The sequence below is a fragment of the Grampus griseus genome, assembly GCF_964374135.1.
Source record: "Grampus griseus genome assembly, chromosome: 12".
NCBI classification, from domain to species: domain Eukaryota; kingdom Metazoa; phylum Chordata; class Mammalia; order Artiodactyla; family Delphinidae; genus Grampus; species Grampus griseus.
This window is the reverse complement of record NC_139006.1, coordinates 87,886,696-88,123,504: the sequence shown is the minus strand read 5'-3', so window position 1 is coordinate 88,123,504 and position 236,809 is coordinate 87,886,696. Positions and strand designations below refer to the sequence as shown.

Below are 236,809 nucleotides of genomic sequence, written 5' to 3'. Positions count from 1 at the left end.
GATTTGCTTCATATATTTTGGAGCTCGGCTGTTAGATGCACATGTTTCTAACTGTTATGTCTTCCTGATGGATTGGCTCTGTTATCATTACGAAACATCCCTCTTTATTTGTAACAACACTTGTTGTGTTAAAGCCTATCTGGTCTGACATCGGTGCAGCCATTCCAGCCCTCCCGCACTTGTTCTTTGCATAGTATACTTTTCCACCCCTTTAGTCCATTCGTGCCTTGAATCTAAAGTGTGCCTCTTACAGCCAGCTGCAAGTTGGATCACCTTGTTTTTCGTCCAGTTTGACAATCTCTGCCTTTTTATTAGCTTGTTAAATTCATCCACACTTAACGTGATCGTTGATATCGTTGGGTTTATGTCTGCCATTTCATTTTTCCTGTTTCTCATGTTTCTCAGGTCTGTTTTGTTCCTCTGTTCTCCCTTTATCGCTTTCTTTATGTTAAGTGAATGTTGTCTCATGCAGCATTATGAATTCTTTAATGATTTTTACCGTTTCTAAAGTTATTTCCTTAGTGGTTGTTCTAGGGTTTACCACTTACATTTTAACATCACAATCAGGTTAATTCCAGTGATATCCATAAACATTAATCTCATGTGGGTTTATTCCTTTTTCCCCTGTTTATGGCATTATGTTACTTACACGACCAATAGCAATGCTGCAAACTCAGCGGACTCTGCAAGCGCGCTTCCTTTACCACCTGTAGTCAATTCCTCCAGCCCAGCTCTGCTCCAGCCACTTCCTTGGTACTGTTATTGATGAAAATATTACACATGTATTACATTTCCACTGGTAATAGGCCTGCCATTACATTATATCTATGTAATTTTATACAATTGCTTTTTAAATCAGTTATTAGAACACAGGAGGAAACTATACATTTGTGCTGCCTTATGCAGTGACCTGCTTACCTTAACAGCACTCTGTTTTTCCTCGTGTGGATTCAGTTTCCGTCCGGGGTCGTGTGCTTTCAACCTGAAGAACGTCCTTTACTTCTCGTAAAAGGTGGATCTGCCAGCAGCCACGTCTCAGTTTTTGTGTACCTGGGAACACTTCATTTCACCCTCGTTTTTGAAAGACAGCTTTGCTGAGTATGGGATCCTTGGTTGACAGTTTCTTTGTTTCCTTTGAGCACTTGGGATGTGTCAGCCTCTGCCTTCCGGCCTGCGGTGTCTCTGCGGAAGGCCAGTCTCATTTGGAGGCAGTCCTACCGGGGGCCCCTTGAAGGGACCGCACTCTCCTCTTGCTGCTCTCAGGATGTTCTCCTCGCTGTGGTTCTCAGCGCCTTCACTGTGATGCAGGTCTCTCCTGGCGTGGAACCACCCTCACAAGCGGGGGCGAGGGCTCTGGGGCTCCCGGCATTCTCAAGGTACAGCCTCCGTTCCACTGCAGGGGTGGGGGCTGCGTGGGAGCAGGTGTCCCTCTTCCCAGCCGCACTCCCCGGGGACTCAGCCCACGGGACCAGGGAGCCCCGCGTTGGTGGCTGCAGCCTCTGGACTGGAGCCCCCTCCTCGCTGAGCTGGGACGCTGGGGGAGTCTCGGTTCAAATACCAAAGACTCTCCTTTTTAAAGCAGTTCCCGTAGACTTTCTTGAATAGATGTTTCTTTTGCCATTTTGTCCTTAGGAGCATTTGCAGAGGCTTTGAATGGTTGTTTTCTTTTAGATGATTTTCTGCGTTTTCACTATGAAGCAGGTCAGCTGAGCTCATGCTTGCAGTGCAGAAGTTGACGTGGCGTCTGCATTGCAGCCCCGCGCGGCACCCAGGGGAGCCGTCATCGAGGCCTTCAGCTCGTGGGCTGTGGTGAGGGTTAAAGGAGGCCCTGCCCGCTTTCCTCGGTGACCGGCCCCCAGCCGCTCAACGAACGTGATGAACATCTCAGAGCCAGAGTGTCCTGGGCCGGATTGCATCTTCCAAGGAGGCGCTGGAGCCCTGACCCCTGGTACCCATGAGTGGACCGAACGTGGAAACAGGGTCCTTGCAGATGGGATTAGTGAAGAGGAGGTCATTACGTGGCCTGACCCAACGTGGCCGTCATCCTCATGAGAGAGAAGGTGACGGGGCAGCGACACGGGAGTGCCCCTGAGGACGCCAGCACTACCGGCCCCTGGGAGAGGCAGGAGGACCCTGCCCTGGAGCCTAGGAGGGAGCGCGGCCCTGCCGGTGCCCTGACCCTGCACTTCCGGGGCTGTGAGAGAATATTGTTCTGTCAGTTTGAGGCCCCAGTTCGTGGTACTTTGCTCGGCGGCTCCAGGGAACAAACTCAAAGGCTGGGTGGTGTGTGTTTCCTTCCGGGAGCCCGGCTGACGGCCCGCTGGGGGCCCTCCTGACCCACTGCCGGGCTGGTGGCCGTGGTGCCACCCCAGGCCCCTCTTCTCCCCACGGTACCCCCGTCAGGCAACTTTGCCCGGGGACCCCTCCGTGTGGGCCGTGGGCTGCCCTGCTCCCCTTGGGACTCAGCTCCTGGGGGCCGTGGGGCCGTGGGGGGGTGGGGGGGTGGGCCCCCGGCTCTGAGGCCCCCCCGGTAGCCGTGCCCACTGGGCCCGCGAGGAAGGCACGGCCGCAGGCGGATTCCTGGGCGGTTTGATCACCTGGACCCAGAGGCACCTGAAAGCCCAACTCCGGGTTCCTCACGAGGGGAGGAGACCCCTCCCCTCTCTCGCTGCCTCCGTCTATTCTGCTGTGGGGTTCGGCCTCAGCTAGAACCCCAGGCCACACAGGAGCCGCCGCTGGCACCCGGGCTCTGCCCCTGCCCTGCAAGGCCCGAGAGGGACCGGCAGCTTCGGAGGCGGATGCAGACGGATAGGTGAGGGCGGGGGCTGCGAGCGCCCCGCTGAGCAGAGTCCTCGAGCTTCACGTCGGTTCTCTTGGGAAACCTGCCGGAGCTCCCCCTGCCCTGAGCCCCGGGCGGCTGCCTCGCGCCCTCCCTGCCAGCCTCAGGCCAGCTGCGGGCTTGGTGAGCCCTGTCCTTTATTTCTGAGAAGTCGGAGGACGTGCGGAAGAGAAGGGCACTCAGCTCCCCTAGTTTGGCCGTCGCGGCGTCTGCTCTGGCCACCGACCTGGCCGGAGGGGACTAGGTTCCACCTCTTGTTTCTGGCGAGTGTCGGGGTCTGCATCTGGGAGCTCACAATGCTTTCCTTTTGTGAAAGAGTAGGAGGAATAATAGTAACAGTTTTCTGGCGGCAAATTTGCTAAATTAGGCAGCAACCCAGGGCGCGCCGCTTTCACCGCAGCCTTAGACGGGGAGGCTGCCGAGTCCCTGTCTCTGCTCTGATTGGCTTTCGTTTTACATGCGGCGCAGTTTTCAGGGGTGGGTGCACAGGCCAGCCGCCCCTCCCGGGCCCAGGGCTCCGACCCCGCGGCGAGGTGGAATCTGCCCATGGCTTGGGGCTGCCGGGCTTCCCAAACTATTTTTAAAGTGTCTTTGGTTCAATAAAGCTCTAAACGAGTTCTGCCAGCCACTTTTTCCATTAATTTCTAAACCGGAGTGAATTTCAAGGGACATTTAATCCACGTGCTTCTGATTCATTTACACTCAGCTCGCTGCGGTGCCGTGTTGAGCTGTTTGATTCTGAAGCACAGGCGGCTTTCTACAAGCCTGCTTGGCCTTTTTTCCTTCTTGGAAACAGGAAGTGGCATCTTGCCAGCGTGTAAATGGACGCGATCCCTCAGTGACGATGCTGTTTCAAACCCACACCCAAGAGCCTGGGGCTGTCGCAGGGCCCTGGGCTGCTGGGTCCCCAGGCGGGTGGGGGAATGGGGCTGACACCCCCGCACAGCCCTCTGGCTGTCCCCCATTTGGGCCTCAGGTACCCAGACAGCAAGAGAGCCTGTACTGTGCTTGTCTCTTTAAAACTTGTGTCAATACTCATAACAGAAATTTACCATCTTAACCATTTTTAGTGTACAGTTCACTGGCGTTAAGTACCTTCACACTGTCACCAGCATCCGTCTCCAGAGCCTTCTCATCTTCCCAAACTGACACTCGGTCTCCGAGCGCCTCCGCTCCCGCCCTTCCCCACCGTCGCTCTGTCTGACTTCGCCTGCTTAGCCCAGGCCCCTCGTGTAAGTGGAATCACACAGGATTCGTCCTTTCGGGACGGCTTATTTCACTCAGCATCATGTCCTCAAGGTCCAGGCGGGCTGTACCAGGGTGAGAGTTTCCTCCCCTTCGAGGCTGAATCAGATTCTGTCGTGCGCAGGGGCCACGTTGTCCTCCGCGCTCGTCCGTGGACGGGTGTTTGGGTCGTGTCCACCTTTCAGCAGTGGGAGCGGTGCTGGCCTGACCGTGGGTGCGGACTCCCCGAGACCCTGCCTTCGGTCTCTGGGCGACACGCCCAGACGTGGGGTTTCTGGACCCTACGGTGCTCCTGAGTTGGGCTCTTCGAGGGACCAGTGGCCTGTGCTTGGTTTGTACGTGGCATCGCGGTGGCCGCTCTGGACAGGTTCTCAACAACTTCTCTCCGGGGGTCTGCGCTCCGGTGAGACCTCCAGGCTGGTGGCCAGACCTCGGCAGCGCCTGGGGCAGCAGGGAGGGCGGCGGGGGGCCTCCAGGCCAGGCACCTGGGGTGCAGTCAGCTCCAGGCTGGAGGTGCTCCAAAGAAGACACAGCGCCCGTCCCAGTGCAGGTGGAGAACCAAGGCCTCTGGGGCCCAAGGACAAAGGGCGTGGCCACAGCCTCGCGGGCTCTGGGCCTGGGGGAGCAAAGAAATAACCCGGGGGTTCTCTCGTCCCCATCAGGAGTGGCTCTATGGCTGGGCCCCCCTCTGTCTCCCTGTCTCTGTCCCTCCCTCGTCATCGTTGTTGGGTTTTTTTTCAATCTATTTTTTATTTATATTATTTTTATTTTTGGCTGCGTTGGGTCTCTGTTGCTGCGCGTGGGCTTTTCTCTAGTTGTGGCGAGCGGGGGCTACTTTTTGTTGTGGTGCGTGGGCTTCTCATTGCGGTGGCTTCTCTTGTTGCGGAGCACGGGCTCTAGGTGCGCAGGCTCAGCAGTTGTGGCTCACGGGCTTAGTTGCTCCGCGGCATGTGGGATCCTCCCAGACCAGGGCTCGAACCCGTGTCCCCTGTGTTGGCAGGCGGATTCCTAACCACTGCGCCGCCAGGGAAGCCCCCGTCACTGCTCTTTAATGATGAACGTAGCCGTGCTCTCGGCTGTGGTCCTCACAGGGTGTCCTCCTGATCTGGTCACGCTGGGCACCAGGCTGCCGGGTGGGCTGGGCCTTGGTTGCCCTACTGGGCAGTGTGACGGGGCCCTTGATGGCCCCTGTGTCCCGGGCGAGGGCTCTGCAGCCGAGTGGCTCACCCACCAGCCTGGGGGATACGGTTGCTGAAATGGCTACAGGTTCCCACCAGGCTCACCAGCTGGGTGTCCACCCGCCGTCCACCTTCCCCAGTTTCCTCCTGAGGACCCACGTGGGTGCCCCGAGCTGGAGGCTCCGGAAGCAGGGTCCCTGGGCCGAGGGCAGCACGTCCTGCAGACCGCTAGGGCCACGTGCTGGGGTGGGAGGGTGGGGAGCCCCCAGGGAGGGTTAGCAACGCTGGCCACGCCTGGCATCCCTCACATCCTGGTGGCCTGTCACCCTGCGAGCACTGCGTCTGGATCCAACCAGCCTGAGCCTGGCCCCGGGTCCCGGCACCGGGCAGCCGCTGCGCCCGTCACCTTCCGCGCCCCCCGTGGGCTCCACCCCCGGGCCCACCCCTCCAGCCTGCACCGGGAGACCCGGCTCGGCCGCCAGCTGCCCGAACCCCGACCCGCACGGCACACGGAGCTCGGCTTGCCCGGGTCACCTGCCTCCTTCTTGCTGCCATTTCAGCTTCTTCTCATTTTGTCACAAATTGGGGGGATGGTCGGGGGCAGAGAGAACTCCTGAGGGGCGGGGTGGCATCAGTCCGAATGTTGCAGCGATTTCAGGGGGGCGGGATCCACAGCCCTGCATGTGTGCCCACGTGGGGTGGCAGGCGGTGGGCAGGAGGGTCCCCGGCACCCCCAGGACGCCCTGCTGCTAGGAGGTGGCCCCCCTCAGGTCGCGGGGGGAGCTCCTCACCCCTGCCGAGGGGCTCCCGCCACAGGCTTCACGCCCAGAGGCGGCGGGGGGTGGGACGGCCAGCTGGGGACCTCACAGCCCCGCCGTCGGCACGGGCTCCAGGCGGCCGGGCAGTGGGACCTCAGGGCTGGGCCGAGGACACAGGGTGGCCGGGGAGTGGGAGGTTCGCCCCGGAGCCCCCCAGGCTCCCAGGGTCCTCGGCACCGGGGCGGTGGCGCCTGAACCAAGGGGCCCATCCAGTCTGCTGGGCACGCGCGCCTCACATCCCGCCAAGTGGGGCCTGGAAGTGGGAGCGCTGAGCTCGAGCTGGTGGCCGCGTGGGACGCACCCACCACCTGTGGGCCATCACCTCCGTCAGGAAGCTGGCGGCTCTTCCCGAGTGGCCTCGGCACCGTGACAGTGACGCAGCCTCACGACCTTCGGGGACTGAAAACCACAGATCCTTAGAGAGAAACAGGAGCTGCTCCGAGGACATCAGTGAGACGTGTGGCTGGAGGGTGACGACGGTGTCCCTCCTCCAGGACCTCCTCGGGACCTGCCGCAGGGCAGGTGCTCAGGCCGGGCCCGGGGCGGGCAGGTAAACGCGACATTTGCTGGTTCCTCTGTTCTGTGGTTTCGGATGAGCGTGGAACTTACCAGCTGGAGCGGGGGCCTCACCCAGGCTCATGGGCCAGGAGGCTGCACGCCGAGCTGGGAGACGTCGCCCCATTCGGGCTGTGGGTCTGGGGGCGCAGCGGCCTTCCTCTCCTGTTTGAGGAAAACAGTAAGAAGGATAGCACCCCTTGTCCTGGGGCGAGACCCAAAGTCGTCGTCACGGCAACAGCCTCCAGACGCCCAGAGGACCCCCGCTCCCCTCGGAGCGACAGTCAGGGCCACTCAGGACGGGAGGACGTCGGGACTGAGGGGACGTCCCACAGTGCAGCTCACCTGTGTGTGGACGGTACCCCCTGCAGTTGTGCCCAGAAGCCCCCAGCTTTACAGAAACCCCCGGCGGCTCCCGGGAGCCAACAGGTTAAAGGCCGAGGCTCCACTCAGCCACGCAGGCGTCTGACTTTTCTCAAGATCCAGCTCCTCGGGGTCGGGTGGCAGGGCTGGGTGCCCGGCACAGTGTGGCCGCGAGGGCGCAGCCCGCACCTTGGCACCTGATTCCATCACAGACTAAAACCGTCTCTGTGCCTGGCTGGCGATTTCTCTGCACCTTCGGGTCAGGAAGAGACTGGACCCCTTGAATGATATCAAGTCACTCCGAGTCAACACTGCTGAGGTGTCCCGCACCCGCTGCAGGTCACCCGGGATCGCAGGACTTGGGAGGAGTCTTTGCAGATGGGCTCGGTCACGATGAGGCTGTCCCGGAGCGAGGCCCCACCCACTGGGCGGCGTCGTCAGAGAACCCGGGGCTTTGGACACAGACACGCGGGGGGTGGCGGGGCTGAGGGCGCGGTCACAGGTCGGCGGAGCGCCGCGGCCACAGCCAGGAGCGCAGCAGGCCAGGCGGGGAGAGGCAGGCGGGGCCCCTGAGCCTGGGAGGGAGGGCGGCCCTGGACACCGTCTCACGCCGACTCCCGGCCTCCAGAACCGAGGGGGTGAACCTCCGTCCTTCCACCTGCCTGGCGGTGCTTTGTCTGGGGGCCCCTTCCCAGGACGTTGGGGGTCGCGGCTGGGACGACGGCCCCTCGGGCTCTGCTGAGGGCATCGTGTCGAGTGAACACGGAAGGGGCTCTGCTGGGCTGCGGGGGGCGAGGGGGCCCGTCCGCGCCCGGGAACCGGGAGCCCCTCCCGCAGGGCCCAGTGTAGTGGTAGCCTGGCGTCCCCCGCGCCGCTCCCCTGCCGGTTCTGGCCTTTTCTTCATCCTTTGCACAGGTCGTGTCTGATCGTCGGCCCAGAGGGTCCAAAGTTCTGCCCAGGCCTCAGCCCGGCGCCTGCTGGCCGCGAATCCGGCTCTGCCTCCGGAACTGACTGGCCACCCCGCCAGGTGGACAGACATGGAGCTCCAGGCGGCCCGAGGAGGGGCCCAGATGGATGACCGATGCGGGCGCCGGCTGCCACGTGTCCCGGGGCGGCCCGCGGTGGGCGGAACCTCCTGCGACCCTGGGGGCCCGGTAGCAGCCACGTCACGCCCGTCCCCCGGGGCTCAGAGCCGTCCACGGTGTCCCTCCCGCCCCCCCGCGGCCGGCAGAGGGGACGGGAGAGGCAGGCGGGGGCCGTCCACGTCCACAAGTGCCCTCAAGGCGCCCCTGCCGCGCGCTAGGCCTGGCGTCTGCGGCCTCCCGGCCTCCCTGAGCCGTGAGGGCCCCGGGACCCCGAAAGCGGCGCGGGGACGGGCTGCGGCTGCAGCTGCGGAGCCCAGGCGGCCAGTTCCGGGAAGAGCCTTGGAAAAGGGCACCGGGGCTGGAGTGGGGCTGTTCTCTGGTTTTAAAAATTGGGAAAATCCTGCAGCTCAGGGAGGACTGTCTTCAGACCTCGGTCCTCCTGGGCCCCGCGGTTCCGCTCAGCCGTCGTCTCCGAGGCCCAAGGCCCCAGAGCCTTCCGGGCCCACCGGGGGCCCCCCTCCACTGGGACGGGGGCAGGAGCCGCGGGGCCGCTGGCGGGGTCTTCCCGGGAGGACGGAGGGAGGTGCCGCCTGGGCTTTACTATGAGGAGGTACCCCGGGCCCCACGCAGGCAGAGTGGACGCCGCGCGGACACAAACGCCCGGGTGAAGGCAGGTTCTTCAAGGCGACGAACCCCGGCCCCTCAGGGAATCACACTTTCTGGGCTCGGCTGTTCCAGCCCGAGGAGACGCCCGGAGCCTAAGAGCCCAGGCATCAGCCTGGACCCTGCGGGCCGTGGGCGGCATTTCTTAGCTTCCAGCGCCGCCTGCTGGAATCTCCCGGAATTACAGCTGCTCCCCAGGGCGCGGTGGCCGAGGCGTTTCCTGTTTATCGGAGCCCAGCCAGGCGGCCGGAGCTCGGCTGAGCAGGGCCCGCTGGGCCCCAAAGTGCCCGGCGACTGCGGGATCGCAGGGGAGCAGCCACCGCACCCCCTTCCTGAGGACACAAACCGATACGACCTGCCCGCCGTGCCCCGGGCCCGTCCCAGCCCTGCCCAGAAGCTCGGGGCGCGGGCTCCCCGCCCAGCTCCCCACGGCTGGGAGAGAGGGCCACGAGGAACCTTCCCGACCGGAGGGCTCAGACCAGGATTTACTGGGAAGTCGGGGAGCCCAGCACGGTCCTCCTCGCATGGACAGCCAGCTTCCCGAGTCTAAATCATTCCAAGATAAAGAGCTTTCAGGAGAGAACATGCAGGAAGGTCCCGTCCAGGTGTGGACCCGCCCAGCAGCGCCCCAGGGTCCCGCCTGTTTGGGGGACACAGGATTGTTTCCTGAGCGAGGGGCTGGGCTGTGTTGAGGGGCTTGGGGCTGCTGGCCTGACTGTGGGGACCTGGCCGGGGGACCAAGTGGCAGTGAAGGACCCTCCCCCTTCCCGAGGCCGAGGCGTGTCTGGGATCGAGGACACGCCAGGCCCGTCCTCTGGCCACGGTGTCCCCAGGCGGCCCGCGTGCAGGAAGCGGGGGTGTGGTCGCGGTGGCTGCAGGGGAACACAGCCTGACCCTGTGCCCGAGAGCCCCGGAGTCCCCGCCCAGCCCTTACCTGCACGGGGTGGGGATGCTGCCATGGGCCAGGTGGGGAATCCCTTAAACCTCCCCAAGCCTCAGTCTCCGCATCCCTCATTGTCTGTCCGGCGCTGTCCTGGGATGGGTCAAGGCCGGGGGCGCCAGGGCACTGAGTCACCGGGGCAGTGACCTCCCCCACCAAGGCGTGGCCTGGCAGGCCGAGTGGACAGACCGAGGCCGCGTCCAGGGGGATGATGCTGGGTTCGAGCGGGTGACCCCTTCCCAGGGCCCGGGCTGGGCCTCTCGCGCGTTCTGGGGTACTCAGAGCCTGAGGGGGTGGAGGGGCCCCAGCTCTGTTCGAGGTCCTGCCCTTGGGCCATCTGGGGTTCTGGTGGGACGGGGTGACAAGACAGCAAGCCCTGACCCAGTCCCTGGTCCACAGAGCACAGGGGCCTTTCCAGGGCCTCTTGGTGGAGCGAGGGAGGGGGCCCAGCAGGAGGGCTCCCAGGGACCCCCGGACAGGACGTGGGGACACGCCTGCACCCACGTGGCTCAGGGGACGGGCTTGAGGTGCAGGGAGCTCCGGCCACCCTCCCACGGGGCGGGGGGTGCACTCCTTGGTGGGGGGGTCCCTGAGCCCTCCCACAGCAGGAGGCCCAGCAGGGCCCGGGCAGGCGACGCAGGCCGTCCCAGCTGGAAGGAGCAGAGGCCACTTCCGCAGCCCACACCCCCGTCCCCCGGGGCGCCACCGGGCGAGTTCACAGGCTCGGCGGACACAGTGCAGCCCTGACTCAGAGACACTGATGACGGTCACGAGTCTGGAATAGGACGGGGCCACCTCCAGGGGCTGCGGAAGAGCCGTTCACCCCCCACCCACCCCCTCATCCCTCCACTCGCCCCTCCACTCGTCATCCACCTGCCCACCCTTCCTCCACTTGTCCATCTGACCCCCCCCATCCGTCTACGTCACACAGTAATGGGGGCCAGTGGCGTCTAGGCTCTTGGGGACACGGTGGTGGAGACTGGGCCCTCCTCACACCCACCGTGCCCTCCCTCCGTCACCAGCGGTCCCCACACGCAGGTACAAACTACAGACCGGACCTGGGCTCTCAGGGAGAACGCCCGCCCGCCCGCCGCTGTGTCGGCTTCACATCCTCTGAAGGGCGCACCTACCGGCCTGCAAACAGCCCCTGCCTCCTGGTCGCCTGCGTCCTGTCACCCCTTCCCTCACGGCCGGCCGCGGCCGTGCTCACTCTGCACGAGGGCCTTCCAGCCCCTTCCACCCCCAGGCGCCCCCTCCTGGCCCCTCCAAGGCAGGGAGCCCATCCACCTGCCCCCGTCAGGCCTCGTAGGTGAGCGCCCAACCCCTGGTGAGACGTCCAGGATTTCTCAGGGCACGTGGCTGGCACAGCCCATGAGCCCGCCTCGCCTGTCCCCTTTCAGCCCCTCCGGCCTCCCCCAGGTCCCCCTTGGGTCCTGAGCACAAGCTCCTCCCTTGGCCCCAGATCCCTGCAAACCCGCAGCTCTGCGAGGAGCTGAAACAGCGACGCCCGGTGGGCAGGGGAGGACCGGCCACCTGGGAGGTGCTGGTGGGACAGTCTGAGCAGCTCTGGGCATCACCCCTCCTCCTCTGGGATCCAGCCCTGGGGGCCTCGGGCACACCGAGGGTCCCGGCACACCGCTCAGACCCTGGGCAGCTCCCAGCGGTGGAGCCGCTGCCCGCCCAGAAGTGCCCCTTGAACAAAAGAACTCGGTTGTTCAGGGAAGCGTTTTTCCAGCCCAGCATCAGTGAGGCGCTGCGCCCACAGCCGGGGGGGCCCAGGCGGCCGGAGCCAGGCGCTAACGAGGTGTGCAGTTGTGTGATTTCACAAATGTCGAAAGGATGGGAACTCAGAAACGGGCTTGACTAACAGCAGAGCCTCGGGACGTACCTGAGTTGCTGCCGTGGACTTACGGGCAAATGCCCCGCCCTGCGCCACGTGGCTGCCGTGGGCGCCGCCGGGACCAGCGTGGCCCGCGGGAGGGGCAGGCGGGGAGGGAGCGGCACAGACACGGGCCTTTACAGCATCGAGACTTTATTCTGGTTAAGCGGGGAGGCTTTCCGTATTGTAACATCAAAGAAAGAATTTGAATGTTAGGAAACTGCAGAACGTTAAGCGGCCTTTCATTTCAGTTCTCAGAACAGCAGACAAAGATGGACGCTTTACAGGAGCAGTGAAATCGTTAGGCCGCATTTTCAACATAAAGTCAAGCTGGTTCGACATGGAAATTAAACTTGGAGAAACAATAAAAAGGGAAGGAAAGGAAATCCGGCCGCGGCACGACTGTCTGCGGAGCCCCACCCTGGCCCCCTCCCGGGCCCTTCCTGCCTCACGCCCTCTCTCGGCAGCCGCCACCGCGCACCCTGCATCACGGAAACGGGCCCGAAGGTGCCGGAACCTTCCGTGGCAGGTGCGTGGCCCTAGGAGGAGAGCTTGGAGTAGCTGGGAGGGGACAGCTTCCGCTTCAAGTACTTCAGGACGTAGAGAGGAAGACAGCTGACCACCGTGATCGCGGACACTTTCCACACGAAGGTCACGGTCATGATGAAAGGAACATCTGTGGGAGAGAAATCCGGGAACGGGTGTCAGAGGCGCCCAGGGGCGGGGCTCGTGGAGCCTCGGGGTCTGGGTTACAGCGCTGCTTTCCCTGCACACCACGGGCAGGGGCTCCTCCAACAGGAGGCGCAAAGCCCCAGCTGCGCAGGGCCGGTGCTGCACGGCCCGCGGGCTCGGTCCAGAGGCAGCCTGGGGCCGGCTCAGACCGTCCGGGCTCATCTTCGTCGTCCTGAGGACAGGCGACCCTGGGCGTCGGGGCCTTGAGGCCGCTGGCAGAGCTGTCCCCGTGAGCCCACCTCCCGTGCCCCTCGGTCCTGCCACCACAGGGTGGTGTCCCCAGGGTTAACGGCTGTTCTAATCCTTGCGGGTGAAGAGCCGTGTGAGAACCCGACGGGCGGCCGATCCTAGGACAGCCATCCCTGGAGGCTGTCGTCGGAAGTGGGACGAAGCAGCCTGGTAGGCTCATGGCCGCTGAGGCCCAGAAAAGGGCAGGGAAACCCCGGGTCTGCATGCAGGGCACACGGGGTCCCAGGCTGTGTTTAAGCACATTGTAGAAAACCCGGGAAGCGTTCTCCAGGGGTCCAATCACTAAAAATTCACGGCAAAATGTTGCGGGGACGACGCACGGTCGCCCGACGGACACGGGTGCTCATCGGCAGACGCAGGACACCCAGCACCGTCCCCTCTTATGAGCCGCAGAACCCCGACGGGGCCCAGGGCCTCCCGCGCTGTCGCCAGGTGGGAGGAGCCCACAGCAAACGCCACGAAGAGGGGAGGCGGGGCTCTTTATCAGTCGAGGCTCTGGAGTGACGGCGTTCTGCTAAGTTTCTGCAGTCTTGAAGGATGCGGTAGCGTCAACGACCGGAGAAGGCTGCACGGAGACACCCTGCCTGTGTCTGCTTCACACGGGGCCCCGGGCGGCCCTGCTGCTGGTGTCCCAGCTGTAGCTTCTGTTTTGTGCTCTGTGCACACAGGCTGGGAGAAGGAGCTGCGGGCCCAGGAAACGCCCGAGAAGAAGCCAACACCGCTCCGTCCAAGAGTGTCAACTCGCGTTCACACAGGAAAGCAAACGTCCATTCTCAAAACAAAGTAACCAAGATATTGTAATTTGAAAATAACCACTTCTTATGTGCCATGGCTATTTTTTTGGTGAATGTTTCTTTTAATGCAAAAACACGAATCTGTAATAGTTTTCCTATGTACGTACTCACCACTGAGTAGATACTTGGATGTGAATTCACCCAACTTCTGCTTTTATGATGGAATTCTTTTTACTTCTCTACCATCTATAATACGTTAAAGTTATGGAAGGGGCACACAATTCATAAACTCCCGCTGTTGAAACTTGCCTAAACATTCATTTTGTAATTTATAGCTCTGCTGTGAAGGATGGAGATATTTTCACAATACGTGAAAAGTGATGTTACCATCACTTTTCACCAAAAATAACTTTGTGGTCCGTTGCTCTCCTCCACTTCACAGAAATATGAGGCTCTCATCTTTCATCCCAGTGAAGTCTGCTCGTCCCAAGTCGCTGGTGTTAGGAACAGGAAGTAGATGCCGACTTGTGACTTCAAGGGTCAGGGCTCTGCCTTAGATGAGTTTTCCGACGGTGGCGAGTGAAGAGCTGGGTTTGATGAGGCGCGTCGGGTGAGGCGAGATCAGAGCACCGGCCGTGGACGGGAAGCGGGAGTCTTGGAGAGGGACTGGGGACGGCCGTGCGAACGCACCCAGAGCGGCTCAACCCTCCCCCAGGGTCACGTTGGGTGACCCCCCTCCCCCCCCAGACCCGCCCTCCCTCCCACTCCAGCCAGCGCTCACACCCAGCAAGCAGCCCCCCTCCTCAGGGCCCTGCTGGTAACGGGGGCGGGCGAGAAGGGGGCAGGGGCGCAGCGACCCGGGCCACGTGCCGCCTGCAGGTTCTGACGCCGCTCGGGACCGAGGCAGCTGGGCCCCGTGGCTCCGGGGAAGGAGGGCGGGCGGCGCCAGGCCCCATCCTGGAAGCCCTCTTCCCTGCGGCCTCAGCGGCCTCCGTCAGGAAAAGGGACAAACAATACAGCTCTTGTGGGGAGAACTCGGCACGACTTCACGTATTGTTGCAAGGGGTTTAATCTTTCCACAGAAATAAGCTCTGTGTTGTGAAGCTGTCTGATGTGGGTTTTATTACGATCTGCAATCTAAGATAACGTATTAGAAGCAACAAAGAAAACGTTTAAAAACCAGTAAGAGACAGCTATTCAGAAAAGAAGTCTAAAGCAACTTACCAAAATATTGATTTAGAAAAGCGAGCGAGGCCACGTAGCAGCCAAGGCTGAGCAGCTCGGCGACCGCCATCAGCCAGTGCCACGTCCGGACGGTCAGGGCCACCATCAGAAGCTCCGTGAGGACGAGGGCCGTGAAGGAGATGGCCACCACGTGCACAAACTCGGACTCGAAAAGCACCAGGGCCCCAAACATGAGGATGCCGCCTGCAAAACAGCCGGGGTGCGCGGTGTGGCTTTGGACACGACGACCCTCCTACTCGGGTCGGCCGCTCCGTTACTGTATGAGGGGCGAGAGCCGCTGACACTGACAGACACGGGCTGTGCACACCCGCACCCAGTGATCCGTGTAAACTCTGGACCGGGGACAAAGTGAGACGTGGATTCTGGCAGTGTGGGGGGGAGCCGTGCCTGCGCGCCGGTTAGCAGCTGCGCGCTGGCTGCCGCCTTCCGGGGCCGCCTGCTAGCCACTCCCACAGGCTCCCGTTTGTCTGGGACACCAAGCGGGGGCAGCTGGTGACTGCGGACTTCCTAATTCATATTTCTCGAAGTCCGGCTATCATGCCAAGAAAGAAAGCCATTGCGGGGCGTAGGCAGCGTGGTAAGTGCTGATTAAATTTTTCTGGATTGTCTTTTATTTAAAAACAGGTCAGTTTTTAGGTGACCTGCACCAGTAAAAACGCCAACCCCCGCTGCGTTGTGAAGAGGCCTGCGGGACCAGCTGCTGGGGTATCGATTCACAAGATAAACTGAAAGCAATATTCAACTGCTGATGAAATGTTAAGCTTTTGGAACTTAACTGGGAGGTGAAAACAATATTGCCCATAGAAAACAAAAAAGCTTCAGTGCAGAAGGCGGGTCCGTCTTACCTTGGTAAATACTGATTAAAACCCAGACGAGGAAGGTCTTACAGGATAAGGATCTTCCCTAGGGTAGACAGTGGGGCAGTTTAGTTAACAGAGCAGAACACACGTTTTTAAGTAGCTGTGTGCGGGTGACTTGTCAAGACCCCAGGCCCCCAGCCCAACCCACGTACCGATCCAGCCACCGTCCTCCTCCCGCGCACCCGGGCCGCCCGCCCCGCTCCGCTTATGGTAACGGGGTGAGCGGTCTCCTGTTTGACCTCTGGTGACCTTAGGCCACGGCTCTCCATTCCCGGGCTTCCTAGTGACCCAGGAGTCGACGTGTATAAAACAAACATTGAGACGCACTATTCTGCATAGTAAAAACAATTTCCCTTTATTTCTTCTTTACTTCTTGGGAACAAATCTTCCTATATCTACTTCTTAGTTTCCTTAGGTGACAAAGGACGGTCTATCACACCTGAAGTCAGAATTTAGGCCCTGAGGTCCTTTCTGGAAAAGATGCCATATCAACAAGCCCAGCACAAACAAGGGTTTCTGGCACAGCAACCTTCACCTTGAACACTCAGCCTGCGTCTGTCCGACCACACTCCCGAAGACGCTTCTATCCGAGAAGGAGGGGGGGCCACAAGTCGCCGCCCAGCCCATTCCCGCCAAGGGCTGGCCGAGGCAGCGCCGTCCCCGAGGCCTGTGATGAGGGTGTCGGGACGAAGCCCGGCGAGGCCGTGGCGCGGGACTCCAGACCCTCACGCTCGTCCCCCGCGTCTCCCGCCCGCCGGCACAGCCCACAGACGTCGTTTCCGTTTATGGATGGAGAAGCACCGCAGCTGGAGACTTCCCGAAGGCCGCGCTGCAGCCAGGCCTGACGGAGGAGACCAAGGCTCTGCTGGGGTGCGGGGCATCCCCGCCAGGAGGAGGCGGCACGTGATGCTAAACGGCACGAGGGAAGAACAAACCGTACATAGGACGGGGGCAGGCGCCAGCACAAGGACACCCAGAGGCTGAATCCCGTCCACCCGGCGTCCACGGACACCTCTGAAAGAGACGGTTGCAGCAGCTTGGTCCCGAGGGGCCACCTGAGAACGTCCTGGCTGAGCCCGAGGCCTCACTGCGTTTGAGTGGAGAGCAACCTTCCAATATGTCATCATTTGTTAAAAGGCAATTTTTTTTTTTTTTTTTTTTGTGGTACGCGGGCCTCTCACCATTGTGGCCTCTTCCGCTGCGGAGCACAGGCTCCGGACGCGCAGGCTCAGCGGCCACGGCTCATGGGCCCAGCTGCTCCGCGGCATGTGGGATCGTGCTGGACTGGGGCACGAACCCGCGTCCCCTGCATCGGCAGGCGGACTCCCAACCACTGCGCCACCAGGGAAGCCCCAAGCAATATTGCTTTTTAAAGGAAGAAAACAGCCACGCTCAGGGACAGACCCTGGCATGCGTGCACACAGGTCCTCCTTCCTGCCTCTGTCTGTACCTGCACCAGCCCCCTTCCTGCCTCTGTACCTGCAGCAGACAGGCCGCCGCCGACCCGCCGAGTGCAGGGGCCCTGCGACGCCGCGTCCCGTGGCGGGAGCCCTGTCTCCGGCGGCGGCATGTCCGTCTCCAGCCCCCTCCGCAGGCACTCATGGACGCCCTCCCCGAGGCTTCTTAGGGCAGCAACCCCCGCTGTGGTTCTGTGGCTCATGTGTCCTGCGGTTGGAGCCCTTTGTCCCAGTCTACGCGCCAGCTCCTGGGTGGACGGTTCTGTGCTGGCAGAGGTCCAGTCTGCACCCACCACAGTGCGACAGAAGAGCCCCTAACCCCAACGCTGCCGCGCTGCCCCCTCCCAGTCATGCCCGCCCTCCCCAGACCGGCCGCCACCCGCCTGTGTCCCTAGAGCTGCATTTCCCGGAGCGGCAATCACTGGGGCCACACTCACCTTGGAGCCTGGCTGCTTCTGTGCAGCCAAATGCATCTGAGAGTCGTCTGCGTTGCTGAGCGGACGGGTTTTCTCCCGTCACGGACACGATCCCACTGTGCGGCTGCACCCTCACGGGGGAAAGGGCAGCCGGTCGTTTCAGTTTTTGGTAATCACGACAAAGCCACCATCAACTTTTCTGCACGTGATTTTGTGTGAACGTACCTCTTCATTTCTCTTGAGTAAACACCTAGGAGTAGGATTGCTGAGTCACGTGATGAGTGTATGTTTACCTTTACGGGAAACCGCCAAGCTGTCTTCCAGGGCAGCTGCACCAGCCTGCATTCCCACCAGCACGGCTGAGCACCCCTGCCAGCATTTGCTGGTGTCGGTTTTGCATTTTTGCCATTCTAACAGACTGCGGTGGCATCTGATTTTAATTTGCAATTCCCCAATGAAAAATGACGTTGAGCGTTTTTTCATGAAAGTGATTAGTTGCCGTCTGTACATCATCATCTTTGGTGTGGTGTCAATTCAGGTCTTTTGCCCATTTAAAAACTTGGGTTGTTTTCTTTTTGAGTTTTGAGAGCTCTTTATATCTTCTGGATACAAGTCCTTTATCAAAAGTGTAATTTGCAAATATTTTCTACCAGTCTGTGGTTTGTTTTCCATTTTCTAAACAGTGTCATTCACAGAAAAAAAGTCTGTAATTATGATAAAGTCCAATTTATCCATTTTTTCCTTTATGACCTCATATCTAAAAGCTCTTTGCCTAACGCAAGGTCACGCACATTTCCTTCTGTACTTTCTCCTAGAAGGTCTATAGTTTTACATTTTACATTTAGGTCTATGACCCACTGTGAGTGAATTTCTGTGTAAGACCTGAGGTGTGGACCGAGGGTGACCAGCTCTCCTGACACCGTCTGTTGAGAAGACGACCGTCCTCCACTGGATTTCCCTTCACATTGGTCAAAGACCGGCTGACATGTGTGGCTGTAGTTCTGGGCTCTCTGTTCTACCCCACTAACCTGTGTGTCTATCCTTTGCCAGTGATAAAAACCAGGTACTGGGAGTCTTCCAACTTTGTTCTTCTTTTTCAAATTTGTTTTGGTAATTCTAGCTCCTCTGCTGTTCCATATAAACTTTAGAATCAGTTGTCAATATTCAACAACACTGATACTTCCAATCCACGAACATTCATTTATTCCTTTCTAGGATTTCTTTCAGCCAGTTTTACAATTTTCAGCATGGAGATCCTGCACATATTTTGTTAGTTATACCAAAGTATTTCACTTTTTTATGCTGTTATAAACAGTGTTTAAAATTGTTTTCAGATCTCAATTGTTCATTGCTACTATACAGAATTAGAAATAATTAAAAATATTTTTTCCTTGTATCCTGCAACCTTACTAAACTTACTAGTCTAGGAGGGTTTTTTTGTGGATTATTTGGGATTTTCTACATAGACAATTCTGGCAACTGCAAACAGATATTTTTATTTCTTCCTTTTTAATTTCTATACCCTGAATTTCCTTTCCTTATCACTATTATTTTTAAAATTATACAAGGATACAAATACACATTTCAAAAGCTAAAACCATTTTCAGACTATTCAACAGAAAATGAAAATAGTGACGTAGTCCTAATAGTTCAACGTCTAATGGTTTCAAGGGCTTTTAGGAATGACTGTACATCACCTACTTGTATCTTGACAGTCAGTACAACTATAACTCAGGTGTCTCTGTAGCGAGTAGTTTAATTTATCACGAATATGACACTGTGACTTGGTAACTGAACTCACAGCTACAAGACCGAACTATTTCAGGAACACACAGGCTGGCTCAGCTGACCACGCGTCACCTAAGTCCTGACCCCAGGGCTCAGGCTCAGGTGGTTTTTCGTAAGAGGCCACAGAGCATTCAGGACAAATAGTCATCTGTAGGGTTAGGAGAGGGATGAGTACATGTTTCCCCGCTAACTGGCAGCACCAGAAAACCAGAAGTGACTGCACTCACCGTGAGTAAAGCTTAATAGCTCAAAGCAGAACGTGACCCAAACATCGTTACAAATACATCCTTTTCTGTAAGGAATGAGAACTATGTGGTTTTAGGAAGAGGAAGGAAATGTTGCCTCTTTGTTTAACTGATTCATTCCCTCCCTCGTTCATTCACCAATTACGGAACAGACACTGTATCCAGGTTTAGGCCCTGGAGACACAGCAGAGAACAAATGTTTACATCCAGGATCTTGTTAGAAGGTTAATTTTATTTAGGCTCGTTAGAGCCTAATCTCGTTAGAACCCTAAGTCAGATTGGTGATGCTTGGAGCATTTATACTCTTAGCATAGAAAGACTGGCTACGGGGCTTCCCTGGTGGCACAGTGGTTGAGAGTCCGCCTGCCGATGCAGGGGACACGGGTTCGTGCCCCGGTCCGGGAAGATCCCACATGCCGCGGAGCGGCTGGGCCCGTGAGCCATGGCCGCTGAGCCTGCGCATCCGAAGCCTGTGCTCCGCAACGTGAGAGGCCACAACAGTGAGAGGCCCGCGTACCACAAAAAAACAAACAAACAAACAAAAAAAAGACTGGCTGTGAAATAAGTATAAAACCAGGATATTTTATTTCGAAGTAGAGTTCTTTCCTTTCTGTTTTACAAGGGATGTGCACGCTGCTTCCCTTGATTACCTCTGTGGTATTTAATGAATTTACTGTGACCTGAGATTTCTGCTCAGAACTTACAAGATAAATCATCTGTTGGACAGTAACTTACATTCCAGCCCGTGGCTTGTTTTCTGCTACTGTCCAACCATCATTTAATTTACCCCGAATTCACGTTTTCTTTTCCCGACTGAAGGCTTGTGGAGACCAGGAGCAGAGCCTTCTAGGTCTTTACAAGTGCCCGGCACGGGACCCTCAACCGTGCCACCCACAGGGATGGACTCGGACAGACTGCCTGTCCCCAGCGGGTGCAAAGTGCTGGGCTCAGAATGTTTCTCTAGCTTCAATAGGAAAAATACTCGCTTCTTAGCAAGTTAACTGGCTGAGTGCCTCAGGGCTACTTTATTTTCAAAGCATTTCGAGCGTATGCAATTTTTAAAGAAATATATACTTTAAAGGCAAAAAGTACAGATTCCGGATCTTGAAGAAAAGGAGTCTAGAGAAAATAAGTGACTGAACTCTTGTCAAAAAGATTAGGAATGCGGTCCTGACTCTAGGATATTGAAATATTCTAACTGTTGGTCACCCTAACAAGCATGGAAAGCCAGCACCCTTAACAAGACCCAACTTACTTGGAATTGGACGTGGTTTCCTAACATCCCCTCAAGTTCAAATGTATCAGCTAATGGTGTGGATTCACCACCTCGCGGCTACAGTCAGAGGGGAGCTGGGACTCAGCGCCGGACACCTGTGACCCCGGGAGCCTGCTTTTATCACTAGAGTAACGTGGCAACCCACAAAGAAGGTTCTGGTGGGCAACAGTGAAAGCGGCGGGTCCCCTCGCTGGTGGGGACACTGAAGTCCTGCGAGGAAGTCCTCCCACCTTGACGGACTGGCAGCATCACCTGGCCTCACCTGCAGTGACCTTAACCCTGAGCATCCACCGAGCCCCTCCACTGATGTTCATAAGAAGCCGGTTCCCCCTCGTATCTGTGAGGCGGCGTTTAGGGAAACATTTCTGGAGCCACTGGAAATAAGGAAACACACAATCTACTAAAATTGTAATTATTCGCAACAGCCTCCTGTAGTTTGTGGATCTTTGAGCCTCTTCTGATTCACTGAATGATGATGGTTTCACCATCTTAGGATATGAAACCAGAAAGTTTTTCTTCTACTTGTAATATTCACAATGATATTTTTATCATGATAATAATGCTTTATATATGTCTCACATCTATATCTTATTATCAAATAAAATATATTATAAAATATAATGTTTGCTATTTTATTTTATACTATACTGTTGAGCTAGCTTTATTTTTGCCCTGATTATAGAAGTAATACGGGCATTTTCTATTTTTTTCAATGGATTGAAAAAGTCTTAATCTCAGATTTCCCTGATGGCGCAGTGGTCAAGCATCCACCTGCCAAGGCAGGGGATACGGGTTCAATCCTGGTCTGGGAAGATCCCACATGCCGCAGAGCAACTAAGCCCGTGCACCACAACTACTGAGCCTGCGCTCCAGAGCCCAAAAGCCACAACTACTGAGCCCACGTGCCACAACTGCTGAGCCCACGTGCCACAACTACTGAAGCCCACGCGCCTAGAGCCCGCGCTCCACAACAAGAGAAGCCACCGCAATGAGAAGCCCACGTGCAGCAATGAAGAGGAGCTCCCACTCGCTGCAACTAGAGAAAGCCCGTGCGCAGCAACGAAGACCCAACGCAGCCAAAATAAATAAAATAAAATAAAATTTAAAAAACTCTTAATCTCATCAAATTCTGACAATAACAGCATCAAATCCAAAGATTTACGTGACTCGCCCACCACCACTGGGCCTGGTTAGAGGCTAGCTGGCGAGCCTGCCTGTCAATGCCTGATCTGACTCGTCCCCGTTACAACAGACGGCTACAGCTTTAAAAGTCAGTCGGTAACTGCAGGTTATCCACTGTAAACCTAAATTTAATTGGGGGTCCGTGGACTTTGTTCTCAGTGTCGGAAGGTTCTTTTTTTTAAAATTAAATTAAATTATTTTTTATACAGCAGGTTCTTACTAGTTATCTATTTTATACATATTAGTGTATATATGTCAGCGTTGGAAGGTTCTGAGGTCACCAGGGTTTGTGTGTGGGGAGCTGGGCATGTCTTCCACCCAGTGGAGCATGTTTTCTATGCTACAGAGATATGTTTTCATAAAAAAACACGATAAATTTAAAACTTCTTTCAGGAATGTTTAACTGTCCCAGAGCAGTTCTGGGCTGCGTGAATGAAGCCTGTGCAGCTCGGGGAAGTGGACTTCTACCTCAGTAGCGTCACCGTGACAACAGCACGCGGGTCTCAGGGACGGAAACATGCTGCAGATCCCTTTCAGACAAAATTCTGAAGCCCATGGCCGGAGATGTGGGCGTTCAGAGGGGCTCCGGCCAGGCTCCAGGTCCCTACCGGCTCGAACGCCGGGCCGCTCCAGGTGGGCCGGGAGCCGGCCCCACCCACTGCGCAGTGCTGACCGGGAGCCCCCGCTCAAAGCACCCTTCACCCAGAAAGAGGGAGCCCTCAGCCACGGTTCTAAGTCCACAGAAGCCCCACGAACGGTTATGAGCACGCTTCGCAATTACAACTCGACGCGTGACATCAGAGCCGCACTGCCAACATTCGCGCAAACGCCGTTTTCCCCTTTGATGCCTAACTGAGGCCGCACCTTGGTGAGGTCTTTGTACAGCTCTGGGTACAGCATTGCCATCTCGGGCTTCACGTCTTGGTCCAGCACCAGGGAGAAGACAGGGAACATGGTGTAGACCGTCGCATACCTGGAGGAGAGCAGGGAGGTTACACGGGGGACTCGGCACCACCAGGAGCACACCTCTGAACCAGAGGCCAAAGGTCAAACCCTAAGCAGAAAAAAACAAGTTGGCAACCAAGCACGACTTGTTCTAAAACTGAATACTTACCCACAGTACAGGAGCAAGGTCTACAAGCCACAAATGCGGACAGGCAGCAGGATCCTTTTTTAATTAAAGCTTTTATTTTGAGATCACGGCAGAGGTGAGCACAGTTACCAGAAGTAACACAGAGACCACGGGGACCTTCAACCAGCTTTCCCCAGAGGCAGCATCTCCAAAACTGCAGCCAATCTCCAGCAGGACGCCGACACTGACATGGTCCAGACGCAGCATCCAAGCCCACCAGGGACCCCTGAAGCCTGCTTCTCTCCCAGCCCCTCTGGGAGGCAACTGTCCTCCATCTTATAACTTTTGTCACTTCAAGGTGACACACACGCACCACACAGCAGGTGAGCCTGGGGCTCGGCTTCTCGTTCAGCCCCAGTCCCTGGAGGGTCACCCAGGTGTGGCCACACGACAGGCCGTCCTCTGGTGGCTGAGGAGCGTTCGTGGTTGTGGACAGAGCAGCTCTGCACCCCGGGCATTCTCTGAAGTGCATCTGGGTCGTTCCCAGGGTCCGGTTATTACAAATAAAGCTGCTATAAACATCCACTGCCCAGGTTTTTTGTAAAAGTAAGTTGCACTTATTTGAGACACGGGTGCCACCTGGGATCCTATGTCCACAAGTTCAGGCACTGGGCCATAGGGCGGCTGCATGTTTAGTTTTATAAGAGGCTGCCAAGCCGCCTTCCAGGGCGGCTGCACCAGTTCACATCCCTGCCAGCACGTATGAGGGGTCCGGATGCTGAATCCTCGCCATAATTTGCTGCTGTCACAGGTGTTTCAGCCATTCTGACAGGCGTGGAGGGGCAGCTCACTGTGGTTAAAATACGCATTTCCTGGTGGTTGATGACACTGACCGCCTCGTCACGGGCCCGTCTGCCGTCCCCAGTCCCCTGCTCAAGTCTCCCGTCCGCTGTCCAGTGTCAGCCTGCACTTTGATGGCTCGATTCTCTACCTACAGGTTCAACCTCTAACTTCTGCATCAGGTCAACAAGCACATGCTCCTTACTTTCCTCTAAATCTCTAATTGCTGTTGTTAGTCCCCTTAGGACTCAGGGGGCTGAAAGGGCCAAGGAACCCAGGCAGAACCTGGCCCACATCCCCCGGAGCCAACCGACGCACGAGGACCAAGCTGCATGTGCGCCAGGCCCAGTGACCCTCCTGCACCGGGATTCACGAGTGTCACAGCGCAGGCCCGAGGAGCCTCTATTTTCGTAAAGAGCGTCGATGAGAACCTTGTTATTGTGCCAGAAACTCCTCCGGCTTTACAACCAAATCACAAACATCATCACCACCCCTTTTATCAGCTGATTCTGCTGAGGGCAGTTTCCAGCATGCGACAGGGTGGCTTCCTCCAGGGTCCCAGCGCAGACCCCCATCCCCCCATCAGCCCCCAGGCTGGGCCGCGGGCCGCAGGGACCTGGCGTCTGCTGCTTCTCTGGCTCCCCCCACCCCGCCCGACCCCCCGGGGGCGGTAGAGACGTGGCGCGGTGGATCTCACCGCAAATAAAGGGGGAGCAGGCTTCGGAGGGGAGGGTTGCTGGGCCATATGCTTAATCGTATGAAAAACCGACCAACTTGTCTTCCAGGCTCATTTCACCATTGTGCGCTCCGGCCAGGAGCTGTAAGTCCCGGGAGCCCCAGCTTCCTGCTGACACTTAGCGCAGTCTGTCTTAACTTGGCCTCTAGGTGGGGTTAAAATTTCCATTTCCTGTGACTAATGATGTTAATATATTTTCGTGTGCTTATTGGCTATTCTTACATCTTCTTTTGTGATGTACATTCAAATCTTTAGCCTTTTCTTAAAAAATTGAGTTGTTTGGAGATCATGAAACATTCTGGGTACAGAGCTCTTATGAGATATAGGTACTGAAAAGACTGTTTCCCAGCCTGCCTTTTCATTTGATTAATACTGTCTTTAGAAGAGCGAAGACTTAATTTTGATGAAGTCCACCTTGCCAATTTCTCCTGTGACAGTTCACGCATTTTGTGCCTAAGGAGTCTTTACCCCCCAAGGTTCCAGGGATTTCCAGCTGTGAATTCTGCCAGCTTCCCTTGTCTCCGGCATCAGTGCCTGCTGCCTGGTGTCCACGGTCCGAAAACAGCTTTTCCCTGTACCTCACCCTGTCTTCCAGTCGCGTGGGCTGGGAGGACAGGGCATTTCCTGTCGCTCCGTGGTGCCCCTCGGTGACGGGCTGCGAGCCCACCTCCTCATCACTCGCCCATGCTCCTGCCTGCAGCTCAGGACTCTTCCTCAGATGTCACGTGCCCTCCTGGCACCCCGTGAAGGCGGCATCTGGTAGTTTTCCCACGTGCATCCTCAGGCTCCCCACTGAAATCCCCTGCGAGGATGCATACCTGTGATGGCCCGGGAGTGCCTTCTGGGAGCTATGGCCATCACGAGAGGGACACCTCAGCTAGAGCAGACCTGCGTGTCTCCAAGGATGCTGCCTGAACACGGGACGTCGGCAGCTGGCGGGCAAAGGAGGGGTTTGGCTCGACCATGTGGAGCGGGTCTCGCAGAACCCTGGATGTGCTGACGCCTGTGAACGCTAAGTGGGGCCAGGATGCACGGTGCTTCCCCAGAGGACCTGCCGAGGGAGGCGTGTGGAGGTAGGGCACAGCCCCTCCCAGGACCTCAGGTATGTGGGCAGACGCAACCGAAGGCTAAGTGAGGGGAGTGGGCCAGGTGCCGCCTGGTGGGCTCCAGGGGGAACCGGGGCGGCCTCGGCACGCGCTTCCTTCCGTGAAGTAACCAGCAGTGCGGGTGGGCCTCACCTGGGTCACCAGTCCCTAGAAAGCTAATGAAATGAACTCGGATAAAAACCGTACATAGGTGGAACGGAATGCTATCAACTGTCCTGTAGTTTCTAGAGTCAGTTACTCCATCATGGAAGGTCAGTAGTTTGGTCTGGTTAGACTTTATTTGATAAAAACACCACATTGCTTCCCGCCCGGTTCTTTATGTTTGTTTTCTAGGTGAGGGCAAAACTACTTTATTATTTATTTTTGAAGAAGCTTAACTTAGAAGCATCTCCCTCCATTCCTGCCAAATCCAAGGAACTAATGCTTCAGAGAATTACAGGCGCCTCGTTTAAGTGATGGACATGCAGAGAAACTTCAAATAAAACTTTCAGTGAAGTCTGATGATAAACAGGAGCTTTAAAAATAATGTGAGCTATGCTGACGGGCTCAGGCTGCAGACGGGAAATCAGGCCTAGGGCTGTAATTCCACGAACTCAGGCAGTTCTTACCTAAGGAGTAACACCTCTGCCCCTTGACACTTCCTTTGAAACTTCCAAATCCACACTTTGGAAAATGGAAAGTGAGAATGGTTATGCTTTTTCTTTGGCCTCCGAGAAAGAAATGCACTGGACAAGCTCAAGACATAACCAGCACTACTGTGCAAATTCTGTGCTGTTTAGAGTAATTAACGTGATAATTATTGCAAAGACTTAAGCAAGCAACGGAAAAATGTAAAAAAAATTGTAGCTTTCTGTACCTTTAGGCTTTTCCCTCTCTTTGAAGGACTCCAGGAACTCCTGCTGCGATTAAGGGCAGGCTGCCTGAACTGGCGCAAGGCCCAGCCCCACAGCCAGTCGCAGTGAAGCCTTTATCCTGACCTGGGCCTGGGGGTGGGGGAGGGGCAGTGCTTCCCCTCCGCCTCCAGGGACCTGGGCAGGGTCCGCATGAGATCCGTGGGGAAGGATAGGCTCTAATTTCCACAAGAACCTAACCTGTTCAACAGCTCAAGCCACACAGGAGCCAGGGGCGGAGGGGAGAAACGATGGAGCCCCGGGGCGAGGGGGACCGGGATCCAGCCCCTGCGGCTCCCGGGCGGCAAGCCGGGCGTTCAGGGATGCGTCCACGTGGCAGGAGAGCGGCACCTTCACCTCACACCCCCGCCACTGCCCCGGCCCCCCGCTGCCGAGCTCAGCGCCCTGTCCTCTTCGGGGCCCAAGCACCCGCCCCAGGGCTCCCTCTTCCTGGAAAGCTCTCCTGCGCCCACACCCCGGGCTCGGCCCACCCCTCGCCAGCCTCCCGCCGCCCCTCCCGCCTGCCCTGCGCCCCCAGACACCCCCAGAGCTGGTCCCACCAGGTCCCCAGTTCGCTCTGACGTCCACTCTGGAGACACGGGCGTGCGGAGGCAGCGGACGCCCTTGGCCCGGGGGCAGGAGGCCAGGACACAGGACGGGAGGCCGAGGGAGCCCCGTCACTCGCGACGGGACCTCGCCCGCCCAGCTTCGCCCTGAAATCAGCCCACGTTGCGCCCCTGATGCCCCCGATGCCTCTCGCTGAAATCCCCGGGATTCTCGGGGTTCAGGGAGCCGCCAGGCGACACGCATGTAACCGTGCCCTTGAACCGGGCTCCACGGGGTGCGATAACCCGCTGGCTTGTCCTCCGCCGACCCGGGAAGACGCTGAGGCCGGGAGACCCGTGTCCTAGGGATGCGGGGGGACAGGACGGCGCTCAGGACGGCGCTGGGACACGTGTGCTAACCGCCGTCGCCCTCACCACGCAGTGGAGGGGCTTCGCGGAGGAGAGAAGCCGCGCGGGTTGTTCAGTGCACAGCGGCCGCCACGCTGACTTTACCTGCTGGCGCGGTCACGAAGGGTGAGGGGAGGAAACTCCGGTCTACTCTTGTCTGACACAGGCCTCCCGCTTTGTAGCTCTGGCAGCGCAACGAGCACAGCCTTCGCCATGGGCCCCGGGCCGCCGCTCTGCGGACGGGCTTCCCAGCTGCCGGGCGGGCGCCCTGAGGATGAGCTTTGTAACCGCGGGAGGCCTTACGGAGTCTGTCCCGGAATGTGAGGTCCCGTGCCAGCACCACCCGTTCTCGAGGTCTCTGCTGCCAACTTCACGCCGCCATCAGGATTAACCGTGTCCAGCCAGGAGGGCGCAGGCTTCAGGAAGGGGCTCCCCAGCCTGGGAGCGACCCAGTCACCCCCCACCCCCCATGCCGCCGCCGAGGGCTGGAGAAGGTCCCGGCTCCGACACAGTTCCCGACCCAGGTGCGCTGCCCCATGTAAACAGAAATTCCACGAGAACCATAACAGCAGGGTCGTAGGAAGGATAAGCAGACACGTGCCGCCTCTGGGTGCCCCCCTTCGTGGCTCCGCACACCAGTCGATTCGTCCTCAGGCTGAGTGTGTGGGAGCCACGCAAGCAAACCCCTGCACGTGCTCCCGGGCTACAAGCCCTCCCGACGTGCCGCTGCCACGTCTGCGCATGATGGGCCCACTTACCCCACCATGAGGAATCCCTGGTACAGGGGGACGGACGCGAAGTAGAAGACGGAGGAAAACACGGCCTGGAGGGAGGAGAGCAGCGCCCGTTACTCACGGTCGGCCGATATGCGCGCAGGCCGCAAGGCACCAGGCGCCCCCGCAAGGCCCCTCCGGACGCCGCACCTGCATCGTAGAGATGATGAGGCCGCGGTGCATGACAAATTGGCTGAGTGCCGCCGACCGCTTGTAGCTGCTGCGCCCGTGCACCACGAGCAGGCGGCCGATGTGCTTGAACTGCGAGACGGAGAAGTCGGCCGCCAGCGAGGCCTGCCGGCCCTCCTGCGACCAAGGCAGAGGGGCCGGGCTAAGGGCCGGACAGAGGCAGAGCGCGGGCCCCGCCCCGGGAGCCGCCCGCCAGCACCCTGGGAGGACCCGGCCTGGTACCGACGGTGTCACGGAAACTAAGCAGGGACCGGGGCATCTTCAAGACAGTTCTCTGAACCTGCCACCCCGCCAAGCGGCTGCGGGTTCAGCACTGTGGCCTGATTCACAAAGCAGAGGGGCCCGGGATCCAGCCTGTGTCCAGGTCTCTCTGGGTGTTTTCACGTGAGCACAGGAGGCAGACCACAGCTCCCGACCGGCCGGGAGACCCGGACATCCGAGCGCGGGCCGTGTGTGTGAGGCTGAGAGAGGGTTGCGGGGATTCGGGGAGCGGCCCAGGTGCAGCCCCGCACAGCTCGGGGACCAGGAAGGTGCCCGAGTCCCGGCAGGACGTGCCTGTCCTCTACGTGCCCTCGTGGAGCTGCTCCCTCAGTGCGTGGGTCCGCCTCCCCCCAGCCCCCGGCCACGCGTGTGAGCGGGCTGACCAGGGGCCTGGCGGGGACAAGGGACAGACGCACCTTCCCCTCGATCCCGATCCCGCAGTCCGCTGCCTGGATCATGCTCACGTCGTTCCCTCCGTCACCTGGAAGCACGGAACGCGGATGTGAAGTGGGAACCTGCGAGGGGCCGGCTTTCCTCGCCAACCGGCAGACGGGGTTTCAACACCCAGGAAAACGGGGGGAATCCACCGGGCGGGCAGGAGGGAGCCGGGCGCACGTCCCCGCGCGTTTCATTTCAGGACCCCGGCTCCCCAGACGCCCCCGCTCACCGATGGCACACGCGCGTCTGCCCGGACGCCCCCGCTCACCGATGGCGCACGTGCGTCTGCCCGTGTGCTGCTGCAGCAGCCTGACGATGTGGGCCTTCTGCGTGGGCGTGCAGCGGCAGCAGACCACGGCCGGGCACTGGCAGGCCAGCTCCACGAACTCGTGCTCGTAGTACTTCAGGCAGACCTGGGGGCGGCAGGAGCGAGGCCGGGCTTCAGGGCACGGACAGATGGACGGAGGACGGGTGGACGGAGCCCGCACGCAGGCTGGGGGAGGGCTCCAGGGAAGCCCTGGACAAGCCCATCTGCCTTCAGGGGATGCCAGCACCACCTTCCGGGGTTGGCTGAAAAGGTCTTTGGTCTTTAGCACACAATACCCTCAGCGATGATCCTTAGTTCCCCATCTTGGTGGGGAAAATAAAAATTCCCCAAAGCTGCCTGAAGTCTGTGGGGTCCCGTTGCTGAGCTGGACACCCCGAGAGTCACCCCACACGAAGGACAGGAGTCAGAGATGAGGGTCCTGAGCCCCCAGGGCACCGACTACCACCAACAGCACATCCGCCTGCAGGAGAGCCGTGTGGGCGCCCGTGCCCCGCGTGAAGAGGTCAAGACGCAGTCCCAGGCCCTCTGCCACCTAAAACCTGGGTGGTGAGCGAAAACCCGCGTTCACGGCAGGTACTCAGCAGCACAGACGGACACAGTATCCCCGCTGAGGGGAGGAACCACCGCAGGACCCAGAAGCAGAAACAGTGACGCTGCCTTTGGGGAGCGGGACTGGGGTGCTGGCGGGAGGGGGGATGTGCGCTCCAGCCTGCGGTTTCCCTGGGGCCGGCTGGCTGCCAGGAACAACATGTGGATTTGGGGGACAGAAACAGCAAAAGGATTTCAATAAAAACACACTCACAGAAGCGTGCTTAACACAAGTAGCTACTTTTGCTCCCTCCCCAAGTCCCAACTACAGAGAGGTTTTAAAAAAGACATCGACCTACAAGGAGGGGCTAGAACGGAGGGGAAATTCGCAAAACGCTTTGGGCTGGAAAGCAGACAGCCACGTGCACGCGGCTCGGCTGCTGTGAGCAACCTGAAGCCGGCGGTGGGACCAGCCGAGAACACGCGAGGCCCAGGCCCCTCACCCCTCCTCACGCGCAGCCAGGGGGCGGGGGGCCGGGGGGGGAACGGAGCCCTTCTGCCCTGGAGAGGCCGGCCTCACCCTCTGGATGAGGGGCGGGAGGCGGAGCGAAGAGACAGAAGGCGGGAAAGGAAAGGGGGCTCGAAGGCCGGCTCAGGCCCCAATCAGTGCCGCCAGAGTTGGAAAGGAGGGGACAGTCATCCTTCGTCCCCCAGAACCAAGGAAGTGTGATCCGTGGACAGGGACTGGACCGCACTCCTTGGCACCATCAAGAGGGCGCTGCGCTGGGCAGGAGCTGGGGCTCAGGGAGCCCGGGACCGGCAGGTGCTGGACCGACTCAGCGGCTGGATGGAGGGCCCAGCCCGGGGGGGACCAGACACCGCAGGCTCCGGGGAGACTGGCGGGCAGGTCGCGCAGCACCGGGCACCACGGAAACAGGCGACCCAAGCGTGAGTTCACAGCGCTGCGGGGATGGGGGTGTGCCGAGCCGGCGAGGGGTCCCGGGTCCCGCACACGCAGCGAGAGGGACAGGAGCAGAACTCAGGAGCCCGCGGCAGCTGCGCAGACGCCGCGCTGCAGACAGAGAAATGCAAACGTGAGGCCAGGGCTCAGCCAGCGAGCTGGACAGTCAGCCAGGGGCCCGCGGCTCCCATAAAACAACACACACGCAGTGAGCACCCGCGAGGCTGGGGGCGTCCCCGGGGTCAGCTTGTGGGGACGGCACGGCGGGGAGCACGGGGCGCCCTCCAAGTCCTCCATCCTGGGCACGGGCGGTGAGAGCGCTGCCGTTGGCCCCCATCGTCCAGGCCCCGCGGTCCCGGTGGCTCCGCGGAAGCAGCCACGCAGAGTTGGGATGCGCGGCCCCGGCAATGCAGCAGGCGGGAGAGCCAGCCGGACACGGCGCCATCTGCACGCACGTGGCCACAGAGGTCGCACCGTCTCCGCTGCTCCTGACGTCCCGTCCAACCCCCAGCCCCCCCGCCCCCGCCAGGCTGGCCTCAGTGGCCACATTGACTGGGTCACCAGAGGCTGCGCTGCTCCGCCCAGACTTCTGGAAACATCTGAGAGAGCCGCGGGCAAAAGCTGCAGGGGGAGGGGCCCCCCGCACACCCCCCACCCGACGGCTCCGGCCATTGCGACCCTGGCGCCGAGTGAGGAGAGGGGGCTGGACCCGAGCGGGCCGCCCAGCCCCACGCGGGGCCTCCAGGAGCAGAGGGTCCTGGGTACCAGGGCCGCTGCTGGAAACACGCGTTTGGATAAACTGAGATCATGGCTACCAGAGCCAGGCTCCAAGGCGGCCACGCCAGGAACGAAGAGCAGGCCTCCAAGCGCCCGAGGAGGTTTGAACGAGCCCAAGACAGACCAGCGCCAAAGCCGTAAGGACCAAGTTCTCACTGCGACATGGCCCTGGCCTCTTCTCAGGCTCCACCCGCACACATCACTGCTGTGAGCAGAGACGTCAAAACCAGTGGAGAGGGCAACGCAGGCTGATGACACGTCTGACTGAGGAAGCCCACAGTCCACCGGACAGACAGGGCCCAGCCTCACCTCCAGGGAGAAGGACAGACACACAGACACCTGCTCGGTCAGGGCCCAGTCTCACCTCCAAGGAGTCCCCGGATATGACCAGTGCACAGTCATGCTTCCTTCGAAAGGCATTCAGTTCCAAATGGGCTTCTCCCCGACTGGTTACCTCCATGAAAGGGGAAGAAGTGCCCAGTTACAACACTGTTTAAGCCACACAGACAAACAAGCCCTTAAGACACTCCTAAAACCGGAAAGTGCTTTACACAGGAAATTCCATAGCCAACCGCTCTTTCACATTTCTTCTACAGTGATGGGAATAAATACCTACTAATTTAATACGAATTGCTTTCCAACGTGTGGCAACTCAAGGCAGGAAACGTACACTGTGAAGTGCAGGGCAAGTACCACAATTACAGTAAGACGAAGTGAACAGAAGAACTGGCTTGTCAAGAAAGAGGGACAAACGGCCCCCCACCACTGCCCCCATGAGCTAACAGGCGCCTTTGCGCAGCTGGGGAAGACAACTGGCTTTTCTCAATATACGCGGGTAAGAGAGCATGATGACCGTTAACTGAAAGTCTCCCTACTTTCATAGGGCAGTGGGGGTGTGTGTGAGTGTTAACGCCAGGGATGCCGTTCTGCATAGTCACAGGTCAACACACCTCAGCATCACAGCCCGAGGAAGCTGAGTTCCTCGTGGCCACACAGCAGGGAGGGACGGAATGACCTAAAATCGAGGCTTCATTTAAAGACGCCTCTTTTCATAACATGCCAAGTGATACAAAATGCTTTTATAAAACTGTTTCTGTTGTCTCTACCATGGGTTTCAACTTATTCTATCAGTTCAAGCAAACTGAGTTATCTGGAAGATTGAATGATGGAAAAGAGTAAAATCAAGTCATAATCTTGAAGTATCGTTAATTTTTGAATGAAAATATTTCAGAAACCAACATACTAGTTTTTGACATTCTTTCTGTGGAGATTTTATGGGGCATAAAAGAAATGATATATTACAGGACTGAAATAAAAAGCTTCATGGGTCCAGGTTAATCAATCCAGACTCATCTTTAAATAGGTAGGCTTTATTGTGGAAATTTTATTTGTGGGGCTATAACACTGCAAAGTCAACAAAACTTGATCTGAAGCTTTATCAGAATCATTAATAATTTAATTGCAAATAGTCGTCTGCAGGGCCTAATTTGTGATTCTGATGCTTCGAAATAAACTACATTTATATGTAAATTATATTCAAATCACTATTTCTGTAGGTGCAAGGGCTTCCTTCGGAACAGAGACACACAATGTCTGTTCAGCTGCCATCAATCAAGACCCAAGAAACTTTTATTTTTTGTTTGAATCAAATTTCATCATAACTCGTAGATACAGTAAACACACAAATTTCGATCATTTCTATTAATTTTCTTTGATCTAATTGAGGAAGATCATTTAATTTGAAGATGGCAGTAGATTAAAAACACATTTCTACTTTGTATTTAAAGCTTGTTTCACAAAAGCAGCTTCTGGACCACATGTATTGTGTCTAACTAATAGACAAACATCATTTTTTTCTCAATATATACTTTTATAAATTGAACAGAAAATGACTGCAGTATGTCTATTTTAAAATAGATATTTAGTTGTTAATAATTCTAATAGTACAACAGAAAAATACTCTTGAATTTAGACCTTGTTTCACTCTACCAAAAGCAGCTTTTTTTTTTTTTTTTTGCAGTACGCGGGCCTCTCACTGTTGTGGCCTCTCCCATTGCAGAGCACAGACTCCGGACGCACAGGCTCAGTGGCCATGGCTCACGGGCCCAGCTGCTCCGCGGCATGTGGGATCTTCCCGGACCGGGGCACGAACCCATGTCCCCTGCCTCGGCAGGCGGACTCTCAACCACTGCGCCACCAGGGAAGCCCAAAAGCAGCTTTTTGGTCACATTTAATATATGTAACTAATAGAAATCTATTTCTAACATGTTTTTATAAACTGAGTAAGAAACTTACTTCTCTTTTAAAATAGTATCTATTAATTAATAAATAACTGCGTATACATTCTCACAAAACCAATAAGTTTCAATTCAAAACATTTAAAATTCAAAGTGATGTGGACGTGCACTTACCGGCCTGAAAACGTGTGTGTCCTGCGTTCGAGACACCAGGTGAGAACTCTTGGCGATGCACGTGGCCGTCTCCAGTTTATCGCCCGTCAGCATCCATATCTAAGAAACAGTTTCAGCTGGTGAACCCCAATGCTATCACGTGTTCATCTGAAAAGTGTCTGCCCTTGAAAAGATATCTGCACATCCGTGTTTTCAGCATCACTATTGACAACAGCCAAACCTGAAGCAACGTGTGAGTCCACGGATGGACGATGGAGAAGCCAAATGTGGTCCATCCATACAATGAATATTAAAAAGGCAGGGGATCTGACACCTGCAACACTATGCTGAGAGAAACAAACCAGTCACAACAGGACAAACACCGCATGATTCCACCTGAATGAGGTCCCCAGAGGAGTCAGACTCTAGAGACAGGAAGGAGATGGAGGGTGCCCGGGCTGGGGGAGGGGGAGCTAGCGTTTCACGGGGACAGAGTCTCAGTCTTACAGCATAAAGAGTTAAGGCAGGCGGAGGGTGCTGCTTGTTACACAACAGTGTGAATGTACTTAGTGCCACTGCACCGTGCACTTAAAAATGGTGAAGATGGCAAACTTTACATCATGCACATTCTACCACAATAAAAGTCTCTGCCAACTTGCTTAACTGAAACAGGTAAGAGCAAAGTGACGTTTAGACACAGCAGCAGAGCTGAGGCAGGTGAACGACAGGCGATTAGGAGCCTCGCGGCTGGGACTGAGGAGGACGCCTGAGTGTCAGAAGGCCATGTCTACACGGCCTCGCAGGCCAAGCAACCAGGCCCAAGGACCACAGGCCGAGGGCTTGCAGAGTTAGGGGGACCCTGACATCCTCGTTGTCACTTGTGTGAGTTTTTCGGTTGAAAACTGAGGTTCAAAATAGGTAAACGGGCAATAGTTAACCCGCAAGTTGTTTCGTATCAAATAAGTCATGTCAAATAACACCACTAAAAAAGTATATTTTTTAAAAATCTATCCCTTTTGTTTTACTTTTTATTTATTATTATTATTTTTTGGCCAGGCCGCATGGCTTGTGGGATCTCAGTTCCCAAACCAGGGATTGAACTAAGGCCATGGCAGTGAAAGCCCAGAATCCTAACCACTAGGCCACCAGGGAACTCCCGAACACCACAAACATATCAAACACATGCACATATTGTATGTGTAAACGTCCCTAGACTGAAAAGAGAGCAAAACCAGGACACTTCATGCAGAACAGGATGGTTTACGTATCTTTTCTATAACAGCAGCAATTTCTTGCTACCATCTGACTTTTCAGATGTGTCACGTGTATCATACATACATACGCATTTTTGGGAACTTACACGGTATACTGGTTCTCTGCTTAGGCACAATCTACCTGGGGCTCTTTTCAGCGTCTGAGGCTTTGTGTTTTTTACTTATGTTACACATTAATATTCACTTTACTGAGCCTGGATCTAAGACAATGACACGTCACCGTGACCAAGTTGGGGACAATTAACCCCACAGAACAAGAAGTCCCGCTGCTGATAACTCAGGGACAAGTGTGGCCTGGCCGAGCGCCACGTCTCGGGCTCAGAGGACGGGCTGAAACCACATCCTTGAACTATAACGGGACAAAAGAGTCTGCTTCTCCTGACGGAGCAAGAAAAGGGAAAAGGGTAGAAGCCCAGCAAGTCTTACTGACTTCAGAGCTTAGCAAGCAGCTAATACAAAGCACCCGAATCTTTACACAAGAAACACGCAGGCCTCGGCTGTGCTGACAAGCCAGCAGCGACACCCAAGAGCGAGACTGACGGGGAGCTCGTGAAAACCCACAATGGAACGAGCAGGCTGTCTGCCTCTAGTCAATCATGTTCCTCCACGCAAGCTTCTGTCGCCCAGGCTTAGATCGGGTCACCGTTCTGAGGCTGAACTGCTCTCTTCCACTCTGACTAGCACCTGCACAGCACACGCAGATGCCAGCGGCTGCCCCTGCCACGGCCCTGAACGGGTGGGGAGGCTCCGACATCTCCCCCGCCCAGAGGCCTGGACGGCAGGGGCCCCCTTGCCGTGCCCGTCACAGGGCCCTCATCAAAACGTGCTGAGCGTATTGTTATTTGAAGCCGGCCACGGCTTTGCCTTCTGACATTTTCCTCCAGTGCTCGCTCTCTGCTCCAGTTAGACACAAGTATTTCTTTAAGAGCAAGCTGCACTGTTTTCACTCTCAGTCCTCGAGGCAGCACTGCAATGCACTTTCTCAGCCGGGTGTAACTGAACTTCAGCTTTCGTGAGAGCGCAGGTAAGTAAGGCAAGAAAGCAGTTTCCTGAAAACTGAAACTTACACCACAACGTGCTAATCTCCCCTGCACCCGAAGAGGACGAACCGTTAGAAAAAGCCAGCAGGTCAGTAGGTCAGGCAGGGAGCATCATGCGGTCTTCGGGGATATCCCCACGCGGATAAAAGGCTGCCGTGGGGAGCAGCTCGGGCCGGGACAGGCCTCAGGCTGCCGTGAGGACGCCCGCGGCCGGGAAGGCAGCCAGGAGGAGACGGCCGCCGGGAAGGGGGCAGCAGAACCGCTGCGTCTGGGTGATGGGCGGGCGGGCGCAGCCCCCGGGGCGGGGCGGGCCGGGGCTCCGCGGGACGCGCAGAGACCTCTGCTCACCAAGGCCCTCACCCCCTCCACCTCGGCGGGTTTCCCGGGACCACCTCCAGGGGGCGCCCGCTCCCTCGCGGTACCTTGAGGCCCGCGTTGCGCAGCATCTCCAGGGTGGGCCGCACGTCCGTCTGCAGCTGGTCCTCCACCCCCGTCAGGCACAGCAGCTCCATCTCCCGCTCCAGGCTCTCCACCACGGCGGCCACCTTGAGCGTCCTGTCGTGGATGCTCAGCTTGGCCTGGTTGTAGCGGTTCTGAGGACAGGCGGGTGGTGCTGTGACTCGCGCGGGGCTGGCCGAGGCGGGGACACCCGCGGCGCCGCCCCCGTGCGCACCGTCTCCCCGAGGCCACGGCCGCTCACCTCGAAGTCCTGGTACTGCTCGTCCGTCAGCGCCCTCTTGGCCACCACGAGGGTGCGCAGGCCTTCGCGGGCCATGTTGCCGCACTGGAAGAGAGAGACAGGTCACACGCGGCCCGGCCGGCCCGCAGCCTCGGCCACCGCTCCTTGCAGCCACGGCCACGTCCTCCGCTAGCTCATCCCGCCCTGCTCCCCAGTCCTAGCTCCGTCTCGTTTCTAACAAACACACATCTGGGGGCAAAGAGGGGAGCCTGCGCGGAGAGGAAGGGGCTGCCCCCCAGGCACCGCCGCCTCGGCTCGCGGGCATCACGTCCACACAGAGGATGGGCTCGCACTGCAGGCTTTACAAAATCGCCCTTTCCGCTGCATGACGGACAGCGTAGGTGTGTTTTGTTTTCTTAGTATTTGGGGAACACACGTTGATAACCAAGAATCCAGCTTGGGAGCTTCTGTGACACAGAACAGCCCCCTGTAAACTCAGGCTCTGAGTACCTGCTGGCTTTGGATAAAGTGAAAGGCTTTCCCCACGACAAGAGTATTAACAACAAAGACTGCGGTGGGAGGGTGTGGAAAGATTTATCGATGGGAGAAACTACAATGTTGGAAATAAATGCACAAAGGATTTTTAATAAAGTTATCTGAAAAACAGTCTGACATTATCTGTCTGTTGCAAGACATTTATCGATTTGACCTCATAAAGCTAAATAAATTAAACAAGGATTTTATAATTAATTGCACATCATTATGACCCAAAGTAATTTTTATGGCATTTTACCAGGTCTTCAGGGAGTTTAATTTATTCATGTCCCTGATTAAATCCAGTGCCTGAAGGAGCTATTGATTCATATTGCCAATACCGTCGTGGACGTGGGCTGTGGCCCCTGGACTGACAGACTCCTGGCCTGAAGGGGGGTGGACACGCTTGAGCCCCACCGACAACATGCGCACAGAAGGGGGTCACACTCTTGAATTCAGCGGTTTAGTTTTACTCTGAAATCTAAGTTTTTACAAATACATAAATGCAAACAAATCATCTCATGAAGCTAAATACAAATCGTATTTGTTCAGGGAGAATTTGATGAAAATATAGGATTGGTTATATTTGGATCTTAGCTCCACATTTAAAGTGAATCCTATGTACGTATTAGAATTAAATTCTAACTAAAATATCCTGGTAAATAATTTAGGTTACAAAATAACTATCATGTTAAAGTATAACTCTAGTTACATGCACAATGCTATTCAGAATATTCTAGTGAATGATTAGGGATGCTTTCTGTTTTTCCACCAAAATAAAATATTCTCCATAAGGACCCACTTGCACACATCTACACGTATTCACACAGAAACCAAAAACAGTAGTTGTTCACCCAGAAAGTACAGTATTTATAATTGACAGTACTCCTATCCTCTCTGCTTTATGAACCGACAGTGTCTGGTGTGAAACCTGGCATCCTGATTCACTCCAGTGACACCAGCAAGTACCTACAAGTCGGAGAAAGGATGCCGTGCTTCTGTCACTGCCCTGAGTTTCATAAAAACATCTGCACAATGTGAGACAGCTCATACCTCCTCCTCCAGCCAGTCATTATACTGGACGACGGTGGACATGGCAACGTCGGCACCTTTCATATAGAACGTGATCTCTGCTGTGGACTCGTCCTGTAACGAGACGGGAGTGAACACAGACATGTTGAGGCCACGCTGCGGCTACTGGGGGGCTGCTCTAACGGGAACGCACCAGGAGGGCAATTCTCTGTGAACCCACTCCCCTGGGTGAGTTACTCAGACACCTTGTAGGCAGGGCTGTGTCCTCCCTAGATGCTCAGGCCACCAGGAACCGAGAGCGTAATTGTGGCTCTCAAGATGCTGTGCTGAGGGTTTTGAAATAAAATCTGTAAATGAATATACGCCTTGGACTGCAAGGTAAATTCTCTCAAATTTCCAGAGCTTGAGTGAATAAGCTTCTTAGTTTAGCCAACTTCCAAGATGTATTTGTGGTATTCGCTACAAAAAATGTAATAGGGGTATATTTTAGCAACGTTATGGTCATAAATCATCTTCAGGTAAACTCTGGCTGCGACTGCTGCGGGAAACAAAGCAGCTCGAGCCGATTTCAAACATTCATGAGCATCTACTTATCCTGCCTCAGCCGTCGTAGGAAAGTTGTTTTAAATCATGACTATTAGAGCCACACCAGCTTCTCAGCATAAATTATCAGTTTGGATTTTATTATTACAAAACACTGTGACGAGCATAAAGCCCTGGAGTGAGCCTTAAGAGACCGCTGCAGTGTCCTCACAGTGACCAGAGCAGGCACCCAGCTCGGGGACAGAGGCCAGCGTACCCTGACGATGACCCCCATCCGCTTGCTCTCCGACGTGAAGGGGAAGGTCTGCAGGATGCAGTAGGTCAGGATCTGGCCGCTGGGGGTCCTCAGCTGCATGGATGTGAGGTCTCTGTTGACCAGAGTGAGGCCGACGCTCTCCGTCCACTGCACCAGGGCCACCTGCGGGAGACCAGCGAGACGTGAGGGCACTCGCTCCCCGGGAAGGGGACATCAGGCCAGCGGTCAGTGAGCTCGCCGAGATGCCACCAAGAGACGAAACTGACCACATCCAGGCCCTGCTGTTTCTGAGGCCGCGTCTAGTATTCGTTACAGGGAAGCGATACGCAGCGAGACTGAGGGCCTTGGTCTTACCGTCTAAGATAAAGGCCGTTGGTAAGCACACTTGTGCTGCGATTTGTGTTACCAGCTGCCTACAGCTAGGGTTTAAAATCTATGCGGAGCGCCCGCCGGGCTGGACGGCTCGGAGAGCAGGTGGGGCTGGGCTCGAGGACGCCCGCGACAGTGATGCCCTGAATCCCTCATGTGTCTCCATCACGGACCAACTGGCGACTGGGGGCTCCACAGCCAGCACGCCTGCCGGGAGGGCAGGCCCGGGCGCCAGGCCCAACTCCGACAGTTGGAAGCCCCGTGACCTGGTCCTCTGCGTACTGAGGCTCACCGCCTGTTCTGTGGAAGATGTGTTTGCAAACTGTTCTAAAGGGGGAACGATCAGAGGAGGCCCCCTGGCATGTGGCAAGGACTCGAAAATAGAAAGTATTCTTACTTACAATCCTTTATGATTTAAACGTAAAAATCTTAAGTGGAAAAATAATTTTTAAAGTTCACCACTTATGCATAGTAATTTTTATGACAATAAGCGTGTTCAGAAAAAAATTGTCTTTAAAAGCAACTTCACTGCAAGACATTCATGACGTGCTGCCCCCGCCGTGCAGGTGAGGGCCCCGCGGCCGCAGGCAGTGGCTCCTTCCCCCTGGGGGCTCTGGGCCTCTCCTAACCCTGGCGCCTGGCCCTCACCTGCAGTTCCTTTCACCACCTGTGCTTTTAGCGTTTGCCCTGGGGTTCTGAGAAATCCTATCACTCAAGAGCATTTTAAATTCTGTCAAGTGTGCAGATGTTATGTTCTCTCCTAGTCATTCCTGAAAACTCCCGTCTGACGAGATCCTCAGCAGCTCTGGTGCCGAGGTGAGACCGCTCAGTTCGGAATCCTCGAGCTGCCGTGTACCAGCTCCGTGAATCTGGGTGACAGGCTGCACCCCTAAGCCCCGGTCTCCTCGTCGATAAGATGGTGACGACCTCCCAGGGTTACGCTGAGGTCTGACCCACCCGTGGGGCGTTTGGCACATTGATCATCAATGTCAGGGTTTCACCCTCTGCCCTTTCTCACGTAAGCCATTTAGGCGGAGCGGGAATCACTTTACGAATGAGGTTTTCCAAGTAATTTTCCACAAATATAACTGGAGAAAAGTCCCGACAAGCTTGTCAAGTGTCTGACATTGTGGGGTGGGCCGCATGCTACGGGTGGACAGGGCGTCCAAAGACAGCGAGGCAGAAAAAGCCGGCGCGAGACACTTTCTGGGGCTGCAGGGGCGCCCCGTGGGGCGGGGATGCCCTGGGGCACAGCCGAGGGCGACACTTTAAGTCGCCTGTGCCGGTGCCTTGGTGCCTGGTTCCCCACACACTCCCACATGGCTTCCCTGAAAGGGGTCCAGGACAGATGGTACCCAGCCTCTCCCGGAAAGGGTGACTTCAGTTCCCAAACATTTTCTAGGATTTTGCAAAGGACCTAAACAGACAAGCAGGACGACTGTTTCAGAATAGTAAAGACATACTTTTTTATACGGTTTTAAATTACAATTTCGTCTTATTTTATACGTAGTCAATGCATCAGAATTCATCTTATAAAACCTTCTGGTATTTTAAAAAGTGTACATGGTAGAGTCGGTCTGTGATAAACAGGTTACAGCAGCTTCGGAGAAGCAGGAGTGGGAGTGAGGGTCATGCTGAGGGGAGTCCCGGGGCCCCGGACTTGCAGCTGGCGTCTCGAGGGAGCCCTGCGCCGACCAGGCCCAGGATGCGCGTCCAGCAACCGCCAGCGAGCCCAGCCCCCAAGCCCAGGTGGGCCGGGCCAGCTCGGGAGTGAGAGCCCACCCTGGACAGAGAAGGCGGAGCCGAAGGAAGGACATCCTCCCTGCAGCTGGGCAGCCCGAGGGGCGGCACTCACGCACGGGAGCTTCCAGCAGAGGAGAGGACAGACCGACACAGCACCAGACGGCCCGACAGCCCAGCGGCCGAGGCCGCAGCAAGGCCGCCCGCGGTGGACGCTCCCGCCCCGCTGCCCAAGGGGACACTGGCTGTGGCCACCATACCGCCCGGCAGCGGGGCGTCACAGCCAGTCCATGAGGCTGCAACCAGGGTCTCCACGAGACACGTGAGCGCAGCGGGCTCTGAAGGCCGGGCCCCACTGGACTCCTGACCCCCATGCCAGTGTCCACTGAAACGGCTTCTTCCCAGCCCCAGTCCTGGTTTGCTGGCAGCAGTGGAGACGCCTGTCAATACTCCTGACACCGGAGTCCAGCTGCTGGCTTACAGGGCGGATGACATCAGCTTTCTAGGGGCCCTGTCAGCTCTGGGGTCCCACGAACGCATTAAATGTGACATAGTGAGTCACCGTGGAGCTCGAATTAGAAGCCGCATGCCCTGGCTTTCCAGCGCATTACTAGGATACTGAAGCAGGCCGGAATCCTAACATGATGCCACGAGGATACAGTACTATAATTTAGAGCATCAGTGATATACTCCAAATTATAGCTCTAAAAGAAGACACCTGGACGTCAGCACGTCGAGTGGGGGCAAGTCAACAGCTCTGCAACCCCAGTGCAAATGTAAAACGAACGTGAAACTCCATAGACTATTTCTATACGACTTCTCTGTGTCTGCAGATGACCCAAGACCCCAAGTTTCGTTTTCGGTTTACACAGTGAAAGGTTACTGTTACATTCTGACCTGTAAATTGTATCTCCCTGCGAACACCCTCTCATCTCACTGGGTCCCGCTGCAGTCAGGACCTGAGTTTCTCTATTTGGTGACTCACACCTGGTTACTGTTTAGTTTATGCTTGGTTTCATAACCCACTGGGGGTAGCGACGTATCAGAGGAGTCCGCTGGGCTTCTGCTGCCTGGCCCAGCATCTGTACAGCTGTTCCTAGTCAGTAAGCACGTCGAGGTCTCGCTATATAATGCCGACCAGGAGAAGAGCGTTCACACACTCAACGCGACGGGCGCTTCCGTTAGTCTTCTAATGTCAGTGCTTAGCGCTGGGCAGGATTCTCTCTGGTGATGTAAAATGTAACATTTCTGAACAGACTTACAAGCCAGCAGCCACGAAGGGGGGACACGAACGTGCAGAACTGGCCGCCACGCGCTCGGCACCTCAGTGGAGGCCGCCACGACGCCCACGGCGACCGGAGGGCCCCCTGCGGCTTCGAGCTTTGCCACCTGGCCCTGGAGTGCAGCGGGGCTGGGGGAAAGCGGGTCAGCATTCGGACCGTTCCCTCTGTATGTCTGAAATAAACTAGAGGTGTTCTTCCCAGAAGGCTCTGAGGGCTCACTCACGTCCAGTGATACTGACGTCGAAATCAGAGGAAGGAAAATTTCTAAGGAATGGGCAGTTTGACTCTATTTTCTTCCTGAGGACGTTTAAGCGATTAGACCAAACACACGTCTTGAAAGCATGATGCCTCCCCTACAGCAAAATGAACAGCACGGCTGCCGAGGGTGGAGACTCGCCAGGCGGTCGGAGCACAGTGGGGAGTGGAGGCTGTGCCGGCCAAGGCCTCCCCTGGAGCCCCGTGCAGACCCGCTGGGCACAGTCCACTCGGTGTCCCCCGTGACGGAGCTGAACGTCCAGTGACGGAGCTGGACAACAGCGTGGCGAGCCTGCGAATGGCCTCGGGTCGCCCCCGCCGGCCGCCTGGGCCTCTGCGGCCACACGCCACCAGCCGTCCTCCAGCCTCGCCGGGGCTGCCTGCCGGCTCCCCGTCACCTTCCCCCAAACCCCCCGCTCTCTCCGCTGTGGCTCCCCCTCCCGCCACGCTGCCATGTCCCCCACCCGGGCCTCCAGCAGCCCCGAGACCCCCGATGCCTGCTGTGCTCACTGCTCTACCCTCAGGAACCAGCGCAAGACATTCCTTCAATCAGCGAGAACTAACAATCGCTGATTTAAGGTGATTTAACAGTGGCAAGTTCAACGGGACACTGAACACAGGTGTGAAAACACAGCCGGAGCAGTTTTTGGGTGCTGGCTTGTGTGAGGCAGTCTCCTAGGACCCGGGAAGAGATGGGGATGAAGCGCTAGTCCAGTGTGATCTGGGCTTCGAGCGTAAGAAACCTGATTCTCGCCCTGGGATTACTAGTTCACCTCTAACCATTTCTTAGCGTGCAAAGTGCCCGTCACCCGAACGAAGCTCCAAGGCTTGCTGTTCCGTGGCTTTACACGGTCACATCCACGGCTGTTTTGGGTGATGCAGTTGTTCAAATCTTTGGCTTCTGTTTAAACAGAGTGCTCGTTTTCTCACGATTGAGTTTTGGGAGTTCTTCATCTATGTTGGTCACTCGTCATTTATCAGATATGTATTTTGCAAACATATCCTACAAGCCTGTGCCTTGCCTTCATTTTCTTAACAATGTCTGTCAAAGAACGTAGGATTTTTACCTTTAAGTCTAGTTTATCAATTCTTTTCTTATACAATTTGTACTGTTTGTGACCTACAAAATCGTTGCCTAACTAACTCAAGCCTACAAAGGTTTTCTTCTAGAAATTTTATACTTTTGGTTTTTCATTTAGGTCTATGACCAATTTGAGTTCATTTTTATAAGAGTGAGAGAGATTAGTTTAGGCTCTTTCTGCATATGGCTGTTCAAATGTTCTGGGTCCCCTAGAGAAATGGAAATAAAAACAAAAATAAACAAATGGGACCTAATGAAACTTAAAAGCTTTTGCACAGCAAAGGAAACCATAAACAAGACGAAAAGACAACCATCAGAATGAGAGAAAATATTTGCAAATGAAGCAACTGACAAAGGACTAATCTCCAAAATTTACAAGCAGCTCATGAAGCTCAACATCAAGAAAACAAACAACCCAATCCAAAAATGGGCCGAAGACCTAAACAGACATTTCTCCAAAGAAGACAGACAGACTCTGCCAACAAACACAGGAAAGGATTCTCAACATCACTAATCATTAGAGAAATGCAAATCAAAACTACAATGAGGTATCATCTCACACCGGTCAGAATGGCCATCACCAAAAAATCTACAAACAGTAAATGCTGGAGAGGATGTGGAGAAAAGGGAACCCTCTTGCACTCCTGGTGGGAATGTAAATTGATACAGCCACTGTGGAGAACAGTATGGGGGTTCCTTAAAAAACTAAAAAGAGAACTACCATACGACCCAGCAATCCCACTACTGGGCATATACCCTGAGAAAACCATAATTCAAAAAGAGTCACAATGCTCATTGCAGCTCTACTTACAATAGCCAGGACATGGAAGCAACCTAAGTGTCCATGGACAGACGAATGGGAAAAGATGTGGCACATATATACAATGGAATATTACTCAGCCATACAAAGAAACAAAACTGAGTTATTTGTAGTGAGGTGGATGGACCTAGAGTCTGTCATACAGAGCGAAGTAAGTCAGAAAGAGAAAAACAAATACCATATGCTAACACATATATATGGCATCTAAAAAGAAAAAAAATGGTCATGAAAAACCTAGGGGCAAGACGGGAATAAAGACACAGACCTACTAGGGAATGGACTTGAGGGTACGGGGAGGGGGAAGGGTGAGCTGTGACAAAGTGAGAGAGTGGCATGGACATATGTACACTACCAAACGTAAGGTAGATAGCTAGTGGGAAGCAGCCGCATAGCACAGGGAGATCAGCTCGGTGCTTTGTGACCGCCTGGAGGGGTGGGATAGGGAGGGTGGGAGGGAGGGAGATGCAAGAGGGAGGGGATATGGGAACATATGTCTATGTATAACTGATTCACTTTGTTATAAAGCAGAAACTAACACACCATTGTAAAGCAACTATACTCCAATAAAGATGTTTAAAAAATATGTTCTGGGTCCCATTTATTTAAATAATCATCCTTTCTGCATTGGATTTCCTTGGCATCTGTATAAAAAATCAACTGACATCTTGGTAACAAACTGACATCTTGGTAACAAAGTCTTCCAATCCACGTGCACAATATGGTTCTCATATATGGACTGTCCTTGAGTTTTCTTCGTTGTCTTACACTTCCCAGCACACAAATCCTACACCTACTTCGTTAGATATAGCCTTAAGCATCTCATGGGTTTTTTTTTTGGTGCTTTATAAATGGTACATTTTTAAATGTCGGTTTCTAACTGCTCATTGCTAGTGCACACAAGCATGAGTGATTTGTGTATGTGGCTATCATAATGTGCAACTTTGGTAAACTCACTTATTAAATCTTAGTAGAGAGTTAAAGTTTTGGTAGAGCCTTTGGGATTTTATATGGAGACAATCATATCACCTATTAAAACAAGAGACAGTTTTGTTTCTTCCTCTTTTCTGGTCTACCGAGGTTTTATGCTGTTCTTTAGATGCCATTGTGCTAATATATATTTTTCCTGAACATGGTTATTTAATGAGGTTTTCAAAAATAATAGCATTTGGGCTGTGTTTTAATATACTCTCATAAAAATTTAAGCTCATCTATTATACACTCTTCATATGTGTAATTTTATGTGTGTATTCTTAGTCTGCATTCACTGTTTTGTATTATTTACTATTTTTGCCCACAGTTTTTCCATTTTATTTACTTTTCAAAGGATCAGCTTTTGAATTTACTGCTTATTCAATCAGTATAAGTATCATCTGCTCATGTGGACATTTGTGTGCAAGAATCAGCTAAAGTTTATGACAAACCATGAGTGGATGACTTAAAAACAGAAGCGCGTCCCACCCTTCACAGCACTGCTTTTGATTTGCTCTAATGTATGCAGTGTGCTGTGGATTTAAATTCACTTTATCGTGTCTGCTTATTGAAGCAGGACTAAATCAGTATATTCAATCAGTATATATCCAACTTTTACGTTTTCCTTTATCTTTTCTTTCTCTTACTTTCCTTTGGTCTTGCCTTTTTCTTCTAAACGTTTTAGTTGGACGCCAACCTCATTTGTTTCGTTTCTTTTTACCAGTGCACAGCCCTGGTTTGATTTGCAAGGCACTGCCTAACACATAAGCCGGTGGAGGTGGAGTTTCCATCTGCTGACGGCTCCCGGGAGGTGGTGTCTTAGCGGGAGACTCTCGGTGTTCGCATGGAGGCTGCTTCTGACCACTGGCTTCCCCTGACCACGGCCCCTCTTGGGATGTTATCCCCGTATTGGGTCAGATTGCCGCTACATGGGGTCCTTCTAACAGAACAAGAAAGCTGCTGGGGGCAGGTGGAATTTTTAGGTCTCTGACTCAGAATTCATCTCAGGAGCAGTTAACACACTGCTGCTTGCTTTCCCCATTGGTGTGGCCCTCCCAGTGGAAGGGGCAGAGGAGGTGCCACCTCTTCCTGTTTCCTTTGGATGCCTTCAGTGGTGGTACAGGCCATGTAAGAATGACTATTTCTCTAACTTAGCTTTAAGACATTTCTAACAATGTGATTATTGACAATAATACAAAGGTCAAAATAATTAAAATGTGAGTGTAAAAATTACATATCTAAGTGGGAGCCTAAGCTAAATCTCGTCCAGAGGCCACGTCAGCAACACACTTGGGTAATTGCTGTCACAGGCAATTGGTTTATGCTTTCACACTTCTCCATGCTAAGTAACTCGTGCAGGGCAAGATTTTATTATTAATTTTCTCTACAATTCCATTATTCAGAAATTTCTGTTCTATCATTCTTTTTTTAATCAAAGTTTCCTTTTTTCTCCCTTTTTACATTTATTTTATTTTTTTATTCAGTTTTTGCTGCGTTGGTCTCCGCTGCTGCGCGTGAGCCCTCTCTAGTTGTGGCGAGCAGGGGTTGCTCTTCGTTGCGGTGCACGGGCCTCCCATTGCGGTGGCCTCTCTCCTTGCAGAGCACAGGCTCTAGGCACACAGGCCTTAGCAGCTGTGGCTTGTGGGCTCTAGAGCGCAGGCTCCATAGTTGTGGTGCCCGGGCTTAGTTGTTCCGCGGCATGTGGGATCTTCCCGGATGAGGGCTCAAACCTGTGTCCCCTGCATTGGCAGGCGGATTCTTAAGCACTGCGCCACCATGGAAGCCCTGTGCTATCATTCTTGAAAAGCTTGGGAGAAGTTTCCTTTACCATATTAGCAATTACACCCGCATAGCTGCCAGCTTTACTCCAGGGACACATTTATTATTATTATTATTTTTTGCGGTACGCAGGCCTCTCACTGTTGTGGCCTCTCCCATTGCGGAGCACAGGCTCTGGACGCGCAGGCTCAGCGGCTATGGCTCACGGGCCCAGCCGCTCCGCGGCATGTGGGATCTTCCCGGACCGGGGCACGAACCCGTGTCCCCTGCATCGGCAGGCGGACTCTCAACCACTGCGCCACCAGGGAAGCCCCCAAGGACATATTTTTTACCGTGTACTTTATAAATCATAATTCGATCACTGACATGTCTTCATTTTCAATTGTGGTACTACCATCACTGTTATAATTTAATAGAATTATGAACATAACGTGAACCTGATCGCCTGGAAAAGCTGCCAGTCAATACTCATGGCAGGCCGTGTGGTTCGCGTGCTGTCCCGCTCCTGAAGGTCACGGACGGGGGCTCACGTCGCAGACAGGGACCTGCTCCCCACAGACATGCTGACGCCACACCACAGCGAGTTCTGCTTCAATAAGCAGACATGATAAAGTGAACTTAAATCCACAGCACACTGCATACATTAGAGCAAATCAAAAGCAGTGCTGTTAAGGGTGGGACGCGCTTCTGTTTTTAAGTCATCCACTCATGGTTTGTCATAAACTTTAGCTGATTCTTGCACACAAATGTCCACATGAGCAGATGATACCTACACCTTGAAATAATACTTAATATAGAAATTACATATGTGAGGGACATGGCCACAGAGGAGAAAGGATGTTACCAACAGACAGCAAGTTTACAGGCTTAAGAGTCACTGAAAATCACGGCCCATCAATCTTTCGGAACCAACGTGGGCAGGGGTCTTGGGGTTGCGTCGCACTGGCCTAGCTCGCCCGAGGTGCTGCCCCTGAGCTGACTCGGTGGTGCCTGCTGGTGACGCTGGCTCCGTCTCAGCTTCCTGAAGCTGCACTGGACACACAGCTCACGAGGGCTGGATTTTAACTTTGTCCAGGAATTTCCAGGAACATTTAAAGTTTGCTAAGCTGGAGTCTGCTATGCTGAGGCTGCAAAGTGACAGGCAAGTGAAACTTTCTACGCTCTTGGAGAAAATGAAATATTGATCACTTATCAAAAGAAACAGCGACCGGGGCCTAAGTAGGCTGCAGGTTCTGAATCCGAAATCACCCCTCCCGCTCTGACGCTCCAGCACCCACTGCAGGTGACAGCTCCGAACACACACGTCACTGCGAAGTGCCCAGTGACCACGCCTCAGAAAGCCTTTACCAGCTTCAATTCCCCAGAATTCCAGTATCTGTATAATAAAATGCATTTGTGCACACGCAGGGTAAGGTAGGAGAGCCTCTCTGTTTTCAGGAAAGTGAAAATGAAGAATTGCTGCAAGATCAGAGACTCAAAAACCAGCACGTTCTACTCAATAAGTCACATTCTTTCTGAAAACTAAGATGAGATGACACAAGAGCCATAAGCAAACAGGGAAAATAAGAGAATAGTGTTGCTGCAGAGTGTGCAAAGCCAGTTAAGTCTCCTAAACGGAATAGGCTGCTTATTAACCGTACACGTTGGGATAGGTCAAGGCTGAGGGCAAACAGAGAACATCAACCGAGCCATTTCCCTGAAAAAAGCTCCAGGGTGCAATATTCTAAGCACTTTATTCAATAAAAAATGCTTTTAAAACAGTACTTTGGTGATTGGGAAACACCGCCATCATCCGTCAACCTAACGCAGCGAAGTTCAATAAGCGAAATAATGAACCGTTCAGATGATCTTCCTCGGGCTCTGGGGACCTGCAAACACTGCATCGACAGAGTGCTTTAAAAATTATGATGAAGTTGAGTCTTTTCATTTTTAGATGTAAAGCAGGTGTTAGGGATTTCTTAAAGGCTATTTAATGCTTTGCACTTTTAATCATGGTCCAATTTCCAAAGTGGGAAGAAAGTTTGAAGTAAAAATTTAAACATAAGATTAGCAGTTTCTATCTAGTTCTGGGAATCTTGGAATCAGTGAAACCCTCTCTACTGTGAAGTCCTGCTTTAAGATTTCAAAAGTGTTGTAACATAAAAACCTAAAGATAAAAAAATCCCAGGTATTTTCAACAAAAATTTTATTTACTTTTGGGAGGTAATAAGGTAAATACGTAATACAGGATTTTTGAAACTTCCAATAAAATTTTCCTTGGGAAACATCTGTGGTCTAAGTTTCCCATGCTCAGGACGGGAAAAGCACACGTTTTCAGTATGTAATCACGTGGAACTTGAGAGAATCTCTAGAATGCTAGACTATGAAAAACAATGTGCTTCACCTTCCTTTGTAAGAAAAAGCGGTGGTGCATGTCCTCTCGAAGAGCGTCACCGGGACCCGGTACCTGTCTCAAGGCCGACAGGGCGCGGCAGGATGACAGGTGCAGCTCCTGTGCATCCTAACCACCCACCCCATCAGCCGAGGCCGCCACATCTGCTGGGACCACTGAGCTGTGCACGTCCTCCTAGGTTCCCCGTCACCCAGTAAAAACATCTGGTACACACACACGATTCCAAAAGTCATACTGAGCTGTGGCTGCAGAGAGATTCTCACACACCTATTGGTTAACATAATCTATAAAACAGAGCAGTGGTGATGATGAAGGGGACCTTGAGCTCCCGCCCACCGCGTAACTGACCTGGGACGTGGCGCCTGGAATATGCGCCCTGAAGACAGCGGGGTGCTTCCACACCCCCTGCTTTCCCCTCTGTACAGTGACTAAGCTACCCTGTGGAGCGACTCAGCAACTGACCACACCGCAGGCAGCCCCAGTTTCCACGGGCTCTCCTAACGCTTCCTGGGAAGAGAGGCATGGTGTCTCACAAAAAGGAAAAGCATCTAACTCCGAGACACCACCCGGCTAAATCACAGGGACAGCTCCTCCCGGACCAGCTGGGGATGCAGTGACGGGGATGCGGTACCGAGGCCCCGTGTCGATGAGGTTTATCTCAGGTCACCACCACACCTTCCGGCCCCGCTCCAATCGGATCAGCAGTGCCGTCCCACCACCTCCCAGGCCTGGGGTTCCGTCTGCCACGATGCACAGAGCCCAGGTCCCAGAAGACGGAATGAAAGCACAGACTCTGCACATGACAGAAGCACCGCGTGGCTGGGACACGTCACACAGCGTGGACGAAAAGTCAGAGGGCATTGGGAGGGCAAAGCTGGCGAGGGCCATAGTCACTTGAGATCAGGTGCAGAGCTGCTGCTTTTCCTTCAGCTTTTTCATTCTTTCTGGTTGAATACCAAAATTCTGACTCATTATAAAAGCAGTTAAGTTTACTGTAACCGCTTCAAATAATAAACAGTGCTTGGAAAACAGAACGTCCCCGTCACCCCCGTCACAGGGGTGCACCCAGCCCACTAGCTGCTCGAGACCAAGACGAGTGTTGGCATCGGGCAGAACTGGACACAGGCCAGGGCAGAGGTCAGGCTTGTGGGCACCACGCGAGCGGCCAGACTTGAGGGCCTCATATCTGGAAATCACCATGAGGCCCAGGCCCACTTCGTAGAGCGGGAAGGTGTCAGGCACGGGGCAGGCGCAACGGGCTCTGGAGCAGACGGCTGCCAGCAAGAGAGTGCCAGGGACAGTGGCACAGCTGCGCGCAGGAGCCCTGGAGAGTGAACTGGGGGAGGGAGGCCGGTCCTGCGGTGTGGCGCCAGGGGGCTGGGCCTGGAGAGATGTCCTCAAGGCAGGTGCCCTTGCCTCCTAACTCTGGGCACCAAGACTGCAGGCGTGACCCCGAGGTCACAGCAGTGGTGACAACCACAGAGAAAAGAGGAAACGCTGAGTTTCAGTGGAGATGAAGGACCAAGTGGGAATGTTCTCAGCTTTCCATGTTGAAAAAAACCCAAACTTTCATCTTTTTGGCTGTTTTTTCACCACCTATAAGCTCTGACATGACTAACAACATGTTATAATTTCTAAATTGACAAAACAAAGGTGGTGCTGGGAAAACTGGACAGCTGCATGCAAAACAATGAAATTAGAACATTCTCTAACACCACATACAAAAAAGAAACTCAAACTGATTAAAGACCTAAATGTAAGACCAAAAACCATAAAACTCCTAGAAGAAAGCATAGGCAGAACTCTCTCTGACATAAATCGTAGCAGTATTTTTTTAGATGTCTCCTAAAGCAAAGGAATTGAGAGGAAAAATAAACAAATGGGACCTAATTAAGCTTAAAAGTTTTTGCACAGCAAAGGAAACCATCAGCAAAACGAAACAAGCTATTGAATGGGAGAAAATATTTGCAAGTGATACGACCGATAAGGAGTTAACATCCAAAACATATAAACAGCTCATACAACTCCACATCAAAAGACAAACAACCTGATTAAAAAATGGGCAGAAGACCTGAACAGACATTTCTCCAAAGGAGACATACAGATGGCCAACAGGCACATGAAAAGATGCTCAACATCGCTAATTATTAGAGAAATGCCAATCAAAACCACGATCAGACAACACCTCACAGCGGTCGGAATGGCTATCATCAAAAAGACAAGAAATAACAAACGTTGGCAAGGATGTGGAGAAAGGGGAACTCTTGTGCACTGTTGGCGGGAGTGTAAATTGGTGCAGCCACTGTGGAAAACAGTATGGAGGTTCCTCAGAAAACTAAGAATAGAACTACCATATGACCCAGCAATTTCACTCCTGGCTATATATCTGAAAAAAACGAAGACACCAATTCAAAAAGATACATACACCCCAATGTTTGTAGCAGCATTATTTACAATTGCCAAGATATGGAAGCAACCTAAGTGTCCATCAGCAGGATAAAGAATGGATAAAGAAGATGTGGTATATATATACAATGGGATACTATGCAGCCATAAAAAAAGAATAAAATTTTGCCATTTGCAGCAACGTGGATGGACTTGGAGGGTGTTATGCTAAGTGAAATAAGTCAGACTGAGAAAGACAAATACTGTTATGATACCACTTACACGTGGGAAATCTAAAGAATACAACAAACTAGGAAATATAACAAAAAACAGACTCACAGATATAGAGAACAAACTAGTGGTTACCAGTGTGGGGAGGGATAGGGGATGACAAGATGGGGGAGGGGAGTAAGAGGTACAAAATATCATGTATAAAATAAGCTACAAGGATATATTGTACAACACGGGGAATACAGCCAATCTTTTTTAAAAAATTATCTTTTATTTATTTATCTATTTTTGGCTGCACTGGGTCTTCCTTGCTGCACACGGGCTTTCTCTAGTTGCGGCGAGCAGGGGCTACTCTTCGTTGCGGTGCATGGGCTTCTCGTTGTGGTGGCTTCTCTTGTTGCAGAGCATGGGCTGTAGGCACGCGGGCTTCAGTAGTTGTGGTGCGTGGGCTCAGTAGTTGTGGCTCATGGGCTCTAGAGCACAGGCTCAGTAGTTGTGGCGCACGGGCTTAGAGGCTCTGAGGCATGTGGGATCTTCCCAGAGCAGGGCTCGAACCCGTGTCCCCTGCATTGGCAGGTGGATTCTTAACCACTGCGCCACTAGGGAAGAAACCCAGCCAATCTCTTACAATAACTATAAAAGGAGTATAACCTTTAAAAATTGTGAATCACTAACTATCCTGTACACCTGTAACTTACATGACATTGTACATCAGCTCTACTTCAATTAAAAAAGAAAAGGAAATACCTATGTGACTAAAGCTTCAAAAGTAAATTTGCTCTCGAACAATAAAGCTGTGTTAGGAGCTGGTAAATGCCCTGAGCCTGCTGGTGCACTCAGGGTTTATCATTAGGGAGCGAGAATGCCGTAGCTGGGCCCCTGCGCTCTGCACCCTGAGACTGTCAGGGGCGCTGCTGACAGCACTGGGCCTCACCTCATATCCTGAAAGCACGTCAAAAGGAAAGATTTACAAGACTCAGTGGTTCTCAGTTGTGGGTGCAACTTACTGGATTTTCAGAATGGAGAAACGTCAGTCCCACCAGGCCTGCTGGAAAATCAGCACTTCTAGAACTGAGGATGTGTATGGAGAACGGCAAGTATGAAAAAAACAAAACAAAGCTAGTAGTCCACGGGATGTGTAGACAGGGTTAAGAACCCGTGCCGGTGGTCCACCTGTAGCCCCCAGGGGTCTGCAGACGAGGCCGTGCGGGCACTTTTGGGAACGAGAGTACTGTCATGGAAACCAGAGGAGGGACACCGCCGGCTGTTGCCGAGCAGGAAGGCTGCACAGCACAGAGGAGCCTGCCCGTGGGCAGCAGAGGGGCCCCTCCTGGACGCAGAGCCAGGGGTTGCGGGAGTGCTGTCAGGGAGGAAGGACTCTTCTCTTTGGAAATAAATTTGTTAATGGGATCGGCAGGGTCCTCTCTTGAAGACATTAGGTCAGAGTTCTTAAAACCTTTGATTGAAGGCATTTTTTGAGAGGTTACTTACTTATATGATCCAGTTTTACAAGCTATTTGAAGAAGTCTGATGACTTTACAGAATTATCAGAACCCTGAGTACAAAGGGTAGATGAGAAAACTATACATAAAGTACACTAAGGGGGCTTCCCTGGTGGCGCAGTGGTTGAGAGTCCGCCTGCCGATGCAGGGGACACGGGTTCGTGCCCCGGTCCGGGAGGATCCCACATGCCGCAGAGCGGTTGGGCCCGTGAGCCATGGCTGCTGAGCCTGCGCGTCCGGAGCCTGTGCTCCGCAACGGGAGAGGCCACAACAGTGAGAGGCCCGCGTATTGAAAAAAAAAAAAAAAAAAAAAAAGTACACTAAGATTGTACAGGAAGTGGACAAATTAATTTAATAATAATTTTTATCAACCTAAAAATCAAAGAATGACTGATGTAAAGTCAGAAATGACTCATTTATCACACTTAAGATTTTACCATTTCTGTCTTCTGTAGATTTTTGAAATTATTTACATCCTAATTCTGTTTTGAAACACATACATCGTACCTAAATTCTGGCAAAAATAACTGGAAATTTAACGTGCAAATCTGAAGATTCACTTGGAGAGAAGAGGACACGGGAGGGTGCAGCCTGCAGACCTTACGGAGTCAGTAAGCTCCCTGAGTCCGCTCACGGCTTTCCTGGAACTGACTCGAGGCTGTTCTGGGACGTGTGGGCACAACAACGCAAGGCCTGGGTCAGGGCAGGGGTCCCACCAGGAGGGAGCTGGCCAGATTTCTGGCCTGTGGCGAACGCCCGCACTGAAAACCACCGTCAAGCCCCCTCCTCACCCCCCAAGAAACTCCTCAGGCCCGGAGCCTGATGAGCCCTCGGAGAGGCGCCGTCTGCACCCCGAGGACCCGTCGGGAATGGGCCGCTCGGCCCGACTGACCTCATCGGGGCTGGAGGCCTGGTAGGTGCGGTTGTCGTCGCTGAAATCCTGGTCGGCCTCGGCGAACTCGGTCTCCCCGGCTGCGCCGCGGGCCTCGTACACGGGGGTCACATTGTGACACAGGGCGACAGCCTTCACGGCCTCGTGGACCCGGCTGCTCACGCTTTTCCTGACCTTGGGCGCTGAGGACTGGGCTTTTCTTGGGGGTGTTGAACTGGCGTTGTTTCCACTGGTCTGAGACTGCGTCTGTCAAACACAGCACGCCAAAGAATTAGAGACAGCAGAGCCGATGCTGGGATGAGTAACACGCATGACTTTGATGGGCTGCTTAGCCTTAGCCAGGAGTAAGTAGACCAGCTCGAGACGATTACCTCTGCCATGCGCCCCACTGGGGTGACAAGTTACCCTTTTATCCTTGTACTACAAAGTGCTTTGACATTTCCCAGTCGTCGAGTAACCAAAATATTTGCTATAATACTCAAAATCTCACCATCTCCTTTGAGTAGATTCACTGTAACCATGGCATGAATTTGCTAAGTCCTTTCTAAAAGCAAAGTTAAAACCAGAATGGAATAGGATACTCACAAAATTTCTCTTTAAAAACTGCTGGGCATAAAATGGTATACAGCTGGGCTTCCCTGGTGGTACAGTGGTTAAGAACCTGCTTGCCAATGCAGGGGCACGGGTTCGAGCCCTGGTCTGGGAAGATCCCACATGCCACGGAGCAACTAAGCCCATGCGCCACAACCACTGAGCCTACGCTCTAGAGCCTGCGAGCCACAACTACTGAAGCCCGCGTGCCACAACTGCTAAGCCCACATGCCACAACTACTGAGCCCGCAAGCCACAACTACTGAACCTGTGCGCCTAGAGCCCGTGCTCTGCAATAAGAGAAGCCACCACAATGAGAAGCCTGCGCACCGCAATGACGAGCAGCCCCCACTCGCTGCAACTAGAGAAAGCCCGCGCACAGCAACGAAGACCCAACGCAGCCAAAAATAAATAAATAAAAACCAAAAAAACAAGCATTTATCAAAAAAAAAAGTATAAAGCTAAAAGCAGGAAAACATGATTATGAACGTTCCCTTAATACTATGAACTCATCCAGCTTTGCAACAGTCTCTGAAGTTAGAGTGTCTGGTTTGTAGATAATAATCATCAGATACAACAATCACCGCTGTGGGAGGAAAAGCAACCCTCCCGTCATATTTCAAAACTGTTCCCTTGAAGCCACGACCCACTCCTCCGGATGTGCCTGACAGCTCTGGACAGACGTCTCCGCTGGCGTTCACCTGGTGGGGGAGGGCCTGGGAGGACCCCAACCCCAAGGCCCATCAGACACTTCAGACCTCAGGGGAGCTCCCGACAACCCTTAGAAAGCTAGGCCCCTGCTTCTGGGCAGCTGTGCAGAGCCCATCAAATCACAGTGCCGGCTAATGAGGGGCAGCTCCTCTGCTCAGCTGGTGCCCCTTCCAGCCCGCGCCTCCGACCCACGCCTGCGTCCTGCCTGCCCCGCCGCTAGCGCAGCCGAGCAATGCAGCGGCCTCTTCCTGCTGAATGTGCCGTGTTTACTGACGGCTGTATTGTTTCACTCCACACAAATTCCACTCACGACCATGTCCTCATCACCAAATGCTTCCAGTGGGTAAACATGATCGGGTTACACAAGATCTGTGTTACGTTACTGTGGACCTAGCAGACAATTATCATCTTAAACATGAACCGTAAGGAATAAAATCAGTTTCGCGTGAAAGGACTGTCTGCCTAGCTAACCAACACACAGCTTTTGGTAAAAAGATTTTTAAATTCTTAGAGGGAGTTATATTCGCTGTATTTATATGACTCATCTTTTCTGCTTTTAATGTTTTTTTCTAGTAAAATAACTTATTTGGAATTACTAAAATCATATTCATGGGTAATATAAATTCATATTTTTTAAAACAGATGTTACCTGGTACTATTTAATCTAGACATAGATTACAAGAAGGGAAGTCGTATTCCTTCCCCTTTAAAGTATTCTATTAATAAATATTCTAGGTTACAAAACACTCTGTATTAAAACGAATGACATCCAAATTAATAAAATGCTTGGTTTTAAGTGTTCATGCACGTATGTGTGCTTCTGGGCACGTATGACCACACATATAATAAATACATACTCATATAAGATTGTTTTCATTTGACAGCATCTCAAAGGTAAAGTACATGCCAGACTGGTGCACATTACAGAAAAAAGAGACGGTTTTCACAAAACTGAATATAAAGCTGACAGCATACAAGGAAGAAGTGCAGAGGGCAAGGGTAATTCAGTCCAGTCTTCGTGAAATCAAGTGGGAAACAAAGGCCTGCAAACAAGAACCTGCCGGCCTCGGCAGGTGAGGGCGCTGGTGCAGCCCAGGGAGCCTGGTGGCAGCAGGGAGACATCACAGCCCGTGAGTGCTCTGTGCGTGCCAACCCCACACACCTCGCTCAGCTTCTCAGGAGAGAAAAGGCCTCAGGAAGTGGTCCTGAATCGATGCCCTGGGATGGCTGGGTTTGATGACACCGAATCAGTGACTGCAAGTTATACAATGGGTAAGAAGAAACCCAGTGACTGAAACACAAGCCCTACTTGGGAAAGGGCCGTGGAAACCACACAGCCGAAAATAAACTGGAAGGGTGGCTTATGTCCTCACCGCTCCATGGACTTCGCCTGACCTGGGCACCCAGCGGACCTGACACACCTAACGTCGGGAGCCTGAAAAGTTGGGAGGATCCCAGCCCAGACGCCCTGGCAGAGAACGGATGCTGTAACCACCAGGCTGCGCCCTCACGTGAAAGAAACAATTCCTCTTCCTGTCGAAGCTCCGGTGAAAAAGACAAGATTGAGCTTTTGTCTTAAAAAAACAAAAAAAAACAACAACAAAAAACCCCTGTCCTTATCGATGAGAGAGACGGACTACATGTTTACAGATGAACTAATGTGATATTATACTCAAGTTTCACCTCAAAATAACAATCTGAAGGACAATGGCTACGATGAAACAGGACCGGCTGCGCGCTGATCATCCTGGAAGTTGAAGGGCAGAAAAATTACGGTTCCTACTTTTGTTTACTGGAAAGGTTAAAAATATGTACCTTTAAAAAATATGAGAAAGCCTTATTAATTATGAGGAAAAACAGAGGGATTGTTAAGAAACATATCTGACGCAGGATTCCACTCGATACTCTTAAAAATACTATGCTTACTGAGTGATTTATACAAATAATCCACTAAGAAAATTTAATAAGAATAAACGATTTAAGGTCGTTAAGCCTACGGTTACACCATATAGAAATTTTAATTTAAAATTAGTCCAAAATCTGTTTCTTGATTTATAAACGAATGATGAGTAATGCCTCAGCATCATCAGAGAAGGTGCCACGCTGCAGGTCAAGCAGGTAACAGGCTCCGTGTCACTCAGCAGCACCGGGTACTTTTGCCAGAAGATCCCCTGCAGGACTGAACCGGCTCACCTGTGAGTAGGAATTCATGAGCTGGTTCTGGATCTCATCCATCGTGTCCGTCCCGTAAGACACGGTGCCCAGATGCAGCCGCTTAAATACCATCTCGTTCCGGGTGAGGGTTCCTAGGACAGAAGCAGCAAGGACACCGTCAACTCGGGTGGCCCATCAGGCAGATCGAGGCCGCACCCCACACGCCCCACGCCCAGGGCTGGATGCGCTCTGCACCTGTGAACACGCTGCTCGGCCACACAAAGTGTCCTCCAGCGTCACCTGCACTATGCTTTCATTTCACTAGTGAGGACCAGAGCTTTCTTCCTGGAACGTCAGGTTCCCCTTTCAGTAACTTTTAGTAACGGCAAGCGTTCTGGTTCTGTGGAGAAGGTCTGGACTCTGTCTTCCAGTTCTGAGTCACTCTCTTTGTAACTACACCCTAGAACGCTGCCTGAGAGACCAGTGCGTCGGTCCGTTTCAAATTAAGTCTATTTCGAAAAATTAAGTATTTTTCGTTGAACAGAAACAATGCATTTAGGCCTTGGCATCCACGTGTGTCGTACGGAGAGGAGGTGAGGAAGGAGAGGCGTTTTCTCTCCAGCTGGTCTCTAGCCTGTGAGCCCCGGTGCGGGCCCTCTGCATCTGCCCTGGCACTGCCCACCAACCCGGGCAGGTCAGTTTTAGGTTTCAGCTTCCATTCAAAAGATACACAACCAAATGCAGTGAAGTAACAGCAATGAACAGAGGGGCAGCAGAGGTAATGCCGTGTATTTCAAAAACTTGGTGAACTTCCATTAAAAGTGGCACATAAGGGCTTCCCTGGTGGCACAGTGGCTGAGAGTCTGCCTGCCGATGCAGGGGACGCGGGTTCGTGCCCCGGTCCAGGAAGATCCCACATGCCGCGGAGCGGCTGGGCCCGTGAGCCATGGCCGCTGAGCCTGCGCGTCCAGAGCCTGTGCTCCGCAGCGGGAGAGGCCACAACCGTGAGGGGCCCGCGTACCGCCAAAAAAAAAAAAAAAAAGTGGCGCATAAGTTCCCAGTGTTATTGATCTTGTGACCCTGACAGGAGACCCTAAACACCGTGCATCCAGCACTTAATATGAAAGCATACGCGCACACAGCCTCGGCTGCTCTGGTTTTACAGAAGGAGAGCCACACGCTGTGGTGCAGGGAGAACTCCCTGTAAACCCCGGCACCGCGTGCTACGAGCTGTCCCCCCCAACCCTGTCCCCGGGATTTCTGCACTTGTTTCAAAGCACAGAGAAGGGTCACCCACGGGCACTGACGTAGTTAAGGGTGTGAATATGAACAGAGAGCCACGCGGTCACAGTAAAAGTCGGACCTTTTACGTGTCTATGAGACACCACAGTAACTAATTTTTGTTTTCTTTGGCCCACACAATGTTGAAAATATAATACAAACTGATTTCATATCTACCTGTGACTCCGCGCCCATTACTTAGGACTAGTGTTCAAAGCAAAACAGCTCATTTGACAGGACACCCCCCAGCACTCAGAGGTTATTTTAAAATAAAGGGAAAATCTATAATTTACAATGACTATTTAGAGATTGTTTTAGCAAACACTCCCTAAAGAGTGTATATAACATATTATCCAGGGTTTCATAAATTCCAAAGAGCAGCTACTGTCAGGGATGCTTGTCAGTTTCATAAATTCTGCCTTTTACAAAATTCTATGTAGCCCCTTTAATAAATGGCTCCTACGGTTCTTTGATTAACAGAATCAAAATTACATGAGAAGTGCAGTTTAAAGGGTTTTTGCTGGTTATGCCATCCTAATTAAATAAAGAATAACTAACTTAAATACTAGGGTATATTAAATAATATAGTTAGCAACAATTCAGCCTCCAAATGAAATAAGGAAGTTCTATAAATGCTTTATTTCAAAGATTTGATATGAAAACAACAGTTCTATCATTTTGACCTATGGTCAAAAGATAATGAAATTTTACACTGATTCCTATTAGAGTAAGTATGAAGTTTACCTCTATTACATGCGCCCAAATGGACAGTTCTCTGAGAAATGATCAAATACATTATTTAAATTAAAAATAGTTTACGTATCAGATTAACTGACATAACTGAAGAATTTCATATAGACTTTTTTTCTCTGATATACCTTGAACGTGAGGCAGTAGCTTACGGTGGGGATGGTAAGTAGGCGCACACGCTAAACAGTTTATAAACAGGACTGTGGTTAACGACACTTCTTTTAACCTGACTTTTTATTACTAATAACTTAATCTGTGCAGCAAAGTTAAAGAACATTACAACAAACACCTGTACAGCTCCCACCAAGAATGAACTGTTATTTCTCTAGGTTTTTAAAACCACCTCGTACAGGTAAGAAAGACCCTAGATAAACAGGCCACAGTTCACCCGGCCTTGGAACATGGCCGCCATTCTCCAGACACACCAGCAGCTCTCACATCCCCACACGTCTCTAGTGAACTTGGAATTCAGTCATTCGTTGGGCTAAAGAACCCTCATGAGGCCTCACTCCATGCTGGGTTTTGGTGGGCCTCACGGAGATGCTTTAAGCTCTCAGGCCTCAGTGCCTGTCTGCAAACCAGAGAAATTACCATCGGTCCCGCATGGATATGGCGAAGAATAAATAAGCATATAAAGTGCCTGAGACACAAAGGCTGAGGGGAACCTGACGGCCAGGAAGAGGGGCTGCAGGAAGGCACCCATGCAGCCGCCCACGAGGACGGCGAGGACGCAGGCGAGGGGCTGGCGGGGGAGCTGAGGGAAAGCGGAGCACGGATGTGCCCGATCCCCAAGATCACGACGCATGTCGTGCCTCTGGGTTCTGGTTTCGTGCTGGACACCTGGCCGCGTGAGAGGGACTGGTCCCCGTGCTGGTGACGAGGTGCAGGGCGGCTGGCGTGTGCCGAGGTCTGGGTGGGAGTGAAAACTGTCAAGAAAAATAATCACAACATTAAAGCGAAACACACTTACATAACGTGAACGATCTCGTATTCATCATACCACAACTACAACTTTTGGAAGAAAATTCACGACAGAGGTGCACAGAACGAACCTTCTATCTCACACCGTGAAACCCACTTGAGGAAGCGAGAGGTGTTTGGGAGGAATAACGCTGTGCGTGTCAGCGATCGTGTGAGCGGACTCGGCGACGCACGCTACTGCTCGTGTGACGCCCGCGAGGCCCCCTCCTGGGACACGCCGCCCGGCCTGCCGAGTGGCTGGGCCCTCCAGCTGGAGCGTGCCACACGCTCACCTTGGACATCTACCCCTGACCCAGCACGCACACAGTAAACGGCAGCAGCTACTTTCACAGTGATCTTCCCTGACTCTCACAGCAGCGCTGGAAGGAACGGCCGGGCTGTGGGACCGCATGTGTGCGGCCAGGACCTGGCGGCCGAGCGCAGGGACCGCTCCTGAGCTGCGTACTTCCTGCAGCGGAAGCCGCCAGGGGACATGCCTGGGCTCTGGCTACAAGAAACGCTAGAGGATCGCTATGTAATTATCGTTCCCCAGTTTAAAAAATAACAGCTAGTAGGGATATCACTGAAATGATGGCAAAAAGTAAGGTAAATGTGCTTTTCCATAAGACACATTCTAGTTGAAAGAACGAACACACGTTACACTTCTTCTCCGCAGTCTGCGCTCTTACCAGAGACCTTCCTCCCACTTGCCGACCCGAGAGCGAGCCGTTTCTTTCTGTTTCTCTCTTCCGTCTGAACGATTACAGGTACACACGGGGGCCAAGGAGGAACAGGAAAAACTTCACAAAGTTTCTGAGATGAAGCTTTTAATCTGATGTTAATATTCACACAGCTCTCCTGGAGGAATTGAAAACAAAAGGTTCTCCCGCCGAAGTGAATGACCTGACAGTTACAAATGTGATTATGGGCCAGTTCTACTCCAGCAGCCAAGGCGTGCCTGCTGCTCTACTGAGTAGGGGAGCTGATTCGCAGTGAAAAACGTGGATGTGGAGGCCTCCCTGTCGACCACCCCTCCTTCCTGGAAACACGTGGAAACGCACCCTGGACACTCCCTTTCTTCTGTGTGTGTGCAAGTGCACACCGACAGCCGGAGTAAAGCAAAACGCGCAGGAAATTTCAACTACAAGTTTGAGGAACATGGAATGCCAGGGACTGGAGGTCAGGAATGTTATCTTCCTTCCCACCTTCTGCACTTGTTGACGGGAGCACCGCACACACACAAGTGGACAGAGCAGCGTCACGACAGGCCCGGCACCATCATCCCTTCCACAAGGGTCCCCGAGGGCCCCAGCCACTGCCCCGTCACAGCTGGAGCCAATCAGAAACATACCACCTCATCCACGAGCACGTCCGTGTTACGAATAAAAGCAGAGCTCTTAAAATAAACACAACCCCAACGCCATCACACCAGAAATGACCCTAACCTCTCAACATCACACGGCAGGCCGGTCCTGACTCCCAGCTGTCTTGTCTCCTGTGTGTCGGGCTTTTATACTGTGGTTTGAATATGGACCTGGTGAGGTCTCCCAAGCCTGACCCCCAGCTCTGTCCTCAGAAACTCCCCGAGGGCCTCAGTTCCCCACAGTCTGCACTTAGTGGCTTGTTGGCCCTGGGGCTGATTCACGCGTTTCCTCTAGGCCCGGGATTTGCTGTGACGGCGCTGGACAGAGGCTGCAGAGATGGCTCTGGAGCCCACTACGCACGCGGGGTGGACGGAGGGGGGCGGTTCTCTATCAGGGGCACGACACCTCCCCGCCGCCCCCCGCAGGTGGTCAGTCCCCAGGCCCGTAAATCCGTCCTGGGTTTAAAGTGGCATGCACCTGAATCAGATCCCCAGAGGTCACTGAAGACAAAAATCTGACACTCCCGAATGCTGCAGCCACGCGAGTGACAGGTATTTTCCACAGCCAAAGGCATGTGGTTCCAGTCGCTCCATTCACAGACGACTTCTAGGCGGGGAATCTGGGGCTGTAGAGTGGCTGCTGCTTTAACACCTTGATTAGCTGTACTGCAAGCGCTAAGGCTCCAGCGTCGACTGTGCTGCGTCACCTGGCTTGTTACTTCCTACCAGTCAGAGAAATCGCGAGAGTAATTCCACGTACGGACGAAGATCCCCTGGAAACAGGGCAGGCGGAGAGCCACCACAGACACATGCGAGCAGACGCTAACATGCTGAATATATTGTTGCACTTACACGTATAGTTTAAAATAATTTAAAAGGTAACTGAAGCCCAGGTTTGAACTATTGCTTTCTCCTTCTGGGTTATGTTTAAAAGCTTTCTGTTTGAGTAGGTACCTGACAGTCCTTTATTCAGTTGCTTAATGGAGTTGGGGAGAATGAAATAGAAAACAAATTCAGAATGGCTTCTGAAAACTGAGCAAGTTAAAAAGATGACATTTTAGTGCTTACATTTATGTCTCTGATCCATGTGGAGCTAACTTTTGTACACGGTGTGTGGATATGCAGTTTTCCCAGCACCGTTTGTTAAAAGGACTACTCTTCCCCATTAAGTACCTTGGCACTCTGCTGAAAACAACTGACTGTAAGTGTTAGATTTTCTCCCAGACTCTCACTTCTGTCCCCTCGGCCCTGATGCCTACCCTCCCAGCAGCACCATGGCGTCTGGATCACTGTAGCTCTGTAGTACATTTTGAAATGAGGAACTGGTGAGTCCTCCAACTCTGTTCCTTTTCCAACACTGTTTCAGCTACACTGGGTCCCTTATATTTCCGTATGAATTTTAAGATCACCTTGTCAATTTCTGCGAAGAAGGCAGCTGGGATTTTAATAGGGATTGTGTAGAGTCTGCAGATCAAGTTGGGAAACACTGTTTCCATTTTAATACTATGAAGTACTGATTTTATCTTTTGGTGCTATTGTCAATGGAATTGTTTTTTTACTTCTCTTTTTGGATAGTTTATTGCTAGTGTATAGAAATAAAATTCTTTTCTGTTTGTTGACCTTGTTCTAGTAGATTCTTAGGGGATTCCTTAGGATTGTCTACACGAAGACCGTGTCCCACACAAATAGATAGTTCTGCTCTCCTGCACAACATGGATGTCTTTTTCTTCTTCTTGCCTAACTGCCTTGGCTGGGACCTTGAATGTTCACAGCAGTGTCACTCATCATAGACAAGAAAACAGAAACAACTCTCTAATGTCCATCAACTGATAAATCGATAAATAAAATGTGGTGTATCTGTGCAACAGAATGTTACTCTGGAATGAAAAGGAAGCAATTACTGACACAGGCTACAACACGGATGAACCTTGAAAATGTTATGCTGAGTGAAAGAAGCTGGTCAGAAAAGGCCACGTATTGTATGGTTCCATTTCTGTGAAATGTCCAGAGCAGGCAGATCTATTGAGGTAGAAAGGAAATTAGGGGTTACCAGGGCTGGGAGGCGGGGAAGGCGAGGATGGGGAAGTTGGCCGATGTGGGCTGGGCGGGGGTGTGCGGAGACCAGACACTGGAAACTCAGAAGCTACACCAAACACTAAGGGCGACACAGCCTCACTCCTGTCACTTGAATCCAACGCTGTGTAGTGATGACTGTGGCATCTTCCAAAGTATCTAAGTTGCTAATAAATCATGTTTTCGATGACTTAGAACTGACACATTTGAACAAATGACTAGCACTCCTCATCAAATGAATAATAAAATGTTAGTTATTTTGCCACTTGAGTAGATGTACTCACATCCTGTTGGGTTGAAGAAACTGTAATATTTATGCAGACAGTCCTTCATGTGACACATGTAATTACTTAACATATTAAGATGAATCATCAAAATATTTTTAAAATTTCAGTGGTGTTTTTACTCTGCAGCTGACTCTGCAAAGTGCTGAGCGGGAAGGTCAGTGCTAGTCTCGGGCTTTCTGTGCCCTCCTGACAGCAGGTAAGTATAAGATTCTACCGGTTACTAAAGAGTCAGCAATGCAGAATGATTTTTCAAGTCTTATCTTAAATATTTTCATGATTCCCTGTGGACAGAAAATGTGACAAAAGGTTTGTTTGTGATTCCTGGGGAAAAAAAAAAAGCTGTGGCTCTTTAACAAAGCAGTTTTTGGGGCTACAATGAGCTAAGCAGGCAAAAAGAAAATCCGTTTCCAAAGAAAAAGTCCTGCGGGCACCATTCTCCGGGTGGCGACAGATGTGACTCACAGCCATGCAGAGGAGGCGTCGGAGAAGCAGACACAAAGCTTTCTGGTCAAACCTTCCTGGGCTGTGATCTGGCCTGAGACCAATATTCTGCAGGCCGCAGAGGAGCGGCTGCGGGACAGTGGCCCACCTGCACCGGGCAGGTCTTTCTGCAAAGATTCTGGTCAAGCAAAGTGACAAGCACACACGGTCAATGGCTGTATTGACACACGGTTGCTTAGACCTTATGGTGCAGGAATGGAAACAAAAGTTCTAAAAAGTGGTGACTAATTTATCAGACTGCAGAATACGCATCCGTTTAAAAATTATTCGACATTCTTTGATGCGGAGTCACATATTCTCTTTGCTGTATGTGAGGCTTTCTCAAAAGACCACGAGCCCTGAACGGCTGGCATCTGTATGTGTGTGCTACCTCGACTGGCCCACCACCCCAAACGTCAGACTCCCTCACATCCCGGCACCTGCATCAGCAAACAGCTGCATCAGTGAGACTGTGCACGCCCGTCGTAAGTGAGGTCCCAGTCGTGGCCACTAGGCAGGAGAGGCCGCAGTGGTCCTCCGGTCGAAGGACATCAGCACACGCTCCGCTGCGTGTGTGCGCACTGATTGGCACACACGTGCTCTGGTGCCCTTGGAAACCATGGAAACAGCGCTTCCCCAACACGATGATGCCGTCCTATGAAACTCACACGTGATTCCAGTCTAAACAACGTGGCGTGTTGGGTAATGGATGCTATAATTAAAATGCGTCCGGAAACCTGTTGTTTCCGTGGGTGTTTCAGGAATGGCTTTGTTCTACACGAAGATAAAAACTAACAAAGGAATTAATATATGGCTTTAATAGGCTGCACCTGAGTCAAGTTTTAAAATTTATGAATCCTCGGCAGCATTGTTCTCAAACAATGGCATTGTCGTGGTAGCCAGGGAGGAGGTGGAGGTCCTCCCGGCAGGTTCAGCGCAAACGATCTGTCCTCCGGGTTCAGCATCGTTTGCGCATTGAGCACATAACGCCTAGTATTTCTGGTCAGTGTCAATACGCTCTGCATCCTGGCAGTTGACAGATGTCTACTCCTGTCGAATGAATTACTTTATGTTTCACGCACTGGTGGCCGCAGATGTGTCACTATAGCAACATCATTAATTTCAGATCTTACCGGAAACGTGCACTCCAATCAAATCTAATTATAGCACATCGCTTTCTTGTCCACGAGAAGGAAACTAGAATGCAATTACTGGGATACTTCATTTTCTATTCTGCTGTGGCAAATAAGAGACACTGTGATGAACGCTTCTCGTCAGAAAGCTTATCGATGAAGCACAAACCCAATTTACAGCCACACGAAGGACCACCTCACAGTTTCGGGAGCCACGGAAGGCTCCTGCCAACAGCTCATTCCTAACCTTCTTGGCTGACGCTTGGGCCACTGAGATGTTTGCAGACTGCCTTCCTCCCCTGCCTCTGACACCGACAGGAGGTGCTCCACAGATGGCGTTCACCTTGGGATTACTGAAAAGGGCCTGAAAAAAATTCTAGACCAAAAAATTTAAAAACACCTCTGCATGGCTTCAACATCAGAACAGATGACTTCTAGCATAAAAAGGCCTTTTAGAAAATGAAATGCAAAATATTTTCTCTAATAAATTTTATATAATTTTTCTGTGATTTTTAAAAAAAATCTCAGGAACCACGATTATTTATTAAGCTAAAACCTTAAGAAGCGATGTTCTTGCCTTTTAAAAGCAGCAGAGTGAAATGTGGGAAAAATGAGACTTTGTCTTTATGACTCTGGGCAAAAACCACTTATCCTTACCCTGAAAGTAACTCCAATTCAACAAAGAAAAATGGAGGAGCTACAGAACAATAAACCAATTATAGTTTAAAATGCAAAATAAAAGTTAGCCTTTTAAGGACAAATAATGTCACAAAACCTTTACTTACTGATATCAAACAGCCAGAGACACAGAGCCTTGCGTTTACTGTGTGTTCTCAGGCATGTGCTTTCTGTTTGTAAATTAAGATGAAATAATAGGTCAATATCACTCTAGGACCATTACAGGCAGATTTAAAATGTCCACAAGAGGACTTCTGGTCCAGACCAGACCTGCTTCCCCCGGATAAGCACGACCACAAGCTCAGGAATGGTGCAGGAGGTGCCCGCAGGAGGCCTCTGGAAGGTGGTAGGAAAGGCAGCTGGTGGGGCCCAGGCCCGAGGATGAGCCCAGGGCTGCATCCGGCATCCCTGCCCCCAACCTTTCCCCTGCTCAGCGTTTCCCCGCGGCGCCCGTCCATGCGGAGGTAAACGCCTGCACTCCGTGTCACTGCTGTGTGTTTTGTAAGGACATGCCACAGTGTGCCGTTGTCCTGGTGGTGACTTTCTCTGTGTCACATCCGACCGTTTGTTCTTGTGGCCAGAACATCGCTGTGAACATCCTGGTACATCTCCTGGTGCAGATGCTTCTTTAGGGAACAGACACTGGGCCGAAATGCCCAAGACCCGCTTTACAAGGCAGTGTGCCACGTCCCGCTCCCACCAACAGTGAGTAGGACCTCCCCATTCGTCCTGTACCTGCAGACACGTCAGATTTTTAATGCAGGAGGAATGACACGTTCATTGCATTAAGGTGTCCTACTCATGAGAACAGGGTGTCCACCCATTGAATTAGGTCTCTGTAAAAGGTCTTTTAAAATTTAAAAACATACATCCGCATGGTTCTTATCCATTTCTTGTTAAAATTTATTTCTAATTACTTTATACTTTTTTGTTGCTATTCTAATTGGCATCTCTAGAATTAAGTGTCCCAATTGTTGCTGGTACAGAGAAATGCAGTTTAACTTTGAATACCGAGTTGATATATGTAATTGAACTCTTACAATTCTAGACATTTTCCTGATGGCTCTTCTTGGTGTCTGTGTGAAAAAGCCATTGAATTTGTTTTCTTTGGGAACAGTTCTCCTGGTTGAATTGGACTCTGATCTCATCTTGGTGGCTCCTGGTTTCTGACTGTATGTATCAACAGAGGCCAGGCTGCCTGGTGCTGTAGCCAGGGGCTCGGGGCGGTCCTCTCCTGTTGATGGGCAGCCTCATGACTCCCTGTATCTCGCTGCAGATCCAAGTCGGCTATGAATTCAGTATCTCCCCAGGACTCTGTTCTGGAGACGTTTTCGTACATTTCTGTAGGTCTCTTCACGAGCCATTTTGAGTTTGGGTTTGCTGTGTCCCTGCTTCTCCATCAAATGAACTCCAATTTCTGGGTCATCTAATGGCACTTTTGCTTGGTTTCTAGTGTCGTTAGAGATTTATCCTTTAAAGTTTTTCCCATCCGTGCAGTGAGTTGGGAAGGCATTTTCTCTGTCTACCTTGTTTTTTTTTTTTTTTTTTTTTTGCGGTACACGGGCCTCTCACTGTTGTGGAGCACAGGCTCCGGACGCGCAGGCTCAGTGGCCATGGCTCACGGGCCCAGCTGCTCCGCGGCATGTGGGATCTTCCCGGACCGGGGCACGAACCCGCGTCCCCTGCATCGGCAGGCGGACTCTCAACCACTGCGCCACCAGGGAGGCCCTCTGTCTACCTTCTTGACCCTGAGGCCCTCAAGTTGTTATTTCTGAGTTATTTTGATTTATGGAGCATTACCTTACGGGTCAATTCCTCAATGTCCCACCAAGACAAGTCCTAATGAAAACCAAATACGATCCAACAACTGGATTTTGACTGAACTGCAGTAAACTTACAAATTCCTTATGAAGGCTGGCTGCTATAGAATACTGAATTTTCACATTCGGGACACAGTACACCTCTCCACTAATGCCAGTCTTTTACGCTTCTCTGTCAGGTCTGGTCACTTTCTTCATCCCCAAGTTTACGCCCACATGTTTTACATGCACTTGAGCTATCGTGAATGGGACCGTTCTTCTTCAGTCTACTCTACACATAAGGGAGCTATTTTTACTGCCATTGTTATTTTAATTTGTAAGCTGCCACTTTACTGATTGCTTATTTTTAGCAGTTCATTTCCTTGGTTGATCATTATATCTGTAAAAATGTTTCTTCTTTTGGTTGTGGACCTTCTATCTCCTGTCTCACAGCAGTGGCTGGAGTAACAAATGTTAAATCAAAGCATGGCACAGATTAGTCTTTCTTCTTCCTGACTATAGTGAGGACTCATCTAATATTTTATTAAAAATAAAGTTTTTAATTTTATTCAAGACATATTTTCTTTACCGTTTATATAAATATTCTTTTATTTCTGGTTCGCTAAGAATTACTAGGATTTTACACCATGAATCAACAAATCAAAAAGGGATTTTAACCCTTAGATATGGCTCTTGTTATAGTTCTGGATTCAATTTGTCTTTTACTTAGTATGTTATGGATTGACAAGAATTCTCTGATGAAAGAAAGAAAAAAATGAAATAAGGACAAAGAGAATTTGGAGCATGCAAACTTAGGGTGCGATAAATCATTTGTGGTGCAGCTCTTTAGGAGAATGTCACTGTTAAAATACCAAATTCACATATCTTATTGTTATTTTCTTCTAATAGCTCATAACTATCATTCTATAATAAACAAGCCCTTTTTGCTCTTAAGAAGCCAATAGAGAGGTGTTAATACAGGTAGTTAAATAAAACAAAAACACAACTGTAAGGCTGTAGAAAGTTCAAAATACAGAAATATATCTTTTAAATCTCTAAGAATGTCACATTTTGCTAATTCTGATGATATTCTTATGTTAGAAGATGAAGATTAGCTGGAGGCCAGTTTCAAGGGCTGAGTCTGGGGAGTTTCTTTTATTTAATTTAATTAATTTTTGGGTCTTTGTTGCTGCGCACAGGCTTTCTCTAGTTGCGGCAAGCAGGGGCTACTCTTCGTTGCGGTGTGCGGGCTTCTCATTGTGGTGGCTTCTCTTGTTGCGGAGCACGGGCTCTAGGCGTGCAAGCTTCAGCAGTTGTGGCACGCAGGCTCAGTAGTTGTGGCTCGTGGGCTATAGGCCCGCGGACTTCAGTAGTTGTGGCACGCGGGCTCAGTAGTTGTGGCTCGCGGGCTCTAGAGTGCAGGCTCAGTAATTGTGGTGCATGGGCTTAGTTGCTCCGCGGCATGTGGGATCTTCCCGGACCAGGGCTCGAACCCGTGTGCCCTGCATTGGCAGGCAGATTCCTATCCACTGTGCCACCAGAGAAGTCCCGAGTCTGGGGAATTCTAACCATGAATTCAATACTCTGTTTCTCAAACACGTGCAGGCGCACGCGCGCGCGCACACACACACACACACACACACACACACACACCATAAACGTGTGTGGGCACAGACACACCAGGATCCCCCCGCCACTAGATGCCTCCAGAGGTGAACGCGCGCACAGCGGTACCTGTCTTGTCGGTCAGCAGGTACACCAGGCGCCCCAGCTCCTCCGGGATGGTGCTGGTCCGGACCACTGTGCCGGGAATATTCTCATCTTTCATAATCATCCACCCGTAGGCGGCTTTGCCCATGTCCAGGTTCACACGCAAACTGCCAAAGGAAACCCATCGCAGTCATTAGTGTGATCCAACACCTCACGTCCAGGTTTTCCATATAAATTTATTTACTTAAATGCACTGTCTTTAATTTACATGGAATAAATAGATCATATTGGATTTCAGACTTTAAGATAAATGAACATGTTGACATTTGAGTCAACAGGCGTCTTTTCCCACGCCCAGAGCGTGTCAGCAGATGCCAGTGAAGCAGGTGCCCCTACTCGGCCCTCCAGCCCGGTTTGCGACGGCGGCCGGACCTGGGAAAGGTGGACGCAGTGCAGCTCCCCATCCAGGCTCAAAGGGGAGAGCGCCATGTGGAAGGAAGGCGCCGGCCTTCCTGGGAATCAACATATGAAACGGGTCTGGATATCTGGCCCGTCATTTTACAAAAGCAAAGTAGCGGCCCCAGTGTGATGAGCGCCCTGTGGGAGGGGAACAGGCTCCGCGGGGAGGACCGGGCAGGTGGAAGGCCCTCTGAGCGTGCGAGCCCCTGGGCCAGGCCCTGAGACCAGAGGACCAGAAAGGCTGAGAGTGGGGCGCGGGGCCAGCCCGCCTCACGGAGCCTGGACTTCAGGGTCAGAGCCACGACTCCCGAGCAGGCTGAGCCACGGCCCGAATTACGCCTACGGTGGACCGTCCCGCACCCGCCCGGCATGCATCGTTCTGCTGGGGTGACTGATGTCCACGGCACCAGTACCTGTAAGCTGCCCTCCGACACAACACTGACCATCTCCTTCCACCAACCAAGAGCCGCTGTGGCCCACCCATGCCAGGTGTACACACTGATGTTATATAATTTGATGAAATGGGATTATTAACAGAAATCAAGAGATGTTTTTCCACTTCAGTGAAATGGAATGGTTTTGAAAGATTGGATAGTGATGAATTGTTTTAAAAAAATATTTTTAATAAGGTGTGAGTGAGACAAAAAACATGGAACTTAAATCTTCAGGAAAATTCTCACCAGACAGACCTGTAAAATCATTTTCCCTCCGCCATAAGGAAATCCAAAGTGGAAATTATAAACCATGCACTACAAATACCTCTTTGTAGGAGGAAAATGCAGATTTTCAAAACATACTTAAAAAAAGGGCCAGAGCTCTACATGAACAGACCGGGGAATGAACACACATTCCTATGAATTCATGTAAAACGTAACGTAAACACATATGTGTCTGATTTGTCGAAATTCGTTTTTCTCGTTGACCCATTTTTAAGCAGCCCCGTTGTGCAGGACGTGGGCCGGTGGTCCAGGAGGAGGGCCTGCAGGACACCGGCTGAGGCGCTCCGCCCGGGGACTGCTCTGCCCTGTGCAGGGTCCGCTGCCCTCTGGCCTCAGCACCCCTGGGACAAGCCTTCTGCGGAGCCCATGGAGCCAGCCAGACCGCGACCGGCATTCCCCGGCAGCCCGCATCCAGAGTCGTGCTGCACACGCCTGTCCCCCTCGCGTCTCCCCACACACTCCCGTCACCTTAGACGTCTACGTGTTACTCTCTGACCCAACTTTTCCCCGTGATCCTTTCTCCAAAACCCAAATTCCACATACACAAACTCCCCACGTCTGAAACCTGTTCCCTGGACACCCTCGCGATACCGCCATCTCCCACGGGGGCAGACGTTCTGTGGACAGTCCATTGGGGTCCCATGTGGGGCTCCAGACTGCTCACCCCTTTTCTGCTTCCAACCAGCAAGGGTGTGAATAAAAGCCCTCTTTCCTTTGATGCCTCTACCACACACCATCATCTTCGTGGATAACCACAAAGTTATTCTAAACACGAGTTCAGAATATTTAGGATATTAGAGAACTGTGAAACAAAACAGAAGAGCTTGACAACCGCAAACATTAGTGAGGATGTGGGGAAACAAGTATTTTAATGAACTGCAAGTAGAAGTGTAACAGTGGAGCCACTTAGAGAGGACCTGGCAGCACGCAGTGAAATGAAGACCGGCCGGAGTGTTCCCGGCCTCACCTCTTCCAGCCATCGGCCCACCGGGAGAAGCCCCGACGTGCGCCCAGCAGCACGTACCAGGATGCTGTCCGTGCGGCACTGATCATGAAAGCATCCAAGCCGCCCAGCAACAGTATAGTTAAAATTGGGGCAACAGCAAACCGAGGTACAAATACACTTAATACAATCATATTTATGAATGTTTCAAAAATACACAAAACTTTATAATGTTCACGGGTCCCACCATATGCACCAAGGCATGTTCATAAAAACATGAACAGAAAGGACCCACCCCAATTTCGGGAGAAAAATCACCTCTGGGGAAGGCAGGAGCAGAGAGAGGGAAGGTCCATGACTTTATGACATCTACCTTCTTAAAAAGAAAAAGGATCTGAACAAAGACTGAACATGTTAAATCTATGGCAAACACAAGGGCATTTGTCACTAGACTCTGGACCTTTTACTTACCTTAGAAATTTCATAAGTTACAATTGTATAGTAAGATTGCAACTTGAAACAAATGCTGGTCCATCCTACCTTGGACAGTTTTGTTGCAATCCTGCCTGAAAGCACAGGACTAGAATAGAGACCTTCCAAGCCTGGAATTCTAAAGAGCTCCCTGTAAGGACACGCGCTAAGAACGTACCACTGCGGGGAGGGCTGCTTGCTAGCTGTTCCCAGAGCAGCTCTCTCTATATACCAGGTGTGTCAAAAATGTTCAGCTGTGTCTAATTTTTTTTACACAGAATATTTTTATTCACAAGATTTTTATTTCATTTGATTAAAAGAATGCACAGGCATGAAATGCAAACTATAAGTGTGGCAAAAAGAGTGAAATCTGGCGACGAAACCCAGGAAATCCAAGACATCCAGGGGGTGCTCGTAGGCAGGCAGACACCCAGGGACGTGGAACAATACTGCACTGAAACGACAGGGGCTGGCAAGGGGAAATGTGCCACGGCCCAAGCTAACGCTGAGATACCCTCAGGAAGAAGCCAGCACAGAAGCAGCCCATGAACCAGGAAGGGCTCCCAGGGTTTCGGCGAAAAGTAAGAACCACCAACAATGAGAGGCCCCTTAGCAACGGTGAAAACAGGGCCTAGATTTAGAGGTAAGAAAATTTCATTTGTTCAAGAGGCTAGAATTTGGAGAGCCAGTAAAGAAAATATCCAATCACAGTAAAGGAACCAAACACCTGGCGCAGGGGTGCGGGTGCCACTGTCCCTCAAGGCAGGACGCTGGGCGTGGGTGGCGGCCACTTTTACGGCAGGTAGGACACGAAAACGTGGGTGGGTGAGCGGCAGCCCTTCTGCACGCCTCCGAGGCAGGCTGGTGAAGCCCTTTAGTCAGCAAGGAGTCACTCAGCCCCAGACTATCACCAGGTAGAACAAGGACAGAGGAATTATACCTTTGTACATCACCAGCCGGGCCTCGTTCGTCCTCATTAACAATCAGACCTAAGACCACTCAGATAGGCTTCAAGTTCTACCGGGAAGTCTGCACCTGACTTAATTCTACCAGGAAAGCAGCAGACAAGACGGACCAACTCCATGTGGTGAAGCTGCTTGTGTCCAACCCTGCGACCTGCCTATTAATAAACACACACTTGGAAGGCGATCTCCAGGAGTCAGTCAGCGAAGAAAGCCTGCAGGCGAGTCAGAGAAATTCAAATAAAAGAATCACAGTTCATTTGTCCATAACCTTCACATCTTACAGATTATAAGACCTGTACTCGTCAGAAAGAAAATCTCTAACTGACAGCGACACACACCTTGTAAAGCAGCCCCTCGCTAGCTCTCGGCTCTTCCGAACCCTGCTAGGAGGGTGAGGACACGGCCTGCGCAAGGTGACCTGCGGGGAGAGCACCGCAGTCCCTGGGCCTCCCCTGCCCCAGGGGCGCTGGTCCAGGACGTGCCATCGCCTGCACACAGCACCTGGCTTGTGTGAGCCCCAGGGGTCTCCCATCAGCTGTAGGGAGGCGCCCGGAGGGGTGGCCAGCCAGGAGGAAAGGCTGGCAAAGTACTGGGGAGCGTCCTGCCAACAGGCACTAAGTAGCGGCCGCCCAGGAAGAGTTCAGGGTGCTAGGAAGGTTCGAAGAAGAAAAAGAAGGATTTTACAGGATTTCTCTGGTGGCGCAGTGGTTAAGAATCCGCCTGCCAATGCAGGGGACATGAGTTTGAACCCTGGTCTGGGAAGATCCCACGTGTCGCAAAACAACTAAGCCCATGCGCCACAACTACTGAGCCTGTGCTCTAGAGCCCGCGAGCCACAACTACTGAGCCCATGAGCCACAACTACTGAAGCCCACAGGCCTAGAGCCTGTGCTCTGCAACAAGAGAAGCCACGGCAATGAGAAGCCTGTGCACCGCAACGAAGAGTAGCCCCCGCTCGCTACAACTAGAGAAAGCCCATGTGCAGCAACAAAGACCTAATGCAGCCAAAAATTAAATAAATAAATAAAAAATAAAATAAATAAATTTAAGGAAAAAACAGAAGGATTTTACAGGGACTTATCTGTGATTTGGGTGTGGTCATAAGACAGAGTCTCCAGGAGTCAGGGAATAAAGTGAGAGTCAGAGTCACTTGGTAACACGCAGGCCAGATGGCCAACGAACGAGCAGGAGCCTGGTGGGCACAGAGCAGGGGCAAGGTCTGGGTGGGGCATGTGACCCCTGTGAAGACGGCCCAGCTGGCTCCTTGGAGTCAGGAAGACAGGGCTCTTCTCTGTGTGCTGTGGTCTCCTTGCAGCTTTTGGTCGAATTACTTTTGAAGACATCAGCCTGCCTCAGGGATCTCAAGGCAAGTGGGTTCCTATCTGCAGCCGGACGGGCCTTTCTCAAGAGCCTGCAGTCTGCACTGGGCATGGGGCTGAGCGGGAGCCAAAGGAGCATCTCTCAGGTTCCTCCAGGTCGTGCTCCTGAGATCCGGGCCAGAGAGGGTTTACTAATACAACCACTGCTGTACAGAACTGTAAGAATATAATACTTCATGAAATACTACATCACAAATCAATGCCACTGGAATAGTTTAGGTCGACTACAAACCTAAATCCCCTCAAGGAATGTACAAAGCAGTAGTTACTAGTGAAAAAGGGAATGGAGATAACCTTCACGTTCAGAAAAATAAAGCAGAACTACTGCAGAACGCAAGTTCATGGTTTACAAGTGAAAAACTATTAAAAGGAAAAATACCTTCAACTAGGACAATAATACCATACAGGTAGGAAGTAGAGCTTAAGTTTACTCTGATTCACACGGTACATCTTGATCAAATGTTAGTACAGGGATTCCCTGGTGGCGCAATGGTCGAGAGTCCGCCTGCCGATGCAGGGGACATGGGTTCGTGCCCCGGTCCGGGAAGATCCCACATGCCGCGGAGCGGCTGGGCCCGTGAGCCATGGCCGCTGAGCTTGCGCGTCCGGAGCCTGTGCTCCGCCACGGGAGAGGCCACAACAGTGAGAGGCCCGCGTACCGCCAAAAAAAAAAAAAAAAAAGTTAGTACAATAATTTGCTTTTTAATGCAAAAAATTTCTAGCTCAAACTTCAAACACCAAGTTGACAGAGTAATTATCATCACCATATTTAACTTACTTTTTAGTAATGTTCTAATTTAATGGAATTTAAAAACCCAGACCTCTATTCGACTAGTACTTTATAGTTACATGATTTGTGAACAAAAAAATATATGTTAAGCCTACTATTTTGAGTATTACAGTAACAGATTATAAGGTAATAGATACCATATATATATTTAAGCTAAATTATGTTGCTAATTTACAACTGTGAAATTATCTAGAGACCTACTCCAAATAAGTGGAAAAGTCATTGCCATTTTAGATGGTCAGCTGAACCAGAGGCAGTTGTGACCTCTACTGTTATAAAGTAAGAAAAATGAAATAAAGCATCTTCATGGGCCAGGGTGCTCAGGGGAGCCACCGAGAGGAACGTGTGTGAACCCGCGTTACACTACAGAGAAAGCACGAGGTTAACTTTAGACATAAGATCATCCTAATGGTGGCATTGCCTTTTCCAAACAGTCTCATCTTACAGCCGCAAAAGCGTCTGAGGAGGCAACCTGGACCCTGAATACGTGAGGTGTACTTTGCTAAAACAGGCAGTGCGACCCCACTGGCGCCCCATGAGGCCTGCTACATTTCAACTTAATTTGTTACAATTAAACCTGCAGCATTTATCAGAACCAGGTGAAACAGCCCCAGCTCACACCAGGCTCCGCAGGGAGTGAATCTACCTGAAATAATTCACACGCATTCCTCTGAAGTGAGACGTATGTTTGGATCCTAATCTGAGCAAAACAAAAGTCATTTAAATGACAAGTTTTATCTAAAGTAATCAAAACCTTTTCCTGTAAATTGTCATTTAAAGGAAAAAGCACAGATGCTATTTTATCTGAATTTCCCCCCCAAATTTTTCATTCTGTGATTCTTTAAAATTTTCTTGACACCACCGATGGCAAGGGATGGTTCCAAAATGTTTTCACTAGGTGAATTCACCCATGGCCATGCACTGGGATGGTAATATTCTGTTACTGGTTTGAACCTTTCTCCCAGGCTTCAGACTGCATATTCTATTGCCTACAGGGTATCTGACCTTAGATTTACCACAAATACCTTTAAATGAATATATGCACGATGGAGCTAGTTTTCCCACTTCCTCCCCATCCTGTGCCAAACAAAATAAGAGCAAATTTATTCTTGCTCAAGGAGGAGACGCTTCTCCTACCAGTGAATGGTGTGATCTACCCGTCACCCAAGCCAGAAACTGGAAGTGACTCTAGGTTCCTTTTTCCAGATAGCCCACTCCTGTCACATCAACCCCCTAAAGTCCCCTGAAGCTGCCGCACTGGGGGGAAGCACGGCTTAATGGAATTTTACAGGAATGATGTTACATATGACTTGTATGGATTCCTAATTCCCAAATGTACTAGTTCCATGATCTGGGCTGATGACAGACTTGACCCTTCGGAGCCTTGGTAACAGCACCTGGAAAATGCCACGTGTCAGCAATAGCGCATCAAAGCGGGTGGCTGAGAGTCATGCTGGTGGAGCAGATGATCACTGGCCCTGAACAGCCAGAGAAGGTTTCACAGAAAAGGCAGAGCTGAAATGGAAAGCATGGGGGTGGGCAGCACGTGGGTGCCACCTAGGAAGGCAGGGGGTCAGCCAGGCTCCGGGGCTCAGAAGACATGGACGTTTCGCCACTGGCGGATCGGATATTCCCCCCAATAGGCTAACTGCCCCTGTGATTTGTATCCACTGCAACACACAAGAGGATAAACAAAATGTAGTCTTGGGTCCCAAGGAACAGAAAATCTAGTTAAGTATGGAAGGTAGTTGAAATCGGTAGAAGCAAAATTCTAAACCACATCATCAAGTTCTGGAGTGGGCGTGGGTGGACTGGGGATTCAAAATAAAGTAGTGTTTCAAAAAATAAATTGAGCCTCAGTGTTCAAGGTGGACGGAACCAAAGAAAGCCTGGAGGCCAGAGGCAAGTAAGGAGGTGGCACAGGCCGTGGGCTTGGTAAGCACGGGTCCTGCAGTTCTGAGACCACGTCTCCCACGTCAGGAGGACGGGCACAAACCCAGAAGGTTCTTCAGGGAGAATCAGTCCATCTTCTCAGGTCCCACAACAACCAAATACTGATCAGAGGGTCAAATCTTGGGGTGAATGGAGACAGAGGAATTCAGGATTCTCCCAGCATTCACAGTGGTTTCAGGCCGCATGCGGGGCGCGGGGGCGGGGGTGGCTTGCAGGGCTGTATGTGCACGTGTGCATGTAAAACATCTGTGTAGCAACAGTACAAATACACACAGCAGAAGTGAGGCCAAATAGTCTGTGTCAATTACGTGAAAGGGTAAATATTCCTATTAAAAATAGCACGTCTCTCAGTTTCTAAACAAATAAATCAATATACTAATTACAAGCAATTTAACAGATACACCTTAAAATGTCTCCAAAAGTCAAAGGATGAAGGAATAGCAAAAGGAAACAGGGCAAACATGCCAGATCCAGCAGAATCTTAATAACGAAGCTGATGGAGGGAAAGCCGGGGGCAGAAAGTCAGGAGCCTCCCCGGCTGCAGAAGTTCAGCTCAGCTCGGCTCTCGTCCCAAAGGGAACACTGCCCACGGCGAACCCACGCAGCGGGGCCCCGGGGCTGGCAGGAGGTGGCCCCGCGCTCTCAGAGCCTGCCATGCCCGGCCAGTGCGTACGGCCACCCCCGTGCTGGGCCTGGACAGTCCACACTGCATGCAGGCAAGCAGTGGCACCAGGAGGCTGGTGCCCCTCTCGGGAGTTTTCCTCAACGGGTTGGAGAGAAGTACTCGCTTTTCACAAGTGTAATTAAGAAGGCAGAACATGAGCCCGAGGCCTCCAACGCCATCTGTGTAGCCAGGTGAGGAGGGTGCTGGCCAGAGGGAAGCAGAGTCCACAGGCGCGGCAAGAGCCCGAGGGCACGTCGGGCTCCCTGTTCCAGCCACACCCAGACAGCAGCGGCTGTCCTTCCCCAGGGGCTGTTCGGCACGTCGGTTATCCCCCTTTGCCTTACACTCACATCATCTAAAAACTGCATCAGTAGCTCTTTCATGAAGAAACACCATAGTCTAGTTAAAAGGCAAATGAGGTAGTAAATGTATTTGATAAGATGAAAGAGGTACTCAGCATTCTATTAAAAGCCAACACCAATTGATACAAGAAGCTGAAATGTAAGAAGAGCCAGGACAAAGGCACCAAGAGCAGAGTCACGCGCCTGGCGCGCTGCTTTATACACAGCTTCGCCCCATGGAGAAACAGGTGAGAACGCTTGAGGTGCAGAGGCTGGGAGACCTGCCCGCGGCCAGAGCTGTCATGGCATCAACGCAAGAAAGCAGACTCACACCCCCTGATTCAAGAGCCTGCAGTCTGCCTCTAAGACAGATACTCACTCTCCTAGATCAAGGGTGCTTTTTAATGACTTCTAACTTTGAAATAGTTTAGATTCACAAGAAGTGGCAAACAGGACAGAGTCCCGTGTGCTCTTCACTTGCTTCCCCTGAAGGTAACATGTTGCACGACCACTGCATGTTACCCAAACACAGACCTGATGCGACAATACGGTTAACTCAAATGCAGACTTGATCCAAGCTCTGCCAGCTTTACACGCACTCTCTGCTCTGTGTCCCACGGAGAGATTCCCATCACCACCCTGTCCACCCATCTCCCCCAGGACACAGACGTTTCCATCATAGCAAGGATCCTCCTACCCCTACCCCTCGAGTCACACCTGTCCCAGCCCTACCCATGGCAACCAGTGATGTATTCTCCACCATTACACTTTGTAACTTCAAGAATGTTATGTCCAAGTTATCATATGGATCAACAGTTTATTCCTTTTTATTGATGGATAGCATTCATTGTATAGAATACTATACAAGCCTTCATTTCCCAGGTTTTCTATGATATAGTTGTATTTTGTTGTTAAAAGAAAGCTTGGTGCATTCTCAAGAATAAGGTTTATCATATTTGAGACCTCAAAATTTTAGGTTGGGAAGTACTGCCATGGAAGTTAATCAAATTTGTATAACTTCCTTTACACAAATATTGCAGGGAATTCCCTAGTGGTCCAGTGGTTAGGACTTGGCGCTTTCACTGCCGTGGCCTGGGTTCAATCCCTGGGTGGGGAACTAAGATCCCACAAGCTGCACAGCACAGTCAAAAAAAAAGAAAAATTGCAAAACAGTTCTGTGACCTAGGGTAACGGGAGGTATTTTATTTGAACCAATGTTCCCACTGAAAACAATAAGAAATACTGTATAATTTTTTTTTTAATTCTTAAAAGAAATAAAGAACTGAGTAGATAGTGAGAAATTTCTGGACTAAATCCAAATCAGCTACCAGAGAGGTCAGGGACGACCATACAATCTCCTTTGCCCTGAGAGCACACGCCCTCCCCAGGAGTTTGGACTTGCTCTTCCATAGTCCACCTGTGCAAGGAGCAAAAGTAAAGACCAGGAACATCAAAAGGTGGAGGTCCAACAAGAGGGCCTCCTTCCCATGACGTGGGGGGCCATGAAGGGCTAACCCTCAAACTTAAGAGAGAACCTGGACCAAGGCACCTACACGTGGAGATGGAGCCAGGCTCACGTTTCCTGAATAATTCAGTAACTGTGAACCTTGAACTTGGATGAAGATGTTCCAAGACAGGCAGTACCTCCAAGTACACAGTTCAGAAGCAGGGTATTTGTGTTGGAAAAACATATTTTCATCTTTTATTTCAAATGATTCCTATAGTTAGCTTTTTAAATATAATTGCAAACAAACAAAACCCAAATAAACCACAGCACAACACAACAGCAAACACCACACAGTACCCAAACAACATACCATGAACAAGAGCCACGAGGAAAAAATACAAGAGAACAAAACTGCGAAAGGCATCAGATATTACACGTGACAGACACAAACTATAAAACACCTGGATACACAAGAACAATTAGAAGAATACTTGCATGGAATAGGCAAATAGAAAAATGAAATAGTCAATGTGATATAGAAACTGAATAAAATTTTTAGAACTAAAAAAATACCAATAACTGAAATTAAGAAACTGATTGGTTTAATAGCTGATTAGACACAGCCAAAGATGAAATTAGTGACTTGAAAGACAGGGTACTAGGAATACTGTTTATTAATAGAATAAAGTACAGAGACAAAAAGGTGGGAAATACAAAAGTAAAAACAGGAGAAACAAAGGGTACAGTGTGGATATCTAACCAACCTTGAAAGAGAGGTGACAAAATAGGCAAAGGCAGTATTTAAAAAGACAAACTAAGAATTTTCTTGGATGAATGAAAGAAACCTATCTACAGATTCTAGAATAAACATTCATCTAGATATTATATCAGAGAGCAGGACACCAACAACAGAGAGAAAATCTGAAAGAGGCTGGAAGGGTCACAGGGGAGTAAGACTTAAATGACAGCTAGTAGACAGCAGCCATGGAAGCCAAAAGAGAGTAAAATAATCATGACAACTTAGAAATCTATACACAGGTGAAACTATTTTTCAAGAAGAAAAGCCAAGCAAAAATCTAGAGAGTTCCCAACAAAGACCAGCACTAAACAAAAACTAAAAAAATAAATTTCTGACAGAAGAAAAATTATTCTACGTGGAAGGTGTGAAATGCAACAAGAAAAACAAAACATGGATAAACCAAAATTAAGAGGGAATCTGTAGGAACTTCCCAGGCGGTCCAGTGGTTAAGACTCTGCGCTCCCCATGCAGGGGTTCCAGGTTCGGTCCCTGGTTGGGGAACCGGATCCCACATGCATGCTGCAAACTGGGTGTCTGCATGCTGCAACTAAGAAGTCTGCATGTCGCAACTAAAGATCTCTCATGCCGCAACGAAGATCCTGAGTGCCACAACTAAGACCCAGAACAACCAAAATAAATAAATAAATATTTTTTTTTTAAAAGAGGGAATGTGTAAAACAGTAACATTGGGCTTCCCTGGTGGCACAGTGGTTGAGAGTCTGCCTGCCAATGCAGGGGACACAGGTTCGAGCCCTGGTCTGGGAGGATCCCACATGCCGCTGAGCAACTGGGCCCGTGAGCCACAACTACTGAGCCTGCGCATCTGGAGCCTGTGTTCTGCAATGAGAGGTCGTGACAGTGAGAGGCCCGTGCACCGCGATGAAGAGTGGCCCCCACTCGCCACAACTGGAGAAAGCCCTTGCACAGAAACGAAGACCCAAACACAGCCATAAATAATAAATAATTAAAAAAACAAAAAAACCCAGTAATATCTTGGAGTTTAAGAATAAGTACAATTAGAATAAATGACAAAAATGGATTAAGTCAGAAGGGGTAAATGGAGTTAAACACTTCTAAGGTGACATGCAAAGGAAATGATTACCTTTAGACTTTGAGAAATTAAGAATGTTTTTAATTTCTAGAATACTAAAAGAACAGAAACTGCTTAGAAAACTTACAAACTACTAGAAAAAAAGTGGAATTATAAAAAATAATAAATAAAATGGTAAGAAAGTAGAAAAATATAGAATAGTTAAGTCACATTAAAAGCACAATATAAAATGATAGATTTAAACTAAAAATACAACAGTATTACAATAATTGTGCATGCACTAAATAGTCAAAAATTATGGGAGTAGATAAAAATTAAACTTTACGCTACTTACAAGAGACACACATAAATATAATTACACAGAAAAGTTGAAAGTACAAAGATGGAAAAAGACATGCCAAGCAAATTAAAGCCAGCTGGCATTCCTATATTAACATAAAACAAAGTAGAATTTAATGCAAAAAGCTTTAGCGGAGATAAAGAAAGTCCCTTTGTAATGAGAAAATGCCTAATTCAGAAGAAATATATAGCAATTTAAATTTGTATACAAGAGGGAGGGGATATGGGGATATATGTATACATATAGCTAATCCACTCTGTTATACAGCAGAAACTAACACAACACTGTAAAGCAACTATGCTCTAATAAAGATGTTAAAAAAAATTTGTATATAGTCAATGCCAAAGCCACAAAATATATGATACCAAAAACAGAATTCCAAGGAAAAATAGATGAATTCACAATACTGATCAGAGATTTAAACACAATCCTCAGTAGCTGTTAGAAAAGAAAGAACAAAATCAAGCAGGGGTACACAGAAACTGAAAAACAAGATGAACAATCTTGACCTAACGGACATATAAAACACTGCAGCCAACAATTCAGATTCCACGTTCTTTTCAAGCACACAGAGAATGTTTACAAAAACCAACTAAATATCAGGCCTTATAACTAGTCTCAACATATTTCATAGGTCTGAAATAATGAATGCTATGTTTTCTGACAACTATGCAATTAAGTCAAATATGAACAAAGACATACTTAGAAAAGTCAAATATGGTTGTAAACTAAGAAATAACTTTGTAATAACTATGGGTCAAAGAAGAAATCACAGTGGAGATTTAAAAATATTCTGTAGTTGACAGTAACGAAAACACTATACATATGAAAACTTTTAGTATGCAGCCAAAGTAGTACTTACAGAGAAATTTATAGCCTCAACTGCATATATTCAAAAAGGGGAAAAACCGTGAAAACTAGTGAATTAAGCATCTATCTGAAGAAGTAAGAATAATAGAAACCAAAGAAGGTAGGAGGAAAGAAATAAGGTAAGGTAACATTAATAAAATAGAAAAATATTATATAGCATAGAAAATCAATAAACTCAACCTTAAGACTGCTAAAGTTGACAAACCACTGGAAGACTAATCAAGAAAAAAAAGAGAAAGGGCAGAAATAAGTATCAAGAATGAAGAAGATCAATATCACAGATCCTACATATAAGAAGAGATAACAAGAAAACACTATTAACAAAATTTAATTTAAAAACTTTGAGGGCTTCCCTGGTGGCGCAGTGGTTAAGAATATGCCTGCCAATGCAGGGGTCACAGGTTCGAGCCCTGGTCCCAGAAGATTCCACATACCGTGGAGCAACTAAGCCCATGCCTGCAACTACTGAGCCTGCACTCTACAGCCCACATGCCACAACTACTGAGCCACGTGCCACAACTACTGAAGCCCATGCACCTAGAGATCATGCTCCACAACAAGAGAAGCCACCACAATGAGAAGCCCTTGCACCACAAGGAAGAGTAGCCCCTACTCACCACAACTAGAGAAAGCCCGCAGCAACAAAGACCCAACGCAGCCAAAAAAATAATAAATTAAATTTTTTTAAAAATTTGAGTATTTAGGTACAGTTGACATACTTCCTTAAAACCGTAACTTTTCCAAAACTGACTCAAGAGGAAATTAAAAGCCTGAAAGCAGCTTTTCTAACTCTTTAAAGTTAACTGTTTAAACTATAACTAGTTCAGAAATATAGTTAAACTAGTAAAGAAATCAACTCTGTCAAACATCTTTCCACAACAAGAAGTTCAGGCTGACATGGCCTCCTTGATGTAAATATGTCCAAGGGATAAATAATTACAATTTTAAACAAAAATATTTTAGAGAAGACTCATCAATATAGTTTATGAGAATAGCATAATCTTGATACTAAACACCAAAAGAATGATGTAAGAAGGAAAGTTATGTCAATCTCACTCATGTAAACCAATGCAAAAATTTCACAAAAATTACAAGCAAATGGAACCTAGTAATACATGAAGGTGTATTATACCATGACCAAGTTGTGTTTTTCCCCCAAAAGAATACAAGGTAGGTATAGCATTAGAGCTCCACAGCCCTCTGCCTGACCCATGCCAGCTCTGGTCTCTGAGTTATTCTTCCTTTTTCAAAACGCAGCACATGTTTACAGCTAGGAAGCTCTATCAGCCCATTTTCAGCCTGCAGAATTTGGGATTCTGACAGGCTTCTGATCTTGTCTTGTCTCTGTTCCTTCCAGTCCAAGCTGGCAGTGTTACTGCTGGTGTAATATTCTCAAAATCTCTGTGGGGCTCTCGTGTGTGTCATGGGGGTCCACACGTCCACACAAAAGGCTCCTCCACAGGTCTTTGCTGGACAACCCCATCTATTCCTCACTTCTGCTGAGATGGCTAAGTGGGTCCATGAGTACCACACCTAATCTCTTCAGCAAAAGGCTGTCCAGTCACATCCTTGGACTTCTCTCCTGTGCATGCTTTCCAAACGCTGAATCTTCTAATATTAGCATCTTCTGCAACCTGGATAGGCTAAAAATTTCCCAAGCCATCAATACCTAAATATCATTCCTACGTCTAAGTAAGGTTGAAAGAACTCTTTTCCCCAAGCATGCTTCCTGGAAAATGAGGCCTTACTGAAAATATCTGGTAGGTTAGCTCAAACTTGTAAAATGTTGCAGAAAGGGCACCTGATTTGTAAATAACTTGACAAAAACCTCCTAAGAATCTTCCTTCAACAAAACTTCAGGAAAGTTAATTCCAACTTTGGAAGCGAATTTTGTACCTGTGTAGATAACGTTTTCGACACTCCCTTCTTGGTGTACTGACCGAGCAGGGCTCTGAGCAGGGCACCAGGCGCTGCCCCGGGCACGTGGTGGAATGTGCGTGTGGGCATTTCCCTGGCAAGCCTCCTGCACACCCGCTGATCCGACCGCCCAACCTACAGAACATGAGAGGAAAACTGCCTCCCAAGCCACACAAGCTCTCATCGACATCAGCGTTTACAGAAACACACCCTATTGGCAAGAGGTTCTCAAGTGTTGCTCGGAAGGAACGCGCTGTCGCCTCGTGGAACACCATCGTGCTTGTACTGCCCACATCCGCCTCACGTGGGTAAACCCTTCCTGACCCAGCACTGGCAAGACAGTTGTTTCTGATCCGCCAGACTTATGCAGCATTTTAACGCGTATGCGCAAAGAACACAATCATTAGAGACATGTAACTGCAAGTTGCTGGCCTGAGGGAATCTGACGTGCCCCGTAAAGTGTTCTGATCGTTTGCTTTGTGCTGTCAGTGACACAACGAACTACGGAACACACATTCATTTTAGAGTTACAGGGGTTACGTCTTGTACTATTTTCCTTGACAGACAAAGTAAACTGGATCAGGTGACTCAAACATCTTTAATTCTGTAGAGAATTTCTATGAAACAGCTTTTCTTCCTTAAGCTGGAAAAGCCTTTTAAGAGTGTTAGGTCAGACAGATGTAGAGAACGAACCTATGGACACCAAGGGGGGAAGTGACGGGGGTGGTGGTGGTGGTGTGATGAACTGGGCGATTGGGATTGACATGTAGACACTGATGTGTATAAAGTTGCTGACTAATAAGAACCTGCTGTACAAAAACATAAATAAAATAAAATTCAAAAAAAAAGTGTTAGGTCAGTAGAAGAAAAAGCACTTTACTTTTCAGAATTGTGTATTTTGCAAAACAAAAAAATTTAATCTATTCTTCCTTAAATGCAGAGGCGTACTTAGTAAATACTAAAAGTCGCTACTCATAGTTTAATGGAAACTTTGCAGTGGGGGAACAAACTTGGCTGGGTCAAATGTAAGCCTTAGGCCCCTAAGTCAGTGCCCTCTGTACTTTTTACGTTTTATGGTTTTCATCTCTCTGCTAAATCTGTATAATTGCATCCTCAGACTGTGAAAAACAAGGAAAAGTATCGTGCTGAAGTAGGCATGAGATATTATGAAGCTAAACAGAGGTACAGTCATAATTCTGTCTAGTAAGTCTCTCCAAGCTTGACCGAACATGTTACCCTAAATAGAAAATTGTTGATGGAAAAACTAGAACAAGCCAGATTTGCAGAAAGCCTTGTACCTTTCTCATTTTGTAATCAGACTTTTTTTTTTTTGGCCACACCATGCAGCACGTGGGATCTGAGTTCCCTGACCAGGGATTGAACCTGTGCCCCCTGCAGTGGAAGCGCAGAGTATTAACCACTGGACTGCCAGGGAAGTCCCATATAATCAGACTTTTTAAAAGGATATACAAAGCATGCACTCCGATGTTCACTACAGCACTATTTACAATAGCCAGGACATGGAAGCAATCTAAACGTCCATCGACAGATGAATGGATAAAGAAGATGTGGTACATATATACAATGGAATACTACTCAGGCATAAAAAGGAACGGAATAGTGCCATTTGCAGAGATGTGGATGGACCTAGAGATTGGCATACAGAGTGAAGTAAGTCAGAAAGAGAAAAACAAATATTGTATAATATCACTTATATGTGGAATCTAGAAAAATGGTACAGACAAACTTACTTGCAAAGCAGAAGTAGAGACACAGATGTAAAGAACAAACTTAAGGTTACCAAGGGGGAAGTGGAGGTGGGATGAACTGGGAGATTGGGATTGACATATATACACTATTGATACTATGTATAAAACAGATAACTAATGAGAACCTGCTGTATAGCACAGGAAACTCTTAAAAAAAAAAGGATATACATACTGACATTGTCAGTTTACTGAAGAAAGAAGTTAAAGAGAATTAAAAAAAATAAAGAGAATAAATAAAGAGAATTAAATAAAATACTAAAAAAATAAAAGTTGAATATTGTTCAATGGTTTCTATCAATTAAGGACAGAAGTGCCCCAGAAACAAGAAGGAAGAGAGTTCTCACCTGGCCTTTCGCATCACACAACACAAACAGTAGTGAAGTGACAGCACATAACATTTCAGAACTGATACAAGCAACAGAAACGAAGAAAAACAAGATTAATGAAAGCAAAGGAGAAAACCCTGGGAATTCCCAAGAAAAGAAGATGTGCTGAAGAGATATGGGAATAGGAGCTGTCTGTTGGCAGCTGCAGAAGGACATGCGGGAAGGACTGGGTTAACAGCTAAGATGGGCAGTGCTGACCCTGAGACTCAGTCCCAGGAGGCCGGCTGAGCTGGCACTGGGTGGGGCTCGCAGTGGGGTTCACATGGGGCTGCGGGGTTCACACCAGGGTAAGTGGAGTTCACACCACGGGGCAATGAGATTCACACCAGGGTCAGTGGGGTTCACACCAGCGGGCAGTGGGCTTCACACCAGCGGGCAGTGGGGTTCACACCAGGGTAAGTGGGGTTCACACCAGCGGGCAGTGGGGTTCACACCAGCGGGCAGTGGGGTTCACACCAGTGGGCAGTGGGGTTCACACCAGGGTCAGTGGGGTTCACACCAGCAGGCAGTGGGGTTCACACCAGGGTCAGTGGGGTTCACACCAGGGTCAGTGGACTTCACACCAGCGGGCAGTGGGATTCACACCAGGGTCAGTGGAGTTCACACCAGGGTCAGTGGGCTTCATACCAGGGTCAGTGGGCTTCACACCAGGCAGTGGGGTTCACATCAGGGTCAGTGGAGTTCACACCAGAGTCAGTGGGGTTCACACCAGCGGGCAGTGGGATTCACACCAGGGTCAGTGGAGTTCACACCAGGGTCAGTGGGCTTCATACCAGGGTCAGTGGGCTTCACACCAGGCAGTGGGGTTCACATCAGGGTCAGTGGAGTTCACACCAGGGTCAGTGGGGTTCACACCAGGCAGTGGGGTTCACATCAGGGTCAGTGGAGTTCACACCAGGCAGTGGGGTTCACAGCAGGGTCAATGGGGTTCACACCAGCGGGCAGTGGGGTTCACACCAGGGTCAGTGGGGTTCACACCAGGGTCAGTAGGGTTCACACCAGGGTCAGTGGGGTTCACACCAGCGGGCAGTGGGATTCACACCAGGGTCAGTGGAGTTCACACCAGGGTCAGTGGGCTTCATACCAGGGTCAGTGGGCTTCACACCAGGCAGTGGGGTTCACACCAGGGTCAGTGGAGTTCACACCAGGGTCAGTGGGGTTCACACCAGGCATTGGGGTTCACAGCAGGGTCAATGGGGTTCACACCAGGGTCAGTGGGGTTCACACCAGGCAGTGGGGTTCACACCACGGTCAGTGGGGTTCACACCAGGGTCAGTGGGGTTCACAGCAGGGTCAGTGGGGTTCACACCAGGCAGTGGGGTTCACAGCAGGGTCAATGGGGTTCACAGCAAGGTCAATGGGGTTCCCTCTTTCGTTCTAGGTGGATCATTTCTTTCACACTGAGAACAATACATTCAATAACATCATATTCAGTGAAACCAGACATCTGTTTTTCTTCATTCTTAAACCCACCTTATGGGAATGATGTAGGAGAAGAGCAGGAGAAAGCGGAAGAGACTGCGGTACCAGGGACCTGAGAATCCCTGCAAGGTCACCATGACAACCGAGAGGGCAACCAACGCCAAAAACAGCGCTTTGGTCAGCTGATTGAGCTCAAGGTCCAGCAAACCAACCTGAAAGAAAATGAAGAGTTAGGACAGAACCACATTCTTAAACCTTCTTTTGTACTAGCTTTCATTATACTGAAATACAAAAATGTACTAACTTTACATTTTCTTCTGAAAACTTCTCCTGACATTCACACTTCTTTCTGAAAAGCCTTTTAGAGATTTAGGGAGAATTTCTGAAAGTGACCCATGGTCCCCAGAGCATTTCCAGAAAGAGTCTACTGAGAAAACACGAGTCTTGAGTATCCAACCACAAAAAACTCAGATCCTTTCTCTAGATAATGAGGTTACGACCAGCAAGTGGACAAAAGGGGATGCGGGATGAGAGCCGCACGGACGGCCCGGCAGCCCGGCCAGCTCTCCGGGAGCACACGCGCCTTTTCCTCTGCACGTGCCACGTCAGGGGATCACTTAGGATTTTCTTCAGAGCAGGACAGTATGTCTGTCATCTCTCTCTGCCAAGAGCCTCCCTGAAAAGAACTTCTCTTAATTAAGAAGGAAAGCAACAGGGGGAGTGGTTAGCCTGCAATGACAGCTTGTTAATTCGCGGAGGTCCTGTACTTTAGGTCCTCCCGGTAAGGCACACACACTCCAGTTCATCCTGTGGGTCATTTGCCAGCTGAGCAAAACGTGAGGGAGAATTATGTCAATAAGAATTAGTTCCTTTTTTGTGTGCGTCCTGTGTGGGATCTTGGGGACAGTAAGAACGAGACACGCAGACACCATCCATGCTACAAGTGAAGAGAACACAGCTCTTCTGAAGCATGCAGCCTCAATTTCAAGCCCAGCACCTCCACCAAGTCCTGCTCCGTGCTTAGCGTCATTGCTGAAAGACTACCGGGCAATGCAGCGTGGGGGGCAGAGAGAGGAGCGGGGAGGGCGGCGCCACGCTTTGTAGAAGGGCTTTAGAGCCACAAAGAGGACAAGTGACGCCGTACGGCAGTTAAGATCCCTCAAGACTCTGTGTTTAGGCTAGTCTGGCTCTGCCACCTGGCTGCACAACCTTGGGCAAGCTGAGCATCAGCTTTCCCATCTGTAAAATGGGCTGTAACATGTCTTCCTGACAGGACCCGGGGGGAAAGAGAGGACGCACAGCACAGGGAGCACAGCTTCTGGTAGAGAGCAAGCCTGCATGCATGCTACTACTATTGTCATTACTATTATCATTGTTATTATTATTATTAAAAACCTGGATTTGAGTCTCTGCTTACTAACTGTGTGACTTTGGGGAATGTTCTTACACTCTTTAAGCCTCACTCTCCTCCTCTGTAAACTGCTGTTACCCATCTCCTAACAGAGGTGCCTGGAGAAGCCCAAACAATGTGGCAAAGCTCACTGTCACTACTGGTCACCCTCAGGCCAGGGCACAGCAGGTGCTTAACAGAACTGCTTATATGTAATTTATATGACACTAGCAGAAGACTGAATCCTATCAGGTTATCCATCTGCCATCTGAGTTTCTTCTGAATCTGGTACAAATTTTGAAAAAGAGAAATTAAAAAAGAAAACATGATTACCAAAACTATACTATTATTCTCAAATTTAAAACTTTTAGAATTACTAACCTACTTAATACCAGTTTATTTTGGAATGCCTTTTGAATACCATGTCTTTGGCCAATAAAAAGCTAGCCTTTTCCACACTTCACTGTTTAGTTTATATCTGCTTTTGATTAGGGTTTGCCACAAAGGCTCATGAGAACGTTAGCACCTGTAGTTACAAAGAAAGCACAAAACTTTGTCAGAAAACCCAGTTAAGTGCAGCAGTGAACAAAATTCACTCATTATACAAGCAAGTTTAAATACCTACTACATTTTTTGCTGAACTCTATGGTTATGAAAAATGAGTCAACTATGAGATTTTACCCTTCAAGAAACAGCCAATCTAGTAGGAAGTATAAGGCGAACACCAGTAATATACCCTATAGAAGAGAAATCTCTAACCAAGCTTATGGGGGAAGTCACTTCTTAGAGCTGCCCGTCATCACTGCTGTTGGCTGACACCTAACGGCCTTTAGAGGCTCCAGAAACCACGGGAATGACAACAGGGACCCAGAAGCTACACCGCTGAAAGTCTGTCTAGCACACTCGCCCTACCTCCACACCAATCCCAACACTACAGGGTCTGCGCAGTGGTCTGGGAGCCACGGGTCCCCACCTGCAAGGGCCCTGGATGGGAGCGGGGCCAGGGGCGAGGCGGCTCTGCAGCGTCTGCGCCTCCAAGCCACCACCCACAGAGGTCCCGCCCCTCCAGGCCCCACCCCACCACAAGGTCCCACCCCCACTAAGTCCCTCCCCTCACCAGACCCCTCCTCTCCACAGCCACCACCCCAGCAGGCCCCGCCCCCTCGCCTGGGACCCGCGGCCTCCTCTGGTCGCGCGCACTCTTCAGACTCGGAACCCCAGAGACTTTCGGCAAGTCCTAGAGATGCGCTGTCTCCTGTGCGCAGCTTGTGCGCAGATGAGACCCTTCCCGGCCAGGCCGGCCGTGTCTGCAGGGCTCTGCGGGCAGGGCTCTGCGGGAAGCGCCCTGCCGCCCTAGCGGTCACTTCCAGCGCAGTGACCGGGCGAGTGGGCAATGGGGCCAGCCGGTCCGGGCTCGCCACCTCTGGGCCGGGACGAGCAGCAGGAAGGACCGCGCCGACGGTTCTGGAAGCTTCCCCGGTGGAGCGGGACTGGGCTCCGTGAGAGCTGCGGCCAGGGCCATGGCGCCTGATTTATCAACTCCATTTAAAAACCGGCAGAACCAGGACAAATACGTTGCAATTTCCGCTACTTCAACTACTATATAGTTTATGCTTGAATTATTGAGAAAAATAGGGTTTTGGATTAAAATGAAGAAAAATTAAGCCAGGGAAGTAGAGCATGTTTCAAAGCCCGGGCCCTCTGCGGTGACAAAGACGGCCTAAGTTCCAAGCCTTGCGGAGGGTCAGATGAAGTCATTACTCATTCAGTCAGGGAAAAAAGCCTCAATTACCTCAACGTAAAGACGCTATCAGTGAATGCAAAGTGCATATTTTACTCTATTCATCCAAATCCCATTAAAAAGTGAAAGGAATGATTTAATCTGGCCTTCCAGAGTTGGCCTTTTTTGTAATAAAATAAAGAATCACTGTCTTGCAAAATGCATAACCACTGCCTCACACTTTCCCCTGCATCATGGCAGTGAAGGACTGTAAGAGCTGGGACAAAACAGTCAGGAATGAGGACAAAGTTTCCTTTGGAAAAATGACCCATATAGGATGGAAACATTACAAGCAGCCCACTGCACATTGATATTCAGCTAATTCAAAGTATTAATACCTTTCTAATTGACGAGGACACATGTGGTCAACTGCCTGACCAGTGACTATAACTGAATGTCGTCTTCACCAACCCCTTCTGATTTAAAGGACGAATGAAAGGTTTAGCAGAGAAAACACAGCTTCTCAGTAATGGGCTGTTCCCTGCTTTCTTTCAGGAGCCTTTCCTGAACTATGATTATTCTTCCTCGAACATAATTGCAACTGAGCTATAGTATATAGTATGATCTTTTTTTGGGTGGGGGTGGGGGTGGGGGGTGGTCAATTCTAACAAAGCACAGTGAGAAGAAAAGAGATACTTCAACTATTTTTTTAAAGGTCACTTTCAATTTTATACTCATTTCACTAGAACACCCTTAAAAGTTTCTTCAACTTGTCTAAAATGCAATCTGGACTCAAAAACTATTCAATATGAAAGCTAGTTAACTTTAAAGCTACAAATTCTATAAAGAAGGTGGTAGCCTGAGTTTTGATGTGAAACTCTTCTTTCTTTCAAAAATTTCCTAGAACATCTGAACAGGCCAGAGAGCTTTTACTATGATTTCAAGACCTTTTTACCCCTAAGGTATATTATTAATCAGTTGAAGTAATTATGACTGTATAAGAAAAGGTAAGTACACTAGGAAGTAATTTTCAACATTTTTGTAATTTCCTATATTAGTAAAGCAAATTTTCTTCCACTTGTCATAATATTTGTTTGATTTGAAACAACTGTGATAACAAAATTAAATATGCTACTGGAAATTTTAATCTCCAAGGGAAAATCTGTGCATAATGTCTAAGATGCCACAATGGCTCTGGGAAGGGGCTGCTCTGGGATAATGAACACAATAATTGCCTATATAATCTAAAACGCTACTAATGGCAACGATCACAGATCCACTTAGCTCCTCTTTAATTTATGTACCAAGTTTTAAACAGCTAATGCTTCTCAGTAAAATAATGGTTTATACCAACAATGAAGGGTAAATACAGTATCCTCCTGCTTAATCAAGAAAAGATCAGTCAGGTTTTTTAAGGCACCCATGGACGAAGGAGACCCCACCTTATCTCAGTAACACAATGCGTTTCCAGCCCATCTCAAAGTCCCCCTAAGTCCCCAAGAAATCAATGTAGGAGCCTCGTGTTATAAAAACTTAGTAGCAGAGAAAACAAAAGGCATAAAAGGAAGCACTGCCAACTGCTCCTCACGTGATGTTACCCCTGGATCAATGTTATGTGAACATCCAAGTACTGTAACCTTGCTTCTAAAACTCACATTTCCTTACTTGCTACGTGAAAGTATTTTAGTATAGCAAAACCATAAGATGCAAAATGTGAAAAAGCCAATTTAAACTCTTGCAGAAAGCTAAATATCATTTTAATTTGTCCTATATTTTCCCTGTAAATATATCTCAATTTGAAAAACAAACGCCTCCAATCTACCAGCAAATGCACTCACGACGACTCTACACAGACAGAGAGACAGCTTCACACGTGAGAGACTACTTAGGGGAAACTATAACATTACCGTTAACGTTGTTTATCTTTTAGCAGCAATACTATTCTCGGATCAGCCCATCAGCCCCACATCATTCAGAATTTGGATTGTGACTACAAAATTGACATAGGGCTACTGCTTTAACCTAGTTGAAATTCCTATAAAAAAACACATTTCTTGGGGCTTCCCTGGTGGCGCAGTGGTTGGGAATCTGCCTGCCAATGCAAGGGATGTGGGTTCGAGCCCTGGTCTGGGAAGATCCCACATGCCGCGGAGCAACTGGGCCCGTGAGCCACAATTACTGAGCCTGCGCGTCTGGAGCCTGTGCTCCTCAACAAGAGAGGCCACGATAGTGAGAGGCCCGCGCACCGCGATGAAGAGTGGCCCCTGCTTGCCACAACTAGAGAAAGCCCTCGCACAGAAACAAAGACCCAACACAGCCATAAATAAATTAATTAATTAATAAAAAAAAAATGTCAGGTGCTGTGCTATTTAAAAAAATAATAAAAAATTAAAAAACACATTTCTTTTAAATATCTTTGAAACAAATCGGTCCTATATTTTCTACTTTTAGTAGAATCTTAAAAATAAGAAAAAAATAAGTACATACCTTCAATTCAAATAACTGAAACTCTTACACTAAATCTAACTCCTAAATCTTACAGCGATAACTTTTTTCCAGTTTGGAGTTTAAATTAAAAGTATTAGTTGTTTTTTTTTTAAGTGATGCGATGTAGCCCTTTTCTTCTTATTCTCCAGTTCATTTATTCATTCATCTTTGGATATGAACGCCTCAGTCCTAAGTGTCTGTCCTGCACGCAGGCGCCACCCACCCATAGACAACTCGGCTATTATCATTTGCTGCCCCAGTGATCTGCGAAATAAGAAGCACTTCTTTCAGCCGTTCTAGTCTATTGGCTCAATAATCTGTGCTTTAAAAGCTCCCTAAGTAAGTATCAGCACGATAATTCTTAATGTTATATCACCTTAATTTTTAAAAGTCAAAATCTATATTTACACAATAAACACTTAAAAGTCTATTCTGAAAGAATATGTCATATTCTACCTTTTTACCTGCAAATAAATTTTGCGTGACTATTCTATATTCAGCATTTAAGGTTTCTTCCTTGCTTACCAAATAGTTATCACATAAGATATTTTTTTCTTGAATATTTAACATTTAAAAATAAAATGGGGGGACTTCCCTGGCGGTCCAGTGGGTAACATTTCGCCTTCCCATGCAGGGGTGCGTGTTTGATGCCCTGCTGAGGAGCTAAGATCCCACATACCTTGTGGCCAAAACACCAAAACATAAAAGCAGAAGCAATATTGTAACAAATTCAATAAAGACTTTGAAAATGGTCCACATCAAAAAAAATCAAAAAAAAGAAAAGAAAATGTGGTTATTACATTTTTTGGATAAACAAAAAAAGTCTTAATGCAAAGCTCAGCTCCTCAGCAAGGAAGTACAGCCTCTTTCCATGTTAATGTGAGAAACTCAGGAGAGGGGGGACCCAGTGCAAGCCCTCACCTAGTTTACACAACCTTGGTACCGATCAGCTCCGTGTTTAGGACAATGCACGTCGTCAGATCACTCTGTCCGCTAGACACGATAAACATGTTGTTAAGGGTGAAATTATTCCTAAAATCTACAAACATATTACTTGCTGAGTTTGAAGGGGGCTTCATGAGTGCAGAATGTGGCTGTCTTCTCAAGCCGTCAACCTACCAGATCATTTGAGAAATTTCAATAGTGGCTTGAGCATTTGCTATAACACATATCCACGTAACATTTTATAGTCATCAAAAATGCCAGAAAATAGCACATTATCTATGGACATATGGACATACACATATACACACGTCAGGTCTGGTTTTGCAAAATGCAGACTTACTTTTATATTCATGCAGGACAATTTGGTCAAGGCTGTTACTGTCTGACAGCCTCTGTCACAGTAGAGCCTTTATTAAGGCGTAACCAGTATATTAAAAAGTCATCAAATTTAAAGCAATATAGTGACTTTAAGTGGTTAGTTTAATTTTGTGTTTCTAATAATTACTACAAACTATTTCAAATAGGCTCAACTTGAGACACATCGAAGCCATGTTTAAAACAAAGATGAGTGTGCACAAATATGCAAAACGGTCTGGAAACCGTTTGGAAATTTAAGTTGTACTCTATGTACACAAACTACATGAAAATACAGCACTGAATATTTCAAAGAGACCATAATTTTCTAAGGTACAGTAGTTCCAGCCTTATTTTACAACAGTCCACACAGGTTATTTAAAAACCAGGGATGCAAGGAGACTACACCACACAAACCACTATCAGCCCAACACTATGCTGAATATGATTTGTGTGCACTGCTGTCATGTTTCCTGTTGATATTCCGTTGTTGCTTTTATAAAAACATTTCTCTTAGCTGGGGAGAGAAAGCAAAAGCGAAGGTGCAGTATGTTGCGGCTTCGCCAGCAGAGGGCGCTCAAGATTGTTGCTTTTTTTGTTTTTCGAATGCTGAAAGCCTGCTTTTGATAAAAGCAGAACTTCGATCTTCGATCAGCCAATTCAGTATATATAATACATGTTGTCTTAGTTTTATTAACAACAAAAAAAGTTACCATAAATATCTATGTTGTCATGAAGAATCCAAGACAGAATTTATAGACTTTAACGTGATGAATTAATTATATTGAAGGAAATTTCCCAAATAAAAATCTACTATCAAATAAGGATATTTGATATTTGTCATATTTAAAGATATGACAACCAAAATACTGTAGGTAATCGGTACAGTAGTATAGTGCTATGGCTTTTCTGTTTTTAAAGATTTAGATCTACAAACTAAATCAATAAAGCTGTAACAACAACTTACATTAGTGGTTTAGAGATCCTGCATATATTTACCTTATTTTTGTCTTAACAGTGTAGAAAGCTATCAGTTTTAAATGGTTTTGCTAAGACCACCCACCAATTCAAAATGATTACTTCAAGCCTGAGCTATCTACCGACACCAGAAACCTCAACCTTCAACATCAGTCATGTAAGTGAAATTTGAGGTCAGGCATTTGATTTCAATTTAATCTAATTAAATAAGCAGTTTATTTTGGTAATTTTATATTTATTTTAACAGATATTTTACAAGTAGCATTAACCTACTTTCGAATCCTTACTATCCAAAAACACAATACCCATGAGTTTAGGGATTAGTAACTGTGTTTTTTTAAAAAAAAAAGTCTGGAAAAATGCCAGCAAGAGCAGATTCTGTGCGTGGTCACCGATATGCTCAGGAACTGTGACTTTTATATTATGCTTCTTCAAAGACTTTAAAAGTCCCCACACTCTTGGAAATTCTTTTTTCCCTAGAAACATGAAAAACAGATTTTTTTCTAATAAGAACTCTAAATGGTTCTGATATTTTTAAAGAAAGCCTTTTATTAGGAGTCTTAAAATTTTAACAGACTCAGAGAGAAAGGGCAGACCATGGCTTCTTGTAAATCTGTTGAAATATGGGACAGTCCTCACCTTTCATTTTCTGGTCGATTTTTCATACTGAGGAGGCTATACTATTTAGCACATTTTTCTTCCGGGAGATATGGGTGTGTGTGTGTGTCTTTATTTCTCCTGCATGTGGCGAGTCCCTTATTTTAAATATTGTTTGTGGATGTGTGCATTTTAGAAACACCCTTCAAATATACTCTTAAATATTCATTTAAATATAATTTATAAAATATATTATTGAATAGAAAATACCCTTAGATTTTTAAGCACATCAATAATAATGCTGTTAAAATCTGGGCTCTGTCACTGCTTGCTAAAGAAATGGCTGAACATACAGCCAGGGCTTCTAACACTATTGCACCCAAAATTCCCCAGCACAGTGACTGCATCCCTTCAGGGCACCCTCTGAACTCTTCAAAGAGCTGGAAAAGTATTTGGCGGCTTTCTAACACCCAGGAAGCGACATATTGAAGGACGCATTCCTGTTAGTGGCTTGAAACTGCTGGACCGTACATGATGGGAAAGACTGGGATTTAGGCGACGGGAGTAGATCAGAGCCCCTTCTCAGGGAAAGCCAGTACCTGGTGGCCCCCAGCACGGGAGGCACAGGGAATGGCCGGGCAGGCAGGTACCAGGGCTGCCCTTCTCCCTGGAGCCTGCCTGGGACAGGGCCAGAAGAACTGCTGTGTTTCTTTAAAGAAACTGCATGGGATGCTGGTGGGGGGGGGGGGGGGGGGCGGGGAGACACCCTTCTACCTGCTTGGTTATTTTCCTAATAAAATTCTGGGAAAGGGAATGGTTAAATTTTTATTAGTAAACAAGGTCATTCATTTATATGAAACTTTAATTTCCAGCCCTAGATTTTCCTCATAAGAGGTCATGATACAGATGAATTTCTATAACAAAGTCCGAGATTTGTTCGGTGATTCAAAACGTTACCATCTAAATTCTTTCTTTGGCATACCAACAAGTAAAATGCATTTCATGGTTTGTGCCAGGTAATTTACTAGACATTAGTTAACAATTTTTCTATATAATAATAGATTCCAGAAAGTCTGGTTTCTTTAAGGACTACTTCAGTCCCATACACAGTATTATAAAGTTGTTAATTCTAAGTAACAGTATCTTAGGGGGGGAAAAAAAAAAAGACAATCGGCAGGAAAAATCCTCAACGCCTAAGTGTTGCGTGTGGCAGAGCTTAGCTTAGCATGTTTCACGTCTCAGTTTCTGCAGGCAGCGTGGCGCTACTATAATGTACACTGGACCGTGCAGCCCGCGAAGAGACACAAAGGCTGCGATGGTGTCACTACCCCCTTCACCGCTTGTTGGTTTATTGTGTAAATATGTGGGAATTTATGGACCATTTAAGGTCTCCACCCCAGTCTCCAGATACCTGGCACCCATCACGACATAAAACCACTCAGTAGGGTTTTTAAATCAAGAGTCATTAGCTGACTTGACAAGATCTGTGTCTAAGATATTTACTGGAAACAAAACTATGATCACCGTTTCACTGAACTCATGAAATTCTGTCTCAATGAAATGCATATCACCTCTTTGTGATTATATTAAACATGTGAAAAGATACAGAAAACCCTGGTCAGTGTTTGAAACACCTCAGAATTGCTATTATCTTGTCCATTCTCTGTCCCACCAACATATCAGCATAACTAGCTAACAAATGAAAGTTAACAGTAGGTAAACATAATTAATTTTTAAGGCAGCGTAGCAGAACGGCAGACACAGAATGGCACAGAGAGAAAAAGAATGAAGAAAGTTATCATACTGGCCTAACACCTAACTTTGAATCAACGTTACTTAGTTTTCAAAATCCATAGTTCTCATGATTTGCATTCTTTTGAAAGGAAAACGGAATTCAGGAGATTTGCTGAAACTTTTAAATGACAAGCATAATACGGTTAAATAACCTCTCATCTCCTTAACTACCCTTTTATTATTAACCGTCTGCTTAAGAGGTTTATTACTGGGATCTTGGCAAAACATAGCACTACTTTCAACCACCTAAACTTTCTGTGTTACTTTATGTCTTCAAGGACACTTTATGAACCATTTCATACTTAATGGCTTGTAAGCAATCCCAAGAGCTGGGAGCTGTGTGAAAAGTTGCCCAGATTGACAGATACGGTGAAAAGGTCTGTATTAATTTCCAAGTAAAGAAGTGCATGGCGTGGTATCTCACGATGATTATACTCTAAAGTACCAATTAGGACGCATCAGAAACCAGAGCAAGTTGACACTCTACAATAAAGCAAATAATTTCCAGTTGGAGGGGCAGAAAATGTTAATATGCAATGTTCAAGACTACAAGAATCTTTGTGAAAGGAAGTAGCTAATAAGGTTTAATGATGCATGTCAGGAAGCCACAGTATGTAGGGAAACACAGCTGGCTTCATTTTGTAAACTATTTGATATACACATCTTTCTAGTTCGCGATTATCAGCTGTGCCAGTGCCACAGGGGACAGCTTAGCCTTCAAATCAGGGCATCCTTCTTGTTCTCTAAATTACAAGTAAAATACATTACTATAATATGGTGCTATAGGCGAGTGCCCCGACCGAAGCTTATCCGCTTGAGAAAGAGGATTACAGAAGTCTTCTGTAGAACGTCATGGAAACAACCTCGCCAGCCTAATAGGCTCCTAAGCGCCAGAACCATTAAAACAAATCATAAAACAGGCAACACGCTTGGACTTAGTGAAGTAATAATCTTCACAAGACGGTCACCATTTTCCCCACCTTGTGTATTAAAATGCAAACTAACTGAAAAGTGCTTCTACTGAGCAAGCCCAGCCCGCCGCCCTGCTTTCTTTCCGGGGCGCACCTGCGCGTGCTGCGAGGACCCGCGCCGATGGCGACAGGCCGCCTGCTCACACCATCTCCGCCGAGGGCCTGCAACGGCAGGTGACAGCAATTAGCAGCAGATGACAGCAGCACTTAGAGTCTGCACCAGATGGCAGCTCAGGGTCACCGGAAGCCAGCAAACCTTCCACGAGGAAGCCCTGTGTTAGGCAACTATCACACTCGAAAGCTCTCAGACACGAGTTAATTATTCAGCCACCAGAAGACAACAGCTAGGTCACAACTCTGATATCAAAATGCTGTTAATCACTTGGAGTGCACTTATTTTAAACGTAATTACACATATTAGCTGTTCAGAACGTGCACCTAATGACGGAGAGGGGGCCCTACACAAAAAGAGCTAAAATTCTAGTAATTAGTGAATTGTCGTAGGGCAAAGTATACCCAACAGGCTCTGACTCGGGTGGAGGCCGTTTACGGCCAAAGCAAGAACCAGCCACGCAGCAGGAGTATGACAAGACACCCCTGGCACCCTGGCCTGTCATGGAGGCGAGGAGAGCCCCCAAGGACCCGGGACACGCGTCACCATGAAAGGGCGTTGGTGAGCTAAGAAAAGACTTCAGATCTCGAGGTGGTCTGTCAAGGCTTCTGGCTCAAAACTAAAGTCTTAGGTCGCTGCAGCTTGGCTGAAGCCAGGAGACAGAAGGCGGTACGATTTTAGACAGACTGTGGCATCCGCAGGGGGGACGGACCCCTCACGGGCCATTCAGGTGAAGCTGACATGTTCCCTGTGAAAAAAAAATGCAGGTGAAAATGCTTCAGACAGGGTTTCCCTGGTGGTGCAGTGGTTAAGAATCCGCCTGCCAATGCAGGGGACACGAGTTCGAGCCCTGGTCTGGGAAGATCCCACGTACCGCGGAGCAGCTAAGCCCGTGTGCCACAACTACTGAGCCTGCGCTCTAGAGCCCACGAGCCACAACTACTGAAGCCCACACGGCTAGAGCCCGAGCTCCACAACAAGAGAAGCCACCGCAATGAGAAGCCCGTGCACTGCAACGAAGAGTAGCCCCCGCTTGATGCAACTAGAGGAAGCCTGCGTGCAGCAACGAAGACCCAATGCGGCCAAAAATAAATGAATTAAATAAATAAAAAAATTTTTTAATGCTTCAAACAAACGAAATGCATAACCAATTTACTTTAACAAGAAGAGTTCCCATTAATAACACATAAAATGGCTTCTTTTTGGTCTAAATTGTTTATAACTGATTAATTTCTGACCGCTTATGACCTTAGCAATTTCCAAGCCAATAGCCTTTACAACTTGCAAAGTGCTTTTGCATGATTTCTGTTACTCAGCTTAGCTCCAGCCTGGTTAAATTTCTGGTTCGCTTCCAGGGAGCTAAGGTGTATGGCCGAGCTTGCGGCTTCCGTCCCCTTGCCGCAGACGGGCCTCCCTGGCTGGCTGATGTGAACAGAAATGATATTATTCCCACTCTCGTAATGAGATCTGTAGCTGTACTTTCCATTAACTACACAGACTCCCATTAGGTTTATGAAATGAAGACTGGCCACATCTTGCTTATCAGAATGTTCTCCTTCACTATTTCTATTTAAAAGTGGTGAAACTTGCTCAACTGGCAGCCGTTACTATACTTTGGGAAAAGAAGAACAGATTAAACAAAGTGATTAAATGTTGTAACCAAAACAAGGACCAAGGAAGTAAACACTCAGCTGAGGGTCTTTTGCCTGGTGAAGCAGTTAAAGGACAAAGCACCTCATCCTACCTACATGCTCTGTGCTGAGCCTTCTGCTGGACAGGCGCTCTTCCTGTGCTACACGTAGGTTCTCCTGTGGACGCCTCTACTCAGCACCAGCGGGGCAGTGGCAGTGGGTGTGGACCCTGAGGCTCTGCTGTTCTGGAAGCAGCCAGGGCGGGGGCCGGGGGAGGCAGCGGCCGCTCGTCTCCTCTCCTGTGTAGAAACGCCAGGCCAGCAGGACTCTCCTGGATCCCAGACTTTCAGAGGTGTAACCTGCATCCTAGGTGTCTTCCAATATTTCTCAGAGCAATGATAATTAACTGATGATTAACTGCCCTTTCTGAAGAAACAGCAAGGGAGAAACACACTCCTCCTAAAGGGGAATCATATAACTTACAGGAAGACAATTTTAAATGAAAAGAGAAACTGCCTGAAGTAAGCTTGGTCATCAGATCTCTCCTGAACAACGGTACACTGCAGGTAAGCTAATTTTCCTTCAATTTCCTTTCAAAATAAGTAGGACATGATGGTAAGAAATGGCACCATAATGACCGGCATTCAAACGAGTGAATTCTTCCGGGACTGCGCAAAGTGCCGTAACGTGGCAGGCTCACGGCATCCTGCCATCCTTCTGTCACCGCCACAACAGGCCCGGAGCCTCACCCTGGGCTGGCCTCACGGGAAGGGTCTGTGCGCACAGGCGGGTGTGGCAGCATCGGTGTGAAGCACAGTGATTTACTTTGGTTTGTCCTTAGATCCACCACCCCTGTCTCCGTGTCAGGATGCAGACCTAGCACGAAACTGTGGGGCAGTGGAGGGAGGGGGCCGCGGGTGGGCGTGCGCCAATGCCAGAGCCCCGTCTGGACCAGTCACTCTACATGACCACGAAGCTGCCCCACGCGCCTTCCAGCTGGGCTTTCTGAAGCTCTTAAGAGGTGAAATAGCTCTGGGCACATCTGGGTCTCTGACCCTTTGTATTGATGACTCAGGACGGGCTCCATGGCCACCTTCCTGTCCTAGGCATGTAACCGACACACAGTAATTGCTCATTTAAATGCCCACTGCGATCATTCTTCTTCTTACTGATGTGATAAAAATACATGTCTTTCTCCTTTGATTTTATTGTTACCTTCACTTTTATTTCCCCCACTTACTTTCAAGTCTACGCGAAAATGCTGCTGTATAACACCCGAACTTGACACTGCAGATCTTCCCCCTTCTGAAGCCCAGACAAGTACAGCGACAACGGTCTCCCGCGGGAGGGAGGCCGCCTCAGCTCCAGCCCCTCAGCCATTCCTCACTGGCCACCATCCCCACACAGGAGGCAGAGGAGGGAAGCCAGTTTCAAATAAACCCTACCTGCCGCCCGCCCGCAGCTCCCGAGGAGGGGAGTCCAGGGCCAGGACGGTCAGGGGCCTCCGTACACTGTGCCCACAGATCAGAGGCGATCCCCGCCTCACCAGTTCCGTGAGGAGAGGGGCTGGGGGACATCTGGACCACGCGGAGCAGCTTCGAAGCAACCAGCCACCACTCCCGTGATCTGGGCGTGTACGAGTGAGGATCAACATGGCGGGGCCGACCTGATTTTCAAGTCCTCAGAGTCGCGCTGCACCCTGGCCTGACACTAACCAGGAGTACAAGTGTGTGCATGGCCTCTTTCCCGTGCTGCAGGTACCCACAGTCCAACCTGCTCCCATAAAGACGGACGGACCCCCAGTGGCCTCGAGACAGCAGCATCTGACTAACCCAGGGAGGGGGTCACTGCGGATGAGACGCCAACTTTCTCATGAAAAACCCATCAGTCAGCCAGACAGGGTCAGCTCTTGAGATGACAGAGCTCAACATCGACTTAGCCTGTAACTAAAGTGCAAAGCATATATTTAATATTTTGAATGGGAAACCAACTTGGAAATAAAAAGCTTTGCTGCAATTGTATTTTTATATAGCAGCAAACAGAAAATAAATTTTAAAAGATAATGAATGAAACGGCATCAACAGAATCTAAATACCTAGAAATGAATCAAACAAACGGTATACAAAAGCTCTACATAGAATCATAAAATATTATTGAAAAAATTAAAGAATACCTGTTTAAACAAAGGATACAGAATATTCATTGATTAAAAAAACTCAGAATTTAAAAATCAATTCTCCTCAAAGATCTACAGAGATTAAATGCAATCCCAATTAAACTTGCTATAGTAATTACAGACGATTAGCACAAAAAGGGAATCGAGGACCAATCAGAGAGGAGGTCCAGATGCACACCCACCGCATGTGCACGTATGATTCATGCCGGAACCTGCGGTGGGAAAGGATGGACCTGCAACAGCTGGTTATGGGTCCACTGGAAATCTACATGGGGAAAAAATGGAAACTTCCCATTTTCATAACAAACACAGAACCCAATCCCAGACGTCTAGAGATCTAACTGAGAAAGGTAAATAGCAAAACTTCTAGAAGATAAGAGAGTACCTTCATGACCCAGGGTAGAGAAAGATTTCTTAAACCATGAAAAGACTGATAAATTGCACTCCATTAGAACTGAGCATGGCTATTTGTCAAGACACACTGAAGAGAGTAAGGAGGCACAGAGAGGGAGGACATTATACTCACATAACCAGCGAGCGCTCGTGCCAGGATATATAAAGGACTCCTACAAAATAATGAAAAAAGACTAACAATCCAACGGGAAAATGCACAAAAGACACACTGAAGTGATCCTCAAACCAAGATGCCCAGGCAGCCCATCAACGTGCAGAGGAAATGCAACCTCGCTAGTCCTCAGGGAAACGGAAACTAAAAACACAGTAAGACATTACTACATCCTCAATAGAACATTAAACACTTTTTTAAAAAAACGGACAACCCAAGTGCGGACAAGGTCATAGAGGAACTTGAATCCTCACGCTGCAGGGAAGAGTGAACACTGGCGCCATCACTCTGGAGGACCGGGATTCCACAAAATGAATGTAAACATATCCGTGACCCAGCAACTCCACTCCTAGGCACGTACACGGCAGAAACGCACGTGTTTGCACTGAGACACGGTGCACACAGACGCCCGGGCAGAGCGACTCGGGACAGCGGAGGGCCCATCAGCTGCAGGATGGCTTCTCCGAGCAGCTACGGCCAGTCCTGTGGCGGGATGGTGCACAGACACGCAAACCAACAGAGCCCTGTGACATGTGACACGTGGACAAAACCCCCATGCGCATCACTGTACACAGGAGGCCAAACGCAGAAGAATGCACGCTGTACAGCCGCATTTTGTAACCTTCAGAAACAGACAAAAGTTGCCAGTCAAGTAGACACGGGGACAGCGCCCTTCCGGGAGAGCAGGTGTGCAGAGACGGAAGCTTCTGGAATGCTGGCACAGCGCTAGTTCCTGACCACGTCAGGGGCTGGGGCGTGCGCTCGCTTTGTGGTGACTCAGCGAGTTCCATGCTTTTTAAAGTTGGTATACTTTTGTGTATTATGTTAAGTCAACCAAAATTAAAGAACAAAAACCAAAAAAGTATAACAGAAATGAAGTATTATTCTTGTTCTTAAGCAAAACTCAAGTGCTGACCACAAGCTTCACAGCTGCACGAGAGCACAGCTTACGCTGCCTTGTGGCGTAAGTGTCAGTCAAATGACACCTGGAGGACTATTTCAGGTGCAAAACTGCATCTGATGACCTAACAGCTGCTAAATAAAAAGCATTTCTGAAACCTCAGAAAATGAGTGGGCAGCTGAGGAAATAACATATGCATTAATCTAAGATTATAATACAGAAATGCTGGTAGAAGTCAACGGAGGAAACCCTACCCACGGGCTCAGCCTCTGCTCCGTGACCACAAACTGAACACGGTCAGTGGACCACACAGACTGCAGGCAGAGCAGGCTCGGCGAGGCTGGCAGGAAGCCCACACCCCCAGCCCCGACCCTGACCAGTGACTGCCGGGGGGAGGCCTGGCAGTACCACGGTTTCTGGGCACAGTGGGTCTGGGGAGGGGGCAGAGGTGAGGGGAATCCCACGCTCTAAACTCCTAACCTGCTTGGATGTGTTGACTCCTTTTCACTCTGGACTCCAAAGCCTCCAGCCAGTCCTCGCCACCCTCGGGTCATCAGGACCTTCCCTGCTTGTGCTCCAGGCTGTGTCAACTCCTTTCCCACCACCGCCCCCCCTGCATGATGACGATGACACCAGCCAGGCCTCCCCCAATCCCATGTGGTGGGAAGTGTCCCGCGCCTTTTCCAGGCCAACGCCTCTATTTCTCTGGCTTCTTCCGGGTTCCCTCTTTGCCGGTGGTTTGCTGCAGTGGGAAGGCTCTACACCGGGCTTAGACTTTCGGGCATTCATCTGGCCTGGTGTCCTCTAGGCTCCCGGGTCTGTAATTAGGTGTCTGTCATCAAGTCTAGAAAGCCCTCAGCCAGGTTCATCCCGAATATTTCTTCCGCCCCTTCCCTCTCCTCCTGCTGGTGCCCTGTACAGATACGTTACACCTGCTGAGACCGTGACACGCTTCTTGGATGCTCTGTCCCATTTTCTGTTTCCCCCTTTCTGTTCTCCTTTGTTTCTGCTCCTCAGCCTGGGAAGCTTCCCCCGACGTGTCTTCCAGCTCACAGGTCCCCTCCTTGGCCCTGTCCAGGCTGCTGAGAGCTCATCACGGGCACTCCTGGTTCCTGTTATGCTTGACTTTGATTTGAGTCTTCCTTGGAGTTTCCATGACCTCGACGACACTCCCCATGCATGACGTCTACTGTTTCTACCAGAGCCCTTAGCATGTTACTCACAGTTCTTTCACGTTCCCTGTCTGGTAATTCCAAAAGCTGTGCCACACCTGAGTCTGGGCCTGATGCTTGCTTTGCTTCTCCAGACCGTCTTCCCTACCCTTCGGCACACAGCTTGTAATGCCTGTCTGCAGCAGGACATGTGATGAGCGTGAGGTAGTAAGAAGAGAGGTAAACAAGCCTCGGTGGGGGGTTTTATGTTCATCTGGGCAGGAGCTGGTGTGTCTGACATCGCCGCAGCCGTGGGAGACAGAGGCTGCCAAGTCCGCCGGTGCCCCGTGTGTCCCTCTGCTGACTCTGGGCTTCTGAGACGCCGTTCCTCAGAGCCTCCCTCTGCTGGAGTCCCGCCGGCACCGGGGTGCAAGGTGGGGAGGGGAGCCTCCTGTGATCCCATGGCCCATCCAGGCCACCTGCACAGGTGTTTCTCAACCCCCCACCCCACCGGTGAGCCGGGCGGACGAGGGGACTGGGCAGGAGAAGGGCCCTCCCCAGGTGGGACGGGGCAGGGATGGGCACCCCCACCCACAAGTAAGCCCCTGTGACGGAGGACATGCCCCTTCTCAGACCTCCACCCCGGCCCCCGACGAGTTCCTGCAGCCGGAGCCGCCCAGACTGCGGCCCCCAGGGCTTCTCACGTGCACCAGTCGGCACTCGCCCTCTAGCAGCGTGTCGAAGTGAGCATTTGGTTTTCCTACTGGTTGGCGGCCCCAAAGGCTTGGGCTGCGACCTGATGTGTCTGTCCGGGGACTTTCTGTGTGCTCAGCTCTTTGCCGCCGTGGGGCCGGGGCTGAGGCTGGCTGTGACGGTGCTTTTCTCCCCCAGCTCCTCTAGAAGCGGAAGCAGGGCCGAGGGCCCGGGGATGCAAGGACGGCCGCAGCACCCTGAGCAGCGCGCTCCCCGCGGACACGAGCCACCCTGCACGTGGGCACCGTGTGTTACTGCACACCGCCTCCCTCCGAATCGCCCCCCTCAGAACTTGGACAGCAAATCCCAAACCTGGGTCACTGCTTCTCCATCTGAGCAGCACAGCTCTGCTGGGGAAAGTCACGCAGCAATTTAAGACACTTCTCCTGGACACCGCGTCTCCAGCCTCTGCTGGGCCCTCGGTACCTGGCCCGTCCATGTCCTTTTCCTCTGCCTGCTGGCCTCCAAGCCTCCCCTCTCCACGTTCCCCAGTTTGCCCCTGACCGACCGACTGCAGGACCGCCTGAGCCTCAACTCACCTGTTCCCACCCACAGCGCCTCCTGCTTCATGAAGGTCAGGTCCCTCCGCCAGCTCGGGGCCACCGCTCCTCTTCGCTGAAGACACCTGCTGCTTCCGCTGGGCTTTTATTCCAGTGGCTCTGCCTCTCTGGGATCCTCAGCGCCTCCCTTGCTACTGGCCCGGCCTTGAAACCTGGCCGTGCCATCTCCGCCCCGGGCCTCGGCACATCCGCTCACCGCGTCCACCTCCGACCCCCTTGTTGCCCTACAGCTAGCTTCACCTTCATCTCCTGAAAGTTCTGTTGCCCAGAGCTCACCAAAGTCCTCCAGTCAGTCCCGTAACTGTTTTCTAGTCCAGGTTGTACTGCTCTGCCGCGTTGGACATCTGCGGCCGTTTCGGGTCTCGAGACTTCTCTCCATTTCAGATTCGGCTCCTGCCTCTGCCTGACCGTGGGCCCTCCTCTGCTGGCCCTGCCCCTCCTCACACGGTCTCCATGGGTACAGTATCCACCCCCTAGACTCCACCTGACCCTCTAGTCTCTATCTTGACCAGGAGATGCAGAATCGTACCTCACTGCATCTAGGTTCTCTACCTGCAAGGATAAAAGCACCTCAAAAGGTCAACATTTGGTACGTTTTAGGTAGTGGATATCATTTGTATAGGACATAGGCTTGGATGTGCCAAGTCTTTTATCTTCCTAAAATAAATTTCTTAACATTTATTCTAAGGGAATATAATCCGGTCACGTTCTAGCTAACTCATGAAGATTAGTAATTAGCATTCCGGATTTCAGTTAAATTGTACTCGGGCCTTTGCCAGTCCGTCTCCCCTCCCCGACATCTAACCTGTGGGATGGGATGATGGGCACTTAGTGGCCTCTGAGAGTAGGGAGGCACTCTCAGCCTTCCCTGCCCGCTCCCCGTGTGATGTCAGCTCTGGGAGCGTAGGTCCCTCACCACACAGGGCACTTTCCCGTTCGTCACTGAATGCTTCGCAGGCCCAGGCCCCTTCTCTGCAGTCTGCACCCTCCTCCTGGGGGCCCCGTCCTGCATGAACCTGGAGCCCGGGACAGTCAGGGCTCCGGCGGGGCCAAGCACAGGCCTCTGAGTCCTCCCCCAGTCCGGGGAGCTGCCAAGCGAGGCAAGAAACCCACACCACGTCCATCCTCCTTGCTTCCCGTCGAGGCCGGGGCGTCGACGGCGGGGGTCTGCGTCGTCTCTGTCACTGTTCATGCTTTCGATTCTACTCTGTTCCCCTGGCCTCTTCAGCCTCCACAGCACCCAGCTCTTGCAAATCAAAGTCTCGGTTTTCAGGACTGTCAAATCTGTCTAGACCTACAGGCGCATCTCATCTTTATTGCCCTTCACAGATACTGTGAGTTTTACAAGTTGAAGGTTGGTGGCAACCTGTGTCCAGCAAGGCTATTGGTGCCATTTTTCCAACACCATTTGCTCACTGTCTCAATCTGGAAATTCTTGCAGTATTTCAAACCTTTTCATGATCACTAACGTTTGTTAGGGTGGTCTGTGCTAACTGATCTCTGACGTCACTACTGTGGCTCGCTGAAGGCTCAGATGATGGTTGGCACTTAGCAAGAAAGCATTTGCAATTAAGGCGTGTACACTGTGTTTTCAGACACAAAGCTACTGCTCACTCACTAGACTGCAGTGTCGTCTAACATCACTTTTACGCGCACCGGGAAACCCCAAATTTGCGTGCCTGACTTTACCGCAGCGGTCTGGAACCAAGCCCACAGTATCTCTGGGGTACGCCTGGAGTTAGAAACTCAAAAGCTGAGCACCAGACTACTATATTTTTCCTTTACATTAATATTTTAAAACTCCCAGTTCTCTTGTGCCGCTAACTACATTTCTGAGCATCTCTGATGTGCCCGGCGACGCGTCCTTGATCACAGGCGGCAGCGACTCCGACACTCAACGTCTGAAGTGCGTCTCGCGGGCCCAATGGGTTTTCTGCCTCATCTTTTACATCAGCCCTCCACAGAGCTCTCAGAGCAAGCGGAGCATGCTCCTCCACCAGGGCTCGTGGCCCTGGTCCAGGATGCGGCTCAGGCATCAGAGGCATGGGAGACCCTCCAAGATCCACCCTCGACCGTTTCTTCAACCCCGGCTCCCGCCACTCCCTCCGAAATGCACATGCCAGCACAGCTGAACCGCTCTGGTCCGGGCCGCTGCCCTGGGCCACCGTGTATCCCTCCTCGCAGGTCTGGCTCCCTTCGGGCCAGGTCTCCCTAACAAGCCAGGTTGTGAGGGCCAATTTTCAGTGCTCCCCAAACACCCTACCAACACAAAGACTGTCAAGGTCAAGTTAGCTTTTAAGTGATCTGTTACTGTGTCTGCCACATCAGCAGACGACAACTCCTTGAGGGAAAGATGCTCACGCACCTGTGTCTTTACTGCACCGCACGAAGCACCCACACAGGTCCGTGTTTGCTGAGTGCATGAGAAGCAGCTCATCAGCCTTCCAGGGCATTCAGGAGAGAAGTCACCCACTAAGTGGCCCGCAGAGAGTTTACACTCCATTTGTTAGTGTGAAACACAACTTATATGGTAAATTGACATCAAAAGAGGATAAACAGAAAGAAACAACTTTTCATTAACTAGTAACAGCAGCAACTAGCTGGACCAGCATACAACAACGAGAACTAACAGAGAAACTCAGGTCAGACAGTAGACAGGAGCGGGCTGGACCAGCAAAGGGGAGGACCCTGCCTTCCCAGGTGACAAAAGGATGGCCAAGCAACTCACATTTTAATCTGAAAAACTAACACTATAGCATTAACAAAATAACAAGCTGAACACTGTTGTACTCTTTGAACTAATTATAGTCATTTTAGGGGGAAAATAATTCAACCACCCTTTAGTCACTCTTAAAGCTTACATACGGAATGTCCTTCCTGACGTTACTCCTACTTTATAGAGGAGACGTGGATCTTGAGCGTCCTGCTTCGTCTTTAATGTACTAACGAAGCGTTAAGACAACAGAGAACATGTAATTACAACCTGGCATGTTACACATCCTTACAATGACTTAAAATGTGTACTGAATGAAACTGTGCAAATGACACGATACTTTAAAATGTCCAGAACCTATTTATTTTTAGTGTATTTAATTAGCAACCATAAATCACCTTCAAAATTGTGATGATTCTTAATCCAGAAAGCCAAGATTTAAGCGCGTATCTTGAGTAAGGACTGATTACTAATTGGAGACTGTAAGAACACGTCAATCTGATTTCCTTCTTGAATCTACAGCACATTCCGCAGTGACCTGAGCTGACTGCTCACAGGGCGAAGGGCACGCACTTACCCTCTGAAACGAGGCTGCCGCAATGGCATCACATTCACCTCAAGTATGGGGCAAAGGCATCATCTTAGATTGAAAGTAAACCATGGAAGGAGTCATTTTTCTTTATATTGTTTAGAATTAGAAACATTAAATTGATCTATTGTGAAAATTCTGTTCTTTATATTGTGTGTGTCAGACCATGTGTGTATCTTAAGGCTATGAAACAATTTTTGTAATTGTAATAAAAAAACAAATTATTGACTTTAACTTAAGAAAACTGCTGCTCAAATGACTAAATATTCATCCAAAACAAAACAAATCCTTCTCTGAATCGTATGGTACACAAGCTGCTCATCTCCACAGGTTAATGAACTGTACATAGTGATGTTAAATCTGTCCTTTTTTCTGTCTTATTTTTACGCCTTCACTCTGTGCCCCTGGGGGGCGGGGGGGGGGGGGGTTGTCCATACTGCAGTCACACGGCTGCACGTAACACAGCATCACCTGTCAACATTACTGCAATGAAGAAAAAGCTTTCTCTTTCACATCAGTATTAACGGCAAAGTGAACAGAAAGCTAGCTATGACTTCTAGCTAGAAGACATAAGTCTGACTTCTAGGCCTAGCTTCCTAAACCTGTTTGTTCACTCTGAAGTCACTTAATTTGGGGCATTTAAAAAAAACTATCCCTAATGCCAGCACAGCAGGTCCCGCCTAAAGCCAGTCATTGTCTATTAAGGGTTTACCCCGTACAAAGTGCAAGGAAAGAGGCAGAACACAAACGTCTCTCTGAGACTCCCTCTTCCGATTACGATCTCTTTAAAGGCAGTGTTTATCCCTAATCTCCAAGCAACAGCAGACCCGCCAGCGGCCCACACCAAGTCAGGCTCACGCGCTGCCTGAGCAGCAGAGCCGGGAGGTCCGGTGTCTGCCAGCAGAGCAACAGCCCAGGCAGGGGACTAGCCTTGGCCCGTCTGTCGCATAAACGCGGCGCTGGGTGCGCAGGGCACAGAGGGAGAGGCCCCGGGGCGCAGGCTGCACGGACGAGGGAGGAGAGGGATCTGAGGGACGGTGCCCCGTGCGTGCTGTAACGGGAGAAGCACGGATCGTGACGGGGGCACGCGGGACGGGGGCGCCCTCCTCCGCCTGCGGGAAACCAGTCACCCAGGCTGAGGGAGGGTCCTGACGGAGGCGGCATCCCAGACAAGGCTGCCTGCCCGCACTCGGATCCCGTGGAGCCGGAGGCCGGCCGCCAGGGAGGGTGCGCACGCGCAGTCGGCGCACAGCGGCCCCGAAGCCCGGCGGCCGGCGCGGCCCGCGCAGCGGGGTCGGCCGGAGCCAGGGCGGCGAGCCGGCGGCTCCAGATAAACGGCGCCGTTTTAAATTTACCTCCTCTCCTGCCGAAGAGACCACTACAAAAAACGTGACTGGCAACCTGGCACTAATTGCATTTTCAAATTTCCGGGGACAAACACGTTTGTGTGTCTGTATAACACACAAAGACTGTGTGTGTTACAGGACTTCGAGAATTTTCACTCCAAGACGCTGCTTTGGGAAGATCCCCGGCCTTCTCCTTACTTGCTGCAAGTAACAAATCCTTCCTTCTCCGCACCACTCCCCGACCAAAAACATAATTTTAAATCCTTAGAGTGTTAGGGTGCAACCGTTTAATAAATTCATAAACTTTTCATGTAAATAATTCCTCTCCTTTATCTGTTTTGAAAGCATAAAATTTTGTAAGCTAAATCTGCTTCAAAAAATAAGAACCAAAAGGACTGTTGAGTTACAGTCTGTCTGTAACCGGGTTTCGTTTGCTTGCTCAGAAATCTAGAAGTTTCAAGGGCAGCAGAAGCGGCCCAGGTGCCCCAGGTGGTGCCCATTTCCTGTGCCGCACCATCAGCATCTCATCACAGTCACCTATCTGGCCTTTCATTGTCAAAACAAATATTCCCAGCACTCCTTTCTCCTCCAGAAATGAGAAGTAACTCCACAGACCTTTACTACTAAGAGCCTTCAGCAGGGCGGACATTGGTCTTCCGAGGCCTCATTTTAGCACAAATTCTAATCAACCAAGCAAAATAGCTCACTCACTCCAGTCTACTGAACTAACCCACCCTCATTAACTAACCTGATTTAAGACAGCTCACACAGTATCCAGCACTGTTAACTAACAGGATGGAGCTGTTCAGAAGAAGTGAAGTACCTAACAGATTCTGAGCATCCCCATCAGACCAGATTCCTTCCGTACCTCCCCTGCTTTTAATGCTCTCCACACGGCAGTGCCGCAAGCCTCGCAGGCACAGAGACACAGCAGGAGGGGCACACCTGGAGGGCACACTGGGAGGGACACTGCCCCATCTGCCCCATCCAGAGCTCTTCCGGAGATGTCACCACCACCCCACAATTTAAAAATATTAAACAGCAAATATTTGAACTAATACATTTTACTGAAGCCTTCTAATTAGAAGGCTCTGCTCACTGGTGGGGGGGACTAATTAACCTTCACTAATATGTTTTGGGCTCATTTTCCTATTGTCTCTTGAAAATACACTGGCACACCAATTTACATTGTAATTAATTTATCCCATAGATAAATTAACATTTATTACATTGTGGTAATTTATCCCATAGAAGTTTTGTGTTCTAACTTTGTTCAAATAAGAGAGCTCAAAAAATTTCCTTCTTACTTCAAGGCCTCGAAAAAATATTTGATTCTGATGGTATTAAGCAGTTTAAAAAGAACCCATACTGAGTGAATGAAGTAAGTCAGAGAAAGACAAATATCCTATGATATCGCTTATATGTGGAATCTAAAAAAAGCGTACAAATGAACTTATTTAAAAAACAGAAAGAGTCACAGATGTAGAAAACAAACTTACGGTTACCAGGGAGGAAAGTCGGGGGAGGGATAAATTGGGAAATTGGGACTGACACACATACACACTACTCTATATAAAATAGATAACTAATAAGGACCTACTTGTTCCTATTGCACAAGGAACTCTACTTAATACACTGTAATGGCCTATATGGGAAAAGAATCTAAAAGAGTGGATATATGTATATGTATAACTGGTTCACTTCACTGTACAACTGAAACTAACACAACATTGTAAATCAACTATACTCCAATAAAAACTTAAAAAAAAAAACAAAACACAAGACTTTCAGAAATGTTTGATATGGATAACTGTCCCTCAAAAAGAAATCTCATGCAGTTAAGAGCTTATTATAGTGGGAAAACTCAAACTCACATGATATATTTTAAAGTTTTGCAAAAGGTAATTATTAGCTGACAATGCTAATTCCATAGGGGAAAAGAAAGCTATTTAATTTCATGTTAAATGTATTATATACATGTTTTAGTTAATGAGGTTTTAAAAAAGAAAGTTTGGTCCAGTTGCTCTTCTAACTGTTGACAACTCATATTAAAAAAACAATTAGTATCCAGAATATATTTTCAGACGTATGAAAAGACAACTAAGTTGAAACCAGATGTGTTAAGATTTGTTTCTGAGGAATATACTTCTTTTTAAATTACTGCTTAGAAAAAGGTAACTGTGGAGGGGAAAAACCATGGACTACTCCTAAGAAAAGTAACATGATCACTCAACACATGTGTCATCACCGTGCCAGAGGCTGAGACACCAACTGATGCCACGACCACGAAAGGGTGCCAGTCCCGGGCCTGCCTTCGGAGAGGGCACCAGACCAGTGTCGCTGTGGCCGCAGGCGGCGGCTGCGGAATGGGGGCTCCCGGCCCAAGGAGCCAGCAGGCGGGCGGGGAAGGGCTGGCCTTGACCTCAGCCTCCCACGCCCCCACTGATGTCCTCACCAGCGGCAGCCCCAAGGACAAGCACCCCGCACAGCCTGCCAGGTGCAGTGACGTTGGTTTTCCCCTGACCTCTCAAGGAGGAACCACAGTGGGGGCCGAAGAGTCCTGCCCGTCCCAGGCCTTCCCAGGGCACAGCAAGAAAACCGAGCGACCTTCCCTTCCAGCTGACCTCGGGCTTGGCATTTTCCCCAAGTCTGCTTCTGAACCCCGGCCATGCACACAACCTATTTCTCTTCACAGTGACCATGAAGGGACCCGTTCTGCATAATAACCTAGGACATCGACACCACGCGTACCCACCAGGGCCTGGTGGCTTGCAGCCTGCCTGGGAAGGTGATATTTACTGAGAGAATCTGAAAACAACAGGAAAATCTCATGATCCTCCTCTTGTGTCTTCGCTGACAGCATAATCATCCATCCACTCTAGTTCATACAGAAGTTCTGAAAGCTTCTCATTTTCAACCTCACTAGACATTTCAGACCATATTCTCACCCATTCAGAAAGGCTTTCATCAAAAATGCTTCCTGGGAGTGATAAATACTTAGTTTTGTGAGCATATATAACTTAAGATGGAAATGTCATGATAAGTAAGTCATCACAAGTTCCACTAATTTCTAACAGTTATTATGGCCTCAGGATAAGGAATCAAAGATTTCAAAAAACAAAAGCAAAATACTTAATTGCTTCTTGAATAAGTTATACTTCTCTGTTAAGAATTTGATTATAGGGAATTTAGCTGTACTGCTCAGAAATGATGAAATACAATCAATTAGTTCTTATTTTATATACAGGTGATGAGTAAGCCCTTCTCATTCAGAAATTTATGTAAAACTAAGTCTTTTTAGTGATACAAAGTATTTACTTTAAATAACAAATATGCTGTGTTTCCTATTTAGAACACCTGCTTTATAATCAAATTCATATTTAAAAGGAATGAGGGGCTGAATCCAAGTTTTCCGGTTGAGATATTTGCTATGTACTCTGATAGAGCATCACGTCCCAGAGGTTATCATTAGCACTGCTTCTCCATTCAGCATCTTGCCTCTTTATTGCTTTCCTGAAATTATAAGTTTATTTATATTCACACTGCTGATGAAGAAACACAACTTTTAATTGTGAGCAGCTGTAATATCAAAGTGTACAGCTGAACAAGTGCAGTGAGGCAGTGTGTGTGCTGTCACAACCCCGAGAGCCACACTGGGCCTTGTCTACGTGCCACTGAATGACTTTACTGGGGCTTGTTTCTCTAGTTAATCTCTTCCCGGTGAGGCTTTGAAACACTATGATTTGTTAATATTAATAACAGTTATCAAAAAAGCATTCCGAAGTCTATCTATCTATGTAGATTGACTGTAATACCATATTCCACAACATATAGCTCTTTTGTGAACCACATGACCCCATCTTTAAACAAGTATTTAAATTCAAGAATATTTTGTTACTCAAGAAGGCAACTATTAAAAAAATTAAGGGCTGCGATGATGGTATGCAACCACAAGAAGAGAGAATAATACATCTTTCTACTGTAAAATTTTAATATAAATCAACACGACTTTTAAAATATTAATAAACTGCCCTTTTTAAAATAAAAGAGCTATTCTCCAAACAGCCTTGATATTTCAACTTGCCAAGTACACCATAGCTGATTCTATTTTGCTCTATTATCTGAAAATGCCTTTACAACCATTCAGATAACAAGAAGCGGCTCTAATTCACATAATGGCACGTATCACCTGTCTGTCTGTCAATGAGACATTTGAAAGCTTCTTTTTTATTAGAAACACAAATCAATATGCCCAAGGGATTACAGTAACTGCTGGAAGCACTTTGTATTATCATTTCATCCTTGCTGTTTTTGCTCTGAGCAACTTATTATTACGAATGGCATGAAAATGGCAACCTGTCACAATCGATTTTTCTTAACCTCCTGTAAGAATTTGTTCCCTCTTAAATGTAATCAAGTATCATCTTATTTAATATATCCGAAGCTAGGTTTTATAAAACAACCCATTACTCAAGTTGTAGTCCTTGTAAGTTAAACTTTCACCAAATATTACTGTAAAAGTAATGGCTAAGTAATAAAAACTTTTGATCTGTTCAAAGTTTTAAAATACAATTTTCAAACTTTGAGTAGACCCCAATCCCTGCTTTACACCTGCCTCAGTTAACACTATGAGGGGCACATTCTAACCCTGAGAAGGAGCTTTAGGAATTTCTCAACACTTTAGAACTTTCCTCCACCTAACAACATTTTAGGATTTATTCCTAATCTCCATGTCTGGATAAAACACGCTACATTTTAAAAAGTATTCTAATAAGCTCCTGTAATACGGGTAAAACTGTATATGCTGATTACATAAAATTAGCAAGTTGGATTTCCAGAACGAACTTCAAGGCCATTCTAAAAGGATGAATTCAAGTGGGACGTCTGTCACAGTCATAGAATTCAGTTACAGTGTGATCAATTTTGCAGGATTCTCTGTGTATCTCCGACTGCGGTGTCCACCGAGGGGACGGTAGCTTTCAGTCTCTAGTGTGTGTCAGAGCCCCCAGAGGTTCGGATTCAGGAAGTCTGAGGGGAGGGACTCTAGGGGGTCGAATCAGTGCCGCAGATGTGAAGCTGATGTCGCCAACCCAGGCCACTCAACTGGGCTGTGCAGGTCAGGAGCCACAGAGTAAGACGGGGCTGAGGCACAGCTACAGAAAGTCCCAGACTTTCTATTTTTTAAGAATGCACACTTGGGATAAAGTGGCATGACATCTGTAACCACAGAAAAAGATGAAACTAGTAGGGAATTTGTGTTAAACCTGGTTCAGGGTATATGAGTGATCATACTTTTCTCCTTCCTTTTCTGTCTGAAGTTGTCTTTAAAAAAGCAGCTAGAGAAGAGCAAGATGGACAAAACGATGACAAACAGGAGAGTGGCCCAAAACGGGCTTCGGACACTAGCTGAGTAGGTAATTTTTAAGATACATTTTATGAAACAACCAATACGAACTGGTCAACTTAGCTAACAGCCATCTGCTCAACCCAAGGACGACATTTTACAACGTGCCCAGGCTGGTCCACAAGTAGCCCCAGCCTCAACAGGGAAGTGACACTCACGTTCCTAGGGCAGCAGAGGCGGCCGTGGTAATGTCAGAGGGAGACGGCTCTTCGGAACAGCCGCCACCAAAGATGCGAACTTGTGCGCAGGACAGGGGAAGGGGGCCCTGCGAGCGGGCAAGAGTACTAAGAACGCTATGAAGTCCAGTGGCATAACCTGCAGGGCCCCTGTGTCTCCCGGGGGCATCTGTGGGCAGTTCCTCTGACCCTCCCACCCCACAACCTGGAACTTTAGACCAGCCATTTCTTCACTTCTGCCTGGGGGCTCCTGAACAGCAGCCTGAGAAAGCCACATACTCATTACTGGCTCCATGAGAAATTTAAGATTCAGCTGGGGCCCTAACACTGCCCAATAGTTTATGAGCCTAAATTATTAGGCTATAATCTTTCTCAATGCTTTTAGGAACTGTCTCAAATTCTTACCATGTTCTGCATTAATTTCACTACATCAATTATTGTTATTATCACTAACTTTTTTTCCCTTAAATTAGCACTGCTTTAACTGTAGCGTTTTCCATCCTAGGAACTTACAGCAATTTACAGATCTGCATGATGCTGCTGTATACCCCATAGTGAAATATGGAGTAAGGGCGGGGGGGGGGGGGAAGATACTGGCTGATTAACAGATGACTGTAAATCTTTTCTTTCTTTATTCTTATTTTTCTTAATTTATTTTTTTGAAGTATAGTTGATTTACAATTTCGTGTTAGTTTTAGGTGTACAGCACAGTGATTCAGTTATACACATATATCTATTGTTTTTCAGGTTCTTTTCCCTTATAGGTTATTACAAAATATTGAGTATAGCCCCCTGTGCAATACAGTAGGTCCTTGTTGGTTCTCTATTTTATACACAGTAGTGTATGTATGTCAATCCCAAACTCCTACTTTATCCCTCCCCTCCCCTCGTTCCCCTTGCTAACTGTAAGTTTTCTACGTCTGTGAGCGTAAATATTTTCTGCAAAATCAAAGAGGCCACATCATATTTTCTATGGTAGCTGTTTTCCATATAACAGTATATAATTTCCCCTTTAAGTAATTTTGTATTTATATATTTAAGTTACTATTAGATGCCTATGAAACTTATTCTTCCAAAGAATATTTTTCCTCTTTATAAACTAAGACCCTCTCTTCTTTTACTGGAAGCATCAGTAGTTTTTTGATATTGGTTTTCTCACCAGAAACAAAATCAATAAAATCCTTTCCCCAGGGCAGCATCAATCAGTTCTTACCACCACGGCTTCTCTGGTGCTCTGGGCCCTGCCTCAAAGCGTGTCCGGCCTCCCCTGCTCAGCCATGGCCGAGAGCCCTCCTTCGAAGGCTTCTACCTGCCCCTGCATCTGCCCTCCACCCGAGCTTTTCACTTCACCACGACTTCTATGTGCTTAGTCCGCGGACCCTTCAGCCCTTCACCTCCGGGGCCTCCGCCACATGGCCCGCTGCCAACTGCCGGCCACTCTGCAAGTGCTGTCCTCTCAGCCTTCCTCCCTGGCTACCCTTCCCTGCTTCACCCTAGCTGCTGGCACTTTTAGGGCTCTACGAGGTTGCTCCTTGTTTTTTAACTCTCTGTGAAAGGCTGGAAACTCTCACCCATAAGCGCACTGCCGGTGGTCAGCAGTGCTTGTCATTAAACATCCCCAATTCTCCCTCCTCCCCGGCTGGGGTAGGACTGTACGTCCCTAATTCCTCCAACTTCGGTGAAGCCATTCAAGTGCTCTGGCCAAGGAAACACGCCCACACCGCTGACCGGCTGAGCGCGGAGGCGTGTGTAACCTGCCACGCCAGTTTCTTCTTATCCCCACGGTCACCAAGGCGTGCTTCCAGGAGGGGCCCCCGCGGAATGGTGCCGAGCAGAGCGCCTGCCCACATCTCAGACATGTACACGAGGAGAGAAGGAACCTCTGGTGTGTGCGCCACTGTGCTTCCAGGGCTGTTTCACCTGACACTCTATCCCCACAGGCATTCCACGCATAGGGCAGCGCTCAGAATGGAGGGTTAGGAACAGTGTGGCTTCCCCAAAGAAATCCAATGAAACTCAGGCAAATGCTTCAAAGCATTTTAAATGCTTGCTTTTTGTTTCCACTAGCCTTCTGTGAAATCCAGAAGCTTGCTGGTTTAGTAAGCTACAGAAGAACACTGAGATGTCGTCTGCAGATAATAACGTCTTACAAACAGCGAACATAACTTCTGTCTTCCCTCTGTTTAGGATTCAAACATCACGCATTCTTTTCTTTCAGCACATATCAATACTTGCCCTAGATACATTACATCTGCTGCTTTTTGTCCACTGTAGCATGCTTGCAACCTTTTCCTGAATTTTGCTCTTATAAATCCGGCATTTAACACTTAGGAAGATTTAATGACATATGCGCATTGAGAGATTTTCTCTCTCTCCTAAGATGATCCCTTGATTTACAAGAAGCTTTTCAGGCTGGAGCTCTGCCACCCGCAGTGCCCTGAGGGAGCGGCAGCCCCATGCAGATGAGGCTGCCCCCTGAGCTGCAGTCGCCCTGCTCTGAAAGCAGCTGGCTCCGGCTCCTCCGGGGGCTGCCATGCAGACTCACGGCACAATGGACATAGAGTGCTCAGATCAGTGCCTGCCTGTGTGAGAGCTTCCCTAGGGCTTTCAACCAGAAGGGGAGCAGCAAACGCTGATCAAGCCCCAGAAAGGTTCGGCCCCAGAAAGAGCACGTCTGCTCCCCACGTGAGGCTGTCAAGCGGCAGAGCGAAGATCCGAGCCCAATCCTGCAAGACGCCAAAGGAGTTCTTCCTGTTGTAAGAGAGATTTTGCTAACGCAAGGAAACTGGGAAGGCTGTCTAAACCGGGAAGGAGGAAGGGAGGCTGAGAGGACGAGGAGGAAGAGGGGGTGCAGGAGGGCGGAGGGGAGGGCGGGGGGAGGGTGGGGGGAGGGCGGAGGGGAGGGCCTGAAAGGCGGGCAGCTCTGAAGCCGCTCAGGGCCTGGGCACTGCTCAGGGAGTGTGTCTTGACTGACAACGAGGGTGGGGTTGAAAAACCACGGCACTCATTCATATTTCACATTTCACTTTGTAGAAAGGTAACGGTGATAGGTAGCATTTACCGAGTAATAAGGCACAGAATTAAGCCGCTTGCCCACAGTCAAAGAGCTGGTCAGTGCAACACCCAGACTCTAACCCAGGCTGGTCAACCTCCAGCGCCAGAGTTCTTCACTGCGGTCAGAAACCTGGGAAAGGTCACCTAAGTAACTCTGGATCAACACCCAAGGGAACAAGCACGTGAGCCAAAACCGAAGGTGCCCGGAGGAAAGAAGTGGCCGTGTGTAGACAGACGGTGAGAAAGTGACAGCAAGTGAGCGGCACAGAAGGGAAAGGGAGAACAAGAAAAGAAGTTGGATTACAAAGTTTTCAGATTTTAAACTTAATAGTTAAAATTAAATTTACCCTCAAATACCATCATAAGTGTAAAAGTAAAATGATTAAGGAAAACCCCCCCAGAAATCATATATGTGTTACTAGACGTCCAAGTTTTGCTTACTAAAGAAAAACACCATACTTGCCAGAAAACACACATAACTATGTATGCGATTCTAACTCTTGCCATTAGTTTAGTAATTTATTTTTAAATAATTTAACTCTACTGTAGAATTACTGACTTGGGTATATTTGATTTACTCAAATTAAAGCCAAGTTTTATATATATATATATATAAATCGACAGAGAATTTTTCCCCCATTATCAAAATCAGAATTTATACTAAAATAATAGTAGCACAACATTTTTCTTTGACTTCTGTAAACATGTCACCCACAGACATCTGGAGCCCTAACAAATACAGGAATATAAAGTGCCACCAGATGCAGCCCTGGGAGGCAGCTGGGGATGCGCTCCACACGGGAAGCACAGTCGGCTGCACTGCACGCAGGTCCAGGCATTCACAGCGTCAGTGATGCGTCCCTCGTTTCTGAAGGGTTAACTAATTTTTAAAATAGTATTTAGCTGAAAAAATGAAACACATCTTGTCCTAAAAGATATCTTTCAAAGAATTATTTCATTTCTATTGCTTTGTTATAAATTTCCTGCAGAAGACAACCTGTCCTATGAATTACTCACAAAGCAAGGTGTGACTCCATGAGAGGATTTTTTTGTTCTACTTAGATGCACACAAATTATATTTCAAAGAAAAGTGAGTAAAATGCACAGTTAGAAAGAGCTTCTCATTCAGTAGATATTACCACATATTATGACTTGATACAAAATGTGCTGTTCAAGTCATAACTACTGAGAATTCAAACTAACCTTTTGTTATGATTTAACTTACACACACCATGACTGCATAAATAACAATTTTAGGACTGTAACAGGAATATAATTAACTTAGGAATATAATCAAGCAGTCTAAAAACTAAAATCTGGTTTTCAATATGCTTCTTCTGAAATGGAAATAACAAATAAAACTGGTTTAACAATAAAACACTGTCAAATTACATACCATAAAAACATTAATACAGATTCCTTTATTTTAAAAAAGAATCATCAACATAAAAATAGAGTGCAAATTATAAAATAAATAGACTGAGGAGAAATTAAAAGACCCACAATTAACTGTTAAATTATGGGCAAATTATATATACAACGATGAAAATTTAAGAGCCATATAAAACTCTGATTAACCAAGAAAAAACAGTTTTGAAAATTCCTCGACACGAGCATGCTGTTACACAAACACGGAGAATTCATACCCTGAATCACCAACATTTTGAAACTCTGTTTCACAAACAAGCTACTCAGAACTACACGTGCTCTCTCACTGAAAGGAGGAGGTGAGTTCAGTCAAGCAGTCGGTCCTCAAGCTAGCCTACCTTACTTTTTGGATTGGATGTGTTCATTACACTTCGAGTCTCTTTTCCAGTATAAATGACAACACCTATTATAGTACCTGCAAAACACAAAAGTGGTCCTTACAGATAAACTTGAAGGATATGCACAGAAGTAACACTTGCTAATTAATCGTTTTGATGGAAAATATTATGACACCATTTGATTTTATACAGATTTATCCAACAGCATATTTAATTTCAGTAGTTCTAGAAAATCTAATCTCAACTTTAAAAATAAACTTTGAAAAACTCAAATGATTTCTTAAGTGATACTAATTTACCTACACAAAACATTAGAAAATGTACTAATATTCTTTTCACTGGCAATAGAGAGCGTGGCACTGCTCACTCATTAATGCCTATTAAAATGGTAACTCTAACACCGAAGCTACATCAAGAGAGCTTACATTCTAACTGATCAATTCATGCGATCCCAACAAGATGGTACCGGTGGGGGGGGGGCAGTTTCTCTGAACAGGAGTCTGAGAGCATCCTTTCACTGTAAAGATGCAGGACAACCAGGCACAAGAGCCTCTGCTCACATTTCAGGACACAGACAATGAAAACAGTAAGAGGAGTATTATAAAGACAATATTTGATTTTGAATTTATATGTTATGTCTCTTTTATTCCTGTCTCCTGAAAGTTTGGTTTTCTAATTGTACATGTTAAGAAGAAATGATAATTTTGCGGTCTATCAAACTTAAGATAAAAGAACAGTAAAATACCCCTAGAACGATCTATACATTACAAAGGCTCAGATCAGAGGCATTCATCTCTGGAATGTCAAATTAAAAACCATGGAAGTCCGCCTCTAGAACTGCTGCTGTGCATAATTTATATTTCTAATTTTCACAAAATTTGAAGGTGAGAAACACAATTAAGGTGAGAAAGATGATATATCCATAATACTCACTGAAATCAACAACCACTGCAGAATTAACCCTAATAATTATACAAAAACTCTTTGATGTCACATTAATGTAATGTGTGGAATTTAGTGAGTCCTAAGGCAGGACCTGTGGAGTAAATGCGACCGAGGTGATCTCGGGTCTACATAACAATGACAGCTGTGCACCACACATCTCAGCACACCACCAAAAGCCTCCTCCACGGAACGCCCAGGAAGACAGAAGATGCCAGGGTACGTACAGCTCAGCAGTGACAGCTGCAGACGTTACGTGTTTGCTCTTTTTTAGAATAAGCATCTCTTTTTTCCCCCTTTGTAATTGTGTGCCCTGGGAAGCTGTGAGGCTTGCACTTACTGCGCTCTTCAAAGCAGAGCGGCCCCATGTGACTATGGACCTCCACTCCACCAACGGAGGACACAGAGAGGGACTGGTGACACCTGCACTGAGCTGGGCTGCAAATGGCGCATCAGGAGCATCAAGGAGCAAGACCCCAGAAGTGAGGAACCGAGTTTCGTCGCCCACTTCCCAGCCCACAACAACTGCCCCGTGAGACCGAAGCTTGAGAAGCAGCGAGCTGCAGGCTGCTGCGCGCTCCAGCGCCCCCACTGGTCCTGCCTCTCAGACTCCATGCTGCTTCTGTGGCCCTGCACCAGAGCTCTCTGGGTCCAGCCCCTTGAGTGACGCCCGAGTGGGACGGGTTCCCCTGCTGGCCGATCCCAGATACTAAGTTTTCTCTAAAGCAGAAGCCTTGCAAACTATGTGTGGTACAGGTTTTACTTTTAAATTTCTAATTGGTCACAAGGCCTAGTTTTGCAAAATATCACATCAATAAATTATTAAGAGAAACAAATAACAAAAAAAATTTGACAAAACATATGTTCCAATCTTCTTAACACTAAATTCCTTCATCAAATTCTTATAAATTTTCCAAAAGTTTACTCTCATTTGCTGTATTTTCTACCATCAGTATCAGCCCTGGACCCCTGACTGCGTACAGAACCTGCAGTCCTGCTCTGGGGCTCAGCCTGGACCCCCATCTGAGCACATACGTCCAGCAGACTCTAGAGGACTCATCCTTCCTTCCAGGCTCTCGGCAACTTAAGATCAGAATGCTCCCATATCCACCTATTACTGAAACACGGCAAGTTTCCTGGTTCTCTGAACCAACAAGGGGAAGAAGCATGGCACCCTGGGAAGTCGTGTTTTTCCCTCTCTGGTGCCCTCAGTCCTTGTGTCTGTTTATCTGTCTGTGTCAACTTGAGTCCTTGCTCCCATGCGTTTGGTTTCTACAGCCAGGGAGGAAGGCCTGAGCTCACTTCACCAGGAGGCAACTTGAATTCAATCGACACATAACTTTTTTTTTTAATCTGTATTGGGGTAGAGTTGATTTACGATGTGTTAGTTTCAGTTGTACAGCAAAGTGAACCAGTTATACGTCTACATATACCCATTCTTTTTTAGATTCTTTTCCCATATAAGTCATTACAGAGTACTGAGTAGAGTTCTCTGTGCTATACAGTAGGTGCTTATTAGTTATCTATTTTAAATATAGTAGTGACACATAACTTTTAAAGAATAAAATTTTTAAAAATGCTGGTCTTTCCCTCTCAGCTTGTAATCCAGTGTAAAGAAGGTAAGAGCCCTTGTATTACTCCTGGAAATCCAAAGTACTTCAAACGTATCTCAGTATGCGGAAGGCTGCTTATATAGAGAGTCTAGCAACTGCTCACGTTAATAGGCTTTGAAATAGAGTTAGGCATGTGTTGAAAGGTTTGAAATCCATGAAAGAGCTTGCATTTCAAAAATGACTGAACAAAATTTAAAATTAAAGGCACTTTATTTAAACTTGCGGAACGATTGTTTTAAACAATCTAAATACTCTCTCAGAAGATACAATACTCTGGCCACTGAATTCTATCTCTGGAAGAATAAGAAAGGGTTATCTATGCGGCAAATGTGTTATGATGCCTACATTTGTGTCTGTGTTGCCGAAGTTCACAAGCAGGAGCTACCACTTGCCAAGGTCATCCTGAGAATGAAGGTCAGGAGAGAAACACTGTGCACAGTGAATTATCTAGGATACCTCAAGCCTCCAGCCTGGGTTGCTTCTGGCTCTTTGAGAAGAGAGGCCAAAAATCAATAGTACTGGGGATCAGTAACAACATTCTAACATACAGGAAACAAAAGATGAAATAAATTTAAAAAGAAAAAGAGAATCTTCAAATATCTTTATGAGTGAACTCAATCTTGATTCTTTATTAAAAAGAATAAATATCAACATGATGAAAAAAAATAGGATACAACACCTAGATACAACTAGATACAGAAAATGTAAAATCTGTGACCAGGTATGCAAACGTGGTATGCTGTAAGTATTTTCCTATAAACTATTACATGCCAAGTGCTGAAGGTCAAAGGCCATGGAGGACAGCACCCCTGGAATCAAATCCTGGGTACACGACCCTGCTAACATGGCAGGCCTTCTGAGCCACAGCCCTTACCTGGACCTCAAGAAGGACCGGCCTGCCCTCCCTGCTGCCTCTGACAGTGTGCCACACTTACTTCCGCTCTCTTTTTATTGTGAGAAATTTTAAAAATTCATCATGACAAAAAACCAACATCTACTAACGGAAGAGAATCTCCACCTATTAAAATCATGTTTGCTTTCATGCTTTTTTAATGATGTTAAAACACTAGTGCAAAACTTCGTCTCTGAAGAAGAACTACAATCCTGCAGCCTGTGGAAGGAAAACCACATTCACAGAAAGATAGACAAAATGAAAAGGCAGAGGACGTTGTACCAGATGAAGGAACAAGATAAAACTCCAAAAAAACAACTAAATGAAGGAACAAGATAAATGAAGGAACAAGATAAAACTCCAGTAAAACAACTAAATGAAGTGGAGATAGGCAACCTTCCAGAAAAAGAATTCAGAATAATGATAGTGAAGATGATCCAGGACCTGGGAAAAACAATGGAGGCAAAGATAGACAAGATGCAAGAAATGTTTAACAAAGACCTAGAAGAATTAAAGAACAAACACCTAGAATAATTAAAGAACAAACAAACAGAGATAAACAATACAATAACTGAAATGAAAACTACACTAGAAGGAATCAATAGCAGAATAACTGAGGCAGAAGAACGGATAAGTAACCTGGAAGACAGAATGGTAGAGTTCACTTCCACAGAACAGAATAAAGAAACAAGAATGAAAAGAAATGAAGACAGCCTAAGAGACCTCTGGGACAACATTAAATGCAACAACATTCACATTATAGGGGTCCCAGAAGGAGAAGAGAGAGAGAAAGGACCTGAGAAAATATTTGAAGAGATTATAGTCAAAAACTTCCCTAACATGGGAAAGGAAGTAGCCACCCAAGTCTAGGAGGCACAGAGAGTCCCAGGCAGGATAAACCCAAGGAGAAACACGCCAAGACACATAATAATCAAACTGACAAAAATTAAAGACAAAGAAAAATTATTGAAAGCAACAAGGGAAAAATGACAAATAACATACAAGGAACTCCCATAAGGTTAACAACTGATTTCTAGCAGAAGCTCTACAAGCCAGAAGGGAGTGGCACAATACATTTAAAGTGATGAAAGGGAAGAACCTGCAATCAAGATTACTCTACCTGGCAAGGATCTCATTCAGATTCGATGGAGAAATCAAAAGCTTTACAGACAAGCAAAAGCTAAGAGAATTCAGCACCACCAAACCAGCTCTACAACAAATGCTAAAGGAACTTCTCTAAGTGGGAGACACAAGAGTAGAAAAGGGCCTACAAAAACAAACCCAAAACAATTAAGAAAATGGTAATAGGAACATACATATCGATAATTACCTTAAACGTGAATGGATTAAATGCTCCAACCAAAAGACACAGGCTCGCTGAATGGATACAAAAACACGACCCATCTATATGCTGTCTGCAAGAGACCCACTTCAGACCTGGGGACACATACAGACTGAAAGTGAGGGGATGGAAAAAGATATTCCATGCAAATGGAAATCAAAAGAAAGCTGGAGTATCAATACTCATATCAGATCAAACAGACTTTAAAATAAAGAATGTTACAAGAGACAAGGAAGGACACTACATAATGATCAAGGGATCAATCCAAGAAGAAGATATAACAAATATATATGTACCCAATATAGGAGCACCTCAATACATACGGCAACTGCTAACAGCTATAAAAGAGGAAATCGACAGTAACACAATAGTGGGGGACATTAACAGCTCAGTAACACCAATGGACAGATCATCCAGCCAGAAAATGAATAAGGAAACACAAGCTTTAAATGACACAGTAGACCAGATAGATTTAATTGATATTTAAAGGACATTCCATCCAAAAACAGCAGATTACACTTTTTTCTCAAGTGCACACAGAACTCTCTCTAGGATAGATCACATCTTGGGTCACAAATCAAGCCTCTGTAAATTTAAGAAAAGTGAAATCATATCAAGCATCTTTTCCTACCACAACACTATGAGATTAGAAATAAATTACAGGGAAAAAAACCGTAAAAAACACAAACACATGGAGGCTAAGCAACACGTTACTAAATAACAAAAAGATCACTGAAGAAATCAAAGAGGAAATCAAAAAATACCTAGAGACAAATGACAATGAAAATACAATGATCCAAAGCCTATGGGATGCAGCAAAAGCAGTTCTAAGAGGGAAGTTTATACCAATACAAGCCTATCTCAAGAAACAAGAAAAATCTCAAATAAACAATCTAAACTTACACCTAAAGGAGCTAGAGAAAGAAGAACAAACAAAACCCAAAGTTAGTAGAAGGAAAGAAATCATAAATATCAGAGCAGAAATAAATGAAATAGAAATAAAGAAAACAATAGCAAAGATCAAAAAAACTAAAAGTTGGTTCTTTGAGAAGATAAACAAAATTGATAAACCTTTAGCCAGACTCATCAAGAAAAAGAGAGGACTCAAATCCATAAAATTAGAGGGGCTTCCCCGGTGGTGCAGTGGTTGAGAGTCTGCCTGCCAATGCACAGGACACTGGTTTCAGCCCTCGTCTGGGAAGATCCCACATGCCGTGGAGCAGCTAGGCCCGTGAGCCACAACTGCTGAGCCTGCGCATCTGGAGCCTGTGCTCCGCAACAAGAGAGGCCGCGATAGTGAGAGGCCCGTGCACCGCGATGAAGAGTGGCCCCCACTTGCCGCAAATAGAGAAAGCCCTCGCACAGAAACGAAGACCCAACACAGCCAAAAACAAATAAATTAATTAATTAATTTAAAAAATAAAATAAAATTAGAAATGGAAAAGGAGAAGTTACAACGGACACCGCGGAAATACAAAGCATTATAAGACACTACTACAAGCAACTCTGTGCCAATAAAATGGACAACCTGGAAGAAATGGACAAATTCTTAGAAAGGTATAACCTTCCAATGGAGACTGAACCAGGAAGGAATAGAAAATATGAACAGACCAATCATAAGGAATGAAATTGAAACTGTGATTTAAAATCTTCCAACAAACAAAAGTCCAAGACCAGATGGCTTGACAGGTGAAATCTAGCAAACATTTAGAGAAGAGCTAACACCCATCCTTCTCAAACTCTTCCACAAAATTGCAGAGGAAGGAACACTCCCAAACTCATTCTATGAAGCCACCATCACCCTGATACCAAAACCAGACAAAGATGCTACAAAAAAAGAAAATTATACACCAAAATCACTGATGAATATAGATGCAAAAATCCTCAACACAATACTAGCAAACAGAATCCAACAACACATTAAAAGGACCATACACCATGATCAAGTGGGATTTATCCCAGGGATGCAAAGATTCTTCAGTATACGCAAATCAATCAATGTGATACACCGTATTAACAAACTGAAGAAGAAAAACCATATGATCATCTCAACAGATGCATAGAAAGCTTTTGACAAAATTCAACACCCATTTATGATAAAAACTCTCCAGAAAGTGGGCACAGAGGGAACCTACCTCAACCTAATAAAGACCATATACAACAAACTCACAGCAAACATCATTCTCAATGGTGAAAAACTGAAAGCATTCCCTCTAGGATCAGGAACAAGACAAGGATGTCCACTCTTACCACTATTATTCAATATAGTTTTGGAAGTCCTAACCATGGCAATCAGAGAAGAAAAAGAAATAAAAGGAACACAAATTGGAAAAGAAAAAGTAAAACTCTCACTGTTTGCAGATGACATGATACTATACATAGAGAATCCTAAAGATGCCACCAGAAAACTACTAGAGCTAATCAATGAATCTGGTAAAGTTGCAGGATACAAAATTAATGCACAGAAATCTCTTGCATTCTTATATACTAGCAACAAAATGTCACAAAGAGAAATAAAGGAAACAATCCCATTCACCACTGCAACAAAAATAATAAAATATCTAGGAATAAACCTACTTAAGGAGGTAAAAGACCTGTACTCAGAAACTACAAGACACTGATGAAAGAAATCAAAGATGACACAAACAGATATACCATGTTCTTGGATTGGAAGAATCAATATTGTGAAAATGACTGTACTACCCAAAGCAATCGACAGATTCTATGCAATCCCTATCAAATTACCAGTGGCATTTTTTTACAGAACTAGAATAAAAAACCCTTAAAAGTTGTATGGAGACACAAAAGACCCCAAATAGCCAAAGCAGTCTTGAGGGAAAAAAACGGAGCTGGAGGAATCAGACTCCCTGGCTTCAGACTATACTACAAACCTACAGTAATCAAGACAATATGGTACTGGCACAAAAACAGAAATGTAGATCAATGGAACAGGACAGAAAGCCCAGAGATAAACCCATGCACCTATGGTCAACTGATCTATGACAAAGGAGGCAAGGATATACAATGGAGAAAAGACAGCCTCTTCAATAAGTGGTGCTGGGAAAACTGGACAGCTACATGGAAAAGAATGAAATTAGAACACTCCCTAACACCATACACAAAAATAAACTCAGAATGGATTAGAGACCTAAATGTAAGACCAGACACTATAAAACTCTTAGAGGAAAATATAGGAAGAACACTCTTTGACATAAATCACAGCAAGATCATTTTTGATCCACCTCCCAGAGTAATGGAAATAAAAACAAAAATAAACAAATGGAACCTAATGAAACTTAAAACCTTTTGCAAAGGAAAGGAAACTACAAACAAGATGAAAAGACAACTCTCAGAATGGGAGAAAATATTTGCAAACGAATCAACAGACAATGGATTAATCTCCAAAATATATAAACAGCTCATGCAGCTCAATATTAACAAAACAAACAACCCAATCAAAAAATGGGCAGAAGACTTAAATAGACATTTCTCCAAAGAAGACATACAGATGGCCAAGAAGCACATGAAAAGCTGCTCAATATCACTAATCATTAGAGAAATGCAAATCAAAACTATAATGAGGTATCGCCTCACACCAGTTAGAATGGGCATCATCAGAAAACTCTACAAACAACAAATGCTGGAGAGGGTGTGGAGAAAAGGGAACCCTCTCGCACTGTTGGTGGGAATGTAAATTGATACAGCCACTATGGAGAACAGCATGGAGGTTCCTTAAAAAACTAAAAATAGAATTATCATATGACCCAGCAATGCCACTACTGGGCATATTACCCAAAGAAAACCACAAATCAAAAAGACACATGCACCCCAATGTTCACTGCAGCACTGTTTTCAACTGCCAGGTCATGGAAGCAACCTAAATGCTCACTGACAGATGAATGGATAAAGAAGATGTGGTACATGTATACAATGGAATATTACTCAGCCATAAAAAGGAACAAAACTGGGTCATTTGTAGAGATGTGGATGAATCTAGAGACTGTCATACAGAGTGAAGTAAGTCAGAAAGAGAAAAACAAATATCGTACATTAACGCATATATGTGGAACCTAGAAAAATGGTACAGATGAACCGGTTTGCAGGGCAGATATAGAGACACAGATGTAGAGAACAAATGTATGGACACCAAGGGGGGAAGTGGCAGGGGGGACGGTGGTGGGACGAATTGGGATTGAGATTGGGATTGACAGGTACACACTAATATGTATAAAATAGATAACTTATAAGAACCTGCTGTATAAAAAATAAATAAAATTCAAAAATTCAAATAAATAAACTGTTCATTCCCTGTCCTCTACAGGGGACATGTGCTCTGGTCTAGCAGCTCCCTGACCCTTCTGTGTACCCACGCCCCATCTTAGCACAAACGCTGAAGTGCCCTGCATGGATCTGAGCCCCTCCTGCTCCACGTGCCAGGCACATGGCCCTCGGAACCCTGTCTTCAGCCTGCTGTGCCCCTCAGCATGAGGCCTCTGCACACAGTCAGTGCCGTCTGTGTGGTTTAAAATCTAGTTCACGTGTTTCTTCTTCAGGGAAGCCTCCTCCAGACCCTGACCAGGTAAGGTTTTCACTTCTTTGTTTTCAAGGCACCCTGCACTTTTCTGAGATACTCAGCATAGCTCAAATGACTTCTCTCTTTTTCTTTCTTTTTATTTTCGGCTGCACCACGTGGCTTACAGAACCTTAGTTCCCCGACCAGGGAATGAACCTGGGCCCTGGCAGTGAAAGCGTCGAATCCTAACCACTAGGCCACCAGGGAATTCCCTTTGGCTCATTTTCTTCATTTCTTTCTCACCATAAGCTGTCCCACACTGTATCACCAGCGCCAGGTCTGGAGCGGAGATCCCATACACAACCCCAGAAGGAGGACTGTGCTCTAAGGGGAGCGCTGCCAACACTGGTGACAGATGCTGAGACAGACATTCCTCCCTTGAGTGCTTCTCCGCATCCTATCCCACCAGCACCCTTAACGCTCCCTGCTGGTACCTCCTGGTACCATCCACAAGGTCAATCATTTTCTAAAAAGGTGATAATCACTTAGATTTTCAATGCCTCTCAGAGAAATTGACTTTACAAAATGTACATTTAAGTGGCCTCCCTGTTCAACCACTGGAAATATTCCAACATACTCCAATTTTACTTAAAAGAACCTTCATCGTGGCCCCTAAAGGCCCAACCCAATCTCCCTCCTAAGGTCCCTGTCTCATCTAATACTTCTCTCCCTCATAGACAAGCGACCACACCGACCTCCTCAGCTGTTAGATGAATGAGAAGTGGTCAGAGCCCTCTGAAGTCACCGTTTGCTTCCCCGGTTCTGCTGTGCCACCTGTCTTTAAGGCACACTGACAAGTTTGCCATGAAACAGATGTCAAAACTAGCCAAATGCCCCCTGCCTTGCTACACAAGGGTGCACCCTCCTTAGCTGTTTCAGCCTAGCTCCTCCAAGCGTGATAAGCAGCAGCGCAAGCCTCGCCCTGGGCTTGTCTGAGATGCAGACTCTAAGGCCTGGTCCACATCCACTGAACGGGAGTATATGTTTAATAAGGTCCCTGTGGTGCAAAGCACTTTGACAACATTTGTTTGGAGTCACTTAAAAACACAAAGCGTCTCCTATATGTGCGAATTCATGTGAAAAACAGAGCTTATTTCTCACCTGATGCAACAACAGTGCTTGCCCACAAGGTATTTTCTATGCTGAGACTTTCATGAATGGGTGGATCACTATCTTCCTGTTCAAGGAGAAAAAAGTAAGAAAAAAGCAAATTAGCAACTTTTTTATTACTCGTACTTCAGATATCCACAGTGTTAAAAACAAGTCCACCAGCTGGATCCAGCTAACGAGCAGTGAAAAGGCAGTGAAAAATAGGGGTAAAAGACAGGAATTTACACAGAGGATTCTGGGATGATGGCGGAGCAAGAAGCACCAGGAATGGCCCCCAACCTGGGCCACAACTACAGGGACAGAATCTGTCTGATGTAACTAATTTAGAATCCAGAGCTGGTTAAGGCTTGCAAGTTCCAGAGGAAGCGCTGGATGGTTACTGCAATCAATTGTGGTGACTTTCAGGTCTTAGCACGTAGCACCTACCCATCCCACCCTCAGCCACATGGCAGGAGGCCATACACGTGTTTCTAGAGCAGCTTGCAGAAGCCAGCCAGGGTGGACCAAAAGGACCTTGTCCTCCAATATCAGGAATCTGTGCTCTGATGCTGCTTAAGATGGCAGAGATGCAGCCAAAGAGGCAGGTGGCCATTGTTGCCACACCTCCCCCCTTGTTGCAAACCCCTCCCCCACCAAGTGGATTTCAAGGGCGAGTGCCCCGTTTATCCCCCTTTGTTTTTCTCTTTTCCCCCTTTTGGAAGACAGACATTAAAGACTAGGACATTCAAAAACAACTGCATAGACACGAAAAGACAGAAAATGATGGCACATGCCCAGGAAAGGCTCAGAAAAGACATAAGAAAGCATTAAGTTTATACCTCAGGCTGAGCCTCAGCAGAGAGAGAGCCTACCACAATCAAAAAATAAAATAAAATAAACAAAAGCAATGACAGAAACCCAACGAACCCTGGTTTTGACTTCTGGAGTTACCACATTATTATATTCAAATGTACTGTGTTCAACAAAAAAATAACAAGGCATAAAAACCAACAGAAAGGTATGGTCCTTTCAAAGGAAAAATATAAATCAACAGAAACTATCCCTGAAAAAGATCTGATGGCAGTTATACTAGACAAAGATTTTAAAAGAAAAATATTAAAGATGTTCAAAGACATAAAGATGTGGAGAGAGTCAAGAAAACAATGTATGAACAAAGCGGAAGTGTGAATGAAGAAATAGAAAACCCAAACAGAAACCAAAAGAAATTCAAGAGCTGAAAAGTACGATGAGCAAAATGAAAAATTCACTAAAGGGATTCAAGGCAGTTTTGAGCAGACAGAAGAAAGAATTAGTGAACCTGAAGGTAGGACAATGGAAATTACTGAGGCTGAGAAAGAGAAAGAAAAGAGACTGCAGAAAGTTCAAAGGGCCTAAGGGATCTGAAGGACAGAAAAAAGCGAACCAGTATACACACTGTGGAAATCCAAGAAGAAGAAGAGAGAGATAAAGGGGCAGAGAGACTATTTGAAGAAATAATGGCTGAAATCCCCCAAAGTTAATGAAAGACATGAATGTAAGTATTCAAGCTCAGTCAAATCCATGTAAGAACTGAAAGAGACCCACACCAAGACACATTATAATCAAACTTTCCAAAGACAAGGACAAAGAGAGAATCTTAAATAGCAAGAAAGAAGTGAATCGTCACATACAAGCGATCCTCAATAAAATGATTAGCAGATTTCTCATCAGAAACTATCGAGGCCAGAAGGCAGTGCACTGGTATAGACAAAGTGCTAAAAGAAAAAGAACTGTTAACAAAGAATCCTATATCCAGCAAAACTGTCCTTCAAAAGTGAGGGAGAAATCAAGACATTCCCAGATAAACAAAAGCTGAGGAACACTGTAAATCAACTATACTCCAATAACAAGTTTTTTAAAAATGCATGCTTAGCCAAATTGGGGAGCGGGGGAGAAGCTGAGGGGAGCTGGTGACCACTGGACCTTCCGGGCAAGAAGTGCTGCTCAAGGGAGTCCTGAAGACTGAAATAAAAGGACACTAGACAGTCTTCAAAACCACATGGAGAATTAAAGATCTCAATGCAGATGAATAATTATAAAAGTAAATATTATTGTAACAATGGTTTGTAACTGTACTCTTTCTTCTCTACATGATTTAAGAGACTAATATATTTAGAGAAAAAAAGCTTATTATTCTAAAAGCTAGTATTATTGTAACTTTGGTTTGTAACTCCAAATCTTATTTCTACATAATTTAAGACACTCATGCATTTAAAAGAATTATTAGTTGATATTTTTAGGACACAATATATAAAGATATAATTTTGTGACAGTGACAACTGAAAGAGCTGAGGAAAGAGCTGTAAAGGAGCAGAGTTTTAATATGTTATTGAACTTAACTTGGTGTAAACTCAAATTAGAGTGTTATAACTTCAGGGTGTTAAATGTAATCCCCATGGTAACCAAAAAGAAAACAGCTACAGAGTATACTCAAAAGAAATGAGAAACAAATTTAAACATTTCACTATAAAAAAAAAATCAATGAAACAAAATACAAGACAGTAATGCAGGAAATGAGAGACAATAAAACTATAGGCCATATAGAAAACAAATAGTACAATGACAGAAATAAATTGCTCCTTATCACTAATTACTTCAAATATAAATGGATTAAACTCACCAATCACAAGACAGATATTGGCAGAATGGATAAAAACAAATGATCCAACTATATGCTATCTACAAGAGACTCACTTTAGATCCAAAGACACAAAGAAGTTGAAAGTTAAAGTATGGGAAAAGATATTCCCTGCAAATAGTGAGCAAAAGAGAGCAGGGGTAGCTATACTAATGTCAGAAAAAACAGATGTTAAATCAAAAAGGATCACAAGAGACATTATGTATTAATTAAATGTTCAATAAGGTAAAAGATATGATAATTATACACCATTATGCTCCTAATAAAAGACAATATATGAAGCAACAATTGATAGAACTCAAGGGAGAAATAGTTGAAGACTTTTATATCCCACTCACAGTTATGGGCAGAACAACCAGACTGAAGTAAGGAAATAGAGAACTTAACACAATAAGCCAATTAGATCTAACAGACATATATAGAACACTCCACACAACAACAGCATACACATTGTTCTCAAGTGCATATGGGGTATTTTCTAAGATACACCTTATGTTAGGCCACAAATTAAGTCTCAATAGATTTTAAAAAATAGATATCATACAAAGTATCTATATCTACTCCAACCATGACAAGATATAGTTAGAAATTAATAACAGAAGATTCACAAAATTGTGGAAATCAAACAACATTCTTTTTAAAAAACAATGAATTAGGGAGGGGGAAGGGTAAGCTGGGACGAAGTGAGAGAGTGGCATGGACTTATATATACTACCAAATGTAAAATAGATAGCTAGTGGGAAACAGCCACATAGCACAAGGAGATCAGCTCAGTGCTTTGTGACCACCTAGAGGGGTGGGATAGGGAGGGTGGGAGGGAGATGCAAGATGGAGGAGATATGGGGATATATGTATATGTATAGCTGATTCACTTTGTTATACAGCAGAAACTAACACACCATTGTAAAGCAATTATACTTCAATAAAGATGTTAAAAAAAACCCAATGAATTAAAATGAAAAGGGAAATTAGAAAATACTTAGAGACAAGTGACAAGGAAAATATAATTTATAAAAACCCATGGGATACAGCATAAGTGGTGCTAAGGGGGAAATTTCTAGCTTATATAGTTATATAATTTATAACAATTTATAATTGTTTAAATTCCAAAACAGGAAAGATCTCAAATCAACAACCTAACTTTAGAACTTAAGGAACTAGAAAAAGAAGAACAAATTAAACCCAAAGTTAGCAGAGGAAGGTAAAAATAAAGAACAGAGTAGAGATAAACAAAATAAAGAACAAGAAAAATTAATAAATATGAAAGTTACTTCTTCAAAAAGATCAACAAATTTGAAAAACCTTTGGCTAGATGGACTAAGAAAAAAAGGAAGACTCAAATTACTAAAATCAGAAATGAAAGTAGGGATATTACTATGATTCTAAAAAAATAAAAAGGATTATAAGAGAGTATTATGAACAACCATACGCTAACAAACAGGATAACCTAGGTGACATGGACAAATTCCTAAAAAACACAAAATCTACCAAGACTAATCATGGAGAAATAAAAAAACTAAACAGACCTATACCTTGTAGAGATTAAATCAATACTCAAAAATCTCCTGACAAAGAAAATCCCTAGCTCTGATGACTTCACTGGTGAAATCTACCAAAAATTTAAAGAATTAATATTAATCTTTCTCAAATTATTCCAAAAAATTGAAGAGGAAGGACACTTCCTAATTCACTCTGTAAGGCCAGCACAACCCTCATATCAAAGCCAGACTAAGAGACTACTAGAAAAGTAAACTACAGACCAATATCTTCTATGAACAATGATGCAAAAATCCTGTACAAAATACCAAAAAAACAAATTCAGCAGCATATTAAAAGGATTAAACTCTGTGACCAAGTGAGATTTATTCCTGAAATGCAACAATGGTTCAACGTATATATCAATCAACAAAATACATCACATTAACAGAATGAAGAGAAAAACTCCACACGATCATCTCAATTGATGCAGAAAACACATTTGCCAAAATTCAACACCCTTTTATGATAAAAAACATTCAACACACTAGGAATAGAAGGGAACTAACTACCTCCACATAATAAAAGCCATATATGAAAAACCCACTGGGTACACGATACCAAATGGTGAAATACTAAAACCTTTTCCTCTAAGATCAGAATGTCTGCTTTCACCACAACTATTCAACATACTATATAATACTGGAAGTTCTAGCCACAGCAGTTGTACAGAAAAGAGAAATAAGAGGCACAATTTGGAAAGGAAGATGTAAAATTATCTCTGTTTGCAGATGTTATGATCGTAGAAAATCCTGAAGAGTTCACAAAAAAATGGTTGGATTAATAAATGAATTCAGCAAAGTAGCAGAATACAAATTCATCATGCAAAAATCACTTGCGTTTCTATATATGAACTATCTGAAAAAGAAATTACAAAAACAATTCCACTTATAATAGCATCAAAAACAATAAAATATTTAGGAATTAATTTAACCAAGGAAGTGAAAGATTTGTACAATGAAAACTACAAAATATTTCCAAAAGAAAGTAAAAAAGACATAAATAAATGGAAACGCATCCCATGTTCATGGATGAGAAGACTGAATATTGTTAATATGTCAGTATTACCCGAAGTGATTTACAGATTCAATGCAATCCCTTATCAAAATCCCAACGACATTTTTTTCAGGAATAGAAAAATCCATTCTAAGATTCATATGGAATATCAAGGGAACTGAAATATTCAAAACAATCTCGAAAAAGAAAAACTAAACTGGAGGGCTCATACTTCCTGATTTGAAAATGTAATACAAAGTTACAGTAATCAAAACAGTATAGTGCTGCCTAAAGACAGACATATAGACCAATGGAATAAAGTGGAGAGCCCAGGAAAAAACCCTTGCATATAAGGTTAAATGTTTTGACAAGGGTGCCAAGACCACCCAATGGGGAAAGGACAATCTTTTCAACAAATGATGCTGACAAAACTGGATATCCATATGCAAAGGATGAAGTTACCCCTCCCTAACAATATATACAAAAATAACTCAAAAGGGATCAAAGATCTAAATGCAAGACTTACAATAATAAAACACTTAGAAGAAAACATAGGACAAAAGCTTCATGATATTAGGTTTTGCAATGATTTTTTGGATAAGACAGCAAAGTCACAAGTAACAAAGGAGAAAATAAACAAACTGGACTTCATGAAGATCAACGAATTTTGTGCTTCAAAGGCACTATCAACAGAGTAAAAGGCAACTCACAGAATGGAAGAAAATACGTACAAATCAAGTCCCTGAGAAGGAATTAATATCCAGAATATATGGAGAACTCCTAAAACTCAACAAAAAACCCAAACAACCCAATTTGAAAATGGGCAAAGGACTTGAATAGACATTTCTCCAAAGAAGGTATACAGGGCTTCCCTGGTGGCGCAGTGGTTGAGAGTCTGCCTGCTGATGCAGGGGACACGGGTTCGTGCCCCAGTCCGGGAAGATCCCACATGCCGCGGAGCAGCTGGGCCCGTGAGCCATGGCTGCTGAGCCTGCGCGTCCGGAGCCTGTGCTCCGCAGCGGGAGAGGCCACAGCAGTGAGAGGCCCGCGTACCACAAAAAAAAAAAAAAAAAAAGAAGGTATACAAATGGCCATAAAGAACATGAAAAGATGCTCAACATTGCTAATCACTAGTAAAGTGCAAATCAAAACCAAAATGAGGTAACTTCTCAAACCCAGTAACATGGCTACTATCAGAAAACAACAAGTTCTGGTGAGGATGTGGAGAAACTGGACCCACTGTTCACTGCTGGTGAGAATGTAAAACAGTATAACCGCTGTGGAACTGCTTTTGGCAGTTCCACAAAAATTGAAAATAGAATTATCATATGATCCAGAAATTCCACTTCTGGGTATATACTTGAAAGAACTAAAAGGAGGGTCTCAAAGATATATCTGTATTCCCACGTTCACAGCAGCATTATTCACAGTAGCTAAAACACAGAAGCAACCCTACCTGTCCACACAGGTGGGGTGCTATTCCTCAAGAAACAATTCACTTTAGGATTATAAACTGGTGTTTCTTTTAACTGTGCCTTAGTTATATCATCTGTAAATAGGAGAGTTCTTCAATTCATTCAGATGTGTACTTGGTATCTGAATATACACCAAGTCCTGTATTAGAAACTGGAGCTATGAGAAGAAGTAAGACAGCCATTCACCTAAGTAGTTTCTGGTTTCATGTGAGAGCTAAACGAGCACAGAATAATGACAAAATAGAACCCCAAGGGCAAATATAAAGGCAGGCAGAAGTGCAACAATATCAAAGAAAAGGGAATACAAGGAAGCCTTCCAAATGATGGTACTTAAACTGGGTCTTGAAATGCAGGAGCTCCGCAGACAGCCCTTGATTAAAGGGGTTTGTCTACTCCATACTCTGAAGCCAGCACACGGCCATTCTCTGTTTCTGCAGACACACACACACTTTTGCCTTCATTTCAAAGTCCCTTAGGAGTTACAGTTTGTCAAGTAAAATATGGTACACTTGCTGCATTTAGTAGTTTTAGCTTAAAAATATCTATTGATAATTATATGGCTGCATCAATATAGAAAATACTAAGGAAATATATATCTTAAGCGGGGAAAAAAATGAGGCTTATATTATTCCAGTATGTACGTACATGGGAAACAATTTGAAGGGGAAGAGTCAAAAGAATAATATGACTATTTATATTAGGATGGTAAGGCTATAAAATTTTTAAATACCTTTAACCTTTTTATTTTTATATAGTTTTATACTAATGGTGATAATATATTTATAAATTTCCAAATATATCAGGAACCAAATCAAGCTCTCACCCAGTGGCTCCCACACCATCATTACAGTCTTCACAACACAGGAGCTTATCCAAGTCCTTGGCTGCAGCACCAGCACCCTTCCCTGTTTCTTCCACAGAAAACTGTCCGGCAGGGAACCACCCTGTGCTTACAACCAGGGTAGCCGTTCAAGGTAAAGAGATAAAAGCTGCCTAACTCAGAAATAGATAATCCAGGAATACTGAGTTTTCCTTTTGACTTTAATGGTTTTATAGAACAAAGTATCAACTCTAAAAAGAGAGAAGTAGATGGCTATACCAAAACGCCATAATAATGAAGAGAATGTAGAATGAAACACACATGTGTGTATATAAGGAAATGGACGTGCACATACAGATATCCATCCAACCAGTTAATAAAAATCAAGAAATGATGTGGATATCATAATGTATTAACTATTATCCAAAATCAAAACTGAAATAGCTGAATTACTTCATTTTACTGACTCATAATATTTTAAGGGAAAAGGATCTTATCAAGAATAAATATGCTGGGACTTCCCTGGTGGCACAGTGGTTAAGAATCCGCCTGCCAATGCAGGGGACATGGGTTTGGTTCCCTGTCCGGGAAGATCCCACATGCCGCGAAGCAACTAAGTCCGTGCGCCACAGCTACTGAGCCTGCGCTCTAGAGCCCGCGAGGCACAACTACTGAGCCCGCGTGCCACAACTACTGAAGCCCACGCGCCTAGAGCTCACGCTCTGAAACAGGAGAAGCCGCCACACTGCAACGAAGAGCAGTCCCCGCTCACTGCAACTAGAGAAAGCCCGCGCACAGCAACAAAGACCCAACGCAGCCAAAAATAAATAAATAAATATTTTTAAAAAAGAGTAAATATGCTAAAAATAGAAAAACTGTACTGAATGTACCCCAAAGAAATATTTGCTATAGGAAAATTTAAGAACTTGAAATATTCTCTAGTTCTTCACTTTTTAGTTCAGAACTTGTTTGAATTGATTATTGATTTAATTACTTTTTCAAAATAAAGGTTTGCTACTTTTAACTTACATAGTGAATACATTTGTGTTTAACAAAAGACTTAACTTACCCTGGTAAATGTGCCTTCAAAACTATGAATATCCAGTTGTGGCTTCTGAGCATAAACATAAGCATTGATAGAAAAAAGGTCCTGGAAAACAGAATATCTGAATTAATTCCATAATAATTAAACAAAATGACTTGGAAATTTTCCAATTACCAATTAATACTTTTCATATCTTATTTACCAAAAGTGACGGTTTTCTTATGTTTTGTTGCCAACGCTGCGGATGAGGATGGAAGAGAACTCAAAGGAACAGTTTTTAAGGCCAACGGAGGTGTGCGGACTCTCCCAACTCCAATGGACAACTGCTGCCCCCTGGCAGGTTGTGTCAGAAGCAGCCGGCGACGCTTATAAGACACAGGGCACCGAGGCAGCCCCGCGGCCCGCAAGCCTGCCCCCCCTCCCGAGACTCACACCTAACGCTGCAGTCTGATTACTAAGAGAGCTGTCCCAGCAAGGGGGTGACCTGTCCTGGGCCACGCCCAAGATTAACGCTCAGGATGGAAGGGGTGGGAGCTATGGAGAGCCATCTGAAAAAGCCTGAGGATTCAGCGTTCTTCTTGACCAAATCCTGAACATGGTGTGTCTTCCTGGTTAAGTTATAGGAAAATATTTTCCTGCAAAAAATACTTTGTTTCTTGCCTAAAACCCTTCCAGCTGAAAGGCCTGGGGAGGAAGGGATGTCTGAAGAGACAGAGTTAGGATTGCCGCCTGGTGCACGAGGATCCTGTGATGACAGAAGGAACAAAGCCCTGACCCTGGGGAGGAGCAGAGAGAGGACAAGATCAGCTGAGCCTCCCACAAGCGTCCGCAGGCTCCCCTCCCGCTGAGGAAACATGCACTGCCCTGACCGCTTCTGCCAGAGGCCGGCGCCTGAAACCCAAAGGGGCCGCTGGGCGCACCTGACAGCTCGGGCTCCTCGGTGACGGTGCACGGGCACTGCTTCAGCCCTCCCAAAGGGCTCACCAACACCAAGAGTGCGGGCTGGTCTCACCCGGCCGCGCCGGGTCTAAGGATAACAATGCTGCGTATACTTTTGCTGCAAACACGCCCCGGCCAAGCGAGTGGGCTGTGCAGGAAGTTTCACACAGCAGGCCTGAGAAAGCCCTGCCTGCAAGGCCGGCCCTTGGCTGCGGTCTGGGAATGTGGATCCCAGGAGAGCTGCCACCCTTCCCAGATAAGAGAGTGCCTAAACCAGTTATTCAAGCAACACGGCTCATGACGAACACCCACTTTCCTTCTTGCGGGGGGCGGGGGATATGGGGGGGTGCATCTGGCGTGTGGTACGTCCCAGGCAGAGGGTGCCTCCAGGCCCAGCCCCCAGTAAAGGCCCTGCGAGTCTCTAATGAGCTTCCCTGGTAGAAACTACTTCCCACGTGTTCCCACATGATGGTGGGGACCTCAGCGTGTCCTGTGTGAGTCCCCTGGGAGGGGAGTCTGGAAGCTCTTGCCTGCTTTCCTGCGATGTCGCCCTGTGCCTGTTCTCTGTGCTGACTGCTCTGAGCCCTTTCACTGTAACCACTCATGGCCACGAGGAGGACAAGACGCTGAGCCCTGGGAGCCCTCCGAGAGAATCATCAAAACTGGGGGCGTCTGGAGGATCCCCCGTCACAGACAGTTTGCCATTTTTATAGGTTTCGTTTGTTTCCTGTTTTGTTTTGGTTTTGCCTCATGGCTGCTAACACTTAGAAAACACAGCCTTCCGGACATGAAGAACAAAGGTCAGACCACAGCCGCTGATGTGCGAGAGGAATAGGCGGCCTCAGGGGGCCGCAGTGCTGTGCGCGCTCTGATGCTCAGCCCAAGCCACTGTGCAGGCAGGTTTCAGGCAGTCCGGCTCGTCCAGAAGAAAGGAACAAAGACCTCCGCCGCTCCTCACTGAAGGGAAGATGGAGCTGGCAGTCTGACTTCACTCAGTTACCACCAGTCAAAACAAAACCAAACAAAACCCCCAATGCTCTTCAGAAGAACATCATAGAATCCAGAGTCTCTACAATGCATCAGTAATGCTGAAGATCCAATCAAAATGTCCAGACACAGGAGGAAATGAGAACACAGGATCCACATTCAAGTAGAGTCCAATCAAAGAAGACTAATTCTGAGATGACTAGACATCAGAATTAAGAGATGAGAATTTCAAAGCAGTTACTAGAACATCTCAAATTTTTAAAGGAAAACATTCTCCTAATAAACAATAAACAAACAGGAAACCACAGCAGAGAAAAAGAAAACACGTATACAAAAAAAGAACCAACTGGAAATTCTATAATTGAAAAAAATACATCTGAAATAAATGCATTAGATGGCTTAACAGCAGACTGGAGAACAGTCTGTGAACTTGAAGACAGGCCAAGAGATGATGAATCTGAAGAACACAGAGGAGAGAGATCTTGAAGGTGAGTATGGCCGCAGTGTCCCTGAGAGAACAGCAGGAGTCTGTTTGCAGTTGGGTTCCTGGAAGCAGCACACAGAGAGAACGAGGAAGAAAAGGTATTTGAAGAAACAATGACTGAAAATATGCCAAACTGGCTGACAGCCATAAATGTGCAGCTTCAGGAGGCCCAGCGAACCCTCGACAGATGAGGAAAAGTTTAAACAATCAAAGTCACAGCATAGTAGGAGACCAAAGATAGAGATCTCAAAAATACCTGGAGAAAAATGACACATTACACGCAGGCAAAAACTAGCAAAACAACACTGATTTCTCATCACAAATAAGGAAAGCAGAACACAATGGAACAAAACATTTAAAGTGCTGTGGGGAGAAAAAACTGGTCAACCCTGAATTCAATATTCAGCAAAAATATACTTCACAAAAACAGGCCAGGTGAAACTAAGATATTTTCGGATAAATGAAAATGCAAATTCACCGCTAGCAGACATGCACTATGAGAAATGCTAACAGAAGTTCTTTAGGCTGAAGGGAAATGATATCCAGTAGAAACTCAGATCTTTAGGAAGGAATGGTAAGGAACAAACACGGTTAATATCAAAAGAAAAACAAAAATCCTGTCTCTTCACTTTACTTCTTTAAGATACAGATAAAACAGAACAGTTTATGATACACGTAGATACACTGCATATACAAAAAGCACATAAATGCATACAAATATACATGCACACAAAAAATGCGCCATGTGCTTCGGCGTCAAAAATGAGCGGGGTAAATGGGTCCATTCAATTACAAGGTTCTTACTTTAATGTGAAGTGATACAATGTGAAGTTTCCGCAATACACTTTTAGTTAACTGCATATTGCCATCTCTAGCAAGTAGGAAAAACATGCAAAGAGGTAGAATAGCTGAAAAGCCAATGAACAAAGCAAGTCAGCTTTCTAAATATATTCAAGTAACCTAAACCTGAGAAGCGCCACCTGAGACACTAGAGTTGGCTGAAGGCCTGAGGGCTAAGAAAAAGGGGTCGGCAGAGGGAGAGGCTAGGAGAAGGCAGGGCAGGGAGTAACCGGCAGGTGGAGGTCTCGAGAAAGCAGGGGGAGGCAAAGGCGGCGGAAGACTTCCCTTCAGACAGGAGAGGGGACATGGCTTCGCTGCACCAGCAGGTGGGGGGTGAGGTGCCGGGAGGGTGGGAAATGGAGGGGATTTCCATTTGATTTAATGCTTTTTCTCTGCAAGGCAAGATCATCTGATGACAGAAAGGCGGGTGGAGCAGAAATTACAGGAGAGTGGAAAAGTGGGAAAGCACTGCTATCGAAAAGAGGAACCCCAGCTGACCACACACACACAAAGGATGACAGGCTGGCAGTGACAGGGGTCTCCCTATCTTGTCTGTGGTGATGGTTTCACAGGTGTAGCGAAGTGCACAGTTTAATTCTGGGCAATTTTTTTTTTTGTATGCCAATTTTACCTCGGGACAGTTAACAACACGCAGAGGAGGAGGACAGGTGGTGCTGAGGACCAAGCTAGACCCGGAAGTCCCACTCTGCTTCCCCTGTTGAGCCACGTTCCTGTCCTGATACTCGACGGACCTCTGCCATCACGTGTCTTTCCAAGAGGTCTTACTCTGCTCTTGATCTTTTCTCACAGCTCCTGTCTGGACTTAATGTCCTCCCAGATTTCTTACAGTGACCTCGAGACCCGTCTTCATTCCCTCTGCTCCTGCCGCTCCACATTCACAGAGGCTCAGGGCTCGGCTGACACGGGTCTTGCCTTCCCGGCCGCCCACCGGCTCTCAGGAGGGGCAGCTGGCTGTGGGCTCTTCCCCAGGAGGGCTCCTCTGCCAGGGCAGCCCTGCCTGATGGGCTGTCTGGAAAGCTCCATCCCTTCAAGAAAACATTCTCCAACAGAGAACAGGCAACGCTCTACAACTAACATGGCTCCTCTCCTTCCGAGAAGACATACGGACGGTTTGGCACTTACATTTCATTTATTTCCTACTCCAACGTAGCTGAGGGACATACAAATTTTCATGTTGCTTCAAGCTCCTTGGAGAACAAGTGGGAAATAACTGACTCTAATAAAAATGGTAATCGTAGCAACAGTTCTACATGGAGCAGCCTGCTCTGAGGGCAGTAAACCCTCCAGGAGAACCAACGGAGAAGCGTTAGCGTACACCACCCAGTAAGAAGCGTAGGAAGTACTCAAAGAAACTCGATGGAAAACAAAATGAAGGAATGATGACAGAGACCACTCTCCACCATTCTTCCCGTCGCCGTTTTAAGACGGAACTTGAGACCTTGCGTGGGCGCGTGGCTCCCCCTCAGCACGGTCACAGCCAGCCCTCCCCACACCGCTCACCTGGAGGGAGGAGGGTGACGAGGCCGCTGCCCCATCCCCGTGCCCTCCGCTCCCGCTGGCCAGGCTGCAGGGGAGCAGACACTGGGACGCAGCTGAAGGTCACTGACTGCGGACGACAGAGCTGCGCGCTCAGCTGGGACCACCCACCTCTGGGCTGTTAGGTGAGGGAGAAGAAACGTCTCTCTGGATCTGGGATGTATCACTCCAGATCTCAGAGCAGAAAGGGACTTAACACATGGAATGCAGTGCTTCCAAAGCCTTAGGAAGGTTTGAGCTCATGACTGAACCTCCAAACATCACTCTCAGAATGATCCTCTACCGAAAACACCACGGCCACTATTGAGTTCCAGACGCAGCAGGGAGCCATGACTCTAGGCTGCAAGGGAGGCCACTGCCTACACAGCAACTACCACACAGACCCCTGGGGCTGAGGACAGCACCTGCCAGCTGAGAATGCCAGTGGGGCAGAGGGACAGCTCACTCCCATCCTGCCGTGAGAGTTCTCTGAGAGCTCGTTAAACTTGGGGAAGCTCATTCACATGCCTTCAAGTGGGCCTGCAAAATACGTGCAGGTTAGTTTTTAAGGTTCTGAAGAACAGAGACGCTGCACTGGATGAAGGGTGAACACACCAGCTCACCACAGTGGGTCTGCTACTGCACTTAGATTATATGTTAACTAATAAAAATTTATGTTCAAGTTAATTAAGCCAGGCTAGTTTACACAAGAAGAAATGCATTGCGTAATAATTTTAGACTTGTGAAAAGACAGCCAACCGACTCCTGGCACAAGGCAAGCTGGAGGATCACTCGTCATTTAAGTCCTATACCGTCACAGTCATTTTCAAAAAATGAAGTTCTCCTATAACAGACTGCCTTTTGATACATGGAAATAAAGAACCGCCTAGCAACAACCCCCGTATTTCCACATGCACATGAACATTTAGAGGAATGCATTTCATCTAGTACATTAGACATCAAATGACTGAATAATGGCACAATAATGAGAATGTCATTCGAAGCTTTTCATGATAATTTAAAAATCATTCTGAAGTTTTCAATAATGTAGGAAAGCCTCTGCTATTAGGTCAAGGGCAACATTTGTTCGCATTACTTAAAGGTCATTAAAATACATCCTTAATCATAACATGTGGTTCATTACCAATAAAATTGCCTTTCGTTCAATAAAACTAATTAAATATAAATGGTATTGTTTACTCCTATATGGATCTTTTGAAATACATCAGCGAGTCATGATTTATTGAAAATTACTGTGCCCTCACTGTCGTTAATAAATTTGCCTGATCACAAGAGCAGAAACACATTCCCACACGTCTCCATGTCCGCGACAGCAAGAAGCTGGACCTGCCGTCACAGGTTTGGATCGGCAGCACCGCTCCAACTAAATTTCAATTCTCTGATCACATTAGGTGCTCTGGACACAACAGAATTCGAGAGCTTATTCTTGGTGGCGTCCTCAATTCTTTAAAAAGAGCTCTAAGGATTGTAGGTTTAATCATTCTTGGTGTCACTGTGGACACAATGCTCCACTGATGATGCGACAAACAGCAAATGTCACCAAACACTCCCCAGGTCCATCACATTAGAGACAGAAAAGTCAAAATGAGTGACAGTTATGGACAGCGTAAGCTATTTGATGAAAAACCAAATTGCCTTGTCTATGTCCATAATGAAATTAGAGCTTTCTTTCCTATGAAAAAAAGTCTATACCTAATATGTCAAATTATATGAAGCTACAAATTTAAATTGATGGATGGGGCTTCCCTGGTGGCACAGTGGTTAAGAATCCACCTGCCAATGCAGGGGACACGGGTTCGAGCCCTGGTCCAGGAAGATCCCACATGCCGCAGAGCAACTAAGCCCGTGTGCCACAACTACTGAGTCTGCGCTCTAGAGCCCTCAAGCCACAACTACTGAGCCCGCGTGCCACAACTACTGAAGCCTGCACGCCTAGAGCCTGTGCTCTGCAACAAGAGAAGCCACCGCAATGAGAAGACCACGCACCACGACAAAGAGTAGCCCCCGCGTGCCGCAACTAGAGAAAGCCCACGTGCAGCAACGAAGACCCAAGGCAGCCAAAAATAAATAAATAAATTTTATAAATAAATAAATAAATTGATGGATGAATCACAAATTCAGCTAAATTTCCTGTTTTCTAAAATATATTGCCTTTTGGTTTTATGCTAATATCAAAACTTAAAACATTTTCATTTTCCAGTTACTTCACCCAAATGCTTAACACACTCTTTATCAAAGTGTATCAACCATAAAATTTTAAAAGTAGCACTGTATGAATTGCATACTCTGACTTTCTAAATAGTTTGCAATTTATACATATCTGTCGCTAATTAAAATGAGGAAAACATCCTTATAATATTGAATATAATAAAATGTACCTCCTGTGATCACAGCAAAGGGAATATTCAAAACTATAGATAACATCATAGTGGAATTTTAAATAGTTTCTTAAGATATCGTTTACAAGCAATAAATTATGCATGCTTAAAGTGTACAATTTTCTGCATTGGAATACAAGCACGCACCAACGACACCACCACGACCAAGGGGTGGACATTTCTAGCAGTCCTCTGCATGGCCCTTCCCGACACTAGCCTCTGTCACAGCTGACCCACTCTCCTGGAATCCAGGTAATGCCATCACATACCACATACTCGTTGTTTGGCTTTTCTTTCAGAAAAATTCTAATACAGTATCTTAACAATGCACTTCTTTTCTAACACTCTCAGCGAATTAAATCTGCTACAAAGGATTATTCTGTGCAACTGCTTCCCAGTGTGCCCTGGAGCACCTGTGACTGCTGGAAGTGAGGTGCAGAGGGACAGACTCCGAGGTGCGGCCTCCAAGCCTGATGGCAAACAGAAACCCTCCGGTCACTTGGGGTTCGTGACCTTTCCTCCCCCTTCAATCCTGGACAGACCACTTGAGGACGCGCACTAGAAAAACGAGAAAGCACAAAGAGGAGGAAAAAGGCAAGCGCGCGAGAGCAGCGGGAGCCCAGCAATGGGCTCAAAGCACGTTAGAAAGTCAACAGGCTCCACGACTGTCTCAGGATGAAAACTAACCATTTTAACAAGTAGCGTGAGAACTGCAAGCTGGGTGTCTTCAGGGACAAGGCGACAGCACAGATTTATCTCACCACGCGAAAGAAGGAAGAGCACACAGAAAACACTGGGAGTCTGAGTGAGGCTGGAGAGAGCAGAGAGGAGGAGCCTGGGCAGAGAAAACTGCGGCCCAGCTGCAGGCTCTATTAACAAGGGCTTACTCGACCTCACTCATAAATCTATCGTTCAGCCACACAGATTTCATGATGTGATTGAACTCTCTTCTCTATGGGTCCATGTGCGGGGAATATTTTAATAATTACAAGACAGTAAGTGCTAATGGCCAGCCTCTCACTTTTAGACTACCCGCTGACAAACACTGACAGTGGTTAAGATGATAAATGAACACTGGTGGGAGAACAGCCTTCTGGCACAACACAAAATCCACAAACAAAAAGGAAAACGTATAAATATTTACCTAAACAAAAGTTAATTTTAATATTTACCTAAACAAAGTTATATGGCAAAAGGTATTTTAAAGCGAAAAGTCAGGAAACAGGCTGGGGGAATAGGTTTGCGACACGTACTCACTCGGCAAAGGTTTGGAGAACCCTGCACACTCATACACTGAGGGCGAGAGTTTAAAACTGGAACCTCCCAGGGCAATTTTAAAATTGTGCTAAAACAGTGAGCTATTCAGCAAACAGTACTGCTACGACCAGCCAGCAGGTTGTTTTACGTTTGATTTCCTACTCAGAGCTCGACTCCAAACAAATGCTAGCTGGACTGGAGAGTTCATGTGTAAAGGAGGAGTGATTTTAAAGTAACCATTTAAAACATAGTCATGGAGTGGAAATGGTCTAAGCATAAAACCAAAAGCAGTAACTATTTATTTTTTAAAAAATATTTTTATTGAAATATACTTGACATATAACATTGTATAAATTTAAGGTGTACAAGTCAGTTTGATGCATTTACGTATTGTAATATGATCATCACCATAGTAATAATTAGCACTTCTATCACATTACATAAGTAACTATTTTAAAGACTATTGTAAAATTACTGTTAGGTCACCTTATATAAGGATGCTAAACTTTTATACAGACAACAGAAACTATAAATGAAAATATTTAGAAGAGATTAAAACGAATGAAATATGATTAGCAAACTATATATAAAGACCTCTTTAAAAACATATAACAGGGGCTTCCCTGGTGGCGCAGTGGTTGAGAGTCTGCCTGCCGATGCAGGGGACACGGGTTCGAGCCCCGGTCCGGGAAGATCCCACATGCCGCGGAGCGGCTGGGCCCGTGAGCCATGGCCACCCCAACAAAGTTTAAGAACAACTCTTGGAAAGATCAAGTTTATCCACAAGTTACTGAACTAAGAAAATCAAGATCAACAGGTTTTGAAGGAAGAAAAAAATATAGTATTTACAATATCCAGCATCCAACTAAAAATTACCAGCTGTGCAAGCAGGAAAGTGTGACCTGTAACAAGGAGAACACTTTTTTAAGAAGAAACATGCCCAAAATAACAGAGACAATGGCATTAACAGACGAAGAATAAGTGTTGTAAACTGCTGAAAGATTTAAATGAAACTATGAACATATTAGGAAAGAAAAGTATTCAAACAATAACAAAAATGGGTGACCAGGTGGAACCTGGTTCCAGAGATTAAAAATACAAGATTTGGAATAAAAAAATTAGCTGGGTGGTCTTAACAGAAGACTAGACACTGCACAAGATAAAATTAGTGAATCTAAAGACAGCAAAATGAGAATTCCCTGATGCTCCAGTGGTTAGGACTCCGTGCTCTCACTGCTGAGGGCCTGGGTTCAATCCCTGGTCAGGGAACTAAAATCCCAAAAGCTGTGCAACTAAAAAAAAAATAAAAGAGCAACCGAAACTGTCAAAATTGAGTCACAGAAAGAGAACAAGACTGAGAAGAGAGCAGCAGAAGCTCGACACCTGCAGGAACAGCAAGTCTAACACACTTGTCGCTCGTGTCCCAGAGACAGGGGTCTGCGCAGAAAGGAGGACGGAAAAGAGAAGAAAACCAGGAACCCACAGCTCCAAGAAACCAACAAACTCTAAGCAAGGAATGAATTTCAACCTTGGTACTACCTAAGTACAGGCAATGGAAGATGCCTAAAGAAACAAAATACTGCCAAGCCTTATACATGCCAAACAGATTTAGTTTCCAGAAAGTACAATATTTACAATAAGGAAGGTTCCTGCTATTCACAGTAATTAACTGTAAGCTATGTGCAGTAGCTATTCCTACCAAATCCAACCCATCTAAGGAAAGTGACCAAATCCAGAGGATTCAATTTCCTTTCCCTTAACCAACTGCTTGGGTCCAAGGTCATTCTGAAGACCCTCAATCTTTCTTTACTCTCCAGTGAATATCAGCAAATCATGTAAGATAAAGCTTCTCTCATTCAGATAAATCATACGTATAACACAAAACAAACACCAAATGACCACAACCGTGATTTTGACTTAAAAAAAAAAAAAAAAAAGATGTATAGCAGTTTAGGAGGTTCTGAGCACTCGTGAGATCTGTTTCAGAGATCACTAAAAACACTGAGATCCGTTAAGTACTGTGCCCTCTGGTCCCACCTCTTGCCCGTTCCCCAGGCAGCAAAGGCCAAGCAAGAAGTCCAGAGGTGTCTTTCCCCTTCTCACTCTGCCGAGACACACAGGAACACTTCACTTCCCCCTCCCTAGGAAGGAACAATTCACTTCCCCTCCACCTTCAAAGGGAAAAGCTGAAGTGGACAGGCTGGTGTCCAAGGCTGGGCTAAGCCCACGTGAGTTCTACCAAAGCAGTATCTGAACAGCCTCCTGGGAGTCAGTCAGTTACCAAAAATGGATGTAGCTAACCCCACCAAGAGTTCTCGATTTCAAAGATTACTCACACGAGGGGGGTTTTAAAAACAGAAACAAAAAGGAAAGAGAAAGAAAAGAAAGAAAACCTAAGAGTCAAGCCAAAAGGAACATTTAAAACTATACCTCAAAAAGGTTATGTGCTAAGACACCAGAGAAATTACGTGGGCATAATTTTCAATGAACTTAGTAACGAAGAAATTATTTTAAAACATTATCAACACATTAATTAAGAAAGTTGGTATAAACAGAACTGTATCTACTGCACAGAAATGGCCACTACAGTAAATGATGGAATAATGACAGCAACACTCACCCCCAGAGCCGGCAGCCTCTGCGTGCAGCTCACCGCCACTTTCAGCTTCCAGTCAGTTTCACCATCGAGTTGATCAGTTCGAATAAAACATGAACCTTGGCATAAGAGAGGAAAAACTCCTAAGTTACAGGTACTTTAAAGCCACAATTCACAGCACAGTGGGATACAGAAATGATATATCTACAGATTCCCATTAACAAAAAATCCTTAAAAGTACTATTTATTTGACTCACAAAATGAGTCTGCTGAAAAGATAGAAGTCATTGTTTATTCACTTGTCTGCTAGTTGGTGTTCTAGACTATTAAGGTTTACTAGTAATAAAGGTTTACTTTATTTTAGAAAGACTACATTGATCATTTCTACCTTTAGCTTATGTTTTGATAATAACACAATAATAAGTAAATATACAAAAATACCCAAGAGTGTGTGATATAACTTTGCTAATAAAATATATGATGTACCACTATAAAACATATGCTCAATAATAAAAGCACAGCTAAAATGTTAAAGCCTGAAAAGAGCTACTGTCATACTCACAGCCCCATCCAATTTTAAACATAAAAAATATTAAATTACAAAAGTCCGTTTACTCTTTGCCCATGCTGTCACACCATTTCTTATAACGTATCCTCTTACACAACAGCAAAGCACAAAACACACACATACAGGGCAACCGTGCAACATTATTAATCAACCAAAGGAGTGGGAACACAAAATCAGGGAATCAGCTGAATACAAGGGAGCACATGCAGCAGTGAGAAAAAAAAAAAGCAAAGAAAGGGAGGAAGGAAAAAGAAAAAGAGATGAGAAAGGCCTCCATTTCTACTGAGAAATCTCTCTAGGATATATACCATCTAATGAAAAAAGCCAGGTGCACAACACTGGGAACAAAGTAACACCAGCTACTGGAGATCAAGGTGGGGAAAGCGTGAGTGAGTCTGTATGCGCGTGTGCAGGGAGGGACACTGCCCACAGGAAGGAAGGGGAAAGGGGAGGGACGGGCCAGAAGCAGCACCTTTGGGAGTGCATCCCATGTTACACTGTTCACTCTGAGATCATACATGATTCACAAAATTAAAAAGCCAAATCACATCAAACTTCAAAAAAGTGACCCCGAAAATATAAAAGGAATCAGATAAAACTAAGTAACAAATTAGTAGTTTAACCACATAATGAATTCAAGTGACTTTTGAGGTTTTTCAAAAATTTAACTGTAAAATAAAATAGTTGTAGAAAGCCACACAAGCATATGTACACCTTACAAATTACTACAAGATAAATATCTTGTGCACAACTATGAGACCCCTTAGGAGATGCTGCATGTGCCCCGACCCCATTGCAGCCCCTTCCCTGCTTGTAAAGCAGCAGGACTGTCAGTTGTACGTCCCTGTGCAGATGTACATCCTTAGCACCACTGCAGAGCCCACTCTGGGAATGTCTGTAAAGTCACTTTTCACCCCAGGCCCTCCCCACCCCTCCTTCCAATTTGTCTGCTGAAAGGCTGGTTCTGCGTGTTGCTGACTGAACACTCAGGGTCCAGGCCAGCCTGCTCCCCTTCCCTCTGCAGGTCCTACAACGCTGGCTCCTGCACACAGAGCCCAGCTCAGACTCCACTGACCCTCAGCAATGCTGCCCTGCTTCCGTCCAGAGGTACAATGGCCTGCTCTTCTCTGATGCCAACAGCCCTTCATGCTTAATGCCCACTAGAGGTACCCGTTACTGCACCAGAGGGTGCAGAAGGCAGCAGTCTATCCTTCTTTTTCACCTTTTACCTGGACTAAAATGTAAAAGGAGAGGCCTCTGCTCTTTGGATCCAGTTGGCTCACCTGGTGGGAAAGTTCCTATAAGAAAGCACTGACTCCTGTTGTTATCTACCCACATTTCAAGGCAATGAACTAGTACCCTGCCATCCTCAGAAGGAGACCAATTAGACATGTGTGTGTGCATGCGTGCATGTGTGTGTGTGTGCTGAATGAGCTCCAGTACTTGAGGAGTTTCACTCTAATGCCATTACTATTATTATAGAGTCTCCAGCTGTCCCACCACTGGGGGACAATCTCCAGAGTTACCACATTATTAGATAGAAATGTCCAGTGTTCAAAAAAAAACAAAAAAAAAAACAACCAAAAACAAAAACAGGAGAGTATGGCCAACTTAATGGAAAAAACTTAACCAACAGAGACTGTCCTCAAAAAAGACCTGACGGTAGTTCTACTAAACAAAGACTTTAAAGCAACTGTCTAAAAAGATGCTCAAAGAACTAAAGAAAGATGTGGAGAAAGTCAAGAAAACAATGTATGAACACAATGGAGATATCGATAAAGAGAGAGAAAACCCAAAAAGAAATGAAAAAGAAATTCAAGGGCAATGAAAATTTCACTAGAGGGAGTCAAAGGCAGATTTGAGCAGGCATAGCAAAGAATGAGCAAACCTGAAGATAGGACAATGGAAGTGATCCAACCTGAGGAACAGAAGGAAAAAGATGGGAAAAAAGTGAACAGAGACAAATGGACCCATAGGACACTGTCACGTGGACCAACATATGCACTGTGGGAGGCCCAGAAGGACAAGACAGAGAAGAAGGAACAGAGAGAATATCTGAATAATGGCTGAAAACTTCCCAGATTTGATGAAAGACATGAATATAAACTCCCAAGGACCCCAACAAAAGCCAAGCACAGAGATACGTTCTTTTGTTGCACTTGGCAGGTGCTATGTTCTTTCACAGATTGGAAGTGTGTGGCAACCCTGCATCAAGCAAGTCTATCAGGGCCATTTTTGCCAAGAGCATTTGCTCTGTTTGCATCTCTTTGTCACATTTTGGTAATTCTTGTAATATTTCAAACTTTTTACTATTGTTATATTTGTTACGATGATCTGTGATCATTGTTCTTTGATTTTACTATTGTAGTAAAATTGTTACTACAAAGACAAAACTTATTGTTTTTGTTTTGTATTTTTTAATTAAGATTGTACTTTTTTTTAGACATAATGCTACTGCACACTTAACAGACTGAAGTATAGTGTAAACATAACTTTTACAAGTACCAGGAAACCATGCCTGTAATATGAACTCAAACAGACCCACACCAAGACACATAATCAAACTTTCAAAGACAAAGAGAATCTTGAAAACTGCAAGAGAAAAGAGAATTATCATATACAAGGGATCCTCAGGAAGATAACCACCAGATTGCTCATCAGAAAGAGATGGAATTTCTATGGAAGCCAGAAGGCAGTGAACCAATCAACTCCAAGTGCTAAAAGAAAAAAACTGCAACCAAATATCTTCAATCCAGCAAAACTGCCCTTTGAATGTGAGGGAGAAATCAAGACATTCTCAAGTAAACAAAAGCTGAGGAAGCTGGTGACCACTAGACCTGCCCTGCAAGTGCTCAAGGCAGTCTGGTAGGTGAAATGAAAGGCCAGTAGACAGTAACGTGAAGCTGTGTGGAGAAATAAAGATCTCAGTAAAGGTTATTAATGCATGGCAATTATAAAAGCTAGTATTATTGTAAGAATGGTTTGAACTGCACTTTTTCTACACGATTTAAGAGATTAATAAATTTAAAGAAATTATTAGTCTAAAAGCCAGAATTACTGTAACTTGGTTTGTAACTTCTAATCTTGTTTTCTACATAATTTAAAAGGTTAATGCATTTAAAATAATTATTAGTTTATGTCTTGGGAACACAGTGTATGAAGATGTAATTCTGTGACATCAACACCTGAAAGAACGGGGATAGAACTATAAAGGAGCAGAGTTCCGAATATACACAAAAGGGAATGAGAAAGGAATTTAAATATTTTACTACGAAATATCAACCAGAAAAGACAGTAATGTAGGAAATGAAGGAAAAAAAAAAAAGCTATAAGGCATAAGGAAAACAAACTGCACAATGAAAGAAGTTGCTCCTTATCAGCAATGACTTTAAAAGTAAATAGGTAAATAGGTAAATATTATTCAGACTCCTACCAAAGACAGAGACTGGCAGAATGGACAAAGGCGCGATCCAAGCACATGCTGTCTGCAAGAGACTCACTTTAGATACAAAGATACAAAGAAGCTGGAAGTGAAAGGATGGAAGAAGATATTCAATGCAAAACAGTACAGCAGTTTCTAAAGAAGTTTTTTAAAAAATTACCATATGACCTAGCAATTCCACTTCTGGGTGTAGGCCCAAAAGAACTGAAAGCAAGGTCTGAAAGAGACATTTGTGCACTCATGTTCATAGCAGTATTATTCACAATAAATAAAACATGGAAGTAACCCAAGTGTCCACTGATGGATGAATAGATGAGGAAAATGTTGTATATACATACAATGAAGTATTATTCAGACTGAAAAAGGACAGAAATTTTACAATAGGCTACAACATGGATGAACCTTTAGGACATTACACTCAGTGAAACAAGCCAGTCACAGAAAGACAAACACTGTATGAATCCAGTTACCTGAGGGTCTTAGATTGTCCAATTCATAGACAGAAAGTGGAACGGTGGCACCAGGGCTGGGGCTTATGTGTATTTTATGTTACGTGTGTTTGAACACAGTAAAAAAGAAAAAAAAAAATTCACTTCAAAAGTAAAACCATTCACCAACCTTGAAAAAAAATTACTATAATGCTACAGTAATCAAGACAGTGTGGTATTGGTGAAAGAGTAGACATAGATGAAGGGAATAGAATATAGAGAACCTTTAAATAGAACTCCATAAATATAGTCAAGTAATCTTTGACAAACTAGCAAAGGCAGTACTATTGAGCAAAGATAGCCTTTTCAACAAATAGTGCTGGAACAACCAGACATCCATACACAAAAGAAATGAATCTAGTCACAGACCTACACCCTTCATAAAAAATTAACTCAAAATAGATCACAGACTTAAATGCAAAACTATAACAGTCCTAGAAGATAACCTAGGAGAAAACCTAGATGACCTTGGCTATGGTGGTGCCTTTTTAGATACAACACCAACGACGTGATCTATTAAAAAAAAAAGCAAAAACTGATAAACTGGACTTCATTAAAATTTAAAACTTCTGTTCTGCAAACATATCAGCAAGAGAATTAGAAAACAAGACACAGACTGGGAGAAAATATTTGTAAAAGACACATCTGATAAAGGGCTGTTATCCAAAATATATAAAGAACTCTTAAAACTCAACAATAAGAAAACAATCCAGTTAAAACATGGGCCAAACCAGAACAAAGAAGATACAGAGATGGCAAATAAGCATATGAAAATATGCTCCACATCAATCATCAGGGAAATGTAAGGTAAAACAACGAGACGCCACTCCACACCTATGAGAATGGCCAAACTCCAGAACACTGACAACACCAAGGCTTGCGAGGATGCGGAGCAACAGGAACTCTCATCATTGCTGGTGGGGATGCAAAATGGTGCAGCCACTTCGGAAGACAGTTTGGTGGTTTCTTACAAAGCTAAACATAATCTTACGATACGATCCAGCGATTGCACTCCTTGCCATTTACCCGAAAGAGCTGGGGAACTCATGTCCACACAAAATCCTGCATGCAGATTTTATACGAGCTTTATTCATAACTGCCAAAACTTGGAAGCAACCAAATGTCCTCCAGTAGGTGAATGGATCAACTATGGTAAATCCAGACAATGGAGAATTATTCAGCATACAATGAAATGAGCTATCAAGTAATGAAAAGATAAGAAGGAACGTTAAATGTTTATCACTAAGTAAAAGAAACCAATCTGAAAAGGCTGCATACTATGTGGTTCCAACTACGTGACATTCTGGAAAAGAAAAAAACCACGGAGACACTAAAGAGATCTATGGCTGCCCAGGATGGAGTTGGGGGTAGAGGTAAATAGGCAGAGCACAGAAAATTTCTAGGACAGTGAAAATCCTCTGTATGATATATATAATGATGGATGGATGTCATTATACATTTGCCAAAACCCATAGAATGTACTACACCAAGAGTGAATTTTCATGTAAACTATGGAATTTGGGTGAGGATGATGTGTCAGCATCAGTCCATCAACTGCAACAAATGCATCATCTGGTGGGGGATGCTGATGATGAGGGAAGCTACGCAGGTGTGAGGGCATGGGGCGTACTGGAAATCTCTGTACCGCCTTCTCACTTTTTTTTGTGAACTTAAAACAATAAGTACAGGGCTTCCCTGGTGGCGCAGTGGTTAAGAATCTGCCTGCCAATGCAGGGGACACGGGTTCGAGCCCTGGTCCGGGAAGATCCCACATGCCACGGAGCAACTAAGCCCGTGTGCCACAACTACTGCGCCTGCGCTCTAGAGCCTGAGAGCCACAACTACTGAGCCCACGTGCCACAACTACTGAAGCCCGCACTCCTAGAGCCCGTGCTCCACAAGAGAAGCCACCGCAATGAGAAGCCCGTGCTCCGCAACCAAGAGTAGCCCCAGCTCGCCACAACTGGAGAAAGCCTGCACGCAACAATGAAGACACAACACAGCCACAAATAAAAATAAATATAATTTTAAAAAATGGACAAAATAAAAAAAATTTTTTAAGAAACATATTCAGATTAACACAGAAAATATACACCAAACATATTATACAAACTTTTTTCTTTGCAGGAAAAGAACACTGCAAATAACTGAAACTGCACTACAGAAATTCACATTTAAATTTATATTTGAACACCCGCAAAGATGGAGACTACTTTCCATTGTACTTTTCTCATATCTGTATTTCCGAGCTCCCCTTCCCCTGTCTATCAGTGTTTGCTCCTATCCATCAATTTCATGTAGAATTATACTACTGATCAGCGCAGTTCAGCACCAGTGTTGCTCTGGTGAACGGCTGACTGCAAACGCGGTCCTGCAGTAGAGCTCACACTGCATGTCCTCTCCACTTCAGCAGCTAATTTCATCAACAAGTTATCTCATGGCCTTTTCCCTTTTATCCAGAGGAAGAGGTTGCCGTATGCCAGGTCAGCTTTCAGTAGTGATCACTACAGCAAAACAGAAGCATTAGACGGGTGGGTACCCCTCCAGGGTGAGGCCCTGGCCTTCGCCTGGGAGCTGCAGGGAGATGGAGGCCCTGATTTCTCGGCTGCACTGGCCTAGAGCAGAAGCTTCCTTCACATGGAGCTGGGGTAGGTCATGGCTAAAATTCCACAGGATCAATCTGTTCTTATCAAGAAAGATCTCGGAAGAATATTAAAACAATTACTTTCAAAAGATATACAACTGAATACTGAAGATTTATTTTAGGGATTTTCGTCGATGAAACAATCCTCTAGTGATTTTCAACCAGGGGCGATTTTGCCCCCAGGAAGCATCTGGAGACATGGTTTTCACAGTAGGCGCTGGGGGTGGGGGCTGGAAGGGTGCTCCTGGCACCCGAGGAGTCGAGGCCAAGAATACTGCTCAACACCCTGCAGTGCAGAGACAAGCCACCACTACAAAGAAATAAATACCAGACCCCAAACGTCAACAGTACTGAAGGCAATTCAAAACTTAAAAGCTGGTGTAGCAGTGGGAAGAGCCAGTCTTGGGCTGAGCACTGCCTAATAACCCACTCACTGAGCTCCCTGTCCAGGTACTTCACCTTATGAAGGTTTTCATGTGCACAGTGGAAAAAATAAGACTTACTTTGGAGTGGTGGTGTAAAATTTGGAGGAAAATCTATTAAAATCTGCCAGCGAATGGTATACACCAGGAACTTATTAATTACTTAGCTAATTATTTCTGAAATTTGGGGAACTAGCTAAGGTAGCTATGTAAGAACACATCTTTACACAGCTTAGTCCAGTGCACCTTTTGCACAATGTTCTAAAACTAAAATGGGTCCGTGCGAATCCACATCCACCCCTAGAAGAAATGGACCCCTGCACATCTGTAAGCATTTCCTTGCTCTCTTACTCTGCGTAAATACCAAATACTTTTCTCTTGGAGCCAATGCACTTTCAACTAATTACAGCCACCAGCAATTCAGCATCTGAAATGCGCCCCACTGATTCCTTAACCAAGTGCATTTAATCCTTTTAACTACCAATGGCACAGGCATTAGTGTTGCCAACATGAAACTAGGAGATTCATACAGGTTAAGTCACTTCTGTAAGACATAATAAGATAGAGAGCTAAGAAAAGATTTTTCAATCACCTATTTTATCAGTTGAAGATATATCTATGAGACCTTCATCTGATTTCATGCACTTTGAAAAATATATCTAGTTATGTAAATAAATTTTCTTATGTATTATTTGTCAAAAGATTTATGGGGCTTCCTGGTGGCGCAGTGGTTGAGAGTCTGCCTGCCGATGCAGGGGACACGGGTTCGTGCCCCGGTCCGGGAAGATCCCACATGCCGCGGAGCGGCTGGGCCCGTGAGCCATGGCCGCTGAGCCTGCGTGTCCGGAGCCTGTGCTCCACAACGGGAGAGGCCACAACAGTGAGAGGCCCGCTTACCACAAAAAATAAAAAATAAATAAATTAAAAAAAAAAAAGATTTATGGTAAGGAGAATAACTGGTTTCAACTAAAAAGGAGTACTAGGAAATTTGCAGTACCCATTATTTTACACTTAAACCTTTTACTCAAGATTGATTTTTTTTTCCTCTTAAATATATGCATGGTTATATATATCTGTATGTGTGTGTTTTATAAAGTATAAAAGCAACTTAAAAGGGATTGGATTCTAGATTCTGTACGACACAGACTTTGAGACATCAATGCCAACAGCTCTGCTCCAGGTTTGCTTTCTAACATAGAAAATAGGAAAAGGTGAGAATATCTACAGTCTCTTAAATTTCAAACATTTTGTGTTTCTAAAAGTGAAACTAATACCTTATGTAGATGTCTATAAACTTATTAAACACTGGCAACAATATACTTGCCATTCTTAAAAGTAAAAGGGTATGCCTCATGTTAAATAATTACACACTATTTTTAAAATTTAGAGGAAATTGACGTTATTACTTATCTTCAAGTACAATTACATTACTAGGCTCACAGTAACTGATATGATTTAAAGAGAGAGACAGAGAGAAAGACAGAGAGAAGGAATGAACTGCAGCAAAATCAGAAGTATGGCCAACTTGACTTGTCTTACACGAAGTATATCTAGTAATTTTTTCACAGCAAGCACTAGCTACAACTGATGTCAGTTAAGGCTCGGTAAAAATGAATTATTAAATTGGTCTGCTTATATCCTATTACTGACTTCTTATGAATACTTGATTTTATTTGGTATAATTGACAAGAGTTGACAGCAAAGGACAGGTTTAATGACAATCAAATGAAGATCAACTCGTGTATATGTCACCTAGGAGAGCCGCATCAAGTGGTGATAAAGTAATTGATGGGACACTGTGACACAGGGCACATGAGTCTGTCATATGTTGTAATAAGTTACCCTGTAATATTAGCAGACTGCCTGCAACAGCTCACAAATCCAATAGGTCTGAAAGAGATAGGCTACAGTATGTGCCCAAGAAAAGAAAAATAGACATTGACTTTGCATATATAACACCAGATCGTTTGCCATTAAACTTAATTTCTAAATCATTTATATGGCTTAATGACTCTGCATGAAATTTTTAAGCTGGTGGCAAGATGAATAGCACCACAGAGAGAATGTGGATGAGTACAGTGTCATTTACCTACCCCTCGCCCTCTAACAAGTGACAGCTGAGCTATTGTAATATGTCCCAAACACTTAAACGATAATGCCATCACTTAGGAGGCAAGTGAAAAAGATATTGGCATTTATAAGAGATTGATGAAAATTAGTTCTAAAGCATTAATTTCTCTTAATACCACTAAAAGAATTGTGTGCATTCAGGAGATATTTGATCTGAATTAAGAAACTGATGAAGCAATTGATTAATTGGAATTTAAGCCATCAGTCACCAGATCCATCAACAGCCTCATTTACATTCTAAACAATCAACTGACGGCCCAACAGAATACCCTGTATTAATACACAGTCAATATGATGCCACGAAGAGACTCACTGAGCTGTACTGACAAACGCCCAGTGGCTATCGTCCAAACTCAACACGCTGCGTAGATTTAAGACTTTCACACTGGCTAGGGTTTAGAGATTCTTACTATAACAGACAGTGTATTACCAGGGTTTTCTGAACTGAAACTGAAAAATAATAAAGTAATATTAACAGTGTTATTAGCAGATACACAAAAAATTCTAAACATGTAAGTTTAAAAACAAGGCTTTAATTTAAAACCTTAAATAATTATGTAAAGTCACACAAACAGAATTTCTAAAGCTAAGAAGCCTTGATTGAAAGCAGTGTTATGACACATTTTACACAGCTGGGAAGCTGTCTGGTCCATTTTATAAAGAGAAGAAAAATATCATGAAACAGTAATCTGACATTTAGTATCTCCATAAGAGTAACAGTAATTATTTTAATAATTTAAATTTGACAGAAAAAAATCATAAAACTGAGGAATATAATAGAACCACAGGTTAAAACAGATGACACTAAGGTCCTAAACTTGGAGCCATTAATAACCTTCCAGGAATATGTTAAATAGTAAAAATTTAGCATACGTGTATATTATGTACATTTTTCTGAGGAACAAAGTAATTCTTAAGATTCTCAGAAAGACCCATGACCTCCAAAATATTAAATATCATTACCCTACAGAAAGAAACTGTCCCTACAACATAGAATACAAAGCAAAATTTGAGGAAAAAAAACATTTTTAAAACATAATCAATTTGGATATAACGTTGTTTATCTGTAGTTGGCACATCAGAGAGTATCTCACTTGCCTAATTCTCTAATATTCTCTGCATGTTTTGCTATCTTATTACGCCATAACAATGATACGGTGGCTGAAGAACAATTTCTGAAACTTCAGCAAACATTTACTAGCCCTCAGAGTCTTCCTCTGAAAAATGGACACTTCTAACAACCTTCCAGCTTTGAAGAGATGGATTTGTCCACACTTTGTCTCCTCACATAGTCTGTATACTCTATTTCTTCTACGTTAATTACCTAAAGCCATTTCCACATTGAGCATGATATTCTTAATCTTACATATATTCCTACCATGATCACTACAAGGGCAATTAAATATAAATGCATCTCCCGGGATTTCCCTGGCAGTCCGGTGGTTAAGAATCCGTGCTTCCAGGCTTCCCTGGTGGCGCAGTGGTTGAGAGTCTGCCTGGCGATGCAGGGGACACGGGTTCGTGCCCCGGTCCGGGAAGATCCCACGTGCCGCGGAGCAGCTGGGCCCGTGAGCCATGGCCGCTGAGCCTGCGCGTCCGGAGCCTGTGCTCCGCAACTGGAGAGGCCACAGCAGTGAGGGGCCCGCGTACCGCAAAAAAAAAAAAAAAGAAAAGAAAAGCATCTGTGCTTCTGGTGTAGGGCACACGGGTTCGATCCCTGGTCGGGGAACTAAGATGCCACATGCCAAGTGGTGCAGCCAAAAAAGAAAAAAAAAGTATCTCCCAAATGCAAACTGTTTGTTATTCATTATACTGAATACATTTACAAACAAAGACAAAGAAATCATAAATAAGCAGGGATGGCGGTGTAAGAATCTCTGAAAACCCGTTCCTCCATAACTGTAATGACAACATAAGCAAAAATTGTCTAAAGCAACTTTTTCAAAACTCTGGAAAATAATCAAAGACTTGCAACAATCCCAGGTGCACTTATTCAAGAAACACGGCTAAATCTAGCTATGAGTGAGATGTGTGGTGTTTTGACTTGTCCCTTTGCCAGTACCCTGCCCCCAGTCAAACTCCACAGTAGCTGAGCAAACCAATGGTCTGGTAGCCACTGAGGGGAAGAAACCAGGGCTAGGACTCCCCAAACCCCACGCCCAGACAACTGTAACCACCTGATCAGGTAGAGCTTGTCTGGATTTGACTCAACCCACAGTTCATTCACTGAGAATGTGTTTTCCCTGGAATGTTTGTCAAAAACAAACAGTGGCCATTGTTTAATGTCACAGCTACCTTGGGTGGTGGTTAAAGCTGGGGTAAACAACAAGCTGACCAAAAAAATTTAAAAGAAAAATCAGATAACAAGGAGCAAAAGCTCTATCATATTCCCGAGAGCCTAGAAGGCCACCTGCCAGCGCAGGGCTGCACACAATGCCCTTGAAAACCCGAGAGGCCCGAATCTCTCACACCTGGCTGACTCGGAGGCTCTGTACAAGCAAGTGAAGGCAAAGGCAGAGTTTTAACTGCCTGACACAGCTCTGCAGGTGTTAAGGGAACACTAGCTATTTGTAAAAGATAAAACTTGCAACTCTGGTACTTAATAATACTTCTCTGTCATACAGAGTCCACTTGGTGACAGAATGGGAGGGGAGTCTGTTCCACACAGACATTAAGGAACCTAAACTGAGGGAAGCTCTGCCATCTTCAACAGGCAGCTTCCAAGGTTACCCTGGTCATGGACACATAGCCAGTACAGGGAAAGCCGAGGCTGGAAGTGGTACACATGACTTTCAGCCACCCTCCTTCGGCCATACCTCAGGGCATGGCCCCATCTAACTGGACAGGAAAGGGAAATGGACTGGAAAAGTAGTTCTCCAGTCTCCACCCTATGGGCAAAACAAAACCACACATTAAACAGCACACAATAAAGTAAAGGTATCAAGTGTACAGAGGTCACTTGATTATTAGGTGTAACTGAATTCTGCTGTTAATGGCAGCCTCATCTTACGATGTAAGTAATCATAACTACAGTTGGTGAAAAGAGAAAACATTTTTCTTCTCTCTCATGACTTAAAATGTCCTTTTAAAGAAACGCTGTTTAGGAACTTTGCTGGTGGTCCAGTGATTAAGACTCCTCGCTCCCAACACAGGGGGCCCAGGTTCGACCCCTGGTCAGGGAATTAGATCCTGCGTGCCACAACTAAGACCTCGCATGTGGCAATGAAGATCCCGCATGCCGCAAATAAGACCCGGCACAGCCAAATAAATAAATTTTTTTAAAAATACAAAAAAAAACAAAAAACCCCCCACTGTTTGTAAATGGAGAAAAAACTAAATCAACAACTCTAAATTTTAACCATGTCCTTTCTAGAGTTTTCATGCTACAAACAATAATACATATGCCAAGCTTCCCATAAAAATATTGCTCATTTATGCAACAAAGTCAGAAATATAAGGCAGAAGGAACTTTGGATATTACTTGACAAACCTCTCATCATTTTAGAGATGATGAAAATGTACGACCACGTGGCTAGGTCATATAATTAGAAATTGGTCAAAGCAGACTAGATTTTAGGTTTCCTGATTTCCAACCAATGGATTTTTTTTCCTTGACCACATGAGGCTTCCTTCTCATTACCCCTTTTGCACCTTCTTCTTATTGTTTAAAGCTCTGGTCATATAAGTATCATTTTTTCTGTGAAGCCCATTTCAACTCACCTAGGCAAATTGTCTGTTCCCTCCCATTACTCCTACATGTCTTTTATTTATTTATTTGTTTGTATATTTATTTTTGGCGGCATTGGGTCTTCATTGCTGTGCATGGGCTTTCTCTAGTTGTGGCAAGCGGGGGTTACTCTTCGTTGTGGCGCGTGGGCTTCTCATTGTGGTGGCTTCTCTTGTTGCAAAGCACGGGCTCTAGGCACACGGGCTTCAGCAGTTGTGGCATGCAGGCTCAGTAGTTGTGGCTCGCGGGCTCAGTAGTTGTGGCTCGCAGGCTCCAGAGCACAGGCTCAGTAGTTGTGGCGCACGGGCTCAGTTGCTCCGCGGCATGTGGGCTCTTCCCACACCAGGGCTCGAACCCGTGTCCCCTGCATTGGCAGGAGGATTCTTAACCACTACGCCACCAGCAAAGCCCTCCACATGCCTTTTAATATTTATACTATCTATACAATCAGAGTATTGCTAATCGTCAATGTGTGTACTTCCATAAATAAGTAGATCATAAACTCTTTGAAGAGAGCAACTCGGTTTTACTCCCTTTTGTATTCTAAGCAACAGGTAGTGCCTGGCATATAGTAAGTGCTAAATAAATGTTTGCTGAATGAGAAATAAAAGTGCAAATGCAGAATAGCAATCAAGTTTTGAGGAACATCACCATCTATTTGGATATCAAAATGGATTCGAATGAAAACTTTCACTTGATATAGGAAAGGATATTTTTTAAACCAACATATTACACAGTAAAATCATTGTTTTAAACATAAACAGTTAAATGTGATTTAGAAATTAATGAATTCAATATATTATCAAAGAAAAATTCTTACAAGAATAAATTTAACTTTTATCTTTCAAAATGAAAATTAAACTGCCAAAATACCAATCATCAGCAATAAAAATAAAAATACCTGCTTTTTCTGATGTCCTAAGAAATACCATGTCCGATGGAATTCTTTGATTCTGCAGAGTAATATAAAATATTAATTATCTATATGCAAGTCTACAAATTAACACAATTCCATTCCAAAGGAGAAATAGCTCCTAAAAACAACTAAAATAATGTTATATTTCAACTCTATGCTGAAACAATTAACATTCATAATTTGTATAATAAAAATGAATATTTTAACTCATATTTTAGTTAGACCTCGAAGTTTCTTTCCGCATCAATGAACCACGTAAATGGCATTTAGTGATGACCTGAAAACTACTTCATTTCCTGAAAAATGTTAAATATTACCATTTCTGTGGCCTCTGTTGTACCTCAACTCACACGTACAATATAACAGTTACTGCCTTATAAAAAAATGATGGCCTCCCTATCAGACTAATGACCTAGAAAGTGAGGACAGTGTTCTTCCAACACCTAACACAAAACAGAGCATATCGAAAACGAAACACTTAATAAATGTTGAATGAAAGAATAAATGTACAACTGAGCAAACAAAACCCCACAAATTTGAGGAGATATTCTTTTTACAAAGCAGGAAAGGAGAAAAACTCAAAGGTCACTATTCATACATTTATTTAATCACTATTACTAATAATAGTATTAATTAGTATTACTAATAATAATTAGTAATACTAATTAGCATTAATTAGTTGGGAAAGCTATACAAACTAAAAGAAAAATATAATTATAATAAGAATACGTCACATAGTTTCATGAATTATTTATATTCTTTAAGACCTAAGTTAAGATTTATCTACACACAGTAAAGAAATGAACTACTTGTCAGTCAGCAAGCAACAAAAACAAACGTAAGTTGTTAAAGCGGAAAGAAGATATGCTGTAGAACAGAGCTATTTATTTCTAACATTTCTTTAGGCAATTGTTAAGATCTAAAGAACCTTTAGGTGAAGGGGGAAATCACAATGGAAACTAGAAAATATTGTTAATGAAATGGTAATAAAAACTCAACATATCAACATATCATGTGTGTAACACAGCCGAAGTCAGGAAAATGATAAGAGGAAAATATACATGACTAAACTGCATACAACAGAAAAGGGAGGCTAAAAATATACAAAGGACTAAATATCCATTCGAAAGCAGGAAAAGAAAACCCAGCCAATAAATCCCAAAGAAAGTACAAGGATGTAAACAAATATAAGAGCAAAATTAATGACACAGAAAACAAAAACATACATACCAGTAACAAACAGCAAGAAGGTAAATATTTCTTTAAATATGCCCATTTCGGTAATAAGAAAAAACTAGCACTAGAATAAAACTGATAAAAGATGGGCAAGCCTTCTAAACAAAAAACTGTAAAACATTACTGAAAGAAATTAAATGAAGCCTAAGGAAATAGAAAACACCACGTTCTGAAATTAGAATATACAGTACTGCAAAGATGTGAAGTGTGCATATACTGACCTATACATTCAACACAGACCCAATCAAAAGCTTAACATGCTTTTTTGGTGGGAAATGACAAGATATTCCCAATATTTACAGGGAAATGCAAAGGCCAAGAATGGCTAGACAAGTGTGAGAAACAACATGGAGAGCTGTCTGTACACTATAACAAAACTAAATATTAAAATAGAATAATTAAGACAAGATGGTATTCCACTAAGATGGATGATTATATTAATGTAAAAGCAGAGAATCCAGAAGTCGGCCCACACATCCATGGACACCAGATTTATGAGAAAGTTGGCACTGCAGACATCTTTTCAATAAACAGTGCTGAGAAAACTAGATACCCATGGGCAATGAGAAGAGATAATACCTGGCCTCTACTTCAATCGAAACACGAAAATCTATTCCAAACGAATTATACTTCTAAATGTCAAAGTCAGGGACTCCCCTGGTGGCACAGTGGTTAAGAATCCGCCTGCCAATGCAGGGGACACAGGTTCGAGCTCTGGTCCGGGAAGATCCCACATGCTGCAGAGCAACTAAGCCCGTGCACCACAACTACGGAACCTGAGCTCTAGAGGCTGCGAGCCACAACTACTGAGCCCATGTGCCACAACTACTGAAGCCTGGGTGCCTAGAGCCCGTGCTCCACAACAAGAGAAGCCACCGCAGTGAGAAGTCCGCACACCGTGATGAAGAGTAGCCCCCACTCACTGCAACAAAGACCCAACGCAGCCAAAAATAAATAAATAAATAAATTTTTTAAAAATGTCAAAGTCAAAACAATAAAACCTAAAAGATAATACAGAAGAATATTTTCATGACTTTTTGGTAGGAAGAGATTTCTTAAACAAGACTCCTTCCCCCTACTACCACAAATTTAAAAAAAAATTTATTACAGATGAAAAGATTAATAAGGTTGACTTCATTAGAATTTTTCTTTGAATGATAATATATTGAATTCATTAAGCATCTCTGTTCCACAAAGCACACTAGGAAGGAACAGTTATTCACAACATAAAACTAATAAAGGACTCCCATCCAGAGTACTTGAAGGCCTGCAGACTATTAAGAAAGGATAACTCTGAAGAAAAACAGTAAGAGATTCTCACAGGCTTTTCCCAAATGAGAAAAATATCCAAAATCATATGAAAAGGTGTCCGACTTTGTTAGTCTTTACAGAAATGCACATTAAAACCACAACCACTATGTACAATTTGCAAATGGTAAATTTAAAAGGTTGGCAATGCCGAGTGTTGGCAAACATGAAGGAATGGGAACTCTTACTCACTGTCGATCTGAGTATAATTTGATACATCACTTTGCAAAATCATTTGCAGTAAGTACTCAAGTGCAACATACACACTCACCCCCAAATCCAACAAGTCCACTCCTCAGTACACATGCAGCAGCAATGTGTGCACATGTGAGCCAGAAGACGTGGTCAAGTATGACTCAGAGGTATCAACCCTAACAGGCAAAACTTAGAAGCAACCCAAATACCCGCCAACAGTAGAATGGACACAAGGCATACTATGTAACCACAAAATGAATGAACTACAGCTGCACACAACAAAATGAAGACTCTCATAATCAGTATTGGGTCAAAAATAAGCACCCACCCAAACACAGCCCCATCCCACTGAATTTTCTAGGCACCCTTGTTGAAAATCTGTTAACCAGAAATTTAAGGCTTTATTTCTGGACTCTCAATGTTTAATTTATGCCAATTCCATACTGTCCTGATTAATGTTAACTTTGTAGAAAGTTCTGAAATGGAGAAGTGTGAATATGCCAATTTTGTTCACATTTTTAAAAACTGCTTTGGCTATTCTGAATCTCTTGTATTTCCACATGAATTTTAGAATCAGCTTGTCAATTTCTGCAAAGAAGTCAGCTGGGATGTTAAGAGGGACTGCACTGAACCTGTAGGTCAGTTTGGGAGTACTGCCATTTTAACATATGAATACTTCCAATCCATGAACATGGGACGTCGTTCTGTTTATCCAGCTCTTCTTTACTGTGTTTTAACAATGTTTTGTAGTTTTCAAAGTACAAGTTTTGTTCTTTTGTTAAGTTTATTCTTAACCATGATTTTATTTATAAGTATTTTATTCCTTTGATACTATCATACATGGAATTTTTTTCTTAATTTTAGACCACTACCCTTTATTCCCTTATCCTGTTTTATTTTTCTATAAGGCATTAATAAGTAAACTAGAAACTTCAGAATAATTATTGGATATTTTTATTTTTCCCTCCTCTCAAGACTCTGAGCAATATAGGAGCAGGGACCTGTGTTTTCTTAATATGAAATTACCATGGTATAATGTACAGCAGTTTCTTTGACCATGACCTGTTCAGAATATCTGAACTGTTTCTGATTTTTGGCTATCATGAATAATGCAGGTATAAACATTCATGTTCAAGCTTTTGTGCCAATCTAAATTAATATTTACCTGTGATAAAGGTCCAAAAGTTCAACTTCTGGGTCAAATGATAGTTGTATACTCAGTTTTTTAACAGACTGTCTAATGATTTTCCAGAATAGCTGTAACATTTGATATCCCCACATGAATTGCATGTGATCCACTGTCTTCATGTCACTGCCAGCGTTTGTGCTGTCATCAGTTTTCATTGTAGCCATTCTGCTATATGTGTAGTGATATTTCACTGTATTTTCATTTGCATTTCCAGATAACTAATGATGTTGAATAACGTTTCATATGCTTATTTTCTATCTGTATGTCTTCTTTGGCTAAATGTTTATTTTTTTTTTGCCCATTTTCTAATGTGATTATTTTTTTACTGTTGAGTATTTAGCATTTTTACATATTCTAGATACAAATCTTTGTGGATATATGGTTTACAAATACTTTCTCCCAGTCTGTTTTTCCACCATATTCACATGTTCTTTCACAAAGCACAAATTTTTAATTTTAATGATGCAATCTATCAATTTCACCCTTATATGCATTGTGCTTTTGGTGTCAAGTCTACAAACTATTTTCCTACCCTAGATTCTGAATATTTTCTCCTGTTTTATTCTAACAGTTTTACAGTTTTACGTGACATATTTAAGCCCCTGGCCCACTTTCATATCTATCGAAGGTGTGACATTTAGATTATGGTTCATTTTTTACCCATGGATGTCCACTAGTTCCAGCCTGTTTTGTTGAAAGGCTATCCATCCTCCATTTTAATTGCTTTTGCACTTTGTCCAAAATCACTTGAGCATTTTTGGGTGGGTCTATTTCTGGGTTCTCCATTGATGTTTCATTAACTTTGTTTCTACCCTTCTTCTGCCCTATGTTAATTAATATAGTAGGAAGTATGCCTTAACATTAGGAGAGTGACTCTTTTCACTTTATTCTCCTTGTCAAGGTTGTTTTTGCCACGTTAGGGCCTGTGCCTTGCCAAATCAGTTTTAGAAAAATCTTATTTTGTCTTTAAAACCAAAACAAACGAACGAAGAAAAAACTTTGCTGAGATTTTGATACATACATCTGTGTAAGAATTCAGTTACTGTTCAGGTTTCCTTATTAAGCTGGGAGATAATCTTTGGAATTTCTTGCTTCACCTTGCATGCATAAAGGATCATCTGACCTTGACTCTGAACGGTCCTACCCTCCCAATTTCCAGATACATGTCAAACACATACTTCTCCTAGGCTGAATTTGAAACTGGAGAACTAGGAGTTTAAACCTAGACGCAGTGAACACTGAAGGCCGCATCATCCTCTTTCCACTTTCTGTCCCAGGCTGCTGCTCTCCCATGTTCTACGGCTACTGACATCTATAACACTGAGCCAAAGCTGATTAGCATTATTCCTTTAAATACCCATAAAATGAATGTCGATGTACTAATTTTAATTCCATGTTAAGATAAAAAATTACAACTATCCTATAACATAAAATTCACCATGGAAATATCCAAACATTAATTTATAAATAGGAATATGGTCAAATAAAAGAGAAATATGGGCTTCCCTGGTGGCACAGTAGTTGAGAGTCCGCCTGCTGATGCAGGGGACACGGGTTCATGCCCTGGTCCAGGAAGATCCCACATGCTGCGGAGTGGCTGGGCCCGTGAGTCATGGCCGCTGAGCCTGCGCGTTCGGAGCCTGTGCTCCGCAACGGGAGACGCCACAATTGTGAGAGGCCCGCGTACCGCAAAAAAGAAAAAAAAAAGTAGAAGGACAAAGCCATTTGCTACCAGATCTCTGCTATTTCCTTATGATGATTATATCAACTGGCAAGAAAAAAACCTTTTATCACTACAAAAATCACAAAATTGGTTTGACAAATACCATGAACCTACTACTAAAAATTTATCGTTTCCCAGTAGTTACTGGAAACTATGTTATCAAACTTCAGAATACTCAATGTTTTCCAGGGAATTGAAATATATGAAAATGAAAGTACAATTGGCAATATAAAACCTGAATGAGGTAGGTGGTGCCGCCCTATGCTGTGGCAGCAGCGCTTCCTGAAGGCTAGCGAAAACAGTCAGAAGCCTTCCCTCTAGCTCTGCCACCAAACCTTTACATTTCAGAGTAGTGCAGGATACCACACACATGCTCACATATATGTAACACTGGTGCGTCATCCACAACGTGCTATCCACTGGACACTGAAATAACAAACAAACACAAAGAGGTGCAGCTCCACATCAAACGGAAACCTTTACCTGGATGTCTACAGAGGCCTATGTCCCTCACCAATCTTTCTTACTGATGGAGAAGACACCTGTGAGGCCAGAGAGACACTGAAGAGGAACACCCAGACACAGATGTAGATCTCTCTTTCACATCTACCTGTATGACCAATGAGATGGCCAAGAAGGGTGCACCTGTTACTCAGTAAAAATGGGAGGACTGAGGGAAAACAGGAAGGTGAGTGTACTGCTACATCAAACTAAACAGCAAAGGTAAGGGAAAAAAAGGGTAAATAGGAAAGTTAAGGAGGAAATAAGAGATGAAAGAATGAAAAGGCCAAACAGTACTCATCTGATTCACAAAGAGAGATTCTATCCTAACCTTCAACACAACAAACACAGGATATCCTCCTAAAAGTCAAGAGGAAAACAAGAAGTGTTGGGGCATCACTCTGGAGTCTAGGTCTCGGAGACTGTGCAACCCTTCTGCTGGCACTCACACTCTCTCTTTACCCCTCCTGCTGGCAGGCCGGTGGTGGGCTGCCCGGTGGAGAGGCCCATGTGTCCAGCAATGAGCGTGGCCACAGGCCTAAAGCTCGTAGAACTGAGGCCCTGCGTCCAAAGAGGCACCAAGTCCTGCCAACAACCCCAAGAGTGAGACTGGCATCAGCTCCACCCCCGTGGAACTTGGAGGCGATGGCTACTGGGCTGACACCTTGACACAACTTGACTGAGAGCCTTAAGGGGGACCCAGAGCCAGGAGATGCAGCTAGGCTGCATCCAGATTCCTGACCACAGAAACCTGAGAAAACAAAGGTTGCTGTTTCTTAAAAATTGCATCAAAATTTATATGACTAACATATGGCTCAGCCATCCCTCTTGTCAGCATTTATCCTATAGAGTCCTGCAAGGATGTGTGTACCAGAATGTTCATCATAGCACTTCTCAGAGCAGAAAAGAGAAACCATCCAAAATCTAACAATGGATCAAAAGTTAGTAACTTACAGTATCCATATAACTGAATACTACGTAAATAAGCTGCAAATCAGTATGTTTAATTTTCTCCTTTCCGTAAAATCCGACAAACACAGCCCGAAGCGTTCTCTGCGTATGGATTTTTACTGCAGTGAGATGAAGACCGCTTCCCTCCTGAGGAGAAGGCTCTCACTCAACCTCCCCACGGGCAGCTCAGGATGGGCATGTTCCCATGGGTCCCCATGTGGCTATCAGCTGGTACCAGGGGCTCACACTCCTCTGTAAGAGGCCTTATGAAAACCTCTCATTCTATATTTTTTAAAATGTTGTTCTAGAGCCTTAAAAAAGGAAAAACAAAAAGACTATGCCCTCAGTCACTGTTACTCAGGAAGGCTGTGCGGGCAGAAACGCTTCTCCGCAAAGGCAGACAGCCCAGGCCTCCAGACTCCGGGCCAGTAGCGGCCTGCCAACAGCCACCTCTGACCACTGTGGGGTTTTTAAAATGGCTTCTTCCTACATTGACCTAAACTTTTTCTTTCTAATCCTCTTGTTTCCATTTACCTTTCCCTCGTTAAGTTGTTTTTTTTGTTTGTTTGTTTGGGGTTTTTTTGCGGTACGCGGGTCTCTCACTGTTGTGGCCTCTCCCGTTACGGAGCACAGGCTCTGGACGCGCAGGCTCAGCGGCCATGGCTCACAGGCCCAGCCGCTCCGCGGCATGTGGGATCTTCCCGGACCGGGGCACGAACCTGTGTCCCCTGCATCGGCAGGCGGACTCTCAACCACTGCGCCACCAGCGAAGCCCCCTCGTTAAGTTTTTAAGCCATAAGAATTAATATCCAATAATTACATATATATATCTGTCTATAAAAAGAAGCTCTAGAAACTGAAACATTATAAATAGGTTCTAACTAATATAATTCTTTGGTCAAAAGATATAATTCTGATAATGCAACAATAAACAGTTAACATGTCTTATTTTAGACAAAATATGACTACCTACACAGACTGAAACATAATTTAGCAAAACAGACTACACAGAAACCTGTATTTTTTTCTTCACATATATCAAACCTTACACAAAGATGTTAAGATTTAAAATACATGTCTCAAACAATTTCCTTCAGATTCAAAAGTTACTTGCAATCAGGCTAAATGTTCATAACTGGCATATACATGTCTAAAAGATATTAAAAATGCATCAACCTTTTCCACTATGATGAGGTCTCCAACTTGTATGTCTGAACTCTTAACTTGCACTTTACCTTAAAAAAAAGAAGAAGTATAATCAACTCAAGGAAATAATAGCACATCAGAGTTAAACTTTCAGTTGATAAATAATACTTTAGAAATAACTTTGGGAGAAAAAAATAACACTTTAGAAATTTATCTATACTTATACTTTCAAAATAAATTTATTTCAGATAGACACAGTCGCTGAAAATTTACTTCTCCTAGTGAACTCCCGAATACAATTAACTATCCCCCAATAAAAGACGTGCGAGAGTGGGGAAGAGGATTCCATCTGCAAAGTTCTTCCCACATCTGCCATTATTTCAGGTCTGAGTCAAGTTACGGATGATCAAAAATATCACTAAATAAAATAATCTGATGACTGAAGCTGAGTAACATGTAGATGTAAAATCCTTACATTAATGTTTTGGAGGCACTGATTGGCACATAACTGACAGAAAAAAGAAACGAAGAAAATTACATGTAAAACCACCCTCCACTAGTAGCTTTACAGACACAGGTCAGGACTGAAAACTAAGGTCTAGAGATTTCCACAAAATGTGATGCTTCCACATGGTATACTGTGTAAATTCTTGAACTGTCTCTCTAGTATCTAGTGCACTGTAATCATTTACAAAATCTAACACACAACATCTACATCATGTTAGTGCCACAGAGAGGAGGTGAGAAGCTGGCATGGACAATGGGAGACACCGTCCTGAAGCAGCAACAAGACTTGGGTCCGTTCTCGCTCCCTGTGTCTCCTCCCGCCCTGCCTCCCTTCGCCCCTCTGTTTCTCTCCCTCCTTCCCTCTCTCCCCACCTCCCTATCTTGGTCTCCCTCCCTCTGTCCATCTCCCTTTTGAAACCAGCAACAGCCTTATGGATCTGCCTTTACATTTTTGTAACTACTGTTTTGACATGGGAAAAGGTCCACTTCTTTTACATTCAGTTTATTCTGAAAGCTAACAGAACAAGAGCTAAGTTCATATTACATTATCAAATACTAACATTACCAGTCATTACACTGACTTTTAGACCAATTCAACTTATTATAAAGCCTTATTTCCTAAATACCTCTTAAAGCAGCTGAGTTTCAATAGAACCATACCAGTTCCTAACAATTTGTTTTGAGGATATCAAAACGTTTTGTAAGTATTATATTTTTGCTGTTATATTTTTCCATGTTCCTCAATTATACAATAAATACATAAGGGCTGGAGTAACTTTTCAGGGGGGAGATGAAGCTACTTTTTATTCATATTATAAAATAGCAAAGTTCTTTAGAATTGCATGTGAAGCAAATCTTACGATATTTTCGTAAGTGATAAGTATACATCAATTAGTAGCCAAAAAACATACTTGCAAAAGAATGTCTACTTTAAATCTTTTTTTTCAGTTGGTCACTTCAAGCTTCAGGTCTGTACTCCCACTATTATGTTTTTTATAGCTAAGCATCAGGCAGTAAAGACATATTACTTATCTCATACTCCCTGAGTATTAACTCAGCAGAATTCCTGTCTTATCATTTAATTTTATTTTCTCTCCTACTCTCCAATCCACTTTTCCTTCCTTCTGCTTTTTTACATTTTAATAGACACATTTAAAAAAGAGAGAAAAAGAAATGGTTGCAGTCATAAGATGTAGTAAATAATTTTAAACTATTTTGAAACAAAGAAAACGCATCCTTTTTTGACTCCTTAATCAAGACCTTACATTTCTGAGAGATTTATTATTCTCTCACATGGTAATAGACACAATTTATATTTAATAGCCTTTAATTTTTAAGGCATTAATTGTGATCACTATTCATTTCTATGGAACTTACTAGCAATTATATGTTTAAGTAAAACAGTTTATGGTAAAACGCACTGTTGAAAGTCCTCAACTCTTACACAATATTACAACATGAACAAAATACGAGAAGGCTAAACACAGCACAGTGTCAAAGCAGTATGATAATCTGCCTCACTTATCTGTTCAAAGTACACATGTCTAAATTTTGAAGAATTGGTCAAATTGTTCAACAGTTCTGAATTCTCTAATAATTCTGATCTTGTGTTCAAGGGACTGCCTGCACTTCCTTTACAGCCTTTGTCACGTGAACTCACGGACTTCTTCTCTGTTCTCTTTCCCAAAGAACAGCGAAGGCATCGGACAGAAAAGATGGAGGAAAGCCACCCACTCCCCGTGCACCTGTCCAGCACTGACAGCCCAGCATCATGACCTTCCGCAGCCTAATCTGCAGAGTCCACGCCTCCACTAATGGTTTGATTTCTGGCCACCCTTTGTGAGCTGAACGGATAGCTGATCCTAGCTAGCAACATACTAATATCAGAGTTGGAAGAGACTGGTAACAAGAGATATTCCTTAAGTTTTACAAGTCACAGCACATAGAAGACACACAACGGCCACCTGCTCTCACAAACCAATGGAACCATCAACAACACAAAGTGTTTATTGAATGAGCATTTAAAATTTAGTAACTTCAGAGCTCCATTTGATAGAAGCAAGTTCTAAATAGAGTAACAAAGATACTTCAATGTGTACACCAGTATTTAAACCTAATGACAGTTTTCCTTAAAAATATCCTACTCCATTTACTGTCAAGTACATACTCAGGAAGTCGTACCTTACCAGCCTTTTTCTTTTGATGAAACAGTGAATAGTGACTATTACCAAGTAAGGTAACAGCAGTCCTTTCCTCTCTCTAAACTACTGCAGGTAAATCCTTCCATTAAATCCTTCTTCTAGCAATAAACGTTCCCTGCCACTATGCCTCAACAGTATGATGGCTTATGTGTGCCTTATCACGGGAGGCAAGCATTTAGCTCACTTGCCCCATGAACCAAGTTTTATTGGCTCCTCCGAAGAGAGATCAAAAATCACTCCAAGAACCACTCTTCTTCCTGCAGAGTGTCTAACCACGCGCCCTGTCTACCACTCTCATTGCCACTCGTCAGCATCACCTGTAGAAACAAGACACAACTAAATGGTCGCCACTGTTATTATTTTCCAAATTCAGCATAATTCCAAACGAACTAGTTGAAAAATTAAGGATTATGTTCATCCTCACCCCAAACCCTCCATTACTGGACAATTACTTAGAAGATAATCAAATTTGCAGCATGTATACACATTCTTCACAGCTGATCTCAAATTAACTTTCCGGCTTTACCTACTATTTCCCTTTGCTCCTGCTCTATGTTAGTCTGGCACCTTATCCGACAACCGTGTAAGGCCCTTGCTTATTCTTACAGGTTCCCTGCACTTGCTGCTCCTTTTGACTGAAATCCCTCCCTCCCCAGACCTCCTTAATTGCACAGCAAATATAACCCCATGAAGCCTTCTGTAACCTGTATAAGCATCAGCAGGATTTTATACACACTGCTACACAATGTGCTTAAAATGCTATAGTGCTATAAATATTCAAACACCTGAGTGTCTACCAAATTTCAGATCCTGTGCACTTTTAGGACATTTAGTTTGTTCTTCGCAAATGCATATCCAAACTTAACCCATTTTAAAAGAACAGGAGTTGATAACCATTCTACCCCTAATCAGTTAAAACGGGTCAAATGCCGGAATGGATTAAAGAGAGCATAACCATAAACACCACATCTAACTAGACACAGACATTACCAAATAAGGATGAAAAGGTATTAATTACTTATTTCCCAACAAAACACACACAAGGAGATAAGAGTGACAAATAATTAAGCAACTTTTTAAAAAAGCATTGATCGCATATAAGGAGCCCTCTAGAAGGTCACTTCGGATTAACACGTATTGCTTCCTGGGCAGACCACCACCCGTGAAATTGGCCAGTTACTGGGCTTGTCTTCATTATTTGGGTGGGAATGGCATTCTCCCCCAACTCTCTCACCATTTTAAGTGGGTGTGGAGGTAGGAGCCTAACTTAAAACAGATTATGAAGCAAAGTGGGTAGTTGGGAAATAAGTTTTATACTATACTATATTATATCACATCGTATTATATTAAGAGAGAGACCTATACTCTGAAAAAAACCCAAAATATTGCTGAGAGAAATTTTAAAACACCTAAATAAAGGAAGAGATATACCTCATTCATGGATCAGAAGACTTAATACTATTAAAAAGTCAATTCTCCCCCTAATTTATCTATAGATTCAATGCAATCCCAATCAAAATCCCAGCAGGCTTTATTTTTTCTTTTTTTGCAGTACGCGGGCCTCTCACTGTTGTGGCCTCTCCCGTTGCGGAGCACAGGCTCCGGACGCGCAAGCTCAGTGGCCATGGCTCACGGGCCCAGCCGCTCCGCGGCATGTGGGATCTTCCCAGACCGGGGCACGAACCCGTGTCCCCTGCGTTGGCAGGCGGACTCTCAACCACTGCGCCACCAGGGAAGCCCTCAGCAGGCTTTTTTTTAATAGAAATTAACAAACTGATTCTAAAAGTCACATGGAGGGACTTCCCTGGTGGCGCAGTGGCTAAGAGTCTGCCTGCCCTGCCGGTGCAGGGGACACAGGTTCGAGCCCTGGTCCCGGAAGACCCTGCATGCTGCGGAGCAACTAAGCCCGTGCGCCACGACTACTGAGCCTGCACTCTGGGGCCCGCGAGCCACAGCTACTGAGCCCATGTGCCACAACTATTGAAGCCCGCACGCCTAGAGCCCATGCTCCACAACAGGAGAGGACACCGCAATGGAAAGCCTGCGCACCACAGTGAGGAGTAGCCCCCGCTCACCGCAACTAGAGAAAGCCCACATGTGGCAACAAAGACCCAACGCAGCCAAAAATAATAAATAAATAAATAAATTTATAAAAGTCACATGGAAATACAAAGGATCTAGTCTAGCCAAAACAACTCTAAAAAGGAAAAACAAACTTGGAGGGCAAACGCTACTGCTTTCAAGAATTATTATGAAACAACAGTAATGAAAAGACCATTGTTTTAGCATAAAAGAGACAAATAGATCAACAGAGTGAAAAGAGAGTCTAGAAATAAACCCACACATGAAAGACAACTAATTGTTGACAGAAGTGTAAGCCAATGTGGTGGTAAAGGGATCACTTTTTCAAAAACTGGTGCTAGAAACAACAACACGCACACCTTGTACCAATACAAAACTTTACTCAAAAGACCTGTCATATAATGCAAATCCTAAAACTAAAAAACCTCTAGAAGAAGAAACATCAGAGAAATAAATGTAACAGAAAATCTTTGTGAACTTGAGTTTAGGCAAAGAGTTCTCAGATAGGACACCAAAAGCACAATCATAAAAGAAAAAACTGATACATTGGACTTCATCAACTAGAACATCAAAGGGGCAAGGAACAGCACAAAGGTGTAAGATCAATGAACTGGCGGTTGAAAAATAGCCGGAGGAAGGTGCAAGAGGGAATAAGCTACAAAGATAGGAAGGACTCTAATTCCAGGTCAAGTGGCCCCAAGATTACGGGAGAAAAATAGCAAACATTTAGGAGAGTTGCAGGGGAAGCAGGACCCTCACAGAAGAGCCACATTTTAATGAAAGCAAGAAGGCACATTCAGAGGAGTCTGATGATGGAAAGGTTCAGGTGATGAAGAAACCAGAATTCCAAAGGCACAGTGAAAAAAGGGCAATGCTAAGAATGAAGATGTACAGAATCTCGTGGTGATTAAAACGCAGAAGATGAAGAGTGATTTTAAAGTCTGAGACACGAACCAAGATGAAGGTCCCGTGAGGCTAGTCCTGGGGTACACAGGCCGAGACTGCGCTCAGGCTGAGAGGCCCGGGGAGCCCAGGACCCCATCTTGACCCCGGCTGAAGCTGGGCAGGGCACAGGCTTCCCCTTGACCTCGGCTGACGAAGTTGAGGGTGCCAGAGGAAGTCAGGATTAACTCAAGGGCACGTGGACACCCTTCCCCCAGTACAGGCCAGGGACATAAGTGGGAACAAAATGGGTAGCTTATATTCTAGCAATATTAAGTAAGGTAGAGTGAAATAAAATATAACAACAAATGGACTGTATAATTACAGCCTAGGAAATAAGAAAAATAAAAGAAATACTACAGCCTGGGGGTAAGAATTATAAAGCATCTTGCCAAAAGTAACCAATTTTTACTCTTAAACATTTACTAGCAATAACCAAGGTATCATTTAATAACATTCCTAAGCAACAACAAAAAAATTAAGATACTCAAATTAAACACAATCAATTCTTTTTCCTCTACTATCAGTACAAAAAGAGCTGGAATAGCTTTGGGAGGAATACTGGAATAATGAAATACTACATTACCATAAGAAATATTTAAAGATAAAACACTGAATGTTATTCACCGGATAAACTATATTAGCCTCTCACTGGCTAAGGGAGTCCAAGCTATCTATGCAAGTTGCCAAGGGAGACTCCAGGGGCTGTCAGAGGAGGCTATCAGGCAGGCTTTACAGCCAGCCAGTGCACGTGCTTTTGCCTAAAGCTATATGCAGAACCTAACACTGAAATAAGTATCAACAGTAATTCACTGCATTCACCAGATAAAAGATTTTGCAGAAAATCACAACAGTTTGAAAATTTTAATAAGTATCTCAAACGTTAGATATTTTACCAACTAACAGATACAAATAGAAATTATATGGTATCAATAAAGAGAGGACACACTCCAAAGTGTTCATTAAGCCCTCTGCTGTTTGCATAAAAGAAATTTCTAACCTTTGTTTCCTATAGTTACACAGGCTTCTTAAATATCTATCAAAGGTGAAGATACAAAGTATTGTTAATATGAATGGTTCGTAATTAACAAGTTCTAAGACTCTCAATCACTAAAATCAGAAACAGTACAAAAAAAGCAGTCTCCCTCTACCATGGACTCACCCCATGGACAAACCCCAAGTGTCCTACCTGAGTGTGTACGGTCATGTTACTATGGAGAGAGATGTGAGCAAACCCAGGTCAAGACAGTCCCTGGTCTCTCTTTTCCTCTAACGTTTACATAACCCACATGACAGTGGTTTACTTCTCAATCCACCTAAGTGTGGAGACTTGGAGACAGTGAAGAAATCCACAGATGGAGGTGGCAAGACAGCTGTGAGGCTGCTGGAGGGCCAGGGGCCACTGGCCTAAGTCACGAGCAGACAGAAAGTTCCCCAGGACTCTTATATTTAGAGCGTTTCATGCTTCTCAGAGAACACAAGAAAAAAATGAAAATAACTGGTGGAGGGAGGGGAGGAGGGAGGAACGGAGAGGTTTCCCAAGATACCAGAATGTACTGTAAAGGAACATTTAAAACTGGTATGAGACTGGCATGGAAATTTGGATGAATCAGTGGAAGAGCACAGAAACTAGAGGAAAGGACCAAAACAAATCTAACATATTTCTCAAAGATCTGAGAGAAGTTAGTAACTTGAATAACTGGTTTTAAAGTAACTAACTGACCATTTGAGAAAAAAAATGTCAGATCCCTTCTCCATACAATACATACTTTTACACGTAAAACTGCAAATGGGGTAAAAATTCAAGTACAGGGCTTCCCTGGTGGCGCAGTGGTTGAGAGTCCACCTGCCGATGCAGGGGACACGGGTTCATGCCCCGGTCCGGGAAGATCCCACATGCCGCCGAGCGGCTGGGCCCGTGAGCCATGGCCGCTGAGCCTGTGCATCCAGAGCCTGTGCTCTGCAATGGGAGAGGCCGCAACAGTGAGAGGCCCATATACTGCAAAAAAAAAAAAAAAAAATTCAAGTACAAAAAATGAAAACACAGAAATACTGTAAGGAAATTAAAATAGTCACTTAGGGGCTTCCCTGGTGGTGCAGTGGTTGAGAATCCGCCTGCCAATGCAGGGGACACGGGTTCAATCCCTGGTCCGGGAAGATCCCACATGCCACAGAGCAACTAAGCCCGTGCGCCACAACTAGTGACCCTGTGCTCCAGAGCCCGCGAGCCACAACTACTGAGCCCACGTGCCGCAACTACTGAAGCCCGCGCGCCTAGAACCCGAGCTCCACAATGAGAGAAGCCACCGCAATGAGAAGCCCACGCACTGTAACGAAGAGTAGCCCCCGCTCGCCACAACTAGAGAAAGCCTGCGCACAGCAACGAAGACCCAACACAGCCATAACTAAATAAATAAAATAAATATTTTTTTTAATTAAAAGAAATAAAATAGTCACTTATAATATATTGGTATTGAATGGACTTCCTATGATGGAGGTAAAAACCACAAAGGAAAAGGATCAGAAGATATGCCTACATGAAAAATGTAAATTTATCTACATCTTAAAAAAAATGAAAAAATTAATCAAACAAGATAAAAGTATTTCCCACATGTGATAAATTTATCTTAGTAGAGAAATTATAAGATAAAGATGAACATAGGAACAACGGCGGAATAAACTTCCATAAAGGATAAGAAACGAACAGTGAAGTGCTAAAAGATAAATAGCAAGAAAACACAATGAGAGCATTTTTCACCAAACTGGAAATTTAAAAAAACGTGTGGCTGGGAGTTCAGTCATTAAAGGTAACCAGCAGTCATTAAAGGTAACTACTGATGCCAGTCACTAGAGGGAAGCAGAGGATGCTACCAGCACCCAGACATATACGAAACGCCCATCTGTGTGAGAAGGTACCCTGTGCAAGCAAGTATTTTTTAAAGTTATGTTTCATGGGTTCCAGGCCCTAATCTCCAAACAATGCAATAAAAAATGTTAAATGCTTAATATCATGAAGAAATGAATTCATACAGGTCCTCTTAGGGTGACCTAAGAAAAAATACCAGTTATGCAGATAATGAGTATGTACATCCACTCTTGCCTATCTATCCAGTCCTGAGGATACGTGTCCACCATGATACAGCCACAGAGAACCAAACAAATGAGGGAGTGTATGTAAAGTGTTTGTGCCTGACATATAGTAATGGATTGATAAATGTTACTTAGAGTAAAAATGCAATAGTGTATGCTGAATATTCTGGAATGAGCATTGGAAGAGGGTATTTTAAAACGCTGCTCAGATCACAGACAAGAAAGATGACTTAGTGAAAGCGACATATTGCATAGACAATATGTAAAAGGCACTAACGAGGGATTTTAAAATCTCTTGATTTTCAAGGAATGATTATTACTGACAAATGGAGTCAATTTCACTAAAAGATGACAAAATTTCATTCGACATTCCATAAAAATCTTTTTAACGTAAAAAAAACAGAGTAAGAATGTTAACAAGTGTGGGACAACACAGTGTTGATAATATGAATCAAAGATGCTAAAATACACAGGAATAAAGAATTTCTATACTCTGCACAGATAAGCTTCCTTTTTGGCAAGGAAACTGGACCACAAGAGACATGTAAATGCAAATGTTCTCTCTCACATTCTCTCAAACACACACACACACACACACACACACGAATACGCAAACACGAGTACTTTACATAAGGCTCAAGTCACAGACATTTTTCTCTCTCTCCTATGTTTGAATACTTGAAAACATGTTAAACGACAAAACGCCAGAACTAGTAAAAGAAATAACTAAGGGACTTCCCTGGTGGTGCACTGGTTAAGAATCCGCCTGCCAATGCAGGGAACACAGGTTCGATCCCTGGTCCAGGAAGATCCCACATGCTGCGGAGCAAATAAGCCCGTGCACCACAACTACTGAGCCTGCGCTCTAGAGCCCACGAGCCACTACTGAAGCCTGCGAGCCTAGAGCCCGTGCTCCACAACAAGAGAAGCCACCGCAATGAGAAGTCCCCGCTCGCCCACCGCAACTAGAGAAAGCCCGCGTGCAGCAATGAAGACCCAATGCAGCCAAAAATAAATAAATAAAAATAAATAAATTTATTAAAAAATAAAAAAGAAATAACTAAGATATACTGGAAAACAATCATCACGAGCTGTATGAAGGACCCAGCAGCACAAAATTAATTCAAGTTTCATTTCTAAATATCAAGTTCCATGTTAGCTTTAGGTTTAAATTTGGGAAATACACTAATAGTGGTTGACATAACTTAGCCCTGCTGAGATCCGGCGGCTGATGAAAACACAAATAAACGAAGACTTCTGAATTGATCCTATCTGCTAGAATACTGACTGCATGAGCTCTTTAAAAAGCTTAGTTCAGGACTTATCCATATTTGAATCTCATCAAGTTATCACGGTACCCAACACATAGTGGGTACTTAGTAAATATCTGTGGAAATGAATTGTGAACTAGCCATCTGGATGATTACAAACAAGGTACACAATCTATACATGACTCCCTAGCAACAAGGGAAAAAAACAGCATTGTTTCCAAGAAGCCAAAAGTAGAATGGCCACACAATTCCAACTCTTCGCAAAAGCTGCCCAGAAGTAGGAAAATCTACGTTATTTTCTCTTCCTTGCCTCTGCCTCTGGTGCTGTTCACTAGGAGACAATGAATAGCAGAAGTAGTCATAAAGAGAAAGGAAGGAAGCTAGCAGCAACAGGTATGGAAAATTCCCACGCAAGAAAAGCAGCTTATCAGGCAATGAAATAAAGAGCAAACTAAAAATCCTTCGGTGCTCACTAAGGTCATATGCCAGAGTTAAAATATCCTCTGCTTCCAAACACAGCACCTTCAAGTCGTTAGCATATTTAACAGTGGAAGTGGCTTTCCTTTTCAAAAGAAAAAAATAACAACACAGAACATTTTCTCAATTTATTTCTACAAGAACGTGCTTGAGAACTCTAAATATAAAAAGTTCACATGCTGTAAAATGATACAACAAACTACAATAAATCACAGAAAGCAATCAATGCCATTCCAAAAATAAATTTTAAACTACACTCAATAATAAGCATACACATGCACTTTCTATATACTAAGTTTTACTTATCAGTCATTTACATCAGAATAACCAGCCACAAAGCAATGTGCCACAGCTGAAAGAACACTGAATTTGAGGTCAGAGGGTCCAGGTTCAAATACGAACTCTGCCAAGAAGGATGGCAACTTCGGGCAAATTATTTAGCATGAGTTTCAGGCTTCTCATTGTCACTGGAGACCACACCAGCCACCCCTGGGCGGTGGTTATGTGAATGAGCACAGGGAAAGTGCTCTGACACACACGGAAGTCCAAAAGAGCAGCTGTCGCTACCGACATCTATCTACATGGGAAATGTCCATTTCTCAGATCACAGGCAATGAGGACCGATTTTTTTTAAAAACGTGAATTTTCACTTGCATTTGAATTGAAACCACTGAAATTGTTTTTAGAGTATTTTGAATTCAAATATTACAGAATTGTAAAAGACATACACCAGTCTGTCTTCCTCATCATTTTATACTATTTTAGGTGAAAATGACATAAAGTCAGCCACTTTAAGGTAAATGATTCTCGGCACTTAGTACATTCACAGTATTGTGCAACCAACTCTATCAAGTTCCAAAACGTGTTCATCACCACAGAAGAACCTCATACCCATTAAGCAGCTGCCGTTCCCTACTCCCCCAGGCCACGGCAACCACAATCTGCATTCTTTATCTATTAACTTACCTCTTCTGCTATTTCAAAAGAATGACGTCATACAATATATGACCTTTAGTGTCTGGCTTCTCTTACAAAGCATAGTATTTTCAGGGTTCATTCACATTCTATCATGTATCAGCATTTCAGTAACTGTTACAGCTAAATAATATCCCAATATCCCGATGTATGAAGAGACCATAATTTGTTTATCCATCCACCCACTGATGGACATCTGGACCGTCATCACCACCTTTTGGCAATTGTATACAGTGCAGTGATAACATGGGTATATGTGTATTTGTGTTTGAGTTCCTATTTTTAATTCTAAATTTATCTGGGAATATCTTAATTTCGCCTTCATTTTTGAGTGACAGTTTTACTAGCATAGAATTTTCTGTTGACGGTTTCTCCTTTCCCAATTTTAAAAACATCACCCCACTTCCCCCTGGCCTCTAAGGTTTCTGATGAGAAGTCTGCAGATGGCTCCTCACCTCACTGAGGACCCCCTGCATGTGCTAAGCCGCCTCTCTTGCCGTTTGCAGGGTGTGCTCTTGGTCCTGGGGTTTCAACTGTCTGATGGTAATGTGTCTTAGTGTGGATCTCTGCATTTATCCTTCTGGGGTTCAGTGCACTTCCTGAATGTGTAGATTTGCGTCTTTTCTCAAATTCGGGGAGTTAATGGCCATTATCCTTTCAAGTATTCTCTCTGTGCTCTCTCTCTCCTCTCCTTCTGAGACGCCCATCACGTGTACCTTAGTACACTTGATGCTACCCCACAAGTCTCTTAGGATCTGTTTATTTTTCTTCATTCTACTTCTTGCTCCTCAGACTGGATAATTTCAAGTGATCTAGGTTCAAGTTCACTGATTCTTTCTTCTGCCTGCTCAAATCTGCTACTGAAACTCTCTAGTGAGTTTCTCTCTTCATCTACTGTACTTTTCAGCACCAGAATTTCTTGCTTCTTTTTTTAAAACTTACATACCTTTACTGATATTCTCCATTTGTTAACATCTCATTCTGGTATCTTTTAGCAATTTGTCCATTGTTTGCCTTAGTTTCCTGAGCATATCTGAGGCGGATGACGTGGTGTTTGTCTAGTAAGTCCAATGTCTGGGCTTCCTCAGAGACAGCTTTTGTTAATTTCTTCTGTGAATGGGCTACACTGTCTTTGCATGCTTTGTAATTTTTTGTGGAAAACTAGACATTTTGAGTATTATAATCTGGTAACCCAGGAAATGAGCTGTCTCCCCCGTCTTCTGGATTTGTCTTGCTGCTTGGTGTATGCTATAGCCATGCATATTTAGCGACTTTTCTAAACTATTTTTGTGAAGCATGTATTCTTTGTCACATATGGTGACAAAGAGGGGAGAGGGAAGGAGGGAGGGAAGACGACAGAAAGGAAGAACAGCCTCTTCCGCCTTTGCAGACTGTGGCTCTGTGCTGGGCACCCTGTCGCTTAGTCCGGCTGTTTATAGCTCTGCCTCAGCCTTCACTTCCGCCTGTCCTGAGCCAAGAAACTGGTCAGAAGCAAAAGACCTTCTCAGGCCTTTTCTGAGCTTGCATCCGGCTCTGGCCTTGAATGTAGCTTTCAAAATTCCCCGAGCAAACAGGGGCACTTTGGATTCTCTCGCATCTTTTCCTGCCTGGAAGTGACACTCTCGTGTGTGAACCCCAACTAATCTTTGCCCGGCGACTCCGGCTGTACCCGAGTCTGACACAAGGAGAAACGCCTGCAGCTTTTCAGCCTTCCTGCCCTGAACTCCAAGTTAGGTGAAAGACAGGCGAGTGAACTGGGTCAGTCCTTCAAGTAGCCCCCAGACAGGTTAGACAGACAGACACAAAGCTTTGCAAGCTCGTCCTGCTCTGTGCCCTCCAGGGCCGGGTCCAGAGCCCAGACTGGGAACATGGCTGCTGCTATCTTCCCGGCGGTTGTCATGACACGGAGGGGGTGGAGCAAAGGCAGGTGAAAATATTAAAAGGCTTTCCTACGATTTTTAGGAGGCCTCTTCCTGGATGCTGTAAAGTTTGACTGTTTCCAGAGTTTTGACGAAGTTAGCTCTGCCACGTTCTGCTTGATTTGTGGAGCTGCGTACTCTGTCATTTTTGCTGACATCACCGCACCATTTATTTGTGAATGATACAATTAGTGCCCAGAAACAAATCTCTGCTCAGCCCAAATTCCACAATACAAAACAATTTAAAACATAAGCCAGGACCTATACTGTATTCCAAAATAGACAAACCAAAGTTACACCTAATTTACCTGGCCATTCTGAGGACTCTTTTCCCCAAAGCTAAAGCTTACCTTATTTTCTACAACACACCTTTCCTCTACCATGCCAATACTTTATGCATTAAAGCTTTTTAATAATTAATTTTTCAATTCAATTGAGAAAGAACAGTCTTTTCAACAAATGATACTGGGGCAACTTGGTGTTCACATGCAAAAGGATGAGAAGCCACATCACATACAAAATACAAAATGAAAATGGGTCACAGACCTGAATGTAAGAGCTAAAACTATAAAACCCCTAGAAGAAAATACAGAAGTAAATCGTTGTAACTTTGGGTTGCAAACTGTTCCTTAGATACAACCCCAAAACATAAGCGACAAAAAGAAAAAAACAGATGAACTCGGACTCATGAAAATTAAAAACTTTTGTGTATCAGGGGACACCATCAAGAAAGAAAAAATACAACCCACAGAATGAGACAATACAGTTCCAAATCACATATATCTAACATGGGACTTAAATCCAGAATATAGAAAGAACTCCTACAGCTCAACAATTAAAACAGATAACTCAGTTTAAAAGCAGGCAAAGAATGTGAATAAACATTTCTCCAGAGAAGATATACTAATGGCCAGAAAGCACATGAAAAGACATTTCACATCATTAGTCATTAGGGAAATGCAAACCGAAGCCACAGTGAGATACCACCTCACACCCACGAGGATGGCTACAGTCAAAAAGAGAGACAAGTGTTGTTGAAGATGTGGAGAAACTGGAACCCTCTCACATTGCTGGTGGAAACGTAAAACGGTGCAGCCAATTACGAAAATAGTTTGGCAATTCCTCAAAAACATTACCGTGCAATCCAGTAATTTCATGCCTAGGTATATATACAAAAGAAATAAAAACAATGTTCACACAAAACTTGTACACAAATGTTCACAGCAGCATTATTTATAATGGCCTAAAAGTGGAAACAACCCAAATGTCCATCCATATGATATATCATACAGTAGAATATCACCTGGCAACAAGACGCTAAGTACTGGTATGTGCTGCAACATGAATGCACCTTTAAAACATGATGCCAAGTGTCAGAAAACAGTGACAACAGGCCACACACTCCCTGACTCCATTTATAGGAAATGTTTAGAACAGGCAAATCCATAGAGATAGAAAGTAGATCAGTAGTTGCCTGGGGCTGGAGTGGGATAGGGAAGCGGCAAGAATGGGAAATGCCTGCTAATAGATATCCAGAGCTTCTTTCTAGAATGTTAAAAACGTTCTGAAATTAGATGGTGGTGACGGTTTCATAACTCTGTGACTATACCCAAAACTACTGAACTGTATATTTTAAATGGATGAATTTTATGTTATGTGAAAAATACTCCAATAAAGCATAAAAACACTTTTTGGACAATTAAAAAATAATAATAATTCATTGTACAAATGTCCATGTATAAACAGAAGACATAAACTCCACTCTAAACTTCTCCATTTTTAAACAGGCTCTGAGTCATTATGAATATCCATTTAGTTTTTCACTGTCACTTTCTACTGTCATCACGCTTACCTGTAATACCTTCACCCACTCTCTCCCTAATACATTGCTTCTTTTCTACAATGGACTGAAAAACCAAATAAACAACTCTCAAGAACATAAACTGGGCGAGGGTTAAAGCCTTAAATGAACGTTACAGGGGGATCGGCGCACATCAGTTACCACTTTGGACCATGACATTTGTTTCAGCTGCTCAAAGCCCTCTTCCTTAAGTATAGTTCAAGGCCAAGATACCAGATGTCTGACCTTAATGACTGTGTTTAAAATATAAAGCAAAGAGAGACTTTAGAGGAAGTGATAGCTACCCTTCACAGACAGTGTACACACCAGTTGAGTTTCACGTGTCTCTAGGACACGTGCATTATATACAAACTGTAACAGCCACTCTAAAACTATTAATATTTATGTATATGTATGTGTGCATGCATTTAAGGGCTTGTGTGTATATTAATATTCATAAACACATACATCCAAGCATCTAGAGAATGAATAAAAAGCTACCCTGAAATTATATGCATTATATTATTATAAGAAAATTAGACAACACACAATCACATAATACTATTTTCAGTAACAAAATTAAGACATGTTTTCTTACATTTATGTTAATTCTAAAATGATGATTATATTAAACAATGATAAACTGAATTAAAAGTATCTTGCTCACCTCTTACTGTAAGCTTGCTGTATAGTTGTGAATTCACTTCCTTGTCTCGCTGAAAACGCCGAAATTCATCAATTGCTTCCCTCATGATAGTAACAGCCAAGACAAACCCCTTTAAACAAAATAAAGTATTTGAGAAAACTGGACTTCTACAAAAAGGGAAAATTCTTTTACTGTTTAGCTTTACTTTTTTTCGTTCAATTTATATTAGTTGTAAAATATACAATAAATGAAAAAAAAAGACAAAAAGTAACAAACACTACAAAAGGAACATAGTAATGCATCGTGAAAGATTTACAATTCTTACTATACCCCAGAAAACTTAAAAAATTCACACCTTAATATATACTTCAAGCTAAACGTCAGAAAATATTTAATAACCCAAAGAAAAAGAAATTAATCTTCAATAAACCCATGAATTATATTTAGAACACTCAGGCATTCAAATATCACATTAACAAAGACTGACATAAAAATCTTACAATACGTGCACTTAAATCTTTCTGATAGAATAAAAGCATTTAGGAACACAAAACAATTCCCATATATGACACTTACACATCAACTTCCTTACATCATGCATTACCATGCAAATGCATTTGAGAGCACAGGTATGGCCATAGTGCTCTTTTTCTCTCATTTTGTTAAGCAAAAACCTGAACAGATGAGTTTGGTGCTATCGAAATAAAACTTCTGTATGCTTGTAATCTATTGTGAAATCCGTTACTAACACATGGCTAACGTCCATCTTTTTTAAAGGCTACATATGTATTTTCTGACACACAATACAAGAATATTCTTCAAGTCAAGTTCCCTATGATTAAAGAGAGACCTCTTCAGTAGGCTTCATTTTAATGACAAACATGCTCCAGCGTACCATGTAAATTACACAACACTGGATGAATTTCCACTGAAAGTACAATAATCTCTTATTCCAGGTTTATTGTTTTTGGTTTTTTTGAATTAAAAGAACACCTTTGTTTATTGACACTGAAATTTAAATTTTGTATAATTTTTATATGCCATAGCATATTATTCTGCTTTTGATGCTTTTCAAACATTGAAAGTTTAAAAACCATTCTTAGCTTTCAGGCTGTACAAAACAGAGGGAGGTCCACATTTGGCCCATGGTTTGCCATTCCTGCTTTTATTTATTTATTTTTAATTTAATTAACTAATTTATTTACTTATGGCCGCGTTGGGTCTTCGTTGCTGCGCGGGCTTTCTCTAGTTGCGGCGAGCAGGGGCTACTCTTCATTGTGGTGCGCGGGCTTCTCATTGCGGTGGCCTCTCTTGTTGCAGAGCATGGGCTCTAGGTGTGCGGCCTTCAGTAGTTGTGGCATGCGGGCTCAGCAGTTGTGGCTCGTGGGCTCTAGAGTGCAGACTCAGTAGTTGTGGCGCACGGGCTTAGTTGCTCCGCGGCATGTGGCATCTTCCCGGACAAGGGCTCGAACCCGTGTCCCCTGCATTGGCAGGCGGATTCTTAACCGCTGCGCCACCAGGGAAGTCCGCCATCCCGCTTTTATTGTTTTATATATTTTTAATTAATTTTTATTGGAATACAGTTGATTTATAATGTCGTATTAGTTTCTACCGTACAGCAAAGTGAATCAGCTCTACATAGGTTTTTTTCTGTCTAACCAATAGGCTAAAGTACGTAGGCCTCTGGAGAATGTTTCTTGTGTTTACTGAAGTGCAGTCCTCTTTAAGCAGTTGTGCCTGAAGGCTGGTGTGAGGCTCCAGGCTCAGTGCACACGGCCCAGTTCTCCACTCACCCAGTAGCCTTCAGTCTTGACGTTCATGGTACAGGCACCACCAGTAAGCAGCGTCACTACTGCTCTCTGACTCTCAGTGTCATCACGGATCCCCACCTGCTGACTGTGCTTCCCAGCACGCCTGAGGCCTACACCACTCTCAGCAGTGATGCGGGAGCCTGGCCCAGGCCCCCTTGGTTCTCACGGCCACCATCACTACTGGGCCAGCCTCCCGCCTCCAGCCTCATCCCCCTCAAAGTCATCCCTCCACACAGTTCCCAAAGTATCTTCTGCAATATAAATTTGACAAATACGTGGCAAAATCCTCCTCCAGGGATGGGGCCCAGCAATTCACTGCCTGAAACCTCAACAGTCCCCGCTGTTTACGCTCCTTCACTAAAGCACAGCCTTAAGGACAGACCTCTAGCCTCGTGGCCCACTCAGTGCCGCCTTCATCCTCCAACGCCAGGACACTATCAGCAGTCTCCTGCAACAGCATGACGCCTCCCATCCGGTCTTTGCCAGTGTCTTTCCAGTGGCTGCTAAAAGCACTATTTTAAGAAGTGTTCCAGAGCTACTCTTGGAATCATAAAGAGAAGCCGTGAACAGCAGTTGCTGGTGGGCCCCACCCACAGAGAGGAAGGCAGGCACGGCACGTGCCAGGGCTTTGCCATCACCGCCTGAAGACAGCTGACGATGGGCAGCGTGACCCTCACGTAGCAGGACCTTTAGCACACATTTTTTTTTAGTAACAGTTTTGTTGAGATTAATTCACATACCTTAAAATGCTTTTAAAGCATGCACGTCACTTGTTTAGTTTATTTACAGAGCTGTACCTCCATCACCACCATCGAGTTCTAGAGCATATTTATTTATTTATTTTATCACCCCCAAAAGAAACCCCAACAGCAACCAGCCCCCATTCCCCCTCCGGTCCCCGCCCTGGAAACCACTAATCTACCTTCCGTCTCTGTGGATCTGCCTATTACGGGTGATTCGGTAACCTCGACGTTTAGCTTCCTGACAACGGCCAAACTGTTTTCTAAAGCGATTACACCAATTTTCATGTGTTTATTGCCCATGTGTATATCTTCTTTGGAGAAATGTTAATTCAGAACCTACACCCACTTTATAACTGGGTCAACTTATCTTTTAGTTGTTAAGCTGGAAGAGCCCTTTACATCATTCTGCATACAAGTGCCTTGTCAAATATGTGACCTACAAATCTGATGTTACAAACACTTTCTCCCACTCTGGGTTATCGTTGTACTTTCTTGACGCTGTCCTCTGGTGCACAAAAGTTTTTAGTTTTGATGAAGTCCAACTTACTCAAGTTTTTTCTCTTATCACTTGGGCTCTTAGTGTCCAAGATCACAAAGATTTACTTCCATGCTTTCTTCTAGGAGTCCTACAGTTTCAGCTTCATTTAGGTCTACGATCCATTTTAAGTGACGTTTTGTGTATGCTATGGTAGGGGTCCAACTTCATTCCCTCCCACATGCTGTCCAAACGTCCCAGCACCATCTGTTGGAGACTACTCCTTCTCCATTGAACCGTCTTGGTACCTTGCTGAAAATCCATTTGTCATAAATGTTTATGTCTGGACTCACCATTGTATCCTTTGATCTACATACCTATCCTTCTGCCAGTACCACATTCTCTTGATTACTACAGCTCTGTAAGAAGTTTCAAAATGGGGAAGTATGAGTCCTACGACTTTGATCTACTTTTCTAGGTTGTTTTGGCTACCCTGGGACCCTTCCGTTGTTGCATGAATTTTAGAATCAGCTTGTCAATGCCTGCAAAAGAAGCCAAATGGGATTTTGATTCGGGTTGCGCTGAATCTGTAGATCAGTTTGGAGAGTCCTGTCATTGTAATACTAAGTCTTTCAATTCTTGAACATGAGACGACTTTCCATTTACTTATATCTTAATTTTTTTCAAAAATGTTTTATAGTTTTTGATATGCACTTTAGCTAAATCTATTCCTTTTTTTTCCTTTTTGATGCTGTTATAAACAGAATTGTTATCCTAATTCCATTTTCAGATGATCACTGCTAGTGTGTAGAAATACAAATGATTTTTGTATATTTATCTTGTACCCTACGGCTCACTAACTTGTTCCAATATTTTTGTGTGTGCATGGATTCCTTAGATTTTCCTATATACAAGATCATGCCATCTGCGAATAGAGACAGATAGCTTTTCTTCTTTTCCATCTAGATGCCTCCTATTCCTTTTTCTTGCCTAACTGCACTATTCATTTTACCTTCAATAAAATGTTGAATGGAAACAGTGGGAGTAGCCATCTTTGTCTTGCTGCTGACCTTCGGGGGAAGCATCCAGTCTTTTACCATTAAAAGTATGTTAGCTGTGCAAAGTACAAAATTTTAAGAACAAGAGAGCTTTCTACATTATGACCAAGTATCTCCATACTAGAGGGAAGTATGTGCTCTAGGGACAAACGGCCAGCCTCTCCAAAGCTGGTGACTTGCCATGACAAAGCAGGGATGAAATAAAGTGGTCGTCAAAGCAACTATTAGTTGGGGGCAGAGAAGTACTCTTATCTTGAATGCAAATTCATCATTTTATTAGAGCTAGGGTTAGCAAAGGTAAGACAAAAATAAAATAAAATAAAAGCATCAAATATCAAAAACATTAGCTTTAAGAAATTTAGTATTATCAAAAGCCTTAAAATTTATACACATATTAACCAAGCAGCTTCACTTCTAGAAACTTAGCCTAAAGAAAAAAATAAAATAAAATCAAGGATCCCAGCACTGAATATGAAAAAAATGGAAACCTGAGAGTCCAAATAAGAAATTTATGATACTCTATATGATGAAATATTTTATTTCCCTAATTCAAAGATGCTGTTGATTTTAAGATACATCATTATTGGGACTTCCCTGGTGGCGCAGTGGTTAAGAATCTGCCTGCTAATGCAGGGGACACAGGTTCAAGCCCTGGTCCAGGAAGATCCCACATGCCATGGAGCGACTAAGTCCATGTGCCACAACTACTGAGCCCGCGTGCCACAACTACTGAAGCCCCCGTGCCTAGAGCCTGTGCTCCGCAACAAGAGAAGCCACTGCAAGGAGAAGCCCGCGCACCGCAACAAAGACTTGACTCTGCTCACCACAAGTACAGAAAGTCCGTGCGCAGTAACAAAGACCCAACACAGCCAAAAATAAATAAATAGATAGATAGATAGATAGATTTATTTAAAAAAAATACATCATTATTAATTTAGTAACAGTCCTGGTGGGAAGACAATATCACTTTAAATACATAAACCGTTTATAAGTCACAATTTCAGTAACATGAAAAATATGCATCTATGAATCCAAAAACTACAGTTCTATGCAGCCACTCTCGTGTAGGAGAATATTTACGGTTACAGCCTCATGTGATGGTGTGGAAGTAATTCCTTAAAACTCTACCTGTGACTGACTCACCTTGAGAGACAAGAGGAGAATGAGTGTCAGGAATGCTTCATTTATACAATGAAGACAGTATTTTTAAAGAAGTGCGTTCTATCAGACAGCATATCAGAATCACTCAGACAACTGTTTGCAACACAGATTTGCTCAGGCCCTACCTAAAATATGTACCTTTACCTCTAATCTCCAGGGAACTGACCCCCTCCCCCACCCCGACATACAAATGGTATTTAAACTCTCCAGATGAATCTAATTTTTACCCTTTAAACCTACAGCTTAAAGACAGCAAAATTTAACTATGAATTTATTAAGTTTATAAACCACAAAAACTGTGCTAGTTCCTAGTGCTCCTAAGAACTCAAGGAGTGAAAGCAAGCTGCCTCTTCTAATGTGATAATATTAGAGAAGATGCACCAAAGAGGGGCAGGTCCCAACTTCTAAAAACAGGAGTTCAACACCCCTAAGAGGACGCAGAGTCCCGGTCACAGGCAAGGACTACTGACAGCTCTAAGCTGCTCCAGGCCTCACTCCAAGTCTAAGGTTCCTCTGGATACATAACAGACGGGTAGGACCAGAAACAGCCAAGAGGGGTCCCTCCCACACCGTCATGCCCACCTCTAGCACATATATTCTGAGAAGACGCCCAGTGACCAGCCTAGGAACATAAAACAGATCAAAGGAAAGGCAAGCTGATGCCACCATTTCCTTCTTGACCACTGGAGTTACAACCAATGGGCCTCTACCTTTCAAGTTTACATCTTCTGAGGTTAAGACCTCAGAAGAGGTCTGGGCTCATAACAGATGGGTGGTTTAGGGAAGATGTGGATACACAAGTCTCCTGCAGGAGCAGCTGGGCCTGCCCATGACCTCAGCACCAACCAGGTCAGAGATGTCGGCTACAGCACTGCTACCCAGAAAAACCAAAACTGCACACAAGAGGGTCACAGTGACATGCTGTCCCCCAGAATCAACAGCACTGGTGCATCAGCACTGATGACAAGAATATCTCGCATGGCCTGTCCACAGCCTGTGATGAAATCTTACATCACAAAGTGGGATTCTTTTCTATTTCTCCATATAACCCAGGAACCATATGGAGTGAGTGTCAAAACAATATATAATTTAGTAAAGAGAAAAAAGATTTTATTATGTTACCACATCAGTTTACCTTTGAGGGATTATTATATGCCAGACACTCCTACATATTTTAAATGAATTACCTTTTAAATGTCACAAAAACCTTAGAAGACGTGTACTTTTAGCTCTAACTCACAAATAAGGAAACTGAAATACAAAAAGAAAAAGTAACTCAGTCAGGGTCACAAAGTTCATGTAAACAGTGGTTGTCTCTGGATGGCAGGATTCCAAATGATTGATTTTGTTTTCTCCTTTTCAGACTTTGCCCACACCTCCAATTCACAGAGACACTCACAAGAAAGGGTGGATAGAAGGAAGGATTTTAAAATCAGACTGAAAATCAGAGTCCCCCCCAGACTGATTTCCAACCTACACAGCCTGTCTGGTTTCCAATTATGTATTAACAGAGCACCAGGAAGATATTTTATATGGAAGATGTACAGATTAAAAATCCGTATTTTCTTTATCTAAAAATCTTTGTATGGATAGATCTACTCCACCTTATTAATTTTGACAGAAGCATCACAACCCATTTTGTTACTCTGATTACAGCAGCTTTGCCTTGAAGAAGTGTTCTGAAATCTGAACAGTATGAAAGGTAATATTCATTCTGATACAATGTAATGAAATCACTTATTTTCAGTTTACTCTTCCTATTATATAACAAAATATAACAGAAATTAGTTCAGACCTGAAGCCAGTAAACAACACTGCCAGGAGTAATTGAAATATAAAGATTATTAATTAAGCTATCACTGTTTCCAGAAACATCCTAATTTTAGATAGAGAGCAGAGGGATTAAGTTTGCATTAACTTGTTTTCTTTAAAATGAGTGGACATCAGACATAAGACTTCATAATCACCAGCTTTAAGATTTTTTATGCTTCACTGGCAGGTTTTTGGCTAGGAGAAAACTGCAGATGCTAACTGATTCCTCTTTTGGGCAACTTATAGAACCTTAGAGTGCAAGCAGAGAAAAGATGTCAAAAGCTTCAATGTGTATATGAAGATCCCTGCTCTTCTAGGCCCTGGGATGGGACAGGGTAAGATACACAGGCACAGAAAGAACAAGGGCTTAGGAAGAAATCAAGAGTACTTCCCTTGGTAAAGAAAAAAAAAAAACATACACATATATATTTTAGATTTAGTTTAAAGGTTCTTTAACTTTGCCCAGATTAATAAAAAAGAGCTTCTACAGATAGTATCTAAATTTTCAAAAATTTAAAAGGTGTTCTGAGGTGAGTTTGGATCAAAGAACCAATATACCCTAAGTCAGCTTCGTGGATTCAAAAGTGAGCCCAATGCGCACATCAACTTTGTGAGATTCTTGCCAAATCAAAGGTTAAAATGCATATAAAAAGTGCAAGCAAAGATACTAACAAACCTTCATTATGTGTTTTCTGAGAAGAGGCGTCACCTCTGGCTGCTGCCAAACCGAGGAGCAGAGGGAAGGGTGGGAACCCAGGTCTGAGGGTGTGGCGGCCAGCAGAGCGGAGCAGGGGAGCGCTCGCCCGCCCGCCTGCCCGCGTGTCGAGGCCCTGCCCGAATGGAAGGAGGGGAGGGGCTTTTCTCTGCTCTCTGGAGCACGAACACATAATCACAGCAGAATAATGGTCCCCTTATGTGGATACTGAGGTTCGTACTGAGGTATTTATCTAAATATAATAAAGTTTATTTCTCATGTCAAAAAAAAATGATAAAGTACTTCAAAAAACCTGAGAATTCAAGTTAAAGGACCTAAAATCCAAGCTAGAACTGGAAATGAGCTCTCGTTAGAGAACAGAGAAACTAGAGAGGCCCATGTATGCTGTGCACTCAGTCCAAGCCTGGCCAACAAGGTCAATCTGTGAACAGATAACACTGAATTCTTCGAAAAGAATCCATCAAAATAGAACATTTTCTTTGGTTAAAAGCTAGTTAAATCAGAGTTAAAAAGGCCAGAGACAAAAGCAAGATACAAATGAATATATTTTACTTCAGATTTTTAAGAAGAATTTGTGTTCTCAGATACTCATTGTTTGAGTTAAAATTAATTTAACCCAAGGTAGAAAATACTATTTAAATGGTAAATACTGCTAGGAATAGAAAATAGGGGCTAGAAATAAACACATGAAAACCATAAATAAGTTTGTGTTTTCAGCATTAGCAAGTATATTTTCTATGTTAAAATTTCTGTAATGCTAGACTGCTTTTATTAGAAAATGGACAAAATAAACAGCACTTTTAAGGAGGGCACATACAGCCTACAGAATTTCTGGCACAAGTGTGTAAGGAATAACACACAATTCGACTGATCGTGCAGCAGTCTGTAACTGAGAACAATTAGAAACAACCTAAAAGTCTCCTTTCCCAAGAGGATGGACAAATCAATTGTGATACATTCACACAATGGAATACTTTTAGAGAAGTGCAAAACGAAGGAACTAGATATGTGTGTCCACATGGGTCAATTTTATAAATCAATGTAAAGTCAAAAAAGCATGTTACAAAAGGATACTTAGAGCAAGACAAATGTTACATAGAATTTTTAAAGCATGCCAAAACAGTGCATCTTGTTTTAAAAATACAAACATAAGTAGCAAAATTATTAAGAGATACACAGCAATGTAATTCAGAATAGAGGTTACCTCCAATGAGAAGAAAAGTGAGAGAAAAGAAAGAAGGAAAAGTCACCTATGTTCCCTCTCCATGGCTGTGTGGCTTGAAAATCAACTTTTAAAACTGTGGTGTAAGCGTCAGTGTTCTCCCTCGTGTGACATATGCAACACACAGACACACGCCCCTATCCTATTCAGGATGAAATCTGAGCGCCCACCGCCCCTCCAGGCCCCCTTCCCACCAGAGTTGCACGTCCACACACTCCAGGGCGTCCAGACCTTGTGCAACTACTGTGCCCTCTGCCTGCAACACCTGCTCTCCACACGGCCCACTCACTCCCTCCTATCGTCCAGATGTCGTCAAATGCCACCCCAACAAAGGCGACTTCCTTAGCCACCCTATTAAAATAACCCGGTCATTCTCTACCCCCATATCCTGCTTTACATTTTCGGCTTCACGGCTTCATGGCAGGCTTCCTGGCATGACGGATCATTTAAATTGTCTTTCTCCCCCAGAATATAAGCTCTATTAGGACAGGGTTTTATTCACAATTGAATCAACACTGCTTTCACTAGTGCTGGACACAAACGAACTCAGTGGGGGCTGATCAAAGAATTGTGTTATTTCATTCCATACATATTTTAACCCACTTTTCCCCATTTTTCTAATATGTACACCTTCAGTGTTATTAAATACTTTTTCTAAACATCATTTTCAAAGGTACACAGTAGCACAGTATTCCAACAATGCATGGCATAAAGCACAGTTAAACAATCCAGTTAGACATTTGACTTTTCAAATAGTTTTGTCATCAAGAATAATAGGGCTTCCCTGGTGGCACACTGGTTAAGAATCCGCCTGCCAATGAAGGGGACACGGGTCCGAGACCTGGTCTGAGAAGATCCCACGTGCCACGGAGCAATTAAGCCCCTGCGCCGCAACTACTGAGTCTGCGCTCTAGAGCCCGCGAGCCACAACTACTGAGCCCACACGCCTAAAGCCTGTGCTCTTCAATAAGAGAAGCCACCACAATGAGAAGCCCGCGCACCTGCAAGGAAGAGTGGCCCCAGCTCGCCACAACTAGAGAAAGCCCGCGCACAGCAACAAAGACCCAACTCAGCCATAAATAAATAAACAAACAAATATTTTTAAAAAGAATAATAATAGACATTAGTAAAGACATTCTTTAGACTCTATGACTGATCATTATTGGTTTAAGATAAATTCCTCAAATAAAAACACTGAATCCATTTATAAGGTATTTTATATATATTTCCAAACTATCCTCCAAAAAAAGGCTGTACAGATTTATGTTTACACAACAGTGGATGAGAATCACAGCTTCACATCATCAGCACCAATGTCTCTGTCGATCTGGCGAATACAGTAAGTGGAAAAGGTATCCATTTATTCAGTAATTTTGTATCTAGATTACACATAAGTTGCTTTCATTGCTCAGACCCACGCCACCCTAAAGTCTACGTGAACAGGAACCGGAGAGGGACTTAAACTTACCCCCGCTTCCAGCCCTCCTGCCGCACCTGAAAGCACAGCCTCAGAGGCGGCAGGGCTGCACGAAGCAGAACAGATCAACTGGAGAGCATATGGCTCCGATCTCCAGTTCTGAGGGCGGGAAACCTGAGCACTGCCCTGCTCCCTCGCTACAGGAATCATCTCACTCACCATGTTTTCTTGCCCAGATCACACTGGTGATCTGCCCAGGAGGGAGCACACCAAAGGGAGCAGTACCCGCTTCTAGGTGAAAAGAAGGAAGGAGACATACCTCTTACCTCTGTAAACTGAAAAGCAATGAAAACTATCTGCAAACAGTATAAAACTATCAAGATAGCATGTTTGAGATGGAAATATTCAATGACAAACATCATTTGCCTTTCCAAAAATGTCACACCCCAAACTGTCAACCAGCGGCTGCCAGACTTCACTGAGATGCTTCAGAACTGTCGCCATCAGGCAGAGGGAAAAGCTGCCCATCCGTCAGGATGTCAGAGGTGCTGGGCAGACTTGCACAGGCCCGCCCCATCTCTCCCAAAAGCTCCTCCAGTACGGGGCAGCGGGGCTGGGGACACACAGCTGCCACCCTAGGGCCCGACAGAACGCCCAGCCCCACCAGCAAAGGTGCTCTTTAGCTTCTCCAGCCAACCTAGCGCCGCACGCGGCCCTCACACTCCTGTGAAACCTTGTAACAAAAGTTCAGTGACACACAGCAACATATCACATTTTAAAAATACGATTGATTTATCTTTTAAACATCTCCACTCTTAAAGCTATATTTTAAATACTTAATAATTTCACATAATTTCAAAAATCTTTTCTTTTTACCAGAGGAGCCCAGTAGGTGTAGAGATAGCCTATTTTCAATGCTGGCACAAACTGTGAGCAGGATACTACCAGAAAATAGAGATTCAAGAAAAACTTGAATTGTTCATATAAAACCTAAAAAGAAAAAGAAAAAATTAACATAATCTCTTCAAGGAAAATCTTTCATATCTTAATTAAATAATTAAAATCAACATAATATCTAACTGTACTTCCATCAAACAGTGAAAACATGCCCTGAGTCACAATACATTAATTTTGACAATGGCTTTCCAATAACTAAATCACAAAAAAGAGCTAAGGTTACCCCAAATTATATTTAAAATAAACTGAAAAAAAAAAGACAATTAGAACTTTCAACTATGTTAAGTGTCCTCTAAAAGTTTCTTATTTTCTTGCATGCAATTTTCCAGGTTCCCACACTCATCTTCTATAAATCTTTACATGCACACCAAATGAGACAGCAAAACCTTCCCAATGTTATTAAGTCAGTTAATATAGATATACAAATGTATCTCTTCATATCAACTCAGAAAATCTTATGGAAAAGTGGTGTTAACCTTGTATTTATGAAATGGTAAACAATAAAACATGATAGCCACGTTTTCTGAATGTGGACATCTAGGTAGCTTTACAAAGATCGAGTGAACAAGCAAACCATGTACAGGTACGACTTCACACACACACAAAAAACCTACTTTAATCTCCTGTATTTACTTCCCTCAAAGTATAAGAAATGATAAAATATAAAAATATGTAAATTACAGACCAATTTTCAGGAAGACAGCTACCTGCATATTCTTTATATGATAGCTGATATACAGTAGCTGACCTTCAACACTACAATTACAATGAAACTTACAGACTTGCAAACTGCAGATCAAAATCTCCTGGGATGCCATTTTCTAATACAACGTGGAAGGCACAGAAATTTTCACAAGGGCAGAGCAATGCGTTAAGTACTTACTGTTGACTTAAAGAGTCTGGAACCACAGTTTTTATATAATGAAGTTATACACATCATCACACAGTTATGTGTATGACTAAAAACATCAGTTACATCAATGACACATTTATATTCATAATCATGTTCAACTGCTGTCTAAAAATGTTTTGAATCATTTCATAAATTAATCTTAGCAGGAGAGAAAACTCTTTTTCCTCAGTGATTTCTTTCAAATCTCAGTTAGCATAGATTATATCTACTAGCAATTCAGAAATTGCCATTCGTGCTAAAAATGGCATAGAATTCCTACTGTGCAATTACCAAATGTTTCTAAAATACTACGTTTTAGATGAAAAGACTAATTTAAGAGACAATCTAAGAAAAAAGTCATTCCCACGGTAACAGCTGTACAGACACATCAACAGGTCTCTTCCGGACAGCCGTCCTGGTAGCCAAGTGAACTCACTCGGATCAAAACTAAGCTGCCCGATCCACCTTAAACCACTGCAATCAAGACGTGATTGTCTGCTGAGTGAACTTCTGGAGGGCTTTAGGAAAATGTACAACACTTAGCCAACGTGGGAGTATTTAATAATTTAAACCTAAGGAGAAAACAGTAGCTTCATTCAATAAAGATGAGAATATTTATCTGCCTGAAAGCAAGTTTACACTTTATTGTCCTAACAAAAGATCAGTCTTTTAATTATGAAGCCATTAGTTTTGTGTGTTTTAATAAAGGAGCATATTAGACATCAAGCATCTGACAACTATTGGACGGATGGGGGTGGTGAGGGCTGATCAATGCCCAATATAAAGTCAGCATGGTTATTTAAATAAAAACATGAAAGATAAAGCAGCCCTCATTTCACATAATCAAGAGGGGTTTTTGCAAAATAGCGTAAGAGCTAATACCTAGAACATATCAAAAACTTTGATACTGGAAACATAAATCAGTCCCAGCTTTCTTTTGCCTTTAGAAAGATAAATAAATCTGTCTATTAAAATAGGGAATGATGCACAAAAGGTAAAAATAATTCCACTAATCTAAATACATATAATCGCAGTTTTATAATTTAAGCCACAAATATCACTGGCAACAAAAAAAGTAGTAAATATTTAAACTTCAGAATTTAAATTTAGCATAATACCTAATTAAAGATAACTACTGACATAACAATACAACAAGGCCTGAAATTTACAATGTGAAGTAGAAAAGAAATCTATAAATGCTTATAGATATTTTGTTACGGAGTCATGTTTGTGTAAAAAGTTATTTTACTTTCATTGTGACAGCCTCGGCAGGCTTTAAACATTAGATACATTCCACTTTTCCTACCAAACAAATTCCCAGCCAAACAAAATTTATGACTTATTTTCTGATAATTTTATTTAGCTTTACTTGATTATTTCTACAATAATATAAATGTGATGTTTATCTAGAATTGAAGGCAATAATCAAACTATAAACTTTCTTGAGTTGACCCCTTATCATGTGGCTATTACAAATGCATATGAATTACTTAACAATTATTTGAGACACCCATGGTTCCAAAGCAAAAGGACTCTGATTTGGATACGACAGAATTAATGAGGGAAAAAAATGAAAACAAAGTTAGCAATCTCTGATATGCAGCCCGTTTTCAAGAATTTAACAATCTTACCCCAGGTATAAAGGTAAATACATTGTATTTCTGATTTTTTATAGAATTTCTGGGATGTTTTTCTTCACACTTTTCCGGATATCCAAGCCACACTGTACGAGCTTTCAATTCTTTCTTTCTTTGACAAATATTTATCAGCCAATCACAGCAACTGCATGAAACAAAAGATACATATTGCGTATGCTTTTTCAAAAGTTTTTGAACTAATTCTACATATCCAGAGCCAATACTGATTGTTTCTGTATTTACCAGACACCAATAGCATATCTACTGTTAATCTGTAAGGGTTTTCTTAAAACAGGTCAGCTATGCTAATTTAAATTTGATACGAAGATACTGAAGGAGCTTGAATAAGTGTGCAATGACTCCTAGAACCTCAGGGAAATTATCCTCCCCGTTTAGACCCTCTTACTGGCAAAATAAAACCATTAACATTCTGAAGCAGTCAATGCTTTACATGCTGAGAAAAGAATCGCCATATGTTATCGGTAATTCTCAATACACCACTTGGTGATTCAGTGATAAAGGCTCTCAGACGTCAATTAACTAGGATGTGACCCACCCCCTTGTCTTAAGTAGTCACTTTTTTCCTCCTTTAAGTGATCGCGTTAATATAAAACTAAGACGTATGGCTCAATTCAGTATTTAGAAAGGATGCCAATGTTTAATGGACTATTCTAATGGCTTAAAAGCTTGACTGTATTTCCATGTGGCTACCTTCATCTATGCAATGAAGATTTTAATCTAAATCTACCCTGCTCCAACCCTGCTCAGGGTTCCAGGAGCACAAACTCTTCTCCTTCCTGGACATCCAAACCACCATATTTGAATAGAGAGTATAAAGTTTCTAGTGGGATAACTTTTCTTAAAGTACTTCAGAAAATGATGAAAAGGTATCAAATTCACCTCTATTAAGCATAAAATAATCCTGAATTTAAAATTCAGTATTAACAATTCAGTTTAATTAAAATTTCCAAAATGCAGAGAAAGACTCCGAGAGGTTTAATAAGGGAAGGGAAGTTATTAAACGTCATCTTCTGAACGTAGCCAAGGCTAGAACTGCAAGCCAGAAGGATAAGGCGGAAATTCCTAACTTCACTTGGGACAAAGCAAGCTCAAGAGTTAACCTGAAATCCTGCAGGATAATGACAGCCTTAGAAGGTGTGACTATAAGATGAGGCTGACCCCTCAGGACTATGTGTCAAATTCACTGCATGTCTTTCTTCCCTTTAACACACTCAGATGTGTTACTTCATAAATCACCCACAGCAGCACCCTGTATGAGAGAATACATTATGTGTTTAAACTGAAATCAGTATATCCCTACTAAGTATCCACCCAGTTCTTGGCTGTGCTCAGAAAACCTTCATCCTGGAAGGACAGGGCTTTGCCCTTTGAAAGCTGCCGAGTCCTCCTGGCGTGGGCACAGCTCATCGCCCGCAGGAGTGTCAGGCTCTGCCGTCCTGAGGAGCTACCCCATGGGGGGTCCAGGAACGCCAAATGCATACCAAGCAGATCAGCTCTAAAACATTCTCCGCACCCCGTCTTCTGCTTCAATTGGAGCAAAGAAGACCCAACTATCCAAGAGCAGAAATTTCTTATCACTGCTTGCCATCACGTTTTAAAAAATAAATCAGAACGGAGAGCATCTCCACGCATAAAGCATACTTTTAAATCCCCAACAGTTATAAATCACAGTATTACTAAACGATTTAAGACTGTCAAAATAAGTATTCCCATCCTTACTGTTTGTTGGTGGGGGAAAGGGGACTGGTCAAGTAGATCTCAGTCAATATTGGTAATATTTTATCTTGTTTATGCTTGTATGAGACAAAAATTAAATAAGGCTTCAAATAAAATATAATAAGCTTCAATCTACTATTTCTCACCTTCCTGTTGCTTTTACAGTAGGACCTGGATTGCCTCCAGCCCAAGCTCCCTCACCAACACCCAAACGGAACCAAATTGCCGGACCCGCGCCTCTCCTTGGGGCACCTCCCCGCAGCCAGGAGGGAGGGAGGGAGGGCACACACCGCCCACCTCTGTCCAGTTACAACACCAACTCCTCGTCTCGGACCCCCGCAACCACACTCACAGACGACAAACTCCCACACGGTACACAAGGGAAAACCAGAGGCCACAGAGGTCAGTGAGCGATGTACGCGCAACAGCTGGGCAGGGCTGACGCACAGCCCGGACCTCAGTCCCCACTCAACCCCGTGTTCCTCCTGCCGCGAGGACAACAGGCAGGCCGGCGCCTGCTCATCTTCACAGACGGCCTGTGCTTAGCACAGCACACAGTACGGCAGCCATTCAACAGATGATGGAAATAAATGAAAAACGCATGAGCAGGCTACAGGGCTCCATGGGAAAAATGTGGACTTTAAGGTCGTGCTTTTGGAAACAACTCCCAGCAAGTGGCACTGGGGTGGTCCCCTGGTCTAAGTCTTTGTTTCCTCATCCGCAGAAGCGCTGATGAGGTTACAGGTGACACGCTCTGAGCTCCTGGCACAATGCCTGCCACAGGGGAAGCACTCAGAGCTCTGCTGTCACTGTGCTGCCTCTCGCTGTCACATTCAGAATGTCTCCAAACTTATAACACTAATTGGCACAAAAAGTTACTGTCCAATAAAGCATCCATTGGCCACATGTGGCTATTTTAGTGGGAATTAATTAATGTTAAGTGAAATAAAAAGTCCAGTTCCTCAGTCACCCTATCCACCTTTCAAGGACTCAACAGCCACCTTGTCCAGTGGCTACCATATTGGACGTCACAGATCTAGTATATTCTCAGCATCCCAGGGAAGCTCTGGAGCAGGGCTGGTACACACAAAGCACTCTTCAGGCAAGCACGACAGCTAGGACAGCAGTCCTCATGTGTGCACACTTCCTTCAGCATTTCAAATACAGCAAAAACCCTCCAGGAATGTATTCAGATATGAATTTTTCTCCTGAAACACATAATTATCTAATCTAATGGTTTAATGTGCAAAAGTCAGACAAGTCTTAAGATGAAACGGAGGATAGCCAAAGCTCAGTGTTTGAAAAAATATAAATAAAACTTAGGAAATGTGGATTTTCCAGAGTTTAGGCTGGTATCGACATATTGTACATGCAAAAAGCTCTATAAATGCAAAACCACTGTCTTCATCACATGACACTGTAAACATTCGCTAGAATAAAAACCTCAACATCTACACCACTGTCAGCAGCACATGAAACTAACATCCCGTTAACTTTCAAAGCCCCATACTCTAGAAACTAAATTAAATATGAGGGGCTAAAAACACATATTCAACAGTTCAGTTTTTCTCTATAACACTGTATAGAAAAAACTAAGATTCCTAGACTTCCAAAATGTAATTAAATTATTCATAACACTTTGCTACTACTATTACCAAATTAAAATCTTATTATTATTTCTTCATGCAAAGACAGAATCAAGCAGTGGTTAGGGAGCCACTATTAAACCACCCGCTATTCCACAATATTAAATGAATACACAGTCTCGAAGTTTTAAAAGCCTGGGGCTCTGCCAGCATTGCCACTGGATTATGCAGACAGAAAATATGACCAGAAAGAGAAGACAAACCCCCCACATAAAGAAAATACTTGTAACCAAAAAAATACGTGTAAGTAAGCCTTATAGAGCTGTAGAGCTAAGGGAGAAAGTAAAACTATGGGCAATTTTTGAAGGCAAAGTAATAAGAGTAAAACATACTGGTAAATACCGGTAAGTGAGAAGGAGATGCAGAGGAGTCCCTGGAAGAAAGAAACCAGAAGCTTTACCCAGGAACATTTCTATGCGCACTGCACGTTTCCTCAGTTACTCAGTATTCAGAAGACACTTTCCCATTTATATGTAAATCGCCTCACACTGTCAAGGCAAATTGAAACTAAATCCAATAGTGTACAAACTATACTTTTTTCTTAAAACATTTCAGGATTAGTAAGTTTTTGCAAATGCCTCTACAATCGAAGTAGTACTCCAATACTCAACAAAGCACATCTTTATATACCAAGATCCTGTCTTGTAAAATTTTAAGGGGCCATAATTAAATAACTTCCAAAATTTAGAAAGCCTCCTTCCCAAATAAATAAATAAATAAATAATTATATCCAACAGGTACCTCTGGTTACCAAGCCAAACGCAACACAGCACTCATGTCCTCTCAAGAGATCAGCATTTTCCCATGCTTCTGCACTCCAAACGTGTTGCCGATTAACTGAAAGTGTAGAGGCCATTTAGGACCGGGAACAATCCTAGCATTTGATACCCCCTTCATATGGAAATGCCATTCAGGGGTTCCACTTTCATGGGGACAAAGTGATTTTTGGTAGCAAGTGAAATGTAAACCTCGTGAGAAAGGCATTACTGTCCCCCAGAACTACATACCGGTGTGCATCACAGTAACCCACGTGGAGGACACCCAAAGGTTTAGAAGACAGATTACAGAAAAAGTTTTTCCAGAGTCAAATTTTTCAGAGTTGGAATTTTTGCCAAATAATAAAAATGAGAAGGCAGGTCTTAAGCCATGAAGAAATTAAAGCCTACTCAATCCCAGAAGAAGAATAATTTAAAAATAAACCTTACTACTCACAGAATCTACAAATAAAAATACAATGAAATATCTGCAACTCATTAATATCATTTGCTATCTATCTTTACTACAATATTCACTGACGTTTTCTTCTGCAATTAAACTAAGTAATTTTATATATCTTCTACTCTTTGATCCTTCGCCTAATAACCTTAATAACACTGACTTTTATAATGCCTGGTATTTAGAAAATAAAAAGGTTAGCAAATATTCAAAACTGGAAATTTATAATAAAGAAAATAAGACCCATCTAAGTTGCTAACTGTACAGTTTGTTCTGTAAGGTGCAGTTTTAATTTCCATAACAATTTCCTGGTGTAGTGGATGCACACTGAACACGAAGTGTGGCCATGTCTCAGGTCACTCTCGTCCACATGGAAAGAGACACTCGTGAGTGAAGCCACCACGATGGTTCGGTCAGCTCTGCCCACATGATCACCATTTACTAAGATAAAGACTTTATATACATGTTGAGTATATATTACTGAGCTGTTTTAATATCCCCAAAACATGTTAGTTTTTGCCACTAACACCTAGATTTTCAAATATATTCTTAATATCTTCCTTAAGAAAAGGAATATTACAAATGAAATCAAAAACTTGGCTATGTTCCATTTGGTAAAAACAAAATCCTGTAAAAGACCAAAAATAATTAATTTAACAAGGCACTCGGCCTTCAGCAATGTCCACAGTTCTTGGCAACCGTTTCACTGGTATGGATAAGTATCACTTCCAACACGTGGCCTGCCCTCTTGAAGTCCACACCATGCGCACGAGACTATGACCTTAACGTTTCAGGTCCATCAGTACCCACTCCCACGTCCCCAGTTTCTAGCAACTCTGTCATGCAGGGATCCTCCGTGCACAGTAGGTAAGATTCTCAGCCTTCTCAGTCCCACTGATCTTCACGTCAGGTTCCCTTTAGGAGGGTGAGACCAGGCACTTATCTGCTTGAAGAGTGCAAATCAGGACCTATCGCATTTGGGGCACACCTCCTCGTCCTAGCACTTTTCCCAGTCCGCGGAGCAAAGAGCAAGGAAAGGCTTTGGCGAGTCAAGTCAGACTCTGGCTCAACTTCGGGCTTGGCCCTTAGCTATCAGGAGAGGGCCTCTTCTAGTTCTCGGCTGTAAACAGCAGTGAGAATGCTCATCTCAAACAGCACCACTGGGTCTGATCCCACTCTTCCTTCCACCCCACACTAATGGAAAACACACACCACACATCCATCAAACTGCAATTGCGGCACCGCCCAAAGCTCCTCTGCCGCAGCCGTCTCTTCAACTCACAACACTGGCCACCATTCCCACCGTAACTGCCCACACCCTCGCTTCCACAGCTGGTTCTGTAATGGCTCACGTTTCTCCTTGATGGACAAACAGTAATAAAATTATGCTGGGTTCAATACAGATGCGTGATTACTGATGATCTCTACCAAGGCAGGACCAATTTTGTCATTTTTTTAGTCCTCATGTGTATCCCAGACACCTCCTCACTTAAATGAACTAATGTTCCCAACTGAGGTTAAGATAAAAGTCATCCTCTCCAACACTACTTCACACTTGCTCCCCTATTTTTTCTGCTGCCTAAGAAAAGGATTATTAGCCTTCCTTTCCAACACTGTCCTTTTCCCCAAAGGGTCCCTTTCCTTCTTCCTTCACAGACCTCTACCACACTGCTGCCATTTTAGGAATGTCATCCTTCCGGGTGGTTTCCACTATCACTACAGTAACAACAACTCTCAAACCTACATGTCCAGATCCTGCTTCTGGATCTGACAGAACTATCTGTCTTAGACCAATCCAGTACATGACAGAGTTACATAAGGTATCACCTCACACCAGTCAGAATGGCCACCATTAAAAAGTCTACAAATGATAAATGTTGGAGTGGGTGTGGAGAAAAAGGAACCCTCCTACACTGTTGGTGAGAATGTAAATTGGTACAACCAATTTACAACTCCAACTATGGAGAATGGTATGGAGGTTCCTGAAAAACTAAAAGTAGAGTTACCATGTGATCCAGCAATCCCACTCCTGGACATATATCTGGAGAAAACCATAAATCAAAAAGGTACATGCACCCCAATGTTCACTGCAGCATTATTTACAATAACCCAGACCTGGAAGCAACCTAAATGCCCATCGACAGAGGAATGGATAAAGAACATGTGGTACAGATATACAATGGAATATTACTCAGCCATAAAAAAGAAACGAAATAATGCCATTTGCAGCAACATGGATGTACCTAGAGATTATCATATTAAGTGAAGCGAGTCAGTCAGAGAAAAGATAAATATCATGTGATATTGCTTATATGTGGAAAGTAAAAAATGACACAAATGAACTTATTTACAAAACAGAAACAGACATAGAAAAAAAACTTACGGTTACCAATGGGGATAGCAGGGAGGGCAGGGTGGGGGGGGATATATTAGGAGTCTGGGATTAACGTATACACACTACTATATACAAAATAGATAAACAACAAGGACCAACTGTATAGCACAGGGAACTATATTCAATATCTTGTAATAACGTACAATAGAAAAGAATCTGAAAAAATATATATATACATATAACTGAAAAAATAAAGGGACTTGAGCATCCACTGATTTGGGTCTCAGAACCAATCCTCCACAGATACCAAGGGACGCCTGTATAATCACAGACGGAAAAGAAAGGAACACAGTTTATAAATGTCAGTACAGTGACCAGAATTAATTCTACCATGCAGTAATTACAAAATCACTAATTTTCTCCATCTTTTAAACATTAAAACATCTCACAAAAAAGTGAATTTGGCTTTCTGTCCCTTTGGGATTAGCAGTTTGGTTTTGACTAAGGTTATTAATACTCTCCATGATGTCATTTAGAGAGTGGCTTCTTTAGTTTCATATAGAAACAAATGTGTTTAGAAGCTAAGCTTATAAATAACTGTGTAACCTTGGTGTGTAGGTTAGGCAGCAATGGATAACAAACCTGGTACAGAGGAACTTCCATCCTCCACAGACAAACCACTCTAGGCCTCTCTTTCTTCGCAGGATCCTAGCTCGTGGTAATTTGTGGTAATCACTTTCATCATTCTCAAAGCCTTCTTCAGACATCATTAATGGCATTTCATCCAAATGGGCAGACTCATCTTCCAGCTGGTACCTGGATAAAGGAAAGAACAGAGCACTGAGGCAGGCCAAGCAGTCTTCTGTATATGATACGGGTCTGGCTTAGGGCAAGAGCTGGCCCAATTCTACTAATCACACTTTTCTTTTTCCCTCGTACTAAGCTGTCTTCAGGGGAAGCAAAGCGTTACAAATAACACTGCACAGTAATGCTACTTTCCTTTGCAAAAAACTTAACCAAGGTAAGCAGGAAAGGAAAGGCTGTCCAAGGAAGCTGCCGTTACCATGCCGTGAGCGGAACCCTCCAAGCAGCCTTCCATGTGTAGCTGTTGTATCTACATAGAAGACCATTCTTTGGATGTTTCTGTATGCTTGAAATAACTTACAATGAACAGCTGGGGAGATTATACTCAAGGGAAAAAAAATGTAAGACTAGAATAGATGTCCACTCTCCATTACTTCTTCTATCTACAGCTTCTCCATCTTTTCTCCTGCCACTGCCTCTGAGACCTGTGGTCACCTGGACACTTGTCGTTTTCTCCATCATTACTATCTTCTTTCTCTAGATCTCCTGTCACTCTCGAGACCAACGCTTTGGAGATGAAGGCCTACGGAAGGGCGGACGATGATGGGTGCTACTCCAGAGAATCGAGAATATCCAACAGCACTAGCAGAACTTCCATTCTGCTCTGAACTTTAGTAAAATGCATCTCCTACAGTTTATAACAAGCTTTGTATCTGCAGTTAGCTATCTTTTTAGAATCCTTCAGGGAAGTGTGTGTGTGCACGTGTGTGTGGCCTGTGCACAGGTGGGTGGGTGCCTGGGTGTGCCAGTGCACATGTGAGTGTGTGGCAACAGTGCCATGTACCGCTCTGCCTACTAGGATTCTGTGAAAAGGTCAGCAGGCAAGATTCCCAAAGCCTGTCTTCATGAGACTTTATTCTTAAAATAAGGGCCTAGCTGTCAAGAACCCAAGCCCAAATGGAATTCAATGATGGAAAAAAGTCCTTGGACGTGAAGGCCAATGTCAACCTCCCACCTAAGTTTCTCTACCGTCTTCTCAACATTTGGTAACTAAAAAATAGTCCAGCGAGAGGATTTACCAGGTTACTCAGTTATCCCCTACAGGGAAGACATTTATAACTCCCCATTAAAAAATATTTCAGTGAATATATCTGTGCATAGCACTTCTCCCATATTTTAGATGAATTCTTTCAGAGATTCCCAGGACTAGAATTGTTATGTAAAGTCATAAGCTCTAAAATACTCGATACATATTGCCAAACTGCAAATTTAAACTCCCACCAATATGAGAACTATGAGAGATACCAAAAACACGAGAAGCAGTTTACCTCAGCCTTATCAGACTGGGGCTGGAACATTTACTCATTTAAGGGAAGGAGAGCACCTTGGTGTCACACGGGCCCTACACCACCAACGAGCTATGGCCGAGGCTGCTCCCCTCTCGTATGGAAAATTCAATTTAGCTGGACGCAGTTCGGAAGATAAGAGGGGCAGCAGGGGTGGCCCGTGCAGACGTAAGATCAGGGCCTCTTGTGAGCCCAGAAAGGCAGAAGGAACTTGGCAGTGGAGGCCCTTGCAAATCACAGGAAAGACAACCATTTCAGGTGAGAGGCAAACATGAGATTCGCTCTGCACTCTGGCTGCCCTGGAGAACTGGTCGAGGCAGAGCTGGAGCCAATTAGGAGGCTGCTGCAAGAGTCCAGGACAGAGACAAACAGTGCTTGAACAAAGGAGCTGGAGGAAACAGGAGAGAAGTGGGTAGATTCGGGGCATTTAAGAGCTAGAGCACACAGACAGGTGATGTTTGACTGTGAACTCAGAGGACACAAGAGCCTAAGGATGACCGGCCTGTACGGGAAGAAGGATGGCAGTGCCGCTCAGTAGGACAGAAAACACTAGCAGAAGCAGGCTTCTGGCAGCAGAGGGAGAATCTTGAGTCTGCTTTTATTCATTTTCAGTCTGAGGTCTCTTAAATACGACGCAGGCAGCTGCTATAAACGGAGCTGGCCTGCCAAGGGCAGGCAGGAGCTGGGAGGTCAGGCAGGAGCTGGGAGGTCACCAGCTCCTCTTTCCTTAGGAGCCTGGCCCACTCCGCCCACCACCCAGGAAGGGCTGCTGTGTAGCTGCCTGGACCTCAAACCCTCCTGTGGTTGGTCGGGGACAGGCAGCCAACCAAGCTAAGCCACAGCTGTCCAGGAAAATTCTGCGACTGGAGCTGAGAAAAAGGCGGCAGTCTCTCTCGATAACTAAAGCTACTATCTCCTGTGATAGGAGCTGTTGGAGGTCTATGCCAGTACGTAGAGTAAGAAACCCAGAAAACCAGTCTTCTGAAAGAGAAGAACGAATCAGACAGATACGTGTAAAATGAAAAAATGTTTCATGTTTCTTGTTTCATGTTTCAAGATTAAAATGTTTCATGTTTAATCTTTCATGGAAGATTAAATACATAATCTACTTTCAATATGCAAAATATTGCTTTTTTTAAAAAGCGTAAATCTACAAGAACAGAAAACAAAAGAGGAGATAACAAAATGTAAGAAGCTGGGGAAGCAGATGTGTGGATGGTAAACAACTAAGCAGAACCATGAAAATGGAGTCTGAAGCCAGCAGTGAAGAAACCAGAGAAGCAAGGGACTGGAACCTCAGGACCCTAGCAGGGCTGAAGACCGGCAGCGCTGGGTGCCTCTGGGAGCGCTCTGAAGGGACGCTGAAATAAGAACCGACTGAAAGCTCTGAAAGAAACATCTGGATCCTTACACTGCAGCCCCTCTCCCACCCAACTAGGCAACCAGCCCTCCCCTCCTCCGGGGAAGGGAGGCTGTGCTGAAAACAGAAGACTCAGTGAAGGAGCCACCAACCTGTCCCTCCCACTACCCTGCTGATTACTAATGCACTGTTGAAGGGACAATGCTGCTGATCTAAAGGAGAGGAAACCAGCACTGCACAGTTACTGAGAGCTCAGACTCTCAGGCAGTAATCTAGGCACGTCACGTATATTCATTTAATTCCCAGGTTTAGACAATTAACACAGAAAACCATACTATAAGAAAGAACAAAAACTCAAATGTCCATAGACAAACGCGGACCATACATACAATGGGATATCTATCATTCAGCCATGAAAAGGAAGAAAATTGATACAAGCTACAACGAGAACCTTTAGGACATTATGCTCAGTGAAATAAGCCGGACACGAGAAGACAAACACTGAATGACTCCACTTACATGAGGTCCCAAGAGCAGTCAACTCCAGAGACAGGAGGAAGACAGGTGAGCGGGCAGTGGGGGAGGGTGGAAGTCAGTGTCTAAGGGGCACAGAGTTTCAGTTTGGGAAGATGGAAGTTCTGTGGGTAGTGGCGGTGGCGGTTACACAACAACGGTAACGTACTTAACGCCATTTACTGTGCACTTAAAAACGGTTAAGATGGTATTTCTTATGCTACGCATACGTTACCACAATTCTTTAAAAAAGAACAGATTCTGTACTTATTGTTGATGACACCCTGCTCCCCCGCAGCCAAGTAACCACGGGAAGACGGATATCCCCTCATCACTACCCACACCCCCAGCGCGCGAGCTAATTCCTGCAACGCGGCTTTCCCCGCACTGAGCACGGGGCCCTTTCTCCTCGTGCTCCTGCTGGCTGCCACAGTCAGTGTGCTGCACCCTTACGCACGGGGCAAGTTTACTCAAGAGATCCATCATCTGGGGAACAGGCTTGTCAATCCGACAATAAACCAGAATGAAAAAGAACTCCTGCAGGCGTCTTAGACGCAGGAGCCCGGGAAAATGGACGGCTAAAGTTTACTGAGTCCTTACTACGGCCAGGCACTCTGGAGGTCTGTATGCTGCATCATCAAAGAAGAAAACTTTAAAGCAAAAGAGAAAATGGGAGAAAATATGCAGCACGTGACAGAAAAAATGATTCTTTATAAGCAGTTCTCACAAATCAATAAAAATCAATAAAAAAGCAAACACTTTGAATGACACATGAACAAAGACAATTCACAAAGGAAGAAATACAGCTATACTTAGAAAATTACACTCCACCGCATTAGGAGCTTACGACAAACACTTGAGCGTCTACTACGTGCTAGCGCTGTCCCTGCGGGTACAGAAGCAAAGAGGCACACGAAGCCCCTGCTCATACACAGCTTAGGTACTAACAGGACAAAAACAAGACGTAAACTATTTTCAAAGGGAAAAGTGCTAGGAAGACAATAAAGGGGATGATGAGACCAGAAGTGACAGGAGGGGTCTTCCTCAGATTGTCCAGGAGCCTGAGTCTCAAGAAGCGACACCTGGACGAAAAGCAGCCAAGCACACCAAGGTCTAGGAAGACCTAGAAGGGGCTGCAGAGCCTGGAGGGCTGCAGGAGGGGAGACAGCCAGCGTGGCTGGAGGGAGCGAGCCGGGCGGAGCTGTGGCAAATGCAGCTGCAGACGCGGGGCAAGCCCCACAGACTGGAAGGCCAAAAGGAAGAGCTTAATGCGAATTCAAAGTGGAAGGAGGGGAAGGCAGTGGAAGGCTTTAAGCCTGGGAACAATTTTTGTTTTCAAAAAGGACGTTTAAAACATGCAAATTAAAACAACTGAAAAAATAATTCTTAACATTTGGCATGGACAACAGTCTCGGATAACCAGGGACTCTTATTGCTGGTAAGAATGTGAACAACTTTTTGGAGACTAATTTGTGAAGATGCATCGAAAGCCTTTTTTTTTTTTTTGGTAATGCAATTAAACTTTAACGCACAGGGTCTACTATCTCATAAAATTAAAAATATATACAAGATATATCTACAAAGATAATGATCACCGTGCTGTGCACCCCAAAAGCCTGGAAAAACCTCATTATCAATGATTAGAGTTGCTTTTAATACATGATGGAATACCATATCATCACTAAAAGCAAGAGAGCAGAAGACCTCTAGCTGAAAGCATATGTCAGGAGAAGTAGCAGTCACTATTTTCACCTCTCTTTTGAACACCTTACTCCACTGATCAAAGGGATACTCGTTTTAATCTCTCCATGTAATCTTCTACAAACAACTCCAATTACTACTGATACCATCACCGAACATCCCTACAGCAAGCGACCTATCATCTGAGATGGTTCAGGCAAAAAATTACATAAAATCTAAAACAGAACTAATATTTTTCCTCTCAAAAATTCCTTTTTTCTTACTTCTGTGTAGATTACTTCTTTTAAAACAGTCAACTAGAAAATGAATATTTATACAAAATGCAATTAAAATTCAAAACACCACTTAAATATATTATAACATAGTATACAAAATGAGATTTTTAGTCTTTTTCATTAAGCTCTTTTAGCCGTTGTGTTGTTTTTTAGCAAAAGTCACAATCTTATCAAGTTTAATGCTAGAAAAGCAGTACAATGAGTCTGAAAGATAATGAATATAAGCAACATCATGTTTAGTAACCTCAACTTCAGAAATGGAGACTTTGAACTGGCAAGCAATTTATTCCACTTCCAAAGCAATTTTCCTATTGTATTGAAAATTTTACCTCAGTATTTAAAAACAATAAGATGATGAATAATGGATTTTTCAGAGACAGGATAAGCAGAGAATATTAAGTGTCTTTGTTGCCTGGTGTCATACACACTTAATTGGTTTGTCACTCAAGAAAGATCAACGTTTCCAGCAATTAAGTATAATTCTGGAAACATATTTTTAAAATGAGTAACAACAATGTGAACAAAGACGACAGAATGGATGATACTGAACCCAAGAGTACCGCCACGGTAAGAACTGAAGACAGCTATCTTAGCTGCTGCCAAAGGTTTAAAAAAATTAGGAACTTTCAACAAAACATTCAAGTACTGGAAGACGAATAATTTACATGTATCTAAGTAAAAGTAGGTCAATACAATAACTATCTTAAACTCACATTTTTATCTTAAGTATCCAACAGCCTTATTGTTTCCACTTTGATGAGAAACATTTCTGAGAGTCAACTGATATTAAAGGGAGAAAAACATTTAAAATATGCCTAACGCTTAAACCTTCTTTAAGAAAAATAAACACTCCCTCTTTGCCTACATGTAAGTAACGCAGAAAAACAAAGCGACAAAATGCTATAGAGAAATGTGCATATTTTCTTCATCAAATAGAGCTTCCAAGTTCAACTGTGTCACTGATGAGTCATTAATGAGCAGCAAAACTGTATGAACTTCTGAAAAATTGGAACTCCTTCCTTCCTACAGCAGCAGAGGAGATGAACAAGGGAATAGTTAAAAAAAAAAAAAAAAAAATTTAAAGGAACAGCACCAGAGCAGCATGCCTTGACATCAGCAGCAAAAACAAGCAGCAGGGACAAGGGTCAGGCAGTCCCTCGAGCTGAGGCCCCCGGCCACACACTGTTTATGTAGTAACCTTGGAGTTACTGACTCCTCTTACACAATGTTCTGTAAGAGATGAGAATACCAACTTCTCAAATAAGAAATTACACTAATGCTATACATAAATGGAGACAAACTTCTGAATCAGAGTTAATGGTGCGATATCTAATATATGTAAATGTCAATCTAGAAATTTACAGATGAGCAGGCCAGTTAGCTCAGGACACACACTCCAGTTGCCCAGAATGTGCTATCCCAATCACCAACTCTATCTTCATGCTGACACTGTCGGTTTAGAAAATTAAGTGAGACATTTCCATGCTGGCAAGTGTGAAGAATGTCGCAAATGTGTGCGAACTACAGCCCCCGTAAAGGAAATTAATTCTATAAATTTTAAGACTATGTCTCTGATTCCAAGGAATCCTGGGCCTGGGTACTTGGATAAATGCTATCTTACTAATCATTCTGTACTTTAAAAAAGCTTTCAATTGCAAACCATCACAGCAAAGGAAAAGTTTCATCTTTACAAATAGTAAAATATTTTTTTATCATTATGATAATTGTAAAATTTTTAAGATTCAGAGAAAATTGTATGTAGACACTCAATGAGAAAACACTAAAAAAAAAATTGTGTTGCCTCTACTAAGAAACGTACTAATATTTTAGAGATAATCAGACAATAGGCATCTGTTCTCAGCATGAGTCTCTTTTTAAAAGAGACTGATAAAACAGAAGACTTAAATAACGTCCACAGCCCCATAGCATAACACCAAAATGTCCAGGATACAAGCAAAAATCACTCATTACACCAAAAACCAAAAAACCTCAAATTGAATGAGAAAAGAGAATCAAGAGACGTTAACATCAAAATGATGCAGATGTTGCAATTATCTGACAAGGGTTTTAAAACATTCATCATAAAAATGTTTCAACAGGCAATAAAAACATGTTGAAGCATATGCAAAAGAGTAGAACGACTCAGCAAAGAAACAGCTAATATAAATTAGTATCAACTGGAAATTTTGAAACGAGAAAAAAAAATAGCAGAGACTTAAAAACTGAATGGACAGGCTCAGCAGCACAATGCAGGAGACAGAGGAAAAATCAATGAACTTGAAGACAGAACAACAGAAATCACCCAATCTGAACAGAAAACAGACTTAAAACAAATGAACAGAACTCATGACCACATGGGACTAAAAGAAAAGATCTCACAAGGTGTCACTAGAGTAACAGAAGAAGAGAAAAAAGAAGGTCCCAAACATAAGTATTCAAAAAAATAAAGGCTGAAAACTTCTATTTGACAAAAGATTCAAGAAACTAAGTGAAACAGTAAAAACTCAAAGAAATCTATGCTAAGGCCCATAATAATCAAACTACTGAAAACTAAAGACAGAGTTTGAAAGTAGTGAGAAATGATATCTTACCTACAAAGGAAAAATCATTCAAATGACATCAGATTTCTCATCAAGAATCACGCAGGCCAAAAAGAAGTGACATAACATTTTTCAAGTGCTCGACCCCAAACTGTATATCTCGTGAAAATATCCTTTAGGAATGAAGGGGAAATAAGACATCCTCAGATGAAGTAAAACTAAAAGATTTGTTTCCAGCAGACCTACCCTCAAAGTATAGCTAAGGAATTCTTAAAGCAGAACAGAAACAATGAAATGAAGAATTTCGGTACATCAGGAAATAAAAGAACAACAGAAATAGCAAAAATGTGGGTCAGTATAACAGACCATCCTTCTCCTCTCAAGTTTTCTAAATTATGTTTGAGAGATGAAGCAAAAATTATAACACTGTCTGATGTGCAATTCTAATTGTATGTAAGGGAAATATTTAAGTACTTTTACATATGTAAAATTTACATATAATTTTACAAGACACAAGCATACCTCAGAGTTATTGTGGGTTCGGTTCCAGACCACTGCAATGAAGCAAATATGGCAATAAAGTGAGTCACATGAAATTTTGGTCTTCTGGTGCCTATAAAAGTTATGTTTACAATGTACTGTAGTCTATTAAGTGTGCAACAGCAATATGTGTAAAAAAAAAATACGTGCCTTAATTGAAAAATACTTTATTACTTAAAAATGCTAACCATCATCTAACAATGCAGCGTTGCCACAAACCTTCAATTTGTAAAAAACACAATAATGCAAAGCACAATAAAACAAGGTATGCCCATAATTACATTACTAATAGGGGAGAATAAAAGGATGTAAGGTAAGAATTATACACTTTACTCAAATTGATAAAATATCAACACAAGTATACTGTGATGAGTTATGTATGTATAATATAATATCTAGAACTGCTAAATAGTACTTATACAAAGAGAAGATCCAACATAAAACAGCATAAGTAAATCAAAATGGAATTCTAAAAAGTGTTCAAAGTAACCCGCAAGAAATCAGGAAAAAGAAAACAGAGAAACAAAAAAACACAGAAAACAAAAAGTAAAATGGCAGATGTAAGCACTAACTAACCATCACTACAATGAATGTAAATGTTCTAAATACATCAACTCTAAGACACAGATCGGCAGAGTGGATAAAAAATATAAACCAACCATACACACTAAAAGAAACTCACTTTAAAGATAAGTAGGTTGAATTTAAAAGGATGGAAAATTATACGCCAGGCCAACATAAATCAAAAGAAAGCAGGGCTTCCCTGGTGGCGCAGTGGTTGGGAGTCTGCCTGCCGATGCAGGGGACACGGGTTCATGCTCCAGTCCGGGAAGATCCCACATGCCGCGGAGCGGCTGGGCCCGTGGGCCATGGCCGCTGAGCCTGCGCGTCCGGAGCCTGTGCTCCGCAACGGGAGAGGCCACAACAGTGAGAGGCCCGCGGTAACGCAAAAAAAAAAAAAAAAAAAAAGCAAACTTCAGAGCAATAAAATTACTAGAGACAGACAGGGAAATTACATAAGGATAAAAGTGTCAGGCCCTCAAGAACACAAAGCAATCCCAAACGCGAATGCACCGAACAACAGACCTGCAAAATATGTGAAGCAAAAATTGAAAAAACTAAAAGGAGAAACAGACAAGTCCATGATTACACTCAAGAGACTTCAACTACCCACCCTCAACAACCCATACAACAACTAGACAGTAAACCAGCAAGGAGAGAAGAACTCAACACCATTAACTAACGAGATTTAATCACATTTCAGAACATTTCACCCAACAACAGCACCATACACTTTCTTTTCAAGAGCCCCAGGAATTCTTACCGATGCAGACCATATCCTCAGTCACAAACTGCACCAAATTTAGAATAACTGAAATCACACAAAGTGTGTTCTTTGATCACAAAGGAATCACACTAGATATTAGTAACAGGAAGATAATAGTAAATTTTCCAAACACACTTCTAAATAGTCCATGGGTCAAAGAGGATGTCTCAGAGAAAATCAAAATACCAGAATTTATTGGACACAGATAAGTCAGTACCAAGAGGGAAATTTACAGCACTAAACATTTATACTAAAAAGAAGTCTCTAATCAATAATCCAAGCTCTCACCTTAAGAAATGAGAGGAAGAGAAAAATAAACCTAATGTAAGCAAAGGAAGGAAAAAATAAAGAGCAGAAATTAATGAAGTTGAAAAAAAGAAAACGATAGAAAAAATAAGTAAAATAAAGATGGATCTTTGAAAAGATCAAACCTCTAGCAGGAACGACCAACAAATAGAAGTGAAGGCACAAACCACCAACACCTGAATGAAACAACATCAAAAGGGAAATACGTGACTACTACAAACAACTCTACACACATAAATACGGCAACTTACCTGAAACAAACCAATTGGTCATGGGGCACAAACTATCAAAACTCACCAAATAGGAAACAGGTCATTTGAATAGCTCAATAACTATTAAAGAAACTGAATTTTAAATTAAAACACCCTAAAAAGAAATCGCCACGTCCAGATGGTTTCACTGGAAAATAGCAAATATTTAAAGAAGTAACACCAACTTTACACAATGTCTTCCAGAAAGTAAAAGAGAAGGGAACATTTCCCTACGCATCTCGTGGGGCCAGGTAACAGGGGTAAAATCTGACCATCACTGCCACTCTATTCATGGAATTTAAAGTCTAATGAGAAGAGAAGCAGTTATAGTCAAGTGCAATCTGTGGTATGAGGGGAAACAGAGTCCTACGGGAGCCTGGCAGGAGCATCCCATTTTATCCTGGCTGGGGCTGAGATCAAGGAAGCCTTTAGAAATAGTCATTTCAGATGCTGACAAAGTCAGGAATAACGCCACTGAAATAACGGAGATGTGTAAGTGCCAGAAGAAACAGCTAGAAGAGTCCAAAGTAACTGCCTGTGGGATGAGAGGCTGGGATAAGGGAGAATGAAGATGAGGGGTGAGGGCCACAGTATCTTATCATAAGCCTTTTACCACCAATTAACTTTTTAAACTATACGTAAATGTTACCATGATAAAATACAACCAAAGCCAAACTTCACAAAATAATGCAGAAGCACAACTTCCAGTCACAATCCATTTCTCCCTGCTCCTCTCACCTAAGTACAACTATAAACCTTGGAAATAAAGCAAGAGCCAACCACGGGAGAGCTCTGGAAGGTGGGAAGAAGGCAGCAGTGAGAAGAAGAGAGCTGGGCTGATCTGGGATGCAGAACTGGAGGAACACAGTGGCAGGAGGTCTTACATGCCCCCACCGGACAAAAGGAAGGACACAGGCCCAGCATTGCCTAACTCCCAACCTAGCAAGAAAAGGCAGCCCAGGAAGGCCATTACTCCCCTGGCAGAACAAGAGTCCACCACCACCAGCAAGATAAGATTGACAAGTAGCCATGGGAATTGGCATCCTTCCCCACGGGCCTGAGACTCCCCTATCCCACCCAGGGACACGAGGGCATCCAGGTGGCACCAGGTAGGGTCCCTGCCACAGCAAGAGGTTAGAGGCCTCAGGAAGCCTCCGTGTCCCCATGAGCCTGAGGCACCCCTCTCTCAGCGGGCTGGGGGGCGGCCAGCAGCACCAACAAGTGCAACCCCGTGACTGAAGCAGCTAGCTCAGGAAATGGCTTCTCTCCATGGCCTCTCCTCTTCCCCAAGATGCCAGAGCAGCCAGGGGCACCAGAAAAAAGGATTTGGGCACAGAAAGCCTCCTGGCCACAGTGGTGCTGAGTCTCCTCTCCTACCAAGACACACCAGGAAAGTCAGGGGGCACATATGGAGGGGGCACGTCCACAGCCACTGCCCAGCCAACACAGCCTCACCATCCACATGGGATGACACAACCACCTCTCACCAAAAGACACTGGGCCTAGGGGAATCCCTTCTTTTCCTCAGCAGCGTAAGTAGAGACAAGTAAGAGCTCCAGTAGCACCACATAAACCACGCACACCAAAAATCACAACGCTGAGAATTAAACTGTCATTGGAACCACAGCCGACAAAGGTAGGCCAGGACCCATGTGCTAAATCTAAACAGGGTGATCATCTGCTAAAATAAAAGATATAAATAGGGCCCACATTCTCCTAATAGATGAAATATCCAGGAAACAATCAAAAACCATCCATCATACAAAGAACCAAAACACTGACAGTGGGAATTAGAAAAGACAATCAAGTGACACCAAAACTAAGATGAACTCAGATACTGGAATTATGTAACAAGCATTTCAAGCACCGAACATAAGTATGCTTCAACAAACAATTTCAAATTCTCTTGAAACAAAGAAATTATAAAACTTAAAAATACAATAGTAGAAACAAAACCCCACTGGATGGGATCTATAGTAGAGTGAAAATGACAGAGGACAGAATTAGGGAACTTGAGAACAAGTAAATAGAATTTACGCAGTCTGAACAACACAGAGAAAAGAAACTGGGAAATAAAAGAGCCTAAAGGAATTACGTACAACTAACAAAAGATCCAGCATTTGTATCACTGGAGTCCAGAAAGAAGAGGAGAAAGGGGTGGAAATGAAAGAGGACTTGAAGAAATAATGGCTAAAAACTCCCTAAATTTGGGGAAACAAAATACAACAGATTCAAGAAGCTCAGTGACTACCAAACAAGTTAAACCCAAAGAAATCATACCAACATACATCAAAACGTGAAAGCAGCCAGACATAAATGATGCGTTACCTACAGGGAACACCAATTGGAATGACAGTGGACTTCTAAGCAGAAACTATGAAGGCTGGAAGGAAGTGGAACAAGAGTTTCCAAGTACTAAGAAAAGAAGTGACCAGGAATTCTACATCCAATAAAACTATCTTTCAGGAATAAAGGAGAGATAAAGACCTTCTAAGACGAAATCTCAAGATGGGCTATAGGAAGTTCTTGAAATAGAAAGGAAATGAAAAAAGAGAATCCTGGAACATCAGGAAGGAAGAACAAAAAAGAGCAAAAATATGCATACATACAATAACCTATCCTTATCATCACAAGTTTTATAAACCATATTTGATGATTTAAACAAAAAGTATAACACCATCTGATACTCAGGACATGATATTTAAATTGCAGGGGGGAAAAGGGAGGTAAAGGAACCAAAATGAAGTTTCCACAAATAACTCCACATAGTAAAATACTGATACCAATACACTATGGTGATAAGTCACATACATATACTGTAATACCCAGAGCAAACACTATATAAACTATACAAAGACCTACACCAAAAAACACTGTAGCGATATCAAAAGAGCGTTCAAGTAAAAGGAAGGTAAGAAGAGAAACAGAAGAATGAGAATCCAAAGAAACAGAAAACAGATTAATAAAGTGGCACACTTAAACTCTAATGTGTCGGGGACTTCCTTGCTTCCTTGGCGGTCCAGTGGTTAAGACTTTGCCTTCCAATGCGGGGGGTATGGGCTCAATCTCTGGTCAGGAGCCAAGATCCCACATGCCTCAGGGCCAAAAAACCAAAACATAAAATAGAAGCAATATTGTAACAAATTCAATAGAGACTTTAACAATGGTCCACATCAAAAAAAAAAAATCTTAATAAAAAACTCTAAAGTATCAATAATTACCTGAAATGTAATGGCCTGAACATACCAATCAAAAGACAGAGATTGACGGATTGAATAATGGAGAAACATGACCCAACAGAAACTCACTTCAAATTCAACAACTTAGATAGGTTGAATGCTAACACCATGCAAACATTTATCCACAAAAAGCAGATGTGGCTACACCAGTCTACTAAAGTAGACTCCAGAGTAAAAAGAATTTCCAGAGACAAAAAGAGAAATACTACCTGGCAATAAAAGCATCCACCCTGAAGACACAGAGATCCTAAACGTGGATTTACCAAATGACTGAGCCTTGAAATATATAAGGCAAAAACTCACAGATGTGAGCTGTGATGGAAACCGACGGAAATAGGTGGCACGTTTTCAAATAATATCTCCTAAAATCAACCACTTAGAAGATTACCTATGCAATTACTCTTCCAGGTAATATCAGGGAAGAAAGGAAACGATACTTCACTTCAGGGCCAAACACTAAAAATGGGCACCTTACTAACTTCTCCTGTAACCCTCAACAATTCTGTGAGGAAACATACTGCCCCCCTCCCCCACTTTACAGCAGAGGAAATTAGGGCCTATGGTTACCTAAGATCAAACAGCTAGCTAATACGGAAATGAACCAAGATTAATCCAGCTCTGTAGCATCATAATATGTACTCTTTTGACTACATGTTACAGCCTCTCAAATAGCCCAAACCAAAAACTATTCTAAAACTGGAATCCTGAAGCAACTGGATATTGAAACCCGTGCTTTTTCACTCTATGTTCTAAAGACTGATTGCTTCTACAACTGCCCAGGAATAAAATTTTAACAACTCTGAAAAGCATTATCTCCCCTTCCTATAAGTTTCTTTTTCTAACCACTCTATCATTTATAAGTGTAGTATTCTTCCCTTTGGGTAAGAAATAAGTTACGAACTAAAACCAACCAGGGTATGAGACTTCCATTTTAAATCAAAGGTCTGCACTGTTTAATTCTACCTCTTACTAACTGTAACAATTTAACCTTTCTGAATCTCCGTTTCCCATTCTTAAGAGCAAAAATTCTTGTCAACACAAAGTACTTTGTATGTACACGTTCAAGTAAAACGTGCACTTAGTAAACAAACTGAAATGTCTTCACTTGCTCTTTACACTTGGGAAAGTGATTCCCAACAAGGTTTGTATTTCTAAAACGAACTGGAAGTTGTGTCTGCCATCTTCGCGATTTCTCTGGTGACACAGTACGGGTCTCGGAAACTAACAACTTGCGTGATCGGTGCCGTGCGACCTGCGGTGCCAGTGCTACTTGAGGGAGCAGCCCCCCGAACCAGAGGCTCTTCCTCCTCTGCGCTCAGCCCGGCGCCGGGGCACACCGGGGTCGTGGCAGCGCCCGGGCACCTCCCGGACCGTGGACGCCCTCCCCGGGTCAGGCGCACCCGCGGGGCTCCGGAGCCGGCCACCCTGGGCGGACCCCACCGGGCCGGGCGGGGAGGGCGCCTGGGCGGAACGGTGGGGCGGCACCGTCGTTACCTGCTGGACCGCTCGGCCCCCGGCCCGGGCCCCGCCGCGCTGAAGTAGGCCGCACGTTTGCAGCTGGCCGCGGCCGCCGCGCTGCGCACCGGGTACAGAGGGATCTGTTCCGCCATGTTCTGGCCGCCACCTTCCCGCCCCTCCCCGATCCCCCTCAGTTCGTCGCCTTTCCCCGCCTTCTCCTCTCAGCTCCGACCCCGCTGAGGCTCCGCCCGCGCGCCCTGCCCCTTCACCGTGCGTCGAGGCCTGATGGCGTCACCACGTGTCGGGGCCCGATGACAACGCCGTCAGCGACGGTGCGGTGCGGGAGGCGGAGGCACCCGAGGCCCCGCCCCCCGCGCGTCGGGGCCAGTGACGTCACCTGCGGCGAGGGCGCGAGCGGGAGGCGGTGGCGTTCGGAGGCCCGGCTCCTCGCGCGTCGGCCACCGGTGACGTCACCGCGCGGCGAGGGCAAGAGCGGCGGCCGAGGGGTACCGGGCTGGGCCGGGTGCGTGCGCGCATGCGCCGCTGGCCGGACTGTGCCGAGCGCGCCTGAGCCGCAGCGCTTTCTAGTAAGAAGTGCGGGTGTGACCCCGCCCGTGGGGACTTCCCTGAGAGCCCGGTGCGGGGCACCGAGGGCCTTGCCGCCCACCCCTGGTACCCCATCGCACCGGAGCCCGACCCACCTCCTTAGCGCAGTGCGCGATCTGGACGCCGCGCGGGGCTGACCGGCCTTCCCTCCTCCGTCCGGCGGCGCCCCTGCTCACGCGGTCCCTGCAGGTCCCCCCTGTGGTGAATGAAGCTGGTGGCCAGTGCCTGTTGCTACAATAGCATGTGGGCCTTGAGTGTCCGGCTAGATCACCACTCTCAACAGCTGACAACGCTGAAGGATATACTTTATTGTCCTATAGGCTGTTAGCCAGTTTTGTGTATAACCCAGCAGTCTTACCCTAACATTCCTATGTTAAATCGCCTCTAAATACCTCGGTCCTGCAATACTCTTTGAGCTGATCTCAATATCTGACTCACTGTATCTTCCCTCTTAATAAGTTGAATAAAATTTTTGGCCCATCTTTATTATGTATCTTCACGAGAGTTGTTTTACCTCTCGAAAATTATACTTTAGCAAAAAGGCAAATTTTCAAATATTGTAAAAGAGCTTCCTTATGTATTTTTAAAAACGGATGACTGGGTATCGAATCATGGAATTTAAATGCCATTCAATACATTTGAAAGAGTGATGTCACAGTTCTGTTTTTTAAATGTAAATACTAAATGCCAAAAATGCATCAGTTGTAACTATTTACACTTATAATTAAAACTTTGAACTATCAGTACAAAATGTGTGAAGGAATACATACTTCTACAAAATTCTTGGGAGTCAATGAACAAAAAAGAAGTTCAAAGACTGCTATCGTAATGCAGTTTTTTTTAAAAAAAAATACCATAAAATATGAATCTTGTAAAAATCTGCCTTTAAATATATCTTTTATAAGCCAATTTTAGCACTTATGATTTCTTCCTGATACTTTCTTTGCTTTGCTCTCATGGAACTCTCCCTCTAGAGAAATGCATTCTTTCTCTCTACAGGTTACCTAGGGGATGGAAGATGGGAAGTTAAACAAAATTAATCTTCACTCCCACCCCCTCTAACATATATCTGGATTCGGAAGATCCCAACGTGGACCAAAACACAAGATTTCCAACATCATGTTTCATTCCTTGAATAGAAATATATTTTAAAGAGGAAATATTAAGTACCCTCCAGATTTATGATGCCTTGATTTCTTATAAAGGAGAAAAATGTAACTCCAACAGAATAAGGTTTTTATTCAATTCACCACACAATGCTCTCACATTAATTATAGCTAGTTCATAATTTTAAATGAATGCATTTTTGTGCAGTCATTTATTCTAGCTTCTCATATTCTGAAGGAAGAATTTAAGTCAACCACAAAAATGTGTGTGTGAGCATGTGTGTGTGCATGTGTGTGAGTGGGTGCATGTACATGTGGCATTTATTCCGCACCTGCAACTTCAGCCATACCTTAGAAAACTGATAACTTGAAAAAGAACTCCTGGCTGTTTAGGATCCAGCTGAAGTACATTTAGATCAATGTATTTAGAGGGTCCATAGTTTCCTTTAAACCACTCATTCAATTACTGCTTTGTAATGAACGATAGGTGTTTCAACTATTCTATCAAAATGGGAAAAAATGCAATTAATAGCTTCTCATGGAGAGTTTCAAAGGGTTAGCTAAAGAATAAATAAACTGGAAACAAGCTTTACTCTGTGGAGTCTCGTTACAGTTGGTTGGGATTTGGAATCAATAAGGCTGTTCAGTATCAACAGCTTTGTGGCTGACAAGGTCTTTCTACCTTTCATTTTAATGCTTGAGAATCTTTCTAGGCACAATACCATAGTCTCAATAATGATAAGAAGTGGAACAACCCAATCAAAAAAATAGGCAGAAGATCTAAATAGACATTTCTCCAAAGAAGACATACAGATGGCCAAAAGTCACATCGAAAGATGCTCAAAATTGCTAATTATTAGAGAAATGCAAATCAAAACTACAATGAGATACCACCTCACAGGGGTCAGAATGGCCGTCATTAAAAAGTCTACAAAAGACAAATGCTGAAGAGGGTGTGGAGAAAAGGGAACCCTCCTACACTGTTGGTGGGAACGTAATTGTTCAGCCACTATGGAGAACGGTATGGAGGTTCCTTAAAAAACTAGAAATAGAGCTACCGTATGATCCTGCAATCACACTCCTGGGCGTATATCTGGAGAAAACCATAATTTGGAAAGATATATACACCCCAATGTTCATTACAGCATTATTTACAATAGCCAAGACATGGAAGCAACCTAAATGTCCATTGACAGATGAATGGATAAAGATGTGGTATATATATATATATATATATATATATATATATATATATATATATATATATATATATATATATATATATATATATATATATACACACACACACACAATAGAATATTACTCAGCCATAAAAAGGAATAAAATAGTGCCATTGGCAGCAACATGGATGGACCTAGAGATTATCATACTAAGTGAAGTAAGCCAGACAAAGACAAACATCATATGATATTGCTTATATGTGGAATCTAAAAAAAACATACAAATGAATTTATTTCCAAAACAGAAAGAGAGTCACAGACATAGAAAACAAACTTATGATCACCAAAGGGGAAAGGGGAAAGGGGGAGAGAGATAAATTAGGAGGTTGGGATTAACATATACATACTACTATACTGTATATAAAATAGATAACTAACAAGGACCTACTGTAGAGCACAGGGGACTATACTCAAAATACATAAAACTGTACTACTGGGCTGTACACCTGAAACTAACATGATGTTGTAAATCAACTATACTTCAGTAACAGATAATAGTAATAATGACAGAAGTAGAAAGTCTAAAAGTGGCTCTAGAGGAAGTTTATTCTTTTGCTGAAGTTTCATTTTTGTCTCTACCACTTCAAGCAGGTGAAGCTAATCACTTCAGAATTCTTAAAATGAAATTGTTCATACTGAGTATATTCATTGCAAACTGTGGAAGCCTGCAAGATACTGTATAGGATGTTCTCAGTAATGACGTAAAATTCTCTTGACAATTCAGAAGAGAGGGTATAATACCAGGTACCACCATATTATAATTTTATGTTCAGAAAATTCTGTATGGAGAATTCTGTATATAACACTTTATATACAGAATATATACACGGAATAATGTATATGATGTGTATAAAGTATCTTATTTTGGAAAAATGGAAATCAGTCTGCTCATTTTGTAGAAGTAGTGTTTCCATTAAGAGTATCATATAAAATGAAATTACTGTATATTTATATATACACACGTATCTGTGGAGGAAGAGATTAAAGTGTACGTACCTTTCAGATTTTTCTTAGACTAACGGGAGAAGAAAAGGCTGGTAGTGGATTCTGTAACTCTGCCTTACAGCAGAGGAGCTACAGTAGATGTTGCCAGGTCTCTCCATCTGTGCAAGATTTGGAGGAAGAAATGGCCTGCCTCTCACCACTGAAGTAAAGGAAACCCAAGCTCTACCTGCCCCTGGCTGCCAGGGTTTCTAACCTCAGCCCAGCCTTCGGGTTTAGGGACAACTGGCAGTGTTCATAAAGGCGCGTGTCCGAGGGTGGTGGTGCTAGGTAGGACCCCGCAGTGTTTGCCTGCGTCTGGTGTATCACACTTAGCACCAACGCTCAAGGAGGCCATTCCACATTGTTGCAAATGGCAGGCTTTCCTTCTTTTTGAAGGTTGAGTTAGATTATGTTTTCTTTATCCATTCACCATCGATGGACACTTAGGTGCCCCTGCCCCGGCCCCATCATACCGCACCGTTAATAACTCCCAGCCCCAAACAGAAAACAAGCAACAAACCAAGACATCAGACACGTGGCGGGGGCAGAGTGTGGGCACCTTCCTCTCCCCGCAAGCTCACAACTCCCGCCCCATCCAGCACAGGACGACTCACCCCTGACCACCTCCTCCGATTGACAAACGCAGGGACCTGAACGCTCCCAGGGCGGGGGGCGGCGTCCTTACCTTGTCCGCGTAACCTTGGGGCATTTGGTGACGTACCCCATCTCCCAGGAGCCCGGGAAAGTGTCAGACAGAAGAGCGCTCCTTTGGGGTATTTGCGCCCTGTGTTGTCAGCGGCCACCTCTCCAGGCCCAGAGTCAACGGATGAGGTGAGGCCAGCGGCGCGGGAATCTTGTGTCCACGGGGCTGGGGGGCGGTGGCAGGGGGGAGCAGGAAGGGGAGACCTTTGCCTTTGCTGCCCCTGATTGGGTTGCACATCACAAGAGGGCTTAGTTATTTTAATAATGGCAATTCGGGAGATGCAGATTCAGGGTAACCCGGAGAGTGTTTCAAGGAAGAGGAAAAATCATGGGCTTGTGAAGGACAAGAAGCCACGAGGTTGTTACCAGCCGCCTGGAGAGAATTGTGCCTGACCCTGACTTGACTCAGGAAATATTTGGCCTTAAGGAATCATGAGTTGTTTTAGGGTAGGGGGTCCAATAATACACCCCGTTTCCGGCAGGGGTTCTGGATGACTTCATCAGGTCAACAAGTCAGATCCCCTCGGCTGGGACATGCACAAGTCACCCTCCATGACCTCCCAGTTCCTTTCTAGACACTCTCTGAGGGACACCAACTCTGTTTTGATTTTCCTTTCACCACCGTCTGTGGTGCTTTGAGGATGACCGGGAAAATGTGGAGCCGTATCAAAGATAAAGAAGTCTGGAGAGAGACAGAGAGAGACCACCGTTTGGGTGAAATTCCCAAGGAACTGCCCCCCGTGGGAAGATAGTCCGAAGCACACAGGGCAGCGGAGGCCCGGCGCCCAGCCCAGGCTCACCCTTCACGTGCAAACTCACCGGTAACACAGACACGCCTGAACTCCCCGGCTGAGCCCTGCTGTCAGGCTCTGACTGTTCATGTTTAGAAAATATTTTAAATTATTGAAACTCCAAGAAGCGCTTGAACTCCATTCATTGTCATTGAAAAGGTACATAGTTGAGACACCTTTTGGCTTTTTTCGTGAACTGCTTTCTTGAAAACCGAGTCTCTGGGTTTCCACGAGGAGGCTAGCGCTCCTCAGATGGTGCTCCCGGCGCCCCCCTTCCACCGCCCAGCTCTCCCCCGCCTTACCACCACCCCCAGCCCCCATCAGCGGCCGGCCACTGGCCTGCAGTCCAGAGAGATCCTTACGTAAACTATTTCACATTATAAGCGTGAATCACAAACAATTCATCCACAGACTCGATCGTACCCCGTGAATTGCGCCAGGCGCTGTTCTAGGCCGGGGACAGAGTCAGCAGCTGCAGGCGGGAGTTGAAGGGCAGGGGCCGGAAAAGCTCCTGGCCCTCCCGCAGCCCTCGTGCTTCCCGTCTCTGCTGAAATCGCCTCAAGTTGCCCCTCAAACGCCAGCACCACCCACAATATCCCGGGCTATGAACAGAACGTCTGTGTCCCCCGAAAATGCACACCTTGAAACCTAACCTCCAGGGGGATGCTGTTAGAGGCGGGGCCTTTGGGAGACGCTTGGGTCATGAGGGTGGAATCCCTGCCCCAATGGGACTTGTGCCCTCGTAAGAGACCGCATAGCGCTCCCTTGACCCCCCGCCGTGTGAGGACACTGCGAGAAGACGTCGTCTGTGAGCCAAGACGAGGGTCCTCCCCTCCCCAGACGCAGGATCCGCGGGGCCCACATGTTGGACTTGCAGCCCCCGGCACGGTGAGAACCCAGCGTCTCTAATGATGGGCCCCCAGCTGTAGATTCTGTTCCAGCAGCCGCGCTGCCCGGGGCGCCTTGGGGGACCCTCTCAGTGAGACAGCTCTTCCCCTCTGATCTCCCATAGCACCTGTGGGGCTTCCCTTGTCCATAGCACAGTCAAATCTGTATTTTGCTGTTTGTACAGTTGGCTTATTCATTCCGTGCAGAAAGAAACTATATCTTATCTGTTTCCTCTAGTGACCACCAGAGTCTCACCCAGCCTAAGTGGCTGATAAATATTTGTTGTATACATTGTGAAGCGTTTATCTCTCTTCCTCCTGATCGTGGACAGCATTGATCATCGGCACAGGGTAGAAATACTGCTCTCTGTGTTCTGTTTATACCGTTACTGTTTGCATGAATGCTAACTTTATTCCCATTAATTTCCTATGTTAGTTTTTATCGATAATATGTTTTCCTATATTATATGTGGAGTATTTCTGATTTTATTTTAATAGTCAAATAGAATAAATCAAATGCTGAAACCCTTTTTCCTTTGGGGTTTTCAGACGTCTAGACTTACCAAGTTGTTATAACTGAGAGTTTTCAGATGTGCTTGATACACTTGTAAAAATCAGAACAGGTCTTAGAATTAATATCCCAGGGCCCAGGCCCCAGGAGTGGTCGACCGGGCGACACCGCGGCCTGATGACCAGCAGAAGCACAGCCTATCTGGAAAGACTTCACAAATCCCCTCAAAGACGCATTCCAGTGTTCAGCCACCCTCAGTGCCAGGGACGTCTTACATTTAAACAGAGCCCTCCGTCCAACGAGTGTCTTGGGCTCCCGTTAGGATGGAGAATGGCTGGAGGGTGGATGTCCCGCAGTGATCTACAAACACTCCCTCCATCCCTCCCCCTGCTGCCCCCGCTGACCTCTCCTCTCTAGAAGAAGCTCCAGAAACTTTAACTTTTCCAACAACTTTAAGTTTGTTTTGTGAAAGCACACTCTACAGATGTTTATTATTATTTTCACATGTGTTATTTTTTATTAATAACTCTCCACTCTTTCTACTGAAAATTTTTGGCAAAACTTTTTGGCTGTGGAAACTTAACACCCATCAGAGAATATGACAAATTTATTTTCAGATGTATTTTAAGGCGTGGTGATGCCTTTATTAAATTCTAGGAGCGAATATAGCTTACCGTCCAAGAGTTGATGTTTGGGAGGAAGCCATATGGGTTTTAATCTCTTCTCTCACACTTACCTGCTTGTGAACTTGAGCCAGTTTTAAACTCCGAGTATCAACTTCCTTACTTGAAGGGCGGGAATAATAATAATAGTACCAACTTCAGAAGATTTGTGTGAGAATGAAGTGTGAGAACGCGTACAGAGCACTTAGCACGGGGCTGGACCCAGCAGCCCACGTGTGATTACCCTGCTGAATCCTCTCTTAACACCACCTGCCCTTCGTTTCCTGGTTCAGATATTTGTGGGCCAAGTATCTGCCCCTTACAGGAGAGCTTGCAGGACAGGACATCAGACTGGCACCGTCATCGCTGGATGACGCTACTTCCCCAAGACCCTAGAATTACACTGTCACCCACTGT

The 236,809-nt window shown here is 45.5% G+C and overlaps 1 protein-coding gene across 4 annotated transcripts; it reads right to left on the bottom strand.

Moving 5' to 3' along the window:
• Positions 1 to 11,717: 11,717 nt before the first annotated feature.
• On the bottom strand, positions 11,718 to 229,131 carry ATP9B (ATPase phospholipid transporting 9B (putative)). Of its 4 annotated transcripts, XM_082667371.1 has the most exons (29): positions 228,939 to 229,131; positions 213,885 to 214,058; positions 206,304 to 206,454; positions 203,700 to 203,813; positions 192,431 to 192,539; positions 176,490 to 176,548; positions 168,196 to 168,247; positions 153,898 to 153,992; positions 142,860 to 142,940; positions 134,299 to 134,374; positions 123,836 to 123,912; positions 89,754 to 89,914; positions 71,042 to 71,184; positions 58,543 to 58,655; positions 55,048 to 55,293; positions 39,350 to 39,511; positions 38,572 to 38,664; positions 37,006 to 37,089; positions 36,728 to 36,898; positions 34,013 to 34,111; positions 31,966 to 32,055; positions 29,276 to 29,420; positions 28,986 to 29,050; positions 28,270 to 28,425; positions 28,105 to 28,169; positions 22,614 to 22,722; positions 15,371 to 15,428; positions 14,505 to 14,708; positions 11,718 to 12,241 (listed from the first exon to the last, which is right to left on the bottom strand). In XM_082667371.1, exons 1-29 carry the CDS (start codon positions 229,052 to 229,054, stop codon positions 12,105 to 12,107), a joined length of 3,405 nt encoding a protein of 1,134 aa, XP_082523497.1. In that variant the 5' UTR covers positions 229,055 to 229,131; the 3' UTR covers positions 11,718 to 12,104. The 4 variants fall into 4 exon arrangements, 3 of the variants coding, with proteins under 3 accessions (XP_082523497.1, XP_082523498.1, XP_082523496.1); XR_014297509.1 differs by lacking the exons at positions 11,718 to 12,241; positions 14,505 to 14,708; positions 15,371 to 15,428; positions 22,614 to 22,722 and adding exons at positions 26,109 to 26,166; positions 26,360 to 27,300; positions 27,452 to 27,614 and having other exon boundaries at positions 228,939 to 229,109; XM_082667370.1 differs by lacking the exons at positions 11,718 to 12,241; positions 14,505 to 14,708; positions 15,371 to 15,428 and adding an exon at positions 20,467 to 20,941 and having other exon boundaries at positions 228,939 to 229,109.
• Between the last annotated feature and the right edge of the window lie 7,678 nt (positions 229,132 to 236,809).

Excerpts from the sequence above, each read along its gene's own strand:
- ATP9B (XM_082667371.1), bottom strand. The coding sequence starts at position 229,054 with ATGGCGGAACAGATCCCTCTGTACCCGGTGCGCAGCGCGGCGGCCGCG. Across the intron at positions 214,059-228,938 it reads GGGGCCGAGCGGTCCAGCAG|GTACCAGCTGGAAGATGAGT; the intron begins GTAACGACGGTG and ends TCCTTTATCCAG. Across the intron at positions 55,294-58,542 it reads TCATGAATTCCTACTCACAG|ACGCAGTCTCAGACCAGTGG; the intron begins GTGAGCCGGTTC and ends TGTGTTTGACAG.